This window comes from Phyllostomus hastatus, unplaced genomic scaffold (assembly GCF_019186645.2).
Source record: "Phyllostomus hastatus isolate PE091 unplaced genomic scaffold, TTU_PhHast_1.1 phas_contig_1, whole genome shotgun sequence".
Classification (NCBI taxonomy): domain Eukaryota; kingdom Metazoa; phylum Chordata; class Mammalia; order Chiroptera; family Phyllostomidae; genus Phyllostomus; species Phyllostomus hastatus.
In genome coordinates, this window is record NW_025333498.1 from 36361117 (window position 1) to 36649474 (window position 288358).

General features: G+C 38.1%; 4 protein-coding genes and 4 pseudogenes across 9 annotated transcripts; 4 read left to right on the forward strand and 4 right to left on the reverse strand.

Annotated features, from left to right (window-relative positions):
* Positions 1 to 3536: 3536 nt before the first annotated feature.
* Positions 3537 to 69648, reverse strand: RIF1 (replication timing regulatory factor 1). Of its 5 annotated transcripts, none has more exons than XM_045831900.1 (36): positions 69393 to 69648; positions 68903 to 69016; positions 68096 to 68174; positions 65524 to 65620; positions 64359 to 64486; positions 64173 to 64267; positions 62963 to 63152; positions 61336 to 61428; positions 53562 to 53700; positions 51336 to 51487; positions 49985 to 50096; positions 49137 to 49310; positions 48386 to 48496; positions 46791 to 46853; positions 46437 to 46537; positions 44417 to 44503; positions 43754 to 43827; positions 43187 to 43367; positions 41822 to 41929; positions 41094 to 41243; positions 32775 to 32874; positions 29370 to 29634; positions 28258 to 28300; positions 27148 to 27350; positions 26464 to 26563; positions 22516 to 22635; positions 21393 to 21544; positions 20967 to 21047; positions 20582 to 20636; positions 16959 to 20228; positions 13686 to 13832; positions 13325 to 13402; positions 13123 to 13238; positions 12377 to 12530; positions 10109 to 10217; positions 3537 to 9631 (listed from the first exon to the last, which is right to left on the reverse strand). In XM_045831900.1, exons 2-36 carry the CDS (start codon positions 69004 to 69006, stop codon positions 9417 to 9419), a joined length of 7446 nt encoding a protein of 2481 aa, XP_045687856.1. In that variant the 5' UTR covers positions 69007 to 69016; positions 69393 to 69648; the 3' UTR covers positions 3537 to 9416. The 5 variants fall into 5 exon arrangements, with proteins under 5 accessions (XP_045687856.1, XP_045687857.1, XP_045687855.1 ...); XM_045831901.1 differs by having other exon boundaries at positions 69492 to 69525; XM_045831899.1 differs by lacking the exon at positions 69393 to 69648 and adding an exon at positions 69184 to 69352.
* On the reverse strand, positions 47820 to 47901 carry LOC123814427 (annotated as a pseudogene).
* A 9614-nt stretch (positions 69649 to 79262) lies between the features above and the next one.
* LOC123807190 lies at positions 79263 to 80267 on the reverse strand (annotated as a pseudogene).
* Positions 80268 to 91137: 10870 nt separating this feature from the next.
* Positions 91138 to 91901, forward strand: LOC123824695 (annotated as a pseudogene).
* Positions 91902 to 115598: 23697 nt separating this feature from the next.
* TNFAIP6 (TNF alpha induced protein 6) lies at positions 115599 to 128068 on the reverse strand. Its single transcript, XM_045825916.1, has 6 exons — positions 127910 to 128068; positions 124620 to 124757; positions 123030 to 123191; positions 119554 to 119782; positions 117805 to 117845; positions 115599 to 116272 (listed from the first exon to the last, which is right to left on the reverse strand). Exons 1-6 carry the CDS (start codon positions 128001 to 128003, stop codon positions 116103 to 116105), a joined length of 834 nt encoding a protein of 277 aa, XP_045681872.1. The 5' UTR covers positions 128004 to 128068; the 3' UTR covers positions 115599 to 116102.
* A 34761-nt stretch (positions 128069 to 162829) lies between these two features.
* Positions 162830 to 163396, forward strand: LOC123813724 (annotated as a pseudogene).
* A 13958-nt stretch (positions 163397 to 177354) lies between these two features.
* Positions 177355 to 190369, forward strand: NMI (N-myc and STAT interactor). 2 transcript variants are annotated; one of them, XM_045861104.1, is made up of 8 exons: positions 177355 to 177625; positions 180289 to 180378; positions 181144 to 181242; positions 183557 to 183719; positions 186964 to 187070; positions 187158 to 187344; positions 189095 to 189201; positions 189957 to 190369. In XM_045861104.1, exons 2-8 carry the CDS (start codon positions 180295 to 180297, stop codon positions 190140 to 190142), a joined length of 933 nt encoding a protein of 310 aa, XP_045717060.1. In that variant the 5' UTR covers positions 177355 to 177625; positions 180289 to 180294; the 3' UTR covers positions 190143 to 190369. The 2 variants fall into 2 exon arrangements, with proteins under 2 accessions (XP_045717060.1, XP_045716981.1); XM_045861025.1 differs by lacking the exon at positions 177355 to 177625 and adding an exon at positions 179534 to 179649.
* A 15135-nt stretch (positions 190370 to 205504) lies between these two features.
* On the forward strand, positions 205505 to 216772 carry RBM43 (RNA binding motif protein 43). The gene is made up of 4 exons (XM_045831643.1): positions 205505 to 205694; positions 210037 to 210241; positions 213429 to 213517; positions 214259 to 216772. The coding sequence occupies exons 1-4, from the start codon at positions 205692 to 205694 to the stop codon at positions 215012 to 215014; spliced, it is 1053 nt and encodes a 350-aa protein (XP_045687599.1). The 5' UTR covers positions 205505 to 205691; the 3' UTR covers positions 215015 to 216772.
* Positions 216773 to 288358: the final 71586 nt, after the last annotated feature.

Below are 288358 nucleotides of genomic sequence, written 5' to 3' on the forward strand. Positions count from 1 at the left end.
GTTTAGAGGCAGTGACAGGCAGGAGGGCTGGAGCCAAGGGAACCACAGTGAAGAGAGAAGGCAGAGTGAAGCTGAGAGCAATGGTAAGAGGCAGAGGAGGAGGAATTGAGAAGAGGGAAGCCAGGGGCATTGGAGTCGACATGGGGTACCTGACCCTGATGTTCTGAGAAGGGACCACTGCTGCTCCTAGCCTGACGGTGCGCACTGTGCCTGGGTCAACCTCAACCAGCTCTCCTCTTCTCGCCCGTCCCACCCCGACACCTGACATGAACCCTTATGAACCCCTCAACCTGAGCCTGGAGGGCTAAGAGAGAATGTGTATGGCACCCCCAATGCCTGGGCTGGGCCACAGCCGGGCCTTGGGGGCACATGCCAGCACTGCTCACCTTCTCCATGAATGCAGGCACTGGCGCTGCCACCTCTCACTGCACTGGCCTCTGTGGCCTTAGCCGTGGTGCTTCTGCTGCTGGCACATGAGCCACTACAAGCTGCAGTAGCAGGGCACATGGTGCTTTGCTGGCCTGGGTGCAGTGGGTGGCTTGTGCTAGGCACTGCTCTCTGACCCTTTTGGCAGCCTCAGCCTTGCCATGCTGCTCCCTGCGCGGGTGTGCACCTCACTCAGTGGCAAGGCCCTGCTGTGCACTCACTGTCACCACTATATTTGACAACCCCTACTTCAGGCCCCGAAGGCCACCATTGCTGGGGGGCACACAGACTCTACACAGTCTCTGAGTTTGTTTACTGTGTCCAACACTTCGGCCTCCACTAGCCCCGGCGGCATCCAGGGCTGTGGCTTGGCATGCAGAGCCTGCACCCACTACGTGTAGATGGTGGGCCAGCTAATGAGCATCATGGTGGTGGCGTGCCCGCAGACTTAATACATGTTTCTCTCTGAGACTCAGGGAGTGGTAAACTGGTGAAGAGTGCCCACACTTGCGTATGATCCGTGACTACACATGTATGTTAGGCACTGTGAGATGCCAGGGTTAGAGCGATAAACAAGACACAGTTCATATCTTTATAAAGCTTACAGACCCAAGAAAAAGGCAGACCATTCTCAAACATTTTAATGGCAGGAGAGATAGCCACTTTCCCCCTCCCAAGTCTTCAATCTTCACTTAAACTGGGTTAAAAATCCAGGTTAAGCCGGGCAACAATCCCATTGCACATTAGAAATGGTTTTCCCCGAATTTAGGAAACATCCAAAGTATACGCTACCTCAGTTACAATAAATGTTTTTGTTTTCAAATTACCTATTCACTTTATAAGGCTGCAAAGCACATTTTATAATTGCTAGAGAAAAATAGAAAAAAAAACATTTAACTCAAAAATTTTAGTTTTCTAAAAGTTTCAATTAAGAAGTTTCAAAAAATATAAAAGAGAATCCCAGCATACCTCAAACCAGGCAGCCTGGCCTCTGGCTGCCTGCTGCCATGCACAAGCATAACATGAGGACGAGTGAAGAAGGGAAAAGGTTTTTATTAACAAGGTACCCAATTTGAGGGGCCTGGGAGCATCCCTGCTCTAAGACAACCTCTTCTGCAAAGCACTTGTTCCCAGAAAGACTGAAATCCAAACCCATGCCCAGAAGTTCCCCATCATTCCTTATCTTTTTGGGACTCAAGATGGCCACACCCATCTTCAGGCTCGCTCTCTGGGGTGCACACTTGCGGGTTCCAGTATCATCACACCCTCACAGCAGCTTTCTCTCTCTCCCCCTCCGGAGCACTGATAGATCACTCCAGATGGTTGTGAAGGGGAAGCTCCATCTGCGGGGCCCTGGCTGCTGAGGCTGCCTGTGCCCTTCCAGCAGGGGAACTTTCCCGGCCAGTCTGGCTCTCAGCGAGAAAGTGGAAGCAGTTCGGGACCTGTGTGCGGTGCTGCATAGGGTCTTACCATCCCAAGGCCCAGCTCCCAGTCACACACCCCAGGGTGGGACTCTACCTCTGCGAGCTCTCTTGCCCATGCCAGTCACAAAGCCAAGAGTGGGCCCAGGATCTGCAGGTCCCGCAATCACTCCTGTGCCGTGCCCCACCCCAATGGAGCGGGAGGCAAGGAAGAGAGCACTTCTGCACACTTCGTTTAATGAAGTCCCCTCTCCAAACTCACGTTCTGTGGGAATGTCCCTGGGACTGCCAGTTCTACCCAATGTCCACCATGTGTGTCAGCCTACAGGGTGTCTGCCTTTTCAACCGGTGACACTACTGTCTGCCATTTTGACAGCTCCCCAGTGTCTTTTCTCTTCCGGCCAACATTTTGCAGAAGGGGGCAGTTTCTAGGCACAGGCCGGGGTGCGGTTGTCTGTCTATCCCCATACAGGGTGTCATCTTGCCTTCTCAGGCTATGCATGCTCTATGCAGCCTGCATCACAAGCTCACCGGTTGTTTACCTTCCTCCAGAGTGCAGAAACCTATCACATCCCAGCTCATTTCATTCCCAGGTTGCTTTCCACACCCCCCTCCCTTTTGGGGGGGTAGGTGCTGGCTCTCTGGATCAGTTTCTCCCTCTGCTCCCCACTCCCACCCCAACCTAACTTATTACATACCCACCTCCTAGCCTCAAAAGTTAATCAACTCATGGTTAATCTTGTTCTGTGCCTACCCCTCCAATGCTTCCATTATCCGAAAGTGATTCCTAGCAATCCCATTTCCTGGAAATTAAATCACAATGGACACCCCCAGAACACTGGCAATATGTGGAGTTCAAGCTTTCCTGTTTGCTCCAGCCATGGTCTGTCTGGGCCCCCATTTCTGTTGGTGCAGACACCGAGGAGATCCTTTGTCTGGTTATCCTGACAACCACACTCGTAGCACCTCAGGCTGCACAGAACCAGTGTCTTGAGAGTCATCTTCAAGAGGTTATAAAGAAAAGTGACATTTACACTCCAGCCAGAACTCAAACTCGGCTCCCTCCATGACCAGTACTCCTGGAACTACTCTATGCTCCTCTCTTGTATGTTCCCACCCCTCACAGCCAAATCCATTAAATCCCAACCTCCACTGCCTCAGATGGGACCTTGTCAAAAGGGTAATTGCAGAAATTATTAAGATGGGGTCATAGGGGTGGGCTCTAATCTAATGGGACTGGTGCCTTTATAAAATAGGGGAATTTGGACAAATAAACAACATCATGTGAAGATGAAGGTAGAACTTGGGGTGATGGTTCTATACGCCAAGGAAGCCAAATTGCCAGCAAACCACCAAAAGCTAGGGGAGATTCATGTTAGCCTTCTTCACAGCTTTTACTGACACTTGATCTCAGAGTTCTAGCCTCCAGAAGTGAAACAATAATTTTGCTGTTTAAACCACTCAGTCTGGCAATAATAAACTAATACTATGGTATCTTGCCAACATCACCAAGTCGACCCCCCCATTTAAAAATATGGCTTTAAATGTGTGGAACCCATAAAACAGAACACCTGTAAACAAGCTAAAATGTTTAAATTGGTATTTGGATATTCTTACTCATTTCAGGTCTCAGTAAAATTTTTTTTAAAAAATTAAAACCTCAAATCAAGCAAACACATACCAGAATGGTTTAGTTTTTATAGTTTTATTTCAGATTAAAGTGCATTTCTTTAAAATATTTCAACATCCAGTTTCAATTGGCAAGTGATAACAGTCAATTCTCAATAGTTCATGAAAAGTTTTACTGTGAATCATAAGATTTTTTCCCTCCCTCAACCCATTCATAATGAACCTGAAAATGCTCTATTAGTAAAGGGCCATCTGCTGCAAACCTTGTATGAAGCATTACAGATAAAATGGACTGCACCCTTATTTCCGGACTACTAGTGCAGTTAACTGAGGAATGAACAGGTACTTCTGTGAAGTTTCAACTTAAATTATTTGACTTACCAAATATAAATACTTTCTGAATGCAAAACTAAGCTCTCTTAGAAAGTTTATCAAGTCATGAGAAGAAAAATATTACAGGGCTAATACATGTAATATTTTTATACATGATTTGGCTTCTCTTGTCTTTCTCTAAGTGCGTATTAGTCAAGTCTATCCACAGGAGGTAGTGTTTAGATTAAAACTAATCCAGTTACTCACCAACACAGAAAGCAAACTGTGACTTAACCAGTTAGTGCCAGATGCCGTTCGCTGACACATCGAGGTCCATGAATAGCCATGGCAAACACACTGATTATATTTTAACAGTTTAAGGAAAAGAAAAAGCGCTCCTAAAAAGTACTAATATCTCTTAAAATGTTGCGTATTTGAGCAATAGTAAGACATAAATGGAATCAGGGGAATCCAATCCATTTTATAAAGTAAAATTTGAATAACAGCAACAGAAATGAAGGAAGGAAGCAAGATCCCCTTTCTGCCAGCTGGAAGCACATAACCAAACTGACAACATGCCATGTGTGAATAAAACTATCCTTTACGACAGGAATCGGCCAACTTTATATAATGGTCAGACAGTAAATGTTAGGTAATACAGACCACTACACTCAGACTACTAAACTCAGTGTAGCAGGAAAGCCAACAAAAGTAATTAATGTAAAAATCACAGTTGTATCCCAATAAAGCCTTATTTACAGACACTGAAATTTTAACTTCATATTTTCATATGCCACAAATATTTTTCTGACTTTTTTCAGCCATTTAGAAAATGTAGAAACCATTCTTAGCTCATAGTATTTATTTTAAAAAAGGTATCAGGCTGTAATTTATCCTCCTCTGCTCTATAAAAATGTACTAGATAAGACTGCTATCTTTGCTTTTGTATTTAAAAGTGATTCTGTTCTTAGTTCCATTTTTCTATTTCAAAGTTCCCATTCTATAAAAATATTCTTTAATTATTTTTCAATTAAGCATCATAGTAACTGTTACACTATATTCCACGACACTATTTTGAAGGTGAACTTTCTAGTTATGTACATTTTATCCATTTAAAAACTAATGATGCCTTTCCTTGAAAATTTTATCATTTACCAGTATACCAATCTCTACCAGCATATAAGCTTGTTGTCTAATAAGATTACTTTTACCCACAATTAAAAATCAGTACGCCGTAGACTAAAGATAATGTTTACTCTGTAATAAGGACAAAAGCTAGGTAGGTTTTTCTTCACTGTGACATCAATTTAAATACTGCCTTCAATTTTTTGTACTCTCAGGTAAAGAAAGATTTTCTTGTATTCTAACAGTGTATTTCAGGGGAGTAAGCATTTACAGCTTGGCACTTCATGTTTGGTTTTAATTGGGTTTTTTTTTCGTGAAAGGCTTGGTATATAAAAGGAAAAAATGGTTAAGATCACATTGGAAAATTTAACATTCTATTATAAGAACTGAATAAACACTAATGATTCTGTGAGACTGCTGTTCCACTAAGTGTCTATACATCTTCAAATCCATGTGACTCAGACTTTAATGGATGCTTTCAAAAGGCAACACACAAAGCCTGGCATGTAACAGACATATTAATTGGGCCACCAGAAACCACCGAGCCCAGATTTGTTTTACAGATCAAGCAGTCAATAAATTTTGATTACTATATTACTTAACTTCTGATTATATTTTGATTATATTTTAAGTGCTTTGGATGAGGGGAGCTCTTACCAAAAAAAGTATTTAAATGTGAGGGAAATACAATGCTTTAACAAAATGCCAAGAAAACCTCATTTTCAGAGAATGCCATTATTCAACTGTCTTTCTAACTGCACTTTACAATGAAATAGGAGTTTCAACCATGTCACGGAACAGCAAAGTCTCCAGAGGTCTTCAGTACAATCATAAGGCAGTCTGTCACACGTGACTTATTTTGGCGTTGCTAGCTTTACTGCCAAATTAATCTTAGGGGTAGTCTTGTTATCAATGTTTATGAATAAAATAATGAAGTCCCATAACTTAGAAGGCAAGACTCATTTAGAGACAAAATGTCATCTTGAATATTTTAAAATTTACCTTTATATTAAAAAAAAACAAAAACAACACAATCCACACATACCCGTAAGACTCATTGTTCAAACTGCTTAATAAGATTCCTTGTAATATCAAATACTTAACTATCTGCCTACTTAAAAACATAAATCTTCCATATTAAAAAGGCTTCAAGAGGCAAAATTCTTTTTTACAATCTGAAGTTTAAACTGATGTATTCAAGACCAGTCTCCGTCTCCAATTCATAAATTTAAAGTTTTTTTTTTTAAAGGACTAGCTTTTATTTTTTGTGGCAATAATTCTAAGGACTTAAATGTACTTGGGCTATCAAAACCAAACTCACAGCTTGAAGCTTCTTCAGTCTGCCTACTACAAGTGTAATCTGTAGACATCAGTATTTTGTATGGGTCATATTAGATGTTTTTAGAAATGAATCATCAGGCTCCACCACAGATTTAATGAATCAGAATCACCATTTTCACACATTAATGCAAGTTTGAGAAGCACTGTTAAAAGTAAAAACGTCTTTGTATAAAACATACAAGACCTTTCAAAAGGCTTGAGAATAAACTGGACATGGGTTGTATGAATGAGCAAACAGCTCCTCCCTCGTACTCAAGTCTTAACCTAATAATGTTTACAACTGATCTCCCTAAAAAATCAATAATGAAGAATATGAAATGGAACCCAGGCCTTTCCTACTAGATTATCAAGTCAAAATTGGAAGACATGGCATTGAAGGAAAACATGAACCATCATCCATCTTAACTCCGCTTCTGTTAAATTTCAACTAACCCAGTTTTTTAAACAGCACTTATAGTTTTACTCTTTACCTTAAAAAAAAAAATTCTACTTGTACACTTTGTACACCTCTTATTTCCCCCTAATTTTGTTTTTTGCCGTGCCATTTTTATTTTAGGCAATATATAAGCTAACTTTCTTAGCAGTCATATGCTTCTTTCATATATAACAGAATTCCTGACTACCTTCAAGCTGTATGAAAAAAAAAAAAAAAATCCACAGGCAATGTCATGAATTCCCATGTTCTTAGTGTTCAGATTTAAATCTTATTTTTTGCAGGATTATCCAAAAGCATTATTACTTAACCTGACTAATCCCTTACTGTATCGAATTATAGCAAAAGCCATGCACTGTTCAACAGTGGCTTTCAAACTTGTTCAAATAGCAGAGAATTTTTAATGGGCTCATTGAAATACTTAAAATTTAAATCCACTATGAAATCCATTTTGGAACATAAAAAATTATACAATGCTTCTGCATGCAACTAGATTCTTTTAATAAATGCATAGTAAGAGATCACATCTGAGTGCTATTATAATATTTGTCATTTGTTTTATTAACCATTTAGAAAATATCTGCCAAAGGTGATTTCACTTTAATAGTGAAACAACACAATGCAGCTAATCAAAGAACATTAGTGCATTTTGCTATTCAGGAATCATTCACGGAAAAATTTGCAGAAAATTTTAAGGCAAGAATATTGAACATAAGGTTCCTCAAAGATACATTTATATCAATGATAAAGACTTAGCTAACAGTTTTTGCCCTCAAATATTTTAAAATATGTCCTTGTTGAATCACAATGTTTTTCAATTAATACCCGTGCTTGTATCAAATTCAATGATCTAAGTAATAAATGTTAATCACTTTGGTCCGGCTTTCTGCTATACTCTTCACCTCCCCAAAGACCTTCAATTCCACCAGCAAGTAAGTTAGATTCACACAAATATTAAAATATGTAATTATGAAATAAATGACTCCTCCAAACACACATATACACTTGTCCACTAAAAACTTACATGCCTCTTTACTGTCATACATCATTTGTGCAATAACAGACAATATAAGCTGCAATTAAAATTCTGTTAAAAATATTCTTATTTTTCATTAGTTACTTCAAGTTACAATCCTCAGTTCAATGGTCCCGGAATTGCTTTTAAAACCATCCTTGGTATATAATTATTAAAGTTAGATTCCAAAATATTTGTAATGATAATGGATTTATGATTACAAAAGACCCTTTTATTGTGGCTGGATGGTGGTCCCCTTCTGAATATAGGAGCTAAATTAGACACAAGGATTAAATTTTCTGTAACTTGGAATACTGTGTGCATTTTCAAGCAGGGGCTAGCTGTGAACCCAGTATGAAAATGAGATTGCTCATTCATTCTACTCAGAGAATAAATTAGAGATATTGCCATTATTTAAAAAGTCAAAACAAATATGGGAAGTGAGGCACTAATCTAGTCAGTAAAATTTATGAATGTTTTAATTACATACACCCTATTTTTTAAAAACTAGGCAAAACATACATATTTCAAAGGAGTTTTAGATTTCTTCCAAGTTTGCTTTAGGTGCAGGTGAAAAAAGCAGATAAATTTGACATTTCTTATAGTCTGCGTTGTAATGAAAATATTCTAACTCTCCATTAAAAAGAAATATAATGAGGCATGCTTCCTAGGGGCTGACACCCTCTTCCAAACCAAAAGGATAAAAAGTATATCTACAAATAGCAAACTTGTCATGTAACACTCTCGTATTTCTGTAATTTGACTCATTCTGGTTACTTTAGAAAATAAATTCATGTTTTAACTAAGAGTATTTACTAAGTACAAAACTATTTGCTGTTTTATTTGTAAATAGAGAATCCTACAAACATCTGCAGCAAGTCCATGAAGCACTTCCATAGCCCATACTGATATATCAGTACCTAATATATACAAAATATGTCTCTATTAAACAAAACAAAGGTATTTACAAGAAGCTACAGAAAGTCACACAATTAATGTAAGTTGAAATTTATAAATTAAAAACACTGTAATTTATACAGAATGTACAAGTAGTCATGCACTTTAAAATGAATACTATGTCTTGTGAGTACATTTTCACAGGCAAATGGTGCTGCACAAATATTTGCTAATGCAAATAAATGAACATCTCAGTAAGTAAATTCTGCTCTAATACTTTAACCCAAAAGCTGAACGTTTTGGTATTTTCCTTGAAAGTTGCCCAAAGTTGACATCTGTGAAAATATTCTAATTCTTTTACCTAGGATATAAGGTGTTTTACCAAGAACAAATTTCTTAAACCTCAGGCACAACAAATATAAATAAAACAAAAAAAATCAAGTATAAACACCTTTTATCAGTTCAAGGGGAAAAAACCCAAATAATTTCAATTTCACTTCAAATAAGGTGTACAGAAAATGTGTCATCAGAATACGCATGAGTCTAAGTGAAATAAATGTATTCTTGTTTCTAGTTTTGTCTTCACATTTCGATACGATATTTAAATGTTTGAAAAAGTATGCATAGCAGCCAAGAAAATACATACTACAGAAAAAACAAATGACCTTACATAATGAACATATGCCATCTCCCTTCAGGTTCTAAAATGTTACCAACTTTGCAAATGTTCAGTCTGAAATGATGCTACATTTTAAAGCATTTTATAAATCAAGAAATTCAGTGATATTAAAAAAACCTTCAATTTTCTCTTAAAATACTAAATAGCATTATCATGGGCTGGTGACCTCCAACGTGACTGCAGATTTTTTATTATAGAGTTTGCCATGTTACCAAGTTTCTCGTGCATTTCAAATAACTGGCTTCCTGAGTAATTATGCAGATCCTCTGAATCCAGCTGAAGAGCAAGTGCACTAACCTGTGCCACAAGATTTTTAGATAATGGAGTCTCTAAAGCAACAGGATCAATTAAATCTAAGAGAGGGGAAAAAAAGCACAATTAGATCTATTTCAGATAAAACTTAAACTGTATACATCTCCTTTCAAGTTAATAAGAAGTTTATGTGCCTAGGATTCAAACCGAAACTTTAGGCTAAGGTATGTACCCGTTCCTTAAGAAATCAAACAGGAAAATCTATCATAGCTTATTCTGTGCCATTCAAAAAATTGCCAGACTACTTCATTTTTATTAAAATATAACCATAACACAGTATTTAGTTCATATATTTATTTTAGACCTTAATGAAGTAGAGTTGACAATTAGAAAATAGGAACTAGGCTTTACTTGAAGTAAAATGAATTACTTTTTTAAGTACTTGGCAACTAGCGCAAAAAGGAAAAACTTGTGTAATTCACAAGGCATAATAAAATTAAAACTAAAAGTGTAACAAAATAATTGAAGAAAGTCAGCTGATCTTGTAAATAAAATTGTCTCACTTCGCTAAAATATACCTGAAGCAAGTCTTTCTTCGTCAGAAGAGACAGGTTTATTTTCGGTTCCATTTACATTTTTTTCAGAAATATCAAAAACAGGAATCTCTTCTAATCCACGAGACCTCACCTTGATTATACATTCAGACCAGTAAAAAAAACAAAACAAAACCAACAAATTCAGTTACTTTTAATAGGACTAACGATAGTACTAACACCGAAATAGAATATGATAGCCCATCAAGTTATTATTAGCTTGTTAGCAAATATTGCTAAGACACTATGTTCTACTTAGAAGACACAAAAAACTACATGTGATTCTTTAAAACATTATGCTCAGTGAAAGGCAGTCATAACATGCCACAGGTTATATGACCCCATTTTTACAAAATGTCTGCAACAGGCAAACCTCCAGAGGAAAAGGATGAGTAATTGCCTAGGGGTTGGAAATAAGGATGCTAACAGCTGTAAAGGTTTCTTTCTGGAATGATAAAAATGTTCTAAAATTAGGCCGCAGTGGTGGTTGTATAACTTTGTAAACATTCTGTAAAAAAGAGCACTTAATTGTGTGTTGGAGTGGTGGGGGGAATGAATTTTACAGTATGTGGATGTCTCAATAAAGCAGCTTTAAAAAAATTATTTAATTTTTAGAGACAATTCATAGAGCCCATGGACCATAGAATATATTTCAGAAACTAAATTCTCGATCCATGAGACTGAAAATTAGTAACCCAGTTCTTGGGGTTTTTAAAAAGCTAACAGATGTTTTTAAAAATCACAAAGTAATATTAAGTATGGGACTTTCAAATCTTCAGTAGTTAGCAAACTCCAGACTCAAAAATTCTAATATACAATGATGGTTTTCAACTTTAATAGACCATTTTTTCATTTACTCACAAATTTGTATGTTAATAGATACATAAAAGACCTCTGGTTTCAGGAGTCTGTGAACCCTTCTGAAATGACATACAAAATTCTCTCTCTCTATATATATTTTCATTTTATTTATTTTTAGAGAGGAGAAGGGAGAGAGAAAGGGAGAAACATCAATGTGTGGTTGCCTCTCAGATGGCCCCCACTGGGGACCTGGCCCACAACCCAGGCATGTGCCCTGACTGGGAATCCAACCAGCGACCCTTTGGTTTACAGGTTGGCACTCAATCCACTGAGCCACACCAGCCAGGGCTCCATATATACTTTAAGGGGAAGAATTTTGGCTTTCATCAGAAACTCTAAAAACACGAATGACCCAAAATGTTTCTGTGCAAAAAGGTCACAGAGAGAACAAGTTTTTAAAAAGAGTCACAATTGTGTTTGATATCAAAATCAAAATACTATTAATTACAAATCTGCAAGATTTTTGTAAATGTTAAGATTTTAACATCAGGGTTTTAAAAAGAGCAGCCATGAAACCAATCGCCGACTCTGTATAAAAGAATGAGAGAAGGTGACAGAACAGAATTCAGAGAGTTGAGAGGTGCACTGCATGAGACTAGTTCAAAATAAAAGGAGAAGATTTCTCTGTGGAACTATAAAGTGACCTTTTAAGTTACTCTTGACTGTAAGGACAGGGAATAAAAGGGCAGTGCCGTGAAATGGGCCTTTTAAGTATGTAGAGTTTAAGAACAAATTTATGTAACTGTATTGCTGGATCATTTATAGTCACTAGTTAACAACGGGGCACATTCTGAGGAATGTGTCTGACAATTTTGTTGGTGTGATATCATAGCGTATACTCATACTAACCTAGACAGAATAGGCTACTACACAAGCACACTGTGTGATTACTCTATTGCTCCTAGGCTACAAGCCTGTAGAGCATGTTCCTGTAGAAAACAATAAGATTAAATCGAGCATAAGGAAAATGATGCGATCAAGAGATGTAGTCAAGTAACATGGAAGACTGTTTCACAACAAACTATTTTTGGCATAAGTAGAAAGAGTAGTCTGAAATAACAGCAAAGTTTAGTGAAGTAAATAGATAAACCAGTAATGTGGTTGTTCATGATCAAATACTAAGCACTGTGCGTAACGGCATGTGCTACATTTTTATATGACTGGCGGTGCAGTGTGTCTGTTCCCACCAACATCATCACAAACAGGCAGTGCATTTGCACCACGATGTCAGTAGGTGACAGGAATTTTTCAGTTCCATTATAATCTTATGGGACATCATTGTATATGCAGTCTACTGTTGACAGCAACACCATTAGGTGGCACAGGGTTGGGTTTGTACAAGATTTACAGCTGACATAAAAGGGTTTTTTTTGGGGATGTGAAAGTTTTTACCTGTTGCTCATGATATACTCTGAGAGCCTTTTTTACATTGGACACTTTTGGAGAACGGATAGGAAGTGTTTTTATTTCGGATGCTGTAAGAGTACTCAAATCACCAATTGTTCTTATATTCTTGGCTCTAATGAGTTGTCCCAGTCCTCTTGCCCTGAACAAACAATGAGAAAAAGGTAGAAGGTCATTGTAGTTTTATATTTATTCTATTTGTGAGGGCCTATCTAGTTGAGTTTCCTGGTGTAAGTTCAATCATAAATCAATTTATATAGGCCTACCTAACGTCTTTTAAGGATAAGCATATGTACATTTAATTTAAAACTAAAAATTTTAATCTGATGTATATGCCTAGTTTAAGCAATAGCACTGGAATCAAACTAAACCCAGTGTGTGCCTATCGTTTCACTAACATTATGACTGCTTGACTTTGGTGGATTAACCTTTGTAAAGTTCATCTTATAAAGTGGAAATACTACTACTCTTACAGGGTTTATATGATTAAATAAGATAATGGATACAAAGAGGTCAGCACAGCACCTGGCAAATAAGCACACAATTTATGTCAGCCATTATGACAAATACTTCTCTTACTGTTCTATCTGGCCCATCTTCTCACTTGAAATTTTATTTATTTCTAAAATGTGTGTAAAGATGCATGTAAGTCAATCCTAAATATGAGAACCTTGATCATTTTCTTAAATAGGGTGCATTTTTAAGAATAAGCTAGAGCCTAAATAGCCACTTACCACATGTTTGACGTAATCTGAGGTAAAATGATGTCAACGGGTGCCATACAGTTCACTAAAGCCGGGTAAATACTTTCTGTGGGGCATGGTATGGATTCTTTAGCCATTTCTGTAATCTTAGAATAAATTTCAAATCCATTAAAAAGAGATCACCTTACTTAAACATGAAAAAAAATTGCATGAAAACTAAAGCACTTCTTACTAAACACTTCTTTGAGCTCTTAAATTTAGGGCTACGTGATCCTGGGAACAGAAATCCTTTGCTTGTAGTAGTATTATGCTAGACAGAAGAAAGGAGAGAAAACAAACTCAGAACCCTAGATAACTACAATTTTACAACTTTATTCTCACCACTTAGACTGCAATGATTTAATATTTTCAGAAAATCTAAAATGTAATAAAGTACATAATCAATTACTTACTGGGTCATCATTGCCTCTTACCACCCCCTCTTGTCTGCTTATCAAGTAGCAGATGAAAAAACAATATATCCAAACAAGTTTTTTTAGTTAATTTTAAGACAAATTATGCAACACAATTCTATGCATACATATACAGCTTACCTTAGATTGTGCAGTAGGTGAAGTTTTAACACTTTTTACTGTGGGAGAACTATTTGAAGAATGCACCCTAACAATAGAACATCGCCTATCAATGTCATCTGCCAATCCTGCTTGATATATTGGATCTGCAAATGAGACACGGCGAACCTAAAAAACACAGGTCATATTTTTATTTAACAAAATTAAAGCTTTTAAAGAGAACACCATAAATTCTACTATAAGGTTACCCCAAAATAAAGTATAGGCTTAGAACTTTAACTTATTTCACTAGAAACCAAATGCACATAGCTGTAATTCTCCTTAGTAACTGCTTTCACAGATAGTAACATAGGTCATTCCAATAACCTATGTTCTAGAACAACAAAGAGTGAAACGGACAGGAGCAGAAGCTTAATGAAAGTGCATGTGACAGCTAAAATAGTATAATCCAATTCTACTAACTTTATGGGCTTAACTATTAACTACAGTGACTATAAAGAACAGGTAAAAAGGTACATGCAGTACTAATTGGCCTCTGGTATATCTTCCTCTCTGTCTAAACTCTTTGAGGGTACCAAACTCATAGCAATTGGGTGACAATTTTTGTTTCTTAACTCCAGCTTTAAGTTATTTTAATCTCTTCTAACTCTTACAATATGTTCACTCATTCAGCTATTTAATATAAACATACAACAGAGCACTTATATTGTTAAATATGTATATATATGTTTCCTAGTCTTGATTTTCAAAAAAAGTCTGCAGATTCTGTATGTCTGCTATAGAAAACTACAATATGTTATTCTGTTGCCTAAATAAAAATGAAATATGAGACACTACAAATAAAACATAACTAATTTGTATTAACAATCTAAAACATACCAAAGACCTGGAAATAAATCACTTATACAATCTATGACAAAGGAGGTAAGGATATATGATGGGGTAAAGACAGATTCTTCAATAAATTGAAGACAGAGTCTTCAATAAACACACACACACAAATACTGGACCACTTTCTTCACCACATACAAAAATAAACTTAAAATGGATTAAAGACTTAAATGTAAGACCTAAAACTAAAAATTTCTAGAACAAACTACAGGCAGTAAACTCTCTGACATCAGTTTTAGCAATATATTTTTGGTTAAATCTCCTTTGGCAAGTGCAACAAAGGCAAAACTAATTAAACAGGACTACATTAAACTAAAAAGTTTCTGCATAGCGAAGACATCCACCAACAAAACAAAAAGACAGCCTATAAAATGGGAGAAGATATTTGCAAATAATATATCTGATAAGGTCTATATACATAATATATAAAGGGATTCACACAGTTTTAATACCAGAAAGATAATCCAATTAAAAATGGGCAGAGGACCTTAACAGACATTTCTCCAGAAGGCATACAGATGGCCAAAAGACTTGTAAGACACTCCAAATCACTAATTACTAGGAAAATGCAAATCAAAACCACAATGTGGTACCACCTCACACCTGTCAGAATGACTACCATAAAAAAATATGACAAATAACAAGTGATGGGATAAGGGAGGAAGGGAGAGGGATGTGGAGAAGAGGGAACCCTTATAACGTTGTTGGTGGAACTATAAATTGGTACAGGCACTATGGATAACAGCATGGAGATTCCTCAAAAAATTAAAACAGAGCTGTCATATAACCCAGCGATTCCACCTGAGTATTTCCTAAAGAAAACAAAAACATTTATTGGAAAGATATATGTACCATGTTTACTGAAGCATTATTTACAAGAGCCAACACCTAGCTGTCCATCAATAGATGAATGGGTAAAGATGTGACATATACATAAAATGAAATATTTTTTAAAGAATTTATTTATTTATTTTTGAGAGAGAGAGAGAGAGAGAGAGAGAGAGAGAGAGAGAGAGAGAGAGAGAGAGAGAGAGAGAGAGAGAGAGAGAAACATCAGTGTGCGGTTGCTGGGGGTCATGGCCTGCAACCCAGGCATGTATCCTGACTGGGAATAAAATGGAATATTACTCAACAAAAAAATAATGAAATCTTGCTACCTGCAACAACATGGATGGACCTTGAGGGTATTATGCTAAGTCAGTCAGAAAGACAAGTATCATCTGATTTCACTTATCTGTGAAATCTAACCCCCCCCCCAAAAAAACCATAAACAGACCCATAGTTACAGAGAATAAACTAATGATTGCCAAAGGAGGGGGGATGAAAAGGAAACACTTTTATTTTAATATGAATAAAGAACAGAATGCCGGGTACTTCATAGAATGGACGAAAAGGGCCAGTGGGCCAAGCTTGGGGAAGGCACAAGGAATAAAGTAAAGTATAATGAAGACATAACTGTCAATGCACTGCATCTTCATAAACTTTTCAAGACTACTACTATGGCCTACATAATTAAACATAAGATACTTAAAAAAAAAAAAAATAGTAAGAGCTGCCAAACCAAACCGAAAGAAACAAAAAACTCAAAAGAGGTGATGTCTTTCCAGGGACTAATCTCTGAATTCTTAGTATAAAAATTTTTGGTATATCCAGGAAATCTTCACAATATGCCTGCTAAAGGCAAAATTGTATCATTATATCTTTATACATGTTTGTATATATGAACAATTTCCTCTACTGTATGTAAATAGTACAATCAATTTAAGATGGTGGTGTTCATAAATGCAGTACTCGCATCCTCCCATGACCACATCAAAAATGCAACACATTACAGAACCACCCGAAATCTAGCTGAATGGAAGTCCTACAACTAAGAATATAAAGCAGCCACACCAAGACTGGTATTAATCGTTTAGTGAATAAAAAAATAATTATAAATGAAAATTACATCCAGAGCTTGAAGGCATAGCCTAAAAAGTTTTTTTAAATTAGGCAAGGTCTGGAAATAAGAGTTTATATAAACTTCTGAATGTTGAATCAGTATAATCTTTTAGTACACACAAGGGCTAACTAAAAGCTGCTTTATCAGATTCTAAACATACTTTTCCATATATTATAAAAACCATAAAGAAATGAGAAATTCTCATCAACTTTGAAAATGGTAAACAATGTTCATAGTTGTATAAAGATTTTTAGTGTCCTGAAATAATGGAGTACCTAAGGACTTCAGTCTCCTTTTCTGAACACTTGTCTTTCTACCTGCCCTTTTCCTTAGTCATCATGGTAAATATTCAAAGCAAGTGGTCACAATAGTCTAATATTCTGTCACTCACCAGGTATCACAATATAGCCAAAATATTCTAATTAAACATAGGTCATTAATATTGAGCCTCAAACCCCTACCTTGTGAATAGGTGATGAGATCTCATCTTCTTGAGGTCTTTTCAGTCCTCTCTTTAAAATGCTGCTGGACGGAGAGGCCGAAGGAGACCAGAAACAGCGTGTCTGCATACTGCTAGGACTATCAGTTGCTGACAAAAGGAAAGGATCAAATTCATTTAATTTTTGAGGAGATGTATTGTCGTCTTCTGTTATCAGCCCAGAGATTGCTCTTTCAGATGTCAGTGATTGTGATGTTTCCTTCACTTTCTCTGAAGTATGGTGAACTTCTGGTAAAATTTCACCATTATTTTCCACTTTCATTTGACGGTCATCTAATTTTGTTTCTTCAGGTTTATTAAGTACAATGTTTGTTTCAGTGTTATTATAATTAACCTTTCCTTCTTCAGTGCTTGTCTCAAGGGTGTCAGGAACAAAACTGTCAATTTCTATATTCATTCCATTTGTTTCCACTTCTACAGGCTTTGATGCTTCTATAGTCAAGTCCCCGGTCTCCATTTCACTAATATGATCAGTTTCAGCATTCACCTCATCAACCATTCTTCCTTCACAATTTTCCATTTCAGATGAGCCTGTATCCAGTTCACCATTTCCTCCATCTAGTCCCCCAACTGCTATTTGTTCAGAAACCTCTATGTGAGCTCTTACTTTTACAGATGTGATATTATCAGGATGACCAATGGCCGAATTAAATTCCTCACTTACTGTTTCTTCAGCATTCAGTACTTCAGCTACACCTACTTCAGAGTCATTGCTTCTTTTCTTCTTTTCCTCTGTTGCCTCTTCCTTAAAAATACCAGCTTTGGCATTCTTTTGTTCAGAGAAGCTAGCTTCTGATTTATTATCACATTCCACATCCAATTCCACAACTTCTACTACTTCTGGACTAAATTCTCCTTTTACTTTACATGCATCTGCTTCAACATTAACAATGTTCTCTGTACTTATGCCCCTTTTCCCGGTAGCCTCTGGTTTTCCTTCTTTGGTCTCCAAAGTAGAACTTTCTGGTGAATTATCTTTGGAGTCACCTAAACATGGGTCAACAGTTTTACATTTTTTATTGGATGGCTCTTGGCTTTCAACAGCTACTGCTTTCTTAGAATCCATATCACAAGCTTCTTCTTTAAAATTTATTATTTCAGAAGGAAGAGAGTACTGATTATTTTCTTTCAACTCAATTTCAGGTACAATTAATGAATCATTAACAGTATCGTTCTCCTCCTTGAGACCCAAATGAAAATTCACACTATGATGCTCGTCTAAAATTTTAACCTCAGAGTACATACCAGCTTTAGAAGTCTCTGATACAGTCAGAGGTGTTTGCACATCTATCTTTTTGGTTTCACTGACCTTTACATTGTAATTTTCTGTATTAGTTAATCCAAGAGGTGACTTTTCTTGAGGTTGTGATTTTTCTCCACAGCAATCACAACCTTTAGATCTTCTAACCCTCCTACTTCTCTTGTGTCGGCACTCAGGTGCTTGAAAAATTTTTTCAGAAGCCAAAGAAATGTCCGATATCCCTATTTTTGAGCATTCTTCCACACTGTTAATTTCTATGGAATCTCGTTTATATAATCTCTTACTGGCATTTCTAGTCCTTAAATTCAATTCTGCTACAGAAGAATTTGAAAAGGAAAGTTCTGCACATTTGTTCGTTTTACCTTTTCCTTCATAAGTATTCGACAGATCACAAACTTGAGATAAATCTGAGGGTAGAATAGGATCTTGAAGAACTACAGTATTACTTTCATCTTTTTCACAAATCTGAGATTTTATATTTATGTCCGCCTCAGAATTAGCTTTATAATCATGTGTCTGATTTTCAATTTTTACACATTCCTGTCTTTCTGTTTTCTCTTCTTTATCTTCAATGTCAACACTGTCACCGTTTTTGTTTTTCCATTTTCCAGATCTCTTCTTTCTAGAACCTTCTTCCTTTGCCTCAGAACTATCAGATTCAGAGTTCTCAATGCTGGAAAGTAAACCCTGGGATGCTCTTCTTGTTTGATACCGTGTTCGTCCCCATACTGGTTTCTCAAAGGACTTATCTATAATGTCCTGGGCAGTATCTCCCTCAGATTTAATATTCTCAGGGTCTGGTTTTCTTCTATTTTTGTCAATTTCAATATTACTGCTGGTTTCCCCAAAAGTCTTCTGATGTAAAGTATCTTTCTCAGTTAAACTCTCCTGTACATTTTGTTCAGGAGTCACTTTTGGCTTAGGTAACACATCATCTTTTACCTGTAATGGACTCTTCTGAGGAGTCTTTTCTGAGGAAAAGACTGAGGGCTCTGAGGAGTCCTTACGTTTTTCCTTTTTTTGGTGATTATTTTCCTTATCTTGGCTATCACTGGTAGCCTCTGATATATCTGAACGTCGTCTTAAAGATCGTCTAAGGGTTTTCTGATTTGGAGTTATCTGAACATGACTATCTTCATTTACCATTTGATCCAAAGGTATTATGGCTGGGGGTGTATTTTCTTTGGATTCCAAATTACTTCCTAAGGTTTTCTCCTCTACAGTATTGTTTTCTAATAAAGCATTTTCTATTGTTTGTTTAGGCATTGCATCTTCACGTTCCACTACAGGTTCAGAGAGAGAAGTCTGATTATCTAACACACATTCTGTTTGATTAAGCAAATCAGCTGTGTTACTACTTTCTAAGGTTACCAAGCCTTCAACTGATTCCTGAGTACTTTTCTCCTGATCAGATCTCATTAACAGCTTAGATCTTTTATTCCCTGTTTGTTCAGCTTTACTGGACCTTAGGCCTGTTCGCTTATTCCCATGCACTGCTTTTTCAGAGTCAGATCTTGAAAGAGCCACTTCTCTTTTCTTTGCTTTTAGTGGAATGTCTGTTTTAGTCATGCTTTCTTGGTTATTTTTCACTCTAACAGCTGATGACATATTATTCAAGGGGGACAGACTAAAAGGTCTGTTTTCTGAACCATCAAACTTTTCCAAAGTAATGAAGTTTTGCCTTCGACTTGCAGGCTGTGGCAGTGTTCCAGGAATGGTAGCCTTAGAAATTGAGCTGCTGCTGGCACCAGAAGTGTTTTCTGCACTACATGCACATTCAGTTGACATTTTCTTTGATGAAATTAAAGCTTTTTTCCTGGCATCATCATTATTGTTTGGTATTCCTAGACTGGTTTTTTCAACAGAACCACACTCATTATTTGAAAGGGAAGTCTTTTCAAGATGTTCTTCCATACCACAGTTTTCTGTAACATCTTGAGTAATGGGAATGTCACTCTTCATTTGTTCTTCCTGCACAGAAATGTACATATATAAAGATTAACCTGCAAACAAGTCTGACTTACTGGGAAAATTTTAGTGGGAAACCTCAGTAATTTAAAATGCAACCATGTACTTTCAAAATTTTGCAAATATTCCAAAGGTGGTGGTAGATGCCCATTAATTTGCTTCTAACTGTAAGAATTCAATAAAGCCAAATACACTTAAAAACCATCCCCACACCCACCCAATCAATGACTATAATTCTGCTAAAATCTGCTAGTGGGAGTTAAGAGATTAAACAGCAAATCTTAAAATGAAAACGAGATGCCATAATGGAAAAAGAGGTATTTGAAAAACTCTGAAATATGAAATACCAAATATACCTTAAATATCATCTTGGAATCTTCCTTTGATTTTTCAGGTAAACCAGGAATTTCCCTGAAATAAATATGAATTAGAATAGTTTTTAAAAACTTAAAAAATAGTCCTGGCTGGCGTAGCTCAGTGGATTGAGCATGGGCTGGGAACCAAAGTGTCCCAGGTTCGATTCCCAGCCAGGGTACATGCCTGGGCTGCAGGCCATAACCCCCAGCAACCGCACATTGATGTTTCTCTCTCTCTTTCTCTCTATCTGCCTCCCTTCCCTCTCTAAAAAATAAGTAAATAAAATCTTTTAAAAAAAAGGGGGGGGAGGCCAAAAATTAAAAAAGAAAATTAAAAATAAAAACTTAAAAAAAAAAAAGTTACTTCAGTGGCTTCCATACTTACATAGACTCTTCCTGACTATACTGAGAAAATAATGCATCTTGTGAAACATCCAAATTATTATACATGGCAGGAATATCACACCTGGAAAAGATAAAAATTTGCTATTCTTACAATTAAAAATTAAAACCACAATTCTATATCTAGTTCTCTTTCAAGAACAAAATGAAATTAAGGCTTAGATCCTTATTTTCCATGAAACTATCTACATCACCTTCCGTTCCCACATTACCTCAATAAAGGAATTCAGTTTAGAAACATTAGGTGCATTACTAAGAAGACTTTATACATAATGAAATGTAATTATGAATAGTATATCTTCTCAGCATTAAAATATAGTATAGTAAACACAGTATCTTAGTTCTAAAGACTAAATTATAGTCTGCAGCAGGAAATCCAAGTCCAATTCAAAATAACAGGACTACAAACCTCTTTGTTTTGAGTACTTCTTTCTGATGTTCAGTTAGTATTCTTTCCTTTGCTTCATTTCCTTCTGGAGGTATAAACACAAATTCAATAGACTTTTCTTCTTCCAAAGGCATTTCACTCTTTGTTTTGGGGGATGAAGATTCTAGTTTCAACTGCACATGTTAAAAAAGTAAATACATTTGAGTTGCCAAATTATTTTTTCAATACTTCAATAAATCTCTCTTTCAAGATTTTGTAAGATTTTTGATAGCGAGAAGTTTCAAGTTTAAATCCATACTATAATTCCGGATTAAACACAATTAGTGCACTATCCCTTCCCTTCATTTTCTCTAATACTCAGAAAATAAAAATTATTACACCAGTTTAAAAAGTAGCCAAGTGTGTGCTTACCAACAAAGCATGGGCAAATGTTTTTCAGGCCAACACACAGAAATCAAGATGTTTGGCAGGAAAACAGTGTATCTGTGGCTCTCAAGGTGAACCATGAAATAGTCAAGTTTCATTTGCCAAAATAATATGCTCTACATTGGTAGTATAATGTTATTTTTACAAATTTTCAGCATGACTATTGTTTCCATTCTACTTCACCATTGCTGTAAGACTACAATGGAATTTTCTTCGAAAATAACTTTCCCTTTTCCAGGACCATGACCCTCAAGATTCTAGAATATCCTTTATTAAGGGGTCATGGAAAAGAGAATTACTGTCCAAAAATTGGTTAAATGGAAGCTAGCAAGATATTTAGTTTTAGATTTGAGGTTAAAATAGATTTCTTGCCTAGGCATTTTGCTCCTAGTCAAAAGCATAAGTTCTAAAAATATTTTCCCTCTTATACTAACTATGTTATAGCTATTCCTATCTAGTTCAATTCCATCTCAGTGAGGCTGATACTTACTGGATGCTAAGTATTATGCAGACCTAATTTTACAAAGAAGAAATCATCTCCCAAAGCTTCTAGATTATCATGCCATCCTAATACAGTCTTTCTGGACTAAATACATATTCTCCTGCAATCTCATCTTTTCTTAGTCTTTAATAGCATTTTCTTCCAATTAGAAGTTGTGTGTTTTCAAGCTATCACATACTTTAAAAGTTCTATGAAATAAACTCTGGAAAAACATACGTTGGCTGGTGATTTCATCTTTTCTTTTGTACCCTTTGGTTGTGTCAGAAAAACATCTCTTTTTCCACTTGACTTTCTTTCCATGCCACTTATCTTCATATTTAATTGTGAATTTTCTGTCTGTTTGATAACCAAAAACAACAAAAAAACCAAAACACCACATTTTGTTAAGTACAACTGTTTTACTTTATTTTTCATTTTCATGTTTTAAAAATTCCATTGTGATAAGTACTCATTTCAAATTTCTTTTGAAATTATTCAACCCTAGTAAAATCATGTCAAAGAAAGGCACTAATTTAGTAACAGCACACAGGTTTGGTATCCCCTTCATATACTGTAGCTGTGTTTCAGCACTTAATTTTTATGAATTCTGAAAATAAGATATACCACACATAAATACTATAAAATAAATCAAATTACTAGACTCTAATACCCCTCTCTTACTGCTAGAAATAGTTCTAGAAAAAAAATTAAAGCTATAAAACTTTAAACATTCAACAGTAAAGCATGCATGATAGAAAAGATCAATTCTTCCCAACAGACTATGTAGGTTTCTCAGGCCCAGTTACAATAAGCAAATCTCAAGTCTCAATAACCATTTTTAATTTTAGCCAAAAACCAAAACTAAATAGCGTACTCAGCTAGCTATACCACTTTTTTTCCTTTACAGGTTCTAAACAAAAAACAACTAGACTACACCTACTGAAGAAAAAAGGTGTCTCAGGATGTTCTACCTCACATGGTACACGGTATCCATGCTTTTACTCCTTAATCTTCATATAGTAACCAAGTATCATTAGCCAAACTACCTTTGGTCCAAATAGATAATAGCAAAGAGGTATTTTTCTGACAGAAGAAATGATTCAAGGGAAAGAAATGGGAAAATAAAGGGTAGCTCTGGCTTAGATGTGGACAAGCTAGTTATTACCCCTAATTCATTACAGCAATATTTAACCATGTATTTTAATAACTACAACCTTTCAACACAGTATGCATGAGATGTCATAGTTCAAGAGATCATTAATTAACAACCACCAGAGATTATTTACACAGGGCCCTATGGTGACATTTACTGCCCTGAATTAATTGTAGTCTCTCAAGCCAGCCAACTAAGTTTATGGAAAAAATCCTGTATTATAAAGCATCTATATTCTGGTTGTACTTGCTTACTACTTCAATCAGACATTCTATCAAGTTTTTGTCCTTTTAAAAATTACAGTGAGGATTTTAATGGTAGGCTGCAATGCATGCTCACATGAGGGAAATCATGATGCATACTGAAGGACTACCAGTCAAGATGGTAGTGTAGATAAACATGGCTCACCTTTTCGCACAACCACATCAAAATTACAACTAAACTATAGAACAAGCATCATTCAGAACCATCAGAGACTGAGGTGAAAGGAAGCCCTATAACTACAAAATTAAAGAAGAAAACCACAGAGATGGGCAGGAGGGACAGAGATGCAGAATGTGCTGATCCCGTACCCACCTGGGGCAGAGAAAAATCAAGATGGTTATCTCAGGAATGAGGGGTCCCAGCCTCACATCAGAGCCTGTAGCCCAGGAAGGTAAGTATCCATAACTTCTGGCTATAAAAATCATCAGGAATTGAGGCTGTGTAAGACAGAAACTGTTGGAACCCCAGACAGTTCCTCTTAAAGAACCCATACACAGACTTACTCCAACTCATGCCATCTGAGCTCCTGTGTCAGGGTAGCAGTTTCAAAGGCATCAGAACTATATAGTAAGTAAGTGAATTGTCCAGCATCATGGCAAGACCTGGGGGGCAGCTTTCTCCCAGACAAAAAGTGTTGGCAGAGGCCATTGTTCTTTTTCCGAGCCCTCCCCCAAGAGAGCCTCAGAACCAATGGCGGACACCTTATCTGAGACTGTATCAACCTGGCTCACACTGTTTGCCCCACCCTGATGATTACCTGAGGCTCTGCCCCAACCAACTCTTTTAGGCCCACCCAAACGGCTTGTCCTGGACCATGCTTCAAATTTTCCTAAATTCCCTCAAACAAGCAGCATGTGGCTTCAGCAAGCCCCCTACTTCCTCTGGCTGAGTCACCCCAGGCCCAGCACTACTAGCAGCTGACCCTGGTACACAGCTTGGCCTCTCCTGGATAACTCCAAGCCCAGAACAAGTAGCTGCCAAATGCCGATTGCTTTCTAGCTTATGCTGTGTGACCCTAGACAAAACAGAGGCAATGGCTGACCTTGGACATGCTAAGAGCAATCAAGGCTCAACTAGGGTGTATATAGCCTACACAGTGGAGGCAACTTGAGTACCTAGCTTGGGTAACAGGGGAGGCTGTGCCACTGGACCCTACTGGACACCTACTACATCAGGCATGCTATCAAGTCTGGAGACATAGCAGCTTTACCTAATACATGGAAATAACACAGGAAGGCTGCAAAAATAAGACAAAGAAACATGGCCCAAATGAAGGAACAGAACAAAACTCCCAAAAAACTAAAATGGAGACAAACAACCTACTAGATGTGGAGTTTACAACACTGGTTATAAGGATGCTCAAGGAACTTAGTGAGGACCTAAACAGCATGAAAGAGATCCAGTCAGAAACAATACATTAATTGACATAAAGAGCAATTTATAGGGAATCATGCCCTAGTTGGTGTGCCTCTGTGGACTGGGTGCCAGCCTGTGAACCAGAAGGTTCCTGGTTTGATTCCCAGTCAGGGCACATGTCTGGGTTGTGGGCCAGGTCCATTTTTGGGGACATGCGAGAGGCAACCAACAGTTGTTTCTATTGCTCATCGATGTTTCTCTCCCTCTCCCTCTCTAGAAATAAATATTAACTTTAAGAAAAATACAACAATTTTCAAGGAATTAACAATAGAGTAGCTAGAGCTGAGAATCAAGTCAGCAATATGGGACATAAGGAAGCAAAAAACTACCAGAACAATCAGAGTGGCAAGAAAAAAAATTTGAAAAATGAGGATAATGTAAGGATACTTTGGGACAACTTCAAACATACCACATTTGCATCATTGGAGTGCTGGAAGAAGAGAAAGAGCAAGAAATTAGAAACCTATTTGAAAAAATGACAGGAAACTTCTCTAACTTGGTGAAAGAAATAGATATACAAGTCCAGGAAGTACAGAGTCCCAAACAAAATGAACCCAAAGAGGCCCACACCAAGAAACAACGCAATTAAACTGCCAAAGGTTAAATACAAAGAGAATCTTAAATGCAGCAAGAGAAAAGCTGTTTGTTACCTACAAGGGAGCTCCCATACAACTGTCAGCTGATTTCTTAAAACAAACAAACAAAAAAACCCCAAACTTCATACATGAGAAAGGACTGGCAAGAAATATTTGAAGTGATGAAAAGCAAAGACCTACAACCTAGATTACTCTACCAGCAAAGCTATCATTTAGGACAGACAGACAGACAAAGAGCTTCCCAGACAAGAAAAAGCTAAAAGAGTTCATTACCACCAAACCAGTATTATATGAAATACTAAAGGGTCTTATTTAAGAATATAAAAACTATGAATAAAATGGCAATACATTTTATCAAAACAAAATAAACAAACAAGTAAAACAAATACAGAATAATAAATAGAGAGTATTAATGGTTTCCATGTGGGAGAGGACCAGGAGATGGATGAAAAAGGTGAAGTGATTAATAAGCACAAACTGGCAGTTACAGAATAGTCATGACATGTGAAGTATAGAACAGGGAATGGAGTAGCCAAAGACCACATAGATATGACCCAGGGACATGGACAATGGTAGGGGGACTGCCTGAGGGAGTATGGAGACTTGGTGTAGGGGTACAAAGTAGGAAAAACTAGGACAAATGTAGTAGCATAAATAAAGTATAATTTTAAAAAATTACATTGAAACCCAATAAACAAACTAATCAAACATCATTCAAAACTAAAATAAATAAATAAATACACCATCCAAACTTACTGCATCTGAATACGGTCCACTGGATTCCTCCAAAATGTCAACATTTTCCAAACCAGGCAACAGAAGCAAAATTTTTTGTTTGGCTTCCCTTAGTACTGGTCTTTAAAACAAAACAAAACAAAATACAACATAAACATATACATCTTAAGTCAAGTAGTACAGCTGAGTATTCATTATGTTAACAAGAACACTTTGATTATAACTTTAAAGTGGCAAATTACATCCAGCTTAAAGACTATTTCTTACTCTACACATACAAAACTGGGAGAAATTACTGGCAGTATTTAAAATTTCTGCTAAAATACTTTAGTTTCCAAATTTTCTCTTTAAAAAAACTTCTCAAATTTTCCAAATTTTTATTGTGGAAAATTTCAAACAAATGTAGACTATTACACTAGATACCCGTGTGCACAGATTTAACAGTCACCAATTTCTTGCCCTTTGTGTTTCTCTTATTAAGGTAATTTCATATTGGTTTCTGTGTTCCTAAAACCAACAGTTTATGACTCTAAAAACCAAACAAACAATCAAGTCATGTTTAACAATTACCACATACTCTACATAACTGTATTTCGGTTAAGAAATCTCCTGTAGTAATTCCCTATAAAAAAGTTATGTTTAAACCCAAAAAATTACACGATCATAATACAGTAACTAAATAAAAGAGTTTTGTGGTTAGCATACTTTAACTCTTCAGGATAAATCAACATTGTCACTTTAGCAAATGTGGCATTCCAGAACTGAGCACTCTGTTTTCGAATCTGTTTATTCTTGTGCAAAAACATTATGCATAATAATGGGGAGATCTGTTCAAGTAGTTCACTGTCGTAAGTTCCAGTGTAGCTGAAGTGTAGACAAGTAATCATTTCTCCTAGTAGCTTTTCTAACTAGGAAAAAGGAAAAGTTTATTAGGGCAACACTTGGAAATGTTAAAACAAAACCCCCATAAAGCATACTAAATTTAAAAACTCACAGATCATGTGACTATTTCAATTTTTAAAATTCAAATGGCTTTTAAAAAACTCCCATCCATCACCTTAAATATACACTACTCATTATATGCTGATAAGTTATCATTTGAGTTAACTTGGATTAATGTCATAACAAAAATTAGGTTCTCCTATCAATTATAATAGATTAATAGTGTATACAGTTATAAATGTAAACCATTGAAACCAATTAATTACCTACACATAAAGAGACGAGACAGGAGTGGATGAGTTACATGAATATAAAGCAACATTATTAAATCCTTCTTTAAAAAAACTATCCTTTGAAAAAAGTAAAAATTTTGCTGTGAACCAGACTAAGAAAAAATGTTTGAGAGGCTATAGCTCAGTGCTTCTCAAACTATGGGCCTTGAACCATAGCATCAGTATCACCTGGGAATTTGCAACACAAATTCTCAGGCACCAAGAAACTCCAAGGCTAAAGCCTAGAGTTTGTGTTTTAACAAGACTTCCAATGTAATTCTGGAGCAGGTGCAAGTTTGAAGGCCACCAGGATAAAGCATATGGATTTTAGAACTGGGAAAGAAGTCCAGAGAGCCTGAATTAATTCTGGCAGGCCCAGGTTCTTCATTTGCAAACCCTATGAAAGAAGCATATTTTAAACAAACAAAACAAACTATCCTTTGATTATTTCTATGTCATGTTATTAATTGTGCAATAAAATTGAAGTATAAAAACAATCCCTTTTAAAATAAGCAGGATTATATTTAAGGAAGACAATTATTTAAACCCTAACACTTGTCTCACCATAAAAGCAAGTTTATGGTTAATTGTTGATTTTTACCTTATTGTTCATACAACTATACACTTTAGGAACTTCACCAAGCCTGTGAAGAAAGAAAAAATGCAACATCGTTTATATTATAGAAGGCTAAACCTAAAAGTATCAAAATGCAGCCATAAAAATGAGACATGCCTATATACTGATATAAAAAGGTGCCCCAAGACCTTAAAGAAACATCAAACTGGCAAACATTAAGTATGATACAGACCTATGTTTTAAAAATGAATCACATAAAACATCTGAAATAAACTCTCAAAGTATTAATACCAGTTACTTGTTTTTTGTACCTTTAAATCAAAAAAGAATAAATTATTTCTGATGAAGCTTAAGAACTGTAAGAAAAGATTCCCCAACAGTTAATAGATCTGAGGTTCTATTTTGTACTTTATAATTTCTTAAAACTTTCTCTTTGAGTTTATAAACTACAAGTTGTAGTATGATTTAACCACAGAAGTTTGCTATAAAGAACACTGACGAATCATTAGAACTGCTTTCAAGTGTTACGATTTTCCCATTTTTAGGCATTACTTGTTTTAATTAAATGTAAATTAATACAAACTTTGGGAATTAATTCAGAAACTTAAACGTGGTTATCTCTTTGAACCAATTTCACTTGTACAACCTTGTTCTACAGAAATATTGGCAAATGTTTTATGTACAAATATGTTCAACTATAATGTTGTTAGTTAAGAAACAAAAGGATAGAAAAAAACATGTATGTCCACCAACAGGTACATGGTAAGTGTCATAAAACCCTATGCAGCAGACATTAAAAAGAATGAGATTCTGAGGTGTATGGTGCATGCAAGATGCATAAAAATACGCTGAGTACACACCATATACTTAACTGCAAGTAGTATGTCAAATACCCCTTCAGATTCATCATACATTTAATAGGTATGCTTGTTTGTATTAACAAATCTAAAAAGCAACACTAATTCCTACCTTGTATCTATGTGTGATTTGAACTATTTTAAAGGAATGGTTTAATATATTATCCTCTCCACAAAACCACAAATAATTACTATCTGTAAGCTCACAGGGAAACAAGTTTGCTACTTAGATCTGAATGATATACATATACTTCAAAGCCATTAAGCCAAAATACTTACTTTGAGTTTTTGTAAAATAATGCCAGAGGTCTTGTTAAAGTTGCAAATATTTTTCGAATCATGGAAGGCAAAGAAATATGTCCAAGTACATTGGAAAGAATGCTGGTGATTGAGTTGCCGACAGCGAGGAGAGTATCAGAATGTACTTCCTTGAGGCTCAGAGTGTGAAAAGAATAGATGACTCTCACAATAAGTTTAATTAAAGAAGCCAATTTTCCCAGAGGCTCCTTCTTCTTTTTGGACCAATCTGAAGGTCTCTTCAGTGCTAAGATAAAATTGAATTTATTAAAAACTGAAGCACTTTGGAAAGTGTCACTGTCCCTCTTTATATTGAACATTTAAAAGACAGATACACCTAATATAGTTGCTTCTGTAGTAATACCCACAAATCTTTAAATTATATACATACCATTAATGGATAAATATCACTACAACACTACCTTTAAAACAAAATTAGAGATAAAAGGAAACTGGGCAGGTCTACAATAAGAATTCTAGAAAAAAGAATCTTTTTTTCTCTAAGAAATTACAAAATGCATTTCAAATTTTAATTTTTAGTCTCAGAATTTCAACAAATTTTTAAGAAAGTATTAAATTATATGTTAGGTTCCAAAATTACATTTGAAAAGCCATCTTAAAAAAATAAGAAAAATCTTTCCTTAAAAAATATTGCTTCCTGGCTTACCTATAAAGTATACACTGAACCCAGCAAGTAACACTGAACAAGTTAGGGATCCAAATTATCAAAAGAATAATAATAATAATAATAATAATAATAATAATAATAATAATAAAAAAGGTCTAGATTTAAAGAAAAATATGATGTTATCTTTTAAGCACCATCCAACTTTCCTTCATACCCTTCTGAGACTACATCTCTCTTAACGTACCTAACTAGAGATAAATCCATATTTGCCTTGTGAAGAAAATCATACCCATTCTAAAATTACCTTTGTTTCCCTTCAAAGAATCCATTTTTTAAAGGTAAGATATGTCAGAGATTTAGGAGAAAACTGTAATTCAATGCTTGTTAATTAAAATATCATGAAAAACAAGTACTGCTATTAAAAGGAAGTCAAGTCAATATTCCTCCCTAAAAACTGCCTCCCAGACATAAATATAAATTAGAAAGGCTACCCAAAAATTCTTGGACAGATACTGAGCCTGAGAAGTAAGTCCATGAGTCAGGAGACTGGTTACATACAAGAAACTCATTAAACAGTAAATGTATTGAGGGTGATAGAGGCCAAGATTCTCACTATTAGAGAAGGTAAATACCAAAAAGGATAAGACTCAAATAAACCATTTGATACTAGATGGTAACTGAAAGTATATCAAGAGAAACAGGTTAATAACTATGTAGTTCACAAGCACACCTATTTCTTCCACTTCTATCCACTGAGAGGATGCAGAAGCAGTCAATTTTATTAGCAACGAACAGATCTTAGAGTTTCTAAGTGTCATTCCCAGCTAAAACAAACCATGTCCTATGGAAATATAAACTCTCACTTTGGGAATTATCATAGTGTTTCAGGCAAAAAGTATCAATGAATGATAAACTCACGGCTGTAAATTTGCTGAGGAACAGGATATTTACATATCTTAAAGCATCTGCCACAAACATTTATTTACTAATTTACTTTACAGTGGAAAACCTGGCAGATGTCATGTTAACCAAATATCAAGTATTAACACTAACAACAATGGGACAAACTGGCATTGTGCGCCTGCCAGAATACACTGGAAAACACCTACATTATATTTCAGTAGTATCCCTGTAAAGAAATGAATGAAAACTGAATCTAATCTTAAGGAAATATTGAAAAGCCCAGACTGAGAGATATTCAAAAAGTAAACAGGCCTGTGCTCTTCACTTTTGAAAGGCATGAAAGACAAGACTCAGTAATTGTTCCACATTGAAGACTTGTCTACACCTATACTTTGAAATGGGTCGGGGGGAAGAATGACTAAAATATATATACATGTGGGGAATAGTAAGAAACATGTAATCAGTTGTTAACTAAGGAGTCTAAGTATAGAATGTAAGGTGTCAGTATATAATTCTTGTAATTTTTCTATAAAACAAATTTGTAAGTTATCAAACCCCCCCAAGTGATCCTGATACATATCCATGAATATTCTGTTTCAGCTCTTTCTAATTTTCCCACCTCTCCTCTGCATCTTTTGCTGGCAGATTTTTGAGACTGCTTCCAGTTTCCATATTTAAATAGCAAGAATACCTCTTCTAAGATCAGTGAAAAGACAAATTTTAATTGTGGATTTAATTCTAACTTTTCAGAATTAACAAAATAGGTAAAACTGTGTCCATACGGGGATTACCATCAAGGCCTTAATAAGGAAGTGGCTTACAAAATAATGCCATCTATTTGTTATAATATAAACCTTTTTATAGTTATGGTATTTAGAAATGACTTAATTTCTTTAACACACTGAGGTAATCAGATTAGGTCCTGTTCAGCCCAAAAGGCGTACTGAGCAAAAACTTTAATTAAATATCTATAACCTATTGCTGTGACACTCAGGTTGAGATGCTCTGACTTTTAATGAACTTTAGACACTTAACCTGTTTCTCTATATTCCCATTTAGTAAAAACTGAAACATCAAAAGAAAAACTCTAAAAATATTCTATGTTCTAAAAATACTCACATTAATTCATCAGTAGTTATCTTATTTAAAAAATTATGTTCCTAATCTTTATTCAAGAAAAGCAAGCACTATCTTTACATACTACTGGAAGGTTATTTTCTATATAGTATACGTATATGCAGTGATGGAAACATTTAACTTCAGAGATCAATTACATTAAAGCAGCTCAATATTTATTACAACATTAAGTTAGAATTAACCACGTTATGCAGTTTTAAAAAGCATACCACTTACTATGTCAAGTGTCCAAGTTTAACTAAAAATGGTAAAAACTAAGCTAAATTTTTAGAATCATCTTAAGTTCTCCACAAATCATAACTAATTAATCACTGCATGCTTTTCTACTCAATTTAATATTAACTCAATAATTATTTCAAATCAAGCTACCACATAAGAACAATTTAACAAACATTAAAGTTTCTTGCCCAGAAAACCCCTTTTATGCAATGGGGTAAGTAAAATCACTTGTATTATTAGGCAATGTCTAAACAGAATAATGTTTATCTTTCTAAGTTAAAAAGGAATAAAAAAAAGTTTCAGAAACTCTTTTTTAGAGTAGAAAAGAAAGAAAGACAACTGAGTGAACCTTTCAGCTCCTGGCATAGTAACTGACATGGTTATAAACGTCAAAAGCAGATAAATGAGGTGGGAAAAAACTATGAGGATTTGCCGTCCAGTTCAGGCAGCCATGTTTACAAAATATTTGGTGAACAAATAAAGGTTATGAAAATACTTACATTTAACTCTGGATTGAATTTTAATATCATATGGTGAGAAGTCGATGCAATCAACCATTACCGTAATAATATGAATGGTTCTATCCAAAAATAATAAATTCTAGGGAAGAATATTTGAAAGTATTACATTAGAACCTTTCAATTATTGGCATAATTTTCAAAAACAGTAAGCATCAACAAAAATATATTAAAAAACTTTTCCTCTCATATATATTTAATAGCATACAAGACATGGCTATACCCTATAGCCTACCTTAAGATTATCATTACAAGTATTTCTGAGTTAATTGTTGTATGCCAAGTACTATACTTTTGTTTCTCAACATGTAGAGAAAATAATGTAGCTTTAAGATGCCCATAAAACTGAGAATGCAAGGGTTCACAAGAACAAACTTAAAGGACACATGGTCATAAACTAAGGGGAGGGTGGTAATGGGAGGGAAGTGGGGAGGGTGGGGGGGGGCTGGATTGGGAGTAAAAAGGAGAAAACTGTATTTGAACAATGATTAAAATAAAAAACTGAGCATGCAAACCAATACATTGAGAATGGAAGAGCTAGGTTCATGATCAGATTCTTTATCAAATTCCTTTTGAAAACTGTCTTTACTAAACCCAGGAAAAACAAAATTCAAAAGGTTGTTAAGCTTCTACATACCCTTTCCACATCCTCCTCCTCTAATTCAAATGAATTAAAAATAAACCCATAAAAATATCAGAGAATTCTGTGAAAATTTATTTAAAGACAGCGGTCAAGTGGAGATGTAGAGACAAGTTTTTGAGGAATGCTAAAAACAGAATAAAATCCCAGCACTACAAGTCAAAGAACATCTCAAGAATAGCTTTCTCGGGAGAACTTAAATAATGAAAGACACATTGAGGGTTCTGTGAAAAAAATTTGATGGTTAATAAAAACACAAATGGTTGCCCTGACCGTGTGACTCAGTTGGCTAGAGGATCATGCTGAACACCAAAAAAATTGCAAGGTTAATCCCCGGTCAGGGCATATATCTAAGTTACTATTTTTTTTTTAAAGATTGTATTTATTTCTAGAGAGGGGAAGGGAGAGAGAAAGGGAAAGAAACGTCAATGTGTGGTCACCTATCGAGTGCCCCTAACTGGGGACCTGTCCCACAACCCAGGCATATACCCTGACTGGGAATCGAACAGGTGATCCTTTGGTTTGCAGGCTGGTGCTCAATCCACTGAGCCACACCAGCCAAGGCTATGTTGTGGGTTTGATCCCCCATCGGGACATGGAACAGGAGGCAACCAACTGATCAATGATTCTCTCTCATATCGATGTTTCTTTCTCCCCCTTCCTCTATCTGTAAAATCAATAAATATATCCTTGGGTGAAGATTAAAAAAAAAACACAGTTAATTAAGAAACTACTGAAATTAAAAATCTATAAAACAGTTTATTCTTCCTTTAATTTGCCATTACCTTAACACTAGTTCACTTCACTGGACTAATTCACATGTCTGCTTTCAAATACAGCCTCCCCCAATGGTTGTTAAGGGAAAGGAGGAGGAAGGCAGTGCCCAACTACCCTGTAAAACCATGTGGAATGTCAGTCCAGATGACAATTTACATGCTCATATAAAAAAGGTGCTTCCTTCTCGTGTACAATGACAAGGTAAAGGATGCCTGTAGCTATAATTTGCTACCAAAGCCAGAAAACAGAGGTGCTCTCTTGGATTCCAAAACACTGCAACTACCATTATTCAATATTAATATTCCTATTGACAAGTATGCAAAATCATGACAAACAGTATCCCAAGGAATGTAAAATAACAATAGAATTAACCATGAAGAAAAGAACTAATAAGAAAAAGTGGAAACTAATATTCCCCAAAGTCAGAGGGACTCCTACCTACTTAAAAACATTAAATGTAAAAACAAAAACTTCATAAAGTATCTCAACATTTTAACTGCAAAGGAAGGAACACAGAAATAACAAGCTACCAGAAAGCAGTACCAAAAGCAAAACACAAACACGTGTAAAGAAAAGGGATACAAGACAAACCCAAAAGTAAAAAATGACGTAAAAATCACGTAAAATGGTACTCAAAAAAGGGACAGTGGAGTATCAGTAAAGCAAGGCAACTTTCCTGAGAGGACAACACAGCTCTTAAGATAGAAGAGTCAAGAGACCCAAGATGGCAGTGGAGTAAATGGAAGCTACACTAACCTCTCAGGATGAATTTGTACTTACAACTAAACTGTATAGAAACCATCCAGAATAACCAAGTGAACACCATCTGGAGAGAAGCTTTATAACCACGAACAGACAGAAGAAACCACCTTACCACAATATGACTGGTAGAGACACGAGAGATTGGGCTGGGCTCCCATGTGCACCAGCTGAAGATAAGAGGGGATATTTTCACATTTGGGGGACTTCCCTGAGAAGTATGGGGTCTAAACTCAAAGCTAGGCTCCCCAGGGTACAGCACGAGAGCCAGAAATAAACCTAGCTAACATTGAGCTATGAAAAGCAACAGGGTTTCTGTCTGCCAAGGAGAGACCGCTGGAAATTCAGATAGCCTCTTAAAGGGCCAATACACAAAATATTGTTTACAGCCACTACCCTCAGACACAGGAAGGGCAATGGTGGATTAGACAAGCAAGAGGAGACTGAGGCTGATGGCTCTGGGGAGAGAACTGAAGGAACAGCCAGCAGGGTCCCTATCCTGAGTCCCTACACTGTAGGAGCCATCTCTCACAGGCAGAGCACTCCCCTCCAAGTGATTCAACCACAGGGAAAGCAATAGCCCCGTCAATAGGAATTACTCTGCTCTACCCTATGGAGCTTAACCTGGGCAGCTGAGTACAGCCTGATTAGTTTAGTGACTGACCGGTTTAACTGGTGATTAGTTCAACAGCTAAGGCAGAAAACACAAAGCTGTAGCTAAAATGGGAAGAAAAAGAAACAGACCCCAAATGAGAGAACAAGAGAATCCTTTAGAAGAGCTAGATGATGTGAAGGCAAGCAATTTATCAGATTTAGAGTAACGATTATAAGGATATGTAAAAACATGAAAAAAAGACACAGAAACCATAAAAAAGGGCCAGTCAGAAATAAATAATACAGTATCTGAAACAAGTAACACACTAGAAGGGATAAACAGTAGTTTAGATGAAGCAGAGGATCACATCAGTGATTTGGAAGACAAAATAGAAAAAAACAAACAAACAAAAAAATGAAAAAACAAAACAAAACAAAACAAAACAAACAAACAAAAAAAAACATCCAGGCAGAGAAGCCAAATGAAACAAGAAGGAAAAAAAGGAGGAGAGCTTAAGAAACATTTGGGATGCCATGAAGCGTAACAACATCTGCATCATGTGAATATACTAGGGAGAGGAGAGACTGCACAAGGGATCGAGAAGCTATGTGAAGAAATAATGACCAGAAAGTTTCCTAATCTGGTGAAGGAAAAAGACACACAAGCCCAGGAAATAGACAGTTCTAAACAAGATGGACCCAAAAAGGCCTCCACTGAGATACATAATTAAAACGAGAAGGCTTAAAGACACACACAGAATCCTACAATCCACAGGAAAAAAGCAGGGAGTTACCTACAAGGAAACACTGAGTAGGATGCCATCTAGTTACTCAACAGAAACATTTCAGGCCAAACGGGAGTAGTGTAAAATATTCAAGGTGATAAAAACCAGAGTAACTACAACCAAAGCTCCTTTACCCATTAAGGCTATGTTTTAAAATCAAAGGAGAAATAAGGTTCCTAGTCAAGAAAAAGCTTAAGTGGTTTGTTAACACTAAACAAGTACTGCAACAAATGTTAAAGCAGAGGTGTCCAACCTTTTGGCATCTCTGGGCCACATGGAAAGAAGAGCTGTCTTGGGCCATGCATTAAATACAAACACTAACAAAAACTGACGACACAGAAAAGCACAAAAAAGGTCTGTGTACAATATTTGTGATATCTGCCACCACAGATAAGCAAAAAAGTCCTAACATAATAACCCTATTTATGAAGCTGCCTTTACGATAATCTTTTAATATTATCAAGCAGGTCACAAGTTTGTGATCACTAATATAGAAAACGTACATAACTAATAAAACTTAGTATAAAACTAAGTAATGATTTAAGTAAATTTACAATTTAGTGTTGGGCATCATTCATACGCATCCGGGTCCACATGCAGCCCACAAGACATGGGATAGACACTCCTGTGTTAAATGGCTTGCTTTAAGAAGAAAAAGAGAAGGAAAAAAAAAAATCAGAGGAAAACAGTGTAACAATAAAATGGCACTACTTTCATATCTATCAGTAATCACTTTAAAGGTAAATGGCTTAAATGGTCTGACCAAAAGACAGGGTAGCTGAATGGATAAGGAAAGAAGACCCATGTATATGCCGCCTCCAAGACACAAGATCGAAAAATACAGACTAAAAGTAAAGAGATAGAAAAAGATATTTCATGCAAATGGAAAAGGAAAAAAAGCTGGGGTATAGTACTTATAGACAATAAAACAGACATTAAAACAAAGGATATAGTAGGAGTCAAAGAAGGGCACTACATAGTGATAAAGGGAACAATCCAACAAGAGGATAAAACTCTAATAAACATTTACATACCCAACATAGGAACACCTAGATATATAAAGCAAATTTTGATGGACATAAAAGGGGAGATCAACAGAAATACAGTCATAGTTGAGGACTTTAACGCCTCACTGACGTCAATGGATATATCTCCCAGGCTGAAAATCGACAAGGAGACAGTGGCCCTAAAAAACACACTACATCAAATGGGATAACTGATATTTTCAGAGGATAACAGTGTGGAGATATCTCAAAAAATTAAAAATGGACCTGCCTTTTGACTCTGTAATCCCACTTCTGGGAATATATCCAAAGGAACCCCTAACACTATTCCAAAAGAGCATAAGCACCCCTATGTTCACTGCAGTGTTATTTACTGTCACCAAGATATGGAAGCAGCCAGTGTGTAGCAATAGATATGCAGAAAACACAACCATAGGTCATTTACATAATGGAATACTACTACTTGGCCATAAAAAAGAAAATTTTACCCTTTGCAACAGTATGGGTGGACCTGAAAAACATTATGCTAAGTAACATAAGCCATTCAGAGAAAGATAAATACCATATGATATCACCCATATGTAGAATCCAATGAACTGAACTAACAAGGAAAGATGGGACAGACTCAGATGGAGATCAGGATGACAGCTAGTGGCGGGGGAAAGGAGACAGTCAGGTGCAAAGGGATTGACCAAAATGAAAAAGGACACATGGACAACAGTGTGGTGACTGCTGGGGGAAGGAAGATGTAAGGAGGCTAGAAGGCAATTAAAAAAAAAATTAATTTAAAAATAGATTGAAAACATCTATTAGGTATTAAAAACAATGTAAAAACATGCCCTATAGCACACCTTGGTGAAGTGTCTTAATTCCAAAGATAAGAGAAAGTCCTAAAACTTTATAAAATAGAAAAAGAGGCTAAGAAGAAAAAAAAAAACTTATGTCCAACTACATATTTGCTACAGTAGCTGTAACAAATGAACAATAATTTGACTTCAAAATTATGATAAAAATTTCCTGAAACCTAAGAATGATAACTTATCAACTGGATGAAAAGGTATCAGTTATATACACGTAAGTTTGCAATTAGTCCTTTTTAATAATAAAATACAATAAAGCAAAGCAATGAAGAAATATCTGGGGTATTTCTTCATTGTAAGAAATACCTTGTAAGAAACAAGGCCTGCCCTGGCTGGTGCAGCCCAGTGGACTGAGCTCTGGCCTGCAAATCAAAGGGCTGTCAGTTTAATTCCCAGTCTAGGGCACATGCCTGGGTTGCGGGCCAGGTCCCCAGTAGGGGGCACATGAGAGGCAACCACACATTTGTTTCTCTACCCCTCTTTCTCCCTCCCTTCCCCTCTCTAAAAGTAAAATCTTAAAAAAAAAAAACTACAACAAAGATATAATATAGATTAATAGAGTCCAAAATTAGAAGTCATATAGACAATCCTCTGATCACAAAATAACAAAACCAGAAACTAATGATAAAATAGCCACATACATCCACACACTATTCTCCTGAATTAAAAAAGCACGCTTCTAAACAACTCTTTTGAGAAAAACATCAAAATTAATATTCTATGATTACTAATAGTAGCAACAGTCATAAGATGCCTATATTGAAAAAAAATGAAAAAAGCTTTCAGACTTAAGCTGGAAAAACTACCCAGAAAATGGAAACAAAACTACTCGGTGTATAATGACAAAATTTAAAAATTAGAAATTCATCTTTTCATATTTTAATGCATTCATCATACTCTTTATTAAAATATCAGTATATTTATAATTATACTTTGATATAACAGAACTTGTCAGTGATTTTTAAATGCAGTGATGATCATTAAAATAAAACTACCTACTCGTTTTTTTAAGACTTAAAAATAGGTAAGCATTTGATTATCAAGTCTAACCAAGAAAACAGGAATAAAGCTTAAGAACAAAAAGGATAATATAACTATAGATATGGCATTCTTCTTACACTATTTCAACTGGTGAATGCAGACAAGTTCCAACTTTCGATATCATTCAAGAGCTTTGTACCTCCATAATAAAACAATTGGACAATGGGGAACTCCACAAGAATAAAGGTATTTAACCAAAGTGCTAAAATACTAATTCTGCAATGTTTTAAAAGAATTTCAATGTGACCAAAAGGGGTATCCCAAGAACACAAGATTGGTTCAATATAAGAAAATGCACAATAGGAACAGCTTTTGTATACAGTCACACATTGCTTAATGTTAGGGATACATTCTGAGAAAGGCACCATTAGGTGATTTCATCACTGTAAAACATCAGAGTGGACTTACATAAATCATACAGCCTATTACACACCTGGACTATATGGTATACCACCATCATGTACGTGGTCCATTGCTGAACAAAATGTTACGTGGTGCATTACTGTACTGCAGTATTGGGGGTGGGGGATATTGAAGTGTGGGAACCATTTAAAATAGCTGAAAAAATAGCTTTAAAACTACCAAAACTAAAGGAACTTAATTAGGTTAATTTTAGAAGAACGAAATACATGGACACAAATATTCCTGGATGAAAAGATTCAACATTACAAATATGTAAATTATTTTACAAATTAATCTTTGAATTCAATGTAACCAATCAAATGCCAAGTAAAAACTTGTCAGGGTATTTTATAAAGCTTTATAAATTATAAATTTCTTCCAAAAGGAAACAAAGATTAAACCTAAGCAAGATAATGTTTAAAAGGTGAAAACTGAGGGTCAACTTTTCACTAATAGCTATAAAAGCATTTAATAAAAGCACTGTCTACGCACCAGATAAAAGCCAGGGGTACACATCAATAAGACAAATGTCCTTCACCTCATGGACTGTGAGTGAAGTAACACATAAAGTATACAAATGAGTTTGAGAGAAGTGCCAAAAAACAAATAAACTACTCTGATGGAAATTAATAAGCTAATTAAATTAGATCCCCTGGAAGCAAAAGTCTCGTGGATAGTTGCAAGCAGTTTATATTTTACTCCAAATGCAAGTGTTTTAACAAGAGCAATAAGATTAAATTCACCATCAAATTCTATCATACTGAAATACAATAATCAGTATTGTGACAGTATTTTTTAAAAGGAGGATATTATAAATGTATTTTAAAATCTGGAAAGGTAGATTTTTAGCTCTTTACCTCTACTCTTCTCACCAGTGGTAACCACTATCAAGAGCTAGAAATCTATCTTTTCAGATGAAAAAGCATGCTTCAACAGCAATGAATACAACCAGTAATAACACTACATTCATATATACATGTGATTATAAGCATGTAAATTATATGTTTAAATACAAAGAAAGAAGTCTATTCTAGAATGATAGATACCAAACTGTTGATGGCAGTAGTCATTTTTATTAAGAGAAACGAGTGAAAAGGAACCTATATAAGACTACCAATTTCCAAAGGATTGACTTTAACACTCTAAAGGATATGAGAAAGTAAGGTCTGGGACAGCAAGGTCCTTGTATTAATAATGTAGAATAGCACAAGTAGGTACACATCAGAGGAGTAAAAGTGTGTCACTGTTAATGGTCCTAAAACATGGACCTTTGAGTCCAAAGGCAAAAATTTTTCCTCAAAGCTGTTACTTGTTTTATGTATCACCTCAGTCATTTGTAAACGAAAAGCATTAATGAATGATAGCTCACAAATGTTATCTCCATTTACTTGAAAATAATCCTTTAAATACAAAAAAGGTCAGTATCAGGATAAACTCACTGAAGAGTCTTCATCTTCCAAACAGGCCATTATCTTGGAAGAAAGCTCCTCACAGCACAAATTCTCTTCTGCAGTTGCCACCAAAGCAGCACAGCGGGCAAATGCTCTATATAATTCCGACCAAGCTCTAAGTAAGGTTTTCATGGTGGCCTAACAATAACAGTAAAACAAAAATAAATGTATTATATATATGTCAAACACCTAATAGAATACATCACGAACATTTTTAAAAACACTGTAACATTAATGTGTCATGGAAGAAGCTAGCATAGGGTAATAAGTTTGTCCCCCACTCCCACAGCTGTGTTCTACTGGAAGAATTGTAATAATGCCACAATACCAGCAATTATTAAGGGTTAAAAGGAACTCTCTTCACCATTTTCCTTTCCCTTATCACAGGTAGTAAACACAAGGCCTGCAGGCCAAATCCAACCCTCCACTTTGTTTTAACTGGCCTGGCACCTTGTTTCTACCCCATGGCAGTGCCAAGCTCTAGCTCAACTGGTAAGGAGCAGTTACATTTATACAGTCCTAAAATTACATTCAGCCCTTTGAAGGCAACCAGGAGGCTGATGTGGCCCCCAGTGAAAATGAGTTTGGCACCCCTTCCTTATACTGTCATGAGAAAGTCTCATCTTAGGAAAAATTACTGGAGTTCATTATAATGGATGAAATAATGTTTTCAGAAAAATGCAAATTCCGTAAGTAAAAATTTGACATTGCCTTACCACTGGAAATTTCTGTACTGAAAAAATATGATTTATTGGTAAAGTCAATGCACCATAGATGGCACTAAAATTATGTTCTAAGGCATCACCTTGATTTACTTCATTGGTCTGAAACAAGAAAAATTATGAAGTTAGACAAATTTATCATCTAATTCCAGTATCTTAAGTAATAGAATTGTGTCCCCCAATGTTGAGATGTTCAAGAGATGGTAACCTAACACTCCATCTAATAACTGGTACACTTAAGAAAAAAGGGGAATTTTAGATAGAAAAGATACAAGAATGCCATGTGAAGATGAAGTCTGATGATTGGAGCAATGATTATAACATGCCAGGAAACACCAAGAATTGCCAGTGACCAACAGAAGCTAAGAGGCATGAAGAGATTCTCCCTCAAAGATCCAGAACAACCATGCCAACACCTTTATTTTGAATTTCTGGTCTTCAGAGCTTTAAGAGAACAAATTAATTTTGTTTTAAGCCACCGGATTGTGGAAATTTGTTACAGCAACCCTGGGATACAATGCACTGTGTTTGTTTTAAGTCCTAAAAAAGAATCCCAGAGATGGCTCCAAAGGCTTTCACTATACAGTGAAGGTAGCATTCAAGGCAAGGACTTTAAAAAAAAAAAAAAGAGCCTGGCTATTCCTCAAAGAGTGGGAAACTAAGAATGCAAACTATCTTCTTCCAGAAGACTGTTGTTTACTGATGGCTGCCTTGAGTAGCAGAAATAAAGACTACTGCCCTATCACATAATAAATTCTATGCAGTCATTACTTAACTTAAAAGTTACAGTGAAATATTTCCCAAAGAATACTTCCTTTTAAATATTGATAAAGCAGCTGACAAACAACCACAAGTGATAGAACTTGAGCTCCACACCCTCTCAATATTGCCACATATTTAAATAAATATAAGGGTTAATCAACTCTCAACAGATTACTGATTTAGGTACTACTATACAGCTTCGCCAACATGGCTTGATCATGGGAATCCTAATATAGTCTAGTCAAGATGACTATTATTATTCCCCATAATACAAATATTGAAAGGATCCAAGATACAAACATGAAAATTTGTATGTATTGTATGTGAGTATTCTGGCTTCATAACCTCTACTAGAGAAAACAGACCTGAGGAGCTGCCCTTAAATTGTATGTTCTTGAACAATAAAGCACAAATGCAATGAAAAGAAATCAACTAATCCAAAGAGTAGGAAGTTAACCAATCCCACAGAAAAAACTATTTAATACCTTCTATTCAAATTCAAGCTTCTATTCATTTTCATATGCTCTAACTAAAAAAAAGAAAAAAAAAATCCTTCCATTTTTGGCGAAACGTAAATATGTAGATTTTATATCATACCTGATTAATCAATTCAGTTAATGGGGTGACTATAATACTCCACATTCTCCAGAGATGTTCCTTGTTCTCCAACTGCTTTGCATTTTGATCAATAACATTTAAAACAGAATCACTGAAAGCTAATGGTGAAGTTGGACCAGAAAGAACACAACCTACAAGTATTTCCAGATTAAGAAAAAACCTGAAAAAATTTTGAATGCGTTAACATGTGTTTTTTGCCAAAATACATTAAGTACACAGCAACAAATTTCTAAAAATAACTGATGAAAGAAATGAATTTCAAATCTTATTTTTCACTTTTTAAAAAAATTTGAGAGTATCTTAAATCAAAGCCCTGGCCCCATTGCTCGGTTGGTGAGCACTGTCCAGATATGCCAAGGGTGTAGGTTCAATTTCCCAGTCAGGGTACACGCAAGACAATGAATGTATAAATAAGTGTAACAACAAACAGATGTTTCTCTTTCTTTCTCTCTCCTCCTTTCCTCTCTTTAAACAAACAAACAACAAAAAGGAACAAAAACCCCAAAACACCAAGTTAAAAACAAGAATATTTTCAGTTTAAATTACCTTTCATCTTCTACACCATATCCCAAGAGATTATCGTTGAAAATTAACTGAATTAAGAACAAAGCAGGAGTTCCCTGAAGAAAGATGGAAGATTGCAGTCAATCTTGTTATACTTGTTTTCTACAACCAATTATGTAAAACATGATACTGTTAAGGTTGAAATTTAATTTTTCATGTTACTTAGGATGTGACGAAATAAAGAAATGTATTTGAGTAAACTACCCAAGCTCTTTATATTTTCACCATAGCTGTGCCATCTACACTGAAAAATGGTGACAAGATTCCAGATATGAAAAAGAATGTTAACTTAAAACTCGCTGGACCAGTAACACCTACAGCCTGCAGATATCAAGTACATTTCACAATTTAGACCATGTCACTAAAAACTTCCAAAATTTTTAACAGTAACCAGCACTATTACTATATACAAGCAAATAGAAAACTTTTCTTCTGAAATCCTTTTTTAATCCCAGAAAATAGTTCCATTAATAGTGCCATATTTAATTATTTACATTAATTTCTTTGCCTATTAATTTTTTTCTTTAACATAATCAGCAAATCCAATTTTCTCAAAAAATTTTACAATCTATTTTAAGAAAAAGAAATCACAGAGCTTTTATTCTTAGCTCATTTAAATCATATAATTATATTTAAGATACTTGCATTAAGAATGTCCATATTAGCAACCTGATATGCTGGTGAACCTAACACTTTCTGAGGAAGTCCTTTAATTGTAATTTCCATGAGGACCTAAGAAAAACAAAAGGTTTTGTTGCAAGTCATTCATAAAAATCAGTACATAGTACAAATCTAGTAGTATTAACTATATTTTTAATTTATCAATTTGTTATAGTTTTATTAAATATATTATTAGTGGGAAAACTTCAAATATACTAGTGTTTGTATATCAATGTGAATATATTTACATTAGTTTAAAAAGTTCAACTAACAACAACAATAACACCAAAAAACACCAAAATAACAAAGTCCTTATTTCCAGGGATGATTAATACAAGTTTAGAGTTTATTTTTCTAGACCATTTAAATTTCCATATATGTAATTATACTAAGAAACATAATCTTGCCCTACGCTGGTGTGACTCAGAGGATTGTGTGTCAGCCTGTGAAACAGAGAGAGGGTCACTGGTATGATTCCCAGTCTGGGCACATGCCTGGGTTGTAGGCTGGGTCCTCAGGAGGGGGCACTTGAAAGGCAATCACACAATGTTTCTCTTACCCTCTCTTCCTGTCTCTAAATATAAATAAAATATTTAAAAAAAAAAGGAAACATAACCTTCCAATGTTGTATTTTTATACCCTTACTGACATACTATGAGATACTATGAAACTTACCTTCTTCATCTGTGCATTTTTCTCTTAATGGCTCGAGGCTATTTCTATCTTTTATTATTAGAAAAAAAAATTCTTCAATGAATTATGTGCTCACTAATACCAAAACAAATATTTCTTAAAAAAAAAAAAAGAAAAGAAAAGAAAAGATTTTATTTATTTATAGAGAAGGAAAGGGAGGGAGGGAGACAGTAAGGGAGAGAAACATCAGTGTAAGAGAGAAACATCAATTGGTTGCTTTTCATAAACATCCTGCCCAGGGACCAAACCTGCAACCCAGGCATGTGCCCAGATCAGAAATTGAATCCACAACCTTTCACTTTGTAGGATGATGCCCAACTGAGCCACATCAATGAGGGCCAAAAGCTAATTTGGCCCTTTCTAAAGACTGCTAAATGCTGAATCTAAGACACACCTCTCAAGTGTGACAGAGCCTAGCAAACTGCTGTCCCAAAATATTACTGAACTTCAACTATTTAACTAAAGTGACATACATACCAAAAAAGGCTTATGTTGGTAAAATATGCTTCACATATGCTCATTTGACGCAGATATTAATGAAAATAATAAGTAGTATTTGTTAACTCATTTATTTTGTTCCTGGCCCATAGTGTTTTGCATTTATCAATCCCTTTAGTTAGAACACTGAATTCTCTTTACAGAGGCAAGAGAGTAGAAAAATTGCATAACTTTACTCAGCTAATAAATAGACTGAGATTCAACCAGGTCAGCTCCAAAGCTGTTGCTCTACTGCCACTGTAGATACTGAAACAATACGTAAAGGAAACAGACTCTGAATTTACGTAAGGGTATAATTTACTCCGTCTACAGATTATTTTTGGATGTTCACTCTTATAAGAAGGGTATCTAATTAGCTTTTTCCTTCTCTACTATATAGGAAAACAGATGTTTAATACCAACATCATTACATTGGTTAAAAAGAGTTCATTTAAAGCATCAAAGCTGCCACAAGATTATTATTCACAGATACTTTTTAAAATATACAAAATAACAACTAGTGGAGTTTAGCAGTCTTGTCATAAAATTAGTGTTCATGAGAGTGTCTTCAGTTCAAGTTTAATGTCCTTTACCACATTTACTTTGTGTAGCTTATCCCTTTTCTTATCACAATTGAACATTTTTATACCTGCCAATATAGTCATTTGCTTCATTAGTTTTCAATGACTCAAAAGTCAAAAGAACATTACTCCTTATAGCGTCAAACTCCTAATTAATACTTGATATGTTTTCCCAAATCATGATCTGCGTAAGTATCTTCAATATAAAATTCAGTGTGGTTTTTTAAATTCCAGCATATAGGTATTGTACTTACCAGTGTTTTCGATATAGGAAATACTTCTGATTTCACTATGGTGTCCAAAGATTTTAATAAGAGGGTCAAAACCTCAGAACCTGGTCGCTCTTTCTTGTTACCTATCAACAAGCAAAAGGAGGGCAAAAGTTGTTACCTATCAACAAGCAATCTAAACATACAAGTATCTTTAGGAGTAAAAATATACATTTAAAAGACTGAGAATTGGCTTTTTTATTATATTAAGTCAACAAAGTGTTTTGCTAAAATTCTGAAAGCTGTACTTCAAAAAATTATTTTAAAATAAATTTATATAAAAGTCAAATAATTCACTGAGTGCTATAAAATCCATTTGATCAGTATTACGGTGCTTACCTGATTCAATAACTGACTTCACTAAGTTAATTAGCTCCTTCCAGATAGCACTGACAACTGCATCTGTCAAAACAAAATGTAAAGTACTTCAGAACAAAGACTATTACAACGGCACCCCTTTTTATCCTCAAACTAAAATAAATTAAGCAATAATTAAGAATGATTCTCATTGAATTTTGTAATCAGTTTATAAAACACTATTACCTCATTTTTACTTAGCAAGAAATGTGTTTAATTTTATTTTACTTGTTCTTGCAGTACAATTTTCTATCTTTTACTCCTATCCCAACCCACCCACCTAGTCCTCCCCTCCTCCCTCCCATTTCCACCCGCCCCTAGTTTTTATCCATGTGTCCTTTATACTTGTTCCTGTAAACCCTCCCTTTTTTCCCCTGAAATTCCCTCTCCTTTCCCCTCTGAACTCTGTCAGTCTGTTCTTTATTTCAGTGTCTTTGGTTATATTTTGCTTGTTTCTTTGTTTTGTTGTTTAGGTTCCTGTTAAAGGGGAGATCATATGGTATTTGTCTTTCACTGCCTGGCTTATTTTGCTTAGCATAATGCTTTCCAGCTCCATCCATGCTGTTGCAAAGGGTAGGAGCTCCTTCTTTCTTTCTGCTGCATATATTTCCATTCTGTAAATGTACCACAGGTTTTTTGATCCATTCATTTACTGATGGGCACTTAGGTTGCTTCCAGCACTTGGCTATTGTAAATTGTGCTGCTATGAACATTGGGGTGCATAGGTTCTTTTGGATTGGTGTTTCAGGGTTCTTAGGATATAATCCTAACAGTGGAATTGCTGGGTCAAAAGGCAGATCCATTTTTAGTTTTCTGAGAAAAATTCCATACTGTTTTCCATAGTGGTTGTACCAGCCTGCAATCCCACCAGCAGTGCACTAGGGTCCCCCCTTCCACCACAACCTCTCCAACACTTGTTGTTTGTTGCTTTGTTTATGATGGCCATTCTGACTGGTGTAAAGTGGTATCTCATTGTGGTTTTAATTTGCATCTCTCTGAGAGCTAGTGATAAAAAATATGGAACGCTTCAGGGGCCATGCTAATTTTCTCTGTATCGTTCCAATTTTAGTATATGTGCTACTGAAGCGAGCACAAGAAATGTGTTTTTTTTAAAAAGGACTGTAACATATTAACACCAGGTCATGTAACTATGTTTAATTCTTTTCTTTTTCTTATCATCTGTTTTTTCTGTATAGAACATATTTAACTTTTGAGACAAGGAAAAACAGAGATCAGGATACCTGAAAACCAAAAGAAAAAAGTTTTCCAAGCCAATTAAAAAGCAAACTATTTTACGTATGATATTTCTTCTCTTCAGTTGATAGGCTTTTGAACACAGCTGTTTAGGTTAACAGAGCCTGGGTTTGTTTGAATCATAGGTCTACAACTTACTATGTGACTTTGCAAAGTATTTACTTCTCAGAACAATAAAATTTCCTCATCTGTAAAACTGACTAACACAAAAGGTTACCATAAGGATTAAATTAATTATAAATTGCTCTTACAGCACAATCTAGCCAATAGGTGACACTATATATTGATTTTTTAAATAATCTTAAAAAATCTTAAATATTTACCAGAAGCATCTTTTCCAACTGCAACAAAGCTATCATGAACAGCAGTGATAAGTGTATTTGCATATTTGGAAAAAAAAGAAGAGTTGCTGATTAATGGATGTTCGAGTGGCTCTAGAAGAGGAAAAGAAACAATTATGTAAAACCAATTTTACAAAATAAACTTCTCAATATAAAGCTTAGGTGGTCTGACATGTTTTTATATTAAAAACTTATTTCACATATAATTATAAAATATTTTTATTAAACAGTATTTGCCCTAAATGCAAACTATCTAGAAATTTTAGTTCTATATTCCAACTTATAAACAAAAATAATTTTTGCAAATAATACTACCTGAGATTTAATGATTGGTAGACTCATTTTAAGCTTAACAACAACAACAAAAAAACCAAACAAACATTAAGCCCTGCCTTGTGTGGCTCAGTGGATTGAGCACCATCCTGAGAACCACAAGGTCACCAGTTTGATTCCCAGTCAGGGCACATGGTTGGGTTGAGGGCCAAGTCCCCAGCTGGGGGCATTTGAGGGGCAACCAATCAATGTTTCTCCCACACATGAATGTTTCTCTCCTCTTTTTCTCTCCCTTCCTCTCTCTCTGAAAATAAATAAAATCTTTAAGAATAAAAAAAATATTAACTAAGAAATCTTTAAGCTCATTTCTAAAATCGTTCCAATACCAGTCAAATCCCTTTAGTTCACTGTGTTCTAAACTGTTTTAATAAATGAAATTATTTTAAAAACAATTAAGTACCTAAGCTCAGTACAAGTTTGTTTTGCTTAGCAAAACTCAAGATTTCTGGACCCAAAAAAAAATGAAGTAACATTTCAAGTCCCAAAAGCTGAATAGAGGGAATTGTGGCCATTACACCGAAATTCGAACTCAAGTTCATCCGGGGGGTTACAGAGGCTCCATATGGGGAAGCACCTTTAAAACAAACAAACAAACAAAAAAAGAACAAGTTATATAAGCTTAAATTATCTATTGAAATGAATATATTTTGTTTATTCCCTTTAAGTGAAATGTACTGTTAGATGTAAACATTGTTTCGCTAATACAAGTTGAAGTTTTTGTTAAAACCCACAACAGTATTCCAATTAAATAATCTTACTAGATTAAAAACATTAGTGTTACACACCAAAATGAATATAATTCTCACCAGCATTAATCCACATCCCAAATTATTAAAATTCATACATTCCTTAAGCTTAAATATAAAAACTTGGATAACAATAACTCCTAGAAAATAATAATAGCAATAATTATCTTTCAATGATATTCATTCTCAGCCACATTTCTTATATCTGTTAAGATCTGTTGTTTTTAAAAATATCCATGAAGATTCTGGTTCTGAAACAAACACAATAGTCTGTAATGCACTTCACATGTGCTAAGAAAAGGTTGGTATTTCCAACTACAACAATGCAATTATTGCAGAAAACATTTAACACATACGTAAAACAATGAAGAATATATAATACTTTGTGATGGGCGGCCAAAATTATGAAGTGCTTCATTTTATGTGAATAACACTTAATAAAACCTTCAGTCAAAACAATTTTTAAAGAAGATGTAAAACAAGAATGTCTATCTCTTCTTACCTTTATGTTGAGGGGTCATAGGATTTAAGCCTGGAGAACTAGCTACACGTGATGAATGAGGTGAAGCATTAGTATCAATGCGTATCGTGCTCTGAATCAGGGGCACACAAACCTATTGGAGTAACAGTAATAAAAAAAGATATCTGTAAACCGCATAATTTTCGTATTTTTAAAAAGCCCTGCATAATACAGTTAATTTTTTTAAGAAGCAGTCTAAACTTTTTTAATATGTTGAATTTCATGGGCCGTTTCAATGAACAAACTTAAAACTGAAATTTAGAAAAGTGAGCATTTGTATTAAACTGTATTGCCCCAACTGTGTACTATCTGTAAATTTCAATTATAAATTTCAAATTATACACACAATTTTTGCAAATAACGTCTACCTGATTTTTAGTGCAACTGGCAGAGACTCACTTTAAGCTTTTTAAAAACACATGCTAAAAATACATTAGGACAAATTCAAGCTCATTTCTAAAATCACTCCAGTACCAGTCAAATCCATTCAATGAATTACGGGACTACTGGGTAAGATTAGCTTAAAAGAACCCTCCAATGGTAGAATCTGAAAAAATTATGATCCCAATTACATATTACTATCAATATCCAACTTTAATTAATTCATTTTCTACCAAATTTAAAATCCTTAACATATTAAAAAATTTTTACATTTGAGAAAAATTTCAAGTACATTTAAAGTCTCCCTTTCCAGGAATACACTCCCTGCTTATGATATTTACATAGACTAGAAGGCAAGGACTAAAGATCCAAAAGTAGTATTTCCTTGAAAATCAAAGATAATCAATAAAGAAATTTTAAGAAGTTACCAGACATGTCCCTTTAATTTCACTTTAAAAAATTCAGAAATGGATAGGATTAATCACAAAAACAAAGAGGTATATATAAGATTAAGTCTGTGTCTAAATGCACAGAAGGATATCAAAATCTAAAGGAATCTATAAATCATTTTGCAACATTATGGAAAAGCTATAATAGGATTTAAATAATTTGTTGTCACTATGTGGCCTAGAAAAAGGAGATACAATAAGAATTAATCCAATTTTGTTATCAATCCACTGTAGCCCTTGATTTCTAGTTCAAAAATACTGTGTCTACTCTCAATTCTATTCTAAGCCCCATGGAATTCCTTTTTAAAAATCTTCATAATGTCCCTAAAAAATGGAGAATATCTTTTGAGGAAAAGGAATTCAAGTTCGTGGTAGGAAAAAAAGATCTCATATATTGTGGTCTACTAACACATAATAAAAGTAACACTAAAAGATTAGAGAGCACATTTTTTAAAAACCCACAAAGTATTAGTCAACATTAATGACTCTATGCTGAATGTTACCTGTTCAAAATTAGCAGGTAGATGAGGTCCAAGTCTCATTAGCAAATACCACCAGACTTCCAGTTTTGTTAGTGCTAAAGCTTCTGTTCTCACATGGATGGAACTCAAAGGCTGCATTAACAACTTCAGTCTTTTTGCACTACATAATATTTCTTAAGAGAGAATGAAATAAGTACCCAGGTAAAAAAAAATTAAGGGGTAAAGATTAAATTTTAAGAATGAGTATGCAAGTCTCCTTTTACCATAGAAAGAGAATAAATTTAAAAATAATTTTTTTAAATCAACAGCGAGCTGTTCCCCTTTTCACCTCAACTAGGTCACCTGACAAACTCCAGTAAACCTAGAAAACAATATTTAAGAAGGTAACAGCAAAAATGGAATAAGTATTATTTATTAAATATTGGACACAAGGGGTGATTTTGCAATCAAGGAGCACTTGGCAATGTTTATAATATTTTTGGTTGTTACAGCTCAACAGGCAAGGCTAAGGAGAATGCTACTGCCATCTAGAGAGTGGGCTGCATCCAGAGGATACTATTTAATACAAGTGGTCTCCACAACAAACTGTCTAGCCCAACATACCAAACATTGAGAAACTGTCCAAGCTGCTTTAGTATTTTCATTATCCCTATTTAACATGTAAAAAATAAAGGCATATATTTTACATCCTGTCAAAAATGGTGATTTTAAACTTTACTAGTAATTTATTTTATCATGCATTATACCTGTTGTTGCCATTAGATTTTGGAAACCTAAATAGATTTTTTTAACTTCAGATGTACTCTACATTAATAATCAGATTAAAATTCAGCATAAAATTTAAATCTAGTTCTTTAAATAAAATATTTTTGTCAGAAGTATGTGAATGTGTAAGTGTAACTGGAAATACATAAAAAGACAGTCTGTCTCAAATAACTTATTAAAAAGACTTAAAAAGTTAGAAGTGTAAAGTCATGTAATTGGAGAGATGACATTCATTAATGTTTTCTTATAACTCTTTTGCCATTCAGCTTTTAATTAACCTTTCCGTAAGAAAATAGAAAGTCAAACCACTGTGAGAACAAATGCTCTAATCCTTTAACTGTTTATGAGAGGAGTTCCACAATAAAACCCCTATAGCATGATTGTCAACTGCCATACAATAACTCATTCATTCTCTTTTAGTTATAAGGCCTGCTTTCACTCATGACAGTGATGGGTGCCCAATTTTGACTTCTGTATCTATTGTCCTATTTAGCCATTCTATTCAGTGAGACTTAAGTGGCAGTGTATGCAGAATTTCTAGAACGCGTATTATATATAGCGGGCTCAGCTGAGAAGTTCATTTCAGCTCTGCCTTCCCTCCCTCCTTAGTGCAACTAAGGTATATTGAAGATGACAGAATAGAAAGTTAGGCATCTGATTCCTTAATGACTTCCTAGGTCTATAATACCAGTCGTAGACTTTCTGGCTCTGGACTTATTTTATCTTCTTTAAGCTATAACTTAAAGAAGATTATATGTTGTAACACTCAATATATTCAGTCCTGAACATTATTTCATGGTGATAGTTCATAAACAAACAAACAAACAAAAAGTAACATTTCCAATTAAAACTGGTCCCTGGCAATGAGCTTTTACCAATATTTTCAATAAAAGCAATTATGGTTAATACAAATAATCACCTTATAAAACACATTTAAAAAGGAGGGAAAGGATTAATGGTCTTTGGTAGAAAAGAAAATACAGAATGGAGTCAACATTACTTAGCAGAATGGAGTCAAGATTACTTAGCAGATCTGGTAAATATACAGTATCAATTACACCTAAGATTAAGTTACCCAGTGAAGTATAGGTACTAATAGTTACCCACTTCTGGGCTAAGTATTCTTTTTCATATATATCAACCACCTTCACTGGTAATAGAAGGCTAAAGTTAAGGCAAATTAAAAGGAATCACTTATATATATTAATGTTAACCTATTATTAAGTTGATCAGTCACTGATACATTTGTTCCAGAACAATCACAATGGTTTCCTATCTACTGACCATGCAACCTTTGCTAAATTACTTAGTCTCTCCAAAATAGTAACAATATTTACTATCTCAGGTCCATTGTGATGATTAAATGAGAGATAGGTAAAGTGGTCAACTAAAATGTGGGCATGTACTAAGAAGCCACAATGGTACCTGTCATTTTGTTCACTTTTTGAACATAAATATTCAGAATTTTTAAATATTACTTACCTGGATTTAATGCAAAATTATCTATTAAACTCTTCCAAGCAATAAAAGCAATTTTTTTAATTATGGGTGCTCCACTACGAAATCCCAGTTCTTCCAGCTGTAGTAGGGAATTAATAAAACTCCCACTTCGATGCAAAGTCTAAGAGGGAAAATCATTAAAAAGTTATTTACCTGCCTAAAACAATACGTAAAGCATTAATATCATTCACTGATCTGTTTCAATCAGTTTCAACCATGTAGTACCAAATTCTGTATGAACATTCAGAATTCAAGATCACAAATATAAAGCTCCACAAAGCAGGTAACATATAACACAAAGCATTTCTAAAATATCAGAGAAAATTAGGAAGGCAAATAACAATTTTACCAAAATCAATACCAAAAAGGGAATATTTATATGAAAAAGTAAAATCAGTATAAAAAAACTAAGAAATGTTAAACCCTGAAACTAATAAAAACTGTCTTTTCAAACACAGTAAAATAGGCAAGAAAAATGGTTAAGTGCAAAAATGGATGAAGGACAAGTAAACATGCATCCTGAGAGAAAATACAAAAAAAGACAAAATATTGCCCTGGCCAGCATAGCTCAGTTGATTGGGCATCGTCCCACAAACTAAAGGGTGGTCGATTAGATCCCAATCAGGGCACATGCCTCTACTGCAGGTTCATTCCCTGGCTTGGGCACCTATGAAAGGTAAACAATTGATGTATCTCTCCCTCCCTTTCCTAAAATCAATAAACATGTTCTTGAATGAGGATTTAAAAAAATAAAATAAAATGTTAACAGTCATAAGTGAATATAACTACATATAATCTGAATAGAATATGAACAATAACAGAAAAAAACCTGGCTTAGACAATCACAAGGAATTCACAAGAAAGCTCCTTGAGCTGATGAAATTAGTTCAACAATGTTTCAGAGCAGATCAACATCTGAAAATCAGTTGTATTTTTATATATCAGCAACAATCTGAAGAAGTTAGGAAAGAAAGCAATTCTATCTACAATGGCACTTAAAAAGAATTACTTAATAATAAACCTAATCAATTGGTGAAAGACTTGTACACTAAAAGCTACAAAAAGCATTGCTGAAAGAAATCTAAAAAGACTTAAGTAAGTAGAGAACAAAGTTGGAGCTCTGGCTGGTGTGGCTCAGTGGATTGAGCACTAACCTGTGAACCAAGAGGTTGTGGGTTTGATTCCCAGTCAGGGAACAGGCCTGGGTTGCAGGCCAGGTCCCCAGTTGGGGGTGTGTGAGGGGCAACAGATCATTGTTTCTCTCACACATCAACGCTTCTCTTCCTGTCTCTCTCCATTCCCCTCTTTCTATAAAATCTCTTAAAGTAAAAAAAAAAGTTGATTTCTAAACTTACTACAAAATTACAGTAACTAAAACATATGGTAGTGGGGGCTAGGGTAGCTCAGCTTGTTAGAACATTGTCCCAATACATCAAGGTTGCAGGTTTCATTCCTGGTCAGGGCACATTCAGGAAGCAACTAATGAATGAATAAGTAAGTGAAAGCATAAACAGAGAGAGGTCTGTGTGTGTCTCTGTCAATTCAATAAAAAAAGAAATATGGTAGTGGCACAAGAACAAATAAACCTTTCCATATCTTCCATATACTGTCAATTGGTTTTACAAGTGTGCCTAGACCCTTCAATAACAAAAAATCTATTCAACAAATTGTCTGAGAAAATTAAATATCCTCATGCAAAACTGAAGCTAGACTCTTGCTTTACATACACAAATAAATTCAAAATGGATCAAAGATCAAAACATACAAACTAAAACTATAAAGCTCCGAGAAGATAACATAGGGGGAAAATTAATGCACTGGATTTGGTAACAACTTCATGGATGTAACACAGAACGCAGAGATAACAGTTATCTATTATCTAATTTATATGCACTTAATCAAATTTAACTTTTATGCATTAAAGGATACTATCAAGAAAGTAAAGACAACCTTTACAGAAAGGGAAAAAATATTTGCGCCAATGATATCTGATGAAAATTAATATCTAGAATAAAGAACTACAACTTAACATAAACCAAACCGCCCAATTTAAAATAGGCAAAGGCTGGGCATGTAAAGTACAGCACAGGGGATACAGTCAATCATCTTGTAATAAGTGCCAGGTGGCAAGGGTAGGGGGGTGTTCCGACTATTTTGTAAGGAATATGGTTGCTAACAACTACATTGTATACCTGAAACACAAGATACTCAATGTAAAATAAACTGCAATTAATGAATAAAATTAAAAAAAAAACAAGCACAACTTTCACAGGAAATCCTAGATAAATTAAAAATTTAAGAATATGAATCAAAAAATAAAAACAGACAAAGGTTTTCCTGTCATCTGAGTTGTATGGAGTCAGCTCTTGGATCTGAGATCCAAAACCTTAAGGCTTTTTTACCAAGCAGCTGGGCTGCCATCACTATGCTACAAAATGAACATACTGAGCTACCACCATAAACACTATAGATATTACTTGGATTATCATGAGAAAAAGAGGAAGAAAAATTGAGAGGTTCATAAGTGTTCCAAGAGGTCAGACATACCTAGCCTGAAGGCTAAGGGCTACTATAAATAGCACCATGATAAGAAAATAAAAGACTATTAAGATGCATGAAAATAGCCCTGGCTGGCGTAGCTCAGTGGATTGAGCACTGGCTGCCAACCAAAGTGTCACAGGTTCGATTCCCAGTCAGGGTACATGCCTGGGTTGCAGGCCATGGCCCCCAGCAACGGCACATTAATGTCTCTCTCTCTCTTTCTCCCTCCCTTCCCTCTCTAAAAATAAATAAATAAAAATCGTAAAAAAAAACAAACAAACTCCAAAAAGCATTTAAAAAGAAATGCATGAAAATAGAAACACCAATGATGAAAAACACTCCGTAGAAAATAGTACCTGCCATCCTGCTGGATACAGAGGGACAGTCCTAAGCTTATTTTGAGTACTTTCAATAAAGAAGAAAAAGCAAGAAAATCCCTCTGTCTCAGGTTCACACCCATGGAGAAATAGAAATATTAAGTTATTGGAATAGGAAAGAGGACTGAAAAACATATAAAAGAGGTTGGTTATTAAATTCTGCTGTTGAAAATGGCTATATGTAAAAACCACCTAAATATAAGATTCCTGAGGACTTCTGGCCAAGATGGAGGCGTAGATAGACACACTGTGCCTCCTTGTACAACCAAGATAGGGGCAACAACAATTTTGAAACAGAATAACAAAAAGAAATGACAGAAAATTGAACTGTATGGAAGTTGGACAACCAAGGAGTTAAAATACACACATCCAACCAGACCAGGAGGGGCAGAGTTGGACAGCAGGGTGGAAAGGGGTCACAGCACAAACAGTGGTGGGACCAGGTGCATAAGGCATCCCAGGTGTGCAAGACCACAGCAGGTGGACCCTGGGTGCGGGTAGGCAACTGGCAGACCCAGCAAGGCAGCGATTGTGAAGCAAGGAACTGCAAGCAACCCAGGATCCCTGCGCCAAGAAAAAGAGCCTTGAGGCACTGACTGAAAACGCCTGTGGGGGTTGAGGTGCCAGGAGAGACTCCCAGCCTCACAGGAGTTTCGTTAGAGAGACCCACGGGGCCCTAGAAAGTACACAAACCCATCCACACGTGAATCAGCACCAGAAAGGCCCAATTTGCTTGTCGGGAGTGGCATAGGGGACTGAAATCTGCGAGAGAAGGGCACAAGCCCCATTGTCCCCTCTCTGACCTTGCCCCCACAAAAAGCATCACAACCCAGCCACTGGGTTGCCCCGCCCTGGTGAACTCCTAAGGCTCCACCCCTCATTCCTGACAGGAGCTACAAAACCAAAAAAAAAAAAAGGGGGGGGGGCACAAACAGAAGAACAGATCAAAGCTCCACAGCAAATATAACTAAGTGACCAAGAAATAGCCAACCTATCAGATGCACAGTTCAAAGCACTGGTGATCAGGATGCTCACAGAACTGGTTGAATTTGGTTGCAAACTAGATGAAAAAATGAAGGCTATGCTATGTGAAATGAAGGAAAATGCACAGGGAACCAAGAGTGATGGGAAGAAAACTGGGACTCAAATCAATGGAGTGGACCAGGGGAGAAAGAAACAACCAAACAGAAAAGAATGAAGAAACAAGAATTCAAACAAATGAGGAGATGCTTAGCAACCTCTAGGACATCTTTAAACGTTCCAACATCCGAATTATAGGGGTACCAGAAGGAAAAAAGGAAGAGCAACAAGTGGAAAAGTTATGTGAACAAATAATAAAGGAGAACTTCCTCATTCTGGCAAAGGAAATAGACTTCCAGGAAGTCCAGGAAGCTCAGAGAGTCCCAAAAAAGTTGGACTCAAGGAGGAACACACCAAGGCACATCATAACTACATTAGCCAAGGTAAAAATGAAGGAGAGAATCCTAGAAGCAGCAAGAGAAAGGAGACAGTTACCTACAAAGGAGTTCCCATCAGACTGTCAGCTGATTTCTCAAGAGACCTTGCAGGCAAGAAGGGGCTGGAAGGAAGTATTCCAAGTCAGGAAAGGCAAGGACCTACATCCAAGATTGCTTTATTCAGCAAAGCTTTCATTTAGAATGGAAGGGCAGATAAAGTGCTTCTCAGATAAGGTCAAGTTGAAGGAGTTCATCATCATCACCAAGCCCTTATTATATGAAATGTTAAAGGAACTTATCTAAGAAAAAGATAAAAGATATGTACAGTAAAATGACAGCAAACTCACAATTATTAACAACCACACCACAACAAAAACAAACTAAGCAATCAGCTAGAACAGGAACAGCTCGACAGAAATGGAGATCACATGGAGGGTTAGCAACAGGGCAGTGGAAGGAGAAGAGAGGGGGGAAAAGGTACGGAGAATAAGTAGCATAGATGGTAGGTAGAAAATAGACAGGGGGAGGGCAAGAATAGTATGGGAAATGTAGAAGCTAAAGAACTTATGACACATGGACATGAACTATAGGGGGGAATGTGGATGGGAGAGGGCATGCTGGGTAGAAGGGAATGAAAGGGGGGTAATGGGACAACAGTAATAGTATAATCAATAAAATATATTAAAAAAAAAGATTCCTTAAGTCAATGGATTTATGTTTCAGCAAGGCCCACATAATACATAAGTGAAAAATCACCCTTTGCTTGTCAATATGGAATGTGCAGAAAAATCCCTCATCCCTACTATATATAACTTAGGGTATTACTACCACAGGTACTAAGGTGAAATGTGGGCAATTGTCACAAGGAAGCAAAGTCATTTGGGGGAAATATGCCCCAAACAACAATCCTGAAAATGATGGATATGTAAATGCAATTACACTGACTTGACAGCTATTTCACACAAGAAACTCCTTATAATTATTGAAGACTACAAAGCAGTAAAAAAAACTACCATTATTATGATATTTCTGAATCCTACCCAAGTCTTATATGTCCACAATCATCAAGAGAACTATTTATCGTATTGAAAAAACAAACAAACAAACAAAAAAAACAACCCACAATAAAATAGTCCAATTAAAAAGAAAAAAGCTATTATCCAAAAGTGGGAAAATAACAAGTTTTAACAAGGATGTGGAGAAATTTGAACCCTTGTGTGTTACTGGTAGGAGTGCACAATGGTGTGGTCACTGAGGAGTTTGCAGGTTTCTCTAAAAGTTCAACATAGAGCTATAATGACCCAGCATCCACTCTTACGTACATATCCAAAACTACTGACAGCAAAGAATCCAACAGATATCTGTACACCAACATTCACAGCAGCATTATTCATAATCACCGAAGGGTGAAAACAAGCCAATATCCATGTACAAATAAATGCATAAACAAAATGAGGTACGTACACATAAAATATTTTTCTACCTTAAGAAGGAAATTTTAATGTGGTACATGGCTGGATCATTAAAAAAATTATGCTTAGTGAAATAATACACGGAAGGGCAAATATTATAGAATTGCACTTATATCAAGTATCTAGAATTAGCAAATCCATACAGACATAAAGTACAAGTTACCAGGGGACATAAGGAAAGGAACAGGAGAATAACTGCTTAATTTAGTAGAGTCTTTGTTGGGGAAAATGAAAAGTTCTAGGTGTAAATAGTGGTGTAATATTCATACAACTTATGAATGTATTTAATGCCACTGAACTGTACACTTAGGATGGTTGTAAGTATTGTATTTACTATAATAAAGAAAAATATATACCCTCCTATCATGGAAACCTGGCTTACAGATAGAACATATAGTCAATTCCCTTTATTCAAGATAGTTATGTTTTAGTAAGTCATCTCGAACACTGTATTAAGAGAATATTGAGCCATCACTCTTAGGAAAAATGCAGTTAGGTTCCTGAGAGCCTCTGGTCACCTTTGTTTCAACCAAACAATACACAACCTTGTTTTATGTTTATTTTTTAAAAGACAACTTACTTAATACATAGTCATGCAATGCGTAACAAGGATCCGTTCCAACAAATACACCAGGCAATTTTGTCATTGTTTGAACATTATAGAGTGCATGCACACAAACCTAGATGGTACAGCCGACTATACACCTAGGCTATGTGGTACAGTCAAATTTCTTGACTAGAGACCTGTACACAGTGTGCTCCTGCATAAAACATGAGGTTAAATCAAGCACAAGAAAAACTGATGAGATCAAGAGATGAGGTAAGCCCAAGATGTATGAGGCTGCTGCCAGGGTAACCCGGCATACTATTTTATAGCAAACTTTTTTTTAGTAAGTAGAAAGAATACATCCCAAAATAATGGTTAGTATAATACTTAAACCAGTAACTGTCATTTATTATTAGTATCAAGTATTATGTACCATACGTAATTTATGTGATATACTTTTAGGTGACTGGTAACTCAGGTCTGTGGACACCAATATTACCGCAACCACATGATGTCATTAGGCAACAGGAATTCTCAGCTCCATTACAACCTTATGGGACCACCATCGTATATGCAATCCCCTGCTAATCTTAACATTGTTAATGCAGTACACAACCATACATCACTATTTCACTAACACTGAATTTCTGGCCAGGAGCACTGTAACTGATGCCTAAATAAAGCTTATCTAACACCCTTATTTTCTCCATTAGGCACAGCAGTCTTCCTATACTTAGGAACCATAGACAGACCTTCAACACAAAAGGTGTAACCATCACTCTTTGGTGGGTGGCTCAGTAGGTTGGAATATTGTCCTATACACTGAAAGGTCTTGGGTTGGATTCCCAATCAAGGCACATATCTAGGTTGCAGGTTCAATCCCTAGTCAAGGCACAAGCCAAGAGGTAACCGATCACAGGGTTGTTTCTCTCTCTCCTCCCTCACCCTCCCTCTTTCTAAAATCAATAAGCATGTCTTCAGGTGAGGACCAAAAAATGCAATCATCAAGAAAAAGCACAAAAGGTGAAAAATGTGGTGACTAAATGGATCATGAAAAGGACATTTAAATGGTACAGAGAGCTTAGACAAAAAGGCAAAGCATAACCTTCCTTATTCAAGGTCAGCTGGGAACAAATGCACTGCGGAACTCAAATTTGTTTGCCACTCTGAAGGTCTGTTATACACACAGGTAATAACTTTAGGAAATTATACAGCCCAAGTACTAGTACTGTGTTTACAAACAAATTTTGGTGAACAGATATCATATTGGTATATGAGGATTGACTATACTATGTAAATAAAGTTAAGAAATGAAAAGTGTTTAGCATGTAAAACTGAACTGTTCTTTAAATATGGACTTACCTTCCCAAGAAGTCTAACAAACAAAGGCCATAATTTTAAAACATAAGTCTCATTTTTACTCATAAATAGCTTTTGGAGTTCTGAAAGTAACTTCTGCAAACAAAAGAAAAAATATTTACCAAAATGATTCTTGGAAAGTAAAAAATATGCACTATCAAATCAGTTGATTGTCTTAGCTAAATAATTTTACCCAATGTTTTATCAGGAAAACTTTCATACCTATAGCAAAGCGAGAGTTTTATAATAAATATCCAAATATAAATAACCGCTAACATTTTACTATGCTTGTCTTATCACAATCTGGCCATTCTTGCATCCATTAATCCAGCTTAATTTTTTTCTACCAATATTCTTTCCCCTAACAACTTCAGCATGCATACAATTAATTCAAGTTCAAACGACAATGTTTTAACTTCTCACTCTGATAACTTTAAAAATACATTTAATAGCTTCATGGATAATGGACATCTGAGAAAATTTTAGTTCAAATACATCAAGAATTTTATATATACTCTTAAAAATAACAACTTATTAGAATAAAAAAATTGCAAGATAAGTGATACTTTATCAGACTCCAAACATTACCATGAAGTAACTTAAAAATGAACAGATGAAACCCCAGAATTTAGACTGGAAGGACCCCTCACTGTCCGGATTACTGCGTATATCTCAGTTTCCCCCACTCCTACTCACCCGTCTTTAGAGTCTACTTTCAACACAGGCAGAAGGATCCCTTTAAAACCCAAGTAAGTCAGTACATACAGCATTCTTAGACTCAAAACCTTCAAATATGGTTTTCAGTAGAACCCAGAGTCTTATAATGACCCCCGAGGTCCTATGTGATTTGGCCGTTTCTCTAATATCATCTCCTACTTCTCATTCTTAGTGATCTCCGCTATCATACTGCCCAGTGTTCACTGAATACAACCATCAGAGCAGGGCCTTTTGCTCTCATGGTTCCTCCCAAGAGCTAACTCTTGCATCACCTTCAAATCACTATTCAAATATCCCATTATTTCTCTTCCCTGATCACCTCACCCTTCCTCTTCAATAACACCCTCCATCCCTGCTATTCTCCATAATGTTCTTTACTTAGTTTACTATATACTTTATTATCTCTAGTACTAGAAAAATAAGCTCCCCAAGTCCTTTTGTTCACTGGTATATTCAGTGCCTAAAACACTCAACATATAATAGGTGCTCAATAAATATTTGTTACAAGAAAAACGATTAAAAAACCTAAAGTCAGAGGCAAATAACTGCTTTAGGGAGTTATACATAGTAGATGCACTTATGCGTATAGAACTTTTATCTATTGGGATTATGCTAAAACCACCCAAACAGCACTGAATTAGTTAATACACTCCCTTTTCCCAAAATGCAGTCCCTTCCAATCACCATTCACTGAGGATGGAGTACAATGACTGGATCACAGTAATACTGAATAGACAGCTGCCCTCATTGTAATGCAGGATCAGTTTGTCTACAACTAACTTCAGCAGTTCTGTTTTAATTCAAAGAGGAATTTCTTAGATCATAGTACAATTATATCAATATGAGCCCTAAGCTTGGTGCAGACCCTTACAATACACTATTCAAAAAAATCCTTACATAAAGTAATACTTACAGTAGTCATTAGCTGCTCTGTGATAGATGCTATTTCTTGTTGTTTCTGAAGCAACAAGGGCATTCCCATCTCTAAAGCAGTCGCTCCCCGCAAATGTACCTTTTGGGCTGAATGAACAACTAAAGGTATGACCAGTTTTGCCCACCTAACTGACTCTTCTCCCATTTGAACTGGGGCTTGTTCCATTAGCCTATAATGGAGAAATCAACAAATAATTTAGTTTGACCTCAACTTTTACATCTAAACTGACAGGAAAATAAGTGGCATACAGAAATACGCATAGTATAGTCCATTTGTTTTAGAATATGTACTTATATGTATATACACAAAAAATCTAATATTTACATGCTAATTTTTAGATTTCAGTATTATTTTTTCTAGAGTCTATTGGTTTTTTAATTTAAATTATTTTATTGTTGTTCAATTACAGTTTGTATTTTCTCCCCACCCCCTCCAAACCCACCTCCCTCCCTTGCTTCCACCCTGCCCCTTGGTTTTGCCCATGTGCCCTTTATAGTAGCTCCTGAAAATCCTTCTCCCCACTGCATTTTTAAAATAAGAACATATTTTGCCTTATTTTGAAAAATTTTAAATACTAATTATTTTTATATAATTAAATTTAACTTTCTTATAAGACAGCCAAAGAACTGCGATATAATGTGAGCACCCATCAGGGCACCAGAACATTAAGCAGTTAGAGCAAATAGCTCACCTATGGAAGAAAACGTTAAAACAGAGATAAGATAAAGCTTATCAACAGAGTCTGTGCTGATAACATGTTCATTACAAAGGGCAGGGATGGGCAGAAGTAGAGGATTTTCTGGTTCTCCCACCTCCTGCTAGGCACTGTTAACAACATCCCAAATACCCCCTATACCTCACTTGGAAGTGTACATTACTTTTTAAACTTGCAAAAGCTTTAACAGAAATAATTTTTAAGCCCAGAATTATGTTAGCAGCAGCAGCAGCCTAACCAAGGCTATATTTTTAAGACCATCTCAGTAAAAAAAAGAAACCTACTAACTTTTAGGCACATCTACTTCCTTCTTCTTCTGGTTACCTTTTTTCTTGATACTTTTAGTCTGTCTACAAGTCATTTCCTTCTTTCAATGTCTAACCCAAAGTCAAGTCCCAAAAGTTAATTCCTTAAAAGTAAATTCTAAATTCCTAGAAACGATTCTTCCAATTTGCAGTGCATCCAAATTCATACCTTATGATGACATTTAATGCTTCATAATCAACAACAGCAGAATGTATCTCTCCTCTATTAAATACTACTTCTAATGAATCAATTATACTGGATACCTAAAAGATAAAACAGAACAAATACAAATCAAATAAGCCTGCATTTTTTAAATGGCATGTAGTTAAGAAAACACAGAAAAACTATACTCACTACTTTGCCAACAACTTCAGTGGGAAATGTCTGCTTGGATATCACCCAAAGAGCCCTTGTACATACATTTTTGTCTGAACTCTTAACAATATCATTCAATTTTGAAAGCAGTTCTTGAATATTTTTCTCTGAAAAACAAGCAGCTTTAGTTATGTGGAATAGTTTCCATCCTTTAAAATGTCAAATACAAAAAGAGAAAAATATGTTCTTCACTGTCAAAATAAATTAAATGCGTATCTAAAGAAAAGGACCGGAGAACCAATGCTGACATCAAATTTCTCTTCCCGAAACACAAAAATAGGTAAGATGGGAGGGTATATTTAGAGAAAACAGTAGACTCTAAATCAGATTATTTTGTGCAATTAAAATAACTTTATAGGTTTCACTAGTAGGTTTGGACATACAAGATAAATTCTGAAAAGATGTTATGAACTCTACATCTATGCTCCAAAAGGAACAACTCCTACTTTAGATTGCTAACTTTCTACACAGTGTGGGCCAAAATTAGGTTTATAGTTATGAGTATGCAAAACAGTTTATTCTTCTATTATTATTACTTCATTATTTTTCTTACAAACAACTCTTAAACCACTATGTAAAAACATTTCAATTCAGCATATTCCTGTGTATATGCTTTTAGAAAATAAATGACTGTCTAAATTACTAACTTCCACCCTGGCTGAGCATTAGGCCTGCGAACCGAAAGGCTGCTGGTTTGATTCCTGGCCAGAGCACATATCTGGGTTGTAAGCCAGGCCCTGGTTGGGGACATGCAAGAGGCAACCAATGGATGTTTCTCTCACACATCAATGTTTCTCTCCCTCTCTTTCTCCCTCCCTTCCCCTCCCTCTAAAACTAAATTTTAAAAATTTTTTACGATTTTTTAAAAATTATTCATTTCCAAAGCAAAACAAGTGTTTTACAAAGGAGAAAGTTCAGTTTTCATAGCAATTATTATTAATAGGCTTATTTTCTTTTAGAGCAAATTCTACCATTATCAGAGGGCTATATTTAAGACACTTTCCAATGACAATCTAAACATTCCTTTCTCAAAAGCAAATACTAAACTGTAAGTTATATATCTAACAGGTAACAGTACTTTTAACAATATCAAAAGTATATACTTATAAACTTCAAAATATTAAGTCATAATATATTTAACTACCTGATAATCCTGAGGTAATTTTGGTATTATACAAGCAAAATCCCAAGGCTTGTAGAGCAGCACAACTGAGCTCTGAGTTTTGACTAGAAATGTGAGTCTATAGAAACAAAACAAAACAAAACAAAACAAAACCAAAATCACCACATTTGTTACAAATGAGTACAACTGTGAATCAATGTCTAGAGAGCAAAATCTGATTGAAAAGCAAAATTACATTTTAATGTAATCAATCAAATCTTTGAAAGTAAATGGAATAAAATCAGCAGGCCATGTATACATACAGCATGGCCAAGAGGGAAACAAGAAAAAAGATCAACTAAGTAAAGAACATTTTTCTTAAAAGATAAAGAACATCTCCACACAGGTGAAAGCAAAGAAAAATCCAAGAAATGGAAAATGCTAAAGACACTACACAGGAAATAAATAGGAGCAAAGGCCTTCTTTCTACAAAGGGAAAGCAAAAGACTCAAACACAAAGCTGAAATCCTACCATTAAAGTGGAGTGACACATAGGGTGGGGGCGGGAGGGGGAGTGTTGAAATGTAGCGTTTACAGCAAGGAGATTTAAACATCTCAATCTTTAAAAAAAATCCCTACTTTAAAGTCAGAATTTGAATCCATGTTCATCTGGAATCCAAAAACCAACCCATATTATGGGCTAGGACACAAGGGATATTAAAGAATCTATTCAGACAACTACAAATACACAAAGTCTTATACACCTAGAACTTCGAAAACTACCTCTACACCTCCTGGGTAATAGCTAGCATGTGTCTGTAATAAACTTTTATATTACATCTTGCCTGAAAGGGTTTCTTAAAAGTGTTATGTCTAATCTTCAAGAACCCTGTGGGTTCATGAAAACAATACTAGCCGAATTCTAAATAGCACATTTCACCTAGTATGATTCCTGTTCTGAAGAAATTCAAATATCCTTTTAGTGCTCAGTAATTCAGCACAAACCTCTTTATTTTCCTATCAGTAATCACTCATGTACTTCTAAATAAAGTTGTAAGGGAGCCAGAAGTTATATGCAGATTTTTGACTGCAAAGGGGAGGGGGTTGGTGCCTCTAACCCCTATGTTGTTTGAGTCAATAGTTTTAATTATTCATCAGGTGTTTTAGTTATAAAATTTACAAACATTGCCATTTCACTCAAAATTCAGTTCCTGACCCCATACGCTGTCAAGTACCAAATACATGAAAACGCATGTTTTCATAGAAGCTACACTGTCTCCTGCTGCTTAACAACAGGGGTATGTTCTGTGAAGTGCATTATCATACACACCGTTAGGCAACTTTGTCATTGTGCGAACATCATAGACACTTACACAAACCTAGATGATATGGCCTACTACATGCCTAGGCTATAAGCCTGTACAGTATGTTACTATATGAAACATGAGATTAAATCAAGCACAAAAGAAAATGATGCAATCAAGAGACTAAGTACAAGATGTATGAGGCTGCTGCCAGGATAACACACCATACTGTTTTATACCAAACCTTTATTAAGCAGAAATATTACACCCTAAAATAATGATAAAAAGTATAGTAAATACATGTACCAGTAATATAGTCATTTATTATCAATATATACTGTACATAATTGTACGCACTATACTTTTATACAACAGGCAGCATGGATTTGTTTACAACACGAGAAGAACGTGTTCAGCTGTAACATCATAAGGTCTACAATGTCACCAGGTAATAGAAAGCAGTAAGAATTCTTCTGCTCCATTATAATCTTATGGGACCACTATTGTATGTTCTTTTGGTACAAGTTGTTTACCAAAATATCATTATGCAGAGCATGATTATACTGCTGGAATGTGGTTCATGACAATGAAGAAAAATGTGGTAATTAACCTCAACATTTAGCCAGAAATCATGCACAATGAATATCTTGATAGAACACTTCTATTTAAAAGCATAAAACAGGATCATAAAAATAAGAACTCAAAGGAGATTGAGTTCCACCTCTTAATTCTAAAGACAAGAAAACTGAAAGTTAAGTGTTAGGAAGGTCACAAAGCCACAGTGTAGTCAAATGAGGACAAGAACATAGGTCCTCAGTTTGTGCTTAAATTATACCACTTTCCAATAATCAAGCAATAAAGATAATCTTAGTAACCATGTCTAATCAGTCTAGAGCAGCAGAAACTAAGCATGTGAGAAGATTAAAAAAACTAGACCAAAAGCAAAATGACAGTATCATTTACTTAGGAGTACATTCCTACAAAGCAGTTAAGAAAGATAAAATAATCTCTGATGACTGCTTTTAAATCAAGAGAAAGGGGTTTTGGATTCAAATGCCCTTGGGCAGCTTCAGCCAAATTAAACCAATCTCTTCTGCAAAGTGGGGATTAAAGAGTAACCTCACCCAGGACCTGGAGTTAAATTAAGTGAGAGAAAACTGTAAAGTAATTGAGTACTTCATACACTGTAAATCTCAAATAGTACTATAATCTGCTTTGTTTTATTTAATTCAGAGTTTTTGTGAGTAAACTGGAAAAGCTTTTCTCCCACAAATAAAAAACTATTTAATAAACAACAGAGACACACACACCTTTAAAACTTCATACAGCCGAGGAAGTTTGTTCTCAATTTCTACAATGACTTCTTTTCCATCTTCTCCAGTAATACGACTTAAAAGCAGAAGTAATACAAGTTTATGCAAATAGCAGGCACAAAAACACACCCTAAAATATCTGTATAATCTTTTCAAAATTTATGTTAGAATTCTAGCAAATTCACTTGCCCTAGAGCTTAAACTACTTAAGTACAGAATGCAATATACAACTGAAGCAAAAAAGAGAAAAAAAATCCTAATTACTTTTGCAGCGACATCATACAAGTTTGGACAGAGAAACCTACCCCCACTTACAAACTTACTGAATCTTTATCCTTCTGTGCCAGTTGTTATCGTCTCCACGCAATTTCCCAGTCACTACAGAAAACCCAATGTTTTGCAGGGGGGAGAATATTATGAGCACTTGCAATTAAAATAAAACTCGGGTTACTGCTCTCGACTTAAAAACCTATTCTGGGTTGCCACACTGTCGACTTAACACATAAGCGACTTACACTGAAAACCACTCCTCCAGCCTGCCCACTTCCAACCCAATTTTTTTTAATTCTTCGATTGCAAGACGCCGGAGCGGGCTTCCTCATTCCGAATGCACACCTTAGGCAACGCAGCAGCTGAGAACGCCGCCTACCACACACCCTCCCACCCTCGGCGTCCGCCCGCGACCCCCAGCGTCCTCACCGCTGCCAAATTTTTAGAATACACAAACTCGTTTCGCGGGCCCCCGCAACTACGTTCTCCCCAAGAACCACCAGAACACCCAGCCCCACTCCCCAAAGGCCTCACCTTGTCAGAGTAAGGTAAGCGTCGGTCTGCTCTCCATAGGAGGCGGAGTGGTCTTCCAAAGTCTCCAAGAGCGGCGCGAGGGGGCTCTCATCCGGGGCCGTCATTTTGGCCACCCTGAAGCACGGATCAGAAAAGGAGAAAACTCAGCGACCGATAGAAACAGCCCCGCGCCGGCCCAGCGTGATTTCGGGCCCCAGACCCACGCGCTCACCCTGGGCCTCACAGTCCCACCGACCACGTCCACACCCCTGGCCCCGGGCACACTAACCCTAGACCCTAACCTCCTGTGCCGCACAATCCGCATCCAGGCCCACGGCCCTCGGGCCCAGGCCCTCTCCCGCCACCACTTTCCCGGGCAGCTTTCAACAGGGGGAGGAGACCGGCGTGAGGCGGGAGAAACCGGGTGTGAGAGGCGTCTCACCCGGAGGGGGCGGAGGTGGCGCCCAACTGAGAGTTCCGCGCGGCGTAGCACTGTGACCCCTATATTTACCCCACGTATGAAGATCACAACTGCGCCCTCTCCACCTCCGTCTCGCACCTCGCGGACGCCGGCAGGCCCAAGCTTGCGCGTCTCGGACTGTTTACTCACGCGTGCAGCTAGCTCCTTCCTAGACCAAGATGGCGGGAGGGGCGGGACCAGGAGCGCGCGAGAGTAGGCAGGCCTGGCGGGAGAGGCCCGAACAGACCCACCAGGCCACGGCGCGCCGAAGTCATCGATCGCACCCTGACCCAGCTGCTATCCCACCCTGCCGTTCGGGTCACACCTTGCCCGGGGAGGTATTTAGGCCTGAATTTAATCAGAAAGGGGCTTGAAATTCCAAATGTTACCGAATCTCCCAAATTCACGAGACTAAATTTAACGGACTTTCAGACTCTCTTCAAACTGAGTTTAATGCTTGTTGAAGTATTAGCAACAAATCATTTACTGCGATGTTTAAGACTAAGACCTGCGTCTAGTTTGCTCTAGATTCCAATCCTCGTTCAGTTTAACTTTAGCAAGTTCATCAGCCTTTCTGTGCCTCAATTTACTCCTTCGTAAAGTAGGGTTGATAATAGTACCTACTTTGGATAAAAAAGAAGAAAAGGTGAAAGGCCAAGGTTCTCAAGTTTTAGTTGCACAACAATGGCCTGAAGATATTCTTGATTAAATTGCTGATTTCTGAGCCCTGCCCTTGGACATTGTGATTCAGTAGATTTAGGTGGCCCCCCGGGGATCTGCATTCTATTAACCCCAGGTGTTCGAGGGTGGCGTCTTGGCCTGGACTTCAAACTGGAGAAACTGCAGTAAACCCTTAATGAAATTCAGTTCTTATTATTAACATGTTGACCCCCTTTTCATAGGCCTCTGAGCGCTTTGCACAGCACCTTAAGGCCCAGCAGCCTTGCACTCTGACCTCACGGGTTCCAGGCGTAGGGCTTATCCCCACGCAATACATCTATCAGCTTCATAATTCTGGGCTATGTTTTGTTTTTCTCTGTGTTATCTGCACCTAGCAAAGGGTCTGCCAAACAAGCCCTGGATATGTAACATGTTTCTTAAACGAAAAAATGAAGGAAGACGGAAGGAGGCATCCAAGTCGGCGTCCAAGTTCTTTTCAGCCGAGCTGTGAACGTTCCTCAGGTGCTGCTGCTGCAGCACTTAAGGTGTGTGTTTGGAATGAGGAAGCCTACACGTGGTCAACCCTCTTTCCTGCCTTATCTTGACTAAAGCCGGGTTCTGAACAATCTATCGGAATCTCTAACTTTTCTGTGTCTTGCAAGGTCTATGTTGTTCGTTCGTTTGTTTGTTTGTTTAGAACATTTATTCAATTTCTCAAGTGAGAAATAGAGAAATAAATGCACACCTTTTAATGAAATCCTTCCCTGTACTGTCCCCCCATGGAGAATAAACGCTTCCACCACCATCTGAGGTAGCTCTTTGTTTAGATATCCTTTAAAACAAGTATCTCATTAACTTGCTGCTGTTTGACTACAAAACTCTGCTGTGGCAGAGTTGAGACTTAGCTGGAGGGGAATTAGTTCCAGCCACAATCTTAATCAGTGCCCCTCCCTGTTGTTTGGTATTTTCTGAATCTGATCTAAGTTCTAAGAAATTGCAGGGCCAAGACAAATCCCCTTCCCTACCCTGACTCTTCACACACCCTTCCGACCAGATTGCTTCTCCAAAGCTTCATTTTTATAGAAATCCTGGAAACACCACCATGGATCTGCTCACACTGCAATAGTTCCATAGTATTTGACACTCAAGTAGATTTTGAATTTATTTGTTTATTTATTAATTCATCTAGCTTCTTTGCCTTTCCAAATCTTATATTTCTTATTCTCTTCAGACTGTCTCTTCAGGAGTAAAAGCCTTCCACTCTCAAACCAATACTCCTTTCTAACCTCCCCATTCTCGTCTTTAACCACACATCAAATATATCAGCAGATATCAAGTGTATAATCTTATGCCTGTTGATGGCTTCTTTCTCCTACTTGCCCTGAATGGTCCTAATGATTCTTCATACCTAATAATTCTTGGATCTTCCCACCCAGTATCTACCTAGAATCCCAATTTATGGCCTAAACATATCATTTCAGGATTATAACATTTTTAAACTACTTTTTATTGAGTGGTAGATGCTTTATATACCTTATCTTCTTTATTTCTCAATAATTGCTCAACATGAAAAAGTACTTTTCCCAGATATACACATAAGCATTTCAAGCTTAAAGAGAATTCCAAAACTATCTATTGAAGCTATATTATTTATCAACATTTAATGAGCTCTACTCCACATAAAGCACTGTGATTGTTATAGGGTGCAGCCAAGAGGGGGGGACCCCAAATGGACATTTGAAATGGGGTCCAGAACTTAAGGTGTCCAGGAGATTTTAAGATGTCTCCATCCCCCCACCCAGGGTGTGGGTTGGGGGAAGGGACAAATGGAGCAAGGCCATTGAGATCTGTTTTGCATAGCAACAGCCTTGCAGCTACCCTCTGGTGTGGTCATTTAACATATCTATAGCCTTTGGCTGGTCGCTTAGATATGTTAAATAGCTGTGATCATCTCTGAGCCAGGGGGAATGGAAGTAACTTCCCCACCAACACGTGACTGGGGCAGATCCCCCCCCCCAAGCTACAGCGCCTGCGTGGGAGCTCGGAGAAGATTGGCTCCAGGACATGGGGGCCACACCTGCCCAGACTCAAGATGGCAGCCCAGTAAAGCTGGAAGGATACGAGTTCCGGCATGTGAAGCCGAGTGTGGGAGGAGTCGGAAATGAGGCTGCAGAGGAAGATTGGCCGCGGGGATTTAAAACCCAGACTTGGCGGCCATTAGAAAAGAGAACCACGCGGCTTTGGCAGAGTGAGGACTCTCCCTTCCCGCAGCCATAGGAAAGAGAACCACGCGGCTTTGACGGAGTGGAGACTCCTGCATCCCAGAGAGAACCGTGCTGCTTTAGGAGAGAGAACCACGCGGCTTTGGCAGAGTGGGGACTCTCCCCTTCCCGCAGCCCTGAGAGGGAGAACCACGAGGCCTGGACAGAGTGGGGACCCCCACAGCTTTAGAAGGGGGAACCACCACCTGGTTTTAGCAGAGATCCTGGCGACTCAGCCGAGGGTGCCGGGAACCCAGGGAGGTCTCCCAGTCGAGATGGAGGACTAACTGGGAAGAAGCAGAGGACTGTCTGAGCCATGGACTTCGTTTTCCTTTCCTGAGATACGGTACTCTGGACTGGGCAAAGGGGGAAGGAAGGAAGGACTGTGTCTGTTTGTGGGTGCTTTAAGGGACTTTAGGATTTTTGATAAAGACATTAGGTCATTACTTTAAGTTTGTATAGCATTAAATAAACATTTCCTTTCCTTTTCACGAATCTCTGGCATTGAGAGATGTCTTTCCTCGGGCGGCGGACATAACGGACCCAGGGCCTTCTTTCAATAATAGTATATCGTCCAAGGCCCCCCTTGTTCTGTTCTGTAACATGATGGTATACTTTTCATGGTAGATTTGTTCTTGAACATTGTAAGAAAATTCAACATAAAGAGTCCTTTGGAAGCTCACTACTTGAAAGACTCCTATAGTACCTCATTTAGTAAAATAAAGTATTCATCAGTAGTCCAAATTACTAATGTTAATGTAATGAGCCCAGTTTTGGAGTCAGATGAGGATTCAAATACTGGCTCTGCCATGGTGTAAAACTTGAGATCTTCCAGAAAAATGCTTTGCTTCACCATGTCTTCATTAATAAATTGAGAAAAAATTATACCAACACCAAACTTCAGTAAATGGTAATTATTACTCCCTAGTACCTAGCTCAAATCCTGACACATAGTAGGTATTTTCAAAGTTTATTACAGGAAATAAATAAATTATGTTAAATAAAATGTTTTTAAATATATAAATTAGTTTAATGTTTGTCTTAGACATTGTGGAGTGTAAGTGTTCTAAGGAACATTTGTAACATTACCCCACAAGATAACTATTTAAAGAGAACCACGCGTTGAGACCTTTTTAGCTTTTTAATTCTGTATTGCTAAAAGATCCCATGATAAACTTTTCAATAATTAATAGATGGAAAACCTTTTTTACAGATGATTTCATCCCATCACTAGTTCACATCAATAAACATACACCTGCACCATGACTAACATGAAATCTGCTACCCTTGCCTTCAGACCTACTCCACAATGTTATCGACTTATATCGAATAAGAGATACTTTAATTCTTTAAGAGACTAAAAGTCTTATCTGGACAAATAGTTTTACTCTTTCCACTGAGCTATGCAGAGAGTTCCTACCATTAATGACCAAACCAATTCATTTTTAGATGAGAAACTCGAACCCCTTCAAGTTCATGTGAAAAGACGGAGACAGCATGGTATAATGGCAAAACATGGAGCCTGAATGATAAGGTTGAAATCTTGTCTACAAACTTCTTTTTTTTTAAAATTTTATTTATTTATTTTTAGAGAGAGGGAAGGGGAGGAAGAAAGAGAGGGAGAGAAACATTAATGTGTGAGACCTGACTCAACCCAGGCATTTGCAGGATACCACCCATTTGCAGGATACCACCCATCGCCCTGAGGATACCACCCATCGCCCTGAGCCACACCAGTCAGGGCCTGTCTACTAACTGCTTAGCTGTGTGACTCTGGCAAGTTATGCAACCTCTTGTGCCTCAATTTCCTTTTCTGTAAAATGGAAATAACTGTGTTTACCTCATAGGCTTGTGAGGTATATATAACTTAATACATGGAAATTAGTTAAACAGTGAGTGGGTACATGATATAAATATTCAGGAAATATTGGCCATAGAAACACTAGTTTCTCAGGTTCAAGAAAAATAGCATATAATATATAAAACCATGAACGTTTAAAAAAATAATCACTTTTTCATTGTCATGGATTTCCTAGCCCACATTACAAATATGCCACTATAGTCAATCAGCAGTAATTTAAAATTTTATTTCTCAAAGTTCAGTTCTGGGGTCTTTGCATCAGAATCACAAGGGATTATATACAAATATGTGGGCCATACCTATCAGACCTACTGAACCAGAAGTTCCAGGGTAAACCCAGTGATCTGAAAATTTAGTATGCGCCCAGAATGATTCCTTTCAGTTCCAAAGTCTGAGCGTCCTACAGTGCTCAAGGTACAATTTTCTTTAACATTAAAAAATAGCTCTTAACTATTAATTTTATTCATAATTAGAATACAAATATCTATTTTCGAAATAACCCACCTGTGTATGCAGAAACTCTTTGTCTATATCTCAAAACGTACAGAGAGAAAAGAAAAGTCTTTTAGAAGCTCAAGAGCTAGAAACAATTTAAACTGACAGCCTTGAGACCCCAAAAGGGAAAGTGATTCATTGTTGTGCTTCAGGACTTTGTGGAAAAAGAATAAAATTACAAATTTAGAAAATTAGTTTAGTTTGAATTCATCACCAGGCCTACTCAGGGCAGGATTAAGTGTCCAATTTTTCTTGATCAATGGGTTAAGAAAAAAAATTTAAACTGCCTATTGTAGTACACTAATGTAATTGAAAATTTTAAATCCTCTAAATGTACTATGGATAAAACTGAATTTTGACCAAAATTTGCAAGCTTCGTAGTCTGTTTTTCATATGGAACTGGTAGGTAGAAATATAAATCAGTACAGCCTCTAAGAAGGACATTTTGCAGTATTTATCAAAATGAAAAATTCTCAAAGTCTTTGATGCAAAAATTTCCCTTCTATATTATTATATTCTACAAATATACTCATTCATGTGCAAAGTAAAGAATAGAGACTGTTAACTTAAAAATACAAAGTCTTTTCAAAGTGAGAGACAAACAAGCATTTATTTGAGATCAATAGGAATAGCTATTCAGAATCATTAATTCAGGCAGAAGCCCATACAGTGTGCTCCATTAGGAGACAAAGGCAAAGGATGTTTATGAGAAAGGGAAAAGGAACAATTATATCAATAGAAGGAAGACATTTCTATTGGTGCAGATACCATAATACAGTCACACTAATTCTAAAAGATATTTTTAATTTTTAGTCTGAGAGTCATTTGTCCAGTGGTCATACTGTTTTCTTGTTATCTTTGCAAACAGTTCTTTGGGATACAATCTTGCTGTAGTCCTAGTCCAAAAGGTTACTTTGCCCTGTTTTAGTATCCCAGAGGTTTGAGACATGAGGTGTGCAGGCCAATTCCTCTGGCAGCTCCATTTTAAAGTGGCTACATTTGTATTCTTTTAACAAGACTTTTGTTCCTAGTAGAATTGTTTGTAAAAAATAAGGTGATAAACAAGTAATGTGAAACAGATTATGTGATGTCTATACTGTATAATACTGTGCATATGAAATAATATATAGTGATATTAAAAAAATGGGAAAATTTTATTTTACTAAAAGGAACTGATTTCCTTAGAGAAATGGCTAATTCCAGGGCTGAGGCTGAGAAAGTATAAGAAAAACCTGGAATATCTTTTTGTGCCAGAAAATAAACAAGTGCTTAAAAGATGGTGGGAACATGTTAAAGGGACTCAGGAGCTCACTTGATGGACTTTCACTGACTGAACCTGGAGCAATGGATTATGAATCATTGAATAGAGGAAGAATCCAAGAGCCCATATTGATACTAAAATATAAATGACTAAAAAGAGGAAAAGGAAAGACAATGTTAGGAAGTCACCATTTTGCACCTGTAATTGTAATAAGTGGTTCAAGAAAATTGATTTTCTTGATCAGGTGCTAAATCAGTAGGTGCAAAAACCATTGAACAAAAGTCTGATGGGGAGCACAGTCTCATAATATGTATCTCCCCATAAGATGCTTATCAGCAAGAAGAGATAAATAGTAACTTTACAGTGGAGACACATGAAAATCACCAAAACCGGTGCAAACTGGTATCACTGAGATTCTGTGATGTGATTCACTGGAGAAACAATATCACTTCTTATGGTATGCTGGCCAAAAGTTCAGAGCCTAAATCTATCCATGAGGAAAGAATCAGAAAAATTCATATTGAAGGATGTTTTATAAAAACAAAACAAAACAAAAAGACAAAAAATCAAACAAAAAACTGGCCTATATTCTTCAAATGGGAATGTCATAAGAAACAAAGGAAAGCAGATAAACTGTTTCAAAATAAAGAAGAAAAAAAACACATGACAGCTAAATGCAATGTGTGATCACAGATCAACAAATCTTGTAAATAATACGTTTTGCTTTAAAAGAATAAAGAAATTTAAGCTCTGGCTGGCGTATCTCAGTGGATTGAGCACAGGCTGCAAACCAAAGTGTCGCAGGTTCAATTCCCAGTCAGGGTACATGCCTGGGTTGCAGGCCATGACCCCCAGCAACCACACATTGATGTTTCTCTCTCTCTTTCTCCCTCCCTTCCCTCTCTAAGAAATAAATAAAAATAAAATCTTTAAAAAAAAAGAATAAGGAAATTTGAAAACAAATAAGGAAATTTGAACAAAGACTAAGTTTTCTACATTTGATAACTACTGTGGTTATATAAGAAAATCAGAATAAGAAATTCTCCTAAATTTAGAAAAAGATTGATTGTTCTGTAGACATAGAACCAAGTCACAACCAGAAACATTTTTAAACACATTCAGTTGATAAATACAACTCACTTCGGTAAAACTGCCCTTTGCGAGTCAACCAATTAGTATCAGCCTCTCACTTGTTAAAGTCAGCTGATCAGGGATGAAGTTACTCCAAAAGAGATGCCTTGTAGTACCAACCAATCAACAACAGTCACTTCAACTCTGACTGGTGTGGCTCAGTGGGTTGGGCATTGTCCTGCAAACCAAAATGTTACCGGTTCGATTCCTGGTCAAGGCACATACTTGGGTTGCATGTTTCTCTCATTCACTCCCTATAAATAAGTTAATTAATTAATTAAGTCTTTTAAAAAATAGCCACTTGAGTAACCCAGCTTCTAAGGATCATGCCAAACCACTTACTCCTCTGAAAGCCCACCCATCCTGAACACCACGCTTTCCGATGACTCCAGCAGACTGCTTTTATAAGACTATGACTGACCAGCATAACCTCCACTCCTACAGTAAGAAGTAAATTCAGCTTTGTCTTTTTATGTCAGATATTGATTGGTAGCTACATTATCCTTTGGTAATTCTGGCAATTCCACCAAGGTCATTTTGCAAACTTGCTTGGCATCATCCCAGGTAACCTTTGGCCAAACAGATACACTTATTGGGTCCTTTGTGTCCATACTTTGTTACTCAGGTCAGCTGCAAGAGGCTTCAGTCTCAAGAACCACCTGAGCTCTATTTTTATTGTATTCTCAATACTGTATTTATTGTTTTATTCTAGGATGTGTAGCCAAGTAGACCTTTGCTTAAGATCATTAGGTTTTGTTCTTTCCTCTGAGTAATTAGACCTTTTGGTTTGGAATAACACCATTTGGTACTTGCCCTAGGGTTTAATAAGGTTATTATCCTTTTGCTTTGGAGGTCTACTATTTGAAAATGTTTGCCATTAACCTGTTTATTCTCCTGCTTTGGTTTTTGTTTTGTTTTGTTTTGTTTTTAGAAATTTAAAAATACTTATTTAAAAACAATAATGAATTACATATTACATATTATACATTACATATTAACAAATATTATATTTTAATGACAAGATTTCATGAAAAAATCAGAAGCATGGCATTTTATTTTCTTGTCTGTGTTAATAAAAGAGAGCTAAGTTCTCAAAAAGGCTTCTGCCTTTAATTTACTGTGCTATATTGTTTTATTAAGAGAACGAAGAAAACCCAGTCTGGTTTTCTTTCTGTACTGGGTCAGGTATGTAGTTAGAAGAGTGAACAATATTTTAATGGCATTTTCAGATTGTAGATATTCTTCTTTGATATAACACCAAAACTTGAGAAGCAATATTTCCTTAAAGATTAATTGCATTGTGGAATCTGAAGTTTTATCAATGAACTTTTCATATCTGTTACATTAAATACATTGGTCAATTACCGAATTTTGAGTGGGTCTTTTATCTATACATGATTTCGTATGACTATACATTGGTCATTTGCAAAATATTGTCCTTGAGTTATGTAGATCTTTCAAATGTTGATACAGCTTATTGTGCATTACCAAATATCACATTTGTTAACATTACAACCAATCTCATCGGAAAGGTCTTTCCATTGATTTTTGGTTAGCAGTGAAATTTCTGAATCATAGGATATGAGAACATTTAACTTCATAAGTCTATGACACCTTTTTTTTCCAAAGTGGCATTCCCAATTTACAATTCCACAAGCAATTGTATAGGAGATCTCATTGGTCCACATTTTGTCTAACGGTATTGATCATTTCAATTTGAACCATTCACATTTGTATAAAAAGTAGCTTCCTGTGATGTTGTTCTTCATTTCCCTGGTAATGAATTTGAGTGGCTCTCCATATTTATTCTTTTATGTGAAATAAATGTCATGTCCTTCATTCTTCCCTTTGTTTCTAACAGCATTATAGTTCACATTCCATACAAGTTACTCATTTAAAGTGTATAGTTCACCCTGGCCAGGTGGCCTCTTCATCCTCTTCAGGTGGCTAAGTTGGTTTGAGCTTTGTCCTGTGTACCAAGAGGTTGCAGGTTCAAGTCCTAGTCAGGGCACATACTGAGATTGCATGTTTGCTCCCTGGTCAGGGCACATGGTAGGGGGCAGTAGGTAACGGATTGATGTTTCTTTCTCACATCGTTGTTTTGTTTTGTTTTTTAAATAAAAAAAAATTGTATTTACTTAGAAGCATTCAGAATGTCAACGAAACAGCTGCAACTTCTTTTTTTGCAATTACAGAGTGGTATTCAGTTAACAGAACAACAATTATTTTGTATAAGCTGCATAAGAGAAAACTGAAGATGAAAAAACTACCATCCCCATATATAACTAATTTGTGCTGTGCACCAACAAGAACCTGCTTTAAACTTCCATGCCAATTTACAACCCCCATACTGTACCAGGCAAGGTTAGTGGCTATTGAAAATACCACCAGGACAGGGCTATCTAAAGACACATTCGGTAGTGTGTTAACTATACAAAAAAAGACACTGTACAGTTTAAAAACAAATCTTACACAGCCTTACATTTCAATTTTTTTCTTTAAAAGGAGTGAGTTGTGTACAGGGGGGTTAAATGCTTTATAGACAAGAAAAAAAAACTGTGCTAGAACCAACTTATTCATCATCATTATCTTCTTCATCTTCATCTTCCTCCTCTTCCTCATCCTCTTCATCCTCTTCATCTTCCTCCTCCTCCTTCTTTTTCTTGCTTTTTTCAGCCTTGACAACTCCCTTTTTTTTTTGCAGCATCAGGCTTTCCTTTAGCTCGGTATGCAGCAATATCCTTTTTGTATTTCTCCTTCAGCTTAGCAGCCTTCTTTTCATAAGGCTGCTTGTCATCTGCAGCAGTGTTGTTCCACATCTCTCCCAGCTTCTTTGCAACATCACCAATGGATAGGCTGGGATGCTCTCCTTTGATTTTGGGGTGATACTCAGAACAAAACAAGAAAAAGGCCTAAGGAGGCCTCTTGGGTGCATTGGGATCCTTGAACTTCTTTTTTGTTTCCCCTTTAGGAGGAATATAAGTTTTCATTTCTCTTTCATAACGGGCCTTGTCCGCCTTTGCCATGTCTTCAAATTTTCCTTTCTCTTTAGCAGACATGGTCTTCCACCTCTCTGAGCACTTCTTAGAAAACTCTGAGAAGTTGACTGAAGCATCTGGGTACTTCTTCTTGTGCTCCTCCCGGCAAGTTTGCACAAAGAAAGCATATGATGACATTTTGCCTCTCGGCTTCTTAGGATCTCCTTTGCCCATGTTTAATTACTTTTCCTCAGCAAGCACAGAGTCATCTAGTGCCCGTCCAGCTCGCACTTGCCCTGGCGCTGTCTCTATCTCGTTGTTTCTCTTTCTCTAAAATCAATTCTCAGTTGAGGATTTTTTAAAATGGTGTATCATTCAATGGTGTTTAATTTAGTCTCAGATTTGTAAAACTATCACTAAAATACATTTTAGGGCATTTTTGTCACCTAAAAAAATAACCTGTACTTTTTAACTATCACTCCCCTCTCTACTCAATACTCCCCTCACCTCAGCCCAAGCAACCACTACTCTACTTTCTGTTTCCATAAATTTGCCTATTATGGACATTTTTTATAAATGTAATCATATGACATGTAACCTTTTATAACTGGCTCTGACTTAGCATTTTGTTCTCTAGGTTCATCCATATTGTAGCATTTACTTCATTTCTTTCTATGGCCAAATAATATTTCATTGAATAGGTAAACCACATTTTGTTTTTCCATTTATCAGCTCATGGGCATTTGAAGTTGAATACAAATCCTGGCCTGTTAGTTATAGCTCAGTTTTTTAAAATGCTGGTCTAGAGTTCTGGTCAAAATGACAGAGTAGGTATATGCTGGGCTCACCTCCACCCATGACCACATCAAAATTACGACATCTGGCTGTGAAAATCAGCAGGGATTTATTTGGCGTGGGAAGGCAGAAGGCCGCTGAAAACCAAGGCATCCTTTTAAAGTGCCCATACACAGCCTCACTTACTCACAGGCAGTCACTCTGATCTCCAGAAGAGGAATACTAGCTCAGGAAGTGTCTGAGACATAGGGAGAGACTGGGTTGTGTGGCATAAGGGACAGGGCTAGGGGGACAGCCAATGTTGTCCCTGTGTTGAGCCCTCCTCTCACATAGCTGGCGGGGGTGGGGGCATTGTTCCTGTGATGAGTTCTCCCCGACAAGGCCAAATCTGAATCCACATTTACCTGGTGAACACCACTCACCCCACCCTGTTGACTCCCTGGGATACTCCCTTGCCCAGCTCATGTACAGCCTGAAGCTCTTTAAGGGGCTGACCCTTACAGAAACCCAGCCTGTGGAAGCAGACCTTGGAGTACCGTTTTGCTGAGTGGTCCCAGGTCCAACGATGGCGGCAACTGGCCTCAATGAACAACATGGCCTCTCCCACATACCTCCAGGCCCAGTACAGACAAACTATCAACCACAGATCATTTTGTAGCTCCTACCAGGTAGCTCTGGGCCAGGCACAGGCCTCTGAACTTGGCCTGTACCAGAGCCCTTTCCAAGAGGCCCCAGAACAAATAAACTTGGTGGTTGGTTTCAGACCATAACCAAAGATTACCCGCTAAGTTCCACAAGCAACAAACCCAAAGAGTGGCCTTGGCAGACACCAGACCACACTGGGGCAAATCTTGCTACATGGGGTCAGTTCCTGCACAGCAGCTCCTATGCTGTGGTCATGGCCAATCTTCACAGTGAGTCAGCCTGAGGGTCAACCCTACCTAATGATGTGCCAACAGCAATCAAGGCTCAACTACAAAGGGATGGTGCACACAGACCACACTCGGGACACTCCTGGAGCACCTAGCTCAAGTGACCAGGGAGACTGCCACTGGGTCCCACAAGACATCTACTACATAAGGCCACTCTACCAAGAGTGGGAGACATAAAAGCTCTATCTAATACATAGAATTAAATACAGGGAGGCAGCCAAAATGAGAGGCAAAGAAACATGTCCCAAATGAAAGAATAGGGGAAAAAAACAGAAAAAAAAACTACTAAATAAAATGGAGGCAAACGTCTGCCAGATACAGAGTTCAAAACACTGGTTATAAGGATGTCCAAGGAACTTAAACTTCAACAAAGAGATAGTAAGCATAAGAAAGGACATAGAAATCATAAAAAAGAACCAGTCAGATTAAGAAAAAAATAACTGAAATGAAGAATATCCTAGGATGAATCAATATCAAATTAGACAAAGAATAGGATTGAATGATCAATTTGGAAGACAGGTAGCAGAAAACACCCAATCAAGACAGCAAAAAGAAAAAGAAAAAAATTAGGATAGTTTAAGGGACATATGAGACAACATCAAGCAAACCAACATTAATATCGTAGGTGTATCAGAAGAAGAGAGAGATCAAGGGATTGAGAATCAACTTGAAGAAGTAATGATTTACAAGTCCAACAAGAGCAGAGAATCTCAAACAAGATGACCAAAGAGGTCCACACCAAGAAACATCATGACTAAAATGCAAAAGGTTAAAGACAAAGAGAGAATCTTAAAAGCAGCAACAGAAAAGCAGATAGTTACCTACAAGGTAGCTCCCATAAGACTGTCAAATGACTTGTGAACAGAAACTTTGTAGGCCAGAAGGGATTGGCATGAAATATTCAAGATGATAAAAAGCAAGGAAATAAAACCAAGATTATGCCACCCAGCAAACTATCATTTAGAATCAAAGGACAGATAAAGAGCTTCCTAGACAAGAAAAACCTAAAGGATTTCACTGCCACCAAAGTAGTATTATAAAAGAAGTGCTAGAGGAACTTCTCTAAGAAGAAGAGGAAGGGCTCCCAGTCAAGATGGAGGTGTAGGTAGACATGCTTCACCTCCTTGCACAACTACAAAAAGGAATTACACATAGATCTCAAAACAAATAACACCCAGAACCATCAGGAAATTGAACTGTATGAAAGTCCAACAATCAAGGATTTAAAGAAGTCACATTCATCCAGATGGGTAGGAGGGGCAGAAATATGGACATGGGGTGATGAGGAGAGGAAATGTGGTGTGGTGTGGTGTGGAGAGGTGACGGTGGTGGTGGAACGGGCATGGGTGGTCTCACATTCATGTGTGGTAGATAAAAATCAGGAGGGACACCTTGGGAGCAAGTGATCCCAGCCCCAGGCCAGACTGCACAGCCCAGGGTTCCAGCAACAGGAAGATAAATCCCCATAACTTCTGTCTGTAAAAACCAGTGGGCATTGGGGTAATGGAAGAAACTGCTGGATTTTCAGAAAGCTTTGTTTAAAGGACACATATGGTCTTAAAATGTATGTAAACCCATTCATTCTGGGATTCAACACCCGGGCACCAGCTATAAGGGCAGCAGTCACACACTGAGTAGGTAAAGTGACTAGAAACAGGGCAAATGCTTCACAAACCCCCAGAGAGCAGGTAACCTTGGTGATTACCCAAGGCTCTGTACCCACACAATTTACAGATGCCTTTTACAGAGCCAAAGCAACTCTACCTAATACACTGAAACAAACACAGGGAGAATGCCAAATTGAGGAGTCAAAGATACCAGTATATGGCCGAAATGAAAGAACAGAACAAACCCCCAAAAAAGAACTAAATGAAATGGAGATAGCCAACCTACCAGATGCTGAGTTCAAAACACTGGTTATCAGGATGCCTAAAGGATTTATTGAGTACAGCAACAACACAAAGGAAGAAATGAAGGTTACACTAAGTGAAATAAAGAAAAATCTACAGGGAGCCAACAGTGGAGGAAGGAAGTTGGGATTCAAATCGATGATTTGGAACATAAGGAAGAAATAAACATTCAACCAGAACAGAAAAAGGAAACTAGAACTCAAAAAAGCAAGGATAATATAAGAAGACTCTGGGACATCTCCAAACATGCCAACATCTGAATATAGGGGTGCCAGAAGGAGAAGCGGAAGAGGAAGAAACTGAAAATGTATTTGGAAAAATAATGAAAGAAAACTTGTCTAATTTTGTGAAGGAAATAGACATACAAGTCTAGGAAGCAAAGAGAATTCCAAACAAGTTGGATCGAGAGAAGACCACACCAAGACATATCATAATTAAAATACCAATGGTAAAAGATAAAGAGAGAATCTTAAAAGCAACAAGAGAAAAGGAGAGAGTTACCCACAAAGAAGCTCCCATAAGACTACCAGCTGATTTCTCAAAAGGAACTTTGCAGGCAAGAAAGGACTGGCAAGAAGTATTCAAAATGATGGAAAGCAAAGACCTACAACCCAGATTACTCTATCCAGCAAAGCTATCACTTAGAATGGAAGGACAGATACAGTGCTTCCCAGACAAGCTAAAGGAGTTCATCATCACCACGTCACTATTGCATGAAATGTAAAAGGGACTTAAGAAGAAGAAAGTCAAAGCTATGAACATTAAGAAGACAACAAATTCACAACTAACAACAAATGAATCTAAAAAAAGAAAAAAAACTAAGCAACAACCAGAACAGAGACAGGGTCATAGGTATGGAGATTATTTAGAGGGTTATTAGCTGAGAGGCACAAGGGAGAGAAAGGGGAAAAGGTGCAGTGATTAAAAAGCATAGTTGTTGGGTACAAAATAGGGGGATGTTAAGAACAGTATAGGAAATGGAGAAGCCAAGGAACTTATATATATGACCTGTGCACATGAACTAAGTTGGCGGAGGGTGGTGGGGTTGCTGGAGCAAAGGGTAGTACCAGGCTGAGGGTGGCAAAGGGAGAAAATGTGTGACAACTGTAATAACACGATCAATAAAATATACTAAAGAGGAAGAAAAAGAAGACATATAAATAATAAAATGCCAATAACTATGTACCCATTAATAATTACCTGAAATATAAATGGATTGAATGCTCCAATTAAAAGACATACAGTAGTTAAATGGATGAGAAAACAAGACCCATATACATGCTGTCTATAAGAGACTTCAGATAGAAACCTGAAGAAATCCAAAACATTAATTTGAAAAGATATGTCACCCCTATTTTCATTGCAGCATTATTTACAATAACCATGATATAGAAGCAACCTAAGTGCTCATCAATGGATGACTGCAAAAAGAAGTTATGGTCCATATATACAATGAAATAGTACTCAGCCACAAAAAAAGAATGAAATCTTATCATTTGCAACAACATGGGTGGACCCAGAGGGTATTATGCTAAGTGAAATAAATCAGACAGAGACAAATACTATGAATTCACTTACATGTGGAATCTAAAGGAGAAAGTAAATGAACAAACAAAACAGAAACAGACTCATAGATACAGAGAACAAACTGATGGTTTCCAGATGGAAGAAAGTTTTAGGGGAGCTGAGTGAAAAAGGTGAAATGACTAAAAAGTACAAACTCATCATTACAGAATAATCATAGGGATATAAAAAATAGCATAGGGAATATAGTCAATATTATTGTAATAACTGTGTGTGGTGTCAGGTGGGTACTAGACTTATGGCAGGACTACTTCGTAAACTGTAAATGTCTAACCACTATGCTGTACACCTGAAACTAACATAAAATAATATTGAATGTTCACTGAAATTGAAAAAATTTTTAAATCCTGGTCTAGAGCCAAAGTAAGGGCTATAATTAAAGAATTTGCTAATCTTTAGAGAGAGAAGTTTTTGCTATAGAAGCCAGGACTCTTAGTGATACTTACTGTTCTGGGCTACAGATCTGTACCAACCAATTTAATTAAATTGTGAGCCCTTCCAAGGTGAAAAATTGCTAAGGTCAGCAAGACATGAAAGAGATTTTAATAATTCAGCTGTGAAATTTTTTTAATAAAAAAGAAAAATACGTTATATAAACAATTATATATAAACCTTTTTTTAAAAGGCAGACAAAGATTCAAAATTGTTAACATAAATAAAATTACAAGATAGACTTCAGGAAGCTTTCAAACAGTAGTCTGGGGTACATTCAGTATCTGAAGTAAAAGGAGCTTTATCTTCTCTTTTTATACAAGGGCTCAAATCTGACTTAGGAGATTTAATTAAAAAATTAATTAAAAATATGAAATTGCAGTTTAGAAAATATCTAATATGTGGCTTAATCTTTGCAGATAGCTTTAAAAAATAAACAAGATAGAGATCAGTATCGTTAATGGCTCTGTAGATACAATACCCCAAAGTATCTTTGTTCCCTAAGATGTAGGAACCTATATGAAAGAATATTTGTAAATATAGCAAGTAGAAGGACCATTAAAGAAACTACTTACCACACTGGCTAAAACATGGGACAGCTATCCAAAAATCTATCCAGTGATACAGCTTCAATGTAGACAAGAGCACCCAGCAATTGCCAATTCTTTTTTTTTTATTTCCCAAGGAGGGGAAAACAGCTTTCTTGTGTATGTAGATATCACTTGTCTACTTTCAGTTCCACCTCTATATCAGAGTAAAAATTTAAGTTGTCTAAAAAACCAAGAGGAAAGACAAATAGGCTTTGCATTAGAAAGAAAACAAGAAAAGCTTTTGGATTACAGCAAAAATGACAGTATCAGATTGTTTGAAAAAAAGAAAAGACAAATTTGAATATATACACCAAATTGTGACAGACTTGAGGAGAAATAAACTTCATCTACCTTGGTTTAATAGAACTGCTGAACTTAAAAAAATCTCCAGCAACTCAATGTCTCACTGTAACCGATATTTTGAGATCATTATCAGAGGAATATTCTTTATTCTTTGTGATACAGCATTGTGTAGAATACAGTCATCATGGTAGACTTGAACTGCTATCCTTGGAAAGGACTGTAAGGTTGGCCCTTGGCTGGAATCTGGAAACTTAGATTTCGGAGGTTCCCAACATAAACTGGTAAGAGAGTACCTCACTAAACTGTTTATAGAACCAATATAGTTTTTGCTGAACACTTGCTTTTCCTCCTGGGAGTCAGAGTTTCAGCAGGGCATGGCTATGTGATTAGCCCCCAGCAGAAACCCTGGGCACTGAGTCTTGAGCTTCTGAGGTTGGCAACATTTCACACATGTTGTCACAACTCAATGCTAAGGGATAAAGCATATAAATATATAATATAAGCTTTATTTATACAGCATATCCCTGTGTGACTCAATGGGAGACGATCCTGGGGAAGCCTGTGTCTGGTTTTCCCAGACTATGCCCAGGTGCCTTTTCCCTTTGCTGATTTTGTTCTACAATGTTCATACTCCTTTACCATGAGTACACCTATATACTGAGTCCCTTGAGCCCTTCTAGAAAATCACTGTACCTGGGGTAGTCTTGTGGATCTCTATACAACCCAAATATCGACAAATTTAAGAAGATCTACTTTTAGACAAAATATATTGCAGGTCTTATACATGATCAGATTGTAGTTCATCTAGATATGAGGATGTATATACCATGTATGATTCAAGAAACTATATATATAAAAAAGCTATGGTTGCGGAATTCTTATGGATGAAAAGATTACACAGACAAACAGGTTAACTTGGAGCACAGCCCATAGATAACAGATTGATTCTGTTCCTTAATTATATAAATCTCTCTTTTGTACAAACATGAAAATATTAGAACATGCTCTAGGTATTTTAACTACTAAAAAAACATTATCTATAAAACGTATCCCTTAAATAAGAAAAAAAAAAGCTTTCTTGTGTCAGAGCAATTACAGTTCTCAAATAGGAAGTCAAAATAGCCTGAGATCTCCTACTAGAACTTATAATCTAATGTTGGCACATGAACTAAATCACTATTGCTAGCAGAAACCACTCAATATTTTTAACTTGTTAATTCTTATTCTCTTTTCATTAAATGAAATACTAGTGTAGCACACTAAATCCAGTAACTCCATAACCCTATGAAAGAGAATCCCATACTTGTGCTTCTGTAATTCAAGATGCTGATGATCAAAAATGAACTTCTGACACTATCGTACCAAATCCGAACTCAATATTATTAGATTTTTTATTAAAATTATGAAAATATCAGGCTTGATGTATAAAAAATAGTCTTGTCTCTTATAAAACCCAACTTTGTACCAAAAGCCAAAAATTATTCAAGTGAGTGAATGATGATCCTTTCTAGGGCATATTAGATTGTCACTATAAAAAAGTATGTGTATATATGAATATACGTATATACATAAGTGTATATGTATCTATATATAAAAGTATATATATAGATTAAGATTGGTAAGCTTTTAGAATAATTTACTTTTTAAAATATTTTTATTTATTTATTTTTAGAGACAGGGAAAGGGAGGGGAAGATGGAGGGAAACATCAGTATGAGAGAGAAACAATGATTGGTTGCCGTTTGCATGTGTCCCAACTGGAGATCAGGCCCCCACCCCAGGCATATGCCCTGACAGGGAATTGAACCGGCGATCAAACCAGGGACCTTTTGCTTCACGGGATGATGCCCGACCAACTGAGCCATGCTGGCCAGGGCAATAATTCCCCTTTTTAAAAAGATATACAAACACAGTCTCTTTAAAATTGAGATAACAAATATATCAATTACTTGACATCATCATGTTAAAATAATTGCTTCATAAATCTACAGATTCACAAAAAAGTTATTATAGAAATTAATATACTATACTACAATTACTATAGAAAACTTTATGTATATTAAAGAAATACATGAACAGATCTTCGTGGCAAACAGATTTCTCTGATTAAAGCCCTTGTACAGGACATCATATAAAACAACAAAAATGTTAACAATAAATCCATGTAGAAGTTCAAAGATACCATCATAGATTCACAAAATCTGGACACTCAAATTCAGAAAATAATCATTGAGAATGATCACATTATAAGATCCATGAGGATGAAATCTGGCAAGTCCAGAATGGGCACTTGATAGCACCCAAATGAATGCTTGCAGAAATCTTTCATGAAATAACCCATCCACAGTAGGAACAAACTGTCCACAGAATCTAACTTTTATGGGACACCTTCTAGGACAGAGGATTTAAGCCAGTTCATGTCCTGTCTGGAACCAGATTAACCAGGAAATGTTGTAAAGGTAGGGCATAGGCTAGGATCACACCCTACAAGATCCTCTGAGCGTCACTCAATGAATTGTATCAATTGCTTCCCTCCCTCTTATGAATACATACTTTAATAGTAATTGGTATTTAGGATAGATTAAGACATATCCTATTGAACAGCCACCACATTGACAGTGGTTAAAATACCATTAGATCTAGTAGTGATCTACGTAGGGCATTTCATCTTATGTATCCAGTAATGTAGAAATACATTTAACTTGGCAGTTATTCATGAAATTTTATATACATAGAATTTTGCTCTTTACTTCAAAATTTAATTATGTATATAACTGACAATCTTCTAGAAAAATATAAAGGACCTTAACATAACCAAGACCACATCTGTTAGAGAGATGTGATTCTAAATTTTATTCTCAATTCTAAATTGAAATTCTCCAGAGAACCTCCAGAAGTTGATGGTTCCTGAAAATTGACTGCTGATTCAAGATCTTGAAATAAACTGGCAATTACACACTGTAGAATGTGTCTGCCCAGAACTACCAGAACAGTGTTCTTTTGTATGTCTATTCTTCTTTCCCAAGTACAGTTCACATTCAATATTATATTAGTTTCAGGTGTACAGTGTAGTGATTAAACATTTACATAACTTACAAGGTGATCTCCTAATAAGCCTAGTACCCATCTGACATCACACTTAATTATTACAATATTATTGATATATTCCTTATGCTGTACTTTTACATTTCCCTGTCACACTTGCTTAAACACATTTATTTATTCATACTTCTTTCTGTACTGATTTAAAGTTGTATACTTTGACTCTATCTGTCATGCTTCCCTAACCATTAATAATCATGTGCTTAGACACAAGCTTTACTAAAAAAATCACAAACTCTCTCCAATAAAAACAGAAATAAATAATAAATAAATAACATTTTTAATGTTGAAAAAATTAAAAATAAAAACACTTTCATAATTTTGTAATTTAGCTCTATTAAGCTTTGGTAATACAACCAATTTGAAAAATAATATGAAGGTATGCTATGTCAAAAAATATAATTGTATTATAATAAGTTATATTATAATGCATGTATTAATAATTACATTAATATGATATACAATATATTGGCTAACAATATATTAAAATACATCATATAAAATTACATTATTATTATTTACAATAATGAAGAAAAATGTTCTTTTGCTGGGGGAGGGGGATAAAATTATTCTTGGGCTGTAGCAGTAACTGTTTCTTATAACCACACCCAGAAACAGTATTTCTACAACTTCAGTAAAATTAAACATATCTCTTAGGCACTTCCTGGATATTTTCTCTTATGTGGGAATCAGTTTCTTCAATGCTGACTCAGAACCAGGGTTAACCAATCTACAGGACAGTCCATGAGCATAATTCCCAAAACTCTCAATGAAGTATAGATTTTTAAAAAAGAGTCATCTGAAAGATAAAGTCCTTTCTGGGAAAAGTTTCCCAAGGGTGTTTTCCCACCATCCAGAGGCACAGCTGAAGGAAGCAATCCTTTAGACTGGCTGAGAATAGAATACTGTAAGGTTTTTTTCTGGCCCACCAGCAATGAGTCTGTGCCATTTCTACAACTTCTTCTTGCACAGAGAATAACATGTTAGGTGAGACAAAGACAATCTATATGTATCTAAAAGAAAACACAAACTGACTTAAGAGTCAGGCAGTCAATAAGCCTTGTTTTATTCATCAGACCTGTGGACTCTTGGTTCATGTTGTGAAGTATCTTCCTTCCCTTTTTGAAATGACAGCTACCTCTAGTTTACCTGTTTGTCCCACTGTTGTTTAATGTCTGTTGTCCAAAATAGTAGATATTTCTGCACAGGCACTGTGCTAACAGTGATTCAACAATTGATTCAAAGGCAAAATCAAGATAAAAATCACAATAATCAATGTGCAAACTGAAAATCCTATCTCCACAAAGGAAACCTCACATTCAAAAACAATCAACCACAGTTGTATAGCAGCAGCTAGTGGCGAACAGCAAGGCCAGAAGCCCTTGTTCTGCCCTCCCTCTGCCCCTCTGGCTCACTTCTGCCTACCTGTCCTTAGTTGCCAGACCCAGGTCCAGGCTCTCACCAGGTCATTCTCATCTGGTTGAAACTAGAGGGCCACGAAGATGCCTGCTTACCACTCTTCTCTCATGGACCCCGACACCAAACTCATTGGAAACAAGGCACTCTTTCCCATCAGAGAGTCAGGTCAAAGGACCTGCCCCTAGAGAGACAAAACCTACAGATAATGTGGATGAAGCCATCTATGACTTCAAGGCCAATGTCTTCTTCAAAAACTATGAAATTAAGAATGAAGCTGAGCCCTGGCTGGTGTAGCTCAGTGGATTGAGTGCGGGCTGTAAACCAAAGTGTCGCAGGTTCAATTCCCAGTCAGGGTACATGCCTGAGTTGCAGGCCATGACCCCCAGCAACCACACATTGATGTTTCTCTCTCTCTCTATCTCCTTCCCTTCCCTCTCTAGAAATAAATAAATAAAATATTTTTTAAAAAATCAATGTTAAAAAAAAAGAATGAAGCTGATGGAACCTTGATATGCATAACTCTCTAAATTTCTGAGTGTTTCCAGAAACTCCAAAAGTGCAATTCTGAAAGCCAAGGCAAGAAATAAAGGTATTGTATACACTGGGAATCATTAATTTTCCCATTCCTGAAGAGCCTGATTTTCTACTTAATACAGTTTATGCCAACCCTGCAACGAAACAGGACGGCAAAGAGATGAGGACCTATTTATAGCATCCAAGGCAAGAGACTGGACCAAGACTTTGTGAGACAGTTTTTGACCTTTGGAATGATAAACCCATCAGGGAGTGGATTTGCTTTGTGAAGAGGTAATTCATGAATAAGAGTTTCTCAGGGCCTGGACTGTAAGGGGAGCTTGGGTAGACACTGCTTCCACAGCTGTGGGCAGCATTTTACAGCAAGATGTACACTGTTCTTTGTCTTTATTTCACCAAGTTTTATGCAGAAGAGAGAAGAGAACATGATTACTTGAAAGTTCATTATCAAGAATTTTGGGGGGGAGGGAAGAATAAGTTGGCAAAGAGTTATTTGACATTTTCTGCAGTAGTAAGCTGGTGCTTAATAAATAATAAAAAAGAAATTTCTAACAATAACAACAACAACAACAAAAGCAGTGGTGAAGATCTGGACTTAGGGTCTCTGTTTCAGCTTTGACTGAATGAGGACCAAAAGAGAGGACTGAGAATAAAACAGTCCCCACAAATGTAGGAAAAAACTGCTTGTTCAGGAGCCATGATAACATGTAACCATTAGAACTGGTCTTAAACCTGTTGAATTGTTCAACAATTCACCTCAGTGAATACAGTTTAAAAGTCAGCTAACCTGCATCAGCTCATCACTTTGAAAGTCTGCCAGTGAGGTATGAACTCATTGCAGTAAACATGCCTTGGAGTGCCAAACAATCAACAACAGTGTCACCTCACTAACCACACTTCTACTGATGACATTAATCCACATAGACCTCTGAAAATATGTCAATCCTAAAAGTCTTATAAAAATCCTTTCCTGCCCTGACTGGTGTGGCCCAGTGATTGAATGTCGGCCTGTAAACCAAAAGGTTATAGGTTCGATTCCCTGTCAGGGTACAAGTCTGGGTTGCAGGCCAGTTCCCCTGTTGGGGGTGACTGAGAGACTGCCCATTCTCTCTTCCTTTCTTTGTTTCTTTCCCTCTCTTTCTCCTTCCCTTCCCCTATCTCTAAAAATAAATAAATAAAATCATTTAAAAAATCCTTTTCTGTGGTAAACAATGAATTCAACATTTTTGTATATCAGATATTGAGTGTTGATCTTATTACATGAAAAATATGACTATTCTTAAAGGATGCATGCACATGAACTATTGAGAGTAAAATATGAGGTATCTGCAACTTTAGATGGCTCAGAAAAGTTCATTTATATGAAAGAGAGATAAAGCAAATGTGGCAAAATGTTAATATTTTGTTGGTAAATCTAGGCAACAGTTTATTATAGTAGTCTATAACTCTTCTGTAAATTTAAAATATTTTTCAAAATTAAAAAACATAAACAAGAATGGTGACATAAGTAAGATGGCAGAATAGGAAGTTCCAGGTCCTTGTTCTGCCATGGAGAAGCTGAGTTAACAAATGACACTTATATGTGACAAATTACCTTAGTGAGAACTCCACAACGCAGTTAATGGGTTGCAACACCCCAGGTGAGTGCAAAGCCAAGAAGAGATCTGTGTAATCAGGTAGGAAGTTTTCTCCCATTGTCTGTCCTAGCCCTTACCCTTCTAAGCATAGCACCATGCTAGCTATCTAAAGAAAACCCCTAACTCCCAGCTTCTTTCTGGGGAGGGAAAGAAAAGATGGAATGTGTATCTAATGTTCTGGCTTTTCAGTGGGCTGCTCAAAGGGTTGGTGTCTTCCTTGCCTGACTCAGACTACTGATAGGAAGGGAGGTATACTTTGGATGCTCAGTTACGGGTAGCTGAGAACAATGACCAGTGCCATAGCTTGTTACAGCTCAAGAAAGACTGCAGTAGTGCAGAGAAACACTAGGGGGGAGAGGAAATGATGGGCGCCTGAGATGACACAGGGGCAAATCTCCTTATCTGTGAAATTAGATCCATAAACCCTGAGAACACAAATCACCAGAAAAGGTTTGAGCAGTCCCCAGAATCTCTAGATAAGCTGACTGGCTTTTCAAATGCCTAAATCTCAACAAATGGGCACAAGGCATATAAAGAAATAGGAAAACGTGGCCAAATCCCAGGTACAACAAAACAAGAAAAACAAGAGAATAGCTAAAATGATCTTGAAAAATAAGCAGAAATTTGCAAAACTTTCTATTTCAAAAGTTGTTATAAAGCTACAGTAATCAAGAAAATGTTGTATTGGTATAAAGGTGGACCTACAGGTCAATGGAACAGAACAGAGTACAGAAATAGACCCACATGGTCAATTGAATTTCCTCAAAGATGCTTATGCAATTCAGTGGGAAAAGAGACAATTTTTAAAAAAACAATGCTAGAACACCTGGATATCTATATGCAAAACAAAAAAAAAGAGGAAAAAGAAATTTGAGTTACCTTATAGCATACAGAAAATTAACTCACATTAATGGACTTAAATGTCAAAGGAAAACCTATAAAATTTTTGGAGGAAAATATAGGAGAAAATCTTAGCAACTTTGAAATAGACAAATATTTTCTACATAGCCATAAACTTACAACTTTTATATACAGGCTTCCAGTAAAGATGGCAAAGTAGGTAAATGCAGTACTCACATTCTCCCATTACCACATCAAAATCAAAACTAAATTATAGAACAACCATCAATGAGACCACCTGAAGTGTAACTGAAGTCCTGTAAATAAGACTATGAGAAGAAGAAGCCACATTGAGCACTGGCCAGGTGGCTCAACTGGTTGGATCATTGTCCTGTACACCAAAATGTTTTGGGTTTTATCCCCCATCAGGAAACATACCTAGGTTGTGGGTTTGATTCTCAGGGCACGTATGGCAGGCAACCAATTGATGTTTCTCTCTCACATCAGTGTTTCTCTCACTGCCCCCTTTCTCTCTCTCTAAAATCAATAAACATATCCTTCTGTGAGGATTAGAAGGTGGAGGAGGAGGAGGAAGAGGAGGAGGAAGAGGGAGAAGGAGGAAGAGGAGGAGGAAAAAAAGAATAGATAAAAAAATTCAAAAACTCATTGAATGGGGCATATAGTCTATGCATTTTGTGTAAATTATACCTGCTTAAAAATAAAACAAATCTTTAAAAAGTAATTCAGTCTTCTTTCTTAAAAACAAAAGTTATGGACTTCCGGCAAGATGGAGGCATAGGTGGACGCACCGTACCTCCACACACAACCAAGATTAGAACAACCATAATTTAGAGGCAGAATAACACCCAGAACTGATAGAGAATTTATCTGAATGGAAGTCGGACAGCCAAGAAGTTGAAGTAGACCCCTTCATCCAGACCGGTAGGCGGGGCGGAGACTAGCAGCTGGGGTGCGGGTTGCAGCAAGGGTCGCGGCGCGGAGAGCAAAGAGCAGTGGATGCATAGGACAACAGGGAGCAGAGCGCGTGGGGCATCCGGGGCACGCAGGATTGCAGCGGGTCAACCCTGAGTACACAAGTGGCAGATGGTGGACCCAGTGAGGCAGTGATTGTGGACTGGGACAGAGCACACAGCCCAGGATTCCAGGGAAGGGACTATGGTCCCGGGAGACCAGAGCCACCACCATTGTTCCCTCCCGCCCCCACATACAACATCACAATCTAGCGACTGGGGTGCCCAGCTCTGGTGAACACCTAAGGCTCCGCCCCTCACCGTAACAGGAGCGACCAGACAAAGAGAGAGAGAGAGAGAGAGAGAGAGAGAGAGAGAGAGAGAGAGAGAGAGAGAGAGAGAGAGAAAGAGACATGTCTCAAACAGAAAAACAGATCAATGCCCCAGGACTCATCCTTTCTGAGCGACTAAGAGATAGCCAATCTATCAGATGCACAGTTCAAAACACTGGTGATCAGGAAGCTCACAGAATTGGTTGATTTTGGGCACAAATTACATGAAAAAATGCAGGTTACCATAAAAGAGATGAAGGGAGATGCTCAGAGAACCAATAGTGATGGGAAGGAAACTGGGATTTAAAACAATAGAGTGGACCAGAAGGAAGAAAAAAACAATCAAACAGGAAAGAATGAAGAAATAAGAATTCAAAAAAGTGAGGAGAAGCTTAGGAACCTCCAGGACATCTTTAAACGATCTAACATCCAAATTATAGGGGTACCAGAACGGGAAGAGGAAAAGCAACAGATTGAACACATATTTGAACAAATAATAAAGGAGAATGCCCCATTCTGGCAAAGGAAATAGATTTCCAGGAAATCCAGGAAGCTCAGAGAGCCACAAAGAAATTGGACCCAAAAAGAAACACAGCAAGGCACATCATTACATTAGCCAAGGTAAAAATGAAGGAGAGAATCCCAGAAACAGCAAGAGACAAGGAAACAGTAACCTACAAAGGAGTTCCCATCAGACTGTCAGCTGATTTCTCAAAAGAGACCTTGCAGGCAAGAAGAGGCTGGAAAGAAGTATTCCAAAGCATGAAAGGCAAGGACCTACATCCAAGATTGCTCTATCCAGCAAAGCTTTCATTTAGAATGGAAGGGCAGATAAAGTGCTTCTCAGATAAGGTCAAGTTGAAGGAGTTCATCATCATCACCAAGCCCTTATTATATGAAATGTTAAAGGAACTTATCTAAGAAAAAGATAAAAAACATGTACAGTAAAATGACAGCAAACTCATAATTATTAACAACTATACCTAAAACAAAAACAAAAACAAACTAAGCAAACACCTAGAACAGGAAGAGAACCACAGAAATGGAGATCACATGGAGGGTTAGCAACAGGGGAGTGGGAGGAGGAGAGAGGGGAAAAAGGTACAGAGAATAAGTAGCATAGATTGTAAGTTGAAAATAGATAGGGGGAGGGCAAGAATAGTATGGGAAATGTAGAAGCTAAAGAACTTAAAAGTATGACACATGGACATGGCTAAAGGGGGGGTATGGGTGGGAGAGGGGTACAGGGTGGAGGGGAGTGAAGGGGGGAAAATGGGACAACAGTAATAGCATAATCAATAAAATATATGAAAAAATACCTTAAATGCAGAGTATTAAATGTTTCGATCAAAAGATAGAGGGTGGCTGAATAAGAAGACAAAACTCTCATATATGCTGTGTACAAGAAACTCACTTCCGATCAAAGACATACACAGACTGAACATAAAGGGATGGAAAAAGATATTTTATGAAAGTGGAAATGAAAAAAAAAAAGCAGGGTAGTAGTACTTATACCAGACAAAATAGACTAAAACACAGACTATAACAAGAGACAAAGAAGGACCCAGCAATTTTACTTCCAAGTATTTATCTGAAGAAGCCTAAAACACTAAATTAAAAAGACATCTGCATCTATATGTTTATTGCTGTGTTATTTATAATAGCCAAGATATGGAAGCAATCTAAACACGCATCAATAGGTGAGTGGATAAAGAAGTGGTGTATATATACAATAAAATGTGACTCAACCATTAAAAAAATGGAATCTTGCCATTTGCAATGACGGATGGACTTAGATGGTGTGCTGAGTGAAAAAAGTCAGAGAAAGACAAAGACCAGGTGACTGCACTTATATGTGGAATCTAAAAAACAAAATAAACAGACAAGTGGAACAGAAACAGACTCATAAATACAGAGAAGAACATTTTGATGTGTACCAGATGGGAGGAGGTTTGGCAGGATGGATGAAAAGATAAAGGGATTAATACTCTATATATTTAACAGATGGGTACTAGATTGTCAGAGGAATCACTTTGTAAGTTTTGTAAATGTCTAATTATTATGTTGTATACCTGAAACTAATGTAATATTGTATATCAATTGTATTTTAAAAATAAAAATTTATTTAAAGAGCTTAAAACTTTTGCTCTTCAAAAAACACTGTTAGGAGTAACGCAGACACTGGCCCGCAGTGTCCGAGGCATTATAGATGAGACGAGAGACAAATTCACATGGGCTACCGAGTCCTGTGAGGAAAAGGGACGGCAAGGACCCTCTCTCAAGAGGAGAGCGCCCCTACCCTTGCGTTGACAAGCTTTTATTGGGTTCATTTTGCACAAGAATACAGGTAAAGCTCATTAATCATTATCAGGCAGTAAGAATCAAACATACAAAGGACTCTGAGGGCCTATTTTGAGTCAGGTCAGGTAGCTGAAGAGCCATAAAACTTTGAGGAACAAACTCACTTCTTGCTTGGACCCTTATCATTTAATTGAGAGCATTTTAAACAAAGCAAATTTCACAGTATTTTACATACTCTTTCTTAGGTCTGATTGCTCTAGGGAACCCGCCCTTTCCAGCACAGGGCGGCACCCACCACTGGCATTATTTCAGTCTTCAGGCATTGTTTCAGGCTTAAGTCAGGCAGGGGAAGTAAGGCAGCCAAGAGATTAGGAGACTTCCTGGAGACAGAATGAGGAATCAGGCTATGTCAAAGCTGAGGGGCAAGAGTCCATTACCCCCTTTTGCTATAGCCCTCCAAATCCTTCCCTGGGGCCTCCACATGATCATGCCTGTCTTTGGTCATCCCCCCTTGGGGAATCTTACCCATCATTGGCTAGCCGATCAAGCACTGGGGGCCAGGCAGAGTGAAGTAAAAGAAGCAGAAGTGGTGCCCCTGCCAGGGAGATAAGCTTTGTCTCCTTAGCGGCTTATGGTCCAAAGGTCACTCACTCAGCCTTAGCCATGTGGGGGTTACAGCTTCTGAAACCAGGCAGGGCAGTTCCTGATGCATGGGTCACTGGTCAGCAGTGATCACGGAACGCTGTGGATAGCTGGTCGAAATGCGAGAAAAAACATGCACAGAGACAGACTAGTTTCTGTGGAAAAGTAGGGACGGGATGGCCACCCCCTCTAGTGGGGAGCGCACTGATTTACTGTCCAAACCTGCTTTAATTGGTCTCATTTTGCATAATAATTCAGGTAAAGTACATTACTCATACAAGGAAGTAAGGAACAATAGATAACAAGGAACTCTGCGGGTCTATTTTGAGTCAGGGTCAAAGAACTGTAAGACTCTGAGGAACAAACTAACTTCCTCCTTGGACCCTTCTCATTCAACTGAGAGCATTCTAAACAAAGAAGGTTTCACAGTAATTTACATGTTCTTTCTTAGGCCTGATCACCTGGGGAATCCGCCCTTTTCAGCACAGATCTGCACCACCCTGTCATTGTTTCAGGCTTAGGTGGAGCAAGGGAACTAAGGCAACCAAGAGATAAGGAGATTTTCTCTCAGACGGTGAGCACTCAGGCTATGTCGAAGCCTAGGAGCGAGGGTCCATCACCCCCTTTTGCTGTAGCCCCCAAAGTCCTTCTTTTGGGGGCCTCCCACATGATCGTGCCTGTCTTAGATCATTCCCCCCTTGGGGAATCTTACCCGTCTTTGGCTAACCGACCAAGCTTTGGGGTTCAGTTATGAATGAAGCAGCAGAAGCAGTGCTCCTGCCAGGAAGATAAGCTTTTGTCTCCTCGCTGGCTTACGGTTCCAAGGGCGTTCCCTTAGCCTTAGCCTAGGCAGGGGTTACAGCTTCTGATACCAGGCAGAGCAGTTCCCAACAAGTTCCCAACAAGGAGAATGAAAGAATAGACTGATAGAAATATTTGCAAGACATGTATTTACCAAAGACTTTGTATTCAGAACAAAGAACTCCTAGAATTGAATACTAGACAAAATTTTTTAATGGGCATACGTTTGAACAGACACCTCACTAAAAAAAGATATAAAAAAAGCCCTGGCTGGCATGGGTCAGTGGATTGAGCGCAGGCTGCGAACCAAAGCATCGCAGGTTCGATTCCCAGTCAGGGCACATGCCTGGGTTGCAGGCCGTGGCCCCCAGCAACCACATATGGATGTTTCTCTCTCTCTCTTTCCCCCACCCTTCCCTCTCTAAAAATAAATAAATAAAATATTTTTAAAAAAGATATAAAAATGGCAAATAAGCACATGAAAAGAGGCTCAACATCTTTAGTCATTAAGGAAATGTAAATTAATACCACTAGATATTTGCTTGAGTGGCAATTTTTATTGCTAATTCTATTACAGTTATCCCAATTTTTCCCTCCCTCCCCACTCCACCCCACCCACCCATTTAGCCAACAGTCAAATACTTTCTGTTGTCCTTACCCATGTGTTGTTCTTACATGTTCTTTGGCTTGTCCCTTCTGCTTCCTTCCACCATTTCCCTTTCTTCCTCCTCCCCTCCTATAGCTATCAGTCCATGATTCCATGTCTTTGGTTCTATTTCTCTCATTAGTTTATTTTGTTAATTAGATTCCAGTTATAAGTGAGGACATATGGTATTTGTCTTTCGTTGAGTGGCTTATTTCACTTAGCATAATAGTCTCTAGTTCCATCCATGCTGTTGAAAAAGGTAGGACTTTGTTCTATTTTCTGTTGCACAGTATTCCATTGTGTAAATGTACCATAATTTTTTAATCCATTCATCTACTGAATAGCAAAATTTAAAAAAATTCTACCACATGAAGTTTTGATGAGGATATGACTAGCTAGAATTTTTATGCATTGTTGGCAGGAATATAAAATGGCAGACTTTTAGAGAATAGTAGGGAAATTCTTTAAAACTTAAATATAAATTCACTATACAACCCTATTAATTCAGTCCTAGGTGTTTACCTAGGAGAAATGAAAATATCTGACAACACAAAAACTTGTACAAGAATGTTCATAACACCTTTATTCACAGTACTCAAAAACTGGAAAAAGCATATATGTGTCAGCTAATGAATATTAACAAATTGTGGTATGCAATGAAATAGTACTCAGCAATAGTAAGGAAGGATACAAGCAACAGCATGTGAATCTCAAAAGAACTGTGCTAAATGAAAGAAGACAGTCACAAAATAGTAAATACTCTATGATTCCATTTATATCAAATTTTAGGGAAGATAAAACAGTAGTTATTTTTTTAAAAAAAGAAAATTTCAGTTATTGTCAGGTTTCACAAATGGCAGGAGAAGACTGACTACAGAGGCAGAAAGTCACATTTTGAGGAAATGATCTATATCATACTTATGGTAGTAGTTATATGAGTGTACACATTTGTCAAAGCTCATTGACTTATACACTTAAGTTTGGTGGAATTGTATTTTATGTACAATATAGCAGATGGACATTGATAAAATTAATTAAGATAGAAGTAAGTATAATACGCTATCAAAAAACTGGAGTAGGGAAGAGAGAAAAGCTAATATATGAATTTAAGTAGACTGTCTTTTGAAGGATATCAAGACACTGGAAGTAGTATCTCCTGAGCAGTAGAAATGGGTAGATGGAGACTGGGATAGAAGGAAGAATATTCCTAATACACCATCCATAAGTTCTAAGTTCTGTAAATATAATCAGATGAACTACCCCAAAATTAAATTAAATTGAAAGAAAGAAATCTTAGTTGATTAAGTAAATAGGTATATAAGTGTGCTAAAGATTGTGCTATTTAAGCAGAGAGCACGTGTTGCTTTTCCCCCAAAGCATTAAACTTTAGACAGAACTCTAATATTTGTCTAGCACTGCATCATTTTCTACAGCACTTTTAAACTCGACTGCCTATAACTTTTAAACCGGAAAAAAAAAAAAAACATTAGGGCATTGCAACACTGGGTCAAACACGTGAAGGGATTGAGAAGTACAAATTGCTAATTACAAAATAGTCACAGGGACACAAGATACAGCATAGGGAATAGAATCAATAATATTTTAATAACTATGTATGGTGTTAGTTGAGTACTGGAAATATCAGGGGAAACACTTTATAAAGTATAAGATTGTCTAACCACTATGTGCTAACCCTGAAACTAACATAACATTAAATGTAAACTGTGATTTAAAAATTTTTTTAAAGAAAAAGCTCATCACAGCTCTAGAATCATTTTTACCTTCTAAGCTTGCTGTTCTGGTATTGTAAGAAATAACACATATACTGGAGCAGTTTTTTCTACTCCTGTCTAAAATGTGTGACTAAACTATTGATGAGGCATACTGACCTGATATATAAATGTATTAGTGATGTGGGTAAAGTTGATTTCAAATGCAACAAACCTTCCAGACTCAGCCTACTGGGCTTTGTCAACGGCTCCTCAGTAAGCACTCTTCCAACATCTGATTTTCTGTGACATTTAAAAACCCTATGTTATCTTATATTTGCAGATTGACCTTGGGGCAGTAGCTATGTTTAATATATCTTGAGTAAACTCATATAAAGAGGGAACTGTGGGATTTTACTGGAAAATGTTTAGAGTGTAACTGTGACTGAAAGCTCTTGAGAGAGAATGTTTAGCAACCTTGTCCAAGAACATTCTGGTCATTTTGGATTAAAAAGAAACATAACAAATAAAAACTTAAGTTAGTAGAAAAGAGGCAATTTTCATGCCTGTTGTTTTTACAATGGACCCAGGTTTTCTTAGAATTCACATTTCTTAGGCTTTTGTTCAAAGTTTACCACAATATTTTAAGCAAATCTATATTACTGTAATTCAAATAGGAATACTTTACACTAAAAATGACAACATAGAAGACATTTTGTAATTGCTGCAGTTTGTCACGGATACTGGCCTGCAGTACCTGCGGCGCTGTGGATGGTGGAGGTACGAGAGACATACACATGGACTACCGAGTCCTGTGGAGGAATAGGGACAGCACGGCTACTCTCTCAAGGGGTGGGTGCCTTGGAGTGGCCTGGCCACTCTCTCAAAGGAGAGCGCCCCGTGCCACTACCTGAACAGGCTTTTATTAGGTAGTTTTGGGTAGGAACACAGATACAGTTTATTAACCATTGTCTGGCAGTGAGGATCAAACGAATAGATAATGTTCAAAGAGCTAATGGGTCTCATGCTGAGTTGGGGTCTATCGCTACAAATTTTAAGGGGCCAAACCCATTTCCTGTCCAGGCCTTCATAATCTAATTAAGAGCATCCTCAGCAAAGTGGACTTCACAGGATTTTACATATCCTTTTTTCAGGCCTCATCTCCCCAGGAAGTCCACCGTTCCTAGTGTAGGGCTGCACCACCCCTTGTCATTGTTAGAGGCTTGAGTCAGGCAGAGGAGACAAGGCAGCTGAGAGATAGGAGACTTCTCGAAGGCAGAATGAGGACTCAGGCTTTGTCAAAGCTGAGGGATGGGGGTCAATCACACCCATTTTCCACAGCTCCCCGAGTCCTTCCCTGAGGGCCTTCCCACATGATTGTACCTGTCTTAAGTCCATCCTCCCTTGAGGAATCTTACCCGTCATTGGCTAACTGATCAAGCAATGGGGGCCAGACAAGGAGCAGAAGTGGCACTCCTGTCAGGGAGATAAGCTTTGTCTCCTTAATGTCTCCTGGTCCAGAGGTCTCTCACTCAGCCTTAGCCACAGGGATTTACAGCTCCTGATACCAGGCAGGGCAGTTCTCAATATCAGTTGACATTAAATGTTTCCCATTTTAAAGTCTTTTCATACTTTTATACTTTTACCATTGAATTTACCATTCCTGAACAGCTTATTAACTTATTAATAGAGTTACCACTCATAAAACTTGAATGAGTTTGTCCAGAAGACTCTGAGCACAGTTGGCATTTTCAATTTAGGAAGTCCAACTACTCTGAATGCTTATATATTTCAGACGGTACTTCCATGGAAGAAAGTATTGACCTATATACCATGAAGTTCTCTAAGTATACCGTTGTCCCTCGCTATATCGAGGTTCACTTATTGCAGCTTCACTGTGTTGCAGTTAACCGCATATTTTTCCAAATATTCAAGATTATGTAATATGGTACAGTATTTACTATAATAATTTTTGGACGTAGATATTGTGCCAGTATCAAGTTCCTGTGCCCTAGTATCATTTCCAGTGCCCTGTGAAAATGGAGATAGGTCCTTTAAACTCTATTTTCTCCATGTTAGACAATGTTAAACTTTGTCAGTAGAGGACACTGGAGAGATGAGGGGGAGAGGAAGGCTTTTTGTGGTTTCAGTGTGCTTGCAAAGCAAGTTCCTGCAACATACGTGGTTTCTTCAGCACCCAGCTCCTGCCTTGCCATCTGGACAGCAACACCCAGCTTCCCCAGGCACCCACCTCAGATGATTTGGGTAATGAAGGGTCTTCTGTGAGATACCTACCTCTCTATGAATAGTTTTCCCTGGCAGAATGCTTTCCAGCAAGTTCCAACACCACACGCAACTTCTCTGTCACCTGGGAGGCACTCTTATCCTCTCCAACAAGGTCTAGATCTCAGTCCTGATCTGGCACTCTTTCTAGCATTTTCTCTCTCTGCCCTAGGGGTCATGGCTGCATTGTATATACACATGCTTTGTATCTCTTTATATGTTTACTTTCCACAAGTCAATCTGTTGTTGTTCCACTCCCCTGTAGTAGTTAATAATTCTTTTTTTTTAGTTTTATTTTAATCATTGTTCAAGTACAGTTTTCTCCCTTTTACTCCCATTCCAGCCCACCCACCCAACCCTCCGCATTTCCCTCCCATTACCACCCTCCCCCTAGCTTTTGCCCATGTGTCCTTTAAATTTGTTCCTGTATACCCTTCCCATTTTCCCCTGAAATTCCCTCTTCTCTCCCCTCTGGTCGCTGTCAATCTGTTCCCTATTTCAGTGTCTTTGGTTATATGTTGCTTGTTTCTTTGTTTTGTAGTTTAGGTTCCTGTTAAAGGTGAGATCATATGGTATTTGTCTTTCACTGCCTGGCTTATTTCACTTAGCATAATGCTTTCCAGTTCCATCCATGCTGTTGCAAAGGGTAGGAGCTCCTTCTTTCTTTCTGCTGCATAGAATTCCACTGTGTAAATGTACCATAGTTTTTTGATCCATTTATTTACTGATGGGCACCTAGGTTGCTTCCAGCACCTAGCTATTGTAAATTGTGCTGTTATGAACATCGGGGTGCAAAGGTTTTTTTGTATTGGTGTTTTAGTGTTCTTAGGATATAGACCCAGCAGTGGAATTGCAGGGTCAAAAGGCAGATCCATTTTTAGTTTTCTGAGGAAGTTCCATACTGCTTTCCATGTAGTTAATAATTCTTTATATAAATTTTCTCTGTTCAAGTTACTGTGTGGTTTCCCTCCTGACCATACCCTATATGCTGTAGATGTAAAACATACATTTTTCTATTAATTGGCTCTTGACAAACAGAATGTTTATGATAGCTCATACCTTAACAGTTTTTTCACTTGGCTTTATCATTCTTAAGCTAGTTATATTTTATTACCATATTTCATTCTTTAGATAAGGCTAACAATAATCCGTTCCTTCATTTAATTGAGGATCTTCAATGTGCTGGCTCTGTAGCAGAGCATGTGGATACAACAGTGGGGAAAATAATACCAAAAATTACTGTTCTTGTGGAACTTAGATTCTAGTGGGGGAACAAGCCCAGGTAAAGAATTTAAACATGGAGTATGCTAATGTTGACCTTAAATAAATAGACAGCTAGATAATTCTCTAGCAAAATGAGTTTATTTGAGAGCAGCAAAGAATTGCAGTTTGGAATATGCAATGATCTAATGGTGAACCACAGCACAGGTCCGGGGCACAAAGGAGAGGAACATTTTTTTACTGAGGAAAGGGGAAGTTCAGAGGGACTGGAGGGGCTGTTGTAACCAAAGCGCCTATAGGAGGATAGTAGAAGTTTGAAGTTTAGTGGCTTTTCACTGCTAGAGTTGTAATAGTCTTCCACTGGCTGACTGGTTGCTGGGTGGGGAGAAGATCCTCCTTGTTCCTGCTGGAGTAGTAGAGGAGATAAAGCATCTTTCTGCTGGAGATGAAAAGTCAGTCTCTTCTTGTTTGGGCTAATTGATAGTGAGTGGCAGGGTTTGAGAGGTACCCCTTCAGGCTCTCCCAACTCTAGTTTAAAGGAGGTTTAGCTCTTAGGATAAAGTAGGGAAGGGGATATGAGAGTATAGATAATAGTTAAAATAAAGACCTAGGGAGACAGAGAAGGGGACTTTAAGTAAAGATCTGAAGGCAGTGAGAGAGTGAGCCATGTGGCTAACTGGGAAACAATATTCCAGGCAGAGGAACAGCATCAATAACGGCCCTGAGATGGAAGTGTGCTAATATGTCAAGGTACAGTGAGGACTTGTGTGGCTGGTGGAGAGGAGGGGGTCAGAGAGAGATGAGAGACTTTAGAGTAGAGGCCAGATCATGGTGGGTCTTCTAGGTCACAGGAATAACTGGTGTTTTTTTCTGAGTGAGACGGGAGGCTATCATCATCATCATCATTGATGTACTATTATTTTAAGTGCAATTGTTTGTGCTTGAAAAATGTTGATTACTAAAATATTTGGTATTTTACAATAGAAAAACAAAAATAACCCTTTTTAAGATTGTTTTGTAAGTGATCCCCACTCACTCTAGCGGGAATAGAATTTCAGAGGGCAATGTGAAAATTAGTTTTTATACTGTATTTTACATATAATTTTATTTTAAATGAATGTCTTGATTCAATTAAATCTAATATCATGTGACTTTCCCTTTGACATCATGAGAATCACTGTGAGGCTGTTAATAGGTAGGCAAGAAGGTCCTATTTATAATTGTTTGACAGTCAAATAAATGCTCAAAAACTGTTTTGTATTTTATAAATGCTCTTAAGAGTGTGGCTCCTCCAGTGAAACCTATGGTGTTAAGGAGTTTACTTTTATACATTTAGGTTTTGTGGGATGTGAGTTCTTGTGGTTTTCTTTGCTAGTTATTGGTTCAGAAGGAAATTAAACAGCTGCAGATACATATTTTAGAAATCTTTAAAAAAACTGCAAGACATGTAAACAACTTGCCTTCACAATAACAGAGCCCAGAATACATATTTTTTTTGAGGGAGATGAGTTGTAAAGCATATTTCTAAAAAAACTTCCTTTTCAAAATGTTCTTCCATTAAATCTGAACTTGAATATAATATTTTAAAAATATTTTATTTGTTTATTTTTAGAGAGAGGGGAAGGGAGGGAAAAAGAGAGGGAGAGAAAAATCAATGTGTGGTTGCTTTTCGCATACCCCCAACTGGAGACATGAACCACAACCCAGGCATAGGCCTTGCCTGGGAATCCAATTGGTGACCCTCTGATTGCAGGCTGGTACTCAATCCAATGAGCCATACCAGCCAGGGCTAAACTTAAGTGTCATATTAAATAAGACACTGAATATATACACATACAATAACATCAATACATTTATTATATTTTCAGAAATGATATTGATATAAAGATCACATTAAATTGAAAGTAAGGAAAACTTAAAAATCAGAAACTCCCAAACCTATACAAAACATGACAAAGAGAAAAATATTTTATAACTACATCTGAGAAAGTCTTAAACTGAAAAATTCAAATAAAGTGGAATTAGTAGAGTGTAAAGAATATTAAAGTAGATGTACAAAAGTATTTTAAAGTGAATAAAGAAAATCAAATTTTAGGAAATATTCTACAAGGTCACAACAATTTATTTAAAAAATCATCCATGTGTATCATAACTTTTCCTTTCCAACTACTTCCATAGGGCTTAGAATAAATCATAATGTATCCCAAAGCTCATTGGGAAGGTTTAGAAATAATATAGCCAAATCTCTGGAAGTCATTACAACCCGTATCTGATCCTGTGTATGCTACTCTCACTACACTATGGAGATATAGGGGAATATAGGTCAGTGGTAGTAGATGGCATTTAATATCAGCCTAATATTTCACATATCTGAATATTCTCAGGAAAATCTTAGAGGATTTACATTTGTTACCATTATGAATAATAATACTTATATCCTAGAGTGCATTACACTTTTCAAATTTACACTCATTCTGTAATTTTCTATTTAAATGCCATTCATCAAACCTCCAAAGAAAACAAGCAAAAAATGTGAATTCTGATAAAGACCAAGAAGCCTAAGGAGGTGAGGAAAAGAGTAAAGAAGAGTGAAAAAAAATTCATGAGCAAGGAAGTCAAAAAGTATTCGATGTAGGCTGGAGAACATATAAACAGACAGATGTTATACTAACCTTAAATATTATTCACCTAATTTAATTTCTGCAAGTTTAGAAAAATAGCTATTTACAGTGTAGTACTTCTTGTTTATGCTCTGTCATCTAGAATTATACTTTAATTCCTCAATGTCTATGCCTGCATGAAACTGATTAAGAGGTGTGTTCATTTTTTTATCACTGCAATAAAAAAGTATAATATAGTTAGTGGCTTAAAACAGTAAGAACATATGTTAGAGTTCTCTAGTTCAGAAGTCTGACTTGGGTCTCATTGGGCTAGAATCAAGGTGTCAGCAGGGATGCATTCACTCTAGAAACTCTAGGGAAGGATCTCCTTCTTTGCCTTTCCCAGTTCCCAGAGGCCAGCCCCATTTCTTAGTTCATGGCCCCTTTCCTACATCTTCAAAGCCATCAAAGTTTCATCTCTCTGATCTTCCCTCTTTTATCACATCTCTTTCTTTGACTTTTTTTAATACCTACTTCATTCACTTTTAAGGACCCTTATGATCACATTGGGCCCCTTGGGATATTCCAGGATAATATTCCATTTTAAGGTTCTTCACTTACATGTGTAAAATCCCTTTTGTCACATAAGGTAACACTCACGAATTTGGGGGGATACTATGTAGACATGTTGGGGCAAGGTGAGGGGGACACTAGTCTGCCTACCACAAAAGGTTATGTTTAACATCTCATTCTTTGATCACTAATTCCTGCCTCTCATACCCTGATTCTACAACCATTGAGCTCTTGTGGGACCATCACTTCATCAAGTCTACCACTTTTTTCACTGTCCCTCATTTCCTTAATATCCTTTTCCCCTTCTTATCAAACTAAATTCAATGGGTTATCATTACTTTCCCTTCTTATGTACATCCTCTACTCCCTTGGCCTCTTTAGTCACACTCACTTGGCAGAACTCAAACTTCAGTGACTCCAGTTCTCTCCCTAATCTCCCTTTGTTCTTGTGTAGATGAAAATGGCTGGAAGAAAACATAGTCTTGCTGAACAGTCTCCTACAAGTTTCAAATGGGTCCTTAATGCTGCTTGGCATGCTATTTTCCTTGTCTGTTTATTTTCCTACTTTCCTAGAAGACTATTTCTTGCCTCTGTCATGTTAAACTTTTTACATCTACTTCTTCATCCACCCCCTTGGCTCATGAGTTAACTCTTTCTTCACTGAGAAACACAAAGTATGCAGAAGAAGGCTCTGTAGATTCCCATGTATTTCTCCACAGATCAGCTTCTGTGTCCTTATACTCTGCCTTCCTCCTAATGGGTCCTTGGACTGAATCTAGACATTCATGATCTTGCATGCAAAAATGTATCTCTACTTCCACTAACTCTTAAATCTAGTATTTCTTTCAACTATGATGTAGGTAGCAAACCACAGTGAACCATAATAGCATTAACAATATCTATGCTTTTGTCACCAGTAGACATCATAAATACATATATTTATATTGTAAAACAGGTTTTTTTTTTCAGATATCTCACAATATTGTACACACATATCCCTACTTTGAAATTATGGTAGTTATTAGGCCCACTACTAGATCTTATTATTTTTAGCATTAATAAAGATGCACATGTGTTAGGATACTACAGATTCAATTTTTAAATGATTTGATAATTATTTCAATAAAACTAGTTTTTTTGTACTCCAGTGTATTTTATGCATTTAAAAACATTATACTGAGAATTGTCCATAGGTTTCATTATTAAAGAGTTCATCACACACACACACACACACACAAACATTAAGAACTCCTTCTGTACAGGGACTGTCTGTGCTCCTATCTAAAGCTAGTCCCTCTAAATGTGTACTAGATGCTGCTTTCTCCCACCATCTGTGCTAGGTGTCCTCCTTTTGCTCCTCAAGATCTGCATTCTACATTCTCCTCCTTGCTCTGGGCCCTGGAGCTGATCTCTGTGGACAGCATCAACCAGGTTTCCTTGTATTTTGACTTCTGCTTGGACTCAGACAAAGGGAGGGACTGTCAAGGGATAGAAAGGTGGCAGGAGGGAGAAATTGGGGAATTCATCCAAAAACCCTCCCACAGCCTTGAGTTGGTAGAAGCTCTGTTTCAACTTCTGTTTATAATCCTTTCCTAGGACTGAAGATCTTTCTCTGGATTCAGATAATGGTCCCTGGTTTTCCTCCTCAGGGGGACCTCCATCTGTAGTGAACACCTAGTGAGGCACCATCCTTTTGGAGCGTCCCATAAGTCAACCCATATCTCTGTAATAGTATCTTCAGTCTGTCACTTTTGAGTGAGCCATCTACTCCCTGAGTAGACTCAAGGAAATCACCCCAGCATCTTTCCCATCTCTAAGTTTGTTCCCATCAAGAAAGCCTTTCAACCCAGTTCACCTGACAGCTACCACTTCCTTGATAGCCAAACTCACCAACTCCAGTCCTCTCCTCTAGATCAGTCCTCAATAAACTCCAATAAACTCCAACTGGTCTTTTGCCTCCTCCCATTGAAATCACTCATCAAAGTCACCAACAATCTTCATGTTGCTAAATCCAGGGGTCATTCTCAATACTCATTTGTAGATCTACTGGCAGTATTTTTAGCACAGTTGATTATTTTCTCAACTTGATATACTTTTCACTTTGCTTCCACTACACCAAAGGATTTTCCTCCTAATTCACCGTTTGCTTCTTCTCAGTCTTCTCTGTTGATCTTCCTCTTCCAGGGTTTAGTTCTTAGCCTTTAAAAAAAAATCTAGCGCGGGCTGCGAACCAAAGTGTCACAGGTTCGATTCCCAGCCAGGGTACATGTCTTGGTTGCAGGCCATAACCCCCAGCAACCGCACATTGATGTTTTTCTCTCTCTCTCTCTATCTCCCTCCCTTCCCTCTCTAAAAATAAATAAATAAAATCTTAAAAAAAATCTATACTTATTCCATTAGTAACTTAGTAAGCAATACTCCATTTCTAATGTGTAGTTTACTCATTTATCATATTTGTTAATTATTGAATCTCTCACCCCCACCAGAACATAAGCTCCCCAAGCCTAAGGTGTTTTGTTCATTTGGGTCTTGGGTGTTCCTCAAGTGTCCAGACACTTGGAATAAATTTTTTGTTAAATTGAATTGGATAGTGACTGTTATCTCTCATATACAGAGTAACAACTATGACTTTTTCCTTCTAAAAAAGCAAAGCCATAAAGCAACAAGAATAAAATATCAATGAATGAATAAATATCTAAACTTTGAAGAAAAGAGTGAAGTTATAAAATGGAGTCACTATGGTCAAGATGTTAAATTATTAAAATAAAGTAGGCTGAGGCATGAGGATACAATTCTATTCTTGCCTTAACTATGCTGGGAACTTAAATCTCTGAACTTTCCAGTCATGCGTCAGTATCTGAATGCCCGGATATACATCAAAACCTCTGATGACCATCTGAATGATCTCAAGAAGAAATTGCTTCATTGTCCAGACTACTGGACATCTGAAAATTACCATTGTCAATGCAAGAAACAGCTAGGCCTTTAGAAAATTTTTACAAGCTTTTTGAGCCAAATTGACAATTGCTTAGAAGCAAAGCTCAATGAATTGAGAAAATGCTCTGGAGAATGGCAGTTTTGAAGCTTATTTATTTGTTTATTTTTAAGATTTTATTTCTTTTATTTTTAGAGAGAGGAAGGGAGGGAGAAAGAGAGGGAGAGAAATGTCAATGTGTTAGAAAAACATCAGTCTATTGCCTCTCATACATACCCAACCAGGGATCGAACCTGCTCCTTAGGGAACGATGCCCAACCAACTGAGCCACACCAGCCAGGGCTGCAGCTTATTTTATACATTAGAATCAAAGTAGGAAACGTAAGGAGGGTTACATGAAATCCATTGGTGGTAGATTAAGGAGCAGGGGAAAGCAAAATGGAGAAATCCCTGAGGTTAGATAAAGAGTAAAATCAAGAGATACATACCTCTTTTACATTGGTGGGTTTAAGATAGTAAACAGCATTTACAGCACATAGAGATTGTATGTAGAGAACAAGATAATAATGATGGGTTCTGTAGTCTCCTGCTGTAGTGCAGTGGGTGTACCCTCAAGGGTCTGGAAAAATGGGATTACTCTGACATTCCCTGGGTATGTTATCTTAAATGCAGAAAGACAATGGACAGGCTCACTTGAAGTAAAGATTGACCTTTGTCAAGGAAGCTACATGCCTAGTCACATGATGTGACTACCCATCATGCATCTTTTTTTAGTTAAAAAATATGTTTATTGACTTTAAAGAGAGAGAAAGGGAAAGACAGAAATGTTGATTGGTTGCCTCCTATATGTGCCCCAACCAAAGAGTGAACCCACAACCTACGTTTGTGCCCTGACTGGGAATCAAACCCTCAGCCTTTTGTTATATAGGATAAGGCTCCAACCAACTGAGCCACTGGCAAGGGACAAGACTTCCTTTCATTTAAGAATTTTTATGTTCAAACCATCTTCTGTGGTTGCTTTTAGATTCTGAGTTTGTAGGGCCTGCCATGCAGACCTTCCCTGAGCTTGTCATGTTTAGTATTTGGCCTCTTTTTCATTCATACTATCTTGGACAAATCCTGACAGTAAGAATAGCAGGACTGATTCTTCTCAAGAATGTATTTTTTTTTTTTTACTATAAGAACCAACCCTCAGCTTTTCTTTCTCCTTCAGAACACATACAGGTTTTGCTTAGCTTTGTTTCCAGTTTGCAAAATCTGATTCTTGAATTAGTCTTTGTCATTTGTTTTCTTTTTTTTTCTAAGATTTTATTTATTTATTTTTAGAGAGGGAAGGAAGGGAGAGAGAGAGAGAGAGAGAGAGAGAGAGAGAGAAACATCAATGTATGGTTGCTGGGGGTGTGGCCTGCAACCCAGGCATGTGCCCTGACTGGGAATCGAACCTGTGATGCTTTGGTTCGCAGCCCACACTCAATCCACTGAGCTACGCCAGCCAGGGCTGTCATTTGTTTTCTAGCAAAACCTCTTGACTCTTTTGGCATTCATTCAACAATTTGTAATGGGAATATTTATCATAAATATAAAGACAAAGGACCATAGCAATAAGTATGACAGCAAATAAAATTAATCTTAGTATATTAAAAACCTCATAGGATAATCAAACTTGAAACAAAATTAAGTTGTAATTTGTATGACAGATGTGAAATTATAAGCTAATATATAATGATTTCTTATAAGTCAGTAAGAGAAAAGATGACACTGGCTAAAAAAATGGGTGAAAGACATAGAATAATAATTCACAAAAGAGTCCCATCAAGAAGGAGGCAAGAGTAGACACACTTTGCTTCCTTGCACAACAACAAAAAGGAATTATAACTAAATCTCAAAACAAGTAACACCCTGAACTCTCAGAAAATTGAACCATATGGAGGTCCGATAACCAAGGAGTTAAAGAAGAAACATTCATACAGACAGGTTGCAGGGGTGGAGGTATGCAGCCAGGGCAGAGAGAACATGTGGCAATAAGGTGACTGGCAGAGTGGGCGGTCCCACATTTGTGTGTGGATAAATTGGGAGGAACAACTGGAGAGTGACAACCGCACAACCCAGGGTTCCAGTGCGGGGAAATAAAGCATCAAAACCTCTGGCTGTTAAATCCTATGGGGGTTGCAGCTGCACAAGAAACTCCCAAACTCACAGGATAGGTTGTTTGAGAGACCCACAGGGTCCTAGATATACACACACCCACCCACCTGGGAATCAGCATCAGAAGGGCCCAATTTGCCTGCAGATAATGGGGGAAGTGACTAAAAGTGCGGCAAGAGCTGAGCAAGCAGCATTGTTCCCTCTTGGACTCCTCCCCACATACAGCACCAAAATTCATCGATGTGGGTTGGCCCACCCTGGCAAATACCTAAGGCTACGCCTCTTGCAATGTACGAGGTGTGTCCAGACAAAAAGTATGGCTCTAATGAAAGAACAGATCACAGATCCAAAAATAGAACTCAGCAATGAAAAGATGCACAGTTCAAAATACTGGTAATTAGGATGCTCACAGAAATGGCTGAGTATGGTCGCAAATGGAGGAAGAAGTTAAGGCTATGAGGAGTGAAATAAATAAAAATACACAGGGAACCAACAGTGAAGGGAAGGAAACCAGGACTCAGATCAATGATTTGGAGCAGAAGGAAGAAATAAACTTTCAGCCAGGATAGAATGAAGGAACAAGAATGCAAAAAAATGAGGAGAGGCTTAGGAACCTCCAGGACAACCTTAAATGTTCCAATATCAGAATCATACTTGTGCCAGAAGGAGAAGAGGAAGAGCAAGAAATTGAAAAATTATCTGAAAAAATGATGAAGGAGAACTTCCCCAATCTAGCAATGGAAATAGACTTCCAGGAAGTCCAGGAAGCTCAGGGAGTCCCAAAGAAGTTGGACCCAAGGAGGAACACAAAGCACATCATAATTACATTACGCAAGATTAAAGGTAAAGAGAGAATCTTAAAAGCAGCAAGAGGAAAGGAGACAGTTACCTACAAAGGACTTCCCATAAGACTGTCAGCTGATTTCTCAAAAGAAATCTTGCAGGCAAGAAGGGGCTGGAAAGAAGTATTCCAAGTCAGGAAAGGCAAGGATCTGCATCCAAGATTACTCTACCCAGCAGAGCTTTCATTTAGAATGGAAGGGCAGATAAAGTGCTTCTCAGATAAGGTCAAGTTAAAGGAGTTCATCATCACCAAGTCCTTATTATATGAAATGTCAAGGGACTTATCTAAGAAAAAGAAGAAGATTAAAACCATGAAGAGTAAAATGATGGCAAACTACAAACTATCAACAACTGAACATAAAAAACAAAAACAAAAACAAACTATGCAAACAACTAGAACAAGAACAGAATCACATAAATGGGGAAAACATAGAGGGTTGTCAGTGAGGAGAGGGAGTGGAGAGAATGGGGGAAAGGTACAGGAAATAAGAAGCATAATTGGTAGGTACAAAATAGATGGGGGGAAGTTAATTATATTATGGGAAATGGAGAAGCCAAAGAACTGATATGTAAGACCCATGGGCATAAACTAAGGGCGGGTAGAATGCTGTTGGGAGGGGGATATAGGGTGGAGGGGGATAAAGGGGAGAAAAAAATGTGACAACTGTAATAACATAATCAACAAAGTATATTTTAAAAAAAGAAAAAAGCTATCAACTGATTTCTCAAAAGAAACTACATAGGCAAGAAGTGTTCAAAGTCATGAAAAGCAAGAAACTACATTCAAGATTACTCTATCCAGAAAAGCTATCATTTAGAATGGAAGGACAGATAAAGTGCTTCCCAGACAAAGTAAAGCTAAAGGAGTATATCATCACCAGGCCATTATTATATGAAATGTAAAGGGACTTATTTAAGAACAAGAAGATCAAAACTATGAACATTAAAAAGGCAACAGATTCACAGCTATCAACAACTCAATCTAAAACAAACAAAGAAACCCAACAACCTGATCAGGAAGAGAGTCATAGGTATGGAGATCATTTAGAGGGTTATCAGTGGAGATGGGGAAGTGGGAGAATGGGGGAAAAGGTACAAGGAATAATAAACATAATTGGTAGGTACAAAATAGACAGGGGGATGTTAAGAACAGTACAGGAAATGGAGAAGCCAAAGAACTTATATGCATGACCCATGGACATGAACTAAGGGGGGATTGCTGGAGGGAAGTACTGGGTGGAAGGGGGCAAAGGGGGATCAAGTAGGACAACTGTAATAACATAATGAATACAATATACTAAACAAGTAAAAAGGAATAATAAGTCATAAAAGAAATGAAACTGGACAAATAATATATAAATCAACCATTAACCACACTGCAAATTCAAACCACAATGTTATGTTATTTTTGCTTATCAAAAAAGAAAATTCTATTTTAATTTATCTGTGACTCAGTAAGGCTACTTCTAGCACCCTATCCCCAATAATTAGAGAGCTGTACAAATGCCTATGTTCAAGGATGTTTATTGAAATACTATTTATGAAAAACGACATAAAAAATCCATAACAGAGAGAGGTTAAAATAAAGTAAGAAACAATCATACCATGGAATATTTTACAGCTGTTCAAAATCATGATTTTGCACAATACCCAGTCATATGGGGAAATACTTAAGCTATGTATTTCAAGGTTAAAAAAGATGTAAAATATGGGGCAGAATTCCAAAATTTCAGATACAAATGCATATATACAGATACCACAAATCAAAAAATGACTAAAAAATATGTAAATGTTAATACCTGTTATTTTCATGTAGTGGGATTATGAGAGATTTTATTCATTTAACGTTTTCTGTATTTTTTTACAATGCATCATCTGCACACTGTTGCAGTTTCCAATTTTCTCAAAATTATAGGTATTACATTTACATTTAGAAAAGTAATAAATAAATGCTAATAACAATAATAAAAATATAAAAGTGAGATCCAAGGGGTTCCAAAAGATACAAACATAAATACTAAATATCTTTTTTGATTTATAAATGGCTAAATCTTCCAGCTAAAAAGTTTTTATTTCCAGTAGCAATAGTGCTTGTATTTTTTCCTTGACTGGATTTTGATGGAGGATCTACTGCAACATATTTGATTTGGAAACCTCCTGCAGTCACAGAAGCATCACTTAGAAACTTTAAGGTCATGACATTTCCTGGGGAGGAAGAGGATGCAAAAGAACAAAGATGTTAGTCTCCTTCAATTTAGCTGACAAAAATGTCCTTTCAGGGCTTCCTTTTGACTTTCCCTCCCTCTCTTTTTAAAAATAGGATTCTCATCCCCCATCTACCTCCTACAGCTCATAAGATGTCTTCTTTTAACTTTCAGTTAACAAAATACGTCCTTAAGACAAGAATACTAGATGAACAAAAGATTTTAAAAGTTCGTTTTTCCTTGGGAGATTGTAACAGAGTAATGAATTAATAAGTTTTAAGCATTATTCATTCAAGAATTGAACAAGCAATTCCATCTTTTCTGATAATGATGAATAAATGAAAATTGTGTGCAAGGCTAGGGTGTGTGAGTAATGTAGCTAGTAGTATCTGAGCTTGAGGACTGTTGCTTTTAATTGCATGAGCATTGTGATAATTTTATGGTTTGAAGGAAAAATATAGCATGTAAAATGCCAAATACTAACACTGGTGATGAAAATAAAAAGGAAAATGACATCTAAGAAAAGAAATGTTCTTAGCCAGAAAATAGCAGTTTGGGTTAATAGCAGTGGTATTGCTTAATGACATTAAGCTACAAGGACATTTCTTGAGGTTACATTTCATGCAACAAAGGCATACAAAATAATTTGCTGGAGGAAAGCAATTGGGAAAGCATTGCCAACCATAGGTAGCCTTTTGAGATGCACTATGTATAATAAGCATATTAAAAGATCTCTGCTGTTTTCCAATAAAGAAACCTGTTTAACATTATTGAACTCAATGTTACCCAAATTTATTTAACCTTAGAGCCCTTTTGTCATGTAGCACCTTTTAAAAAACTTTTTACAGTATTATGCTCTTCATGACTCTCTCTGGGAAATGCTATACTAAGATTTAAAAATGCAATAAGTAAGTTGTAAAATTTTTTCAGTGGCAGAAGGTATTTTTTTCAGTCCTCACTTGAGGACATGTTTATTGATTTTACAGAGAGGGGAAGGGAAAGAGAAAGAGACACATCCATGTGAGAAACATCGATGGGTTGCCTCCCATATTTGCCCCAACTGGGGATGGAGTCCACAGCTTAGGTAAGTGCCCTGGCAGGAGGTTAAACTGCAACCTTCTGGCAAATGGGAGGATGCTCCAACCAACTGAGCCACCCAGCCAGGGCAACAGAAGGTATTTTTAACTACTTTGTAAATTACTTCAATTCTTTATCAATGAAACATTTTGGCCTTTTATTACATTTTATGGAAATTATAACCCACAGCAGAATTCATGGATTGCTGATTCAAGACTATCTCAGACTGCATTTTCTGCAAATAGCAAGAATCTACACATTTTCAGTATAAGAAGTTGCCATAAATCTTTCTTTAACTATAAATAAATACTCTGAATTTCACAAGCCAGCAAACTACATCTGTCCACAGTTCTCTCAACTTGAAAAATTAAATAGTAATGACTACTGGGTCTTTCACTTTCAATGACACTGAGAAAAGAAATCATAGTTATTTGTTCCTTAATTTAGAGCCATTACCTGTACTAATGATGTCTTCTGGAAGCTCATTCCCACAGAATCTGAAAAGGAATTTTTTAAAAAACAGAGGTCACATGAATCAATATTATATAGCTATTGCAAGTAGCTCTTATCAATACCTAGAGTGCTTTATTTAGCCTAAGTAATGGCTCATTTTAGTAATATTTTATTGTTTTTTTTAAATTTGAATTTGTAAGGGAGAAGAGAGTAAAACATTATTTGAAGTAATCTTCTCAAGAAAGTAATGAGATTCTTAAGAAAGGATGTGACATTTCTGCTCTCTGTACCTACAAAACTATTTGTGTAGCAGACAATTGAATCTTTTTGGAAAATTAAAAATTTGTTTCTGATTAATCTCATAAAGTTTTCTTCACAGTAGAAAGACAATGAGTGTATAGTTGGTGATATTATATTTTAAAATTCTAGAGTATATAGATTTAAACATAGAAAAATTACATTGGAACTTAGAGATATAAAAGAGTTTTATTTTAATAAAAATCATGCCTTGAAAGGGACTCCCTTGCACATTATATAAGAGCTAAGGGCTCTGTCAGTTCCCAAAAGTGTAATTTATTTTGGAGGGGTGGAAAGTCTATTACAATGGTAAATTACACAATATATATTTATAACCTGTTGACATTTTTTTAAAATGTTAATTTTTAAAAAATCTAGGGTTGTAATTGATTTGTGAAACTAGGTTTAGAATAAAAACATCATCCTAAATCCAAGGAAGGAGGTACATTCTTTCAAAAAATATTTTGTCCTTAATTCCTTCAACCCACTTCACGTCTTTTTGAAACTACTTTAAAAACTATTTGTATTTTTTATATGGCAGTAGTCTCAGCCAAGGAACAAAACAAAACACACTTCTCTCCAAAAAGTTGTTCATTTATTCAAGAAATGCCTTTATTTGTCTTTGTATTTAATTACACATTTCAAAGTCAACATAAAAACTCTTGAGTCTGTCATTTTTAATTGTCCCCAATATCATATTCTTTTATTAAATAACAACTGTCATGGATAATGGAGAATTGATAACTGATAGTGTATGGACATTATTAAATAGTGACCTGAATATAGAAAGCACCTAATTGCTCACTCTTTAAATTGCAATATTTTGTGAGACTCTCAAAATTTAAACTATGTTAAATTTGGGGGGGCAAAAACACAAAAACATTGTGTCCCAGCACACATGTTGAAAACCATGGGAAAAATGTTGAGGAAAAGAGCAGTTGCTTTTTATGGCAAAGAAAGCTATTTTTAAGAAGCTTCTATTGTAGGTTTAGCTAAATTGTGTGAAAGAAGAAACTATAATTTGCTTATTTACTTTATACACATAAATCTTAGCACATGCTTCATACACAGAAGAAAGGCACCAATTACTGAGTTTATCATTATTTTTAGAGGTTGACAGAAATTAGAACACTTAAAACTTCAATGAATTTCCCATCTCACATCTTTCTTTTTCCTGTTGTTAGTTAATCCTGAGGTCTTTCTAAATAGACTATAAAACTAATTGTTACAGCTTAACAATAATCAAAAGGTGGCTATCACTATTTTAAAAATAAATAGCAGCTGACGGTGATTTAACATACTACGAAAAATCTTTGTTTAAACAGTGTACGGTGTTGTAGGAGTGTAGAAACACTGGAAAATCAATATTGTAGGGACAGTTGGGGGAAATTAAAGAAACATTAAACACAATGTTGAATGTTCCTTTAGCTTCATGTATGGGGAAACAGCACATACCTTCCCACAAAGCCATGGATATCGTCGTAACTGTCATATATTTCAAAATAGTCAGCCAGGCAAGCTGGGTCATCTTCAAGGTCAAAGTCCAAGAAACTCAGGTGAATACGCTGACCATACTGGAGTCTAATGTGCCAGTAGCAGATCTGGTTATCGTCATACTCATTTGGGAAGCCTGGTGATTTAAAAATTCTCTTTGGATCTGTAAAGATACCACCGCATTCTTTTGCTAAAATGAAAAAAAAAAAAGAAAGCATTAGAAAAAAATTATTTCTACTTTAAAATGATATTCACATCTTACTGTTTATCTATTTATTACTCTTTATGAAATAGTAAAGAAATAACTTAAATACATTACTTATACTACATAGTGTATTCTTGCAGCTAAAGAATAAAGGAATTTTTCATCAATAATTGCTCAATTCTCTAAAATAAGCAGACATTTGTGAATTTTTAAGAAATAAAGCAACAATAAAAAATACTAATTTAATTGTGCTCCTGGTTACATTTTTTGCTTCTTTTTATCATTTAAGCATAAAATGCTTAATGAGTACACATCCGTATGCTTTGACAAATACATATATTCATACTACCAACAGCCCAGTCAAGACAGCAGGGATTTTTTGTCCTGTGGTGTCATCCCTGTGTCTTCACGGACTTGAATATTTAGAATAAAGAGTCTCTAGCCCTGGCTGGCATAGCTCAGTGGACTGGGCGCAGGCTGCGAACCAAAATGTCGCAGGTTTGATTCCCAGTCAGGGTACATGCCTGGGTTGCAGGCCATGACCCCCAGTAACTGCACATTGATGTTTCTCTCTCTCTCTCTCTCTCTCTCTCCCCCCTCCCGTCCCTCTCTGAAAATAAATAAATAAAATTTTAAAAAAATATATATAAGAGTCTAATAAATTCTGTTTGGAAAATCACTGTAGAATTTCAGGATTATAAGAGACTTTGAAGGTCACTCTAATCCAGTTACAAGGAATAATTTATAATCCTTTTACACTCTTTTTATGGGTTTTTACCTAAAAACTAACACCTAGTCTTATTTAAGAATTTGGTCAACATATTTATGTTTGTTTTTTTAAGTCATTTTTTTAAATTAAAAAAATATTTATAGATATTATATGAGAGAGAGAAAGACAGATGTCAGTTTGTTGTTCTACTTATTTATGCATTCATCAGCTGATTCCTGTATGTGCCCTGACTGGGGATGGAACCCACAACCCTGGCATAACAGATCCATGCTCTAACCAACTGAACTACATAGCTAAGGTGTAGTTCAGTTGGTTAGTTTATAATTTTTTTTTAATTTTATAGATTTATATTGTGTCACATAACCTGTTATAAGAACAACCTTGGCCAGAACCAATGACTTGTAGTATGACCTAGAGGGAAAGCTCTGGATGGTCCCTGATTAATTTTAATTCCATATCAAGTAAGTGTCTAGTGTCTTGAAAAATAAAAGAAAACCTGGAAACTCAAAAATAATCTGGGTAGTGCTGACTCTGGTAGCAATTGATATTTTTCATTGTATCAATTTCATGCTTCTGCCAAGAATATTCTTCTTTAAAGTAACTATTTAAAAATTTTTTATTAGCATCTTCACTGCCATAGATGTTAAGGAAACTTATCTCCAAAGTAGAAGAGGGTCCTAGAAAGGTTGGGGAGTGACAAAGATCGGAGGTCCAGTCCGAGTGCTTTGTGACCACCCCACATCTCAGTTTCTTTACTGGGAAAATAAGCATAATCATGCCTCTCCTATCACTGTTCACAAGATTATTCTGAGGATAAAACAGGGAAGATAACCTAAGGATGTTATACAAAATGTAAGCTATTCTTATTACGTTATTAAAATTTATATAATACATAGTTTATATGTGTACTTAAGTCTATACAGTGCCAGCTTGTGGAGTGACTTGCTCTGTCCCATAAAATCTTTTCTTTATTGTATACATTGTTAGGTTAGGATAAAAATTCAAATATTGAACTATTTTGGTTGTCTATTTAGCTATATCTATTCAGCTGGATATTTTATACTACATATAGTTATTGCTTCATATTTTTATTTTGAAAATAATAGATTCACAAAGTTGACTAGATCCTTGAGGACCTAGCCTAAGTTTGGATAAGTTACTCAACCTATTTTTTATTTATTGATAAGATTTTATGTATGTATGTATGTATGTACATTAGAGGGGGGGAAGAGAGGAAGAAAGAGAGGGAGAGAAATATCAATGTGCCAGAGGAAAAAAAAATCAATTGGTTGCCTCTCGCACACCTCCACCCTGGAACCTTGGCCTGCAACCCAGGCACATGCCCTGACTGGGAATGGAACCAATGACCTTTCTGTTCCCAGGCCAGTGCTCAACCCACTGTGCCACACCAGCCAGGGTTATTCATTTATATTTTAATCCTCACCTGAGGATAAGTTTTTTATTGATTTTAGAGAAAGAGCAAAGACTCAGAGAAGGAGAGAGACAAAGAGAGAAACATTGATTTGAGAGAGAAACATCAATTGGTTGCCTCCCATATACGCTCCAACCAGGATCGATCCTGCAACGTTTTGGTGTACAGGGCCACACTCCAACCAACTGAGCACTCAGCCAGGTCAATTACTTAAGCTCTTAAACCGTTTTCCTGATTTCTAAAATGGTATAGCTTTTGCCGGTATAGCTCAGTTGGTTGGAGCATTATCTTGTACACCAAAAGGTTGAAGGTCCAACTTCCAGTCAGGGCATATGCTGTATTTTGCTGTCTATAATACACATATTTTTGCCCAAATTTTTGAGGGAAAAATAAGGATGCACATTATGCATGGGTAGTACTAATTCTGTATCTATATAAATGTTTTTAATTCTTTTATTTAGGTTTATAATGTAATGTAGAAATTGAAGAAGATGGCACTTCTGACATTGCCAATGATGAAGAGTTCTTGGCTTCCTATGATGTATAAATACCATAAATTTATTACTGGCAAATAAAATTTCTTGTACTTATACCATAATATGTTAAAAAATGAATGTTAAAATTTCTTTATAATACACAAAACTAGTATCTATATACAAATAAATAAATAATTTAATAAAAAAATTAAAACGAGATTTTTTCCTGCAAGTTTGAGTGCATTATACACGGCACATTATACACAGCAAAATACAGGCACCTAGTTTACAGGTTTGATCCCTGATGGGGATGGGGATGGGAGGCAACCTATTGGTATTTCTCTCTCTCTCAAATCAATAAACATTTTGAAAAATTTTAAATGGGTATAAAAATACTTCCTTGCAGGGTGGTAAATACCGAGTGACAGTAGATAAGGAACGTAAATCAGTGTCTGACACAGCATAATCGCTCAATGCGTGGTAATTGTTAGTGATTATCATCACTAAATTGATTTATCTCTGGAAAAAAGTTTTTAACAACCTCTTAGTAATGTAACTTTTTGCAAAGTATAAAAATCATTATTTTTAACAAACCATGTGGGTTGTAGCAATAAGCATCCCATTTTTCACTCTTGTTGAGACGGACTCCGTAATCAATAATACCAGTTTTTCCAAATCCACAGTTGGGCCCTGGCTTCACAATGGGGTATCCAACTCTGCCCTTGGCCATCCACCCAGCAGCACAGACATGAAATCCTGCAAGAGAATGAATAGGTTTTACACTTAACTGGTAATCTCAGCTGAGAGAAGCTTATCTTTACAATGATGGCCCCTTCCAGCAGTAACAGTTTCATGCAAAAGGGTGAAAATTGTTTTCTTTTAAATAAATAACATAAAATTGGAACACCTCTAAAATATAACATCTGACTTTTACTAGAAAATTACATCTTAAAAAATAAGATGCAATGAACTAGAAATCATAATACCATGAATATGAAAACAGTGTACGTTCAGAGCTGGCTTCTTTTCACCAATGACCTATCTAGTACAATGAGATAATTTCTAAAATTACTATCAATCATGAAAAAAAGTTTTGGATGATAGTTTAATTAATTTCTATTTCAGGACCAATTAAGATATCGCTGATATTTTTGAAAAATTGAAGAGGGATAAAAGCACTCATAGATTTCAAACAAGGTCTCAGCCCTATTTTTCTTGCTCAGCAGTGGAGGCTGTTCAAATATTTGCCAGTGCCATCCAAGAACTATTTTACTTGAAGACCAGGGCAGCTAGTAATGGCTCTGGCTTTTGTATCCATCATTCCTGTTACTGTGTCACTCAGTCCTGTGGGAACAGAATGAGCAGTTATCTGGGGAGACTTTGGGGCATTTTAGAGAACACCTGTATTTTTGCCTTGGGTAATGTATAATAATAGCATAACCTTTGCCAATTATTTTCCTATCAGCAAAAGTGTTTCTTCAATGGAGAAGAGTTCCAAATGTGAGTGGCCTTTTGGAAACTCCTGAAAGCCCGAGAGAGACGGTAGCAGGCCATTTTTTAAAGTAAAGAAACAAAAAGCACTAGTTGATAATTGGGTTTTCACCAGGTCTCCTGACATCATTTTCCCAGTTCTTTTCTCCTGCTGTCTCATAACTTGCTTATCCTCCTTTTTCTCATAACTTTTAACCCTGAAATACAAATGCATTCTCCCACATAATGTTAAACAAAGAAAACATTGAAAAAATTAGAAAAAAACCCACTAAATTCAATGTTTTTTCCTGCCAAGTAAATTTCCTTGTAAGATTCGATGTAGGAACATCATCTAACTGCTGAGGAAACCTGTACTCAGAAGTCAATAAGAGATGGAACAGTATTAAAAATGAATAGTAATGGATTTACATTTATGAGGAATTTAAATGATACTGGGTTAATGTCTTCATGTTTTCTTATGATTTTCACTTATCTCATAGTGGGCTGTATCCCCAAATAAGTTGCTAGTGCTGGAAACTTTCCACTAGCAGCTCTAGGCAGAGAAGATGGGAAAAGCCAGAGGGCAGAGATGGCATAGGGGCTTAGAGAACAGTTAGGGTAGAATAGAGAAGACTTACTGAGAGGTTACAGGAAAGGTGGAACATTTTTCCCCCGAGGGCGACAGAGAAAGAAAGTCATTGTTAAATCATTTACCAATTTTTCTGGCTGCCTCTAGCTGCTTGTAAGTGGCGAGACGGCCACCTTCATATTCGCACACCTCCTTTGCTTCTGTGTAGGTGAGCTTGTACTTGCCAGACCGAGCTTCTCTGTGGTACACGCCTGCTGCTTGTTCTGTGAATTCACAAAATGTTATAAATGCACTGCTATAATTCTTGTGGAACAAGGGAAATTTTGTGACCTCAGCTGGAAGATTACATCAGCTATTGTTCCTGCCAAAGTGTTCCCTAGTTCAGCTGCCTTGGGTAACTACATTTTTCATTATTAGAAAGCTTTGGGGAAAAATTATGGATGAGGGGGAATTTTCGGGAAATCTGGTGGCATAGACAGAAAATCAAGGCTAAATTATGTTTCTGAACTGACAGCATGAAAGAGTTTAGCACATTGTATTTCTACACTACCAAAAGTGAAAAAGTTTTTACTTTTTTTGGCTTTAACTCACATAAAACTTGGAAAGGTAACTAATAGGAGAAAAAAGGAGGTGAAGGCAAAGGAAACCATGAAAATTGATCCATTTTGTAGGCTCACAATGATGGAGAAAAATAAGCCAAAATATCCATTTGAGGAAAATGACTAATGCAATGTAAGTGAGAATTTAGTAAACAAAAAACTGAGAGAAAGTTTGAAGGAATCTAAAGCAAACAGATATTGCATTAAAGAAAATAACACTGCCTTGGCTGGGTAAGCTCATTTGGTTGGAGCATCGACCCCAATGCCAAGGTTTCGGATTCAATCCCCAGTCAGGACATGTACAAGAATGAACGAATGAATGCATCAATAAGTGGAACAACAAATGGCTGTCTCTCTCTCTCTCTCTTCTTTCCTCTCTCTCTCAAATCAATAAACAAAAAAATTAAAAAAAAACTAGATTCAAACACAGCAGAGAAAAACCTGGACACACCTAACTACTGGTTCCTAAGTTCTTTATCTGTTTTGTTTTCTTTTAGTTTATATTTGTTCCCAACGTATTTTTGGTGGTGTTAAATCATACATGAGTTGTCTCCCAGTAGATCACTATTTAAATTGATTGTTTTGAGTTGGAAGCACATTTTGCCATGGAAACAATGTGGAAAGATTCCCAGGACAGTAATCATAAGACAGCTCTAACAGTTCCATGTAGACTGTCATAGTAATTCAGTCCCTGTGCCCTGTCCTGTGCATTCAGCTACCATTAAGACCATTTTCAATGAGAACACATATATCTTGGCAGGCAGTGACATGAAGCCAGCTCTGTTAGAAATACTGTTCCTTGCTCTCCTCCCCAGGCTGAAGTTGACATTGCCACAGTTGAACAGGCGATACTATTTGGCATTTTTCCTGTTTCTCTGGACGAGATCTTCTTATATATTATATAGTAAAGGCCCATTACTGAAGACCTTAATCAATCTGATACTGCTAGGTCAGAGAACACAAGGTCATTTCCTCCTTTTTATGGTAAAGCCTCAGTTAACTACACTTTCACTAGTTTCCAATCTGGTTGTTTTGAGCACATACTGTGAGGTACTTTGCTAGGTGCCATGGATCAAATCCTGTGCCCAAGCAACTTAGACACTAGTGGGCAATTCAAGCACAGATAGTCCCTGTTTATGATGGTTCAACTTATGATACTAGAGTTAAAAATCAACCTTAGGGGTCCTCTATTTCAGCCTTCTCATCTTACCAGGGTGTACCAGAAACCAAGGGTTTAAAGTGCCTTGTTCTTGATAGTTGCTATCTGATTCTTGCCTTTTAATCCAACTGCCTTTCCTTCTTAAATAGTTTCTAATACTATATTGACCTAACCAACTGTAAATAATTTGTGCTAGGTTGACTGGTCAATAATTTGTCCCAGATTGAAGCAATGTGCAATTACCCCAAGCCTCAAATTTGCAGCACACTATTAACAAACATTCAGGTTTGCTCTCTCTACCTCTAGGACTGAACTTCTATTATTCAGGTTTATATTTTTGTAAAATACAAAATCGCTTTTTAAGAAAACCAACAATAGCTCCAAATTACTTGATCATCAGAAAGTTTTACAGCATTTCAAAGTTCATCCATGTGGGTTTCATTCTTACTAGCTTCATGACAATCTTTCTCATGTCTAAAAAAATGTGCATATTTCCAAGGTTTGATTGTGTGCAGTGACAATAAACAGAGACTTGTTCATTCCTCTAGTAAATCCCAGACCCCATCTTGGCCAAATGCATCTCACTGTTCGGCACGAAACTAGCTCACTGGCTCAAGCTGCAAAAAGAGGGGGAAAGACTGTGCATTGCAAATCAAGCTTTTTAATGAAATCCGCATGACTGCAGTTATTATTACCAGGGAGAAACAAGCTGGAATATTCTATAACTGTGTGCTACTTAGCAAGCATAAAACCAGGATGTAGGTTAATTTTGCTTTTGCTTTATTTTCTTATTTTATACAAGAATCCCTCAATTTTCTTCTTGAGAATTCAAAATATTTTCACTATAAAACACAATAATGGACATAGAGCACTATTAATTTATATCATGAAAATGAAAGTATTGTTTAGAATATTATAAAGGGTATTTTGGGTTTTGCGTATTTGGCTTTTTTGGTCTATTGTTTGTATTCACAGTTAGGCCCATGTCATTCCTCACTTATATTTAACAAAACCAACAACAAAAGCAACTCTTCTTGTCTAACAAAAGGGGTAAAAAAGTACATGGATAGTTCAAAAAAAGGAATCAAAGTGGTAGGAAAGCATTCAGAAATACAAGCTTTAATTTTTTTTTCTGTATTATAAGCTTGCTTCGTCAAACTAGTCAAAATTATTTGGAAAAAAGCAAGCTATGTACTACAAGTCAGAATACCTGGAGAAATGATTATAAAGTTATTGTATATTCCACTTTACCTGTTATGGTTCTGGTACTATTACCTGCTATAAAATCTGACTGCAAATGCATTGAAATAAAAGCAAAATAATAAGTTGGTGTTTTTTTTTTGTTAAAGAAACATGCCCCATTATACCACCACATCTGTTATTAAAATTTTAAAATATACTTTTGTATGGAATATAAATATTAATCTCTATTTTTTTACTGAAAAATTTACTGTACAAAAAGCCATTTTTAAACTTTAGAAGGCAGGAACACTATTTAAAAGTGGTATAGGCATTCTGAAAGCTATCTTTCCTTAGCATTTTCTTTGAAAACATCAGGCTTGAACAGAACAGAAAAAACTACAGTTTTGATTCACTTCTCCATCAATTCAAAGAAGTGACATTCTCAACAAGAAGCTTAGTGAGTGCAGTTTCTTACCAAGCCATATGGAGTTGTGAAAAATTCCGTTCTTGTATCCCCATCCATGAGCCTCTTCCCACAGCAAGACAAAGAAGTAAATTAAGAAGATCATATCTTGGTCGTAGAGAAGTAATAGCCTATTAGGGGCTCCTCAGGATGAGTTCTCAGGGCAGAGGCTGCAATGCGACTGAAACATCTGGTTTCCACATCTTTTAAATGGTTTTTTCAACTGTGAGGTCAGCAACTACTCTCCAATGGCATTTCCCGCTGCAGAGTTTCACAATTAACTCAGTGTCTGAAGCAAATCCTCTGACTCATTTGCATTGGCAACTACAACTGAGGATATAGTGATCATCTACATTCTAAAATTCACTTACATGAGGTGTTCATTAATTCTGTCCATCACAGACACTTTTCTATTAGGAAGTTTGTGTAACTTGATGCAGAGTCAGCAGTGATTTAAAACAAAAAGTGTGTGTAATTTGGAAAATCCTAAACCATCTCCAGGGATGTAGATTTCTTTACCCTCTATCTGCTTTTCTCCTGGGGTAGGGTCTGTCGCACCCTTGGTTTATTGTGGTTAGCAGATAGATACATCAGCTCCCAGAAACATAGTACAGTTTTAGAGCCTTAAGCCATTCCAGCAGCATTCTAACACAAATTTCCCCAAGACACAAATCCTTGAAATTTGGGGGGGGGGAAATGTGGGTGGGTAGATAGATAGTCATACTTAATAAAAATATGGTCCTACCTTCCCCAACACTCTAACTTTGAAGATGATCAAAAGAGCAGGTAGTAATTGCCATAGTAAAGTCACCACACCTTAAAATATCCCAAACTTTGTTCTCCTTATGTGAAGGGTCCTTTGGTAACATGTCTGGCGATAACCCCAGTGTTCTGATGCTAGTGGTATTTCCTGTTGGCTGACAGCCAGTTTTGGGCTGTACTTTGCTACGTACAAAGTATGTATCAAAGAAAAACTTCTTTGCTACATGGTGTCTCTACTCTTGCAGTCGAACTGCTTCCCATTTGCTTCCATTATGTTTACTTCTCTCATATTGAACACTTTCATAGTTCTTTCAGTGATTGGAATTCTTTGAAAAAAACAAATTTCTGTACATGCTGTGGTCTGAAGTTAGCCCTGAATCCCTTAGACCTCAGTGCATTGAATATTGAAGGCTTGTCTTGGTCTCATCTCTCCTCAGAAAAGCAGTTGTGGGATATAGGATAAGGGTGCAGAATTTATTGGATGCTTCCTGAGGTATGCACAAGGTTATGAGGGTTCAAAATCTCTGTTTGGGGTCCACGGCAAATGAGAGGTGAGAGAATTGTATCCCAGTTCACTGACAGGGTTAGAAAGTTTAAGCGTGGTCAGTGAGGAAGGATGAATGAATAGTTGGAAGGAATCTGTGATATTGTTTTGGAAAGTAGAATTACATGAGTATTTTAAGTTTGTGGCTTAGAAAGTAAATATAACTTTCCTTGCACAGGGATACAACAAAACCCTCATAGCCTTCCCTGTTCTTTGCCTGGTTACAGCCACTGGCCTCGCCCTTTCTGCATCTCTTCAAAGTACCCAATGTCCCTGGTTCTCATTTATCAAAAATTACTCTCAGGGAAGGATTAGAAATTAATCTTTACTTAGGTCAAATAACTAACAACAGATACACATCCTTTATTCATTTGCATTTTAATGAAGCTCCAAGTACAGCAGGGTGTGAATGTTCATCTCATTTTAACATGAATTTTAACGATTTTGATGGATTAACCCAGTCCAGGGTGGAGAATTTCTCTTCTCCTTTCCCAGCTCTCCATGCAGAGGACAAGGGTTTCTCCTTACAAAGCTTCGAAACCCAGTCCTTCCTCTAATCCAGCAAGTACAAAAACTGCCTGATGATAATGTGGGCTCTGGTTTTGAGGGTTGACTTAAGAAATGTCCAAACCTGTAGAGATTTTTCATGAGTTTATTTGAACTAAACTGACCACAATTTTGCCAAGAGGTGAAATCTCAATGAATTGAGAAAATGTTCCAGAAAATGGCAGTTTTGCAGCTTATTTTATACATTAGAATCAAAGGTGGAAACATAAGGAGGTTACATGAAATTCATTTGTGATAGATTAAGGGGACAAGAGAAAGCAAAACTAGGAAATCTCTGTGATTAGATAAAAAGTAAAACAGAGAGACACATACTTCTTTTACACTGGTAGGTACAGGATAGGTAATAACATTTACAGCACGTAGAGATGGTAAACGGGAAACAAGAAGACAGTGAAGGATTCTGTGGTTTTGTGCTCTGGGATGTGTGCCTTGAGGGGTGTGGAAAAGGAAATTACTCTGACAATTCAAAGATATGTTATCCTATCTGAAAAAAGACAGTGGGGAAAACTCACTTAAGGTAAAGATGGACCTTTGTCCAGGAAGCTACAGGCCTAGGACATGAATGTCTTTCATGACCCACTTTTTTTATCTTCAGACCACTCTATATGGTTATTTTCAGTGTCTGAGTTTGCAGGGCCTACCATGCTGGCCTCCCCTGAGCTTATCAGGTTTAGCATGTGTCCCTTTTTTGTCCACAAGGGGGTGTTCAATTCTACTGAGGAAGAAAAGAGAATGAGATTTTTATGTGGAAAATATGCAGTGGGTGTAGGTGGCAAACAGGGGAGAATAAGAGGGAGAAGCAGAGGGAGTGTTACCTACGAGCCTACCTTGGAAGTTGCTGAAGATAAGTGGGCACCCCCACTCAACTCCTAGTACACATGACCTAGGATGTATCTGAGGAGCAGAGAGAAGATACACTGGATAAAAATTCCTTTCAAGGGTTTAGAAAATTACCAGTGAAATGCTCTGCCTTCATGGTTAAATGCCACCACGCCCTCAAACTTGCCTTCTCTGCCCTGCCCCCCACTGTAGAATCGGGCAGGGTGTACAGTGGCTCCTTTTGCACATGCCAGTGACTGGCTGAGAACCCAGCAAGACTGTTTTCTTGTTTGTTTGTTTTTTGCAGAGGCAGCTCCCTTTTTGGTTGCTTTCCTGCAATGTTCCAGTGCCCATAAGCCTAAGCATCTACTAGATGCCTAAAGACATGGTGAGAGGAAGTCCACTTCTGGTTTGGGTTCAGACTGCACTGAACAAGAAGATTAAGATCTCCTAAATTGGCACAGTGGTTTATTGACATCACTATCACACAAACACTCTTTAAAAAATGAGACTCTAAAGTAGAATTTCAAATATCAGAAGGCAAGAGGATAAGGTCTTTTAAATCCTTTTCTAAAAATTTAATTATTTATTTTTTATTGAGGTTATATTGGTTTAGAACATAAATTTCTTATATACAACACTTATATAATTACTTCATATATAATTACAGGTATAATTTAATATCTGTGTGTTCTATTGTGTGTTTACCTCCAAAAGTCTAGTTTCCATCTAGTTTCTAAACACCATGTATTTGACCTCCTTCACCCAGTTGCCCCCATCCACCCTCTCTGGTAATCACTATTCTGTCCTCTGCACCTGTGAGTTTGTTTTGTTCTGCTTTGTTAGTTCTTTTGTTACTTTTTGTTTTCTATCCACATATGGGTGAGATCATACCAGTTTTGTCCTTTTCCTTCTGACTTACTGGTCAGTCTCTGCTGACAGGGAAAATGTATGGAGAAATGTCAGGGGGACGTGGGCAGACTCAAGAAAAGAAGAGAGGAAAGAGAAACAAGTTCTAAGAGATCACATTTTACTTAAAGACTAGATTTAGAGAAACATGGAAACAGGAGGAAACAGACCAACAGCTGCCAGAGGAGAATGGTAGAAAGAAGGGAAAGGGGCTAGTCAAAGAGCATGTGTGAATGACCCATGGACATGGACAACAGTCTGGGGGTCGACCGACTGTGGGGCCAGGGAGCAGCTGGATGGCAGAGGGCAAAGGGGGAAAATTGGGACAACTGTAATAGAATAAACAAGAGTTTTTATTTTTATTTTCAGTTTTAGTTTTTAGTTTTTAAAAAGAAAAAAAAACTGGATTTGAATAGCAAGACATTGTAGTAAACTGCAATTCTTTGGCAAATAGTAAGAAAATTAAATTATATCATTTATTGATTACATTTTGCAATCTTAGAAAGAGAATGAAAATGCAAGAGGAGAAGGAAAAAAAGGGTGGAGCTCTGTGAATTACAAAATATGTCAGTAGAGGACATCTTCAAGAACACTGCCAATAAGGCCATGAAGTTACAATACAGGAATGCCCCACCTACCTTAAGATCTCCAAAGGAACTAGGATGGGAATATAGGTAAAACAAAAAATAAAGCTCATTCTCTTTCAGCATGATGTAATGCAATTAGAGAGAAATTCTAATGTGTAGCATAGGATAACTTTAAAGAAATGAAATATGTGGCATCCCACTCATTCATTCAACAAATACTGAAGAATCTTGAAGTAGAATGCTGCAAGCCTTTCCAGGGCCAGTAAACAGGATAGAGCCTATATAAAACAATGACAGGTGTATGGAAAAGTGAAACATTTAACTATATTATATCAAAACACTTTTTAAAAAGTGAGTATGACACTAAGTAGAATAATGTGCTTTCAAGTTTATGAGAAAACATATGTCTGAAAGAGATCTGAAATTGATGTTGAATTTTCCATAGGTATATGGTATGAGAGCCATTAGTAATGCCCACCAAGCATTTCTGGTTTTCCACCTTCTGGCAGAACATTAGCATTGTACTTCCTGGTCCTGCATGGTTTGGTGGGGTCATGTGATTATTTCTGGCCAAAAAATTATGAGCAGGAACTAGAAATGTTATCTCAGAGATAAACATTTGATTGCTGATGCTCCAGAACTCTCTTTTCCCTGGCACAGAGGGTAACATTTGAGATGGTGGCTGCCTGATCACCTGAATCTCTGACTGATCTCTAATGCTATGAAGCATGAATAAAATATAACTCTTTATTGTTTTAAGTCACTGATATTTTGGGGTTGTTTGTTACTGTTAGCAAAATTTAATATGTTCTGATTTACAGGAAGAAGTGAGCTTATACAGATATTAAAACAAAGGATGACTTCATAAGTCTAGGGACATTCCGATATGAAAGTTACTACAAGGAGGAGAAAGAGGAAAAGGAAGTGATGAGAAAAAAGAGAAGGAAACAATGATTAATATACTTTATCCCCTCTCGCCCCCATCCCACCTCCTATAACACAGAGCATCTCAAGTGGTCTATGAGCTGCCTTCTCAATTTGTTTACCAGTACTCCCCATATGCATTCATTCCGATCAGACTATTCCCTATACCTGTGATTAAGTCTTCAAATTGCATTGTGACTCCTTCCAGTCATCATCCCTTCTTTCAGTACAACAGATGGAGCTACAGGAAGGAGAGGAATCAAGCATATTTCCTAGATCCTCTTTCACCACTGTTACCAAGCATCACTAGTGAGAAAAGTCCAAAGCTTCATTCTTTTTTATTTTTTTGACATGATTTTTAAGGAGCAAGAGAAAGAGGGAAGAGAGTGAGAGAAACATCAATTTTGTTGTTCCACCTATTTATGCATTCATTGGTTGTTTCTTGTATGTGCCCTGACTGGAGATCAAACCTGCAACCTTGGCATATGGGGATGATGCTCTGGCCAACTGAGCCACCTGGCCAGGCCCAGGGCTTCATTCCATTCCTGAGTCCTCTCTTCCTCTCAGCAATTTCATCCCATCCATTTCCATCTTCTGTGGTCTCTGCCTCCAAAGCAAAATGGTGGCAGAGATTGTTAGTAATTACCAAACCAAGTTCCCTTTCTACATGGACATAGTCATAGACTGAATTTTTCTGCCTCCTTTGCAGTTAGGTGCAAATAGTATGTGCCTAATTAACAGAGTGTGGGTTTACTTGATGTGTAACAGTTGCAGACCAGGGTTCTAGAAATCTCCCACATGTGGTCACCTCTTTGCTCTCTGAGAACTGAACGAGGAGGGCTTTTGTGGCCTTAGAGGAGAATATAGTCAAGAGGTAGATGGTGTCTCATTCTCTATGTGACCGGGTAGAGAGAAGCAGACCAGTCAGAAACTGAAAATAAAATTCTACTCTGTTAAGCCACTGAGAGTGGGATTTACTTGTTACCCTAATACCATTGTATTGCATTTCAGTAGTCCTCCCATCCTCGGTTTCACTTTCTGAGGTTTCAGTTGCCTGCAGTCACTGTGGTCCAAAAATATTAAATGGAAAATTAGAAATAAATAATTCATAAGTTTTAAGTTGCATGCCATTTTGAGTAGTGTGCTGAAGCCTCGTGCTGCCCCCCTCCATCCTGCTTGGGCTGTGAACCATCCCGTTGCCCAGAGCATCCGGGCTGTAGGTGCTGCCTGCCCTTTAGTAACTCCGCAGCCATGTTGGTTATCAGATCAGTTATCAGAGGGAGAGAGCACGTTCACGTAACTTGTATTACAGCATACTGTTCTAACTCTTCTATCTTATTATTATTCTTGTTAATCTCTCACTGTGTGTAATTTATAAATTAAACTATTATAGGTATATATATGTAGGAAAAAACATAATATCTATAGGATTTGCTACTATCTTTGGTCTTAGGCATCCACTGGCTGTCTGGGAACTCATGCCTTGTGAGGAAGAGGGGATTGCAGAGTATCCGCCTCTTTCTACCTTTATCCTTCCACCCCCATTCATGACACCACAGCCTCTTGTTTGGATTGCTACAGCAGCCCCCTGGTTCCCACCTTCTATTCTTGCTTCCTACAGCTCATTCTTTGCATAGTAGCCTGAATGATCTTTTAAAAGTATAAGTCAAAAGCCGGAGTCCTCTGCTAAAATTCTAAGTTTTCTTGTGGCACTAAAAATAATATCAATCTTTTGATCTTGACTCTAAAACCCACCATTCTCTGGATCCTGTCAACATCTCCAACCTTATCCACCAAGCTCATTCCCATAGTAAGGATTTTGCAATTACTGTTTCCTTTCTCTGGAATAAGCTTTCCATTTATTTTTTTCTGGTCCTCATATCTCAACTTAATTATTACCTTCTCAACAAAGCTTTTGTTGCCCACTCTAAAGTAGCCTCCTATCAATTTTTATTGTACGGTTCTATTTTTTAAAGGTCAAATTTTTTGAGATATAATTTACATGCAATTGTGGAACCACCATAATCAAGATGTAGAGCATTTCCATCACTGCATTGAAGTTCCTTCATTATCACCGTATTTTGAATGTCCACAATAAATTTATTACAACCTAAATATTGTCTTGTTTGTGTTTTTATTTGTATTTTTCTCATTTGATATTTTATTATTTGTCATCTACTAGAATATAGGATGATCAAACCAGGGGACTTATCTCCTGGTTTACCTCTGTATCCACAGTACCAAGAATAGTGCCTACTACATCACAGATTCTGAATAAATACTTGTGGAAGAAGGAGGGGAGGAAAGGGTGGAAGGGTGCAGGGGTGGAGAGAGGGAGATAGAATGGACCTCTTTGAGTGTCTGTGTTTTCATATGTCCAGTGGGGATATGTAAAAACACCCCTTTTAGAGTACTTGTGAGGACCACAGGAGATGTTGACTACAAAAGCCCTTAGCATTATGCTGGTGTTTAGTAGTGCTCAGCATGTAGAGTTCCTGTTGCATTTAAAGTCAGTTTACCAATTTTCTTTGTCTCATTTGAAACTTCAGATAAGATTAGTTTTCCTTCCTTCCTTCCTTCCTTCCTTCCTTCCTTTCTTTTTCTTTCTTTCTTTCCTATTTTTGTTCTGCAGCGCTGCCCTCCCCTTGTCCAGAGCTTCTCCCTCACTAGTGCCAATTCCTCAGGTCAGGGTGGCCACTGACCTTACCAACTTGCCTACTGGCAGATGTGAAACTTCCGATTTCCTTCTTGCTCTGATTAGTGATTACAAGACCCACAGTGCTATATAAGGAGCAAGAGAAGAGATTCCCTGCTGTGTGCCGTCTTTATGGCTCTAGTGACTCAACAAGCCAAGGGGTTCACCTTGCTGTGAGGTTCTGGGGTTCTCTTAAGGACTTACTCCCCTCTCTAAGCCCCTTTTTGTGCTCAGCCTTGGCCCAAACCTTGAAGGAGTCAGCACCCTACATGTCAGCCCTGACATCTTTTTCCAGGGGAACGCTGCCAACAGTGTTCACTTAGTTCCTGGCTGCAGTTGTTAGATTTCCTTTGGCATCAACTGAAAATGCTTTGTTACTATTCTCTACTTCCCATGCCAAGGGACTTTTATCTCTATATGCTGGAGACCTTAATTCTCCTTAGCTGATTTGTGTTGGGGAGACAAAGCCCAGAACACAGACTTTTGCTCTAAGTAACCAGAGATACATTAGAAAATATACAACTTCTTACCGGGATATTCACTTTAACACTGTGTATAATAATCAAATTAGAAGCCACCTTGATGTTGATCGACAAAGGAATAATTAAACAAATGATGGCTGCAGCAGTGTAAAGAATTAGAAGGAAGAATTCCAAGATTCAAGGGCAACATCTTTAAATCAGTATTATTTGAGTATTTAAATGACAATGAAGTTACTGAGTAATTAAATTAATCTAAAAATTAAAAACAAACTATTTGATCTGCTATCTAATTTGAAACTTGAGAGAGAGCTTGGTGAGCCTCTTGTTAACACCTTCATGTAGAGGATACACCCTCTGGGTAGACACAGTGGCCCAGAGAAATAAACTGTTTTAGCTTGTCAAGGTTAAATTGGTAAGAATCTGGACTAAGGCCCAAGTCTGTTCAATCTTGTTCCTATATCATTAATAAAGTCAACATGTTATCTCCTGGACTGGGGAGGTGGGGTGTTTTCCGAAAGCCTTGACACCTATCTAATGCCCTGTCACTGCACAACTAGGCTCTGAGGTGTTGATGGCCCTGGGACTTAGCAAAGGCTGGCACATAAGCCATGCTGTGGCATCCTTGAAAAGGAAGATAATGCTGTGTATAATGGGATGAAACATGGTAGCTAATTGCAGTAAATGCACCAGCAATTGGATTCTTTAAACAAAGAATTATCTTTAAACAGTGTGAATATTTGGATGACATAAACTTGCCAGGACCAAAAAGTTCCCAGCAAAGGGAAACACAGAGGGAGGTTCGGAGACTGAAACAGCTGACTCCTTTGAAGGACAGCAAGCCCTTCAGTAGAGCTGGGGAACAGGGCACGGTAGAACCACAAGCCAAGTCTTTGCAAACTTAAGGAGTTTGAATTTTATCCTGGAAGTTAGAGGGCACCTCTCAGAGGTCAAGAAACTGCCTACAACAGGTTTCTTTCCTTAATTAATTCAACCTTCCAGACTCTTTTCAAGAGTCCTTTCTTGTTCATGAACTCCTGTGACTCTTTGGACCAGTTTTATACATTTATTTGAGAGATTTGACAGAAAGGCAAAGTGGGGGGGGGGACATCGATGTGAAAGGTAAACATTGATTGTTTCCTGTGTATCCTCCTACTGGGAATCAAATCTGCAGTCTAGGTATATGCCCTGACTGGGGATCAAACCTGCAATCATTTGGAATACGGGACAATGTTCTAACCAACTGAGCCACCTGGCCAGGGCAAAGGACTACAATGTTTTAAAGGAAGAGAATAGTTAATCCATGGAAAGGTGTGTGGGTGTGTGCATATTACCATATATTGATGTATCTTGCTATCCCTGTTGGGAGAATAAATAAATAAATAAATAATCAAGCAAAAACATATATATATATTTTTAAAGTGATTATTTATTTACCTGTGCTTCAATAGCACCCAATGCATACCATTGGATTTAAAAGTCCCCTTCTTAGCCCTTAAAACTCTCCTATATAGAAATTCCACAGCTGCCATTTAAGAAAAAGTTCAAAAAGAATACATCCATAAAATGACTAAGAACTAGGAAAAATGCTATCATCAAGCAGAAATTTTGAAAAATTCCAAAGAAAAACAGATGTAGTTAGTCAGGAAGAGGAGAATATATAGGAAAGTAGTTCTACTGAGGGCGGGTTAAGTCCAAGTTTGCTCTGAGTGCACACCATTGGCTGTAAGGGTTAAAAAGGATGCCCCCAGCAATCATTCCGGTAATTGGGGAAACTTCTGAAATGGTCTACCGGGGCAGCCCTGTCCTGGCAGGAGGAAGATAACAGAACTTGTCCCCCGCAGGTGGAGCAGTGAGGGTGAGCACTTGGCCAGAGGCAGGATGGTATCTTGGGAGATCATTTACCCTCAGAAGGGAAGGGGAACTGGCATTTCCAAAGGATAAGCTACTGTAAGATCAGATTACGCATCAGAATCTACCCCTTCCCAACAATAACTGGTGCAGATCCTGGAACAGAAGCATAATTCTCAGACAGGAAAACATGGAATCTTGCCCTGGCTGGTGTAGGTCAGTGGGCTAGAAACCAAAGGATCACCGTTCAATTCACAGTCAGGGCACATGCCTGGGTTGCAGGCTAGGTCCCCAGTATGGGGCATGTGAGAGGCAATCACACATTGATATTTCTCTTCCTCTCTCTCCTTCTCTTCCCCTCTCTCTGAAAGTGAATAAATAAAATCTTAAAAAAAAAGAATTCTAAAAAAGAAAAACAAAAAACCATGCGATCTCAAAGACACAGGTGAAATGAAAACCAGATATCATCAGCCATTAAAGGAAACATCACAACCATGAAAGGAAAGTACCAACTCAACTAATAACCATGAAACAAGAACAGAATATTATGAAAGAGAATAATGAACAGTGATGCAATGAAAAATATAATTATTGAAACAAAGACTCAGTAAATGAGCTGAATAGCAGAATGCATGCAACTGAAGACTGAATAAGAGCTAAGGAATTAAAAGAGGAATTATGTCAAGGCCTAATAAAAAGGATAGAAATATGAAAAGTAAAAGTTGAGTCCTTTCTTTATAGGCCCATAGTTTTCATATGTATTTAGGTAGATCTACAACAATGAGGCTGAGTGTAGTCTCATATGTTTATTGATCATTTGTATTTCCAGCCCTGGAACTTTTTTTTTTTACATTTTTTTATTGTTCAAGTACAGTTTTCTGTCTCCCCTGCCCCCCACCCATCCCCACCTTATGTTAGGTTGAACCACTAAAGCCAGTCAGGCTTTAAGAATTGGAAAGAATGATGACTCACACTTGCATAAGTTACTGTGCAAGTCATCTGAGGTTACCTTTGCACAAGGTCAAGGACGCAATGTTGTGAGGCACAGAGTTTTCTACTGTATCTCATAGTTATCATGAAAACATGTCTAAGGTTTGGTAATCTCTGCTTCCTGTAAGAATGAGGAATCCCTCCAATCAGGAGGTCCCAGAACTGTGGGCCCTTTATCTCTTTTTGGCCTGGGGAGGAGGAAATGAAGGTCAGGAGTATAAAAGGGGGATTTCAGGTCTCACAGCAACAAATTTCCGTGTTTCATTTTTGCTTGCTATTGGACCCACTTCAGTACCGGAGGCCTGCACGTTGCTTTTCAAGTGACGTTTGCCTCCCCCCCTCCCCCCTGCCCCCAGAGTATTGCTATTTGCTGTTTCCAAGTATATCACATACATCTATGTTTCTACTCCTTTCACCAGAAAGAAATCTATTTACTATGCAAAATTTTGCTTCTTATCCCTTCTGAAACTTTCCTTTATCCTCCCCAGGTAGAATGAATTTCTCTCAGACTTTCATAAAAATGGTTCGTTCTTATGATAACAGAATTTATCATTCTGATAATTTATTTATCATTCTTATGATAACAGAATCAAAAGTGCAGTCAGGACACATCATGACACATGATAAGGTTTGTTGAGTGAATGAACAAACATATTCTTTGAAAACAACACTGTTTTGGAAAAGCCCTGCCACAAACATAGCAGGTATTCCATTGAATTCATAGGTGTGGGTTGAAAAATAACACTTTCAACCTGAGAGGCGTACCAATCATAATTGCGATAATTCATGAGCGAGACTGTATGGTTCTGGGAAGAGAACAGATCTCTAGACAGATGAATTAGCTTTGTGATCCTGAAGCTGTCATTTTTTAAAAAATATTTTATTTATATTCAGAGAGAGGGGAAGGGAGGGAGAAAGAGAAGGAGAGAAAAACAATGTGTGAGAGAAACATTGATCTGTTGCCTCTTGCTTGCTCCCAGCTGGGGATCTGGCCTGCCACCCTGGCATCTGCCTGGACCCCGAATCAAACTGGTGACCTCTTGATTCGCAGACTGGCGCTCCAGCTAGGGTGTGAACTTGCTATTTTAATCTCATTGAGCTTCAGTTTATTTGTCTATAAAAGGTAGGTGAGGCAAAAGTAGGTTTACATGTATGAGTACGCAGAACATGGAGTTTATTCTTGTACTATTATTTACTAATTATTGTATTATTTTCCATATGAACAACTATAATCCTACTTATGCTCCATCCTGTACATACTTTGCGAGGTTTGTGAGACCTAAGTGAGTTAAAAAGTGAGCTAAGTCCTTTCAGTACCAGATATATTATACAACAGCCACATAGTGAGTGCTGATTTCTGGGTGCTTTAGGGCACATTTTTCGAAGTCCTCATCAAATATTTCACTGGAGAATCACAATTCAGCTAGCACTCTTACTTTTGGAAAATTACCAGTAGTTACGGTACATGACAACTAGTCTCTGAATATTTCATTTGCAAATTAGAATAAAACATGAGCCCATATTTTAAAAGGCTTTCCATTTAAGTTGTTATTCTGAAACACAGAATACAGTGTTCCCCCATATTGCTCCATAGAGTCAAGCCCTACCAGAACAGATTGCTGGCTGAGTCAAGCCCTGCCCGAACTATGGCACTTATCCATAGGTAGCTGTAAAGCAATGGTCCAGGAACTATCCTGACTTCTTTTAAGGTTGTTTTTCAGATCTAAATCCAAGCCACAAATTCCAGAGACAAACTCAATACCAGGTTGGGAAAGTTCCTTCCTGAATCCCATAATAAGTGTTGCACAATCCCACAAGGCTTTGCTGACATATACCCAGACATCAGTGTTCCGAAAAAGAAGCCTGCTAACCTATTCCCTGATTGGTTAACCCCAGCAGCATCTTTGTTTCCAAGCAATAAAAATCCCTAAGCCCCACATTTGGCACACAGAACCTGGGGCCCTATCTCAGTGTTCTCGCCCTCTGCAGGGCTTCATTCAGTAAATCTGCCTTTGCTTTTATCAGTGTCCCAGGTCTAACTTCTTTTATATCTGGAGACAAGAACCCAAACTCATAGCTAGAAATTCTCCTTATCTTTTTCCTCCTTGCCAAAAGAGCAGGGTGGAGATGGCAGCAAGATTGCAAACCAATTGGCAACTGAAAAACTTCAAATTCCCTTTTCGTCTCTCCCTCCTCCTTTTCCCCAGCGCACGCACTCTCTCTCTCTCTCTCTCTCTCTCTCTCTCTCTCTCTCTCTCTACACACACACACACACACACACACACACACACACACACACACACCACATGTTGCTTGAGAAAATAAGGAGAAAAAGCAAGACATTCCAGAGATAGTAATGCATTTAGGATTCTCCAAGTGGAATTTCCTTTCTTTCTTTCCAGTCTTGATTTTTGTCCATCCCACTGTGTCAGAGAAAATGTGCAGGGCAGGATGTGAGGGGCAGGGGTGTCCTGAAGAGCACTACTCTCGACTTCTGGCCTAAACCCTCCTTATCGGGGATTTCCCAAATGAGAAGACACAGGGAGATGGAAGGGAGATTTTTGAGGGAGGCGACAGAATATCACTGTAAATCAGGAAAGAAGAAGAAAGGAAACTCAGCAAATAGACCTCTGCTGCTCTTTTTTCTCTTAGTTACGAGTTACTACCAACTGCTATCTGCTGCATTTAGATCTTGTTGGGCATTTCTTTTTAAATCTCTTTCATATCCTCCTGATTCGTGTCAGGCACCCCTCCTGGTATGCTTATGGATGAATGTCTATAAAAGTTCACTTGTAAAATTGGCAAATATTACTTAAAAATTTTTATGTTTTTTATTCATTGATTTTAGAGAAAAAGAGGAAGGGGGGGAGAGAGAGAGAAACATTGATTTGCTGTTCTACTTATTTATGTAGTCTAGGATTGATGCTTGCATGGGCCTTGACCAGGATCAAGTCCACAACCTTGGCATATTGGCACAATACCTTAACCAACTGAGCTACCTGGCCAGACTTTTTTTAACTTTATTTTTATTGTTGACACTATCACGGATGTTGATATCCCCATCCCCTGCTTTGCCCACCTCCATCTAGCCCTTGCCCCCCTCCCCCACTGCCATCACCACACTGTTGTCTGTGTCTACATGTTCTGTATATAACATGTTACTTCTTTAGTAAGATGGAAGTTTTTCTCAAAACAGTCAATATAATTATTATAAAGTAAATGATTATTTTTATCTTAAAAGGATAATATAATTTTAAGTGGTAATGTGGCATCTCAGGCTACTTGCTACTGACCATTTTATGCCTGCTCTTTCATTCCTTCCATACCTGGTTGCTCTTTTGCATGAAACAAATTCTGCTTTAGCTTCCTAAATATTTTTCTGTATGTCAGAAACTTCTTGTTTCTTTTTTGCCAGATTGGGATTTTTTGATGGTTGTGGGGAAGGGATATTGCAGATGGGCAATTGCTACTTCTCTCTGCATTGTGATTATATTTTATTTTTTAAATATATTTCCTTGATTATGCTATTACAGTTGTCCCATTTTTTTCTCCCCTTTATTCCCCTCCACCCTGTATCCTCTCCCACCAGCATTGTGTCCCCCCTTAGTTCATGTCCATGGATCATACATTTAAGTTCTTTGGCTTCTCCATTTCCTATAGCATTCTTAACCTCCCCCTGTCTATTTTGTACCTACCATTTATGCTTCTTATTCCCTATACCTTTTTCCCCATTCTCCCCCCTCCCCCTCCACACTGATAGGGCTCCATATAATTTCCATTTCTGTGAATCTTTTCCTGTTCTAGTTTTTGCTTAGTTCACTTTTTTATTAAGTTTCGTTGTTGATAATTGTGAGTTTGTTGTCATTTTACTGTTTGCATTTTTTATTTTAAAAGCAATATTCATCTAATTTAAAAAGCACATGCTTTTCCTTTCTTTATTGTCCATTGGTTGTCAAATGATGACATTTTGTCTTCAGGCACTATCTCCCACCTTTCTAGCCACATCAAAAGTTTCACTGTTGGTGAAATGCCTGACCTTTCCATGACTCTGTACTTTTGCGTAGTGATATGTAGTTCATGAGAAGTGTGGCTACTCCTGAAATTTTCCTCTATGCCAGGTGAATTTTTATTACTTCTCCAAAATCTATCCAAATGCCATCTTGTTGTGAAGTGATCTTTGCTTCTATCAAGCAATTAATTACTTGAATTATTTCTGCCTCTGTGTTCCCACTGCACATGGAATACATCTCTGCTAGCATCTATGATACCTTTTACTATATCTGTCTCCTGCATTAGACTGTGATAGGCCTAAATGTGATACCTCTGAAAGGATTACACTAATGTACACTCCACCTTTAGAATGAGTGCCATTTTTCTCTACTCCAACGAATACTGGACAGCATAATTTTAGAAATTTTTGCTAATTTGGTCCACCAATATTAGCATCCCATTATTATTTAATCTTATGTCTCACTGATTACTTTTTTCTTTTTTAATATACTTTATTGATCATGCTATTACAGTTGTCCCATTTGTCCCCCTTCGCTCCCTTCCACCCTGCACACCTGCTCCCACCCTCGTTTCCCCCTTTAGTTCATGTCCATGTGTCATAAGTTCTTTAGCTTCTACATTTCCCATACTATTCTTGCCCTCCCCATGTCTATTTTTTACCTACCATCTATGCTACTTATTCTCTGTACCTCTTCCCCCTCTCTCCTCCTCCCACTCCCCTGCTGCTAACCTTCCATGTGATCTCCATTACTGTGATTCTATTCTTGTCCTAGGTGTTTGCTTAGTTTGTTTTTGTTTTTGTTTTAGGTATAGTTGCTAATAATTATGAGTTTGCTGTCATTTTACTGTACATGTTTTTTATCTTTTTCTTAGATAAGTTCCTTTAACATTTCATATAATAAGGGCTTGGTGATGATGATGAACTCCTTCAACTTGACCTTATCTGAGAAGCACTTTATCTGCCCTTCCATTCTAAATGAAAGCCTTGCTGAATAAAGCAATCTTGGATGTAGGTCCTTGCCTTCCATGACTTGGAATACTTCTTTCCAGCCCCTTCTTGCCTGCAAGGTCTCTTGAGAAATCAGCTGACAGTCTGATGGGAACTCCTTTGTAGGTTACTGTTTCCTTATCTCTTGCTGTTTCTGGGATTCTCTCCTTCATTTTCACCTTGGCTAATGTAGTTATGATGTGCCTTCGTGTGCTCCTCCTTGGGTCCAACTTCTTTGGGACTCTCTGAGCTTCCTGGGTTTCCTGAAAGTCTATTTCCTTTGCCAGAATGGGGAAGTTCTCCTTTATTATTTGTTCAAATAACTTTTCCACTTGTTGCTCTTCCTCTTCCCCTTTTGGTATCCCTATAATTCGGATGTTGGAACGTTTAAAGATGTCTTGGAGGTTCCTATGCATCTTCTCATTTTTTTTTTAATTCTTGTTTCTTCATTCTTTTCTGTTTGGTTGTTTCTTCCTTCCATTGATTTGAGTCCTAGTTTCCTTCCCATCACTATTGGTGGGAACATTTTCCTTTATTTCCCTTAGCATAGCCTTCATTTTTTTCATCTAATTTGCAACCAAATTCAGCCAATTCTGTGAGCATCCTGATTACCAGTGTTTTGAACCATGCATCTGTTAGGTTGGCTATCTCTTTGTCACTTAGTTGTATTTGTTCTGGAGCTTTCATTTGTTCTTTCATTTGGGCCATATTTTTTTTTGTCTTCACACGCCTGTTACTGTAGTCAGGGGAGGAGCCTTAGGTCATCACCTGGGTGGGGCAACCAATGTTGCTGGGTTGTGACTCTGTGTGGGGGCGGGGTCCGAGAGGGTACAATGGCACTTGCTCCACTCCCTGCCAGATTGTAGTCCCTTCTGCTGATTCCTCCAAACAAATTGGGCCTTTCTGGTGCTGATTCCCCAGTGGGTGGGTTTGTGTATGTTCTAGGCCCCTGTAGGTCTCTCCAATGAACTCTCCTGTGAAGCTGGGAGACTCTCCTGGCACCTCAACCCTGACAGGTGTTTTCACTCAGTGTGTGAGGCTTTATTTCGTGGCCCTGGGGCCCTGGGTTAAGTGCTCTGTCTCACTCCCCAGTTTCACCTGGTTTATCTCTGTGCGAATGTGGGACCTCCAGGTTCCACAAGCCATCTTGTGTGCTGTGCCCCTCCACAATCTGTTGCCTTTCGGGGTCTGCCTGTTGCCACCTTGCACTTCCAGGGTCCATCAGCCACCATGTTTTTTTTTGCCATGCCCCCTCACTGCCCAGCTGCTCCCCTCCTACTGGTCTGGATGAATGTGTCTACTTCAACTCCTTGGTTGTTAGACTTCCATACAGTTCAATTTTTCTGTCAGTTTTTATTGTTTTTTGTTTTGAAATTTGTTGTTCTTCTTCTTTTGGTTGCATGAGGAGGCACATTGTGTCTACCTATGCCTCCATCTTGGTCAGAAGTCACACTGATTACTTTTGAGAGAAAATATCGAACTGTATGTTTTGTATAGTAATAGCTTCTTGTGTTTTGAACTAATCATATGTTGAGATTGATTTAATCCTCTTATGTTATGATATGTGCCCCATCCACCCCATCCTTTTAACTCATCCTATTCAGCAATTCTGGGGATTATGGTGTTTATTTTGCAAAGTATTACAGTATGGTAATATAACTAAGTTACTTCACAGGAAGATACTCTTAAGGCCATACCATTTTCTTGGAAAATCATTTCTCCACTCAGTCACAGTACTCCTGAATTACACATCACTACCAGTAAGGCCAATAAAAGCTTCTTCCAAATGATGTGTCACTAATAAATCTGGAGAAAATTTAAAAATTCCCTGGGAGTTAGTGGAAAGTTTATTTTTACATTAATAGAATTTTACAATACATTTTATATATTTGTGTTGAAGAATCTTATTAAAGAAAAAAGAAAAAGACTTAGAAAATGATTAGAAAGTTTGTTGATGTTTAATTTCATGTGAATTTTTATAGTTCCCTCTTAATGACAATAATGATGATAAAATTAACAATAATAATAAAGCTGAGATATTTTGAATGTTTAAAAGGCAATGGGAATTTTTCTAAAGGCTTTATACATTTTAACAAATTTAGTGTATAACTTACTCTACCAGTCGCCACTTTACTCAGTTTTCTGGGAGGCAGAGGTTTGTAGACAATATCGTTGGAGTTGCTGGCAATCTGGCTTTCAAAGTGTCTGGCCAATGGAAACTGTGGGCAGGAGATGTGAGGGGGGCAGGAGGAGGGGATTTGGGAAAAATGTTTTCTGGCCTCCTTTTCACCAACTCTACTGAAGGAGACAGGTCTTGCCGTGGGGCACTCTGTATTCAGCTGCCTTCTGGATGCTGGTGACTCATTTCTCCCTTTGTGCCTCAGTGGTAATGATGCTCTACCCAAACCTTTACAACCAGTCCCATATATTAAACCACCTCCATTACTGCATTGCTCCCCAGAGTGCACCATCTTTTTCTTGCCAGGATTCTGGCTGATAAGCTAAATTGATAATTTATAGAATTCTCAGTTATAATCATCCTCAGAATGTTAATGCCATTGCTTCATCACTTCAAGATTCCAGTGCTGCTGTTGAAAAGTGTGATATTTTGATTCTTGAATTTGTGTCTCCTCACCCCCAGAATCTTGTGAAATCTTTTTGTCCCTGGTGTTGTGGAACTTCACCGAGCTGCTTCTTTTGAAACACTTTTTCCACCATTGCACTGCACAGTGAGTTCTTAGAATCTGCAAGTTCATGTCCCTGGAGTATTTGGAATTTTTCTTAATTATTTTGCTTTTGATTTTCTTCTCCGTGTTTTCCAAGTTGTCTCTTTCTAGCATTCATATTACTGTGTATTAGATGTTAGAACTGCTTGTCCTATTTTCTTGTTTTTCTGTTCTCATTGTTTGTCTTTTTTGCTTCTGTGTCTTTTTTGTTACTTTCTGAGATACTTACCTAACATTACCTTCCAACACTTCTGCTGGGTTTCTTCATTTCTGCCATCACTTTTTTTTTTACTTCCAAGATCACTTTTCTTCTCCTGGAATAAAACATTTAGAAGTAGATATTTATATTTCATGGATAGATCTTCTTTTGACTGTATGAGGATATTGGTTATATTTGATTTTGAAGTTTTCTTCTCCCTGCTTAGCCGGTTTACACCAAGTTCCTTTTGCTCATTGGTTTTCATCATTGTTTTTGTTAAATGCTTTCTCAATTTCTGGTAACCCTTGACCATTTCCTCACATTTAAAGATTAGTAATAAAAAAATGAATGGAAGTCCTGAGTGCATGGGTGAGTCCTGTTGGCTGTGGCCTCCATTCTAGGGAGATCTGACTGGGTGGCATTGTTGGGAAACCCTCAGTGCCAGTGTCATGAGGCCTGAGATCTTAGGCTGCTCCTGTGTCCTTGGAAGGTACAGCCAGGCTGCCAAACGGGAGTTGTGCAGGGGACGAAGGCCAGGTAGGTCCTCATCATTCATTATGAGAATATCCAATGAATCCCCTTGTTTGTGATACCCACCTGTACTCTCTACCATAAGTGATTTTGTCCTATCCAGAGATCCTCTATTTTGCCTCTCCAAAGGAGAAAGCCCTTCAGTCTTCCACAGAAGGAGGAGACCGATGGCCAAGCTGATCACAGTTGCAGCATGGACCTTGGAGTTACGGTGATGCCTCCATACACTCTCAACAAATCCTCACATTTCACCACTGCTGCAAGTTTATTGCACTGTTGATTCCTGAGCTTTTCTCTACATGGTAGCAATTACTTCTCAGATTCCCTCACTAGTAGAATAGGATTTAGTTTTCTTGTCCTGCTCACGTAGTTGCCACTTTCACATCTGCTTTCTAGCTTCCAAAATCTTCATGTTAGATAAAGATCTTTTAAAATACTGTAGTTCCCCCTTACCTGTGGGGGTTAGATTCCAAGAGCCAGGCCATGGCTAGTATTGAATCCTATATATACTATATTTTTTTCTATACATACGTAACTGTGATAAAATTTAATTTATAAAGTAAGCACTATAAATGATTAACAACAATAACAAATAATAAGATAGAACGATCACAACAACATGCTCTGACAGAAGTTACGTGAGTGGCTTTGGGGCCATTGTTCAATGAAAGAAGGCTCCCTGGAACATAGGCCCTGTGCTTCCACCACAGTCAGTCTGATGACTGAGACAGCTGCTGACTGATCGATGGGCAGGTAGGGCCCACACATGGGTGTGGTGGACAAAGGGTGGACTCGTGTCTCAGGCAGGACTGGGTGGCTCAGCACGAGATTTCGTCATGCTACTCAGAACAGCACATGATTTAAAACATGAATTGTTCATTTCTGGAATTTTCCACTTAATGTTTTCATGCCACCACTTACCATGGGTAACTGAAACCACAGAAAGTGAAACCGTGGATAAGAGGAGACTACTATATATCCATTTAGTATCGTTTTACTGTGATTTCAGGTGGCATAAAACATTAATGCATTTGTTACATTCATCATCCTCACCTCTTACAAGGTGATTATAACTTTTTGTGGCTAAAAAAAGAGATCTGTAACAGTCCATTCTTTGCCTTCTATCTACTTTAAAGCATTCTTTTCTCCAATATTCAGTTGTTTATTAGTTGCTAATGAAAGAATGCTTTATAATTGTTGAGACTGGCAAGATACGTTATTCTTACATAAAACAGAGTGATCTTGTGAAAAAGCAAGAATGACCCAAGAACTGTGCTCTGGTATCACTGTTGTAGCACCACTTGAACAAGTCGGCGATAAGTTCATAATTGGGCTGCATAATTTGGTCCTAGGTCACGGCCACCATGCAAACAATGACATTTTTTTTAGTACTCTCATTGAGAAGGTTTGAGAAATCTCCTGACACATATATTTTCAGTGTGAGATAGCAGCCACTTTGCCCTTGGCAGATTCCAGGGACAGACAATGTGGGATCCTCTGTTGCACAGTCTGTCCTGTACTTCATTGTGCAAGGCTGTGGGAACAGATGGGGGCCAGATTTAACTCGGTGTCAGAGACCTTGTTTTGTCCTGTTGAGTGATTGTTGCTGGGGTTTCTGTTGCTCAGCCTGGTCATACAGTCCTCCCTGAGAGTTCTCTGCTTTCTTAAGCCTTGCCATCTGGCCTCTCATCAATTCAGTCAGCTCTCGTGACCTTCTGACAAATTTCACTTTTGCTTAAGCTATCCAGTAATGTTTTAGTTACTTGCAAACAGAAGCCTTCACTGATCAGCATGACAACCATAAGAAGGCAATTGGTTAAGTGCCACAGGAGGTAAGGAGGCTTTGATGGATGGACATAAATTCAACAAGTCATCAGAAAATACATTTAAAATACTTGCCCCATTAGGAATTGCTTACTGGCATCTCCTACCTATGAAAACAATGGCAGACTTTTTAACTTTTGCTGTGTGTAGTCTGAGATGAGGTCAGCACTCACTTCATTGCATCTGCAATCCCACTCATGTTTTATCAGGAGCCAAAGGGAATGACTCACTAATTAGCACCAGATCTTTGTCTAAAATGCCAAGGGAATTTTTTAGTAATATTTGGAAGCCATCCCTGAAAACAGCACAAATCTAAGAGTCTGATAAATTAGGTGGGGAATTAAATCGATTTTTGCTGTCGATATTAGATCACGCCCATACACTCAGTTCCACCAGACGGGTTTGGTCTGACTTGCGGCAGGAGTTACCTGACGTTGGCGGCAGTCTCATCTAATGCACATGCAGAATAGCAGGTCTTAAAATATTATAAATACTAAAGAAATGCACGAAACCAGTTTATTATGAAAATAATTTCAAACAATAAAAATGTATAAAGTGAAACCTGAAACACCTGTTCTCTAATCATCCTCATCCCCCATCCACTCCAGTCCCATTCCCTCCTTGTTCATAACCTCTGTTAGCAGTTAGATGTCTGTGTTCTTCCTGTTTATGCCTGCATGTCTCTATACACATTTACAGATCTGTATGTTTACATATTTATAACTTTATTATACATGTTACTTCATGACATGCATTTTCATTTCTCCAACATGTCTTAGAAATCTTTTCATTGTATACATAAAGATTGCCTTCGTTTTTTTAAAACCTACATTGTATTACATAATATGGTTAAACACAACTTTGTGAGTCCCATTTTTATCAACTTAGCCTGTTTGGTTATTTTTGTATTACAAACAATGTTAACGTGGTATCTTGTGTTATGTATTCCTACGTGCATTTAAATATTCTGCAGAACAAATTACTCCTAGAAGTAGAATTGTTAAAGGCTGTGCGTGTTTAACATTTTGCAAGATCTTGCTCCCCAAAGTCTCCAATGACTTCAATTTGTATTTCTATACTTACTAGAAAGTTTGTGCATCCTTCATATCTCTGTTGTAAAGTCACTTATTTATACTGTTTGTTCACATCCCTAATGGGTTGGTTATCTTTTTCTTATTGGTTTGATTGAATGAGGCATTCATAGTAAACCACTTTTATGCTGTGTGGTAGAAGCCTGTAAACATTATTACCTCTTTGACCCTTTTTGCCTTCCTTGAAGCAATATAAAAGCCTAAAGGCTTACTCAACTTTTTAAAGTGCAGTGCCAAGGAATCAATCAGTGTCAGCCATACACATTACTCTCACATGTACTAAATATCTCAAAATAATTTAAAAAGACAAATAAATTACTAAAATAACATTTTCTACATAGATCTTTTAAATTATATACTGTTAATTAATTTAACAATTAGGGTATTTGACAATTATATTCTAGAATATACATGGAAAGGGGCACAGGTCCTGAAACAGCTAAAGTGATATCGAGGAAGACAAATGAGTGGGAGGAGCCCCTCTACCTGACATGAAGACTCACCAGACGGCTCTAGCGATCCAGACAGTGTGATGCTGTCAGAGCAGAAGACTCAAAGGTCAACAGATCATACTTCTAAAAAGCCAGAACTGGACTCATAAAAATATGTCCGAGTAATTTTTTGACAAATGTGAAACAGTAATTTAGTTGAGGAAAAATAGAAATAGACTTTCAACAAATGGTGCTGGAGTGATTGGACATTTATAAGCCAGAAAATGAAACAAGACTTAAACCTCACATCTCATTTAAAAATAACTCAAACTGGATAATGTACTTAAAGGTAAAATGTAAAACCAAACTTTCTGAACAGAAAAGGGAAAGTCTTTAGGCTCTAGGACAAGACGAAGACTTCATGGTCAAAGGAGTAGGGCTTAGACTGGACCCCAACCCACAGCTTATAAAGGAAAAGTTAACAAACTGGGCCTCACCAGAATGAAAAACAAATTAAAAAAAAACCTTTGCTATGTGAAAGATTTGGTTAACAGGTTGAAAAGACAAGATAAAAGCTGGGAGGAAACCTTGAAACCCATAAATCTGAAAAAGGACCAATATCTAGAATACATAAAGAACTCTCAAAATTTGATAGTAAAAAGAGAACAAATAATTCTATTAGAAAACTGGCAAGACACACAAACAGAATGTGTAACTCATGGAAGAAAGTATACAGTTGGCAAATAAGCACATAAAAATGTTCAACATTATTAGCTATCAGGGAATGCAAAATTAATACCACAATGAGATACCACAACACAGTTATCAGAGGACCTAATTGGAAATAATGACAATGCCAGAGGCTGATGTGAATGCAGATAAACTAGAACACTTGTATGTTGCTGGTGGGAATATAAGATGGTAAGGCCATTCTGAAAAACAGATCACTAGTTTCTTATAAAATTAAACATGCAAAAGACAACCCACAGAATGGGAAAATTATTTGCAAATCGTATATCTGATAAGGGTCTAGTACCCAAAATTTACAAAGAACTCTTACAACTCTTCAATAAAAAAGTAACTTAATTTTAAAAATAAGAAAAAGGTCTGAATCAACATTTCTCAAAAGAAGATATATAAATGTCCAATAAGCACATGAAAAGATGCTCAGTATCATTAGTTATCACAGAAATGCAAATCAAAACCACAGTGAGATACCACTTCATATCCGCTAGGCTGGCTGGGATCAAAAAGTCAAATAACAGCCCTGAGCAGACATGCTCACTTGGTTGAACATTATCTCATAAAGTGAAAGGTCTCTGGTTCAATTCCCAGTCAGGGAACATGCCTGGGTTGTGGGCCAGGTCCCCAGTTGGAGTGTGTGCGGGAGGCAACCTGTTGATGTTTCCCTCTCTTTCTCCCTCCCTTCCCCTCTCTCTAAAAATATATAAATAAAATATTTTTTTAAAAGTCAAATAATAACAAGTATTGATAAGGATGTAGAGATACTGGAAACTGCATACACTGCTGGCACGAGTGCCAAATGATACTCCTCTTTTGTTTGAGGAACTGGGAGTTCCTCAAACAATGAAACATAGTTACTGCATATATGACCCATTAATTTCACTCCCAAGTATATGTCTAAAAGAAATGAACACAGATGTCCATGCAATGACTTGTACATGAATATTCATAATAGCAAATAACCAAAATGTCCATCAACTGATGAGTGGATCAACAAAATATGGTATATAGTATATAAAAGAATATTATTCAGCCATGAAAAAGAATGAACTACTGGTACATGTTAGAACATTAATAAACCCTGAAAACATTATGCTCATTGAAAGAAGCTATTGCAAAAAGCATCTATTACATGATTACTTTTACATTAAATGTCTGGAATGGGCAAATATATAAAGACAGAAAGGAGATAAATTAGATTAGTGGTTGTTTAGAATTGGAGGGTTGGGGGGATTGAGGAGTGGTATCTTGGGGTGTGACATATATTCTTGAGATAATGAAAATGTTTCAAAGGTAATTGTGATGATGGTTGCACAACTCTGTGAATATACCAAAAATACTTGGATTGTATACTTTAAATGGATGAGTTATAGTTCAATAAAACTATCACAAAAATACCTAAACATGCAAGTACTCTTTGACCCCCAAATTGTACTCTTTGGCATTTATCTTCAAAGCCTGTACACAAATGTCCATTGTAGCTTCATTTGTAATATCCAAAAACCAGAAACAATCCTGATGTTTTTCAGTGTGCTTGGTTAAATAAACAATTGCCACACCTTGGAATACAAATAAGAATGAAAAAGAATGAGTTATTGATACACGAATCTCCAGGGCTTTATGCTGAGTTAATAAAGCTAATCCCAAAGTTCACATAATGCATGATTTCATTTATAAAATATTCTATAATGACAAAATTATAACAATGGGGAAGAGATCAGTGGTTGCCAGGGGTGCAGGATGGAGCTGGGGGAGGCAGAGGGAGGTGGGCCACAGGAGGGACCTTCATGGTAAAGGACCTGTGCTGATGTCACTGTCCTGGCTGTGATGCTGAACTACAGTTCTGCAAGATGTTACCACTGAGGGGAACTGGGTGAAGGCCACGTGGGATCTTTCTGTATTGTGTGAATTTATAATTTTATCAAAATTAAAAGTTTAATTAAAGAAAAACACTGGACACAATAAGGGCAAACATTTTTTTCAAAATTTAACAGAAAAATCAATGAAACAGTTATGGTAGATATCTTCAGGTCAACCTTATATTCAGAAATGGCCCTTCTAGGAAAGAAAATGTTCATCTCAATATCCTTCACTTTTTTAATTTAATTTTTTATCAGAGTTTTAAAAGTCAGACGGTCTCATAAGACTTAAAATACAGCAACTTCATGTCTGACCTTTCTTTAATCTAATCTGTGCCCATTGCCTACTTCCAGAGTCAATCATTTTATATTCTTTTAGTAGTTTCTTCAGATATTCACCTCTGTATTTCTGTTATATTATGCTTCTATTGCTATTTCTTAAGTTTTCACTTTCAATTATGCATTGATTTTCACGAAGAAAGATGAGGATATTTGCTCTTATCTCCTTTTTACCATCTCACTTCCATGTCCCCACCCCCTCAATATAGTTATATCAGAAATATAAGCAAACATTTAAGTGCTTACATTATTATGACTCTGCACATACTTCTCTTAGCAGAGCCAGGTAGTAGACTATGGTTAAATATCCATTCTTGTACAAGTCTTTGTTTTTCTCTGACAATAATAGCCTCTGTTGTTGTTTTTTTTCATTTGCTTAAGTGTTCTCTGTATATATTGCTATTTCATCTCTAAAATTCTCACAGAATTATGAAACTGCTCTCAATATTGGCAAACAAATGAACTAAATTATCTCTTTAAATTTTCTGGGAGATATCCCTCCCAAAGGCCTCACACAGGAGGGAGGGTCAGTCACTTGTCTGTGGAGTGGTGGGGAGGAGATTCAGGGGTTGAGCCTTTCATGCAGGCCATCAACCAGTATATTACATAATCAAAAATATTTTTTGTTAAGGAAGTTAAGGATATGAGAATAGTCATAAACATTAAGGGTGAAAACAAAAAAGAAGAGAAGAATAACTTTTTCCTATGAGTGCTTTTGTATTTCATTAAAACAAAACATCGTTTCTTTAAGATTTAGAATAAAGAAATTCTCATTTCTTTTTGGAAAACTTTCTACAAAAAGAGAAAGAGGAAGAGAAACATCAATGTGCAAGAGATACATTGATTGGTTGCCTCTTGCAGACGCCCAACTGGGGACCTGGCCCTCACGACTCAGGCATGTACCCTGACTGGGAATGAAACAGGCGGCTTTTCAGTTTGCAGGCTTGTGCTCAATCCACTGAGCCACACCAGCCAGGGTGGTTTATTTTTATTATTAGTGACAAATAGAACTCTTTTTTCTATTTCTACATTTTAGTCAGACATGAGATCATGCAAACTGCCTATATTTTTAAATAGTTTTTCTATGGTGATTCAGTGTCTTTTTCACGTATTGCTCCCATGTCTAGGTTCTTGGGTTGAAAGAAGATAATGTCAAACTAATATGTTTTATTTAAATTGACTAAAAGAGGTCTGAATGTTGATCTCACAAGTTTTGTTTTTAAGAAATAAGACTGAGTTCCTTTTGAAAGATTTATTTTTATTTTTTAAGCAAGTATAATTTATATAAAATGCACAGGCTTTACAATACATGTTCTATTCAATGAGTTAAAAAATTTATTAAAGATTTTATTTATTTATTTATTTTTTTAAGATTTTATTTATTTTTAGAGAGGGAAGGGAGGGAGAGAGAGAGAGAGAAACATCAATGTGTGGTTGCTGGGGGTCATGGCCTGCAACCCAGGCGTGTACCTTGACTGGCAATCGAACCTGCAACACTTTGGTTCGCAGCCTGCACTCAATCCACTGAGCTACGCCAGCCAGGGCCAGATTTCATTTATTTTTTTAGAGAGGAGAAGGGCGGGAGAAAGAGAGGGAGAGAAATGTCAATGTGTGGTTGCCTCTTGTGCGCCCCCTATTGGGAACCTGGCCAACAACCCAGGCACGTGCCCTAAACTGGGAATCAAACCAGCAACCCTTTTGTTCACAGGCCAGCACTCAATCCACTGAGCCATACCAGCCAGGACTAAAATTTGTTTTTTAATTTATTGATTTTAGAGAGAGATAGAGGAAGAGAATGTGTCAGTGGGGGTGGAGAGGGAGAGAGATTTGTTGTTCTACTGGTTTATACACTCAGTGGTTGATTCTTGCATGTGCTCTTGTAATCAGAAAAGACCGGCGTTTGGGCTGCCGGTCACTACCAAATCCAATAAGCAATGACAGTGATTGAATCTTTGATAGGCGCTTTATTCAGATGGCCGGCGATCCAAGAAGATGGCGGGTTCATACCCTAACAAACCATCTTGCTCTTTCTTTCCCAGCCAGATCTTTTATAAGGGGGTTGGGGGAGGGCAAACAAGGTGTCAGCGAAAGCCTTTGAAATTCAACAGTTGCCTCCAAGGGGGAAGGGTAGTCGCTTGCTTCTTCCTGGTACTGTCGTCTCCAAGAGGTCATCTGCTTATTTTTAGGCACCAAGATAGGCCTTATCTGTAGTTACCGAAACAAATTAACATACACATTACTTGCTAGATTTATGACTATTTACCTTAAGGTAAATTTTCCCAAGTCTTAAGCCCCTATCACTCTGACTGGGAATTTAATCTGAAAGGATAAAGTCAACCCCATTTGCTATTGCGGCACCATTTGCTTTGCAGGCCTATGACCCTGTTAAACATGACTGCCATTTTACTCTTCTGAGCTTGTCCCCAGGACTGGAAAGTATCTACAGAACAGCAAGAACAGAACTAACTGTTCCCTGCAGCCACAGGCGGAAGAAAACACTGGAACAAACTGTAGCCTCGTGTTACAACACCCAACAGCCCAGGGGTCACACAACAGCAGCCCTTCCACCTTTTTCTAGTCCAATTATAATCCACTAAAAGCTCAAAGCCCCCACCCCTCAATGCTGTGTATCCCTCCACACCATGCCCCTCTCCTTTTTTGGAGAGTGAATAAAAACTTTGTTCTCTATACTTCTTTTGTTGCAGAACACAACAAGGGGGGCCTGGGACGATATACTATTATTTAAAAGGCCCCCAGGTCCGTCATGTCCGCCGCCCGAGGAAAGACGTCTCTCAATGCCAGAGATTCGTGAAAAGGAAAGGAAATGTTTATTTAATGCTATACAAACTTAGTGACCTAATATCTTTATCAAAAATCCCAAAGTCCCCCAAAACACCCACAAACACACAGTCCTTCCTTCCCCCTTTGCCCAGTCCAGAGTACCGTATCTCAGGAAAGGAAATAGAAGTCCATGGCTCAGGCAGTCCTCTGGTTCTTAGTTAGTACTCCATCTCGACTGGGAGACCTCCCTGGGTTCCCGGCACCCTCGGCTGAGTCGCCGGGATCTCTGCTAAAACCAGGTGGTGGTTCCCCCTTCTAAAGCTGTGGGGGTCCCCACTCTGTCCAGGCCTCGTGGTTCTCCCTCTCAGGGCTGCGGGAGTCTCCACTCTGTCAAGGCCGCGTGGTTCTCTCTCCTAAAGCAGCACGGTTCTCCCTCTCAATGGCCGAGGTCCTCCCCATTCTGCTAAAGCCACATGGTTCACCTCCTCAGGGCTGCGCATGGCTCTCCTTCTCAAAGCAGCATGGTTCTCCCTCCTAATGGCCACCAAGTCTGGGTTTTAAATCCCCACAGCCAATCTTCCTCTGCAGCCTCATTTCCGACTCCTCCCACACTCGGCTTCACTTGTCAGAATTCATATCCTTCCAGCTTTACTGGGCTGCCATCTTGAGTCTGGGCAGGTGTGGCCCCATGTCCTGGAGCCAATCTTCTCTGAGCTCCCACGCAGGCGCAGGCGCTGTAGCTTGGGGGATCTGCCCCCAGTCACATGTTGGTGGGGAAGTTACTTCCGTTGCCCTGGCTCAGAGATGATCACAGCTATTTAGCATATCTAAGTGACCAGCCAAAGGCTATAGATATGTTAAATGACCATGCCAGAGGGTAGCTGCAAGGCTGTTGCTATGCAAAACAGCTCTCAATGGCCTTGCTCTATTTGTCCCTTCCCCCAACCCACACCCTGGGTGGGGGAGATGGAGACATCTTAAAATCTCCTGGACACCTTGAGTTCTGGACCCCATTTCAAATGCCCATTGGGGTCCCCCCTCTTGGCTGCACCCTGTAACACTTTCTCTTTAGCCTGTGTTACTGACCACCCTAACAGAACCCTCAGCCTTAACTTATCTGGATGATGTTCTAACCAACTGAGCTATCTGGCCAGGGCTTTTTTTTTTTTTTTTAACTGATTTGAGAAAGAGAGAGGAAGGGAGAGAGAGAGAGAGAGAGAGAGAGAGAGAGAGAGAGAGAGAGAGAGAGAGAGAGAGAGAGAGAGAGAGGCCATTTAATGCGTTTTTACAAACAAGACATGGAAGATTCCCAGAACTTGAGAACTTTTCCTCATGCTCTTTTCTATGCAATACACCTCAAACATTCACAGCAAAGCATTTTTCTGATTTTGGTCATCACAAATATGTTTTATCTGTTTTGGACTTCATATAAATAGAATCATGTAGTGTCTATTCTTTTGTAGTTATTTTCCTTTGCTTGACATAATTGGGTAAAATACACCATTGCTACATCGTGTCATGCATGATGCACAGTTTTGTGGGAAGAAAATGGATACTCTGTAACAAATTTCTGTGTCAGTCTCATGTGATGCATCTGATAGATGTAATTTATCCCACATATCTACAACCAGCAGCAAGGAAACTGGGAATTACGTGTTTGTATTTCACTAAGATGAAAGATTTCTACCATGGGTACCTATCAAAACATGAAGAAGTTATTCAAAAGATTCTGATTAGTCACACATGACAGATATCTGCTACCTACCGAATCTTTCAGTAAAGCCAAAAAACTTGTATAATAGTTGTGATGTTGTGGGGAAAAAAGGGAGAGAGAAGTTAAGTGGAAGAGATGCCCGAGCAGAGGGAATCACATACTACTGAAAGCCTGTGCCTAAGAAGCCTTAGTAACAGCAAAGTGAGTGGTTTCTAGTTACTTTGTGTGGTGGTCCATGTGGAACCTTGAGCAGCAGAGAGAACACATGATTCCATTGTCAATGTAGGAAACATTCAAACCTGTAGAGAATTTTTGGTGAGTTTATTTGAGCCAAACTGACCACAGCTGCTGGGAAGCAACATCTCCAAAGATTGAGAAATGCTCTGGAGAATGGTAGTTGAGCACCTTCTTTTATACATTAGAATCAAAGGAGGAGGCATAATGATAGTGTTACAGAACACAACAAGGGGGGTCTGAGACAATATACTATTATTTAAAGAAGGCCCCGGGTCCGTCATGTCCGCCGCCCGAGGAAAGACGTCTCTCAATGCCAGAGATTCGTGAAAAGGAAAGGAAATGTTTATTTAATGCTATACAAACTTAAAGTAGTGACCTAATATCTTTATCAAAAATCCCAAAGTCCCCCCAAAACACCCACAAACAGACACAGTCCTTCCCTTCCTTCCCCCCTTTGCCCAGTCCAGAGTACCGTATCTCAGGGAAGGAAAACCAAGTCCATGGCTCAGACAGCCCTCTGGTTCTTAGTTAGTCCTCCTTCTCGACTGGGAGACCTCCCTGGGTTCCCGGCACCCTCGGCTGAGTCACCGGGATCTCTGCTAAAACCAGGTGGTGGTTCCCCCTTCTAAAGCTGCAGGGGTCCCCGCTCTGTCCAGGCCTCGTGGTTCTCTCTCTCTGGGATGCGGGAGTCTCCACTCTGCTAAAGATGCATGGTTCTCTCTCTCAGGGCTGCGGGAAGGGGAGAGTCCCCACTCCGTCAAAGCCGCGTGGTTCTCTCTCCTAATGGCCGCCAAGTCTGGGTTTTAAATCCCCACGGCCAATCTTCCTCTGCAGCCTCATTTCCGACTCCTCCCATACTCGGCTTCACATGCCAGAACTCGTATCCTTCCAGCTTTACTGGGCTGCCATCTTGAGTCTGGGCAGGTGTGGCCCCATGTCCTGGAGCCAATCTTCTCCGAGCTCCCACGCAGGCGCTGTAGTTTGGGGGAAATCTGCCCCCAGTCACGTGTTGGTGGGGAAGTTACTTCCATTTCCCCCCCTCCACACCCGAGATGATCACAGCTATTTAACATATCTAAGCGCCCAGCCAAAGGCTATAGATATGTTAAATGACCATGCCAGAGGGTAGCTGCAAGGCTGTTGCTATGCAAAACAGCTCTCAATGGCCTTGCTCCATTTGTTCCTTCTCCCAACCCACACCCTGGGGGCGGGGGGGGAAATCTCCTGGACACCTTGAGTTCTGGACCCCATTTCAAATGCCCATTTGGGGTCCCTCCTCTTGGCTGCACCCTGTAACAATAGGGAACTTAAGAGTTGAATAATTTTAGTTTAAGTAATAGCTAATAAGCTTAGTAATCAATGCTTGTAAAAGCTTTTGTTCCAGGAACTGAAGGTATGACCCACCCTGACTGCAGGAGACAGTAAGCAGTTCCACCTTTGTGCCTCAGGGGGGCTGCAAGCAACTCAAGATGGTATCTGAGCCGTTGTACTCCAGGGTGAGAGGACCACTGCCCAAGGTGAGCTAAAGACCACTGCCTGGGGTGAGAATGCTAAAATTGTTTTTTTAATCCAATTAACTTTTCCCTGAATTTCAAAACCCCCTCACCACACCTTGTTTATTCTTTGCTATAAAAACGTTGGCCTGGAAAGAAAAGACAAGATGATCTGTTAGGGTATGAACACGCCATCTTCTCAGATTGCCAGCCATCTGAATAAAGTGCCCATAAAGATTCAATCACTGTCATTACTTATTGGGTTTGGTAGTGACAGGCAGTCTGAACTCTGGTGTCTTTTTCAGTTTCAATAAGATTTGGTGATAGATTAGGGGAGGCAGGAGAAAGCAAAGCGAGGGAAACCTCTGGGGCTGGATAAAAGGTAAAATGATAGACACATACTTCTTTTACATAGGTGGGTAAAGGATAGTTAACAGGCAACAATTAACATAACAACAACAAAGAGGGGATTTGTGGTCTCAGTTTATGCCCAAGGGTTTGGAAAAACCAGGAAGTTACCTTGACATTCCAAAGGTTTGTCATCGTAGATGCAAAAAGACAACAGACAGGCTTAGTTAAGGTAAACACTGACCTTTGTTAGGGAAAAATACTGGCTCAGGGCATGACTACCTGCCACCAACAGCTTTTAGTTAATAAGTTTTCATTTTCGACCACCCTTTGCGGTTACTTTCCGTCTCTGAGTTTGTAAGGCCCCCTGAGTTTGTCAGGTTAGTATGTGGCCTCTTTTCTTCCACACTGTCCTAGAGAAAAGTGATCAATGTTAAAAAATAATTTTCATAAAGAATACAGCCATAACTTTCAATGAGCACATATCAATTATTCAACACATTAATTTATGGAAGGAAGATTGAATAGTAAATTTTAATTAAATAATAATTAGAAAATACAAACAAAGGTAGAAAATACACAACACCCATGACTTTATGTTCAAAAAAATTTCTTTTGGGACCTTTTTCTATGTACTATGTTGTGAAGCTCCAGAATGAATCAGTGTTCTGCAGATCACTTTGAGGAAAGGTAATTTTAACCTTAGGCTCAAGAGAAACCTCTGCCCGCCCCCTCCCAGCTACCTAGAAGAATTTGAATTAAGGGCCTTGAGCCTAATAAGCAATTATCAGAGCCTCTTCCCACTCTTTGACCTACCTACAGGGTGGGGCAAGCTTTTCTTTACTAAGCCTTTGTTCTTCTGAACATCCGGGGATGACCTTTGAAGCCCTAAGGCGCCTTACCTCAACCCCAGCCCCAGAAGTCTTACACAGCTCAGTCCTCCTTTCTGTCTCTGAACCTCTCCGTGTGTGGGCATCTCTGACCCTCATGCATGTGGAGTTTCACACAGACATATTGCATTTGGTTACTTTCTCTTGTTCATCTGTCTCATTGTTACAGGGTACAGCCAAGAGGGGGGACCGCAAATGGGCATTTGAAATGGGGTCCAGAACTCAAGGTGTCCAGGAGATTTTAAGGTGTCTTTACCCCTTCCCCCACAGGTGTGAGTTGGGAGAAGGGGCACACAGAGCAAGAACATGCAGGGCAGCTTTGCAGCTAATCCATGGCATGGTCATTTAACATACCTATAGCCTTTGGCTGGTCACTTAGATATGCTAAATAGCTATGGCCATGCTCAAGGCCAGGGGGATGGAAAGGGCCCTCCCCCCCAAGATGGGACCTGGGAGGCAGGTCCCCCGAGTTACAGCGCCAGCGTGGGAGCTCGGAGAAGATTGGCTCCATGACATGGGGTCACACCTGCCCAGACCCACAATGGCAACCAGAAAAGCTGGAGAAGACAGCAGATTGCGGGCAAGTGTGCCCAAGTGTAGGAGGAGTCGGAAATGGGGCTGCAGAGGAAGATTGGCATGGGGATTTAAACCCAGACATGGCAGCCATTGAAGGGAGAAGTACGTGGTTTCGGCTGAGTGGGAACTCTCCCTTCCCGCAGCCCTGAGGAGGGAGAACCACGCGGCCCAGACAGAGTGGGGACTCCCATGGCCCTGGGAGAGAGGACCTCATGGCTGTGCCAGAGTAGGGGCCCCCACAACTTTAGAAGGGGGAACCACCACCCGGCTTTAGCAGAGATCCTGGCAACTCAGCTGAGGGTGCCAGGAACCCAGGGAGGTCTCCCAGTCGAGATGGAGTTCTAACTGGGAATAACCAGAGGACTGCCTGAGCCATGGACTTCTATTTCCTTTCCTGAGATACGGTACTCTGGACTGGGCCAAGGGGGAAGGAAGGGAGGACTGTATCTGTTTGTGGGTTTTTTAAGGGACTTTAGGATTTTTTGATGAAGACATTAGGTCACTACTTGAAGTTTATATAGCATTAAATAAACATTTCCTTTCCTTTTCACAAATCTCTGGCATTGAGAGACATCTTTCCTCTGGCGGTGGACATAACAGACCTGGGGGCTTCTTTCAATAATAGTATATCACCCCAGGCCCCCCTTGTTTGTTCTGTAACATCATGTCTGTTTAATTGTCAGAGAAGCCAGAAGAGCCTTGAGGGTAGAGTAGAAAAAAGTTTGTTCCTCCCCTACAATATATGTACACATATATACCTACACACACATATATAATTGGGAACAAAAATGAGTTCCCTGTAGACGTAATGTTTTATGATTGGATTTAAATATTGTTTTAAAATATGATTAATAAAATTCATGTGGCAGTGGCTTTCTGAAGAACCTGTCTTTGAAGCACCCCTGAAGTGACAGCAGATAACTACAAACTGCTGTCCAGAGGACCAGGCAGCCCAGAAAGCCGAGTAACTGGAACCACTTTGCCAGCCGTGGATATTAAACCTGCAGGAGAAAGGGATTTATCATGGCGGATGACCTAAAGCGATTCCTGTATAAAAAGTTACCAAGTGTTAGCCCTGGCTGGCATAGCTCAGTGGATTGAGCTCGGGGTGCGAACCAAAGTGTCGCAGGTTTGATCCCAGCCAGGGTACATGCCTGGGTTGCAGGCCATAACCCCCAGCAACGGCACAATGATGTTTCTCTCTCTCTATCTCCCTCCCTTCCCTCTCTAAAAAAAATAAAAAATAAATAAATAAAAATTTTTTTAAAAAAGTTACCAAGTGTTGAAGGGCTCCATATGAGTGGGAGTGCCTGTTACTAAAGTGGCTGATGATAATGTTCCAGAGCTTGCTTTGAGACCTGGTTTCTTATCTACTTTTGACCTTGCAACAGACCAAGGGAGCAAACTTGGACTTCCAAAAAAGAAAAGTATCATCTGTTACTATAATACCTATCAGGTGGTTCAATTTAATCATTTACCTTTGGTGGTGAGTTTCACAGCCAGCAGTAATGCCAAAACAAGACTGTCAGCCTAGAAAAGGAACTGGCTTCATTCTTCTAAGAGTGGAGACAAGGTGTAGAAGTTTCTTAATCTGTCAGTGTTTTTGATGTTTACCTTATCTTCATTATAACAGACACAATATCTATCAGTCTAGCATCTTGAGACCACAACAATACTTGTATCCATGTGCTCAGGAAAGGGCCCCTTTTCTACCTTACACTAAAGAAGGATCTATAGATACAATTTATGGACAGATTGATTGCTATTTTTTTCTTGTGTAGCTCTTATTTACTGAGATCTGGGGATACTGCAGAAAGGGTTCCGTCTATTGCGGCTCTCACGGAATTAGTCCAGTCACCAAATGTGCATGAGATTCTATTCAGTGGGTCAGAATCAAAATGTTACCTTCATCTGCTTGAACCATGCAGTGCTGCCTCTTATACATTCTGCCAGACCTACTGAATGAAGCAGATCCTTTTTATTGTGAATAATAACAAGGATATATTTTTTCATATTGTTTTATTTCTTTGCATTAAATATGGGGAAGACAAAATCGGTTAGTAAAAGTAATAAAAATCTGTACAGTCACTAACTTTCTTCTGTATATATTATTTTCAAGTATAGATGAATATTACTACTTGCTTGATTCTCCTCAGAGGTTGCTGCTAAAAATTAAAATGATAGCTGATGGTTTTTCCCCCACTCTGCTTTCTATAACCAATCAGTGTTTCAATGTTTGTGCATTATCTATAAAATTTAGATGTGATTCATTATTGAACTCTGTTTCCAATATTGATATGTATGTAAACATGATCCTATGGCCATTTTTTCAATACATAAGTATAAATAAAATAGTATTTTTTAAAGTAAAAATATAAGATATAATAAATAATTGAGAAGAACTGAACTTTTAAATTACCATATGTTTAGGACTATAAGATGCACCAGACCATAAGGCACACCTAGGTTTTAGAGGGGGAACATGGGAGAAAAATTTGAAGCAAAAACTGTCGTAAAATATTTAATAACCTGTGACCCCGTTCCACTGCCGCCCCCCAACCCACAGCGAGTCAGGTAAGCTACATCTGGACTGTAAGATGCATCCCCCTTTCCTCCCAAATTTGGGGGAAAGTGCGTCTTATAGTCTGAAAAATATGGTAGAATGTGCTTTTTTTATTTTCTCTTCCTCTTTTCCCCGAGAGTAGTTTTAACATAAAATTATTCCGTGGGTCCAACAGAAAAACATAAGTGAAAAACCAACAAAGTAAGATGTCAGTCCAGCGTGAGGCACGACTGTGCGGAGAGGGTTCGAGCTTCTGGCTGAGGACGGCTGCACTAGAGGAACCTGAACCTTCCAAAAGTGAAGTGACTGATGTGAGGGGTTTTTGGAATCAGATTGGAAAGTCAGATTTCAACCTTGCATTTACGTCTCGGGCCCAAGGCTATGGGTATGTAAGTGTGTCAGAGGAATCTCATGGGAGCAGATTTGCGTAAAGAAGAATGCCAAGGTCAGGAATCTTTTCTTCCCCTTTTTCTTTTTCTTCCTCTTCTCTCTTTTCCTCTTCCTCTTTACTTTCATGTGAGATGAATAAGTTTTCTCAACTTTCTAATATTACTCTTTCTTGAATTCCCATATAAAATAATTTGGGTTCCCTTCCCAGATAATAAGGGGAAGTTCAATGACACACACACACAAATCTGTCTTCTCTTTTCCTATCAGCCTGGAAATAGTGAAGCTTTGTTAAACAGTGACTAATTTTATCTACATCATTTTACAATGTCATACAAAGATTCGCATGCTAATAGGACTCATCCACACTGGAGCCTACGTCAGAAGTTATTTCTGCTTTTAAGTTAAGTATAGTAATATTCCATTGTATATAAGTTCTGCATTTTGTTTATCCATTCATCTCACTAAAAATTTTTGAGTGGCAATCCTGTTAATACTTCATTGTGCTTTTTGGGCCTGGACAAGTTACCAATGTTCTACATTTCCTAACATTTACAGATTTTATTTGACAGCCTAGAATTCTTTGAGGATTTTTTTAAATGTATTTTTTAAAATTCCCAGGCATAGCTACTGTTCTCCCAGTATCTAGGACTAGGGCTCTGGTGTAAATTGAAAAAGAATGAGGTCAAAGCCATAAGGTGGTTCATAGTACCTTATTCAATAAATATAGCAGTGAAAAAAGTAGGTTTACAGTTGTATTGTCTTAACAATACAATAATTAATAAATAATACAAGAAGAAACTTTTGTATACTCACAACTGTAAATCTACTTTGCCCACCACTGTATTCACGGGCTACTCCTGGGTCAAATGTACCGTCTTCGTTGCTATAGTCACTGCTCTTCCCACAATGGCCAGATGTCCATTTGGTGGAGAAAGTGGACATAACTGCTCAAACAGTAGGCTTGATACTGCTTAAGCTCTTTGCCCAATAACCAAGATACATTACTGGAGGGAAGTTGTGTTTCTCACTCACACACAGGGGCTGCCACCAATCAAGAAATAGTAGCAGATAGCCACCCAGCATCCTACCCTTCTCACTCAACTCCCTGCTTCTGGAAGCTTGGTTTTGCTACCATGTTGTAAATCAGTTGCATAAGAGGCCCAGGGGAATGGCTTCTCCTAATGTTCTTTCCCTGCACCACGGGAACTCCCCTGAATCTCACATTGTCGTCATGGTATTTTCTATTAGGATCTATCCACGTAGAGGGCAGTACACCACACTATGCAGAATGACATGGAGGGAATGACTATTTTCCTTTCAGACACTTTCCTTCATTATCACAGTTGTCAGAGCAGAGGAGAAATAAGGCTGCTGCTGAGTCACAGACTCCTCAATGGCACACCCTCACATCTTCATGTTCCAGAGAACTGATGTAATTCCTCCAAAGATTTCTTGGAAAACAGTGACTTTTTTGTGTTTCCCAGTAATAATACTTTGGTCTAAGGCCAAAAAAAGCATAGGTTGGCTCTAATTTTAATTAGCATTATTTAACTATTTTTTCCTTATTATTTTCTCTGGGGTTTTCTTCATGTTCATTTCTAATGTCTTTGTCCTAGTAGTGTGCTCCAAGAAGTTTCAGACAATAGAAATCAATCCAAAAGTTAATACCATATAAAAGATTTTTTACTTTTCCCAAGAAGTGAAGCAAATCAGTATGACATATGAAAAAGTATTATTTTTTCTCAACTTTTATGTCTCCCCCATAGCAAGGAGTTTCCTTTGTAATTAAGTTCTCTTTTTTCTTCTAGAAAGAAGTGTATTACAAGGAGGCTACTTCACTGCCTTAGGGAGTTGATGGAAGTCCCATCTCTTTGAGTCATGGTGCAAAGCTCAGTGGGAGTCAATTCCACCAAGAGTTTTAGTGACAATGATCTCACAATTTTAGACATCATGTCTACGCTTTGTTTATGTATGGAGGTTGCTTTCCCTGATGAACAAAGACCCATCTCAGACAAAGTTGATCTTGCATTTTCATATGCCCATCTACTCCCAGTTAGACGTGAATCACACTCTTCACACTTAGGCATGTGGTTCTTGTCCAGTAATTCACCCGGTCAGTGATGGTCCTACTCCAGATTGTTACTGGCACTTGTTATCTGTCCTCTATGAGTATGACTAGTAATGAGTGCACTGAAACCCTTAGTCAGCAGTTCAACATTCCCGGAGAAGATTGTACCATTACCTCAAGCATATGGGTCCTGCTGCAATTCTGTATTCCAGATAGAGGAGATAGGCACATAGATATTATGATCCAAGAGATGAAAAAAGGGTGAGGTCCTAAAGTGTCTTTCTCACTGAAATACCAAGGTAACACATCAAAATTCATCTTTAGTAGTTGGCTGTGGAGCTTTGGTGTGGCCTAAGCCATTTGTCCTTCACCGAGATGCTACAAAGCTTTATTAAAAGTGTTTGTATCTCCCATGAAGTCCTCCTATACTCAGGCTTACTTGTAGATTTGGGTTCCTGGGCTTCTCACTGTTTATAAAATCAAGAGTGCTGCCCTGGCTGGTGTGACTCAGTAGAATGAATGCCAGCCTGCAGACTGAAGGGTTGACGTCCTGTTTCCTGGTCAGGGCACATGCCTGGATTACAGGCTAGGTCCCAAGTTGGGGGCGTGCAAGAGGCAACCGATGTTTCATACATCGATGTTTCCCTTCCTTTCTCCCTTCTTTCCTCTCTCTCTCTCTAAAAATAAATAAAATCTTGGGGAAAAAAAGAGTGCTGATAAAAACAGTAAAGCTTTGAGAGCTCCAAGTTCTAGGCCTGCCCACGGTCATCATTAACTAGCTTTACTTGGAGTGCACATCAGATGAAATGTGCTGTAACTTTAAGCAAACTCTGTCAGATGGAAACATAGAATCTCACTTTATATGTGCTATTTCCTTGGTGTTATTAATAAATGTACCTATAAGATGCAAAATTTAAAAGTTTATTCTTTAGATTAGTGCTCTTAGTTCTATAAAATTTCATTTAAACCATGGCACATAACTGAAGTTCTATTAGACCCCCAGGAATCTATGAATGGCTGAGGGGATAAGTGAGATGCTTGAAATGATATGCACAAGTTTGTGTAGCTATAGGTATTTCTGGGAAGAGGACTCTTAGCTCTTAACAGTCTCAAGGGCGGATGTCACTCCCTCACTCTCTAAGTGATTTAAAATGACTATATTATGATGTATATAGTTCCCAGTTATTTGATCAATCAATTTTCATTAACTTATTCCTAAATAAATATAGAATATACTTATTCATTAATAAGTACAGGGGAGGTGACTGCCTAAGAAAGATACTATATTTGACATTTTAGGAGAGGCAGATGCTGTACAACTCTTGTTTTGGAAAAGATTATCGTCTTCATGGGATGGATTCTACAGTAATCCTCCAAAAAAATAACTAACAATGCAAGGCTGTAAATGTGCCTAATGAGTGTAATGGGCACAGCTTCTGAGGTTATTGGATGAAGAGTTTAATTTGAGCCTAGAGCTGCATCAGCAAAGTCTGCCACTGGTGTTCAGCTAGTATGTCCTAGGTGTTCATACTGAATGTTAAACAATGAAATATTTTTGTGCCAATTGGTTGTAGTTTTTCCTTACACCCTCTCCAGTGCCTCTACTGCCATGGCCATACCTGCATCTCCACCAGGAATTTCGAACACTCACCAATACCCCACTGCCAGCAGCTTGCCGCCCCCTTCCCCACCCTCCTTCCTAGGATCCAGTATCTGTAGGATTAATGCCTGGCCCAGAAAGAATTATTTAGGACACTACTCCAGCACTCTGGCTAGGGCCTTCCTGATGATCCATTTTGAACATCACCACTGCATTTAAAGTATGATATGTGTTTGTTGGAAGTTCATTTGTACAACTGTATGATAGAAATAATAGAAAGGAGAGAAAAGGAAAATGAGGAGAGTGAGAAGAAGCCCAATTTGTTGATAAGACTTCTGGAGTGAGATAGCTGACTAATCTAGTTGGGTACAAAGAAGGGGTGCAATGGATGGTAAAATAAAAAAGACAAGTTGTAGTCAACCTCTTACAGAAACAGTTGGAGATTGAGAGCATGGTAAGGGTAGGCTTTGCAGTCTGGAGTTTGGGCTGTAGGTAATCTAGATGTCACTTGCAAGTGCTTAAGGTGTGGAATGATGAGATGGATGTGGCACTTTTATAAGAATAATCTCACAAAGGTGTGTAGGATGAAAAGACAGAAGGAATCATTAGTAGGGTAAATTCCAGATGTTAATTAGCCATCATGAAAAGTCATATGGAAAGGTGTGGAGAGCAGGACCAATAAAATGCATTGGTCCAGTAAAGATAGCATAAAGTCTATAAAACAAAGTGGAGTCACTCAGGTCAACCAAGATGGCTGCCAGCCATCCATGACACTTTGGTTCAAGAGGGAAACTACCTAAGTCAGAGCAGACACATCTAGCAAGGAGGCACACCTAAGATACCTGCACAGGTGATCAGAACAGCCATGTCTGCAGAGTGGAACCACCCATACATAAGCTCCTGGGCACATTCCCCACTCGCCATCAGGGCTGCCAAAACACTTATCAAGGGACCCAGAAGGGTGGAGTACACCACTTTCACAGTATAACTGAGGCAGGTTCCAGACCATTGTTGAGACAGCCGAGCTCCACACACCAGAGTGCTGCTCCATACCACGCTGATCTCCCTTTGGCATCAACCACTGGAGGCCCTGCCCTGCTGGACTGAAGACTTCATCTGCTGCCCACCTGGCTCTGGACATTCTTCCTTGCAAGACACTGAAGTTCCCTTGCTCACCAGGCTGTCTCCTGGACCCACAGACTGAGACTCTGGGACTCAGGTTTGTTATCACCCAGTTCTCTTGTACGATGTTATTACTGATTGTTTCTGAGTGATTAGTATTGTTATTAGGTTAGTATAGATTTGAAATAAATCTGCATTATTAAGAGCTGTGTGAACCTGTGTTAATAAAGTCTGAGTGAAACAGTCACCTGGTTTGGCTCCCTCTTATTTCTCAGTGTTGGTGTCACCTATAGGACTGGTGGTTACACAGGCAGTTCGGTGCTTTTGGTTCTTAAGGCCCAGATCAGATCATCTGAGTGGGGACTGAAGGCTGACCCAGAAGGTATCCAGCCATGTAATGTAAAAAATGGAGACATTTATTGAAGAAGATACAAGATATAATAAACATTGTACATAGGACAATGATGCCTCAGTACCCCTCAAAGTAGGCACCTTGGGACCTCACACAGTTCTATCAGTTGCCATCAGCTGTCCCATTGTATTTTCCTGAATCTCATTCATGGCATGAAATCTCTTCCCATTCAAAGTTGATTTTAGTTTGGGGAAAAGCCAAAAGTCACAAGGTGCCAAATCTGAGTTTTAGAGGAGCTGAGTCACCTGGGTGATTTGATGTTTCACCAAAAGACTCTGCATAAGCTATGATGCATGAGTGGAAGCATTGTTGTGATGAGGCTGCCAATCACCAGTTAGTTGCTCATAGCTGTGGTCTTCTTAATCATCCCAACAGTTTCTGTAAAGGAATGTTCAAGCTTAACACAAAATGGGATGCAGATTCTTTGCTCTACTCGTTCAGTCATTTTGAATGCTATGGCCACACAGTACACATGCTCACTCAACGGCATCTGCCACCCCCACTGACTAGTATGGTGAAGTTGTCATTATTCATGCATGTTCATTCCAGTCCACTTGATGCCAGGTTACATTGATGTCATGCAAACCATTCTCATTATATTAACAATAGCTGGACTTTTTCTGGACAGACCTCGTATATCCTGAACAAACACTTGTGGTGGAAGGAAACCATCAACTATGAATTTTAATGCAAGAGGGTAGGGAGGAAAAGAGACACTGGCTGTGACACATGAATAAAACTGGGTAGAATGCTTGGAATGGAGTCTTAAGAAGCCTGGGCCATCTGGCCACATTGTCCCTAGGAGGGAAGCAGAACATGTTAGTGACCACAGAAACGAATTCTAGGGAGAACAGGGAAAATTGCAGTATTGCTTGGGATTTCTTCAGGATAGTACAATAGAGACAAGATAAAAAAAAATGCCACTCAAATGTGACCTGTCACTTTTATGTAAAGTTCATAAAGTAATATGATGAAAATAGTTGATAGAATATTAATGAATCTTTGACTTATTATTTGACTGGCTTATTCTTACTTATTTTATCAAATACTAGACTAGCAGCCACACAAGTCTTGGCAGCCCGGAAACCCTCCCTAACGTGCATGGCACAATTCTGGGGAACACCAGAAGGCACTGTACAGTATACACCCACTGTGGTTATAAGCAATTGTTTGGCAACTCCCATGAGATTTTAAACTTTTATTTAAATTATCTAGTTATTTTCTCCTATCTTAAATCACCTCTGAAAATCAACTCTTCTAATTGAAGCTTAAAACCAGAAGACAATATTCACATTAATAATATTATTTTACTTTGCATTTATTGTTCAAAAAGCATTTTTATGCACATTAGCTCATTTAATCCTCACAAATACATTATCGTTATTAAGTAAACATTATTATCTTCATTTTACATTTGAGGAGACTGAGCTTCAGAAAGTTAAACGGAAGTATGGTCAGAGCTCACGTTTTTTTGTGTGTGTGTCTATTATGTGCCAGCATCATTACATAGTTCGAAGTTCACATTCCTGGTGAGGGTCAGAGCAGACTTAGTCCAGATGTCCTGTCATTTTAAGATGTTGCAGTTTCCAAGACAACCAACCTACCAGCCATTGTTCACCCACTTGAGGAAACTTTGCTTTGAGTATTGGTACCAAGATTAGAGTTTTTATTCTTCAAGGGGTTGAAAAACAGCTGAGGTCATCCTCCCAAAAGGCAATAGTGTGTCCAGTCCAATTCATAAAGTCACCAAGTAATAAGATCTGAAGGACCCTTTTTTGTTTTATTTTTATTGGGGACGAAGCCTGTTTTTATTTATAATTTCTTTGGAGGAGTTTAAGGACTGAAAGGGATAAATTACCTTTGACGTTGTGTATCCAATATCATCAAATTGCCCCATGCAGGTATTATGTTTATTAAAATGAGCACTGTGTGTGAGATCATTCTATCTGGTTACATTGTACACTAGGGCAAACTATTTAAAATAAACTGAAATGAATAATTAATGAAAGAGAAAAGAATATTCCTTTCAAGGTTCCCAGATATACTAGTCTTGTGTTTTTTTTTCCTGGTTTCTCCTTACTTCCTCTTTCTACTTTTTTACATCATTTTGACCTATTCACCTTCATGGTTTATTCCTTCCTTTCCATTTCAGAGTTGCTGTAATGGTAGCCTAGCTGCAGACAAGGGACAATTGTTCTCTGTTGGAGATGGTGTGAAGGATAGGAACAGCTGTTGCTCTTTCTACTGTGGCACCTAGACACGCCTTGCCTTCTACCCGGGAACACACCCACCAGACTGGCAATCAGGAAGAAGGCCCCGGGCTCCCTGACTGATCCAGGACAAAGTGTCACGCAGTACACAGTACCTGTCCATTGGAATGATCGTTTCTGGCCATTCTCTGCTCTTTTAGTGAACTGGTCAGTTTTTGGCCTTGCTACCTTAAGTATAGTCAAGGACCAGTACCATTACCATCACTTAGCTATGTCTGAAATGCAGAACCTCCACCTAGGCCTGTAGAGTCGGGATCTGCATGTTTAGGAGATACCTGTCTAATTCTTGGGACATTAACGTCTGACAAGTACTGGTCTACCGCTGTCCTTTCTCCACGAACACATTTTCTCTCTTTTGTAACTGTGGCACTCAGTGCGAGGGAAAACAGTAGAAATCATATACTATACTGAGATATATCTTAGTAGAAATTATGTCCCTACATAGAACTAGGTTCTCTAAGACGAATTAGGAAGCAAACTTAATTTTGAAAAGCAAGTTGAGCTTTTTTGCCTGATATGGTTTTAATATCCTGAGATCAGTGAACTTCCTTGTTGCAATGATTTGACACCACTTGCAGAGTACTATTCAAACCAGGGAAATAATCAGAAAGAACTTATTCAATCACCAACCCAAATCTTTCTTCTTGGCAATTTCTGGAACTTTTCATATAGCCTTTAAGTAAAGAGAAATCACAGATTTTCAAATAAAAAACCAAAGATATTCAAGTGAATACATTTCTACAAGGGTTGGCAAAAAGTTTTTTTTTTCCTTTTGTATGATGGCTCTAGTAGCGCTTAGTCATCTTAAACTTCACTTGAAATAATTGTTAGATTGTATTGTGACAGCTGTCATATCAGAATGCATTAAAAAATGTATCAAAATCAGTGAATTTTTGGATAGCTATTTGAGGATGGAAGAAAATAAGCAACATTTTCAACATATGCTTTATTATTTCCAGAAATGGTAAAAATGCAGCTGAAATGCAGAAAAAGATTTGTGCAGTGTATGGAGAAGGTGCTGTGACTGATCAAATGTGTCAAAAATGTTTTGTGAAGCTTCTTTCTGGAGACTTCTCCCTGGATGAGGCTCCACAGTCCCTCGGACTAGGTGAAGCTGAGAGCAATCAAATCGAGACATTGAGAACAATCAATGTTATGTCACCCAGGAGATAGCCACATACTCAAAGTATCCAAATCAATAAAGTGATTGGTGAAAATGAAAAATGAATATTTTATTTTATGGAAAAACCAAACAGACTTTTTGGCCAACCCAATAATATTTCTTTAGCTATTTTCAGTATATTTACGCAAGTTCTCTTAACAGCTGAGCTCCCTGTAAGTCACATTGATTTATTTGGGTGCTTTGTCTGATTCTTTCTCATCTGGAATTTTGATGATAACACAATCAGAATTTAATATTTTGATTTTTCCAACATCCCAAAGCCACATTCTCTTTATACATTCCAAGAAAAGAATTTCAAGGTTCTTTGAGGTTTTTCTTTCTTGTGATTTTAAGTTCAAGTCAAAGAATTGTGTTTCTCCTATGATCACTTTACCTAAGAGAGCTCTACCAGAAGCAGTATTCAGTCCACTTTTGTTTCAGCCTACCTCCTCTAACTTTAAGAGTCAACACAATCTTCACCTCTTCTGTGGAGGAGTCTTTCCCTAATTTCCTGAGAGAGAGAGGGGACTACTTTTTCCTTTGTGTTTTGCTACTACTGGTTTCCTACCTCTTCACAGCATATGTTGTACTGATGTGTTTGTGTGTATGTGAATTTATAGGGAGCTCACTGCCATCTGGTGGTGTTACAGAACAAAAGGGGGGGGCCAAAGGCAATATACTATTACCAAAAGGAACCCCCCCAGGTTCGTTATGTCTGCCGCCTTATAGGAAAGACATCTTTCAATACCAGAGATTCGTGAAAAGGAAAGGAAATGTTTATTTAATGCTATACAGACTTAAAGTAGTGACCTAATGTCTTCATCTAAATCCAAAAGTCCCTTAAAACACTAGCAAATACACACAGTCCTTCCTTGCCCTTTTGCCCAGTCTGGGGTATCGTATCTCAGGAAAATAAATAGAAGTCTGTGGCTCAGGCAGCCCCCAGTTCTTCCCAGTAATCCATCTTGGGTGGAAGGCCTCTCTTGGTTCCCAGCACCATCAGCTGTGTCACCAGGATCTCTGCTAAAGCCGGGTGGTGGTTCCCCCTTCTAAAGCTGTGGGGGTCTGCACTCTGGCAAAGCCGCCTGGTTCTCCTTTCTATTGCCACAGCTGAGTGGTCCTCTCTGCACAATGGCTGTGGGAGTCTCCACTCAGCCAAAACCACGTGGTTCTCCCTCCAATGGCTGCTGTGTCTGGGTTTAAATCCCCGCGCCAATCTTCCTCTGCAGCCCCATTTCTCACTCCTCCCACAATTGGCTACACTTGCCATCACTCTCATATCCTTCCAGCTTTACTGGGCTACCATCATGAGTCTGGGCAGGCGTGGCACCATGTCATGGAGCCAATCATCTCCAAGCTCCCAAGCAAGCGCTGTAACTCAGGGGACCTGCCTCCCAGTTCCATCTTGGTGGGGAGGTTACTTTTATCCCCCTGGCTCAGAGCATGGCCACAGCTATTTAACATGTCTGTGCAACCAGTTAAAGGTTATAGATATGTTAAATGACCACACCAGAGGTTAGCTGCAAAGCTGTTGCTATGCAAAACAGCTCTCAATGGCCCTGCTTGATTTGTCCCTTCCCTCAACTCACACCTGTGGGCGGGGGTGAGGGCATCCTAATATTTCCTGGACGCTTTGAGTTCTGGACCCCATTCCAAATCCCTATTTGGGGTCCCCCCTCTTGGCTGCACCCTGTTACAGTGGGGGAGGTAAATGGGTAGCATATATATATTTCATATGACGGCATCGTAGATTTACATGAGATATCCACGGCATTTCATGTGCAAGATAACATTTATTGACCGTGTGGTAGGCATTCCTTAACTAAAGACTTTTATATTAGGAAACAGGATAATGTAGTATATGGTAGGAAAAAGTTTTCCTCTGTCTTCTTAGGGTCCTGGCTGGGTCTGAAATTAAACTAAAAATTAAACTGACAAAGACAGATTAACAGGAGAAAAGTGTACAAAATTACGTAAATTTTATGTGATGCATCAGCCTTCCTAAGGAAATGAAAAGCCAAAGAAATGGTTAGACCTATTTCATGCTGGGTTTGATGAAGAGCGGGCAGTTGTGGAGAAATATACGTTAAGGAGTACGAGGTGAGCTCAGTCAAGTGGAGAAAGTTAGTAAGGTCTGTTTGTTAGAATTTTTCTCAGTGTCCATTTGTCTTTGGAGGTGAGACTGCTCCTTTCCTTTGGGTACAGGGAGAGCACCTCACACAGGAGGGTTTTATGGCCAGTTTCGTAGAAGAAGGGTGGTGGTGGGGGAAAGGTCAGAATGATATTTTTCTACTGTTTTCTCAAACTCCTTCAACTTAAAATATTCAAGATGCTAAGGTGCGGTATTTTGGAGTAATATGTCCTGAACCCCATCATTACTAAAGATAACTCAAATGCCCCACTAGAAACTCTTCAATATTTAATAGCTGTTCCATGAAAAAAATGATTTAATGGTCAAATTAATTTGAATAAAGCTAATCTTTATAATGTGTTCAATTTTTTTCCTGCAGTATTTCTCAAAACTCTTAATGTGCTGATGTGCACTTGCGAACCTCCAAACATGAATCATGGGCAGCCTTTCCTGATCGTATTGGCCATGCTCCTCCTTTATGCACCACCTGGCACAGTCTGGAGACGCTGGTTTCATGGTTGAGAGGAAAGGCCAATATCAATTTCATCACATGTTAATTGCCTGACATGGGGTCATCTCTTTAAACTTCAGTGTCTTCTTATGCCACATGTGGATAAACTTGTATCTCATATAGTGGTTGGCAAAACAAAAGGTTTATAAAACTTGCAGGAGTTCTCAGTAGATGCCAGCAATTACAATTGTTAACGATAATATGACCTGGAGCTGACTATTCATCTTCAGAGTCCCAGCGCTTTGCAAAGTACTGGATCTAAAGCTGAGTTGACTGTAAGCTGTTACACATGGCTCAGCTTTAGCATGTAGGTGGCCAAAGGCTTCCCTGCTACCTGTATCCTTTGTCCTTTAATAGCATACCAGTCAGGACTAGATCAGTCTGTTTCTGGCTGTGGTCCTGCTGCTTATAATCTTCTTATAAAGACAAAAATAAGATGAAAGAAGAAATGAGATTGAGCTAGATAAACTCTAGAGTTCATGCTCTCTGAAATTCTAATGTAGAATGGGAGTAATTCTCAACATGTATTTTTTGTATTTCCTAACTGGGCTGATAAGCACAAAAATCCTTCTCACCCATCAGTTAATTTTTTTTCACTCAGAAAAACCACTTTAATTCCTATCAATTTATTTTGATATGAAGGAATTTGACTTTTGTTAATGTTACTTTAGACCACTATATTGGTTATTATATATGATTACATAGCATTATAAACTAGAAGTTATGCCTGGAAATCATTCTGATGCATCCCCTCTCCCCATCTATTTATGAGCAAGGGCAGCTGTGGGGTGGTTCTGTGTGTAGGATTAAGAAACACTCCAGTTCTTGAAATAAACCAGATGTTTTTATTTTCAAAGGAAAAGATCACACCTAGAGAAGTGTTTATTTACAAACCTCACAACCAAACAAAAGATTAAAAGAAAACTTTCAGGGGATAGAGGTCACAGAAACCATCAAAACGCCACCCCTTTCCCAACTGCTGTGCCCCAAGGACATTGACAAACACACTGAAAAGATGAAAGATGATGATGTGCTGGTTGCAGATTAAAGTTATAGTGATCAATAAATTGCAATAATTACGATAAAAGTTACAACCTGATGAGAGACTCCTGCTTTGACTTGACTTGGTCTGTCAATTGACCACTCCAACAATACGTCCAGGAATACACACAAAAGAGTGTTTTTAGAAACGTGTTCTTTAATTAGTGTTCATGGAAACGTCAGGAACACTTTTGTGAGAGATTTCTTCAAAACAAAAGCAAAACAACGACCTTTCTAAAACCGAAAGTGAAAATTGTTGTAACTTGTTTGTGATTAATCAGAGACAGTAAGTTCGGTATTCTGGATAGTTTTAGAGAAAATAACCATTTGAGCAGACTTTTTCTTTTTTTAAGGAGCCAAACCGTTAATCTGAGCGACACCCTGTCAGGATAAGGTAGCGGGAACCTCGCGGGTCCTGCCCCAACCCGGTTCCCAGGGGTTCCGGAGACTTCCGCGCGGGCTCCTCCCGCGCCTGCTCGGCACCGCACGGAGTTTCCGGGAAGGCGGGGCGCTTCGGGCCTGGGGCGCGGTGCTCGGCGGGCGAGGCAGGTGAGTGGGGTGCCCCGAACCCCGTCTGCCATCCCTGCGCCTAGTAGTCCCGGCCTAGAGGCCCTGATTGTGGATGGAGGCGGGTGCGCCAGGAGCGACGGACCGAGAGCGCAGAGCCCCCAGGCGGCGGCTGTGCGGCCCCCCGCACCTTGCCCCTGGCTCCCCTGAGCTGCCCGCTGCCTGGGTCACTGCGGCGACGTGTCATCGAGGGGGCGCGCCTGCCTCTGGGCCCACTTTACCTTCTCTTTACCTGCCTGGTCTCTGACTCCGTCTCCTTAGTTTGTTTTGTTTCTTTCTGGAAACTGAAACTTAAAATGGCTTGTGTTTCCCCACTGTTCCTGCGGTGTTTCTCCAGAAAGTCTTAGAAAAACTGATTCCTTAATGAGGTTTACTCTGGCAGGCGCAGGGTTTGGCAGTCGTGCCTCACTTTTCAGAATATGCAGGGATATTCTTGAAAGAGATACCTGAAGGAGAATATGATGTTTCCCTGTCTGCAAAACACACACAAGTTTTTAAAATTGTATTTTATGTCCCTTAGCATTTATCCTCCTTATGCCCTTTTCCACCACACACATAAGTTTATAAAAAGCTATTTATGCTATTTATTTATCACCATTTCACTAACCACCACTTTCTTCCCTTCCAGCCTTTGTTTTCTTTTTTGCTGCCAGGTGTGCATATGGGAAGATTTCATTCTCTCAGGCCGGCATTCCAATGATAAAGAGTATATTAGGGGAATGGGGAGTAGGCGGGTGGAGGCTATTTGTATTGCTTTTTCATTTGCCTGCGGAACAAATCACCACGGACTTAATAGCTTAAAAACCACACATTTATGATCTTAGGTTAGAAGCCCAACCTGGCCTCGCTTGGCTAAAATCAGTGTGTCTGTAGGGCTGCCTTCCTTTCTGTAGGCTATTGGGATAAATCTGTTCTTTTGCCTTTTTCTGCTTCTTCAGGCTCCCCACCTTCCTTGGCTCAGTAGTGCCCTTTCTCCATCTTCAGAGCCAACGTTACCTACCTACCTCTGACCGTTCTGCTGTCGTCACATTTCACCCTGACTTTGCTATTCGGCCTTCCTCTTTCACTTTCACTTTAAAGAACTGTGGTGATTACATTGGACCCCACTGATAATCCAGGATGATACCCCTATTTTACAGACAATTGATTAGCAACCTTAAAATGTAATAAGAGGATTTCATATGCCTGGGATTCCTGGGCAGAACAAATACGTGAATCAAGAACCTGCATAATTCTCTAAATTATGAGTGTTTTCAGTGGGTAAACTTGTATTTTGCCCTGGGTGGGTGCAAGAAGGAGTGGACATGGTCCCTGGCCTCAAGGTTGTGACCATCTATCTGGTCATGGAAAATGACACAGGTACACAAACAGAGCTCCCCAAAAGAGGTGAAAGAGGGAGACATACCATCCTTTGGGAGAATCAGAAAAGGCCTCAAGAACTTGTAGGAAAATTTGGGATAGACCTTGAAGAACAATTTGAACCCATGTCAAACTTACAGAAAAGTAGCAAGGTCAATTTTTTTCTGAATCATTTGAGAATTTTTCCAACTTCATTATTCATTACCCTGGAATTCTTCAGTGTGTATTTCCTATTTAAAAAAAGTATTCTCTATATAACCACAATACAGTGATCACAATTGGGGAATTAATGTTGAACATTACTGTCATTTAATTCTTGGACCCAATTCACACATGGCCAGTTGTCCCATTAATATACTGTGTAACAAAGAGACCCAGTTCAGGATAATATATTGCATTTAATTGCGATGTCTCTTTAGTTTCCTTTTGTCTGGCACAATTTCTTAGCCTTTCCTTGGCTTTTATGAACTTGAAACTTTTGAAATGTATGTAATGATTCTTCATGCTTGTATTCAGGTCATGTATCTTTGGCAGCGATATCATAGAAGTCTTGCTGTTTTCGAAGTGCAAACTATTGGATGGCACACGATGTGATTTACCTCGGCTTTGATTATTCACTGTGGTGGCGTCTGCCTGGCTTCTCCACTGTAAAGTCTTTTCCCTTTTGAAATTAATAAGTATTTTGTGGGGAAGTATTTTAAAACTCAAGAAATGATCCTCCCCCCAATTTTAATTTATTTACTTACATGAATATGGACTCATAGTTGTTTTGTTTTGTTTTGTTTGTATTGTACTCTGGATTTAATCATCACTGTCATTATTTACTTTTATGCTTAACTTACACATTGGGCCCGTGAGAACTTCCTTGGTCCTCATCCTTGGCTGGGCATGTCCTTGCTTTCTGACACCATGCATTGCTCTCCTTTACTGTTCCTGTCTCCATCCTAGAAATGTCCAGAAGACCAAAAGAGTGATCTTTTAGAATCAAACTTGATGTTATGATTGAGCTGTTAACTGCAGAGGAATGTTAATGCCTATCATTTTCTATTACTGTGTTGAAAAACAAAGGATTTTTAGAACACTTTTATATATTTATAGGTGTAAAGTTATTTGAAATACAGACTTTGTTCGAATATAAGCCATGTAATGATAAAGATGGATGATAACAGAAAAGGTATAACAAAGAACAGATGTGTCTTCTGTAGAAGTGTCAAAGTTGTTATTTCTTTCTTACTGAGTTTGTGTGTGTATACTGTTTATAAAATATTAAAAATTTCTTATTTTAGGGAATCATGGCAGCTGACGCAAACAATGAAAAACAAATTTTTACGGAGGATTGGATAGATGAAGAATTTATGAGATATGAACAAACTAAGGTAAAAAGGAAAAATTACTGGATATTCTTAAAAATTAATTTATATACATTAGTTTTGCAGTGAATCATGTTTTGTATGTCTTTATCCAACATTACCTTGACTTTGGGAGTGTATTAGGGTTTTCAAAATACTTTTACTTTCATTATTCAAACCTTACAAGAAAAAAATAATATTTCTATTTTGCCTTTCACAGAGATTACAACATTGCTGCTTTTACACTGCCTCCCCCATTTCTTTGGTTTGCACCTAGACGTTATGAGCTCAGTTAACAACGATCTGATCAGTCCCAAGAGGGAAGACAGGGTAGCTTAAACCATTTACCCTAGGCCTTGTGCCTGGCATGTGAATGCAGCAAAAGAAGAAAATAACAGCAAATTTTAAAAACTGCTCTAGAGTAACATATGTGCAATTTAAGAATCATGCCTTAGTTGCAGATATCGAGGAAAGGGGTTGATAGAGCACTGGACTTAGACTCAGAAGACCTGGGTCTTGATCCTTGCTCTTCTGTGAAAATTTCTGAGTGAATGTTTCTATGTGAAAGGCAGTTTCCTCGTTTGTAAAATGGGGATAGTAATATTTGGGAGTGGTAGGACATGATGTAAAACCCTCAACAAATTTGTGATTCATGTTATTGTATTTTTTTTTGGAAATGTCTAATTTCTTTGCCTTGTTCAGGGTAAGAGAAGTTTAGCTCCTTTAATTCCTTTCAGGGGCTGTTTAAATTTTTGATGCTATTAGTTATATATATGTATGTATATATTTTAGATATTACTAAACAATGACATGTTAAGGGAAAATATCAACTTAGAGGTGGAGATCCAAAAGCTTCAAGAGGAGTTACAGGAGACCACCGGGAACTTGCAGGTACCCTTTACTTATTTTATGTATCACATTTTTAATGACATAATTTTTCAGAAAAAGTGATTTTATTACATCAAATTAACTTTTAAAAACATTATGGTCATCCACAGCACCACTGTTTGTAATAGTCCCAAAGTGAAAACAGTCCAATGTCCCTCCATAGTTGAGTGAATTAATAATTTGGGATGTACTCACACAATGAAATACTACACAGAAATGAGAATGAACAGATTACAACTACATGTAATAACATGGATGAATTTCATGACCACAAAAAAGATAAAAGAAGGCACACCATGTGCTTCCATTTAAATATAGCGCAAAAACCGGGTATTAGAAGTTAGCGTGGTAGGAACTAGAAGGGAACCCAAGAAGCCTGTGGAGTGTTAGTTGTGTTTTGTTTTTGATCCGATTGATGGTCACACACGTGTGAGCACTTTGTAAAATTTTATCTTACTGTACACTTATGATAATGCACTTTTTATATTTATATATACATTAATAAAATTTTCAAAAACAAAAAAATGATGATCATTATCAATCACTTTTGGACCAAATTCTTGGTTTTGGTTTCTTTTTTGTTCTCATTCAAAGTGCTACAGTAATTTAAACGAGTTGCACAGCTTAAAAAAAATGGATATGTATCTTCACTATTAGTCTCTCCTATATTTTCCTGTATTTGAATTTGACATAAATTTCACCCTTTTCCCCTCATAACAGCTCATAATTGTTTCTTTACATGATTTAAATGGTTAAAGCATTGCCATTCTCTGTTTCTGAAATGGGGGGTAGGATACTGAATATCAGGAAGTGAGGTTTCCTGTGTCTATGGGACTTAGAGAAGACTGTTAAGCCAGAATCATTATGGGACTGGAGCCAGAACCATTTACTCTTAGAACTCAAAGGGCGTTGAGAAACCAGCCAGCTCAGCTGGTCGACTTTACAGAGGACTGAAGCTGTGGTCCAGAGGGCAGGAGTGCATTGCTTTCTCCCACACTGTGCTCAGGACTAGACTCAGGCACTCTCACTCTCACTCCAAAACCTCTTTCCTTTGGTAGGTACAGGCACACATCAGAGATACTGTGGGTTCAGTTCCAGAGCACCACAGTAAATCGAATAGTGCAATATATGTGAGCCACGTGAATTTTTTCGTTTCCCAGCACATGTAGAAGTTATGTTTATATTACACTGTAGTCTATTGCTAAGAGTGCAGCAGCATTGTGTCCAAAAAACAATCTAATACCTTAATTAAAAATACTTTATTGCTGAAAAAGGCTAACCATCATCTGAATCATCAACAGATCATAACCTTTTTGCTGGTGGAGGGCCTAACCTTCAGTTTGTAAAATATCCAATATCTGCAAAGTGCAGTAAAGTGAAGAATAATAAAACGAGGTCTATCTGTATACTAGATATCTCCACATCATTGAGAAACACTTTGCCTTTTCTCAGACATTACAGATTGTTTTGAAATTAGAATTATGGAAATCAGAAATTCTACTAAAGTCACATGTAGACATACAATGAATATGAGATTAGATCAAATGACTCAGTGAATATTAATTTCTTCGTAAGAACACCTTTTATTTCAGCATGTAAATAGCCTTTGGAAATAGACACTAGACTCACTTGTGCATTTTTGTGTAGTTGCCTAGGTCTGTTATTCCAATGATTTTAAGCAGCTAAGTATAACCACTTAACTTCATCCTCCAGATTATAAATCTTGTTGATAGTGTCCCTTCACATTTTTATAAACCCAATTTGTGGTAATGGTTGAAAAGTTGATGGGCATGTGTTAGGGAAGGAAGGAATTTCATTTGAGAAAATTTAAATTAATATAATTCAGGAGTCTTTCTCTCTGGATGAAATTTTTGGGGTTTGCTGTCAGATTCACTGTAGTGTACTCCCCACTCCATTTCATATCTCTGTGCAGTCAGAGTAAACATTCTGTCTAATGACTCCCGTGTGAGCAAGCTGGCTACTGGCACAGTTGTTTAAAAGGTGCTTAACTATAAGAACGATGTAGTGTTTAGAATCAAACACCATGTTGTAGTGACCAGTTTAAATATTGTTCAGAAAAACTGAGAGGTTATATACTTACAGTTTTATCTGTGTAATAAGATTAAAGGATCAGTACCTGATTACACTACTGAGCACTTACCTGGGCAGAAGCAATTACTAAAGTTATTGAGTAAGACCACCCTCAGTGTTCTGTGGGGTTCTGCAATCAGTGGAGAATGAATTATGGGATGATCAGATCACTGGAAGGACTTCAGTTTTTTTCTTGATTTTAATCAAACATTTCTATTTGAATTAGATTAAAGAGGACATTCCAGAAACAAAGATGAAATTCACATCTTTAGAGAATCCTGAGAATGAGAGCCAGTTTTTAAATATCTCCTGTTCATTTCAAGTGAGCTCACCAGTTCCTTACGAGCTACAAAAGGGAGAAGCGCTTATCACCTTTGAAGAAGAAGAAGGTATGACATGTTCAATAATATGACCAAGTTACCTTTTGGAAGCACCTGCACTTACAAAGAGCTTTCATAGATCTGTGGCTATTGTTTTACAATTTTACACATACTATTTCATCTCATCCTTATAGTGAAACTCTGAGGCAGGTATAATTATCCCCATTTCAGAGATGAGAAAACTGACTCTGAGACGTTAAGTGATTTGAATACGATCACTCATTTAGAATACAGTGACCCTGAGACTCAAGCCGAAGGGCATGTGATGTACAATCCCAGCATCTTTCTATTCTACCTGCTACCTCCAGATGACTATACTAGAAGTAATGTTTTAAGGACGTAGAGCTCTGCACATTTCTTACAGACATTATCTCATTTTATACTCTCATGAGCCTATGAAAGCAATAATATTGGAGAGTTACTATTTACATTTTCTAGCCAAGGAAACAGATTCTCAGGTGTTTAAGTGAGTTGCCAAAGGGCACATGACCAATGAGTCACGTGTTAGGGAAGGGAGGAATTTCATTTGAGAAAATTTAAATTAATATAATTCAATTATAAATAATTATAATTAAATTAATATAATTATAATTAATATAATTTCATTTGAGAAAATTTAAATTAATATAATATAATTAATATAATATAAATTTGAATTAATATATATTATATACATGATATATAATATATGATATATATATGATATATATATTATATATATTATATATATGATATATATATTATATATATGATATATATAATTTGAATTATATAATATAATCTCACCTCACATCTCTGACTCCTGGGCCCTGTCTACAATGAGTAGACCTGACGTTGGCTAAGTCTGTCATGCTGTGGACACCTTAATGAGGAGAATCTGGCTTTGAGTACTATCTTTGCCCCTTTCTAGAAGTGTAATTTGGGTTGGATTCTTTATAAATCTCAGTTTTTTATGATAGGCTTTGAGGTCATACCTACTTCATGGGGTTGCTTTGAGTATTACATGAGACATGCTGATAACATACTTAGCACAATGTCTGACATATAATAAACAGTAAATGTTAGCTGTTATTATTGCCATGTTAGGACTTTTCTAAGTAAGGAAACTGAAGATTAAAGAAGATGAGGAACTTGCTTAAGGTCCATACAGCTAACAAATTGTGGAGCTGAGTTTCAAGCCCTGACTTACTTTCTCCTGACCCAACATTCCTCTGAGCAGGCCGCCATATGTCAAGTTATGGGTCTCCACAAGCCCTTCAGGTGCTCAGATGCTGAGAATCTATTATTGTAACTCATGTCTTCTGATTTCTGGTCCATCACAATAGCCTGAAAATAAGTGTTAGAAAGAAAGGGATTCTTTCTTTCTCAAGAAGTACAACCTTATATAAAATAATTAAGTCTTGAAGATGTAATGACACCAGAGCATGACAACTATGGGCAGTAATATTTTATTGCATATTTGAAAGTTGTCAAGAGAGTCACTATTAAAAGTTATCATCAGAAAAAAAAAGTTTTGGTAACTTTATGGTGGCGATGATAACTAGACTTAGGGTGATTAATTTGCAGTATGTACAAATAGCGAATTATGATGTTGTACACCTGAAACTAATACAATATTGTATGTCAGTTCTACCTCAATTAAAAAAAAACAGCAATAGCCTTCTAGCATGTCTGTATATACCCATACTGTTTGTTCACCCTGGGTCCATCCCTGCAGCTGAGGGCAGAGGGGGAGACCAAGGGCTGTGCTGGCATTTGGCCATGGTTATTGGGATTAACTGGAAAGACCGAAGTGAGGGTTTGGGAAGCAGGGATTCTGCACAGGAATTTCCTGGGAATGCTGAGAATGGGATCCTCTTCAGAAGCATTGCTTCCACTGTGGGTGTAGCTCTGAGGTCCTGCTCTCCTGAGACAACTTGAGTTTATACAATTAACAGGATTTGGCTTTTGATGGTCAGCGTCACAGAAGTTGAAACACAAGTGGTTGCTCTCAGCTGAGTCACATTACCAGATGTTGGAGGTTTGGGTGTGGGGAGTGGAAGGGAAAGTGTGTCATCTAAGTATTATTTCACTGGTATTTTCTGTTATTGTTGCCTTTTACAACAATTGTCATGAACAAAATTGACAAATTTACAATAATTGTCATTAACAAAAAAAGTCATAATTCAAGTTATAAAATCATATGGTACAATGATTGTGAATTCCCACATGACAACGCCCTGTCTTCTAACCCAGTTTGTCTCTCCCCCCAGCTGTGGTATACTAGCTGATTGTCATAAACACATGTGAGGTTTCTAAGACCAAGGGTAGGTATATCTTATCTTCATGACAAATTAGAATAGGCACCTCCAAATATTGACAACTGAAGTGTTATAACCTCTCATGTCACACAATTAAAAGTAAACACCAACATGCCCTTTAAACAGACATACAGTTTTCTGTGTATAGCTTTTCTTTAATTTAAAGGATCTAATTTTTAAACTTTTCTTACCATTTCCAGGTGATAGTGGTCTTGCCACAAAAGCAGGATAAAATCTCATGATTTTTGGCATAATCACTAAGCCTGTCCTATTTGTATGGATAAATTTAATGTGATAGTTTTGTGATCAGTATAGCAAGGCTATCAACTTTTTAATGAATGATTTCAAAAACATTTTAGCGAAAGTTGAATTCCTAATCAAGTATGGCAAAAAGTAGAGATTTACTTTTTGATATTGAAGCCTATGTGGTCTTTAATATGTAGTCTTGGGAAAGACAGAGGCAAAAGAAATGTTTATTTCTGTGGTGCTTGTAACATATTAAAAAGGAGTGGCAAATGATAAATAAGGTTAATTGTCAGAATGACACTGATCCACGAAGGTCTTCCCAGCTCACTTGATATGGAAGAAGTTTCTGGCTGTGCTTTACCGTCCTAAGGGAATTAATTCTCTGGTACTTCTGTCAACAGGGAGAGCATGTGACTGCACTGCAATGATATGTGAGTTTCTGAAGAATTTATCAGGCTTATCTCTTAAGAGATGAATCTAGAACTTGAGAATTTCTACACTGCAATCTTTGCTGACGTGTTTTGACATTAATATATCCTGCTTATGTGGCAAGACCACTATCACGTGGAAATGCTAAGAAAAGTTTAAAAATTAGATCCTTTAAAATTAAAGAAAATTGAGAATGTTTAGGATAATTTGTTTTTAATCTAGAAGGGTAAAAATATATCGAAGTATTGGAAATTAATACTTTCCAAATTATTTTTCAGTTGCTCAAAATGTGATCAGAATGGGGAGACACCACGTGCACATAAAGGACATAGCTGTGGAGGTCATGGCCAAACCAGTTCCCTTAAAATCAGGAGTCAGATTCCAGGTAACATGGTGATTAAAGCTTTTCAGAATTGTGTTCAACATGGACACTGTTCTCATCCATATCTCTGAATACGAAATGATTTCCCAGGTTCATGTAGAAGTGTCTAAAATGAAGATCACTGTTACTGAAATTCCCGATGAATTGCCTGAAAACCAGATGAGAGACAAGCTAGAACTGAGCTTTTGTAAGTCTCGAAATGGCGGTGGAGAAGTGGAATGCGTGGAGTACGATAAACAGGCCAGAAGTGCTGTCGTCACATTTGTGGAAAGCGGAGGTATTCTTAATTTTAGAATGCTAATAAATACTCTACCATTTAAATTATGTTCTACCATTTCTAAAAATACTCATTTTCTACAGAATTTATTACACTGCATACTAGGGGATTTTTTAAAGCATTGTAAAACAGTCAAGTCCTGAAAATGATTTTCATGAATGCTGAAAATGGTCGTATTACAAGTAATGAGTGCATACATGTTAGTATGTTTTCGTCATGTGCTAGGCATGGAGCCAGGTGTCCCATACATTTGTCTCCTCGGATCTGCGGCGAGTTCTGTGGGTGGGTGTTATACTCATTTTGTTGATGAGGAAGCAGGCCTCGGGAGGTGAATAACTAACCCGAGGTCACACAGTCGGTGGTGGAAGATAAATTCACATTTATATATTTATATTCATTAAATAAACATGCATATTAAACTGTCTGTTTTATCCCACCTATTAGGACTGACAGGGGTCTCTTAGGCAGAGAAAATTGATAACAGGGAAGACAAGGGTTTTCCTGGGAAAGAATAGCTAGACATCTGTTCCATTTTTAAGGTAGAAATGGACTTTTACCAAAGCATCTTAGGGAGGCTTACATTCTTATGATAAAAAGTAGAAGATTCTACAACTGCTTCTGTTAATTTTTTTCAAATGATTCTCAATGTAAAAATCTGTTGTAGTTCTTAGGACTTCTCTGGGGTTTGCAACTGTATAGTTAGAAAACATTGACTGATTATGTTTTTATAATAGCAAAATAATCCATGCTTTCTAGGAAAATTGAAATAACAGAGAAGAGCAACTAATTCAGTAAAAATTGAGACATTTCCTTTCCTTTCTCCTACTATGTAGTAAGTTGTGGTTAGATCTTTGTGGAATTGCTGGATCATAAGGTAATTCTATGCCTAATGTTTTGAGAAACTGCCATACTGTTATGCTCTGTGGCTGCACCATTTCACATTCCCACCAGCAGTGTACTGGGGTTTCAGTTTCTCCACATCCTTGCGAGCAAGGGTCTGCACTCTAAACCACTGTATATACTGCTGATCCAAGGGGGACTGGGTGAGGAGAGAAAAACAAATTGATTGGATATTCTCCAGAATTGTTTCTATTAAACGTTATGCTATCTTGACACATAACCCTTTTCCCCTGTAGGAGGAAAATGCTGCTAAACATAAGTCTGAATATTCTTTGTTTTGGTGAAGACTGATGAATTTTTATTATTTGCCTTCACTTTTTCTGGACAACGTTCAACGCTTCCCACATCCCTTTGGTTAACATCATTATATCCGTTTACTAAGAATCTTGTATTAGTTATAGGATAACTAACACATACATAAACACACACACTATAGTAATATAGTAATTTATTATATGTGCGTATATACATATATAGCAAAAAATATAATATGCACAGTATTTTAATCATAGTTTTTTCTTCACACTTCTTTAGAAACTGGGAAACAGTCTTCTTAGGAAGGATGGGTTTCTTTTTGCAGATGATAATTGCATTTTATGTAGCTGGCTCAGGCGGGCCTGCCTGAGAATATTGAGACCCTCTGTGCCTTGACTGATTGCAGGGGATAGTTCAAGAGAGGATCTATTTAAACCTTGTTACTCTACTGTGAAGTCTTTAAAGTGAATGGCAATTTCTTAAAAATTAATCACTCAACTTACTGTTGTGATATTTTCCTGTTTGAAGGAAGTTTTAACTTAGTTTAAAATGTTTAGGATACAAATGAAATAATTTTTAAAAAATTTACTCCTAGTTGCTGAAAGGATTTTGAAAAACAAAGACTATCCTCTTTACATAAATCAAGACTGCCATAGAGTTGCTGTTTCTCCATACATGGAAACACACCTGAAAAAGTTCCAGGTAAGATCATCTGTTTTGTTTTGGGAACTTACTGCTTGACACCACGCCACAAAAAAATAAAGAAAAAGTTGTGAGTCGTTACTGTTTGAATTGTATTAGTGAGGAATATCAAAATTGTTTCTTCCCATCTGCTTGGCACAGAATGAGTTTGTATTTTAAAAGAATATTTTAATGTAAAACTGTACCTTATTTAATTTGTTGTACATATTTTAAAACTAAAATTTCTCAGATAACAGCACAGTCTTTGTTTCTGTATGTGGACACCTAGCTACATTTCTCTCGTGTATCTACTACCATTAGACATTAAAAATAATTTTTCCTGCCCATTTACTCTGAACTCATTATGTTTACCCCAAACCAGCTCCCTTGTTCTGTTCCTACTCAGGTCTTAAATGGCGCCACCATCTACCTAGTCCACCAGCCTGAAGGCTAGAACTCATGCTTAACCCTGTGTTACTCAGCTCAGACATTCATTTGGTCACTCAGTCCTGTCACCTCCACCCCTGACTACCTCTCTCACTGGTCTTGCTGTCAGTACAGTTGCCCTCCTTTCCTCTGTTTGTCTAATGTCACCATAGTTGTCTTTTTGAAACTCAGATCTGACTCTGATATGCTGTTTCTTGAAAAATTTTCCTGAGGCTCCTTGTCTTTCCTAAGATAACTCCAAAATATGAAGCCGGGTTTATTAATGTAAAGTTTTACAATTCAAAGCTCTTAGAAAATGTTTTACTTATCTTTTTTACCTTTCTTTTTAGGTATTTTCAGGAATATCTAAGAGGACAGTGCTTCTGACTGGCATGGGAGACTTTGACATGATGGATGAGGAGACTGTGGAGGATTTAATTGGCATTCACTTTCAGCGGGAGAAGAACGGAGGTGGAGAAGTAGACACGATCAAATGTTCTCTCCATCAACCTTACGTGGCATACTTTCAGGAATAGGCTTATGGAGTCATGAGAATTAGAGCTTCTTAGCCCAAATTGCCATCAGCATTAGGGAAAAATGAGTATCTTTCTCCTTTGAAAAATGAAAGTTTTAATTCTTAGTGTCCATATATTCTTAGAGACAAATATATTTTTGTGTTTCTGAATGTTCCTTTGTTTCCAGCTGTGCCGCATATTTAGAAATGCAATAAGCTCCCTATATTAAAAACAGTCTTGTTCATAAATTACGTGGATTGGTGCCATGTCCTTTGAAATCAACTGTAAATGATACAACGGACTTCCTGCCAAGTTGGCTCCTGCCACAGTCACTTGAGCCAATTCAGTTTTGTTCCTGGGTCCGCCAGCATGCAGATTTGACTCTTAACATTCCCCACAAGAATTGTTATATTCAGCAGTTTGTGATGTGTGTACTGAATTTTCACGGGACTCTGAGTTTTCAGTTCCCGTTTTCCAAAGTATTTCCACGGCTCCAGAGGTATTTCTCAGAGCCAAGTGTAGTTTTCTCTCGAACTTTCCTTTACCCAGAGTGTCAAGTCCTTTTTAAGACACTCACTCTCCAAATAGAACTTGTAAAGACCAGAATTTTCTTCCTTTTACACTTACAGTGGGAACAATAGGTGTAAGGGGTCGACAGCCTTGGAGTAAAGGGAGAGGTAAATACAAAGCTCCTGTTCCCTCCCTCAGGCTTGATGCGGGGGATGTCTGAGGGTAAAAACACCATACCTGTCCTTTAGGAGCTGAAAACTTAGTTAGAGAGACACCCGGTCTGTTAGCATCCCACTGCTGTAACTTGCAGAAACTTTAAATGGTAAAATTCAAGGTTCCTATTCAGAGAAGGTAAAATTCTCTTTGGTAAAGAACTTTTGTACATTTTTTATCTTAATAGGGCATGTTTCATGAAGAGCCAACAGCCTAATTAAATTCATATTAAAACGTTCGTAGAAATGAAATGCTTTTAGAAAAGATCCTAAACCTAAACCTATCCACTACTGCTTGCCATCTAAAATAAATGCAGAAAAGCTAGAAAGTGCTTTGTTTTTCTTCTGATATTTTAGTTTTAGGTTTTAAAGTTGTGCTATTATCAGAAGTAGTCATTATTCTCACATTTCTTTTTGGAATGAGAGATGGAGCCTAAAAACTCAGCATTTACTTGTCTTCATATTCATTGTTCTAGGAAAAAAAATCTCCCATTGTATCAGTTGTTCTTTGGAAATAGTAACATTTCAGTTTCCTCAGATATAAGAAGAAAATTTTAAGGAGCTTATTTAATTTCGATTGGTTTGGTCTCACTAGCCCAGAGAGCGTCCTTCTCTGTGTGGGCAGAATGCCGTCAGGAAGAACTTTTTCCTAGTATTTAGGGTAAGGTTTGAAACAGGCATGTTTGTTCCTTTTGGGGGCCTTCTCCATGCAGTAAAATGGGTGATTTTATTCAATTCTAAATTTCCACAATGGTTTTTGATACATGAAGTACTTACTTTAGAAAATTACACTTTTTTCTTTTCCCCACACCACCCATGTGTGATATGGCTGGATCTCAAAAATCAAGTGTCAGCTCTCCCGCTTATTTCTAGAGTTTTAAAGATTTTAGAGGAGGAAAGTTGAGTCTTTCAGAATTTACTGAAAGATACTGTATTAACTGTTTAATATGCTATATTTTAAGTTTGGAAAACAAATTTTGTGTCCAGGATGAAATCGCTCTACTAAATGTGTGGAAAGCTATTGTTAATATGTAAATCAGGACAGATCTGTGGAATTACAGTCCTTGCTGTTTGTGGATTTATCAGTGAAAGCGGGCTAGGTTATGCTGTGACGGCAAACCACCTTCCACATCTCTGTGACCTAACAAAACAAGTCTGATTCTCATTCATGTTGAATGTCCAGCACAGGTTGGTAGGAGACTCTGTTTGGCCTAATCACTCAAGGCCCCATCTCAGAACATTCTTCCAGAATCATGGAGGAAAAATGACATCTGGAGAATCTTGCACCAGCAATTAAATGTTGTGACTCAGAAATGACCTGTGTCATTTCCTCTCACATATCATTTGCCAGAAGTAATCACATGGCCTCACCAATACCTTGTAAAAATGAGGAGAACCAGAGATAGTTGAGCTAGAATAACGAAGAGAGCAGCCTGTCCTGTCCTGGTCTGCAGTATTTGGATCACTCTTCTTCATATACAAAATACACTCACACTCACCCCATCCCCAAGGGAGGAAAACAAAATATTCCACCCCTGCCAAATGGCAGCATGCTCAAAATGCATGAACTCTAGGTGATATGTGGTAGTTTCTGTTTCAGGTCTGAATGTTCTCCTTTATCCAGAGATCCTCCAATATACAGTGGTGGAACTGTAACAAAATAACTGCGATAGACCGTGTCACATCTGGAAAGGGTCAGAATGGGACACATAGCAGTTACTGAGTCAAGGTCATTCTGAAATTTCATTGAGTGGACATGGAATCCATACCTGCCGGATGTGGAATTTTGATTAGGCTGTGCTTCTACTTGCTGGAAGTTCTCTTGCTCATTGTTCTCATAGCTCCTGGACAGTTCTTTTCCCATTGCTCTGCTTGGACATACCTAGAATGGACATTCAGAATATATCCATCTTGGAGGTCGAAAAGCTTCCACTGAGTACTCACTCATTATACTTCCTATGATCAATGTTTGTGACCAAAGTTTTGGAAGTTTTGCATAGTCTCTTTATTCTGCCTGGTGGATAGTTAGCTGGCACAATTCAAACAAATAGGCTTCTTATTGTTATAGAATGGACTAGGGAGTTACGGGGTCCCTCTGTCACTGTGGATTCTTTGCCCACCACCAGGAAATTGGAATTATGGCTCTCAATGCCAGAATTTGGTGAAAAAGAAAGGAACTATTTATTCAAAAGTTATACAGACTTTGAGTAATGACTCAATGTCTTTGTTAAAATCCCAAAGTCCGTTAAAACACACACATTCCTTCCTTCCCGCTGTGCCCAGTCAGGCCAGTCAGAGGTACTGTATCTGAGGGAAAAATAGAAGTCCGTGGCTTGGCTAGGTCCAGGTTCTTCGCAGTAATCCATGGCAGGCCTCTCACGGTTTCCAGCACCATCAGCTGTGTTGCTGGAGTCTCCAGTTCTTAGTCCAAACCCAGGTGGCACCTTCTCCTGGCCCACCAGCAAGAGTCCTTTCACCCCTTTCCTTCCCGCAGTGTCTCTCCAGTATTCTTCCAAACTGCTAAGAGAGAGCTCTGCATGGCTGCTACATCTTGTTTTCCTGCTTCTTAAGCTGTGTGGTTAATAGAGCCCCCTTTCTGCCCCCAAAACCGAGTGGTTAGCCCCGTGCATGGCTGCCATGCCTGGGGTTAAATCCTGGTGCAAATCTTCCTCTGTAACTCCATTTCCCATTCCTCCCAAACTGTCCACACCTGCCAGCACTCCCATACTTTTTCAGACTTTCTGGTCTGCCATAGAAGTCCACGCAGGTGTGGCCCTCTGGTATGAAGCGAACCATCTCCAGGATCTCACACAAGCACTGTAAAGGGGAGCTGCCTCCAGTTACAGCAGGGGTTAAAGTCACACCAATCTCCCTGGCTCAAAACATGTTATAGCCACTTAACATATCCAGGAAGCTAGCCAGCTGTTATAGATATGTAAAACAACCATTTTTGCATATCAGGTATGAAGCTGCCCAACTGATGATATGCAAAATAACTCAGTGGTCCTGCTCCATGTGTCCCTTCCCTCAGTCCAGACTTGTGGGAGTGGGGATATCCTATATTTTTATATTTCTTGGACACCTTGAGTTCTGGACCCCATTTCAAATCCTTCACTTGGGGGCCTCTGGCTGCACCCTGTTACATTATCTATGCTTTTTGTAATTTTAAGAATTTATTTATTTATTTTAGAGAGAGAAGAAAGGAGGGAGAAACATTGATTTGTTCCACTTATTGATGCAGTCATTGGTTGCTTCTTTTTTAAATTATATTTTATTGATTATGCTATTATAGTTGTCCCAGTTTTTCCCTTTATCACCCTCCACCCAGCACCCCCCAGCCCCTCAGGCAATCCCCACCCTTTGTTCATGTTCAGGTTCATGGGTCATGTGAATAAGCTGTTTGGCTACTCAGATTCCTATACTGTACTTTACAACCCCATGGCTATTCTGTGACTACCAATGTGTGCTTTTTAATCCCCTCACCTCTTCACCCATTCTTCCGAACTCCTCTACCATCTGGCAGCCATCAAAACCCTCTCCGTATCTATGATACTGTGTCTGTTCTTATGTGCTTAGTTTGTTTTCTAGACTCAATTATTGATAGATATGTATTTACTGCCATTTTATTGCTTATAGTTTTGATCTTTTTTGAAATAAGTCCGTTTAACATTTCATATAATAATGATTTGGTGATGATGAAGTCCTTTAGTTCCGCCCCCCCCCACCCCCACCCCCCGGGAAGTTCTGACAAGCCATTCATGTGGGAAAGCCACTGTTAACAGCTTGGGTGGACCCATATATTGGGTGGGGCAGAGCGTCAGAATCATCAGGGCAGGGCAAACAGTGTTAGCCGGATTGATGGAGCCTGAGATACGGTACCCACCTGCAAGCTCTGTGACTCTGTTGGGGGAGGGTTCAGAAAAGAAACAATGGTTTTGCTGGCCATTCTGTCTGGGAAAAAGCTGTCCCCCAGCTCTTGTCCCAATGCCAGAAACTTCAGTTTCTCCCTCTATCCACTGGTGCCTTTCAAGCTGTTATCCTGGTGCTAGAGCTCAGAGGGAGTGAGTCTGAGTAAGTTCATGTACAGGTTCTTTAAGAGAAACTGCTTGGAAATCCAGAACTTTCTTCCACTGATCAATGTCCACTGGTTTTTGCAGCCAGAAGTTATAGGGACTTATCTTCCTGGCACTGGAACCCTGGGCTGGGGGCCTATGTGTAGGGCTAGGACCCCTCACTCCTGAGATATCCCTCCAGAATTTTTGTCCACCACACATGGGTGTGGGACCAGCCTGTTCCATGTCTCTGTGTTCCTGTGTCTCCATTCCATGTCTCCGTCACTCCTACCAATCTGGATGGATGGGGTTTCTTTACACCGTAGTTGTCAGATTTCCATCACCTTGATCTCTGATGGTTCTGAGTGATGGTTGTTCTATAGTTTAGATGTAATTTTGATGTGGTTGTGTGAGAAGGCAAACCATGTTTACCAGAAGTCCATTGGTTGATTCTTGTGCGTGCCTTGACCAGGGATTGAACCTGCAACCTAGGCATGTTGGGACAATTCTCTAACCAACTGAACTATCCGGCCAGGATAAGCTACTTATCTCTTTTATTCTGGTCAACTTATGTGTGCTAACAGCCATACCCAAAGTTTTTTTCTGGATTCACCTTTAATTTTTTTTTTAATACTCAAGGACATTTTTCCATTGTTTTTTTGGAGAAAGATGAAGGGGAGAGAGAGAGAGACAGAGAGAGAGACATCAGTGTGAGAAAGAAACATCAATGGTCACCTCACATACATACCCCTAACCAGGAATAGGTTAGGACAACCTAGGTATGTGCCCGGACTGGGATTGGGATCGTACCTTCAGCCTTTGGTTAACAGGATGATGCTCCAACCAACTGAGCCACAATGGTTAGGGCCTGGACTTACTTTTTAAAGTTACTATAATTCTGTTATCTTGGCCCCATTCTTCTCTCCCTCTTTTCACTAAATTGTGGGTATTTTGAGTCTATCTAGCCAGTTTTAGTTCCTTTTTCCTGAGCCAGTTTGTCAAATTGCACAGCTTAATTGTATTTTTTTTTGTTTGTTTTGAGGTATCTTAATCCATTCAGAGATTTGAACCTTGATCTGATCCTTGCCAGAAGGCAGCCTCTGTTATTAAGGGTCTTCTCAATTTTATCATTTGAAAATGAAAAATGTTTCTTCACCATTATGAGTTCTCCTATTTCTGGACTTCGTTTCCTTTCATTTCTGCTTTCAAAATGGCCAATTATAAACTCATTTCTTTCTTAAATACCTTGTCAAGTGCTCCCAATAATAGCAGACACATGCTACTATAACCTAACAGGAACTTAAGTTGTTTAATATGACTTTTTCCCTCCTTCAAGCTAGTTGTCCAGCCTACATAGCACTATGACTCACTCACATCATTTCAGCCAGATCCTTTCCCCTTTGCACATATTGCTCATCCACTCCCTTAATCATTAAGTCCTTACTTAGGACATCAGGTTCCAGTCAATATCAAGCTATCTTAGAATAAAGCCTCAGGACAGTTTCAAACTAAAAATAACATCTTGACCTCAGTTGTGTTTCAGCCCCAGGCCCATGAAAGCAAAGAACCTCACTGACCACAGCCTCATGAAATCAGAAAGAACTCTATCAAGACTGAAATCTGGACCTGATAACAATTGTTATGGAAGAAACCAGGTTCTTCTTGTTCACGCAGTAAAGAATTATAGATCAGCAATCCTATTAGCATGCAGGCGAAGTTTATTAGTGCTGAGCTCTACTGGGAGAGCAAAAGGAAGGGTAGAAAGAATGGAGTGTCCAGAGGCCAGGTGGATAGCACCTGGGTGGCGACAGGCCTGGTGGCCAGAGCGGTGAGAGGCTGAGTGGCCATGGAAACTGCTCCCTGCCTTGTGGCAAGAAAGCCAAGAGAGTGAGTCCTTTGTTCTAAGAACTTATATATTGGGATAAGAGTGAAGAAGTTCACATATTGATTGATGAGTAAAAGTGGTGTTGTTACAGAACAAACAAGGGGGGCCTGGGAAGATATACTATTACTGAAAGAAACCCCCAGGTCCGTTATGTCTGCTGTCTATAGGAAAGATGTCTCTCAATGCCTGAGATTCGTGAAAAGGAAAGGAAATGTTTATTTAATGCTATACAATCTTAAAGTAGTGACCTAATGTCTTCATCAAAATCCCAAAGCCCCTTAAACCACCCACAAACACACACAGTCCTTCCTTCCCCCTTTGGCCAGTTCAGAGTACCGTATCTCAGGAAAGGAAATAGAAGTCCATGGCTCTGGTTATTCCCAGTTAATACTCCGTTTTGACTGGGAGACCTCCCTGGGTTCCTGGCACCCTCAGCTGTGTTGCCGGGATCTCTGCTAAAACCAGGTGGTGGTTCCCCCTTCTAAAGCTGCGGGGGTCCCCACTCTGGCGAAGGCACATGGTCCTCTCTCCCAGGGCCATGGGAGTCCCCACCCAGCCAAAACCACGTGCTTCTCCCCACAAAGCTGCGGGGGCGGGGGAGTGGTGCGGGGTTGCCACTCTGCCAAAGCTGAGTGGTGATTCTCTGCTAAATCCACATGGTGATTCTCTCTTGCAGGGCTGTGAGAGTCTCCACTCTGCCGAAGCCGCGTGGTTCTCCCTCCTCAATGGTTGTGGTCCTCCTTGCACTGCCACAGCCGCATGTAATGTGGGGGAGCTGCCCCCCAGTTACATCTTGGTGGGGAACTTACTTCCATTCCCCTGGCTCAGAGCATGGCCACAGCTATTTAACATATCTATATAACCAGTCAAAGGTTATAGATATGTTAAATGATCAAGCTAGAGGGTAGCTCCAAGGCTGTTGCTATGCAAAACAGCTCTCAATGGCCCTGCTCCATTTGTCCCTTCCCCCAACCCACACCTGGGGGCGGGGAGGGGGCGGTGAAGACATCCAAAAATCTCCTGGACACCTTGAGTTCTGGACCTCATTTCAAATGCCCATTTGGGGTCCCCCCTCTTGGCTGCACCCTATAACAGTGCCAGCTTTCCCCAGGGAGATATGACTACCTAAACATGGGTATGTGTGAGGGTCTGTTAGCTTGTGCCTGAATCCCTACCTTGCTCCAGACTTCATTTGTTCATTTTGTATATGTGACAGGAGGCAGGCAGTTAATCTAAGTTACTTTATGGGCTTTTTCTTTGGGCACTGTGGACCCTCCTCCCCTTCCCCCTTCCAAGCCTTGGGATAATACACAGTCTCAAGGTTTTCCTTTCCCAAGCTGGTGGAGATGATACATGCAGACTTTCAAGGGCTCAGCCCCTTCCTGCACTATTATAGTTTTGCTTGTGTTGTTCAAAATGCCTGGTAATCTTGTTACAGGGTGCAGTCAAGAGGGGGGACCCCAAATAGGCATTTGAAATGGGGTCTAGAACTCAAGGTGTCCAGGAGATTTTAAGATGTCTTCACCCCTTCCCCCACAGGTGTGAGTTGGGAGAAGGGGCACACAGAGCAAGAACATGCAGGGCAGCTTTGCAGCTAATCCATGGCATGGTCATTTAGCATACCTATAGCCTTTGGCTGGTCACTTAGATATGCTAAATAGCTATGGCCATGCTCAAGGCCAGGGGGATGGAAAGGGACCTCCCCCGCAAGATGGGACCTGGGAGGCAGGTCCCCTGACTTACAGCGCCTGCGTGGGAGCTGGGAGAAGATTGGCTCCATGACATGGGGTGACACCTGCCCAGACCCACGATGGCGACCAGAAAAGCTGGAGAAGACAGCAGATTGAGGGCAAATGTGCCCAAGTGTAGGAGGAGTCGGAAATGGGGCTGCAGAAGAAGATTGGCGCGGGGGATTTAAACCCAGACATGGCAGCTATTGGAGGAGAACCACGTGGCCTGGACAGAGTGGGGACTCTCCCTTCCCACAGCCCTGAGAGAGAGAGAGCCACGCGTCTTTAGCAGAGTGGAGACTCCCGCATCCCTGAGAGGGAGAACCACGCAGCCTGGACAGAGTGGGGACCCCCACAGCTTTAGAAGGGGAACCACCACCTGGTTTTAGCAGAGATCCCGGCGACTCAGCTGAGGGTGCCAAGAACCCAGGGAGGTCTCCCAGTCGAGATGAAGGACTAACTGGGAATAACCAGAGGACTGCCTGAGCCATGGACTTCTATTTCCTTTCCTGAGATATGGTACTCTGGACTGGGCAAAGGGGGAAGGAAGGAAGGACTGTGTGTTTGTGGGTGTTTTTAGGGACTTTAGGATTTTTGATAAAGACATTAGGTCACTACTTGAAGTCTGTATAGCATTAAATAAACATTTCCTTTCCTTTTCACGAATCTCTGGCATTGAGAGACGTCTTTCCTAGGGCTGCGGACATAAGGGACCGGGGCCTTCTTTCAATAATAGTATATCGTCCCAGGCCTCCCCTTGTTTGTTCTGTAACAATCTTATCAGACAAGGCTCAGGGCTGCTGGGTCAACGGGTGAGACATATCTTCCTTTGCTTCCAGTTTCCTGTATTGAGTTCTTTGTTAGATTGTGAGGGCCCTGCCTTTGTTTTCCCTCTGGCTGCTCATTCCTCACTGCCACATAACACAATGGCCAGCTATTCCCTAAGCTGGTCCTGACCAATGAGCAGAGCCCACAGCCCCAACTTCCTTAGTCACCATGACTCATGATTTTTTCCCTTTTATAATGGATCACTTAGAGGCCATTGAGGAGCCAGGTCTTAGGCAAGCTCACCTGTGTCTCTGGGCTTTGCATTATTTCTGATAGGGGACTCAAGACTTGGAAAATTTTAGCTTAAGGTAAAAAGCTGTAAATCTAGCAAGTAATGTGTATGTTAAGCTTTTGTTTCAGAAACTACAGATAAGGCCCATCCTGGCTCCCAGGAAAAGCAGCCAACCTCCTGGGGCACTGGCTAGAGATTACCGCCTGGGGACATGTTGGAGGCATCCAGACCTTTTGTGTGACCACCCTGCCCCTTGGGACCAGCTAACTGCTGAGAACAGGAAGGCTGCAGCTTCGCTCACCTAATCCTCCCTGAAAAAGCCCTTACCTCACCTTGCTTGTCCTCCCCCACCCCCCTTATAAAAGATCTGGCCAGGAAAGAGAAGGAAAGCTGGTTTGTTAAGGTATGAACCCTCCATCTTCTCCGATTGCCGGCCATCTGAATAAAACACCCATAAAAGATTCAATCGCTGTCATTGCTTATTGGATTTGGTAGTGTCAGGCAGTCTGAACACGGGTGTCTTTTCTGGTTACATTTCCTTAAATAAACCTTTACCTTCTTTGCTGCAAACTGCTGTTGCCTTTTTAGTAGGCTTTGATGTGTGTAGGCAAACAAACCCATTTAGTTTGGTAACACTACTAATTTTGTTGTTCACACATCTTTCAAAAAAAACCCCAAACCTCACAAGCTAATTAGGTACATTATCTGCCTTCCAAGCTATCATGTGTGAGTTTTACCAAGTGTTTTCCAATATATAATGTGGATTACTCTCTGTAATCTCTGGTAATTATTTTCTGGTTACCTCCTAATTGGTTCTTAAGCCAAAGCCATGCAGTATTTTACATTGTATAGTGGATTATCTCCAATCCCCATTCCTATCTTTTGGCTATTAAAATACTCCTACTCAGAATACCAATTTATGTGTCAATCAGGATAGTGTTGGGAACAAGGAAATTAAGAACTAAATTTAACCTTAATAGACAAGAACCACATTGTAGCTAAAAAGAAATGATAAAAGAGACAAAGTACAGTTAAAGCAAACATCCTGTGTCTAGCAGACGCTCTCCCCTGGGTAGGCTAGATAAGCAGTGCTTTGCAGTTTTTAATGAGAAAATAGAAAACTAGCTAGCTAGAGCCAGGAGATTACTAGGTTAATGAACAAACATCCTGCCTTCCTGCCTTATGAAAGAATGCTTGGTTTGAAATTCCCGCGCGTGGTCTTTGTAAGAGAATTACTAACTGCCATGTCTGCTTCTGTATAACGCTTGCTTGCCTGCCCATATATAAGAATGTAGTTGTAAGCGCTCGGCGCAGCTCTCGTTTGCAGCTCCTTGTGGGCACTGTGTCGCTGGACACTTTAAGAGTTCGCCCCTGCGCAGGTTAATCTTGGCCAATAAAGTAACATCTTTGATACCCTGAAAGTCTCTGATATTTGTTCTCAAGTTTGCTGGATGCTACAGATAGACCATGTGATGCTAATGTGACAAATTATCTCTAAGTTTCTGAGATGCCAAACAACCAAAGTTTACTCCTTGCTCAGGCTGCATGTCCACGATAGGCAACAAAAAACGCTCATGGTAGACACTCAGGGGCCAGGCTTACTGTAGCACCATCTTGGTCGTGACACCAGGCTGCAGGGAACAAACTTTCAAGGGTTTTGAACTGGCAATGAAATTCTTGGTCCAGAAATGTCCTTTCCATTCATAACTCAACCAGAACTAAGTGTATGACTTTGGTCAGCAATAAAGGAGCTTGGATGTTCAATCCTACAATATGCTTGTAAGGCAGAAAGCCAAAACTGTAGAGTGAATAACATTATGATATCCAGTTGGTATTAAAAAAGAAAAGATACTTATTCTTGAAAAATATACAAAGTATAATGAAGACAATAAAAATCACCAAAAACCTCCCCTCAGAGATAATGGTAAAGCATTTTTATGTCTTTTCTTCCAATCTTTTTTCCTCCAATCATATCACATTTCATCTTGTGATCATACCCTATGTTATTATTTCCCTATTGTTGGCCATTAAGGTTATTTCTGATTTTTTCACATTATATGTGCTATGATATTCATAGACCCTTGTGTTATCTTAATGTACACAGCTTTATTTGCAGCTCTGACCTTATTTCAGCTAAGCTGACAGGTTAAAGGATATCAGTTCTTTTAAGGATCTTAATACCTGTGGCTGCAATTGCTTTCTAGAAAGGTAGAAATTGGTCTGCATTTTTATTAAGAGTACATACAGTAACCTGGCTGGTGTAGCTCAGTGGACTGAGCATGGGCTGTGAACCAAAGTGTCACAGGTTCGATTCCCAGTCAGGGTAAATGCCTGGGTTGCAGGCCATGACCCCCAGCAACTGCACATTGATGTTTCTCTCTCTATCTCCCTCCCTTCCCTCTCTAAAAATAAATAAATAAAAAAAAGAGTACATACAGTAGAGGGCTATGTCATTTCTCCCTTTCAGCATTGGGTACTACTCCTTTAAAATTTATTCTTTTTATCCTAGTTTTAGAAATCTTCACAATGTATGCCACAATTTATGAAAATAAATTATCATCAAGATACAGGTAATGGGTTTTGGTTTTTGGTATCACAAGTGTAAAACATTCAGGGAAATGTTAACCAATTTGATTTTACTTAAGCTGTGAGACAGAGACAACTACAGTGAGATAGGAGGCCTTATGGCTGGGGCTGTCAGGGATTAAAATGTTTTTTCTTTTAAATGCAGTTTCAGTGATAAGCTGCTAGAATTATTCTGGCTACATTTGGAGTCATGCTCTCTCAAGGATAGTTGGGCACTCTAGGGGAGGAAGAAGTTTTCCTCAACTGCTCTAGAGTCCGTGGCTGGATCTGGAAATTAAACTGACAAAAAGAGATTAACAAGAGAAAAGCATACAAACTTATTTAAGATAAATTTTATATGACATCAGAGCCTTCCTAATGAAATGAAAACCCAAATAAGTGGTTAAACCTGAGTGGTTTTATGCCAGGGATGGTGAAGAGTGTAGTCATAGGAAGTGAAAACTGGTAGGACAGGGTATCAAAGTGTAGTGAACTAGGCGAAACTTAGCCAGGCCTGTTCGTTCAGGTTGCTCTCTGTGTCCCTTGGTCGTTGGAAATAAAGATCCTCCTTCCCTCTGGGAAAAGGGAGGGCACCTCTCACAGGAGGGTTTTATGACTTGTTTCAGGAAAGTACAGACAGTTCTTCTTGCACATGCCATTTCTCATATTCCTTTTGTTTTAAATACTCAATATGCCAAGTTATCACATTTCAAGGTAGCATGTCCCTGTCGGCATATGCAAGTTGGAAGAGCTGGCACAGACAAGGTGAAGGGTTGCTCTGTATATGGTTCAAGGGCACAGATGTGTCGACCTGCATTCCCTACTAATACTAGCCCTCTCATTATTCCCTAGGAAGGATCCCACCTGGACAATGGTGCTCGTCGTGTTCACTTAGAGTTCATCTTTGTTCCCACCTGCAGCCCAAGCCACCACTTTTCTTCTTTCTTTCTTCATATACTTGACTTTTCTGGTTAAGTGGCATTGTACAATATATGGCCTTTGAGTCTTTCATGTAACATGATGTTTTGAACTTCATCCTTGTTGTAGCATCTATCACTATTTCACTTCTTTTTATTGCTTAATAGTGTTACATTGTATATACCATGTACATATACTGCATTAGGTTTATCCTTTAAGCAATTGATGGCCATTTGGGTTATTTCCACTTCTTGCCTATTATGTATAATATAATGTTATGAGTGTTTGCATGTAAGTCCTTGTTGGGATGTGTTTTCATTTCTCTTGGTTAGGTATCTAAGAGTGAATTTCTTGGTCATATAGTCAATTTATCCTTAATCTTTTAAGAAACTGCTGAAATGTTTAAAAGGTGACTGTAACATTTTACTTTTGCACCACATATGAGAGTTCTCATTTCTCCATATTCTTGACAACTTTTGTTATCTTTTTATTACAGTTATTTTAATGTGGAGTGGCTTTAATTTACATTTCTTTAATTACTAATGATATTGAGAATGTTGTCATGAGTATGTTATCCATTAATGTATCTTCTTTGATTAAATGTCTATTCAATTTTTGTCCATTTTAAAATTGTATTGTCTTATTTTTGAATTGTAAGAGTCATTTGCACATTCTGGATACAAATACCTTATCAGATATGTTATGTGCAAATATTTTTATGGTGTTCTTTCATTGTAGTGTGATGCTAGTGTTGACCAAAAGTCCATATGGTTTTTTCTGTAAAATAAAAGACACATATTTCATTTTCTCCAATAACTTTATTGATTTGGATATTTTGAGTAGGTTGGCTATCTCCTGTGTGGTATAACATTGATTATTCTCAATGTCTCAATTTGAGGGCTCTCAACAGAGGGAAATCTACAGCATGAAACTTCTCAAAGCACTTTTGACTTGTTTGATCAGTCACAGCACCTTCTCCGTACACTGCACAAATCTTTTTTTGTGTGTGTTTCAGTTGTGCTTTTACGGTTCTTGAAATAACAAAGCATAATATGCCACAAATGTTGCTTATTTTCTTCCATCTTCAATTTAAAAACGGCTACACAAAAATTCACCAGTTTTGATTTTTTTAAAATGCGCGCTGACATGACAGCTGTAACAACACAATCTAACAAAATTGTTTTGAGTGAAGTTAAAGCTGATTAAGCAGTATTGGAGCCATCTTATGGGAAAAAAAACAAACAAACTTTTTGGCCAACCCAGTTGTTGGTCAGAGTATGCTAGATAATATTGTTGGGAAAAAAAAATCAGTGGATTAAAACTTTGGTTTTATTTTTCATTCACGTAAATTTTGTTATGGGTCCAGGTAGCTCCCTAGTGCAGCTGTATTCTGTATGTTGGCTCAGTGATGCACCTTCTCTTCAACACATGAGCACCAAGACAAAGAAGAGAGCCTTTGGGACTCTTGTGCTGGCAGTGAAATGCTTCCACCCAAATATATGAGACCAGTCAGTTTTCATATTTCATTGGCTGCCTGAATCATACGACCATGCCTAACCTCGAACAGTGAGTGAGGAAGGGTGTTCCTGCAATGTGCTTGAATGGAGAAGAACAAGGAATAATGGTGAGCAGTACTAATGGCTATCATGGGGACAGAGAAGCAAGATCCCAGATTTAAAAACAAATATTATGTGTATCACAAGCAATGCACAAGTAAAATGTCTGTACAGTATCTTATTCCATGTGTGCAGGATGACTTCAGCGCAATACCGACAGTGGAATTGCTAATCTAAGAATATGCGCATTTTTACACTTTTTTTTTTCATTTTACATTTCGAAAGGGGTCAAAATCCTAGAAATGTTTGCACTTGTCTAGCTGGCAGAGCCATTGTTGCTGCCTCACCCTTTGGCAGACACTGGGTATTAGCACACTTTAATTTTTGCCAATCCAACAGTAAAAAAAGGGATCTCAAGATTTCAATTTGTATTTCTTTACTTAGGAGTGAAATTGAGCTTCTTTCTATTTGCCAACCATTTACCTTTTTCTTCATGCTTTCTTTGTCTTTGAGGCCGTGTGTGGATTTCCTGGGTCCTCCCAGGTGCCAGACTCAGGAGTCTGAGCTTGGCGTGGTAAAGATGATGAGCTCCCTGTTGACAGGGACCATGAGCCTGTCATCCTATGCCCTGCACACCTGGCTGTGTCTGACTGGCCCTGGGCTGGGCAGGTGAGGAAGAGGAGACACAGGTCACAGTGAGAGCGTAGGAAGGAGGATCAGATTCCAGTGAGCAGAGGACAGACCCTGGAGAATCCTCGAATTCCCCCCTGGGAATCTTGCCTTCACTCTTGCCCTGCACACCTGGGTTTCAACTGTTGGGAAACTACCAAGGGCCTCCAAGCAGGCGGTGGCAGCAGCGGGTCCTGGTTCGAGCTCCCACTCCGAGGCTGTGAGGTCTCACACCAGCAGAGCGGGAGGAGGGAGGGACAGCGAATATCTTGCATTGTCTCCAAGTGAGTGGGGAAAAAACAAAACAAAATAAAAAAACCGAAACCAAAACCTGCCTGCTAGTCCCGCCCCTCCGTGCGAGCCCCGCTAGATTCCGGTGTCGCCAACCTCCGAGGGCGCGTCTCTCCTCCGCCATGGCAAGTTACTTTTGATTTTGCAGGGCAGGGTCCTCCCGCTGTCATTATGGACCCCTGGAAAGACGTGGGCCTGGTGGGGGCTGGCGAGGGTGCGGGGCTGACCTGGGCTGCGCGCGGAGGGGCCGTGGCAGGGGCAGAGCCGTCTGCCCCGGAGGCAAACCCTCCAGCAAACGTCTCCCTGCCTTTCTGCCCCGGCCCGCGCGCAGCTCGACTCCAAAGGGACTGAACGCTGGGGCCGTCTCCCGCACTCTTTGCCCCGTCGCCAGGGACACAGCTGTTTCGTCAAGGAGTCGCTTCGCAGGCAGTGTTAGGGCTTAGCTGTTGTTCCCCATAACTCCCCTTGCTTTGGTGAACCAGAGTGGAAGGAGTTAACCAGAAATGGAGGCCACAGTTTCCTTTTGAAAAGGACCAGGAAGAAGTATTCAAGCCAAGGACGCAAGTTGGGCAGGCATCCAGATTGATGCCTCGTCTCCATTAGAGGGAATGTGGGGATTTTCTCTTGTGGCATTAGTTCTTTCTCTAAACAAGGGCTCTGTGTTTTCACCCGATGAGCTAGCTATCAAGAGCTGTTAGCAAATTCAAGAGTTGGCCTTCCCTTTGCCTTCTCCATCAAGCGCTTGAAAGCAGTGGCAGGGCCCTTCGTTACTGGTTATAAATGCCAGGGTCTCCGAAATGCCAAAGTAGTGTGAGATGCAAGTGCGATTTTGTTTAATGGGTGGTGGTAAAGGCAACGTCAGTGAAAATGAACAACTGATTTTAATTAAAGAAGTATAAACAAAAGCAGTGAACGGATACAATTATTTTCCCCCAATGCTTTACTTTCAAAAATTAACTCACAGTTTTTCTTTACATCGTTTTGCTTTTGATGTGAACTCTTCCTTTGCGTTTAAAAAATTTGTTTTTATTGATTTACTGATTTGAGAGACAGAGGGAGAGAGACAGACAGACAGACATGGATTTGTTGTTCCACTTATTTATACATTCTTTGGGTATTGTATGTACCCTGACCAACCCACAACCCTTGCTGTGCAGAAGATGCTCAAACCAACTGAGCTACCAAATTTTTTAAAAATCAAATTTGATCACTAATTAAAATTCAACCTCAGTTTTCAGGCCTCTCTTTTTTTAATACTTACCCTAGGATATATTTTTTTTTTAAAAAATATTTATTTATTTATTTTTAGAGAGAAGGGGAGGGAGGGAAAGAGAGGAAAGTCCATCAGTTGTCTCCCGAGCGCCCCCAGCTGGGGACCTGGCCCACAACCCCCGCCCCTGACCAGAATCTAACCCCAGCTTTCAGTTCACAGGCCAGAGCTTAGTTAACTGAGCCACACCAGCCAGGGCTATATATATTCTTTTAAATTGACTTTTTTAAAGAGAGAAGAAGGGAGTGAGAGAGAGAAAAACATCGATGTGAAAGAGAAACATCAATTGTTTTCCTCCCACAAGTGCCCTGATGGGATCAAACCTGCAGCTAAGGTGGCCTCTCTTTCAGGAAGCTTCTTTGACTGCATAAACCAGAGTTAATCTTGCTTCCTAATCTTGTCTGTCATTTATTGTGTATTTTAGCATCTTTATTGTGAGTGATTTTGCATCCTCAAATTGTTGGACATTGGTGTTTCCTCTTGGAGTGAAATAGATTTATTTTTGTTCCCACCAAGCCCTGTTGAAATAATTTATGCAAGTGTCTGTCTCTCATCCATGAGGTAGAGGTCTTTTTATTTATTTATCTAATTTTTTTAATATTGGTAATCCTAAGGCCTATCCAAGTGCCCTAGACATAATACATGCTCAGTAAATTTTTACGGTGGAATTAAATTTCAGGGCAAAGGGTATGCTTTATTTCTTTGTAAGTGTAATGTTATCCAGCATATTGCCAAACATAGAACACATGCTTAATTATTTGTTAATTAATTGATTGAGAAGATACTATATGTTCTAAGAAATTCAGTTGCATACTCACTAACAGATACATTGTTGCCACCTTCTTTTAACAGCTACTAGCTGAAACTCCAAAGAGGTGCTGAGAGAGTGCATCCAGGGGACAGTCATCAATGACTTTAGTCATTTACTTTTGAATTACTACTATGATAAGTGAAAATTTCACTCAAGTAATCTCTGACTTTTCCCACCTTCCATGTTTAAAAGTTTTAATATTATTTTAAATTCTGCTCTGCCCTGGCTGGTGTGGCTCAGTGGATTGGATGCTGGACTGAAAACCAAAAGGTCACGTGTTTGATTCCTAGTCAGGGCACATGCCTGGGTTGCTGGCCAGGTCCCCAGTAGGGTACATACAATAGGCAAACACACATTGATGTCTCTCTTTCTCTTTCTCCCTTCTTTCCCCTCCTTCTAAAAAATAAATAAATAAAATCTTAAAGAAATTCTACTCTGGATTATTTTTGTATATTCCATAATACACTTAAGATTTATGTAGTATTACATGATTCTGTAATGTTAGGGTAGACTATTTATTCTTCCTTCTATCTTTTTCCTCGACTTCTGTTCGTCTGCCTTTGTTCTACTCTTTGTTCATGTTTCTATTTTATTCTGTAATCATATTTAAGTCTTTGGCATTTTGAAGACTTAACAGAATTAGTCTAAAAGTTAAAAACCAATGAGTGTTTTATTATGCAAACAGTAAATACTGTGCCCATCAGGGCGATACAGCATTCTGTGTTCCTTTTCTCCTTTTGGTCCAACATCATGTGTGTTTCTCCTTTACCGCTTACAGGAAAATGCCCCTAGTAGCTGTGTCAGATGGATTCTCTCTCTCTCTGTTTTTCTTTTTTTCTTTTTTGCTCTTCCATAATTTACTCCAAATCATGGCACACTTTAGTTTGCTTGTGGTCTTTAGGCTGAGGCCCCTTCCAATGTCAGAAAGCCGGAGGACTTGGTCTGTGGTTCTAACACCCTTTCTTCCCAGCAGCTCAGATTCTCCCTCGTGTGTTCACTCATTTTTTTTTTCTTAAAGCATAATAATCCTCAAGTTTTCTTTCCCAAGGTTGTCGTGCAGCTGCCTGCGTTGTAGTGTGTGTGTGTATACATCCGGGGTAGGGAATGTGGGGAGACAACTGGAGCACATGCTTTGCCACAACCTTTCAACTAATCTGTCCGTTTTTGTCTCTTTTTCATCTCTGAGGTTATGCCTGAAGTTTGGCACCTTTCCACTGCAACCCCTCTTTCTTACTCGGGATTAGCTCCTTCCCTCTGTCGTGTCCTTGCACATACTTCAATGTATTTTCAGTCTTGCAGAAATTTGTTGAAATCCCTCCTGTGCTTATTATTCCCTTTAACGGTACTTATGTATTCATTTATTTTTTACTTTAGTTTTAAGGTGCTCTTGGGATGGACAGGACACTGTGTACTTTGGCTGTCTTCTTCACCTGGGAGGTCAGAAGTAGTTTGACTATCCCCAATAAAGTCCTACTCTGAATATAGAGTTCTTTCACCCGAGAGCCCTAATGATCTTTGTCATCTGTTCACTCTTACGTGGGCCCATAAGACATCCTGTCCTTCCTGGGGGTAGGTTGGGATAGATTATATCTGAGCCATCAGGCTACACTACCTATAAGCATTGAGGGAAGCTTATGTGTCCACTGCCCTAAATAGAATGGGGGACAAATTAAGACATTTAGATGTAAGCCCCTTAACTGGACAATACGAGAAGTTCAAAGAGAGTGAGCCCAGGGAAAGGCCTACCTGTAGGTGGTATTTTGTGTCCAGCGTGGCGGCAGGGTCTGCGATAGGATATATTCCTGGTGGTTCAATTCCATCTCAGATACATGCTTGAAGGAGGGATTTACTCCACTGCAGCCCTAGGATTATTGCCGGGGTTTTATTATTTTTTTTTATGGTGACTTTCCCTGATTCTGACCAAAAAAAAGTAGAGGATGTATTTCTAATTGTCTTATCAACTTTGGACTACATAATCAAGAACATGTACAGTCATCTTCAAACTACCATATTTTGTGGTTAGCTTGGCTTTTTAAAAAATTTGAATTTTAATTCAAATGTGTATTTCTTTATCTTTTTCTTTGTGATTTCCATTATTTTTAGGCCTTTATAAAATCAGACAAACATCAACCAATGTTTTCCATGCAGAAAAAAAGGGTTTGCTTTTTACATTTACCTCTCAAATTCATAGAGTTCATATTGGTATATGGTATGAGGATGCAAGGATCTATCTTTTCTATCTATCTATCAATCTATCTAAAAGTATCTAATCACCTGCACTGGTACCTTTATTGAATAAAATAGCCTCTCCCACTGGTATGTGATGTTGCCCATATTAAATAGAATCTTACATATTTTAAAGAACATCTCACTATTTCTCTTATAGGCGTCGGTTTTGAATGTCAAGGAATCCAAAGCAGAGAGAACGGTTGTAGTTGCTGGTCTTCCAGCTGGCCATTTTGATGATCTATTGCTGACCGCATTAGTGAAGATTCACTTCCAAGATATTAATGAGGGCGGAGTTGTTGAAGATGTGGTATACCCAACAAGAACCAAGGGAGTTGCATATGTAACATTCAAAGAAAAAAAAGGTATTTCTGAATCAAATTTTTTATAATATTAAAAACACTTCCATAATGAAATTGAAAATTGAATATCATTAAAATGAATCATGGGATTGGTAAAGTTTAAAGTGGCTTTTAAAAAACTTATTCTATTTTGAATTTAAAGTGGCATAATGTTGCACTAACTAGAATATACATGAAAATGGCTCATGATAAAGTAGCTAGCAACTGGCAAAGTCTTGAAGACTTCTTTTTAAATTTTGAATTGTCTATATATTATGATAAAAATCATACATTTCATTGTAGCAAATTTCTAAATTATGGAAAATAAACTAAAACCCACAAAAATGATCTTTAATCTCACTAACGAGATAACTACTCTGGGAATTTTGAGGTGGCTGCAGCAATGTGATTGTACCATTACCTTCTTTTGTTCAAGCCAGGATTTAATTATTGGTAAAGCCAGACTGGAGAAATATGGCTTGGATCTGAGATCAGGTTGCACCAGTATGTTTCCCACTCCCATCTCTGACACAGGTGAGGAAGTTGGGTCTGCAGATCATATTCACTCCTCCTGCTTCACGGAGGGAGGCAGCCTTCCTTATAGCTCAGTGACTGACAGAATAAATTGCCAGAGGAAGATGAGTCTCCATACCAGCCTCTTGGAGGTGAAAGTTCCATATTGCATAGGAGGAAGAGAGACCTTGCTCTGCTCGAAGGAAGACAGGGTCCAGAGAGAGAGCCAACAGACTATTGATTATCAGTGTCCTTATCTGTGGCCATCAATTAAGCTATCCTCATGAGGGACAGTGGAAAGGACTTATCATTATTCCTTATTATAAGGGGATTGTAGTGCTTTGGAAGTTAATATTTTATATGTTGAATTTGTAACCCAGAAAGAGAAAGAGAGGTTTATTTATTTATTCATTCACACATGTTTATTGAGTACCCATTATTTGACAGGTACCATTCCAGGTCTTGAGGATATAGCAATGAATGAAATTGGCAAAATGGTGTCTTTCATGAAGCATATGTCTGTGGGGATGGGCAGATAATAAACAAAGCATTTATGTAATACCTTGGGTGATTTATTTATTTGTATTTTATATACTTATTTTATGTTTATATTTACTTATTTTTATGAGCAACAATACACTTTTAAAAAATTATTTAGGTAACATTGGTTAATAACATTATGTAAATTTCTGGTGTACAACTTTACAATACAACACCTGCACACTCTACTGTGTACTCACCACCCAAAGTCTAGTCTCCTCTGTCACCTTGCATTTGACCCCCTTTACCCTCTTCATCCTCTCCCTACCACCTTTCCCCTCTGGTAACATCCATTCTGTCATCTGTATCTATAAGTTTTTGTTTGTTTGTGTCATTTGTTTATTGCTTTTTCTTTTATATCCCACATATGAATGAAATCATATGGTTCTTGTCCTTTTCCATCTGACTTATTTCACTTGGCATGATACTCTCAAGGTCCGTCCATGTTGTGCAATGTCACTAGCTATCAGGGAAATGCAGAACACACCACAGTGAGACCACTTCATACCTGTCAAGTGGCTATTGTCAAAAAGACAAGAAATAACAAGTGTTGGAGAGGATGTGGAGAAAAAGGGAACTCTTGTGCACTGCTGGTAGGAATATAAATTGGTGCAGCCACTGTGGGAAATGATATGGAGGTTGCTCAAAAAATTAAAAATAAAGTTACCTATGACTCAGCCATCTTTCTTCTGGGTATCTACCCCCCAAATTTGAAAACACTTATTTGTAAAGATATATGTGCTCCTGTGTTCACTGCAGCATTTTCACAGTACCCAAGACAGGGAAACAACCCAAGTGTTCTTTGACAGATGATTGGATTAAAAAAATGTAGTATGTATATACAATAGAATACTACTAGTCATGTAAAAGATGAAATGTTGCCATTTGTTTATTTTTATTTACATACAATAGTATATAACATGAGTGCTATGAAAAAATATAAAGCAGAATAAAGGAAGAGAATAAAGTGTGTCACTTTAGATAGTGTGAGTAGAAAAACAACTCTGTTTACGTGGCATTAGAGCAGAGACCTAAATGAAGTAAGAGAATGACTCATGAAGATAAAAGGGAAGGTAGGGCATTCGTGGGCAAGGGAAGGACTGGGGAAAATTCTCAGGAGGGGTAGCATGCTGGCCATCTTGAAGAACAGCAAGGAGGCCTGTGTGTCTGGAGTGGAATGAGTGAGGGGGAGAGTAATAAGAGATGTGGTTAGAGTAGTGGGGTAGTGGGGGATCAGTTCATGTTAAGTGGCTTATAGGCCCAGGCAAGGTGTCTGGATTCTGTTTATCCTGGGTGAGAGGGAAAGCCATTGGAGCATTTTGAGCAGAGGACAGACAAAATGTCACTGCCTTTTCTTGGGTGGTCGCTCTGTCTGCTGTGTGGAGAAGGGAAGCTACTGTCAATGGCTGGTTTTGGCGAGTGTGGTAGCGGGTCAGGTGATTAAGAACTAGTGGGTATTCAGGATTTGCTGATGAATAGGTGTCATTTTCTGAGGTGTGGAGCACAGGAGGAAGAGTACTTTTAGACAAAGGATGGTTATCTAGAGTTGAATTTTGGTCATTGAGATGTCTATTAGAATAATGAAATAGAGATTCCCACAGGCAGAAGGGAGAAGAGTCCAGGCTGAGATAGAATCTTGAAAGTGATGCACGTAGGAATAGCATCTAAAGCCATGGATCACCCAGGGGGTGGGTGTTGGTTAGCAAAGAGGTACGAGACCTGAGGCGTAGGCATGCCGACATCTAGAGAATGGGAAGAGAAGGAGAACTAGCAAAGCAGACTGAGCAGGTCAGCCAGCGAATTAGAGGAAGACCAGGGCAGTGTGGTGTCCTGGACTTAAGAAGGTGAAGTCTCTTCAGGGCCATAATTAACAGAGACTGATTATGTTAACTGATTGATTAACTTTTAGGTGTTTGTTTTCTATTTATATATACATATATGTGTTTTTAAAAGTATGACTAGGATCATATTTATACATAAATTAATTTTAATATATTGAAGTAGAAGGGAAAGCTATTTAAAAGTTGACTTTAGGGGAAAAATGTTGAAAAAACTTAGGCATTCTAAATAATAGAGTTGAACATCTCTATTATTATTAATGAAAATAATTATTAGTGTGTCAAGCCATAATGCTTCTGATGGCATTGTTTCCACTTAGTTGCAGAGAATGTCATCAGAAAAGAGAAACACTGTCTAGCAGAGAAGGCTGGACACATTCAACTCATAGTCTCTCATTTGAGTGAAAAGGTAAGGTGTGATGCGGCAGGCCCGCTGGTGGTCCTCGATCCCTTTTCTTCTGCAAAGTGTTCCCTACACAGGAGACGTGTAGCACTATTACCCCATGACTTCTAGGATAGAAAGTGCCAACTCCCTAACCTGAGTCAGTGTTGAAGGCCAAACCTGTATCTTAACATTTTTTTGGTTACTGCCTGGTCTGTGTTTATGTTTCCGTATGTCCCAGTTGATACTTTCACAGTGATAGTGAGTTTTTATGCTCTCAGGGATGACGTCAGGTATGTACCTAAAAACTTATTTTGGGAAAAAACAAAAACCTGATTAGCATGAACATTAAAAAGAAGCTTTGAAGATTCAGGAAAGGCAGAAATCAGAGGAAAAAGTTAAAATTCAAAGCATTGGTTTGAAACTTTATTTGGTAAGAAACCCAGGGTTCTGTGCAGCCATCTTCACACTTGGAGGGTTCTGTATGGGGACCCCTATCCTCAGAGCAGAGACAGAACAGTGTGTATCTGTGGATTCTGCTTAAGACTTTGTTTCAGAAAAACGTTCTGCCTCTAAAAAATTCTTGACCACCTCTGCTTTGGGGAATGCAGCGAGGGACTATGAATCCCACATTGACATTGTGGGCTCCGTGGGGCTGTGGGATCCCTTCTGATGGACTGTTGCACAGAGAGTGGCAGAAGAAGAATGTGTTTATGTGGTCTGCTCCATGAAACAGTGCTGTTTTAATTCCTGTCTCTTTAATTTTAGGTCTTTAGCTCGGTCAATGCTGTACTTGATCTCTCCATTTTTCAGAGTCAAGTCTTTCTGGAATGTCTGGTAAGAGACCTAAAAAAGAAACATCCAACTCTGTGCTTCAGTTCTTTGGAAGACAATGGAAGAATCTCCGTTCAAGGATCATTTCTGGCTATGAAGAAGCTCAAAGAATCTTTGCTATTAAAAGCAAATTCTCTTTTAGAAAAAAGCAGGGGTTTTATCAGTGAGCAGGAAAAGAGGAATAAACAGAGCCCCAGAAGGAGCCCACAGAGAAGTGGCAACTCTCTGGAGACACCCAGGTGCTCAGTGCCCGAGGCTCTTAGAAGGGGAGAAATAGTTGTCCTCGACACAGATGTTTTTCATTACCTGAAAAGGGGCAATTTTTATAAAAGCACATTGAAAAAATATCATGTTCTATGTCAAGAGAGAGTAGATGGTGAAATTACCACAATTTGCATAAGAAATGCTCTAGCTGGTTCTCGGCCAAACCATGAAAAACTTGTGAAAGAGTTCATTGAGAAATATTCACATGCTCTTCACTTCGAGCTTAGAAAAGAGACATTTGTTTTGGAAGGAATGGAGAATAGAGAGAAAGTAAGTATTAAGTGGGCGTGTAAACAACTAAGTTCAAAGTACCTTGATGTTCTGATTAAGTTTTATGAGACACACGTTGACATTATAGGACCTTCTTCTGTCATTTATGCATTTAAAAAAGAGGCCATGAAATTAATAAGGCACACAGTTAGGTAATAGAATCTCAGCAATAGGGATGATAATGACTGTTGCTTTCCTTATTGAGCAGGGATGACATGCTAGCTTTACGCACTTTATCTCATTTAATCTTTGTGTCCTACTTCGTTGTAGGCATTGCTATCCTTAAATGATAGGGGAAGGAACCGGGGATTTGGAGCAGCTAAAACACTCGTCTGAGGTTATCTAGCTGACAAGGAACGAGGCTGGGGTTAAACCCAGTCTATGTGACTACAAAGATAATATTTAAGGTATAAAACTTTGAAAAAAAAAACCCTCACTAAACTTTGAAGAAATTTCACTTTCTCTGCAACCTCAAATTCTTAGAAAAAGAAGTAGCCTTAATTCTAATATGTGAGAAGTTTAGATGATGATGATGATGCCATTGACAGTTTTTTTGCATTTACAAAGTTTGCATTTATGCTAAATAGAATAAGAATGCTGCCAAAAGTCACTTGAGAAGCTACTTGGGAAGTATTTCTAATATAGGTTAAATCATTACTTCACTAAATCCCATTGGTACAAGGTTACTGGACAGATGGGACATTTTTATTTAGCCTAACTAAGTGCTTACATAAAATGTTCGTTCTCCTCTTGTAATTATGAAGACAGGGTAGTGCCTTTTTTTTTTTGTTGCCCTTTTCATTTTGTAACTGTGTTGTTAAAGCAACATTTGAGGAGTAAGATCATGGATGATGAGGATAATGACATACGTACTGGAAATATCTGGGGGAACATTTTGTAAAGTGTATGATTGTCCAACCACTATGCTGTACACTTAAAACTAACACAAAATAATATTGAAAGTAAACTGTAATTGAAAAAATTTTAAAATGTCACAGTTTTCACATATGGAACTAACAGAAAAATTGCCCTGGCTGGGTAGCTTGGTTGGTAAAAGTGTCATCCCATATGCAAAGGTTGCGGGTTTGATCCCGGGTTAAGGCACGCACAATCAACCAATGAGTGCATGAATAAGTGGGACAACAAATTAATGTTTCTGTCTCCATCTCTCCTTCATTTTTCTCTCTAAAATCAATAAATAAAAAAAAATTAAGAAAATAAGTAAAAGGAAACATTTATTAAAACAAAAAGAATAATGAATGCTATTTGCCAGGCATAATTTTAAGAGTTTTTCATATCTTTATTCATTCAGTTCTGACAGCAGTCCTGTGAGGCAGGTGCTATTTTCCTGCCCTTCTCACAGAGGAGGAAACTGAAGTGCACTGATGTAATGTAACTTGCCTGTACTCTCAATTACTGCACTGTGCATCTCCCTTTAATAGAGCTGGTCTTCTACAATTCTATTAAAACAATTGAGAAGTGTTACCTTAAAGATGACAGGATATGAAAATTCTTTAGTGAAGAAGGGAAGCCAGGGCTTGTAAGTCATTACGTTGTCTAGGACTACCCTGAATTTAACTTTGGGTGAAGCCAATTTTAAGTAGCTGGGGGCACTGCAGAGGCCCTCCTAGAATAATGAGATGTATATGTCTTGAGTAGTTACAAGTAGACAAAGAATTCCAATCATGATTGGAATTGTTTATTGTTTATGATGATTGGAATTGTTTATATCAGTAGAAAAGATTAAGGAGAACCTCTGTATGCTTTCATTTTTTTCTTAGCTGTCTAAATCCAAAACATGCAACTAATTTCTATTTCTTTAAATATGACATTTCATTTCTGTATGGATAAACACTTATCGTGGGAAACAGCTGTTTATATCAAGCAACCTAATAAAGTATCTTCAAGTTAAAAGGGAGGTTTCATTCTTGTTTTGCTTCAAGGACTTTGTCTCAGCCTGGGTCCAATCAGGAGGGAGAAGACACAGTAATTTGAGTAGGGAAAGCGTAATATAAAGAATTGTTAACTATAACAGGGGATTGGAATAATGAGGGATTGACTATCAAGAAAAAAGAAAACTCTAAAAAATACAAGAAAAAAGATATAAGGAGCAATTTAGATAGAGCACCCAAGAAAGAACTCTCCAGCCCCCTCTGCCCCTAGAACTGAAAGCCAGATCTTGCTGGACGGCTTGCCCAAGGGGATCTTGCTGGAAATCCATCCTCTAGGGTGCTAGAAGAGTCTTCACAGGAGTATCAGTCTCACAAGGGCACTCCTTTACAGAACGGTTGAAGAGGTTGCCGAGGGGAGGAAGTGGCTGGGGACGGTGATACGAGCCACTGTGCACCACAGGCACCAAGTGCTGGGGAGTCCCCATGTGTCAGGTCCTGCACACTGGAGAAGCTGCCCATGATTTGCGGGCCTGATGGTGGAGAAGCTGCCTCTGCTGAGAGAGCTGGGTATCGGGGAGCTGGATCTTGAGTAGCTTGTCAATTGAACACAGTGAAGCAAGAACAAGAATCTTTTCTCCTGCAGTGTCCCTCTGCTGCCCTCTACTGAGAAAGCCTAACATCTCGTCAGCTACAAAAAGAAAAATCTTTAAGGGGCCTAGATCTATTTTTATGGAGTATGCCCAAGATGACTTTAAAGCTTAGTCAAAAAATTAGTAACTGGCAGAGTTATCTTTGGTACCTACCAAGGCATTCATTATTGCTGGATATTTAATACCAGTAGTATAATTTCTCAACAAAGAGCTGGATCAGAATACTGTCTCATTACATGATCTGATAACAATTGAACACTAATTGATTTAAAGGTACAGGTAAAGCATCTTCTGCTTGAGAAGATTATGTATTTCAGGTCTTTTTACATATTGTCCATTTTAGAATTTGTTTAATGGCACTCTCCTTATAATATGCTAGTTGTGTAACCAATTTCTATCCTTTATAAAAACTCTCTTTTTTTTTTGAAAGCAGTGATGTTACAGAACACAACAAGGGGGGCCTGGGACAATATACTATTATTGAAAGAAGGTCCCGGGTCCGTTATGTCCGCCACCCTAGGAAAGACGTCTCTCAATGCCAGAGATTCGTGAAAAGGAAAGGAAATGTTTATTTAATGCTATACAGACTTCAAGTAGTGACCTAATGTCTTCATCAAAAATCCCAAAGTCCCCAAAAACACCCACAAACAGACACAGTCCTTCCTTCCTTCCCCCTTTGCCCAGTCCAGAGTACCATATCTCAGGAAAGGAAATAGAAGTCCATGGCTCAGGCAGTCCTCTGGTTCTTCCCAGTTAATACTCCATCTCGACTGGGAGACCTCCCTGGGTTCCCGGCACCCTCGGCTGAGTTGCCAGGATCTCTGCTAAAACCAGGTGGTGGTTCCCCCTTCTAAAGCTGCGGGAGTCTCCACTCTGTCAAGGCCGTGTGGTTCTCTCTCCTAAAGCAGCACGGTTCTCCCTCCTCAGGGCTGCGGGAAGGGAGAGTCCCCACTCTGTCCAAAGCCGCGTGGTTCTCCCTCTCAGGGCTGCGGGAGTCTCCACTCTGTCAAGGCCGCGTGGTTCTCTCTCCTAAAGCAGCACGGTTCTCCCTCCTCAGGGCTGCGGGAAGGGAGAGTCCCCACTCTGTCCAAAGCCGCGTGGTTCTCTCCCTCAGGGATGCGGGAGTCTTCACTCTGCTAAAGCTGTGTGGCTCTCTCTCCACTGGCCGTGATCCTCTCTGCACCTCCACATCCACATGGTTCTCTCCCTCTCAGGGCTGCGCATGGCTCTCCTTCTCAAAGCAGCATGGTTCTCCTCAATGGCTGAGGTCCTCCCCATTTTGCTAAAGCCGCATGGTTCTTTCTCCTAATGGCCGCCAAGTCTGGGTTTTAAATCCCCGCAGCCAATCTTCCTCTGCAGCCTCATTTCTGACTCCTCCCACACTCAGGCACACTTGCCCTCAATCTGCTGTCTTCTCCAGCTTTTCTGGTCGCCAACCTGGGTCTGGGCAGGTGTGGCCCCATGTCCTGGAGCCAATCTTCTCCGAGCTCCCACGCAGGCGCTGTAGCTTGGGGGATCTGCCCCCAGTTACGTCTTGGTGGGGAAGTTACTTCCGTTCCCCTGGCTCAGAGATGATCACAGCTATTTAACATATCCATGCAACCAGCCAAAGGTTATAGATATGTTAAATGACCACATCAGAGGGTAGCTGCAAGGCTGTTGCTATGCAAAACAGCTCTCAATGGCCCTGCTCCATTTGTCCCTTCCCCCAACCCACACTGGGCTGGGGGTGGGGGGGTGGGTGGAGACATCTTAAAATCTCCTGGGCACCTTAAGTTCTGGACCCCATTTCAAATGCCCATTTGGGGTCCCCCCTCTTGGCTGCACCCTGTAACAGTGATACTGATTTTTATTAAAATTTATTTTGGAAGGTTACTGATGTCCAGGCAGATGATGTGAGTCCTGACTTGTTGTCAGGCCTAAACCCTGTTGTGTGTCTGCCATTGAGAGAAAAACCTATCGTTTAATTAGACAGGTTGATACTTTTCAAGGAGACTGCCAGTTGTGAAGGGAGCCATTATGAAGTTTAAAAAGATGTAGGAGTTTGGGATCATGACGGACAAAGGAGAAGAGTCGGGGAAAGGGCTCTGAAGCATTTGGGGAAGAAACTCAGGAATTTTTGTTGAGTTCATCCTCTGGGACTACTGTTTGGTGTGTTCTGGAGAAAGTGGTGGGACATAAGACAAAAATGTTCACTGACCCCTTCAAAGTCTGGCAGAGGCGGGTGAACAAGCCATTACTGTAGTGCTTCCTATACCAGTGGTCGACGTAGGGTTGGGGAGTCAATTCTTACCTAGTCATTTCCAAACTGTTGGCATAATTCTCATAGAAAAAGGTAATGAGTGTTTGTTTAAGTTTTATTTACCTTACTGTCAAGGAGTTAACTAGCAGAATGAAAAGCTGGTTCAAAAAGAACATAAGAAATGGAATTAAAAAGCAACTAGGGAAAAGCATGTTAGTAAAGATTGCTACCTTGGATCAAAATTAATCATTGTCCTATAATGTTATAAAATTGTTATTCAGGGGACTGTTTTTGCTCATAGACAGAAAAAATAATCACAATTTATTGGTCTTTTTTAGGAGTTAAATTTCTGACTTCACAGAATTATAAAATGTCATTGTCCTAATCAATTGTGATGTTAAGTGAAACCAGGTTACATTCCCCAAAAGAGTGACCCACAAGTGGGCATATTAGAGCATGTCCGGCATGGCATTGAAAGGTCTACATAATTATTTTGTGCCTTATTTCTGTATCTTGAGAAATTTTCTTTACCAAGTGTCAGAAGAAGCTTCCTAGGGGCTGAGACCCGATGGATGGGTGCTAGCTCAGTGAAAGGATGAAGTGGGTGGGCACTTCAGCACCTGGTTTGGTAGATGAATGTGAAGTTTAGGGATGGCTGAATTTTGACAGCTTAATTTTTACAACTTCTATTTGATGGACAAGATTCTTCAATTTTTCAATAGGAGACTCACAGGTACAAAGGTGTAGAGGGAAGGAAATCTCTAATTTGCTTTGTGAGTTTCTCTTTATAAACTATGTTAGTGATAATATATAAAGTTTCCACAAAATAGTAATTTAAGGAACTTCACTATCCTACATGGATCTTATCACTTTTGAAACATTTCCTGGTACAAGCACTGGCCAACTAAAATGAAAACCCTTCACTCCAGTGGGCTCTCTTCTGCATTTTCCATCGACTCTGCCTCTCTCATCTTTCGTCTCTGTCAAGCTGAATGATTCTGGGAAAGTCCCTTTACGCCTCTGGCCTCAGAATTCTCAGCTGCAACCTATTTCCCAGGGTTATTGTGAGTTTTAAAAAAGCATGTTAAGGGATAGATGTCCAAAATAGTAGTTATTATTTGAAGAACTTGGTAATACCAACACCCCAAGAAGGCTCCTTCTGCTTGGAATGTCTCATCTCAGAGTTGGCACCAACATGATGCTCAAGCTAGAAAACAAGGAGTCACTCTGGACTTCTTCTTTTTCTCTCCATTTGCATGGCCAGTACCTTCAATTAGGCATATGCCATCCCTCACTAGATTTAGTGGGCTGAATAGTAACCCCACCCCAAAGTCACTTACTACACTACTGTAATTAGCTCATAGCCTGAGTTGTTGCAATATTCTAAAAGGCCTTACTGGCTCTGCTCTGCCCACCCCCCATGCTCTCAATCCATCCTTTATATCACTACCAGATTCATCTGCCTAAAGTGATAGTGGTATTCAGGAGGCTTATACTACCAGTCTAGTGTCCTACCCTGAAATTTCACTGAAACATTTAATCTTACCCTCTCTTTTGTCCATTTTCAGCATATATTATGTGATAGGTACAGACTACTTAAGCTCATAAAAGAGTGGTATTTTGTCATATATTAACTTATATTTTGGTTTTTAAGTGTCAATTTTTCCAATGTGAATAAGTACCTTTTTTTCTCCCCCAAAGCTAGTAAGCATCATTTACTTAACAGGCAGCTCTGTGTCAGAGGAACACTGCCTGTGTCAGTCACAGAGCGTAGACTTTAGCAACAGTACTTACTAGCTTGTGACTTTGTTCTTTCAGTTTCCACATCTACAAAAGAGGAATAATAATGGCCTCATAAGATTTTGTGATAAGATGAAGCCCTCAGCCTGGGGCTTGGCTCCTTGTAGTAAAAGGAAGAAGCCCTTCTTACCATTCCCATCAATCATAGGAAAGAATGCGCCACAGTTCAGAGCAAATATGGTAACATAATTGGAAAAGTATTCCTTATGTTTTCTTTGCTAAAGGCCTTTATCTGTAACAGGAGGAATGTAGAAAGGAAGACATTGCTGGATGTTACAAAACGTCTCTTGTAAAAGAGAAAGCCCTCCGAAGTGGTCTCCCACATGTACAGAATTTTAACTGAAGTGGGGCTTGTTGGTTCACTGCATTATTTTCAGAATTACGTCTTGGTATTTTTCATGCCTGGGGGAAGAGGGAGTGGTTTCTGTCCAGGATAAAGACAGTAGGCGGCTCAACCTCTTGGTCCCCTAAGAGGTTTGAGCAGTGGCTTTATTGTGTTAACACTTGTCTCTGTGCATATAGTTTTCTGCTTGCAGGACATCTCAGATCAGTTTATATCTGAGAGGCAAGCTCAGATTTTATAGTTTTCAAATTTCCCCCTTGATTTTTTTGCAGAGGCTGAGGATGGGGTGGTATACTTCTGCAGTTAGTGATATGTCAGACCATGCCAAACAGTCAGGAAATTGCTTTGAACTCTTTTAATTATTCTATTCTGTTTTAGCACATTGGTGTATATGTTACATTCCTTTTAAATATATAAATGAGTGACTACAATCCTTATTTTTTTCCATTGTAAGAAAGCTTTACTTTCTTTTCTAGGGTCTCTCTCTCTCTCTTTCACATCCCAGGGATACTTACTCAGTAGAAGGGAGGGACTTGAAGGACAGAAACCTGGTAAGCCTGCCCAGTTTGCTGGAGGAACCCATCCTGGCTCACAGGTTGTCTCTAGTGGTCTGTCATTTCAGTGTGTCATCCTAAATAAAGAGGTAAACAGAGGCAAGCTCACATTTCCAGAAATTGAGTTGATTCGGGAATAGCAGAGGATTTGCAATGTGAAAGTGCATGCTGCAGCAAGCTTCAGGCAAGTCCGTTGAGGGTTTTGGGCAGGCTGTATTTGTGAGAAGGAGAGCAGAAGGGGCCAGAGTCCTGCCAGAGTCCAAGCAGTTAAGTTCATTGGCTTGAGGATGTGGAGGGATTGTTCATTGGTCAGGAGTTACCTTGTTGGGTCTTTAGCAAATCAGGCATTTACTGGAAATCAGTCTCTCTGTTCTCACATTCCATTCCTCAGAGAGGGTCACCCTGAGGGCACGTGTGTGAGACTCACCATTTCATAGCCTCGGTTCCACCTCGTGCTGAAATCCTTTCACAAGTGCGGTCCTTGCCCTCAAGGCCATCCATGTCTGTGAGCATCTCTGATCTGGGAGTGTCTTCTGCAGGTGAGGAGAGAGAACTCTGCCCAGAGTTCACTCAGCAGCACTTACTCAGTGCTGAGGTAGACCAGCTCCCAGTGACAAACATCTTCAGGGACAGAGCTCTCTGTGTATGTCTTACATATGCAGTCGGTTGTCAGTGTTCATGGGATTCCGTGTTTGTAGGTTCACCTACTTGATGAAACTTATTTGTAACCCCGACACCCACAAATGCTCGTAAGGTAAAAAAAAAAAAAATAAATAAAATTGAGTCTCCTGACTATGCGGTCCCAGCCGAGGTGTAACAAGGTGAAGCTCTGCCTTCTTATGCCAGCTCTCACTGCAAACAAGTGTCTTTTCTGTGGAATTCAGTGCCATATTTCTCACATTTCTGTGCTTCTTTGGGGGTGATTTCACCATTTAAAATGGTCCCTGAGTGCAGTGCTGAAGTACCGTCTAGTGTTCCCAAGTGAGAGGAAGCTGCAATGTGTTAATGGAGAAAGTACCTGTGGTGACAAACTTCATTGAGGCACAAGTTGTTTTGAGTTGTAGCGCTGCTGGACGAGTTCGATGTTAATGAATCAGCAGTAGATATTAAGCAAGGTATCATTAAGCAGAAATACACATAAAACAGGTTATGTATTGATGGATTGACAAAAATACTGTGACCAGAGGGAAGCTAAGCTTTGTATTTCTTCTAGGAGCAATGGCTCGGTATTATTAGCTAATTCAGCATTCATGGCCATTTTATAGGACAAAACTACCATGAATAATGAGAATGTACCGTGAATATACAGTTATTTCTGTAGGAAGTGTCCATGGTCAGAGAGAATGAGTCAGAAATTATCCTTTTGTAAGACCTGTGGGAGAACTAGACTCTCCTAGTTTCCAAAGTGTCAGCTTGCCCCACTGGGCTGGTACAGGAAGGGTCTCTTCCTTGTCACTGCCTGTAGCTGGAGTGGGGTGGTGGGGGCTTGTGGCACAGATTGGGAGGGTAATCCAGAGTTGTGAGTGTCCAGGTGACCCTCGCCTCTCTCAGGCAGCTTTCCACCAGCCCCACTCCTGTGGTCTCTCCTTTGGACCCAGATATGAAGAAAATTCCTCATTCTGGCCTCAGAATGATTTGCAGTGGGAATATCTACTGTTTCTGCTCTCATCCCTCCAACATATAATTGCAAAAATAAAACAATCTGACACTAGAACATTTCTCAAGATTTGTGCTGTCTAGTTGTAGCAAAGGTCACCCTGATAGATAGTGATGTAAATACTAAAAATGGTTACTGGTAGGTCCTGTTTATATCATGCCTGGAACAAAACCTGAGGCTTTATTGGAGAGCCAGGAGTAAATCAGTGCTGCCCACAGTCCAGTGAGGTTAGAGGTGGGCTGAAGACTGAATTCATGTTTAATCAAAACTATAATAGGTTTTGCTGTTGAACCTTAGCTTTTAATGAAGGACTCAAAGGTGATGATATTTTCTTAAATTTGGCATTCTCTTGATCGCAGTTGAAAAGATTTCTCACATGTTTAGGAGACCACTCTTGAATAGCTAAGTTATTGGCACCCTGAAGATTTCTGTATGAGGGACTTTGGGATGTCCATTTGGTACTAAGGAGATGAGGTATAATTTCTACCTTGCTGCTTTTCACTTTGACTCAGCTTTACTTCTTTCAGGGGTGCATGTCTTAAAAAAATGGCTTGTGTCAGAGCAATGCCAAATTTAAATGTAAATAAACAATAATATCTTTATAGCTTAACATGTTAGTAGGAAAACATATGTATTTATATACTTATATAGGTATAAAAATTATTCAAGGCAAACAAGTCTTGATTGATTATGTGTATCTTCTCTTGCTTTTGCTTTCTCTTTTTTATACCAATTATAATACTTTGTATAATCAATTATTATTTTCAAATATATTAATTTAGTACCTGTTGATTATACAAGAGTATCTATGCCTCCCTTTTCTTGCCACCTGGTGCCATGTCTCAGTCTTAAGGATTGTTATAATCTGCGTGCATGTTTTTTCTTTTTTTGTCTTACCCATCCTATTATTTCTTTCATCCTATGCTATGACAAAAGCAGCTATAAGACATCAAATTGCTTTTTGAGAAACTTCTGTCTATTCCCTTCCCAAATACAGTTTGAAATAAAGGAATTATTAAAACAATTGGGGTATTTTGGAAACAGCAGTGGGACAATCTGATGTAAATGATTTGACTCACATCTTCTATGATAGAAAATATCATGAGGAATCGACTCTGACCTTAGCATTTAACAACTATCTGTTACTTTTCATTATTACAAAGAAGAAAATAATCCCTTTCTCATAGGTGAATAGTGAGATGTGAGAAACATGCAGCTACAAGGTCATATAGCTTGGAACAATTTACATCAGGATTATTTTAGTTCCTTGATTGGCTTGAGAATCAGAGACGGTTATAATTTGGAAAAGCACTAGAGGGAGCCAGATCCCTTTCTGAAGTACTTTTCTTTGTCCTGGAGCTGGAGTACAACTCACACACATTTAGATCAGGTTTGTGAATTCAGTGCTCATCTCAGTCCACAGACATGATTACATGTATATTTTAAATTAAAAAAAATCACAAATTTTAGAGAGTAAACTGTTACATATTAAAAGGGTCTTAAGAGATCTATTATCTAAATAGTATCTGTAGACCTTGCTTGAATCCTGATTCAAACAAAGCAACCTTTAAAAGATGTTTGTGGGGAATCTTTATTGGGATACTTCTGGCCAAAATGGAGGTGTAGGTAGATACACTTTGCCTCCTCATACAACCAAAAGAAGGATAGCAACAAATTTAAAACCAAAAAATAACCAGAACTGCCAGAAAATCACACTGTATGGAAGTCTGACAACCAAGAAGTTAAAGAAGAAACATTCATCCGTACTAGTAGGAGGGGCAGAGGTGGGCAGCTGGGGCAGAGAGGACTTGTGGCAAGGTGGTAGCTGGTGGACCAGGTGGTCCCACATTTGCATGTGTATAAACCGCAAGGAACAACTGGGGAGTGAGACAGACTGTGCAGCCCAGGGTTCTAGTGTGGGAAAATAAAGCCTCAAAACCTCTGGCTTTAAAAACCTGTAGGGGTTGGAGTGGCGGGAGAGACTTCCAGCCTCACAGGAGAGTTCATTGGAAACACTCACAGGGTCCTGGAATGTGCATGAGCCTGTCCACCTGGGAATCAGCAATGGAAGGGCCTACTTTGCTTTTGGGTAGCAAGGAAAGTGACAGAAAGCTGGCTGAGAGCCAAGCAAGCAGCACTATTCCCTTTCTGACCCCTACCCCACATATAGTGACACAATGCAGACATGAGGGTTGCCCTGCCTGGTGAATACCTAGGGCTCTCTGCCCCTTGCTATGTAACAGGTGTGCTGAGACAAAAAAAATATGGCCTAAATGAAAGAACAGATCAAAGCTTCAAAAATAAAACTAAGTGATGAAGAGATAGACAACCTGTCAGTTCCACAGTTCAAAAACACTGGTAATTAGGATGCTCACAGAAATAGTTGAGTATGGTTGCAAAGTAGAGAAGGAAGTAAAGGCTATGCAAAGGGAAATAAAGGAAAATGTACAGTGAACCAACAGTGAAGGGAAGGAAACTGGGACTCAAATCAATGGTTTGGAGCAGAAGGAAGAAATAAACATTTGACTGGAACAGTATGAAGAAACAAGAATTCAAAAAATGAGGACAGGCTTAGGAACCTCCAGGACAACTTTAAACATTCCAACATCTGAATCATAGGAGTGCCAGAAGGAGAAGAAGAAGAGCAAGAAATTGAAAACTTATCTGAAAAAATAATGAAAGAGAACTTCCCCAATCTGGCAAGGGAAATAGACTTCCAGGAAGTCTAGGTAGCTCAGAGAGTCCCAATGAAGTTGGACCCAAGGAAGCACACACCAACCCACATCGTAATTACATTAACCAAGATTAAAGATAAAGAGAGAATCATAAAAGCAGCAAGAGGAAAGGAGACAGTTACCTACAAAGGAGTTCCCATCAGACTGTCAGCTGATTTCTCAAAAGAAACCTTACAGGTAAGAAGGGACTGGAAAGAAGTATTCCAAGTCAGGAAAGGCAAGGACCTACATCCAAGATTACCTATCCAGCAAAGCTCTCATTTAGAATGGAAGGGCAGATAAAGTGCTTCCCAGATAAGGTCAAGTTAAAGGGGTTCATCATCACCCAGCCCTTATTATATGAAATGTTAAAGGGACTTACCTAGGAAAAAGAAGATGATTGAAACTATGAATAGTAAAACAACAACAAACTCACAACTATCAACAACTGAACATAAAAAATAACAAAAACAGAAAAAAACTAAGCAAACAGCTAGAACAGGAACAGAACCACAGAAACGGAAATCACACAGAGGGTTATCAGTGGGGATGGGGGGGAGAATGGGGAAAAAGGTACAGGGAATAAGAAGCATAAATGGTAGGTACAAAATAGACAGGGGGAGGTTAAGAATAATATGGGAAATAGAGAAGCCAAATAACTTATATGTATGACCCATGGACATGAACTAAGGTGGGGGAATGCTGGTGGGAGAGAGGACGCAAGATGGGGGAAAAAAAGGGACAACTGTAATAGCATAATCAATAAAATATATTAAAAAAAGTTGTTTGTGGGACACCTAGGGAAATTTGAACAGGCACTAAATATGTTAGGGAACTATTGTTAATTTAATTTGATATGCTAATGATATCTTGGTAATGCTGAAGAATTCCTTTTAAATTTTATTAAAGATACATGTGGAAGAATTTTTGTATGAAATTATTTGATGCTTATAATTCATTATAAAATTTTTCACAATTAAGAAAGTGCATGTGTGTATGATAATAGATGAGACAAGATTGACAACATGTTGATTATTGCTGGAACTAGGTTTCATTACATTATTTGTTCTACTTTGATGAGTGTTAGAAAATTTCCATTAAAAGTAAAAACACAAAAGTACAGACATTATTTTTTCACAACTTATAGTTATGATCTAGTTTATGATTATTTATGGCTGATGTATATTTCTTGGTTACAAAATCAGGTATAGCAGAGCATAATCACCTTTCCCCCTAAAGAGTAGCAGAATCTGCCACTTCAAAATATGACTGTAGAAGTTTAAGACATTCCACCTGAAAATATGCAGCTTTGGTATGTTCCTTATTTTGAGCTGTAGACATTTGAAAGACATCAAATGCAGGGGAGAGCCTTCTCTGAAGTCCCCTTACCTTCCTAAAGACAGATCCTCTGAAAATAACCCAATTGTCATAAATCCCTTCCCAGGAGTTTGTTTCATCAACCAGGGAAGGTTGACTCTTGTCACAGAGAGGAGACTAGAAGTAGACACCACAAACAGACAAAAATTTTCACAACCTATCAGATCTCCCATCTGTTCTTCAAAGGGCCCATTCATCTTTTTAGGAAATCATTTGCTATCCCCAAGAGGCCTACATCCTCCTTCCCCTTTTCCTACTAAGGTGCTATTTAAGCCTGAATCCTAAACTACCTTGAGGAATTACTCATTTTTCCCTGTTTATCTGCCATGTATACATGAAGTGTTCATACTAATAAACTTATGTTCATCGTTTTCTTGTTATAGGGGTCTTGACTAAGAACTCAGAAGGTTAGAGGGAAAATTTATTTTCTTCCCCTACCACCCTAGAATTTAACTTATTTTTGAGTTTTTAATTCCATTTCATACCAGAAATGAAATGTCATTTCATTCAGAGTGATCTCACATTGTACTCAAAAACTTAATTCAAGATAATCTTAATTAAACCTGGGCTTTTCCATTCCCATCTGCATAGCAGGGTCCAAATGCAGCAGAATTGCTGAGTGAAAGCCAGTGAGTGGGAGGCAGTCATAGTGAGGCAGGGGCTAGTTCTTGGCTCTCTCATCTCAGTGGTCAGACATACAGAAGGACAGTCTACCTGTCTGTAAGTTCTACAGATGACAGCTATGCTGTCTGGTGATTATCTGCAAAGCCTCTCCAGTTCTTTTCTCCCTAGTGTTGCCGAACTTCTCTTAGAATGGAGGATGCTTCCAGAGGTTTTCCTACTGGACTCTGGCTCTCTTGTCCTGCCTGCTTAGACATTTCAGCTATACTTCTCTTTTACCATGTTTGTTATAAAAGGTCCTGAGGGACTTCTCTAGGACATTTGCTACTTCTTCAGGCTCTAACTGGGGACAAAGGCCCAGGTACTTTGTTCTTTCAAATTCCTTTACAAACCTGTAGGCGTTGGGACATACTCAGAAGAGAGGGATAAACACAGGACACCTTTATTTTTTAATCCTCATCTGATATGTGTTTTTTTAAACAAGATTTTATTGATTTATTTTTTAGAGAGAGGGGAAGGGAGGGAGAAAAGAAGGAGAGAAACATTGATGCTCCAGAGAAACACCCATTGGTTGCACATACCTCCAGCTGGGAACCTGGCCTGCAACCCACGTATGTGGCCTGTCTGGGAATCAACCCAGTGATCTTTTGGTTTGCATGCCAGTGCTCAGTTTACTGAGTCACACCAGCCAGACCCTGAAGGTATGTTTTTATCGATCGTTTTTAGAGAAAGAGAAGAAGGAGGGGGAGGGAGAGAGAGAGAGAGAAACACTGATGTGAGAAACATCCATCAGTTGCTTCCCATACATGCCTTTACTGGAAATTGAATCTTCAACACTTTGGTGTATGGGACATGGCTCCAACCAAATGAGCAACCCTGCCAGGGCCACAGACCACCTTTTAAAGGAAACAGTGTAACATCTAATATCTCTCCTGGAGGCCTGTGATATCTCTCTGGTCTGGTGGGTAGGCCTACCACATAACCTTCCATAATGATTGCTTATGTCATAAACATGCCCAAAGCCCTTCAGAGATCTGGATGCAGAAAGGAGTGAAGGGTTAAGGAATTATGAAAAAATATTTTCATCAGTTAATATAATAAAATGTTATTCTAATGAATAATTTCAATTTAAAACTTACCACTTGCTTCTCATACGGAAATAAGCTAGGGAAACAAGAGATAAATAGTGGTTAAGAATGTGGGTTCTGGGCTTAGATAGACCAGTGTTCTAATCCTGTTTCTGTCTCTTTTTAGGAGGAATCAGGTACAAATTTGTTGAGGTTTTTAAACTTCCACTTTCTTCAATATAAAGCAGAGGCAGTAATATCTAAAGTATTTTGGGGAGAGTAAGTAAGAATGTATGTTGGGAGTGCACAAACAGAATTTGGCCCTCTGTATAAAACCAGTGAATGGCAACTATTTTTATTAAGAATAACAAAAGCAAAAACGGTTGTGTATGTTATTTTTACATGTGGCGATTAGACCTTTCCCCTAGGTCTTTTCAAATTATTAGATCAGGTCTTACAGGACTATAAGTGAATTTGGGTGTGGTGCCAGGAAAAAGACTACTACAACTTGGAAAAAGAAATCTCTAGTATCTACTCCTAGGCATGTAGAGCCTAATTTTCCTGGTATGTTAAGAAATGACTGCTTAGCTTTCATTCCCATTGTGGCCCATCCTTTATGAACTGTCAGTGGAAAGGGAGCAGATGAAAGGAGGAATTCCAAGAGTATAATATCACCATGGCCTCATGAAACGGGAGGGAAGAAACCAAACAATTTATAGTGGACAGGCTTCCAGATGTTTATTGCCAGGACCTTCTGTTCAGAGTGAAAAGAAAATCCAAACAAATGCCATGTTTCTTTCCTGCACTGTAACAAAAAGCAGCTATTTTACTCAGGCTGTTTTTTTTTCTTTTTCTCTCCCTCCCTCCACCCCTCATTTGATGGTATTCTGGATAGGAGTGGGAGATAAATTGCTGCTCTATTTTCCTGGGAGGGCTCGACAGTGATTCCATGTTAAACTGGCTACTGATTTCTCTTTGCTCGTGGGCATTGAATTTCAATCCCTTTTGCAGAGATGTCTAGCTTTTCAATTAAATTTTTTTTATCTTCACCAAAGGACATGCTTATTGATTTTGGAGAGAGGGAGAGGGGGAAAGAGAGAGGGAGAGAGAGGAAGAAATATTGATATGAAAGAGAAAGATTGATTGGTTTCCTTTTGTATTCACCTTGACCGGGGATGGAACCTACAATTTATGCATGTACTCTGACTGGGAATTGAACCCATGACTTTTCAATTTACAAGATGATGCTCCAACCAACTGAGCTACACATGCCAGGGTGAGATCTCTGGCTTTGTAATTAGCTTCCTTCTAGAGGTTGTATGGTAGAGGTAGGTTTCCAAGAATTGGCTTAGATTAAGGAACTGCAGTCTCAGATACATACAAGGGGGACTTAAACCCAGAATAATCTTCTGGAGGGCATGCCCCTTGTAGTGTAGGCTTCCCCACTGGGTGAGTGCTCTAGGAGTCCATCTGTATCAGTGTACCAGTTAGTGTTGTTGTGAGAGGCTGCATTCGGCTACAGTGAAAATTTTTTTGAAAACTCTTTCAACCCCTTTGCCCATCTAGACTCTAGAACATTTGCAGGTTTTGCATACAACTTTTATATCTATGTTTATATATATATGCTACTACTGGAAATTCATTTATATAAAGTAGAAAAATGAGAAATAGAGCCTGACATAGACAAAGCAACAGTAATAATAATAGCAATAATTAGTCCCCAAGTTTTGTGGTCTTTTTACCCTTTTAATGGTGCCTTTTAATTAACAGTAATCATAAAGTTAAATGAAATCTAGTTAAAAATCTAGTTTATGAATCATTTCCTTTGTACATAGTGCTTTTTGTGTTTCTTTTAAAAAAATCTTTGCCTAACCTTAGATCAAGAACACATTCATCTATGTAATTTTCTGGAAGGTTTAATGTTTTGCTTTTCACATTTAGGCCTGTGATTTGTTTGGAATAAATGTTTATATATATGGTTTTGAGGTACAGATCAACATTTCCCTTCCCCAGTTGATCTAGAACCATTTACTATTGATAAGAGCACTCTTTTGCACAGTATTGTAGTGACACTTTTATCATAATTTGGGGAACTGGAAGTGTCTAGGTCTATTTATAGACTCATTTTTTTCCATTGGCTTATTTCTCTATTCTTGTACCAATAATATATTTTAATTTTTATAGCTTTGTAATACATCTTGATATCTGTTAGTGAAGTCCTTCAACTTTGTTTCTCTTCTTACATGATCTCAGCTATTTTAATTTTTCTCTACCTTACACTTAATTGCTAGCATTTTGGTTAGGGCTACTTTGAATCGATAGATCAATTTGAAGAGAATGTCAAATCTTCTAAACCATGCACATAATACATTTTTGTATGAAGGTCTCACTCATCTTTTGTGTTAAATTAATTTATACGTATTGATATTTTCTGATGCTAGTGTAAATTACATTTTTTAAACATTTTTTGTGTCCTTTAATGTTTATATAGAAATTTATTCCTCATATAGAAATATTGATCCTGTATCTTTTGACTTTGCTAAATTCTTTTGTTATCTATGTTTACCTTTACATATGAATTTTTGGATATTTTATGTAGTAGGTTTATATTTAATTATTCTGCTTGTTATAGTTCTCCACTCTAAGGAAATATGTTTTTTTTATCAGTTCTGGAAAAATTTCTGCCTTTGTTTTAGTTGAATATAGTTTTTCTATTTTTCTAATTTTATAAATTTCTCTTTTATCTAGAGATAATAGTATAAAAGTGCACATTGCCAAAGACAAAGAGAAAAATTGGCAAAGCAACCTGAAAGAAAAAAGATTGCATACAAAGAAGCAATAGACTGGCAAACAGATTTCACATTAACTGAAATAGAAGCCAAAGGACAGTGAAACCATATATTTAAAGTGCTGAGAGAAACTATCAACTTGAATTCTTTATCAGACTAAACTTTGATTCAAGAGAGAAAAGGTGAAATAAAGACATTTTCAGAGAAAGACTAAAATAATTTAATTGTCCCCTAACTTGACTAAGAATTACTAAATTGTAAATGTTACTAAGAAGAGAGAATGTGGAATAGAACGAGATTAGAGGGGAAAAGAGGAGATGTAACCACTGATGCTGGAGAATTTTCAGCCGGAGTGAGGTGATCACGAACAATTTCCTACCAATGCATTTGAAATTTTATAGTAAAGAAACAATTTTCTAAAAACACATTTTAAAATTGGATTAAAGAAGAAAGAGAACACTAGAACAGACCAAGATTAATTAATAACAATGAGGAAGATGAAATCATTTTTCATCTAAGGTATAAAATATAGGCCCAGATGGTTTAAGGTAAATTCTAACTGTGTTCACAAAACAGATTACCTGTATAAAAATTATTACAATGAACAAAAGGTAATTTGCTATTATTAAATTCATTTTATGATACTTGTATAACTTTGATTAAAAATGTACATGCACAATACAGGAAAGGAAATTTATGAACATAGATATGAAGATACTAAATAAAATATCAGCAAACAAAATTTGCAAGTGTTTATCTTGATTGAGTGCATCATGTCTAAGATGATTTTACTCCAGGAATAAAATGCACTAACACTGGATAAGATGTAATTGCAAACAAGGAAATCTTCCTAAGCTGCAAAAGGATATGTGTCAAACTCACAGGGAGCACTATGCTTAGTGGTGATATATTTGAAAAGAAAACAGACTGCACTCTGCTTGGCAGACATGTTTATTTGGGGTTTATTTAGGATGATTTGAGAATATTCTTTTATATCTCAATGAACTGTATATTTGAAAACTTTTATACTAAGTGATAAATTGCAGTTCATGTCAGAAGAACTGTGATCTACAAATAGTTTATTTTTAGGTGTCAAACAGTTCATTCAAGCACTTCCAGATATCAGTGCTAGATGTTTGGTTTTGACATTTAGACAAAGACAGGCTGCTTTTATATATTTTAGAGAATTCCAGCTTGACCTCATCCTTAAATCTGATTGTATATACATTTCATATAGGATCTTATCCATGTGTAAATAAAACACAAAGTCATGGAAAGCTCCATGACAGAGGTATTACCATTAACTTATGTAGTATGATAACAGTGACTGCTGTGAACCCGACCCTGAGACTCCTGCCATTGCATGCTGTTAGAAAGAAATAGAACAGGCATTAAGCTCAAAAAGCAAGAAACAGGTGGTTGGCATTCATAGGTTGTGTGACTGTCTATGTAGACAACCCAAGAGAGTCATAACCAATAAGAAGCTTCTAGATACAATAAAATTATAACACTTAATGGCATTTTATTCAGAGACAAAGAGCAATTGGCAAATGTAATTAGAATAGAGATCCCATTCACAATATAAAAATGATAAGGAATCTAGGACTAAATTTAACAAAAATATGCATGACCTTATTTCTAAAGTTATAAAACTTTACTGGAAACCATGAAAGAAAATCTAAATAAATGAGAAGCAGTTTGTCTTCATAGATGAGGTTACTCAATACAATATGGCAACTGTCCCTAAATTAATGTATAAACAGTGGCATTCAAATGAAAATATCAAGAGAGTTTTTCTTCACAAAACTTGGGATCCTGAGCTAAGAACATTTTGAAGAAGAATAAGGACAGAAGTCCTCCTGCTAGATATTAAAAGTTAGGTATTTTAAATATACTATTGAGTATACTAATTAAAACAAAGTGCTGTTGGTGCAAGAATGACAGGACTTTAGAATAAAATTAAAAGCCCAGAAATATGTCCATATAAATATGGAAATTTGGTACATTTAGTCATTCAGTACTTATATAGCACTCTTCTTTTTGCTGGAAGAGTCTCCTTCCAGTTGCCTTCCAGTTTCTTTCGACATGATTCTATTAGTCGTTGATGGCTTACTTACTGTCTGGTGTGGCAATCCGTCCAGACTCACCTAGTATGCTTCCTGCTCCTAATCTGATATTAGCCATTTTCCCAAGAAACCTTGGAGATAAAACCCCCATGAGTTCATACTGATACTTCCAATTCAGATTTGGGAATACAAGGTTTTTACTTATGTTCTCATAAATTAGATCTGTATCTTCTTTAACATTGGTAATCACAGTTGTCAAGTACAGGAGAGAAAAAATTATAATATTCTATCATTACCCATTTGTTTTATCCTTTATTACACACAAAATCAGCTCAGAATAAATAATAATAATGATAATAATAATAATACAACCACTCCCAGTAAGATCACCCTGAAAACAGTTGTTTTGTTGTAAATATTGTCTGTGGCTTTTTGTTGCTCTTGCATGGCTGTTTTGTCTGTTTTCATGTGCCAACTTGGGGGGATTCAAATTCACGTTGCTACTTTCATAGCTCAGAATCCCCTTTGGTCAAAGGGATTCTGGAATTTTCTTCCCTGTATAATTAAAAATATATAAAGACTAATCCAGTTGTCAGATGATTATTTATTTCAGCCTAGGATATACTTTGTTGTTTATCTCTAAAGGTCAGTGTAGTGAAATCTTATTGGGGGTTTTAGAATAAGGTGAAACAAACTGCAATAGAAATCAGTGTGTCTTTGGAGAGGTTTAATATAGCCAATAATCTTCAACAACCCTTCAAAACTGCAAATAAAAACACAGTCTAAGTCAAAACTGTAATTGCTATCAAAATGCAGCATTAAGAAAAATACTTCATTGCTTCCTTTCAATCAGATTGCTATTTCTAAATCCCTTCTATGTGGAAATTCTGGAGCTGGCATTTGTGGTTGTGGATATGTTTGTGTTTTGCTTGCCTATCACCCATTTTCCCTATTTTGGCTTAAACGCATTCATTTCCTTTATTTTTTAAATTAAGACTTTTTAAAGAGCAGTTTTAGGTTTACAGCAAAATTAACACATGCCTCTCCCATGATCAGCATTCTCACCAGAAGTGATAGATTTGCTATAATTGATGAAGCTACATTGACACATTACAATTACCCAAAGTTCACAGTTTACAGAAGGATTCATTCTTGGTATTGCACATCCTGTGGCTGTGGGAGAGTGTGTAATGACAGGTACCTATGATTATGCTATCATGCAGAGTAGTTTTACTGTCCCAAATTCTACTTCCTTCTCTTATTTATCCCTTCTCTTCTCCTCCCACCAATCGCTGGCAATCCTTTGATCTTTTCTGTGCCCATAGTTTTGTTTTTGCCTTTTTTCGTAATATAGATAGAATCATACAGTATGTAGCTAACTTCATTTTGAAGATTCTCTCTTTCACTACAAATTTTCTACTTTGAGGGATTTCTTACCCCCTAGGAGTGGGCATGTGACCCTAGCCAGATTAGTCAGTTCTTCAAAATGGATTGGACTATAGAAAGGTAGTAGGTCATTAATTCCAGTGACGGTATTGTGAGGAGAACATTGATTAATTGCACTTGTTTTGAACTGGCTCTGATTTTTCACCTTTTTCCAGCTTGTTTCTCCAGTCTTATTGTCAATTTTGTGTTCCCTGATATCCACTGAATACATTCATCTTCTGTTTAGAGTTGGCTTCTGTTACTTACAATCAAACAATTATAACTGATTCAGTGGTGATCTGTTGAGTACATTAGAAATGTTCAGTCAATTTAAATCATAACTCCTCTTCTAATAGTTCTCTTGATTTTCCTTTCCCTGTTCTATTGAAAAAAATAGACTTTATAATTCACTTATTTTTATTGTTTATATCTTCCATTAGAACATAAGCTCCATGAGGACAAAAGTTCTTTATTTACTATTTATTTTTAAAATTAAAGTGTAGTTGACATAAATATCATATTAGTTTCAGGTGTATGATATAGCAATTCAACACATATATTCTTTGTGATGTGATCATTACAATAATTCTAGTAACTATCTGTCACCATTCAAAGTTATTATGATAATATTGACATTTCCTCCTATGCTGCACATTCTATTCCTGTGACTGACTTTTTAAAAATAACTGTATGTTTGTGCATCTTATTCTACTCCACACTTTTTACTCATCCATTCACCTCCCTCACCTCTAACAACTATCAGCTTGTTTTCTGTATCTTTGTGTCTGTTTCTGTTTTGTTTTATTAGTTTTTATTCTTTTTTAGATTTCACATATAAGGGAAATTATATGGTATTTGTCTTTGTTTGATTTATTTAATTTAACATAATACATTCTAGGTCCATCCATGTTGTCACAAATGGCAAGATTTCATTCTTATTATGGGTGAATAATATTCCAATGTGCATATATACACTACCTCTTCTTTATCAGTTCCTCTATTATTGGACACCTATGTTTTTTCCATATCTTTGCTATTGTAAATGGCACAATGAACATATGGATAATATGTATGTGTTTATTGCCATTTTATTGTTCATATTTTTATCTTTTTTCCTTCATCTTAAAGAAGGCCCTTTAACATTTCTTGTAATGCTGGTTTGGAGATGTTAAATTCCTTTAGCCTTTCTTGTCTGGGAAGCTCTTTACTTGTCCTTTGATTCGAAATGATAGCTTTGCCGGATAGGGTAATCTTGATTGTAAGTCCTTGCTTTTCATCACTTTGAATATTTCTTGCCAATCTCTTCTGGCTTGCAAAGTTTCTGTTGAGAAATCTGCTGACTGTCTTATGTGAGCTCCCTTGTAGGTAACTAACTGCTTTTCTCTTTCTGCTTTTAAGATTCTCTCCTTATCTTTAACCTTGGATAATTTAATTATGATGTATCTTGGTGTGGGTCTCTTTGTGTTCATCTTGTTTGGGATGCTCTGTGCTTCCTGGACTTGTATGTATCTTTCTTCACCAGATTAGGGAAGTTTACAGTCATTATTTTTTCAAATTGGTTTTCAATTCCTTGCTCTCCTTCTTCCTCTTTTGGCATCCACATGATGAGAATGGTGGTATGCTTGTAGCTGTCCCAGAGGTTCCTTGAACTGTCCTCATTTTTTTGGATTCTTTTTTAGTTTTTGCTGTTCTGGTTGTATATTTTTTGCTTATCTTCCAAATTACTGATTTGGTGCTCTGCTTCATGTACTCTACTGTTTATTCCCTGTAATGTATTCTTCATTTAAGTTAGTGTACTCTTCATTTCTGACTGGTTCTTTTTTAACAAATGTTTTCTATTTCAATTTCTATGTTTCCTCTCTCTTTGTTAAAGTTTTCACTGAGATCACTGAGCATCCTTATAACCAGTGTTTTGAACTCTGCATTAGTAGATTGCTTGTCTCCATTGTGTTTAGTTCTTTTTTTTCACTTTTGTTCTCTTCTTTCATTTGGGACACGTTTCTTTGTCTCTTCATTTTAGCTGCTTTCCTGTGTTACTTTGTATGTATTAGGTAGATATGCTATGTCTCCCGGACTTGGTACAGTGGCCTAAGGTAGTAAGTTTCCTTTAGGGCCCAGTGGTACAACCTCCTCAGTCACCCAAGCTGGGCATTCCAGGTGCACCCATCAGGTGGACTGTGTGAGCCCTCCTATTGTAGTTGATCATTTATTTCTGTCAGTGGAAGGCATTTACCACCAGGCTTGTTGGCTGGGATAAATGGCAATGACCATAGTAGAGGATCTGCTGTGTAGTGGCCAACCCCCTGGAGCAGAATTCCCTTCAACCAGGCCCTGATGGCTGTTGAGTTCACCCCTTGAGTGTGTTGATTGTGGAGGTGTCTGTTTTGGTGCAGTCTGAAATTGTTCTTTGGGTGCATTGGCTCTGGGGCTTACCAGGAGGTGCAGGCCAAGGTCAGCTGCTGCTTGTGTCCTGCTTGGGGCCACCCAACATGAGCTACAAAATTATCTGGAGATGGTTCCTATTTGTGTTCCATTGGAGGTGCCTGGGAGAGGCTGAGCTGTAAACCAAGGTCAGCCTCAGCTAGTTGCAGGCCTAGGGCCACTTACCAGGAGGCACAGGGCATTCCAAGGCCAGATGCTATTATTTGCAATTTGTGAACCTTTGAGAGACTTTAGGAAATTCTGCAGCATGAGCCAAGTCAGGTGGTTTGTATGGAAAAGCCACTGGAAATGGCTTGGTTGGGCCAACAAGTTGGGTGGGGTGGTGTCTCAGTGAATAACCTAGCCAAAGCAAATTGTGTTAGCCAGATTGTTGGAGACTCGTATATGGTGCCTATCTGCTGGCTCTGTGGGCACAGAGCTCAGAAATTGAACAATAGCCTCTGTTAGCACTTCTGCCTGGGAGAAATCTGCCCCTCTGGCTCTGGCCCTGAAGCTGGACAGTTCAGTTCTTCCCCATTTGTCCCTGTCATCTTTCAAGCTGCTGCCCTAGCACTAGAACTCAGAGTAAGCAAGTCTGAGTAAATTTACGTGGGCCTTTTAAGAGGAACACTTGGGACTCCAGTAGCTCTCTGTCCCAGACAAAATCCCTGCTTGTTTCCACAGCCAGCAGTTATGGGGATTTCTCTTTCCTGCACTGGAAACTTGGGGTGGTGGTTCTGGGTGTGGAGCTGGGACCTCAGGAGTGACCTTTGCAGATGAAATATTCTTCCTGATTTTAACCACCACACATGGGTGTTGGAACAGCCTATTTGGGGTCTTTGCCCCTCTGACCAGTCTCAATGTGGCTTTTTAAGTCCTTAGTTGTAGGACTTTCATTTAGCTAGATTTCAGGTGGTTTTGAATGATGGTAGTTCTGTAGCTTAGTTGTAGTTTTGATGTGGTTGTGGGAGGTTCTGAGTACTGTGTTTACTGATACCACCATCTTACCTGAAGCCCATTTTTATTTTTATTTGAAAAACCTCTATACTGTTTTCCATAGTGGCTGTACCGATTTATAACATCACCAACAGTGTACAAGGATTCCCTTTCTGTACATTTTCAAAGGTTCTTTAAATCTGTTCCTTTGATCCCTATATTCCAAGTATCTAGGACAATTTCTGAAATGTAGCAGGTGCTCAAGCAATATTTGTGAATTTAATTAATAAGGTTTGTACGCCACTGTTTTTTTTTGCCTCTTTGGATTGGAGCAATGCATAGATCCAGTTCATTGTAAGACTTTGGCATGCTTTTGCTGCTGCAGATGGTTTTGGTTTGTTATCACTGAGTGGGTTGGGAGAAAATGAAATTATATGGAAGGCAGTAACCAGATGCTCTCCACCTCCAAGGAAATAAACAAAACTATGGGCTCAGATGGTTAAAGTTCTACATGGTCTTCCTGGTCTTGATATCTAACCAAAGTCCATTTTACATTGTATGGGAAATTTTGAAAATATCAATGTCATAAAAGGTAAGAGCCGATTCAATGAAAGAACTCAAAAGTATATTAATTTTTTGTTAAAAAATTTAAAATTTGCACTTATTTCTACTAAATGACATAGCACTCAACTGACACTGAATGTCATAATCAGATGGAGGCAAGAATAGCTCAGAGAGAATGGCTGGTGTGTGATCTGAGACATCACAGTGGACACTGAAATCAGAACCAGGTAATCACCAGAATGTTACATATGCTAGTAGACAGTAAATTGAATGACTAATCTTAGATGGGGAAGGGGAATTAATATTTATTAAACATCTTATGTTTTGTATAAGCTTTACATATATTATTTTACATATACCTTTCATATTTTTTACATTATTCTTAAAATAAGCCCATGTCTTAGCACCTTCATTTCATAAACAGAAAAACAAAATAAGAAAAGTTAGTTAACTTATAGTGACACAACAAGAAAGAATCAGGATCCAAATTTGGCTTAGGTTAATCTATATCTATTCTTTCCACTGCATCATCTCCAACATAGGAAATTAAATATAAAGCTGTAGAAAAAAGATACTTTCTCTGGGTAAAAATGGTGGATTGAGTATGTGCAATACATACCACTCTCTTGTTAAACCCTAACCTCCCCTTTAAAACAACAGAAACTTTTTTAAAGGGAAAAACATGTGAGGACAAGAGCAAAAGAAAACAACAAAAGTGGTAAATTGGTAAGTAGATTTGAAAGTGGTAACTGATTAAGCAGACCTGAGGTAACTGAATCCCATGTTGGCAGTGGAGAAAGTTGAGTAACAAATTGATTTACTCTGTTGAATCTCCAGGGCTCTAAAGTTAGAGCTGATACTTGTGTAATGCAAGGAAAATAGTCTGATTTTGAAGCTGTTAAGTTCCCCAGATTCACGCCCCAGCTACACAGAGCTGTATGATGGCTCTCCTGTCTTACATCCTGGAAGACTGAAGATATATTCTCTGGAGATGGTAATGCAGAAAGTCACTGGAGGATCTCAAACACAATGGAAGACAGGGGACCATCCTGAAAGTGGAAGGAAAGAGCTGAATTTTGTATACTCAATGCTGAAGTCACTGACTGTCTTCCTCTGTGCACTTTCAAGAGAGCTGGTAGCCTGGCCCGTGGCCTTTAGGAGAAGAAGATGGGTGATTATTCTCTGGAGAACCTCGTAGCTCATAGCTCTCCAACAGAAAAGATTGGATCACATAAACACCTGGAATTCTTCACTGAAATAAGTTGCCTCATCACTTGGAGCTGAAGACCATGTTAAACCAGCTCCATCTTTATGCTCAGAGCTTCTAATCAACATTTAGAAGAATTATTTACTGTACAATGGATCTCTAGAACCTTTTCATTTTTCAAAAATGAAACTCTATACCCACTGAACAACTCTCTACTTCTCCCTCTTCTCAACCCCTGGTAACATCATTCTGCTGTTTCTGTGTTTGACTACTTTAGATACCTCATATAAGTATAATTGTACAGTATTTGTCTTTCTGACTGGCATATTTCACTTCATTATAATGTCTTCAACTATCAGCTATGTTGTAACATGTGACAGAATTTCCTTTTTTAAGTTGGAATAGTATTTCAGCTTCTAGTCAACTGTTAATAGTCCACTCTTAAAAATGTGCAGGCAATTATGGACAATTACCAGGCATTAGAGGAGAACCTTTTGCGTGAAAGACAGAGAGACACAAATTAACATAAGACATCAGATTATTCAGGGATCAGATAACTTTATAAAAACTATCAATCAAAATATCAGAGGACAGAAGATACCATATAGAAAGTAAGAATAGAATAATTACTTTAAAATAAAGAAACAATAAAACCAAAATCGAACAGAACAAAAAGTGTTCCTGGGGAAACTCAAAAGAATGGTGAGACTATCTGCTGGGGAAATGTTCTCCAAAAGTGGAGAAAGCAAGTAGAAGCATTAGAGAAAAAAGATAAGATTAGGACAACAAATCAGAGAATCCAAAATAATAGGAGTTTTAGATAGAGAAAAAAGAGAAAATTAAGGGGGGTAAAAGACCCACAATAATGTAAAAAAATTACCTTGAACTGAAGGACATGAATTTTTCTGTTGAAGGACCCATAAAATTCCTAGCAAAATGGCACACCATAATGAAACCTCAGGACCCCAAGAACAATGAGATCACTCTACTAATTTTTAGAGAGAAATAAAGGTTTTAGAAATTAGAATGACATCAAAATTGCAATAGCAATGCTGTAAGCTAGAAGGCAATGGAAAAATGTCTTCAATTTAAAGTTCTATACCTTGCTAATTTATTAATCAAAGTCTCTAATAAATATTAAATTTGTGCCCTGACCAGTGTGGCTTAGCTGGTTGGGCACTGTCCCACAATGTGAAAGGTCACCAGTATGATTCCCAGTCAGGGCATAAGCCAGGGTAGCAGGTTTGGTCCCTGGTGGGGGCTCACACAAGAGGAAACTAATTGATGCTTTTCTCTCAGATTGATGTTTCTCTCTCCCTCCCTTCCTCTGTCTCTAAAAATAAATAAAAAATAAAATTAAAAAAATATTTGTGAGTGTTAAGGCTCTATTTTATTTCACTTGCTGAGTTCTATTAGAGAAATAATAAGGCTCGAGACCAACCTTCTCTGTATGTCCTTTTTGTGGTTGTTTTTAAATAAAACTTTATTTTTAGAATAGTTTTAGATTTACAGAAAAATTGTGCAGTGAGTAGAGTTTCCATTTCTCCACACCTAGTCTTGCCCTGTTATTAACATCCTGCCCTGTCATTACCATCCTGTATGGTATGTTTATCATGACTTATGAACCAATATCGATGCATTATTTTTAACTGAAGCCCATACTTTATTCAGATCTCCTTAGCTTTTACCTAATGTTTTTCTTCTATTCTAGGATCCAAGCCAGGATACCACATTACATGTCACATCTTTTAGGCTTCTCTTGGCTCTCACAGTTTTATAAACTTTCCTAATTTTTAATGATCTGGGTAGTTTTGAGGAATATTGGTTGGATATTTTGTGGAATGTCCCACAATTGGAACTTATCTGATATTTTTCTTATGATTAGATCAGGGGTATAGGTTTTGGGAGGAAGACTACACAGGTGAAGCACCATTTTCATCATGTCCTGTCAAGGGTATAGGCTGTCAACATAACATATCATTGTTAATCTTGACTTTGGTTACCTGGCTAAAGTAGTGTTTATCAGGCTTCTCCATTGTAAGTTACACTATCCTGCCAACTCCCTTTTCTTACTGCACTTGGTGAAAGGAAGTCAGTATGTATAACTCATACTTAGCAGGTACGGGTTATGCTTCGTCTTCCTGAGAGTGGAGTATTTATGTACTCCACTGTATGGAATTATAGTGGAGTGTGCAGAAGAATTCCAGTATGAAGGTTACTGTATTTGGAATTTTTCTGCAGGGGAGATTCATCTTTTCTCCTCTCATTTATTTATTCAATAATTAATTTATACAAGTGTTCCAGTATTGACTCATGGATTTTTATGTTTTGGGTTATAGTCTAATATTATTACTATATTTTTCTGTGTATTTGTTTTTGTAATACTTATTTTAGAGGTGCTGTGTCACAAAACCCCAAAATACTCTAGTTGCTTTTCTTCTTATCTACAGTTTTTAGCCTAGATCTTAAAAAGATAAAATTGATGTACTGAAAAAATGCTCTCCTACTTGTACACAAGTCATAGACTTTTATTAAAACTAAATGCAGTCAGCATCCTCTGTTAGCAATGAAAACCACTCCGTGGAAGTCACGGTGCCTGTGGAGCTAACGATCTATTCACTTCCTGTCACGCCATTTCCCCTGAATTAGGTCTGTTGAGATGAATTTATGTTGCAGTTAACCTGAGCTGCTGTAAAACTTGAGGCACTAAAATGCTTCTTACTGTACCGATTATCATATGACTCATATTCCTGTCAAATAGCACATGTAAGAAGATGTATTTTCTCTAATTTTTAAGTGGCTTTATAGTAGAAAATTGTACTTAGAGTAGATAGAGCTTCTTTAGCAGGCTTATAAAAAGAAAACAATCCTCAAAAGGTTTAGATGCTAAATTTTGAATACTTCTTTTAAAAATAAACTTGTTTGCATTTTCTAACTAATTTCTCCATCTGTGGTCTTCATTACTTAGGCTGTATACCTTCAATCTTATAGATCACTAAGTGCTCAAAAGGGTTATTGTCAAGACTCAGGACAAGTCATTAACTTTGGAAAGTTTAATTAGAAACAGTGCAGAAGAATGTGAGTGGTCGAAGTACTTGCCCTATTCTTAACTTTTTGTGAATGTTTCCTAAGTTTCATCATTAAATAAAGGTGTTCTACAGGCTGCTGGTAGAAGTCATTTATCAAATGGAAGCAATTTTCTTCTATTCATTGCTTAGTAAGATTTTTTTTAAAAGTTGAGATTTAACATTAAATTTATCAAATAATTTTAAAGAAACTTATTTTTTTTCCTTTTATCTCTTAGTGTAGTAAGTTGCATTTGTTGATCTTCTAATGTTGACCATTCTTATAGTCCTATAAAAAATGTTACTTGGTTCATATGACATAGAGATTATTTGTTCCTTGAGGATTTGGTAATGCTTTCCGATAAAACCATCTTGTGCTAGTACCAATACTAAAGGACAGATTTTTTTTTAACTGTGAAAAATTTCTTCTATGGTTATTAATCCATCTAGGTTTACTGTCTTCTTTCATCAATTTCATTAATTTATATTTTTCTAGGTAAGCACCAGTTATCCAGATCTTCAAACTTACTGGTGTAACATTGTACCATATTATCTTAAAAGAAAAATAATATTCTTTATATGCATCTTATATCTCTTTCTTGATCATATCCTAATGTGGTAATTTGTATTTTAAAAATTAAGCTTGTTTTTTGTAAAAAAAATTGTTTTTTAAAAATTAAGCCTACCAAATTTTATCTATTTTACTGGTTTTCCCCAAAACCAGGTTTAAAAAAATATTTATCTATCTTTTAGAGAGAGGGGAAGGGATGAAAGGAGGAGGGAAACATTGATATTGGAGAGAAACTTGAATCAGTTGCCTCTTGTACACATCCTGACCCAGGACTGAACTTACTATAAAGTCACTTAAAAATTAGAGAAAATACTGAGAATCGAACTGGCAGCTTTTCACTTTGCGGGTAATGCCCAACCAACTCAGCCACCCTGATCAGAGCCTCAACAACCAGTTTTGTATTTACCTGGTTGACTTACTGATTTTTGCTATTTTTTTTTAAATTTTTTAATATTTTATTTATTTATTTTTAGGGAGGGAAGGGAGGGAGTGGGGGGGAGAGAGAGAGAGAGAGAGAGAGAGAGAGAGAGAGAGAGAGATCAATGTGCGGTTGCTGGGGGTTATGGCCTGCAACCCAGGAATGTACCCTGGCTGGGAATCGAACCTGGGACACTTTAGTTCCCAGCCCGCGCTCAATCCACTGAGCTATGCCAGCCAGGGCTGATTTTTGCTATTTTTACTAAACAAAGTAATACTGAAAACCATTTACAAAGTTATTTTTTTGGAAAAAATTTTGACTAGAAATGTATTGGTGATCAAAAAAGAAGTTTAAACAAGTCCTGCTTCCTCTCACACCCACAAAAATAATTTCAGGCTGCTTAAATTGTTCTATTCTAGCCCTGGCTGGTGTAGCCCAGTGGATTGAGCGCAGGCTGTGAACCAAAGTGTCGCAGGTTCAATTCCCAGTCAGGGCACATGCCTGGGTCACAGGCCATGGCCCCCAGCAACTGCACATTGATGTTTCTCTCTCTCTCTCTTTCTCTCTCCCTTCCTTCTCTAAAGATAAATAAATAAAATATTTAAAAAATTTTCTATTCTCTTTTTTCAGTAGGAGAGAAACTTTGTGGTATAGTTGTATTCACAGATTTGCAGATTCTCAAAGATATTAAGCTACATCACATGAGAATGTCAATGGTGTTTTGTCTTTAACAACCTGACTTGGAACGAACTGGAATGAATCATCCTAGACAAGAGAGATGACTACTATTTCAGTTATCATTGTGGACCTCTCCATAAAGCATAAACTTATAAGGTGATAAGAAAATTATGTAATGGACTGTGAGAAGCCTCCTGAAGTAAACCAACTTATATAGCAAAATAGGTAAATGATTTTGCACAAAAAATTATGCATCCATTTTGAGCCTGCATCTAAAGTGCTTAGGATGCTGGCTTCTTTGTTATATTTGAAAAGAGCTGTAACAGTTTTATTCTTCTTTTGGGGTCCTCTTATGATTATCCCTGCAGAAAAACTTCAATATTGAGGGAGAAAATGAAAATATTTGCATTTGGGATTGTTTTGTCATTATTTTCTATCTTGCTCCTTCATTCTTACGTATATGCGTCTGTGTAAACATTAAAGCCAGAACTGATTGGAACAAGAGTTTTGTGGCCCACACAGCACATGCTAAATCCACACTGCTGCTGGTGAGTTAGACACTTGCCTTTCCAAACTGGGCTAACACCTAATTGTCTCCACATTGTGAGAAGTGTAAAGACCATCATGACAATGGGGAGAAAGTTCAGCCAATTCAATTTATTTAACACTTCATAACACTCTGAAGTTTTTCTTCACTGCCCAGGCTTGTAAAATTTATTATGAATCTTTAATCCCTCCCCCTACTTTCCTTAGGACTTTAAAGTGAATGTAAAACAACAACAAACAGTCTATAAAAACACTTCCACTATAACAGCATATGTTGCTATGTGTTATGACTACAGGTTTGTCAGTACCTTTAAAAATCCATTCAGAAAGTGTTTGTCTTTTCAGACATTCTTGTACATAGACTTTGGCTTTCTTATGTGAAAGAGATGTTAACAGCAAGTCAACATTTGAATGGCTTATATGCCTCCTTCTGTCCTTGCTTTTAAAATATTTTTATTATAAAGATAAGTCACAACATAAAAAGTGTTATTACTTTTACCATAAAGAGAGCCCATTCACATGCAAAAATTAAAACATTACAGAAAAGAACAAACTAAAAGGTAAAATTCTCCTGCTCTTTATCTCTACTTTTGCTTAGAGATACATTTTGGGTTTTTGGGTTTTTTCCAAAAGATTGGGCTGTATTTACAAAACCAAAGTAACTAGTTATCAGTAACCAGAGTATAGCAGCAGAACCACAGCGAAAAGACAAAATAAAACAAAACCAAACCCAGGAAAATTCCTACAATGTCTGATTACTAGGTGTCATTTCCAAAGGCAAAAATGATGGCTTACTTCTTCTATCCTAGTAAAGAATTAAAATGCACATCATTACTCCAAAGGGGAAAAACCCTTTCTTTTGAGTGACACTGGACCATATGATTGATTTATCATACCAACAGGGACAGAGAGCATAAACCAGAACAGTTCTAGATAAACCAGGACACGTGGTCCCCCATATAGTACATTCACTCTGTTCAGTTTCAGCATTGATTATGTATGCTTGGTATTGTTGTTTTGTGTCATAAAGTCTTGTTTTACATTTTAACTCTTCACTAGCAGGCACTTGGATTTTTATGTTTTAGATCCCTAGGTGCATCCAATAGAATGATTAGTAAGAACTGATATATATTAATAAGAATTGAATGATTGGTGAGAAATGATAATAAGAATTTGACAAATGGTTTTTCTTTCTTGATTCATAAAGACCTAATGACTTCTAAGATTTTTCTGATCCCATCTTGAGCTTATTAGCAGCCCCTTACTTGTGATTCTGTAGGTTGTTGGATTTTGCAGACCTTTCTCAAAGCCTCTGAAATTGCACTGAGACACACAGAAGGGGGCTCCCTCCCTGATTTTGGGAGGTCTGGAGTAGCAACTAATTCTGGGGCCCAGAATGTCCGGCAGCCTGTACTACTGAGTTAATTGGTGGTCTCACCATATTTTCAAAGTAGCTAGTTCTATTCCTGAGCTTCTAACGTATTTTTTGGGGGATATAGTTATGGTACCTATTGCTTGTTTGGTTGGTAGTTAGGAGCTATTCAATCCCACACTAATTAACAACAACAATGAAAAGAACCAGACAGATTTAGGAGGCAGGACAAGAGGGAGCGATGATGGCTGTTGGAGGAACACACTCATTAAGAGCTGCCTTTCTGATGGCAGTGCTCTTTTTCACTGGAATTTCTTTCCTTGCCTTGTTAGCTTTGAAGATGATTCTGCACCTGCTCTCACATCCCCTTCAAAGATGTGTAAGACAGAGTCCCAGCCTGCTGGGAAAACTGTCGGAGAGGCGAATGCTTGAGCAAATAAATTACCATACAGTAGACAGACTTATGACCATTTCTGGAGAGAGTGACAAGGTCTGCGAGGCTGGGAGTGCCAAAAGGGGTGTGATGTCAGGGCATGTGGCTCCAGCTCTGGGTTTCTAGGGGTGAGGAAATCCATTGCAAAGCATGGGGATAAAAAGATCATGAAAGTCTTGTGAGAGTTTAAAAATCCTGTAATCGAAGTGTTGGGTGACAGGAACTATGATTAAAATTGATTTGTGTGACTGGTTTGGTTCTTCCACAGGCCATATGAAACTATGAGTGATCTCTTTGTATACTATATACTTGTATAAAAACCAATTCAAATGGTATTTCAGTGACTTTTTTGTCTTAACTATGATATTTAATAAGACATATAATTTATAATATTAAATACATATATAATTAATATATGAAATATATATTTTTATAGCCCACAGTTTTTTTTTCCTCCTAGTCATCTCTTTTTTAAAGAACTGCTCTTGAATCTCCACTGAGGTGCCATATTTTACAATGAAGTAGGTTCTTTGAAGTGCCTCAAATTCATAAACCTGTGTGCGGAGATTATAACTTTCTCAGTGACTAGAAAACACATACGCTCAAGTAATTAAGGGTACTTAAGAGGTTAAAACATGCTTGAAATCCCCAAGTAAGTTTGTAAGTACTTTTCCAGAGAACTGTTTGCCTAAAAAAGGGTATGCCAGTTCCCTACACAGCAGTGATTTGCAACACTGAACTCACAATACCTGATAACTAGATTTCCTCAACACGGGTATTTGGTCATTTGTTTGTTTTATGCTGAGAATATATTGTTGAACTTGTGGCTTGGTGATACTGTAAGTTAGTAAATGATGGAAATAAGGGTTTTAATTTCTGGTTAGGATTTCTCAGTGTTTCTTGGTGCTGCTAGAAATAAATCTAGGGTGGCTTCCCATTATGGCTTGATTTGCGTTTGTCTTCATGATCTAGGCCCAGTGGTAGCCTGCTTAGATGACTGATGTATAGCAGATCCGCGTTGCTGGGTGGATGTCATGGCTCTGGTCTGTGTCAGGAAGTGACTAAGGTCACCATGGAGCGGGCTTATTCCTTTTGGTCAATTTTTCTAGTTTCACTGTATATAATGACCTTTTCTCAATAGTCTACCAGGCTGTTTCCTTTATCTGACCCTTTACTTAGGGCAGAAGGAAGAGATGAGGTATATAGCAACACCCTGTGGGAATTGGCAAGTGGGGGGCCAGTGCAAGAAAATGCTGATATTCTGGCTCTTGCTATTATTGACAATAATAAAGTCTTTTATCTCTGACCCAGGAGTCTTGTATCTTCTTCCAGCACCCATGAAACTGTGGTAGGTTAACTTGTTCACTTGCAAGTTGGGTAAAACCTAACTCTTCTCATTTCCTGACATTTCTGTTATAAGCCTCTCTGTGTTCTACTTCCTTTGCCCGACCATTAAATATGGGTGTTTCCCAAAGTTCTGCCTCTGGCTTACTGTCATTCTTTTCCTTCATCCTTTCCCTGGGTGATCTTATTTAGTCTCATGTTTGTATTTCTAAATGATAGAGAATGCTTTCCAAATGTGCATTTCTAGCCTTGATGTCTCCTCTGAGCTGAGATTCCTATCTACAACTCTGACACTCGAGTGCCTCAAACCTAACAGGTATCATACTAACTCCTTGAACCAGTCCTGCCTGGACCTTCACCTGCAGGTTGCTATTGCAGTTGGTGTTGCAGCCATTCAGTTAGGCACTTGAGCCAACTGATGATTTTTGACTCTTATCCTCCTCTCACCTGTCCACGTTTAATCACTAGTATTACTGATTTTTCTTCTTAAATCACATTTACTTCCACATTTAGTGTCACTACTCCAGTTTGAGCCCTTACTACCCATGTTTTGGGCCACAACACTAGTAGTATTAGGGTTTTCCAGAGAAACATAACCAATTATATATATTTATATATGCTGTTGGTTATATAATATATAAATCTATTCTATTTATCTATCATCTATTTACCTATCCATTCATTCATCTCTGTTAGGAGGAAGACAGACGATTGGATACATAGATGGATAGATTTATTATAAGGAACTGGCTTATGTGATTATGTGATAATGTGAGACTGGTAAGCCCAAAGTCTGCATGCAAGGTGGGCTGGTGGTGTGGGAGACCCAGGAAGAATCAATATTTTAGTTCCAATGCTGTTAGGCAGGAAGAATCATTGTTGCAGGTGAAGTTCAAAGGCAGTTAACTGGAGAATCCTCTCCTACTTGAGGGAGAGTTTGTCTTTTTATTCTATTCAGGCTTTCAATTGATTGCATGAAGCCTACCCACATTACAAAGAGTAACCTGTTTTACTCAAGTCCACTGATTTAAATGTTAATCTCATCCAAAAACACACTCTGAGAAACACCCAGAATAATGTTTGACCAACTATCTGGGAACCTTGTGGCCCCCCCAAGTTGATACATAAAACTAACCATCGCTAATAGCCTCGTAAGTGGCCTCCTTGTTTCCAACTTTGTTCCATTCAAATTGATCTTCCAAAGTCATCTATCTACAAAACAAATCAGACCATGTGATTCTCCCTCTTAAAACCCTTCAACAGTTCCATATTACCTCCAGAATAAAGCCCACTCCTAAACTTGGCTGACACATTATGACATACTGTGTAATACTTCCTTAGACATACTAGGTCAGGACCTCTGTTCTCTAACTGGAATTCTCATCTGCTCTCCTTGCACTAGGCTGACTCCCACTACTGACTGACACACCATTTCAAGGATAAACCCCGGGAAGATTTCTGGCTCTTCTGGGCTAAAGGTCGTGCCTCTTTTCTGTGCATATGTTATTACTATTTCTGCTTCTGCTTTACTACAGTGTATTAGATATAACTGTTTGTTGTCTAAACACAGGATTGAAAAACCAATTTCTCCTATAAGGGAAGAGACTATGTCTTATTTATTTTTGAAACCTCAGAGACTGAATAGTGGCTGACATAGTGTTGCTCAATACATGTTGACTGATCAACTGATTTCAAGTCCCCAAAACTCCATATTGGAGTGGGATGGAGGAAATAGAGGAAGAAAAAACAGAGATCTCCTTTGGTGAAAAAAAAATCAGAACTTAAATCCACCATGAAGTTTCAGATTCTTTTGGAAAGTGACTTTAAACAACTAATAAAATCAAGGGATTCTTATTGAGCATTAAGAATACCTGTAGGAAAAAACAAAACAAAACAGAATACCTGTAGGAACAGAGGCTGGCTGTAACTTTCTTCATCATTACCACAAAGTCAGGTCAGCTGACACTTCAGAAATTATTATTAATTACTCTTATTCTTATCTTTTGAAAGACTTAAAATGCCTGAGAACACTATAATTAGATTTTTTGGTGGCTTGTACTTAATACACAGGCATTTTTGTTGCAAGGCAGCATTCAGTCCATATACCACATTCTGGGCACCTGAAACCATGGCAACCATGATTTCTGATCATTTGTAAGCAATTTAATTTGGCTTAAACTTTTAGAGGCATTATTTTGCCAGTTATTTCTGACAATTATTTTACAAACACTTCAATATGAATAAATTTTTATTTTATTTAGTGCTTTTCTAATGAACCATTATCTACCTCTTTTTTTCTGATTCTAAAGATAGAAAATGATTTGCAGCTATACGGCTATCAGTATGCTCAAGTACCATTTACTTAGTCTTTGAAATCAGCTCCAATAATCCAGTGTAGGGCAGAGAAAGGTGTGATCTCTTAAAGAAAGTCATCATTCCCCTTTCTCATTTTTCTCTAAGTTTACACTGTAAGGGGGTTCAAGAAATTTTAAATCCTAAAATGCAAACTGAGATAAAGAAAGACAATTATTGATGCTTTTATATGTGTGTCAGGAAGTGGGATGTTTCATTATTTTTTAAAGCTATTAAGTATAGATGGGAAATACATATAATTTCTAACTAACATCCTTTTCATCCAATCTCAAAGTAGCTTCTCCATGTACATTAGCTGAGTCATCTATTGATTCAAAGACTGGTGTCACAAAACAGCAGGCTGAATTTCAGTCCTAAAAGCTCAATAACTAAGGTTCTTCAGAGGCCTCTCAACATTAGTATTAAGAAGCTTACATTCAAAATTACTCAAGATAAACTGCCCACATTTGTCAAAACTGTGGATATATATGGAAATTTTTCTTCTCTCCAACTTGAAGAACACAGTTTTGTGTCAGCATTTAGGGGAGTGCTAAAACCTCTAGCTGATAAAATATTTATTAGGCAATACTTTCAGAGTTATAATTGTGATGGTAAATGCATTTACACAAAATTAAATGAGGCCAAGTGGGAGTGTTGTTAAATATCTTCTGAGAAATTTTGGCAAGTTGCAATAGACATTAAGACTCTAAGTCATTTTAGAACAGGATTCAATTATTCTGTATTTTTCAAACCTTATTAATTATAATTGGGGAGCCATACAAGTAACATAAATATTAGGATTATCTCTGTAGATATGTGTTTGGCTTGCCAATATCTATACAGTTTCTTATTCTTTGTTTAGACCACACACTTGACTAAATGTTATCATTTGCATTTTGATATATAAACTGGGGTTTGTTAGTGGCAGATATATTTTTATAAATAAATTAGAAGAAATTTAAAACTGTTTTCTTCCTGTTCATAAACATCTGTTAGCACAAATAACCCCATTTCCTCAATAGTACTTTGGTACTATGATAGTTTTATATGCAGAAAAAAGTATGAAGAAATTAGGCAGACAATGCAAGGACTCTTGGTTAGGGATCTCTTAGCTAATCCTCCATGGGGCCAAGGCCTTTCTAAGAAATTTCTACTAAGAACTGAGATTTCCTCTCTTTGGTTTCCAGATCATCCCCTGCCTTACAATGTCAGAAGCCCACGGACCTTAAATATAAAGGTGGTTGGTGCAAGTTGTTTAAAATACTCGCTTTGATTTTTGAAGCAAAATTGTATGATTGGCTTTTAATCATGCATTTTAAAAGGCCCTGTCCCTCCCCTACCCCTTAAGAAACTTGAGCTTCTGTTTCCCTGATCATCTCCAATGTGCTTAGGAAAGCTGGCTTCCTTCATGTATCTGGAATGCCCTTTGCCTGTCTGGGCACTCCTGGTAAGTCAGATTAAATCAGCTGCCTTATTGCAAGAGAGGCCGGATATTCTCTATCTGAGCAGCATTAGACAGTAGGATGCACCCTTGACTAATGCCGTCACATTGCATCTGCTGGATCCTACTGATGAAAGGCTTCTCTTTGGCTGGACTGATAACAAACCCAGTTTCCTGAGGACTGAGGCTGACAAGCTGCCTACTCCTCCAACCCAACTTGACTTCTCAACCATCATTATGTCCTGCCTAGATTATTGAGAAAGATGAATCTCTTGTCTTTGGCTAGAGGTACTTCCTTTCTTTCCTGTTGGATTTAGAAGTTGAGAGGAGGCATTAAACCCTGCTGGTCCTTTTATTATATCCTCTAAGTCTGTGTTTCTGTGTGAAGGTGTACTTCCCTAGGTAGAAAAGAACTTGCTTTTGGCTTTCTCCTTGAATTAGAAAATTAGTCTTAAATCAGGCGAATTCCCTCTGCTTGATATGGTCTTTGTGATCTCATCCTATTCATTATCTAATTCCTCAGACCTTTTCATTTGGGTCAGCTCTGTTCCTTCTGGTTCTTATGAATACATGGCGTCAGAAGTTAGATAAATGATTAAAATTAGATGGGAAAAAACAAATCTCTATTTCTTTAATAAAACTTAATTCCTTTTAAAGCCACTATTCTCACTCTGCAGTGGAAAACAATCTTATCACATTTATGCATTCTTGTCTAGTACATTTTAAAGGTTTCTTTGGTGTAAATGATTTCAGTCAAAATTTACATATTATTATCTTTTCATGTGGCTGTTCACAGCCCCCTCTCCCAGTCTTCCCTTTCCTTATCACAGTTCTGCTTCTGTTTTGTGGGGCTCAAGTTTCTGTCACCTGGCAGTGGAAGGGAGAGGGAATTTGCTTATGTGGATGGTGTGTGTTATGGCAACATAAAGCTGGTCCTCTCCTTCATCTCATGTCTCATACAGATGCTAATGCAGTACAACTACTGGGGTCCATGATTGAGTCTCAAGACCTGGATGATATCCAACATTGCCTCTTTTGTGTGTCATATTAGATGGCCTGTGATATCTAGCTGGTGCCCTTTAAACCATATTTCAGAGGGTCCTATGGAGCCACCTTTGCTTCCCTTCCTATGCTTTCAGTTTTCTTGAATGTGGTTCTCTTCATTCTTCTGGCTGGCCCCTTTGGGGCTAGCAAGCTGAATCATCTCTCCAAATGCATTCAAGTTCACAAGAAACCGAGCACTCCCCACTCCATCAGACTTACTGCTTAGAAAATCAGAGGTGATGCTGAGGCTCATCTAGTCCTGCCTAATCCTGCCTCTTCTTCTTCCCCCTGCTGAACCTTTTCCCATGCCCTGCTAGGCATTGTACTAGGCCTACTGCTCACCAGAGAAGTGGTTGGCAACCTTCTCTGTCAAAAATGACCCTCATACTTCTGGGGAAATTATCTCAGGAATCTATTCTCCCTTTGAGATTATACTAGGACGTGAAGAGAGAGTTGTCCGAAATACAATTTGGACTTCTTTTCTCTAATGTGGTTTCTGAACTTGTTTTATATTTTGTCTCCCAGAAAGGTAGCATAGAAGCAGAGAAAAAAATTCTTCAATCCTGCCCTGATTGTTTTTATCTGAGTCTGTGTGTGAGTGAGTGTGTTTTTGGGTGTTTGTTTTGAAAGTGGAGTTGTTTTAGGGAGAAAGGAAGCTGAAATCATCATTCTGTATCTCAAGTTGCAAGCTGATGGAAATGATCCATTAAGGGGAGAAAAATCTGATGTGTGAGATAGGAGAGAATTGCTGGAACAATTTCTTGAATGGGAAGAGGGGATGGGAGCTGGTGCTCGGTCTGCCTGGACCTTCCTTTTTCCTTTCAGTTAGAGGTTTCCTGCTCTCTTTTCTCTTGCCTAATTACTGCTTTGGGCATTCTGAATAATGTGGCAGAGTAGATGAGTTCAGTATCAGAGAATAAATCAGCCCAGATTTTGAACTTAGAATTTTCACAACTATATATTGTCAATTTAAAGTAGCAATATGCAACTAGGATAAAGCAATAAAAGCTTCCAGGTAGTCATGTTTAGGTTAGGTTATGTATGTCTTTGTTTTTTAAAACAAAAATGAAAACTTCTCCCATAATAGCATATGTTAGTATTAGAATTTGGAGAGCAGCTGGGGCATGGACTCTTATCCTGCGTCTATATTCAAGATAAGAATACAGGACCAGCAGTGTTAATGTCAGAACAAAGTAGAGATTGTCCCATTGAAAATTATAAATTGGGATCTAAGTCCAGTGAATTGCTATAATATTAAGGATATCACCACAACCCCCTGCACTTATAAAATATATGGCATTCTTTCCTGCTTGGATTGAACATGATAAGCTATGTACACTTGTGCTTTGCTTTCCAAGAATGGAAATTATGCTTGTTTTACAATTGTAGAAAGTTTAACATAATTGATTGTGCAGGCCATTGCTTTAAAATACTGCTCTACACAAATGATTTCATTCTGATCTTGGAAGGAAAGGGGTAAAAATTCTCCTCAGCCTTAATTTGCTGAATAAACAGAGCCCGTAATGACTGTCTACACACTCAGAGAGCCAGAAGAGGATCTGTTTTAGAGGAGGAATATGACAGACCCAAAGGGCTGATGTCAGAAGATTAGGTAGACCCTGGGGAAGGCCCAACAAAGAAAACTTTGTTAGTTTTAACTAAGAATGTTTTAACTAACAAAGTTAGGAGATCTAGCAAGAGGCAGAAATATCCAGGTGGAATGAAAGAAAATGTAGAAAGCCCTGGTGAGCTGGAGGTTGAAGACCAGGAGGGAGAGTGGAACTGAGGCAGAGGCTAGTACCTAAAAGGCCCGCATGGCCAGGTCTTCAGGGGGAAAGGCAAGCTCCACAGTTCTCACAGGTAGAAACAAAATTTTGGCTAGAAGCCTAGAGAGGAGCGAGAAGTAAAGTGGTAAGAATCCAGGCAAGAAATTTAGTGATAGTTATGGAGCATGAGAAGCCTCAAAGATTGTGAGCTCAAAACTTAGGATTCAGAGCTCAAAAAACTTTCTGAAACAGAGAGCAGAGGTGGTCTTTGTGTGATGGAGCTAAATAGGTTCCTGTGGCTAAAGCAAGTAATGTGAACAAAATATTTTGACACTGAGATCTCTAGAATATTTAACACACACATGGAGAAAGGACTGAAGAATTACAGTGCAAAATGTTCACAAAATCCCTCTTAAAAGTGCACAGGAAAGGTGGTTTTCTCTTCTTCTTTTTGCTTGAATAATCTTTCTGGAGTGTCTATAGTGTACATATATTATTTAAAAGTTAATGAAATAAAAATTCTTAAAAAATCTACCCCAATGAACTTTAATGTATTTTCAGATAGCTTGAGAACTCGATGTTTTGTTCAATGACTGGGTGACTGATCCCGCCTGGATGGGGCACAGAGGTGAGACCAAATGCTGTAGGACACAACAAATTCTCTTGGAATTGAGTACATTTCCATATCCAAATCTGTTTGCCTTTTATCTTTTAGTGGAAATTTCTTGATTGACTGGTAGAATAACCACTTTTTTCCAAAACGGTCATTTAGTCTGGGTCTATCTGGGACAAAATGAAATAAGAGTTGGAAATTATTGAGCTGAAGTGATTAATTGGAAGAATTCAAAATGAATAAATTAACATTGGACCCCAATCCATGCACCCAGCTGGATACTTTTTATTGGCCGATTGAGCCTATAATAGGGTGGTGGAATAGGAGAATGTTGGGCTTTATTTTTTAGTTCATTTTGCAAATTAGAAAAGCCTTAGGCAAAATTCCTTTTGTTCTTAATGCCAAAATATTTCACCATTAACCCAACACAAAATGTATTAGATAATAATTTTTTATAAACACTGGACCAATAAGCCTCATAAAATTTAAAAATGTTTCCTGTCTTAAATATTTTCATTAACCCTCAATGATATAAATGGAGCCAAAGATGTGAATAATGAAAAGATAAACAAATCTCATTTTCAGTTAAGCTTTTATGCATACCTCAGGAATTGGGTTATAAGAAAAGCAATATTTGGTTACATGAATAAAATTGACTATTCAAATTTATTACATACATGTATATGTCTATTATAATTCTCTGGTCTAGTTGGAAACTCAGTTTGAATAGCAGTTATGATTTTAATCTGTTCTTGTTTGTGTGAATCCTCTGAATTTTGTAGAGCCACAGTTGTGTTAGGACAATAATAGGATGGTTTGGCCATAGACTTGGATGTTAGATAACTCACATGCTGTGTCTTTAATTAATGCAAGACCAGTTATGCTTACCAAGGGATAACAAATGGTCCATTGTCAGGTTCAATAGGTTTCTATCACCTTTACCCATGGGTTGTGTGGATAAAGATCATGACAAGCCCCTGAGGAATATAATGATGCTAAATAGTCCCTAAATATGCTTTACCCCCCCCCCACACACACACATAAACACCAATTAAGGTTGTAGTACAGAATTTATCAGGACTCTGCTAATTACAAATCCTTTCTACTCTTTGCTAGAGTGAAATAATGGACCTCATTTAATATTGTCAATAACATGCTGTGAGCCTGGTGATTATCCCATACATAGTCTCTGTGACTAGTGACCCCTAGTGGGTGGATGCGCACATTTTTTGATGCAGCTATTTGCTCTGTTATTAAGGCTTTGGATGATATGAAATTTGGTTGTTAGAGGACAGGCCTGGGATGAATCAACCAAAGCAGCAGCTTTCATTTAGTGTTTTTCTCATCCTTTATGCTCCACCAGACAAGATGTATCTCCTGATGACACCAGTCTAGGGGTACAGATGTGTTATTTTTTCCTAGTTGATCCTACCAATAGTTCTTGCCCTCATAATCCTCATCGACTTTCTTACTCCCATGTGGTAGCTATGAGACTGCCTCAGTCACCTTTCTTTTAGGGGTATACTTAAGGACACTGAGCCCAAGCATCTCCTGCCCAGTGCAGCCTTGGCTGCCCTGTATCACTGTTACTGCTTTGTTGGTACTGGCACATGGCCTGTGCTGTAGTCTCAGTGCCTGGTATAGAGCTGGAGGCATGATGGCTTTCCTCAACTTCACTCCGAAGTTGATGTCCTTTCTTATTTCTTTGCAGGGAGTTAAGCTACTCAGGGCTAGTCTCCAGGATACATGGAATTCCACCAGAGCTCTGGGCCTGTTTCTGTGTGATCTTTTATTTTTTTTGCTCCAAGTAACTGGTAGAACCTAAACAAGCCTGTCCTCATGCCTTCCTCATGTCACCCTACATTGGTTTACTCTGAATCAACTATCAGGTTTCTTAGCCACAGAAGGCAGAGTTGGGCAGAGATGTCCAGAACAGCTTCTTGGAGCTGTTGAGAGCCAGTGCCAGCTTACCACTGTCTATGGGTATCTAGCACTTTGCATTTTACTCCAATTACAGTAAGAAAGAAAAGTGAAAATTCAGTGGAGTCAATAATACAGAGGTGTACCTTCCTTAATGTAATAAAAGTGGTTTTGATGGTGGTATCTGAATAGAATACCTATTAATCATAAGGGAGATCATTATTTTAGAGAAAACTGTAGTGAAGAGCTTAGTAAAGGAAAGATTCCACTTTTGCAAAGTAAACCATGCCTTCTGATTTATCTGATCTAGACATTTGGATTTTATGTGTCGGGTTTTCTTTAAAGTATTATATGCCTATAAAACAAACAAACAAACAAACAAACAAACAAACAAACAAACAACCTTAACATTTTTATGGGGGCCTGGGGCTAGAGTAGGGATCTCTAATGATTATTTCATTTTTAAGTTACCTCCTTCCATTTAGTTGGAAAAGTGGCTGGTCTCTTTGGTAGCTCTTGACAGGCCCCTAGGGGTCATCTACAAGAACAGGTCATCTTCCCTGGGAGAACCTACATTCTTGAAACCTCCTAGTTTTTCATGTACTTGCTCTGTTCCTTTGAAGGAAGTAAGAAAGCTAGATTTTGGTCATTGTTCTACCCTAGACAGTTGCATGGTATGAACAAATCAGCTGGCCTCTCTGAGTCTCCTTTTTTCTAATCAGTAAAATGAGAAGAGTAGGTTCAATGATTGTGAAATTCACATCTGGCAGTGCAATTTTAAACAAAAATAAATTTTAGAGTCCATCTTTGAAAACATCATCAAATCATGAATTTCTCTATTTATATTAAAATGCTAACTATCAAGGACACATGTGTTTTGCTTTCATGAGGCAAAAAATGGCACAGAACTTTTTGGAAACTTGTATATGCATTTAATAGAGCTAAATGACTCATGTCCAATAGTGGCAAACTACATTCTTGAAAAATGGTGGAATATATTTTCTCAAGTGATTGCTTAAATTCAGTTCTACTGGGGTTTAATTAAGGAATGTTCTATGTAGTCATGAACAATTCTGTGGAATAAAATCACTGAAGAAGTAGAAATGCCCCAGAAAACAATGCCAGTTTTGGCATTTGAGACATAATCTGGTCTAGTTAGTTTGGGTTCTTAAACTTGAAGGCAATTCAAGTCTCTGTTGAAATGACCAGGGGTGAATCCCTCTGGCCTTTGCCTGTTGTTGAGAGCCAGGGAAGTTTATTTTGTGTCTGGGCTATTGGGTGAGTTCCCAAAACCAATTTTCTGCTGGAAATGGTATGTATCCTTCTGGCAACAAGCTGCTTGAGCAACAAGCTGTCACATTTCAGTGTGGAAACCTTTTGTTTGGCAATGAGATAACTTTAGTTCTTGATCGATCAGGGATCTATCTATTTAGAAATTCAGCATAAATGCATTTGGAGTACACTGGGCTCTTCAAAGAGTAACTAAAGTCAGGGCAAATCATACTGTGTTTTTCTCTGCTTTTTCATCTGCTCCTCCTTCCATATGGCATGTTTTGATACAGGAAAACAACCAGCAAGGGCAAACTTGAAAAACCTAGCATCTGTGGAGTATAAGGAAGCACACAGCAGCAACCATTCCTTGCCTTACCAAGGGAGGTCAGACAGCGATTTAGAAGCCGAATCTGTTTATATTGACTGTTGAGATTTGGTTGGCACCTACTGGCTTTTGTACTAGGTAAGCTTTATCACATTCTCAGCTTTAAATATGTAAGTTATTAAGACAAAACTAAAATTATGATAAAGGAGGTGCTCAGATTAAAATTACTCATTGGTGCTCAAGGACAGACCATGCAATCCTATTTATTGTTATTTTTAAGTTTTTTAAAATAATATTTTACTTATTTTTAGAGAGAGGGGAAGGGAGGGAGAAAGAGAGGGAAAGGAACATCAATGTGTGGTTACCTCTTACATGCCCCCTACTAGGGAACTGGCAATCCAAGCATGTGCCCTAACTGGGAATTGAACTGGCAACCCTTTGGTTTGCATGCTGACACTCAATCCACTGAGACACACCAGCCAGGGCTATTTTTATTTTTTCATTTTTGTATATTTTATTGGTTATGTTATTACAGTCGTCCTATTTCTTTGCTCTTCTTTATCTTCTTCTGCTCTCCATCTCCCCTACATCCAGCATTCTTCCCCTTAGTTCACGTCCATGGGTCATAAATATGAATTATTTGGCTTCTCCATTTCCTATACTATTCTTAAGCTCCCCCTGTCTATTTTGTACCTACCAATTATGCTTCTTATTCCCTGTACCTTGTCCCCCACTCTCCTCCCTGCCCCTCCCCACTGATAACCCTCCATGTGATCTCTATTTCTCTGATTCTGTTCCTATTCTAGTTGTTTGTTTTTGTTTTTTTAGGTTTAGTTGTTGATACATGTGAGTTTGTTGTCATTTTACCGTTCATAGTTTGGATCTTCTTTTTCTTAGGTAAGTCCCTTTAACATTTCATATAATAAAGTCTTGGTGATGATGAACTCCTTTAACTTGACCTTATCTGGGAAGCACTTTATCTGACCTTCCATTCTAAATGATAGGTTTGTTGGACAGAGCCCATCTTGGATGTAGGACTTTGTCTTTCATGACTTTGAATACTTCTTTCCAGACCCTTTTTGCTTGTAAGATTTCTTTTCAGAAATTAGCTGATAGTCTTATGGGAACTCCTTTATAAGCAACTCTCTCCTTTTCTCTTGCTGCTTTTAAGATTCTCTCCTTATCTTTAATCATGGATAATTTAATTATGATGTGTCTTGGTGTGTTCCTCATTGGGCCCAACTTTTTTGTGACTCTCTGAGCTTCCTGGACTTCCTGGAAGTCTATTTCCTTTGCCAGATTGGGGAAGTTCTCCTTCACTATTTTTTTCAAATAAGTTTTCATTTTTTGCTCTTCCTCTTCTCCTTCTGGCATCCCTATCATTTGAATGTTAGAACATATATAGTTGTCCCAGCATTTCCTAAGCTTCTCATTTTTTTGAATTCTTGATTCTTCATTTTGTTCCAGTTGTTTATTTCTTCCTTTTGTTCCAAACCATTGATTTGAGTCCCGGTTCCTTCCTTTCACTGTTGGTTCCCTGTATGTTTGTCTTTATTTCCCTTTGTATGGCCTTCACTTCTTCCCCTATGTCACATAAATACTCAAATTTTGTGAGCATCCTGATTACCAATGTTTTGAACTCTGCATCTGATAGGTTGGCTATCTTCTCGTTGTTTAGTTCTTTTTCTGGAGTTTCAATCTGTTCTTTCATTAGGGACATATTTTTTTTATCTCGGTGCACCTCTTAAATTGTAAGGGGTGGAGCCTTAGGTATTCACCAGGGTGGGGCAACCCAAGTCACTGTGTTATGGTGCTGTATGTGGGGGAGGGGTCAGAGAGGGAACAATACCATTTGCTTGGCTCTTGTCCACCTTTAGTCACTTCCCCCATTACCCACAAGAGAATTATGCCTTTCTGGTGCTGATTCCTGGGTGGGTGGGTTTGTGTACGTTTTAGGACTCGTGGGTCCCTCCAAGGGACTTTCCTATGAGAATGGGAATTTCTCCTGCTGCCGCAACCCCCACAGGTTTTTATAGTCAGAGGTTTTGAGGCTCTATTTCCCTGTGCTGTAACCCTGGTTGCATGGTCTGTCTCACTCCCCACTTGCTCCTCCCCATTATCCACATGCAAATGTGGGACTGCCCTGTCCATCAGCTGCTGCCTTGCTCACCCAGCTTACTAGCCACCACCTTGCTGCCTACCCTCTCCATCCCTGCTGCCTGTTTCTGCCCCTTGTAGCAGTCTGGATGAATGTTTCTTCTTTAACTACTTGGTTGTTGGACTTCTGTACAGTTTGATTTTCTGGCCATTTTGGTTGTTTTGTTTTTTTTTGTTTGTTTTTAAATTGGTTGTTGTCCTTTTGGTTGTAAGAGGAAGTGAAGCATATCTACCCATGCCACCATCTTGGCCAGAGGATATATTTTTAATTTTCATTTTATAAATTGCCCATCTGTTCTTATATGCTACAAGAATGATATTCAAGCACATTTTCCTAATATCATTTTGTGATTGTCTATTGCTTACGTAAGGAAAAACAGACATGAAAAAATTACACTGTTTTCAAGGTGGCTTAGATGTATGTCTTCTAACATAGAGCTCTCTGCAAAATGTTACCTGAACAGAATCATGATGTCTTCTTTCTTTTCCCTGGAATTTCTGTTCATTTATTTTTATTTATGTACCAACAGAGACCAAACTGCAGCTTTTCCTTTACATTTCCTTATATTTTCTCTGTTCACCTAACCTTTCAATAACCCTTTTGAAATCAATGAAGCATGTAATTATTGTACCATATAGAAACAGTTGGGGAAAACAAATGGCATAGTGTAATTTATGGAGGTAAGTCATCCAGAAAAATGTGGGAAGAATGTTCAATTTATTTTAAATAACACAATACTATTGCCTTTTTTCTTTCTGTTGTGCACACTAAATTCTTGTATGACACATGAAAATTTATTAAACACATACCTATATAAAAATCCAGGAGAAATTGCTATAAAAATTAAAATATTCCAACTTAAACAACAATAGGAAACCAGTAGAGTTTAAGGCATTTATTTCCTTTGTTTAGTTTGGTGACTAAAACTAGAGTCAAGACATTTTCATTTGTCAGCAGCTCAAATTAATTCTTATACTCTTCAATCTTAGAAAGGTGCAAAGGTGAGACGCCAGACTTACAGAGCACTAGCAGGAGGGGTGTGTGTGTGTGTGTGTGTGTGTGTGTGTGTATGGTGGTAGAATGGAAGTACTACTGACATTTTCATGTTAATTTTATCTAAAGGCCTGATGCATAGAACACAGATCAGCAGTAATGTAAAAATAATGTACTCACCTGGGCATACTTATCATATATGTGTTTGTGTATATGTATATACACATATATGTGTACACATACATTGTAAATTTATGAAGAGTATACTAATGTATTTCATCTTAGAATTAGGATTTTTGAAATAAGCAGAAGTAGGGTATAGTTTATGGGGAAGCATTGTTTCGAAGCGTTTACTTCAATATTCAGGTTATTTGGCTTCTATCGAATCCTTATACTCAACTATCGGTTTCTCTCATCATTTAGCTCAGCAGCTCTCAACACTGGATTCAATAGAATCTTATAGGGAACTATAAAAACATTCTAGTGCCTAGACTTTATTCCTGGAAATTCTGATTTAATTGGTCTAGGAGTGAGGCTGGGCATTGGTAATTTTATAAAGCCCCCTTGGTAAATCTAATCTGTAGTTAGGATTGACAGCCACTGCTTTCGCTTGTGTTAACGAGCAATCACTGCACTATCTAACAACCACATGGTAATCCTGAGTGTACTGAGGTCTTTTCTTCCTCATCATGACTGTCAAAACCCAGGGCTACTGAGGTTGCAAAAGGGTGCCGTCTGTAGCTTGTGGCGAAAAACCAGGAAAGGAGAAGCAATGGATGTGATTTGGGACAGGCTATATGTTGGGTGAGTTGTACAAGATGATAAGCCTAGGTGGAGTCAGGACTTGAACCTAGGTCTTCTATAGTGATGTGGTTGTGAGTGACACTCTGTGGAATCACATGGCCAGCTTAGGTATGTCAGTTTCTGCTTTAATTAGTTAGTTGAGTGAGTGATGATGAGCATGCCATTTATTTGTCATTTGCATGTCACCCTGGTAAAGACTTTGGATTCTTCAGGTTGGGGAAGGAGAATATAGTACCAGTCTCAGTCTCATGTGGCAGACCTAACTTTTCTTAGCCTAAGTTTTCATACCTATAAAATGGAAATAATGATTATCATTTCTACTTCACAGGTTGAGTGGTTGAGAGGATTACATGATATAATAAATGCAAAACATCTTGTGACGGTATTTCATGCATACCTCCTCAGTATATGTGAGCTATTATTATTATTATCATCATTGTTATTTGACACTACCTCTTATTCTCTTTCTACTATATTATGCCACTTAATCAGGTTGTGTCTATAAGCCTCAGTTTTAAGGTTTTTTCCCTCAAGAACTTGAATTTTTTTTATTTTTTTTTAACATCAATGTGCGGTTGCTGGGGGTCATGGCCTGTAACCCAGGCATGTACCCTGACTGGGAATCAAACCTGCGATGCTTTGGTTCACAGCCTGCGCTCAATCCACTGAGCTATGCCAGCCAGGGCAAGAACTTGAATTTTTTACTTCGGGGACCTGTATACTAAGTCAGATTTTTTACCTTAACACTTACTTGAATGATGGCTTAGTCTTCTGTTTTCTTTGATAACAGCTCCTTGGATGGCTTCAGGTGTCTTCTAAGCCAGTGGAGATATAGAAAATATACTTCTTATTGTTTCTTATATGCTAGAAATAGAAAGAGGCTAAATGTAAATATAACTAATATAGATCCATATAAGTTCTTTGAAAAGGCAACTCTTATTGTAACAATATTAACTGTTATGTGGTGTTCACTATATTTTAGTGCCAGGTATAATTTAAAATGTTTAACATAAAATATCTGAAAAACTCTTCATTATGAAAAATTCCAGACACAAACAGGAGTACCTGTGTATGTAGAGTATATGAAGAGTTCCACATGTTCATGATTCATTTTTAACTGTATTCCTTCATGGCCAATTTTGTTTGGTATATAGTCATTCAACCTCACTGCCTTAATATCACAAACATTTTCTCTAAGTAATCAGTATGCATCTTGAAAAGAAAAAGACTTAAAAAAAGATTCTCACAATACCAGTGTTATGCATCAATGTAACCCTTATATAAACCTTGTCTGTTAAGTGGCATAATTATACCTATTTTACAGATAGTGAAACCAAGGCACAGAGAAGTTAAATAATTTGTTCAGGGTTACACAACTATTAAGTAACAGAGGTGGAATTTGAAAGTTGGTGCTCTGGCTACATAGTCTGCATTCTTACTTCCTGGCTTCTCAAAGTGAAAAAAAAATGCAATATACAATAATTTCTTCTCAATGAATGCAAGATTTTGGCTTTTAGTGTTGTTAATGTCCCAGTTGTATGGGTAACCTATTGGGTACTAGTACCTGATTCTGTTCTCTGTAGTTGTGTGGACTTAGGTTTCACACAGACCTGAGTTTGAATCCTGGCTCCATCATTTATTAGCTAAGTGACTTCTTGTCTATTAACTACCCTTTGTAGACCACAGTTCCTTTGTCTCTTACATGATGATATCACAACACCTATTTCATGAAATTCTTAAGAGCTAACACAAGAACACAAGTACTTGTTTTAGACTGATTTTCTTGACTTGGTTGGCTAGGCGGCAATGCCTTGAATGGTCAAGAAATGCCTTGAAGAAGACAGTACAATTGACTCAGAAATGCCTCCTAAGGTACAGCTGGAATGCTGACAGCTTGTGATATTAAAATAAATGTTATAACATATTAGCTCATATGAGCAAAGGAGCATCATTTTCAAGGAATGATTTTTCTCTCTTTGAGCTACTTTAAAGTCATTTGTCACCCAACCAAGTATTAACCAAGCCCACAGGCCCCTGGCCCTGTTTAGCTTCCAAGATCAGATTCAAGATTCAGCAAAAATGGGGAAAAATATAGTCATTTGTCAACAGCCATCCTAAAATTACAGTGAAAATTCTCATAGAACATGTATGTACATCTTCTATTGCCTCACTTCTTCCACTCCAGCTTTTAGCTGGAATCCACATTATGAACAAAAATGTGCAAAGAATGTTAAGACTGGGACAGTAAAAATGTGTGTGTGAGACTGCTCTCTGAAATTAAATATGTTCTGTCTCAATTACTAACTATTTTGGAATTTATGTTTGTTTCTACATACTGCTAATTTGGATCATCAAGGGTTGATCATACATAGAATATTTTATTGTATTTTTCTTTTCTTCTGTAACATCTGGTATCCAGAATTTGTACCTTATTCCAGATATTTATTTTTTCCTTGTTTGTATGTCTTTACCAGGGTTTGTATTGAACAATTCAACCCTGTCAAAGAAGAATCACACTTTCCTAATATACTTATTGTGTGCTCTGTTACTTGTAATTCATGTGATTTATATTCCTTGCACATTTCATCAACAATGGCATTCCTTTTAGTATTTTCACTTGGTAGGAACACCACCTTGTAACCTTGTCCTCTCCCCTTTCTCTTTTTTGTTAGGTTAAAATGAAAGGGTTGTTTTGACTTATAATTAACAGCTGAGCTTGGCTCTCACCTTCAAGGTATTCTTGCATGTTGAAGAAAACAAATGCTATTTTGCTGTATAAATGTTATATTAGAGAATTTTCTCAACATGTCTTTTAACTTCCTGCCCCTAGGTTTGGAATACCTCCCTAGACACAAAGAGTTGTGGAGGAAGCTGATTCTTGGAAATTTTCTGTTGAAACCAAGTTTCTTGCCTCCAGCAGTGTGTATATAGGGGAAATCAGGCTGCTTGCTTTTCCTTCAGTTGTTTCAAGGTAATAATTCATGCTGTTTGATCACACACTTTGCAGAGCTTAGATGACAATTTTGGCCTTTTAGAATTTCACATTAACAATTTCTAAATGAAGTGAAAACTTCAAATTATATTCAGTTAAGGGAATCTGTTCCTGGGTATAAAGTTAGAAAATTGTGAGTGGTCTGTAACTATTTGTTTTGCAGTTAGCTGATACTTCATTTTTTTCTGTGTCTGTCTGTCTGTCTATAACTATAGCTATCTTTTTACAATCAGCTTTTGAATTATATTTTTATACAATAAAATGCATCAGTTTTAAGTAGAGTTTTTTGACAAATGTACTGTATTTTTTGGACTATAAGACACCGCCTCCCCCCAAATTTGGGAGGAATAATGGTTGTTAATGCTGCTGTTGAATTCTGTTTACATTTACACTGGTGAAATATTATGTTATTTATGTTATTAAATATTTTATCACATTTTTTGTTTCAAATTTTTTTTTCCTATTTTCCTTCTCTAAAACCTAGGTGTGTCTTATGGTCTGAAAAATATGGTATATATTGACCACCCTAACCAAGTTATAAAACATTTTTGTCACCCCAAGTCTTTACTTATGCCCCTTCCAAGGTGATAAGAACATCCTTCAGGGACTGTCTGTCATTTTTAGATGAAAATGCACCATCAAAACTCAGTTATAACTGTGTGGCTATGACTGATTTTATTTTAACAAAAGCAACATTCACTTTAACATTTAACAGTAATTAGTTAATAATAACTAGAAACATGAAGGTACTAAAAGAGTTTTGACGCCTGACTGGCAGCTCAGTGAAGAGAGGGGAGAAATGAGTGGAAGTGAGTGGATGTTGGGCAGCAGTTTATATAACTGCAATCAGCCCAGGATGCAGGCATCAGCTTTGGAGGGACCTGGAATTATAGTCAGCATCTGCAGTGCCTTCACTGCATGATGATCCAGAAGGAAAAATATCAGATGTAGTAGAGGTCAGAGAGCATTGTTGAATTGTTATTTAACAGATGCAGGTTTAATGCAGACAACAAAGGCAGCTGCCAGAGTCAAAAGAGGTTAGAGGTATGTGCTCAATAATAAAAGGTATACAGAGTATATACAGAGTATTTACAGGGTCGTCTGGTCCAGGTGTTCACCCTTTATTAAATCAAAAAATTCTGCCAGGACAAGGCAGAGATAGGACTTCCTAATGGTTGACATAGGAGGTGAAAGGGTGAGATAAAGGCCAGGAGGCTGGTGATCCCAATTACATAGTGTTTATTTTTGATGAGATAGGTCTGAGTTGTTTCCCTAATACATCTTTGTGGGCTTTTGTTATTGTTCAGACAGCTCAATTATAGGACTTTGATGCCTTTGGTGGCTCAATCAATCATCTGAATTAAGCTTTGGGTTGTTTGAGTGCTGTAATGTGCTGATGAAGATGGCAGTTAGCTCTTTCATTATAAGAGTGGTAGGATGGCAGCAGGGGAAACACTAAAGCTGTGTCTGTTTTAAATTGACTGCATGCAATTATATCCAAATAGAATAGTCTGCAAGATGGAATAAGAAACCTCAGTTTTGCTCATATGCCAGGCCTTATTTACTTTTAATTACTCCATTTATACAACATTATTTAAATCAAAGTATATGAAATTGGGCCCAAAAGACATCCAATGACTTCTCTGGAGAATGGATTTAGAGCAGTTAAAAACAAATCACATAAGACTTCTGGTCAAAATGGCGGTATAAACAGACATGCTCTTTTCTTCGCACAACCACATCAAAATTACAACTAAAATATAGAACTGTCATCAGAATTTAAGTTGAATGGATGTCTGACAACTATGGAATTAAAGATACCACATCCATCTAGACTGGAAGGAGGGGCACAGATGCGGGACAGGCTGGTCCCCCACCCATTTAGGGTGGATAAAAGTTTGGGAGGGATATCTCAGTAGTGAGGAGTCCTAGTCCCATACAAGACCTCTCCAGCCCAGGGTTCTAGTGCCAGGAAGATAAGTCCCCACAACTTCAGGCTACAAAATCTAGTGGGGATTGAGTCAGTGGAAGAAACTTCTGGAGCCCCAAGAAATCCCTCTCAAAGAACCCACACACAGACTCACTTACTCAGTCACTCCCTCTGTGCTCCAGCACCAGGGTAACAGCTTGAAAGGCACCAGTGGCATAGAGGGAGAAACTGAAGTGTCTGGTATCAAGGAGAACAGAGGCCATCATCTCTCTTCTAAACCCTTTCCCTGTAGAGCTGGCAAACTAATGCCATATATGATACCCCATCAACCTGGCTAACACTGTTTGACCTACCTTGGAGATCCCCAGAGTCTCTGCCCCCCCAACTTATGGGCCCACCTGAGTTGCTTTTCCATACGAATGGCTGGTCTTGGCACATGCTTCACAACTTCCTAAATCCTATCAAATGAGCAACAGCTGGTCTCAGTGAGCCTGAGGCCCAGCACTACCAGCATCCAGCCTACATTCAAAGCTTGGCATTGCCTGGGAATCTCCAAGCCCACCACAAGTAGCAGCTGTCTCAGATTGCTGTGTAGCTCAGACAGAGTGGTCCAGGGCAAAATACAGGTGAGGGTTGACCTTGGCCTGCACCAGAAACCCCAGAGCCTGTGCACCCAGTGGACAGCTACAGACCACATTGGGGTACTACCACCCTGTCCCTGAATAGTTGTTCCTCCATGGAGGAAGGAGGTTGGAGATAAGTGGTCACAGCCAATCCTTCCAGCTGACTGGCTCGGGTGAATCCCTCCTATTGATCTGCCAAGAGCAACCAAGGCTCAACTACAAGAGCAGGGTGTACTCAGCCCACACAAAAGGCACACATAAAGTACCCAGCTTGGGTGACAGGGGTGGCTATGCTACTAAACTGTATGTGACATCTACCACATTAGGCTACATTATCAAGACATGGAGTCACAGCAGCTATACTTAATACATAGAAACAAGCACAGGGAGGCTGCCAAAATGAAGAGACATAGAAACATGGTCCAAATGAAAGGATAGATCAAAACTCCAGAAAAAGAGCTAAACAAAATGGAGATAAGCAATTTATCAAATGCAGAGTTCAAAACACTGCTTATAAGGATGCTCAATGAAATTAGTGAGGACCTGAACAACACTAAAAAGACCCAGTCAGACACAGAAGATACATTAACTGAAATAAGGAATAATTTACAGGGAAACAATAGTAGAGTGGATGAAGCTGAGAATCAAATCAATGATTTGGAACATCAGGAAGCAAAAAACAACCAATCAGAACAACAAGAAGAGAAAAGAATAAAAAAAAATGAGGACAGCATAAGCAGCCTCTGGAACAACTTCAAGTGTTCCAACATTCATGTCGTGGGTGTGCCAGAAAGAGAAGATAAATAGTAAGAAATTAAAAATCTATTTGAAAAAATAATGAAAGAGAACTTCCCTAATTTGACAAAGGAAGTAGACATGCAAATCCAAGAAACACAGAGAGTCCCAAACAAGATGGGTACAAAGAGGCCCATTTCAAGACACATCATAATTAAAATTCCAAAGGTTAAACATAAAGAGAGAATCTTAAAAGCAGCAAGAAAAAAGTAGTTAGTTACCTACAGGAGAGTCCCCATAAGATTGTCAGATGATTTTTCAAAAGAAACTTTGCAGACTAGAAGGAATTGACAAGAAATATTCAAAGTCATGAAAAGCAGGGACCTACAGCCAAGATTGCTCTACCCAGCAAAGCTAGAATAGAAGAGCGGATAATTTCTCAGACAAGAAAAAAACTAAATGAGTTCATCAGCACCAAACCATTATTACATAAAATGTTAAAGAGACTTATTTAAGAAAATAAAAAGATAAAAACTATGAAATAAAATAGCAAAACATACAAATCTATCAACAACTGAAGCTAATAAACAAACTAAGCAATAAGAAGAACAGAGAGAATCATGTATACAGAGAGCATTTTGATGGTTTCCAGAATGGAGAGGGGTATGGGGCAATGGGTGAGGAGGTAAGCAGATTAAGAAATACAAATAGGTAGTTACAGAATAGCCATGGAGATGTAAAGTACAGTACAGGAAATGGACTAGTCAAAGAACTCATATGCATGACCCATGGACATGAACAATGGTGGGCAGATTGCCTGGGGAAGTGGGGGGTTTTGGGTGGATGGAGGGCAAAGGGGGAAAATCAGGACACCTCTAATAGTATAATCAATAAAATATAATCTAAAAGAAGAAAAAGGAATTCTTATCCCCAAAACAATAAAACATCTGATAAAACACTGAACCCCCTCCTGCCAAAAAAACCAAATGACATAAGGATGTAAGAAGGAGAAAGCAGTAGTTAGTATGGTTGAATTTCACGTTCAAGTTCAGATTAATTTGCCAAAGCAAGAGGATTCTGTTGATACCAGGACACTGGCCAACCTCTTCAGAACTAGTGGCACATTTGTGTTTTACATCATTTTACAAAGATAAAATGTCAATGATTTAGTTGACTCTGTGGACCCTTTAGGAAATACCTGAATTTCCCTTTGAGATTATATTTCACCAGAATTCAATCTACTTATTTAAAAATATTTCTTTCTTTTTTTTATATATTTTTTTAATGAATACGTACTTTTTTTTTAAAGATTTTATTTATTTATTTTTACAGAGGGAAGGGAGGGGGGAGAGAGAGAGAGAGAGAGAGAGAGAGAGAGAGAGAGAGAGAGACATCAATGATGTGCGGTTGCTGGGGGCCGTGGCCTGCAACCCAGGATATGCCCTGACTGGGAATTGAACCTGCGACACTTTGGTTCGCAGCCCATGCTCAATCCACTGAGCTACGCCAGCCAGGGCTAAAAATATTTATTTCTTTATTAGAGAGAGGGGAAGGAGGAAAGAAGAGAGGGAGAAAAACATTGATGTAAGAGAAACATTGATTGGTAGCCTCTTGTCCTCGATCTTACAACCCAGTCATGTACCCTGACCAGGAATTGCACCAGTGGCTTTTCTGCTTTGCAGGGAGGATGCCCAACCAACTGAGCTGCACCAGTCAGGACCATTCCATTGATTTTTATGTATAGTGTTCCTCTGACCTCAGAGAGAAAGATGTAACTTTTACAGTGTACAGAAATACTCATTATCCAAGTCACATGGATGCTTATTACTATTTAAGTAAAACAAATAATCCTTTAATATGCGTGTACTTTTTAATGGACATGTGTGTGAATTAACAACTGTTTGTTGTTAACTCAGCAAACCAGTGTGTTTGATGGTTGTGTTCCTCTCATGAGCAAGCCTGTTATTTCACTTTTAGTACATGCTACTTCTCCTAAGACTGGAGTCCTCAATTAATTTCCTTGGAGACAGGGTAAGAACATCTCGAATTTATCAGGGTCAGAATGTTGTACAATTCTGGAAATTTTAGTTACAATTTTTTCTCCAAGTACATTTCAATAAAAAAAACCACAATCAACTTTCCTTTTTAATTTTTCAAATTGCTTTTTAAATATAATCCCTCTTTTCCCTCTAGCCTTTGGAGAGACTAGTTTTCTTCTTTCTCAGTTTTCTCTGTTTTCATTCTTTATGTGGCTGGATAACAACGACTTTAACATTCCATCTTACTGCTATTAAAGATCCTGACCTGTTGGTCTTAATAAAAGTTATGAACCGTGCCCTGCTAAAATGACTTCACCTTCCCCTTTCTCCCTTCACCATGATAAATTCCCTTGGTGGGTGATAAAATGCTGGATTGAAGTGGACACATTTGGTCTCTGTTAAAGCTACTTACAGTGATTTCTCTGCCGTAAGCATTATACCCTGGGCAACCAGATGCTCCTCTTTTGGGGTCCATCTCATAACATATTCTCTCAGTATTCCAAGAACTCCTTTGGGGCCAGCAAATTACCCTGTCTCTGCAAGTGCAGTTATATGACATAGCTTCATCCAAAAGAAGCTGTACATTTAGGGAGGAAAAATCATGCAATGGAAAAGCCACCTTTAGTTTTTTTAAACCATTTTAATCAAATACCATTTTCTTTCTCTTTGTCCATAGGCTTAGCTTCCCATGATGAGGGTCTTTAGAGGTGGCTGGCAGTTGTTCAGAGGGTGTAAATGATGTCCACTGTTTGTTGTTGTGTTTCTGAGAGGATACAAACTGGACAAGGCATCAAAGGCTCAGGTAAACAGGCATCTGTGTCTTAGAGTTATTGAGATCCAGGATTCTGTTTTTCTGATGAATATATCCTCTCCACTTATCCTCTTGCTGATTATTACATCAATTAAAGAAACTTAAAATCAATCCCCCACAACATTCCAGTCTTCTCCCAGAGTTTAGGCTTTAATGCTGCCATGACTACCTAATTGTCTGTTTGAAGCAGACAGTTCTGAAGACATTTGTTCACATCTTTGGAAGACCTGGATGATCTAGTATAGATTAAAGCTTGTCAATTAGACGTTTAATGTTGTGTCACCTCCGGAAAGTTTCTTCACCACTCCTCAAGGTACCACTTTTGCTTTTTTGAGGTGAACTTTAAGAATAACAGCACTACTAATGTTAAAACTGTAGTTTCCTTTACTTATTAAGGCATAGGTAAGTGCTTCTATGTAAAGCTCCCAGGAATAGGAAAAAGTTCATCTTTATTCCCCTCCTGGGGAGTAACCTGGGAGCCTGGAAAAGACAGGAGGGTGTGGTAACTAGTAACTTCCTTTCCTCTTCGGCTTCACCAGGCACCATTTCTTCAGTACCACAGGCAAACTGTGTAGTTGTTAGCTCTAGAAAACAACATACCAGAACAAACTCAGATTTCATGGAGGCACAGTGTTTTTCTTTTACTATTTTAAGAAAATAATTTCCTTTTAGGAGTGATGGGGAAGTGAGAATTGAGGATTATATGGCAGTTTTCTTCCTGTAAGCCACGAAAAGTCTAATTTGTGGAAGCAGATTTAAAAGAGAATGTATATCTGCTCCTGTTTTTTCAGGGAAGATATCAGCATGAAAATTGGGTGATGCCCTATACTAAGCCATTTGGTGTCCCTAGCTCAATGCCTGCCACAAAGTAGGCATTCAAATACTTGCCAAATTAAATTTCTGTATTAAAAATATCTATGAACTGGGATTATAAAAACAGCATTTTAAATATTAAGTTCCAATAGTGGATGTTGTTACAGAAACAAGACAATATAATTAACACCCATACATACATATACATTCAGAATGTTTGTATATAATTTGTGGAGATTTAATATTTATTCCTTTTATGTTATGATTGATGAAATTCTCTTGTTATATATCTTGATCTTTGTTTCCATTGTTTACTTTGGAACTTTTTCTCAGTATCCAAGTTTGCTGTATGTAAACATGCCATATTTAAAAATTGTTTTGGAATCCTTGCTATAATCTTTTAAAATTCAATTTTCTGAAGTGAAGCCTGCTTCTGGCAAAGAAGTAAAATTCTCTTTGGGAGATAGGATTGTTTATGTGCAGTTGAGGCACACTTCAAAAAAGGCTGTTATATCATTCAAATTAAACTTAAAGACATAGAGAACAATTGGAGCCTCTCGGATGGTAGAAAAATAACTACCAAGTTTGGTGAGCTCTAACTCTCAGAAATTAGATCAGATTAGATTTGATTATATTTAATTCTACCTATTAAACTTTCATATTATGCCAGACCCTATGTTAAGTGCTGGAAATACAAAGATGATTTCCATAGAATTTGTATCCTCCAGAAGCTCATAGGATAAATGATTTTACTAGAATCTGACTTCCATGACAGTAGAACTCCATTTGTTCACCTTTGTATTTCCAATGTTTAGGATTATTTTTGCCCCATAGTAGGTGTCTTAGTCCATTGGGGCTGCTATAGTGAAAGACCATAGACTGGGTTGCCTAAATAACAGATTTATTTCTCACAGTTCTGGAGGCTGCAAGTCCAAGATCAAGGTGCCAGTAGATTCAGTTCTGGTGAGGTCTCACTTCCTGGCTTGCAGACAACTTCCTTCTTGCCATGTGTGCACATGGACTTTCCTTGGCATACTAATGGAGAGAAAAAGAGACAGAGAGAGGGAGACACACGGAGAGAGATCTCATATCTCTTCATCTCCATCATCTTAAGGATACTAATATCATCGTGAGAACTACCTCTGGACCTAATCTAAACTTAATTACCTCCCCATGGCCCCACCTCTAAATACCATCACAGAAGAGATTATGACTTCAACATAAGATATTTGGGGGAGGGGGCAGGACACAAACATTCAGTTGCTAACAATAGATACTCAATTTATAGTTTTTAAAAATATTTTATTTATTTATTTATAGACAGAAAAGAAGGGAGGGAGAAAGAGAGGGAGAGAAACATCAGTGTGTGGTTGCCTGTCACACACCCCCTACTGGGGACCTGGCCTGCAGTCCAAGCATGTGCCCTGACTAGGAATTCAACTGGCGACCTTTTGGTTTGCAGGACAGTGCTCAATCCACTGAGCCACACCAGCCAGGGCTATAGGTTTTAAATATAGACAAATGGACGGATTATTATGTTGGACAGAGATTCTGAATTATCATGCATTTGCATGACAAGTGGTCACTAGTAGGCATATGGTGCATACTCTTACCCAGTCCTCATCATCTTCTATAAAAGTTCATAAAAGTTGCCACTCTTTTCAAATTCTAGATTATAATCTAGTGTGTTTGGACTAGTTTGGCTCAGGACTATCTTTTCTGCATAGGGCAAAACATAAATTATCCATTTCTTTACGAGGGCTAAGTCTCTGAAGAATTCTTCCATAAGCACTGAATTCCAGGTTCTCTGTCTTATGTAGAGGAAGACAAATCCACTTCATTGGATCTGGCTGATACAGCAAAAATGGTCTAGAAACTCTCGATCAGCAATTTTCAACTGCAGTATGTAAGGACTTTTAAAACATAATATTTGACTATTTAGTCAGGGACATCGATCTCTTTCCCCTTAGATTGTCAAATAAGAAAATGACAATAGCTAAAACAACAATAGCTTCCTGGTGTGAATGAATAAAAATTATACCCATTTTTTGTCAGATTGGCAAAATATACATATATATTTATACACACACACATATACACACACACACACAGGGGGCCCAGCACAAATAATGTCCCATCGTTATTACAAAATCTTTTATTACAAAATCATAAGCATGTGATTCTGTAACAACAATATCACACTCAAGCACACCATTTGAAATTCTAGTAAAATGTTCAAATTAAAGCTATAAATTATTACACCCATATTATTACCCTACCAACCGCACTCAAACAAGCCTTACTTCTGTCAAACCCTGTATATTTTTTGGTGTGCTGCAGAATTTCAGTAATTAGTTTATATGTGCCATGAGATGAAAAAGGTTGAAAATCACTGCTTTAGATCAATAGCATCCTGACAAAGGCCACAGATAATCAAGGCTGTCCTATGACCCCGTCATCCAGGGCAAGTGGGTTTCTCTGCCAGGAGAATGACCACAAGTAGAGTTACAACAGCTGGTCTGCTATCTGACATGACTAGACTCAGAAGGTAGTTGGTCAGTGAATCAACAGAGTCAGCTAAATGTGGAGAGTCATATAAAAGGATACATGGTAACTTACACAATATATTTAAATATACTTTAAAACATGTGTCTATGTATGTTCATTCTTCAATATTTTGATATGGAGTCAGCTCATTCTTTAAGAACTCTTCTGCTGTTTGGAATATCTTTCTTTCTTATATAAACCATGTCTATAAAGCATCTTCTGTAACTGGCAGAATCAAACTCTTTAAATTAGATTGGGAACTAAAATATAGTTAGAATACATTCTTTTTTTTTTTTTTGCTCAAGTTCCAGGTTTTGAATGATTTTTCTTTTTCATTTTCAATGGACATACAATATAATATTAGTTCTAGGTATGCAATGTAATGATTCAATATTTGTATGTATTGGGAAATAGTTACCACAGTAAGTCTAGTGCACATCTGTCACCAAAAATAGTTGAATTTTTTTCTTGGGATAGGAACTTTTAAGATTTAATCTTAGCAACTTTCATGTATGCAATACAGTATTTTCAATTGTAGTCACTATTACATCACATCATGACTTATGTTACATCATGACTTATTTATTTTGTGACTGGAATTTCGTACTTTTGGATCCCTATTTTTTAAATTGAATTTATGGGGGATGATATTGGTTAATAAAATTATATAGGTGTCAGGTGTCAAATGTCCACCTAGGCACAAACAGCTGTGTTGACGACACCATGAAGTGGAGAAATGCTGAAAGATATGTACCTAAGTGAACATAAAGTGCTAGTGAACAGAATGATGAAGACTTCTGTCCTAATTTTGGGAGCAGGCAAGCCACTGAATCCTTGCTAGCTGGATTCTATCCTCGAAAGCTGGAATTCTATCATGGCGATAGCTGGGAATGACAGTTTTGCAACTGTTCTCAAGGTAAGGGAAAGAATTAAGATGAGTGTCTAGGCCTTAACCCATACTTTTGAGGGTGACGAGTGAGCACTTCTGGCTGCCTGCTGGAATGGAAATAGGAATAGGATGTATACCTAATGGGATAATGGAGCAGTGTTTCAGTGGTTTGATTTCCCAATTTTAGTAGGGTTTCCACAGCTGTGATTAACCTGACAAATCAAGGAGGAGATGAATTGAAGGGATCCAAACACCTGAGCCAACCTGGCACTCCTCCCTCCTGCATCCTTGAGGGCAATGTGTTGGCTCCATTTTTGGTATAGCTTCTCTGTCAGTTTCCAAGGCAAGATCCCTGTGACTCCGACTGCTGAAATCAGGGCCAAGATTCTCTTGGCTGTGGTCCTAGAGTGTGCCTGTGGAGGCTGTGTCTAATCCTATTTTGGAATGGACTGCAGTAGGGAAGATCTCATTCAGAGATAACCAGCCAGCAGGTATAACACCCAAGGTGGCCTTTGGATTATCCACCATTTACATGTATAGTAAACATTTATTGAATACCCACAATGTTCAAGATGCAGGGCCAGAACTGTGGGGGCTAGAAAGAGAGAGAGAAGAGGAGCACACAGCTCTGGTCTCAGGAAGGTGACAGGAAAGGACTAACATACTGCGTGGAACACCATCTGGAAGGCACTCTTTTATAGTTAGTATAGCAGAAAATCGTTTCTGTTTTCATCCTGGGCTGCCCTGGGCTGTGAAACTTGTTCCTCCTTGGGGAGCTGGTGATGTCTGTGAGCGAGCTGATGAGTGCTGGACCTGCCTGGTATGGTCTAGCAAGGAATGGTCTATGAGGCTTACAATCTCAGCTCCACCTTTAGCAGTTAACTGCAGCCAGATCCCAAGACTCTGGGTGTGAATGCCAGATCCACGTAGGACAGCCTGTTGGGGGTCTTTTAGTTGCCAGTGTAAAGTTAAAATAGTTTTTATGTTTAAACTTCTGTCAGCGTGACTCCTTTGAGGCTTATTTTTTGCCTGGTTTAATAAGCACATGGAGAAATGAACTCAGGTGGTCGAAAGAATTCTAATGAAATCAAGTTTCTACTTCAGTTGCTTTTTGTCTGTGACTGTTCCCTAAAGAGAGGAACTGTTTTCCCTGGGTTCTGCCATCTCTTTTGTTGTAAAAACATGTGCATCCCTTGGCTGTCTGCCTTGGAAAACAAAATCTTTGATGCCATTGGGACTGATTCTAGACACAGGCCTTAGGATGTGAAACAGACCCTTCCATGGTGGAAATTCTTGAGCAAAAATTTGGAGGGCTTTTATGAAAATGGTCTAGGCACTACATGAGGCAGAATATCAGTGTAGAGTGCTGGTGTGATGAAACTACTAGCTTCTGGCACATGATGATGTTCACTAGTACCAGCTGATGTTCCCCTGGTGCTTCTCTGTCAAGCTCGACTCTAAGTGTGTTTATACATTTGAAAGTTATGGCAGAATCTATGAGATCAATTTTGTTGTTACCGCTTTTAGATTCTCATGAAGAGACTAAGGTGCAGAGAAGGTAGGCACTTGCCTAAGATTCATGCAAGTGTAAGAACTGGCCATTAACCACAGGGCTTGCACCTTTAACTGCTGTGACAGACTGGGTTTGAGGGATAGTTATTTTGGAAATAGAGGAAACACAATAATTGGACAGTGAATCTCTGCTGCTGTGAGCCAGAAATTTTGTTTCACCTTGACCTAGTTGAATCACTTCCTTTTTTGTTTCAACAATTTTTTTAAAAATTTATTTTTTGATTATAGTTGCCATACAATATTATATTAGTTTGGGTGTACGACATAGTGATTAGACATTTATATACCTTACAAAATGATCACCCCCAATAAGTCTAGTAGCCACCTGACACCATCATAGTTATTACAATATTATTGATTATATTCCCTATGCTGTGCTTTATATCCCTGTGACTATTCTGTAACTACCAATTTCTACATTTTAATCCCTTCACCTTTTTATATCCGTACTGCAACCCCTCCTCCCACTCCTTTCCCATCTTGCAACCACCAGTCTGTTTTCTGTATCTATGGGTTTGTTTCTGTTTTGTTTGTCCATGCATTTTATTTTTTAGATTCCATATATAAGTAAAATCATATGGCATGCCTTTCTCTATCTGACTTATTTCACTTAGCATAATACCTTTTATGTCTATTCATGTTGTTCCAAATGGCAAGATTTTATCTTTTCTATGGCTGAGTAATATTTCATTGTGTGTGTGTGTGTGTGTGTGTGTGTGTGTGTATGTGTGTGTGTGTGTAGTTGCATCATCTTTTGATTCCTTTATACAGAGATCAGCATCTCTATGAGGTGGGAGAAGAGATGGATGTAAAAAGAATGAGATCCAGTGTGTCATTCTCTCTTTCTTCCTAGTCATTCTCAAATTAGTCTCTAAGTTCCTTGAGGCAGAGATGATGTCTTATTCAGTCTGGCAACCTTTTATTAACCAGTCCAATGTCTTGACATATAATATGTCATGGGAATGACTGAAACACCCCTCCTGGAGTCATGTTTAGTCATGCAGGGTGGGCTATTGAGCTGCTATATGAATATTTGATGAGAATACTCTTGTTCATAGATGTGTTCACAAACCTCCATCACTTTGAGCATTACTGGTGACATTGATATTTCATGCTAATGATTTGGTGGAATTTGCTGTTCTTACAAAAGAAGAAAAGGGTGCTTTTTTTCTTTCTTTCTGACCTGGTCTGATGATCCTGTACCTAGGTTGAAGAGTCTCAGGACTCTTCTTCCATCCTTTATTATAGTAAGTGCTGGGGTCTTGGGTGGGGATACGATACTCATACATAGCAGTGGAGCATACATTAGGGAACACACCTCATTTTTACAAATGGAATGCCAATTTTATGGAAAGAGGGGCAGTTATGTGTTCAGCAAAAAATTATCACCCTTCCAAACAACCAGAGGTGGTCATTTTTTATAGTGCCAGCCAATGAAATTTAAATTGGGTTTTATGACAGACTTTTCAGTTTCTAATATAGTTACTCTCCTTTCTTCCCTACTTTGTTATTCTTTCTGCCTGGAATAATGACATGAGGCTGAGGATGCAACATCCATCTTTTTACAATGAGAAAATAACCAAGAAGACTAAAGCCATCATGCAAGTGATGGCAGAGCACAAGGCAAGAGTCGGAGTCATTGACAGCATACTTGAAAAGCTGCAGCAGCTCTGGACTGTTTTCATTCAGACTTCTTATTATGTGAAAAATAAACCTGTGGTCAAGGCTTCTATAAATCAAGTTTTTTTTTTGTTATTTTTAGATGAATGTAATTCTTACTGAATCAAGCAGCATCTTCAGACCTTGAAATTAGTAAAAATGTTGACTGAAGTAGAAGCTAACAATAATTATTGTTTGATGAGTGGAATTAACAACCTGTAGAAGTGGCAGTTTTAAAAGGTCTATTATAAACAGTCTTTTAAAATGAGAAAATAATGTGTGGTGGGGGAGGGGTTATAAGGGGACTAAATGGTAATGGAAAAAATACAATAAAGATTATATAAAAAATGAGAGAATAGCTTATTTCCAAGTTTCATTAGGAAGGCTCTAATGTAAAGCACAAATAGTATACATTAAGTTTTTGAGAATTATAACATGAGGTGTAGCTGTCCCATGACTGATAAAAATTCTTAATCTGGAGAGTAAAAATTTGTGAATTGAAGGGGAGTATGGATGTTAATTCTAAACACCAATGCTAGTTATACAGACAAATATATTCATTAATGAACAAGGATGATTTACCTAGTTTCCATGACTATGGGCCTGGGACCAACTTCTCAGCAAGACCTGAGAAGCTGTAAAAATGCAAATTCTTAGATCCTATTACAGACCCACTTATTTGGAAATGCAAGGGTGGGGACAATAATCTGTGTTTTATCAAGCCCTCTAGGTCATTCTAATGCAAGTTAAAGAGAATCACTGCTTTAGATTAATTTTCATACTTTACATTAATTTGCACACATTCGGCTAACCAAGGCTGTTTTCCCCTCTAGTTCCAGGGTCATTAACATCTTTCTGATTTGTGCCGGGGTCTCCTGGTGACCATCTTTAGAGGGCATATCCTAAGATGGTAAATTAAGGAGTTGGCATTCTGCTTTCTAAATAAATGACATTTAAGATGTAGTTCCTTTCTTCCAGGAGCCCAAGGAGAATGACTAATGTGTTTCTAAACTTGAGTTAATCTGTTTTAATGAGGGGAGATCTGTCTGAAGCAACTGACCTTTTTTTTATATATCTTTACTATATGAAGAACACTTAATGTCATACTGAACTTGTTGTTGTTGTTTTAATATTTAAAAGGACTCCTCAAAGCTAGAACACAGAATTTTCCAGCAACAGTCTAGAATGTGAACAATCCAAAGCTATTTGGCATTCGATTTTAAGTAGACAGAAGAAAAAAAATAGCAAATAGATCTTTCTGGCTAGCTGAGTTGCTGGATCAAACACTTTACAAAAGTTTAACTCTACAAATAAATTTAAACACATAAAGAAGGCAAACAATATATGGGGAACTTTGTTTGTATGTTTACTTATATTACAAACTGCCAAAATTAATGACCTATTTCTTTCCTCCTAAAAAAACCTTAAAATGAAAAGTACCTACCTTTAAATTAAGTCTGATTGATTACTCTAGAAGGGGATGTCTTGAATTTTCCTTTCTTTTTGACTGTAATACAATTCTTTGTCCCAAAAGATGGAAGAAATTTGATGTGAGTACAGCTTCTGTTAGAAAAGAACTAGTGTCTGAGTGAGACACAGCTGAACAATAAGAGTTGGTAAAATTTTTGATTGAAACGTTTGACTTTTAAAAATAAAATTAGTTTCTGATTTTATTATATGATTTTTTTTGGGGGGTGCATGCTTATGGGTCTTTTTTAGGTGTGGTGAGGTATGTGGGAATAATATGACTCATTATTCTCAGTAAAAAATAGAGAATAGTAATCACTAATTGTATATTTTCTTAAAAACTTTTAATGACATAACCTCCTATAACAATGTATTTAAAAGAGCACAAGTTCAGGAGACCCAAGGTGGTGGAGGAGTAAGTGGAAGCTACACTAACCTCCTCCCAGGACCAATCTAGAATTACAACTAAATTGGAGAGAAATCTTTCTGAATAATGAATTGAACACTAGCTGGAGAGAAGTCTTAGAACCATGGACAGACAGAAGAAACCATTTCACCACAACATGAATAGTGGGGAGTGTGGAGAAGGTACAAGAGGTCTGGCTGGGTTCCATGGGAGGCAGCTGAAGTTCCAGAAGGATATTTCAGCAGACAGGGGTTCTTCCTGAGGAGAGATGGGTCTAAACTGCAAGCTGGGCTCCCTAGCCTATAGCACCAAAGCTAGAAAGGAACACAGATGACATCCAGCTGTGAAAGTGGCAGGATTTCTGTCTGCCAGGAGAGATGGCTAGAGATGCAGAGATCCTCTTAAAGGTAAAGGCACAAAATTTTGTTTTCAGCCACTTGTACTGGGCTCTAGCAGAGGGAGGGCAGAGTAGACTAGAGATGCTTGAGGAGAGTCTGGAGATGGTGGACCTTGACAGAGAACTGAAGGGATACCTGCTAGGATCTTTGTGCTGAGATATTCCTCATAGTGTAGGGCAAAGCACCCTACTCCAAGTGGCATCAGTCTGAAGGGAAGCAATAGCCCCACCCTCTGAAATTACTGTGTGCGACCCTGTGGTGCTTAAACTGGCTGCTGATTACAGCTTCAGGCAATATCACTGATCAGTTTAACAGCTAAGAAAATATAAAGAAGCAGCCAAAATTAGAAGACAAAGAAACAGACACCAAATGAAAGAAAAAGAGATTTCTCTAGATGAAGAACTAGAAAAACTGGAAGCAAGCAATTTATCAGATATAAAGTTTAAAGATTATAAGGATATTCAAAAGCATGAAAAAAGACATAGAAACAATAAAAAAGCACCAGTCAGAAATAAATAATGCTATATCTGAAATAAATAATACACTGAAAAGAATAAGAAGTAGGTCAGATGAAACAGAGGACTGAATCCCTGGTTTTGAAGATTAGGTGGAAAAAAACCACACTGGCAGAGCAGCAAAAAGAAAAAAAAAGAATTAAAGAAAATGAGGAGAGCTTAAGAAACATCATAGACAACATGAAATTTAACAACATCCACATCATGGGAAAAACAGAGGAGAAGAGACAAGCAAGGGGTCAAGAAACTATTTGAAGAAATGATGGCTGAAAACTTTCCTTATCTGGTGAAGAAAAAAGACACACAAGTCCAGGAAGGTCAGAAAGTCCCAAACAAGTTGGACCTAAAGATGCCTACACTGAGTCATATCATAAAACAACAAGGTTGAAAGACAAGAAAAGAATCCTAAAGCCTTAAGAGAAAAGCAAGTAGTTACATACAAGGGAATTCCAGTTAGACTGGCATCTGATTTCTCAACAGACACATTTCAGGCCAGAAGGGAGTGGTATGATATATTTAAGTGAAGTTAAGTGATGACCTACAACTAAGGCTTCATTACCCAACAAGCCTATCATTTAAAATCAAAGGAGAAATAAGGAACTTCCCAGACAAGAAAAATCTGAAGGAGTTTGTTAATAACAAACCAGTACTGCAACAAATGTTAAAAGGCTTGTGAGAAGGAGAAGGAGAAGGAGAAGGAGAAGGAGAAGGAGAAGGAGAAGAAGAAAGAGGAGGGAACAGAGAGGAAAAATCTAACAATAAAATGGCACTACATACGTATCTATCATTACTCACCTTTGCCATGCCCTCTTCCAACCATGTTTTTTGACAAGGTCTGAACATGGAAAGAAGGAATTCAAGGAATCCATCTTCCTGGAAGAGAGTGTGGCACACAAAGGGGGGCGGTAATTTTTCTGGGGATTGCGTTTAATAATTTCCTTGCTAATATTAATCATGGTCTTACTTTGTACCCTGATTCCCATAAGAACAGGCCATGAGAAGAAAGAGGCTCGAAGAGAGCCAATGATTGATTTTGAGGGAAAGTCTGAAGGGACAATTAGTTCTCCCTAGACTATTGAATCATGCCCAGATTGTTTTAAATGAGGTGTTTATAAACCTGAGTAAGAAATTATCCCCTATTTTCCCATAAAAGAATTCACGGATCAGTTACAATAGGTTGAATTATTGGCAGACTTTCCCACGCCTGTTCCTTACCCATAGATACAAAGAGTCTTTCAAGACAATAAGAAAAAACTATATAGACCCCTACCCATAGCCCAGAGATACCCCTGGGTAGCATATTAGATTATTGGCAAATTATGGTATCCCACAAAAGGAGCTAATAGTCTCCAGAGGGTTCCAGATCCCCCATTGCCTTATATAGGAGCATATAATGAGGGTGACATTAGAATGGTCAATAAGGATGAAGTCCAAGTGCCTTATAATAGTCTAAATTTCATGGGAAGGCTAGCTCAAAGCAAACCTCCCTGGTGTTTATTAACTAAGGAACAAAAAGTGTTTACTGTAGCTGAATTTCCTGTTTATCTCTCCTTACACGTTGTTTTGGTGATTAAAAGGTGGTGGGATTATTAGGTACCTGTATTTCAGGTTTATTAATTCACATAATTCCAATGAAGTTATATAAAATAATTTCTTAACCAGAGAATAAAATCCCTTCTAGTGAAATAGCCCCTGAATGTCTAAGAGTTGTTGGAGTAACAACCCCACCTTTACCTTGAATAGGAATATATATCAAGTAAAATTAGACAGGCAAAAAAATAAGAAAAGCTGGTTAACTATTATAAATTAAGCACGTAGAAACAGTTACCAGGGAGTCAGAGTCCATGGTGCATAAAGAAATATTTTAAACAGAAAAGGTAAATAGCTAAGTTAGACATCACAAAGGCCTTATAATAAATTTCCTATAACCTCTATTCAATCTAGCGTATCCTTTTGCCCCATGACAAATTCTGAGAACTTTAATAAACAATAAGACATTCAAATTACGTACATACAGCTATTTTTAATTGTCTAGTTTATGGCTCTCCTGGTCAAAATAATCTTTGTTTAATATAATTGAATCTATGGGAATTTTTGTATTTTTCCTGGTTACCTTTGTATTGATTTTTTTCTGCTTCACCTAACTGCAAATGTTAATCATTGCTAAAAATGAAAGTATAAAAACCTGCTTGTACTTGCAATAAACAGAACAGAGAATCACTGTCCTCTGAGGCGTGTTGTTGTCTGTCTCCCATCGTCAATGCCTTACCCACCTTTCAGGAACCCCTGGACCTAGCTGCGGCCGGACCATGGCACACCTTAGTGTAATTGGCTTAAATGCTCCAACCAAAAGACATAAGGTAGATGAATGGATAAGAAAACAAGACCCATATACATGCTGCCTCCAAGAGACCCATCTCAGATCTAAAGACACACACAGACTAAAAGTAAAGGGATGGAAAAAGATATTTCATGAAAATGAAAAGGAAAAAAAAAGCTGAGGTAGCAGTACTTATATCTGACAAAATAGGCTTTAAAAACAAGGCTTTAGTAAGAGACAAAGGACACTACATAATGATAAAGGAAATGATCCAACAAGAGTGTATAACCCTAGTAAACATATATGTACCAAACATAGGAGCACCTAATATGTAATGCAACTCTTTTTTTAAATGTATTTTATTGGTTATGCTATAACCAATAGCATAAGGGGGGGGGTTGTCCCATCCCCCCTTCACTCCCCTCCACCCTGCACACCCTCTCCCACCCACATTATCCCCCTCTAGTTCATGTCCATATGTCATACATATAAGTTCGTGGCTTCTACATTTGCCATTTTATTCTTGCCCTCTCCCTGTCTATTTTCTACCTACCATCTATGCTACTTATTCTCCATACCTTTTCCCCCTCTCTCCTCCTCCCCCTCCCCTGTTGCTAACCCTCCATGTGATCTCCATTTCTGTGGTTCTGTTCCTGTTCTAGTTGTTTGCTTAATTTGTTTTTGTTTTTGTTTTAGGTGTGGTTGTTAGTAATTGTGTGTTTGCTGTCATTTTACTATACATAATCTTTATCTTCTTTTTCCTAGATAAGAGACCCATCTCTTATCTAGGAAAAAGAGACCTGTTAAAGAAACCCTTTAACATTTCATAAAATAAAGGCTTGGTGATGATGAACTCCTTTAACTTGACCTTATCTGAGAAGCACTTTATTTGCCCGTCCATTCTAAATGATTGAAAGCTTTGCTGGATAGAGCAATCTTGGATGTAGGTTCTTGCCTTTCATAACTTGGAATACTTCTTTCCAGCCCCTTCTTGCCTGCTAGGTCTCTTTTGAGAAATCAGCTGACAGTCTTATGGGAACTCCTTTGTAGGTAACTCTCTCCTTTTGTCTTGCTGCTTTTAAGATTCTCTCCTTGTCTTTAATCTTGGGTGATGTAATTATGATGTGCCTTGGTGTGTTCCTCCTTGGGTCTAACTCCTTTGGGACTCTCTGAGCTTCCTGGACTTCCTGGAAGTCTATTTCCTTAGCCAGAATGGGGAAGGTCTCCTCTATTATTTGTTCAAATAACTTTTCCACTTATTGCTCTTCCTCTTCTCCTGGTGCCCCTATAATTCAGTTGCTGGAATGTTTAAAGATATCCTGGAGGTTCCTAAGCCTCTCCTTATTTTTTTGAATTCTTGTTTCTTCATTCTTTTCTGTTTGGATGTTTCTTCCTTCTAGTCCACTCCATTGATTTGAGTCTCAGTTTCCTTTCCATCACTATTGGTTCCCTGTACATTTTCCTTTATTTCCTTTAGCATAGCCTTCATTTTTTCATCTAATTTGTGACCAAATTCAGCCAATTCTGTGAGCATCCTGATTACCAGTGTTTTGAACTGTACATCTGATAGGTTGGCTATCTCTTCGTTGCTTAGTTGTATTTGTTCTGGAGCTTTGATCTGTTTTTTCATTTGGGCCATTTTTTTTGATGGGCCTGTTACATAGTGAGGGGTGGAGCCTTAGGTGTTTACCAGGGTGGGGCAACTGATGTTGCTGGGTTGTGATGCTGTGTGTGGGGCAGGGGTCTGAGAGGGAATAATGGTGAGTGCTCCACTCTTTGCCAGATTTCAGTCACTTCCCCCACTTCCCCCAAGCAAACTGGGCCCTTCTGGTGCTGATTCCCGGGTGGGTAGATTTGTGTATGTTCTAGGCCTCTCTGGGTCTCTCCAATGAACTCTCCAGTGAGGCTGGGAGTCTCCAGCACCTCAACCCCCACAGGTGTTTTCAATCAGTGTTTTGAGGCTTTATTTTCCCTTGATGGGGCCCTGGGTTGCGTAGTCTGTCTTGCTCCCCAGTTTTGCCTGGTTTATCTGTGTGTGAATGTGGGACCACCTGGCCTGCCAGTTGCCTTGCACACCGTGCCCCCTCCACAATCCACCATCTTGCTGGGTCCACCAGCTGCCACTTTGCACACCCAGGGTCCGCCAGCTGCCCTGCCGAGATCCCTCTCCTCCCAGCCCCCCGACTCTGCCCCTCCTACCAGTCTGGATGAATGTGTCTACTTTAACACATTGGTTGTTGGATTTCCATACAGTTCAATTTTCTGTCAGTAGTGGTCATTTTTTTGTTTTTAAATTGTTGTTGTCCTTATTTTGGTTGTGGGAGGAGGCACAGTGTGTCTACCT

Excerpts from the sequence above, each read along its gene's own strand:
- RIF1 (XM_045831899.1), bottom strand. The coding sequence starts at position 69,206 with ATGCGGATTGTGCGGCACAGGAG. Across the intron at positions 29,635-32,774 it reads AATTCAATCCAGAGTTAAAT|CACTGAAGAGACCTTCAGAT; the intron begins GTAAGTATTTTC and ends ATTTTATCTTAG. Across the intron at positions 26,564-27,147 it reads ATTTATCCTGAAGAGTTAAA|ACCAGTACTAAGGGAAGCCA; the intron begins GTATGCTAACCA and ends TTTGTTTTAAAG.
- TNFAIP6 (XM_045825916.1), bottom strand. The coding sequence starts at position 128,003 with ATGATCTTCTTAATTTACTTCTTTGTCTTGCTGTGGGAAGAGGCTCAT. Across the intron at positions 123,192-124,619 it reads AGAGGCAGCCAGAAAAATTG|GATTTCATGTCTGTGCTGCT; the intron begins GTAAATGATTTA and ends ATTCTCTTGCAG. Across the intron at positions 116,273-117,804 it reads AGAAGACATCATTAGTACAG|GAAATGTCATGACCTTAAAG; the intron begins GTAATGGCTCTA and ends CTTCCTCCCCAG.
- NMI (XM_045861025.1), top strand. The coding sequence starts at position 179,581 with ATGGCACACGATGTGATTTACCTCGGCTTTGATTATTCACTGTGGTGG. Across the intron at positions 187,345-189,094 it reads CACATTTGTGGAAAGCGGAG|TTGCTGAAAGGATTTTGAAA; the intron begins GTATTCTTAATT and ends ATTTACTCCTAG. Across the intron at positions 189,202-189,956 it reads CACACCTGAAAAAGTTCCAG|GTATTTTCAGGAATATCTAA; the intron begins GTAAGATCATCT and ends CTTTCTTTTTAG.
- RBM43 (XM_045831643.1), top strand. Across the intron at positions 210,242-213,428 it reads AACATTCAAAGAAAAAAAAG|TTGCAGAGAATGTCATCAGA; the intron begins GTATTTCTGAAT and ends GTTTCCACTTAG. Across the intron at positions 213,518-214,258 it reads TCTCTCATTTGAGTGAAAAG|GTCTTTAGCTCGGTCAATGC; the intron begins GTAAGGTGTGAT and ends CTTTAATTTTAG.